Genomic DNA, 288,358 nt, shown 5'->3' with positions numbered 1-288,358 from the left:
AGACGAGCAATGGGCAGATTATGGGTGGCCCAAAGTGGGATGAATTTAGCTCCCTATTCTAGTTATTAATATTATGCATATTTAACAGCAACTCAAATGGGAAAAGTGTGGCAATGATAGACACCCCTGGATTGTAATTTAGTTTTTAAAGACTAATTACAGAGGAAAAAATTAAAAGTCGGAGTGTTAAATTGCACAGGATCTTAGTCAACAGATTTTAAACAAATAAAAGGAAATGCAATATCGATTGCTAAGTTTCTCTGTGCACCACCTTAGGAGGCGTTCGATTAGAAAACCATATTCCTTTCATTAAGTAAACAATCAAGAGACAAAGTCTAGACGAACTGATTGAAATCACAACTGGTATTTTTTCACCGTGGAACTGCAAATGCACCAGAATAACAGCAGATATTAACGGGAATCAGAAGATACCAGCGTTTCCTTCAAACACTTACACAAATATCCGAAACCTTGACCTACTCGGGACTATGGGGAACCTATTTTTGCAAGTCGGAGACTCCAGTAATTTGAGTTGGCACTAATGTCCCTCGGTAGGAAAGTACTATTAGAGCCTGGCATTGTTTGAAGGGCGGTTTTTAAGCCAGTGTGCAGTATAACTGGTAACGTGTATATAACCGAGCCAGCTTTGCACGTTTCCAGGACCAGGCCAGGTTCGGAAATGAGAGGTATTGCTTGGACTTCTGCTGGTTCCTCAACTCTTTACAGGCGTGTTTGGGGAGAAGGCTGTCAAGCAAAAATGGTCTCCGTGAATGAGGGTGGGGAGAGAGGGGGGGGGGGGGGTCGAGAACTGTGCATCGACCTCTTCCAAGGGTTAGAACACATTTCTGGCAGAACAGTGAGTTCCGAGTTAAAGGTGATAAAAATAAAACAAAAAAATATAAACCGAAGAAAACTTCATTGCATCTACCAGGAAACAACATATATACTTTTGCAAATTTGAGCACGGTTCAAAGCAATGGATTGACTTTAACAAACACCCCCAACAGTAAGGAATGGGGGCTCCTTAGGCACTGCTAAACTAACTTTATTTGAAGTACATTCGATTATCCCTAGAAGTTCAGTTATTGAGATAGATAGATAGATAGATAGATAGATAGATAGATAGATAGATAGATAGATATGTAAGCTGTTCAGCTCCTGTCACAGATTTCTTCCATAGCTGCATTTGAATGAAAAGAAAGTTTTAAAGCCCCCCCCCCCCCCCCCCCCCCACACACACACACACAATAATTTTACGGGTTTCCAAATTACTGAATAACTCCCTACGAGGAATGGATTAAAATGAATACACCTTGCATAGATCTCTTTTCAGCCAGATAATGTGTTCTGAATTGCTACCAAGTTGTATGTAATAAATGACAGTAAGATGGCCTTGTATCTGTGGCAAGGTTTCTAGTTGTTTTGTGTGCGCGGGTGTTGTTGTTTGTGTTGTGTCTGGAGGCGTTTGGGTTGCTGCAGTAGTTTTCACAGGGACCATGTGGAGGTTTGCTCCTTCCCCCCCCCCCCCCCCTCTTTTGTTTTGCTGTGGTGGTGGCTAGTGTGGGATTTCAGCTTCAGGCTGGAGTGAAGGCATGGAAAGTGCAAGCTATGGGAATGCCCCTTTTTTGCACTCATTGCCGTTCCTGGGATTGGGGAGGGGGAGGGGAGGGCGGAGAAACTGTCTGCAGCTGCCCTTCTCATGACTAGAATAGGGAGGGGGAGGCGAAACTGTGAATACTTTTTCCCAATAAGAAATGGGGCATATTGAAAACTATATTAAATTACCCTGATTAACAATTTAGCCACGAACAGGGAAGCTATGGGAGATCTCTATAGGCAAGGCTATGGACTATTCATGCTAGCAGCTAAGAGGTCGAAAGGTGTCTGAAGTTCACAGGCTCAAAGCCTTTGTTATGCTAACAGAATCTCAAATCAGCTGCCTAGTGGAGTGTGAAATATAAATGATTCCTTGAGAACTTCCAATAAGTTGTCACTCTTGCTATCCAAATGCCAGGACAGGCTGCAAATTTTTAGCAGGCCTCTCTCTCTCTCTCTCTCTCCACCAAGGACAGCTCAGAATGAAAACGTCTCTTTGTAGTTACAATCTTCCTTCTAAGCAAAGAGTCCCAATATCCTTCTCATTCAGATCTCGCTCGTATCTATTAATGGCGAACTAGGGATTCGCAGTACCTGACTCTTCGGGGGTGCCCAGGTTTGGGGAAGCAAGTTCACAGCTCCGCCATAGGGAGGCCCGAGCGAGGGGACAGGGAAGACATTAATCACAGCCTACAGCCTAGGAGTGTCTACAAACCTCCAGTTCTCACAGTAGTAATCCCCTTCTTCTCCATTGTAGGCACCCACCCACCCCCGACACGGCCAGCAGTGTCTTCAAACCACACACACTCAAGACAAAAACCGACACCACGTATTATCTTCGGTCTACCTAATAATCACTTGTAGAATGTTCTTTAGGACGCTAAACAAGAAACGTATATTGTCAGCAAAAGTGTATGATCTTCCAACATCTAAAACCCAGTCATTCTACAGATCCCAGAGCCATAGTCATATATGTCTTTACTGTGGCTCTCTGTGTGTTGTCTTGTGGGGGTTTTCCTCCAAGGAATGATCATGAGAAATTACTATACATTTGCGATTGCGGGGGGAGTGGAGTTGTTTATTTTATAATCTAAGAAGGGAAATGGAAGATCTTCATATACTCGAGGTTTAAGACATGAAAAGGCTGAGACAAAAAAAGAACGGAAAAAAACATCACTCTAAGAAGACTAGAAAAATAGCAAAACAGAAGGGAATGAGTTAATAATCATTATGCCAGGAAACGGGCCTGTTAAAAGGACGATCCTGGAGGAAGTGTAATAAGTTATCTCACTGCTAAGGTCCCGTGTACATGAGACTACAACGCGTACCTTTAATGTGCGCCTTATTCGCATGAAATTCTTGTAAGAACCAAATTAATTGTTCTACATCGGCCCACAGGTTCTTATAAAATATGGTTTCCTATTTATTAGCAAATCAACCGTTGGTGTTAGGCAAAATAAGGGCTGTTTTGTTTTGGTTTTTAAATATGCATTGGAGTGTAAAGTTAAAAGATTTCTTGACTCACTGAAGTAAACTTACGCTTAACTATTTCCAAACCTTGCTAATTTATCTAATATTATATCACTTTTAGTGGTCAGACTAAGCCAGTGTGTCCCACATACACGCACACACACATGTAGAATTTACTCCAGCTGTGTTGATTTTTTCGGAGTTGAATAGATTTTAAGTTATTATACGAAGGAAAAAATCTATTGCTACTATAGAAATCAATCAACGAGAATATCGTCCCAGACTTTCAGGGTACTGATAACACAGAACTATTTAGGAAAGAACTGTACTTTCTTTTAATAATTTTTCTCTTTTTCAGACATGTTCCAAACAGCAACCAGACCTGTATTATGTCCTGCTATGTGCAAAACGTCCGGTCCCGCCAAGATTCTCCATAACTAAAAGTTCAGTATTGAATTCGCTATTTACATTTGTAAATAAATTATTGCTTAATTTAATTTTGCTGTCCATTTATGTTTTGTTTTAAATATTTGATATCGTCCTTGAAATCAGCTACATATAACTTGACTGGGCCATCAGAAAAGACTGTGTCCAGGGATAACCTTGAATTGGGTTAATAATTCAGTTAAAACCCCCATTTTGAATCCGGTTAAAAATTTTGGTTTCTTACAAGTTTTGCTTTTGTTTCTCTGCTTTGTTTTCTTTCTTTCTTCCTTCCTTTCTTCTTTTTTTTTAAAGACAAAACGAACAGGTAGTAAAAAAAATGAATTTCTGAAATTTGAGAAAGACATGACTGGTTGTTTCAAAGTTTATTTATAAGTTACTGAAAAGTGTATTTTGGAGGCCTAATCAGAAATAAATTTGTGCTTAAGATTCATATATTTGTGTTGACTTATTTGGTTTGATGAACGGCATACATCTTGGTCATACTTTATAGTTTGAAATATTCGGTATTATGTAACACCAGATAGAAAATCAGCAATTTGGCAATATGAACAGGAAATATTTGTTCCTACTGGCTCCACCACCATTTGTGTTTTCTCTTCCTGCTAGTTATCTATTATTGCTTTTCGATAAGTTTTAAACATTCTGAAAGCCCAAATAGCCAAAGACAATACATTTAACAAAAATAACATAAATCTCGCCCACACCCCATCCATCATAAAACATGCTAATGTAATTCTATTTAAAATAAAACACGCTAACTTTGAAATGAATTGATGGACAAAGTGTTTAAAGTTTGGTCATCGGTACCTTGGTGTTATCTCATAGTGCCTTAAGAGTACAATATATCATCTCTATGCAGCTCCTTGTGACTCTGGGCAAGTCACTTATCCCTCCATTGCCCCAGGTACAAATAAGTACCTGTATATACTATGTAAACCGCTTAGAATGTAGTTGTAAAAAAAACACAGAACGGCAGTAGATCAAGTCCCATTCCCCATAAACATAATTGAGATTGCTCCAGAGGAAAATATGAGAAAACAGCTTGTTGGCTAAAGAGCACATGTTAAACCGATTTTACCTACCCAACTGTAAACACTGTGCTTTAGGTTGAAAACCAGCTTTTCCATACATTCATGGATATGAATATATTTGTACTGATCTACTTTTTTGATCTCTAGCGCTATTCACAGGAGGAAGGACGAGAAGCCAATAGAATAAAGTCGAGTGGAAAGATGATCCACAAGATGGCCGCCTTTCATTTCTCTCATTGTGACAGCAGCCCACTTTCTCTAGTGCAGTCTTCTCCAAGAAAATAATATGGGTGGGTTTCTTTCATTAAAGATTTTTACGGTGGGGGACGACGACTAATTTTCAATTAAGTATTTGCAAATTGGAAAGAAAAAGCTAAGCATACTTATATTTCAAAATCCTAGATTTAGCTACAGTAGATAGATAGATAGACAGACAGACAGACAGACAGACAAAATATGTAGGCAGTGGCATAGAACAATATAAGGGACCACGGTCACTCATATTAATGTTTAGAATTAAGGAGAAAGAAAATGAATCTCTGGTTCTAAAGCAATGTGGAGAATTGACATTTTATTTCTCATTCCAATTAGAAAATATGCAATATTTCTATTTTTTTTTAAACTTTGTTATTACAGCCTCATTAGAAGAGCTTAAGAGACCTGATTCGCTAGCTTGTACAGCATTGCCCAGCTACAATTTAGATATTGGAAGTGACAAATATACTGCAAATGCCTAGGAATAATGTTAAAAACTTGGGGGAAAAATAATAGTATGGTTTAACAAGAGAGGCCGGAGTATAACTTGTCTGGTTGCTAAATCAAAATTCGTTAATTGAATAGCATAGAAAATCTCATTCAAATACACTTAATTCTGAACGACAGTGCAAGCTATGTGCACAGACCCACACAGTCCTGCAGTGAAGCCCCTTCACCAAAAATGTTATCAGATGCGCTGCACAGAAAGAGCAAAGTATACTGTTCTGTTCCAATAGGAAATATAATAAAAGCCTTTATCTAAAAGCCATCAGGGACAAGCACTCAATACAAGCTAACAAGCAGGAACTGATAAGATAACATTTATATGAGGTCAGAAGTCAAATACCAGTCAAAGGATTTTAACCTCTTGGGGTCATAAACAGGAACACTTAAAACAGTGATAGTTATTTATCGGGTTTAAGAGGCACCTGATCATTGCCAGTGGAAATCGCCATGCCGCAGACCAATTCGGGAATTTACAGATGAGAAACTTTTGTGTTTAATGGAATAAATCATAACTTTTAATTTTAATCGTGTTAAAGCTATTTGCGAGGTATAGACACGCGCAGATCCAAATAACGTGCAGAAACAGCATTAAAAAAAATCAAAACACGAAAGAAATAGGATAAATATTTAAAATCAATACATTTATTATGCAGCTTAGTGTCATTATCTAAACATGCAATATTGACAGTCAGCAGACTGAAAAGCACAATAAATCAGTCTTGGTGAATTTCTTCCCCTATTATGATGTTAATTTTTTTTTTCTTCTGTGTAGAGCTCAGAAAACGAGACTAGGTAGAAAGCCAAATACAAAAACACTGGCGTTCTTCTGAAAAATGCCTCCTTTCCATGAAATCACAGGGTTCGTGGGGAAGGATTTTTGCTTAAATAGATAAATCATTCCGAAAGATTTAAGGCTGCTGTGGTTTACACTTGCTGTGCAGTCAGGCAGATTTTCTTCAGGGTCCCAGGCTTCCTATCAGATATTTTAGGTCCCCAATGGCAACCTTGCAACCGACAAAAGCTCATGTTAAACCTAATGGTAAGACTGTACTTGGAAAAAGGTGCCACTTCCCCTGTATTTTTGGAAGGATAGTTGCAGGCCAGACGAAAAGACAGGTACCTGGAGGCAGCGCTATAGGGCCTGACAAGGCCCACACGCCAGGAAACTACTGTGCCTTTTTAGATGCTTTCAAAAATCAGCCAGAAGCCTTTTCTGATCCTATCCTAATGACACCTGGAGTGCACTCACCTTTATTGACAATCTTGTGTTTTGAAAGTCCATTTGCTTCACAAAAGAGCCCCAAGCAGAACAACAAAGACTAACCGTCTTCATTCACTTACTGTAAAAAAAAAAAAAAAAAGCCAAGCAACCTTAATCAGCATGCTGATTGCATCGTCAACTAACAAATAATTTACTGCTCTGAGCATTGCATTCTATTAAAAGCTCATTAAATTTGCTGTCCTCCAATGGGAGGTTTAGATTTTCCAACTGCAGGTTTTTCCTCCGAATTATCACATCTCTCCCTTTTTTTATATATATATGTGCACAATATTTTGCAAAGAACTGGGGCAAATTTTCATACCCCAGGACCAGCTACCTCGAGCATTTTGAATACTCTTTTCAGCGATTTTGCTTTATTTCATAATCCAGAGCGTTTGTTTATGATTCTGAGAGTGCTGGTGGACCTGAATGAGAAAAACCTATAGGTTTCATGAATCACAAAGCCCCTGAAACGAATGCAGCATGTTTTTCAACACCAACTTTTCTGATATCCAAAAATAATAATAAACATCTTTCTCGCCAGATGCACAGGCGTTCCGTTACATTTCCGGGCAATATGAAATGCATGCCCCCCCCCCCTACTAATCCTTTTTTTGCTAAAAAGGTTTCTTCATTTCTATGTATGGATAAATTGTTTACAATTGGGGGGGGGGGGTCGTGCAATTTGAATAATTATTTGTTTTTAACTGAGGGCATTTCGAACTAATACAACCCGTGAAACTATTCTTGATGCTTCGGGAAAATATCTTTGGGATATATAATCCTTATATTTAACGAGTGAAAAACAAGAAAATGCCAGAACCTGAATTAACAAGCAGCTTTGCATTGCTAGTTGTGCTCGTTGCAAATGTGGGTCATTCTGTAGGAATGAGAGTAACTAGGACTGCTGAGCTTGCTGCAGAGCAGTGTGTTGGGTTGATTCCCTGTACAAATACTGAACTCGGTGATTGTGTGTCAGATTCAGTGCTGTATGCTCCAGCAGCTGGTCTTCTTCTTCATCAATGCTAATAAAGCAATGGCTACAATCAAAGCCTAGTGAGTCTAAAGCCTAATTGTTGAGGGCAGGCTAACGCACTATAGAAATCCTTTCACTTTCAAATGCTGCTGACAACAGGAGAGCCCTCCCTGCCCCCCCCCCGTTTTAAAATCAACCTTCTCCGTCCCCCCCCCCCTCCTCTAGACCCTCACACTGTTCACCATTGTACTTGGAAAAGTAGGGCTGCTTCCTAGATGTCAGCTGTAAAGTACGCTCAAAAGTTGAACTACTGTAGACTCTAAACAAACGCCATAATTTAACAAAATGCACTAATTATGAAAAAGGAATTGTACTTTTTTTTTTTTTAGAATAACTAATTTTGCAATATTCCAAGACCTGCAGTCTTGATCATTTATTTATGGAGAAGTCAGAGGGAAAATGGAACTATGAAACAGATTTATCCAAGCATGGCACTTAACAGGTGTTCACATCTTCTCACATGTTGAACAGATGTATAAAGATTCCAGTGACTAAACTCAGCTGGATATGAACATTACAGATGTTTACACCTACCATAATAAACAATACAATCTATGTTGTATCGTCTGTTTGATAAATCTTTGCTCCTAGACTGTGCAGATATTTCACTGACATTTTAAACCTCATGTGGAATAGGGTCTCTTTATAGTCGATGACCTAATGTATGTTACAATCCAATTTATTACTCAGGAACCTTCCTGCAATACCATAATGTATTCTTCCTTATCATGTATGTCTGCACATGGTATATATGTATACCATGATCTGTTCCATATATATCATGTTCCATGTTATGTTACCATGTATGTATGCACCTAACACAATACCATTTGTAATTCTGTTACCCGGAAATGGCAACTGCCATTACGGCAAACGTAAGCCACATTGAGCCTGCAAATTGGTGGGAAAATGTGGGAATCAAATGCTACCAACAAACAAACAAACAAACAAACAAACAAACAATAAAGTAGAGTGGGGGAGTATCCTAACCGATAGAGCAACAATCGAATGAGGGAAACCGGTTCAAATCCTACTTCTTCCCCTTGTGATCTTGGAAAAAAAATCACTTAACCCTCCACTGCTTCAGGTACAAACTTTTAAACTGTAAGTTCATGAGGGACAGGGAAATACCTACTGTACTTGTAAGTAATTTGCCATAAACTGCTACAAAAAGGTGTAAATTAAATCCAAATTCCCTTAATAGGAAGTATTTACATTGAAAACAAGTACAAAGAAAAATGAGTAGTTCTAACAGTAATTGTGTTATAGATGATTATTATCAAGATACCTTTTAAGGGTCTTTATAAGGAGCACGTTGGTTTGAATTGGAGCAGGGATTATATTTCCGCCATGTTCTTTTCCGATAACGCTGCTTACTTTAGTAATAAGAACAGTCCTGGCTTAGGAGTTGCTGAAAGCAGCCATTTTGGTGGAGCTACTCTGGAGACCAGATAACTTTCTACTGGATGCTTCACATCATCAAGATATATAGAGAGGTATGCAATACGTCTACAATATCGGTTCAAAAGCCTTCTTGAATTGTAGTCAGACCTCTGCAATCAATATGCTTTTCTGCATCAAACTGTATGATATTCAGATTTACCATATTTCATGCATATTAGATAACTGGATACCAAGCTACTGGTAGGTGTTGTGACTCGGCCAGGTCAATGTGACCATACAACAGACGCTGGATCTTGTTCTAAAAGCTCCACTTGAAAGTCACTGTGTAATCTATTGTAAATTCTACATGTTAAGTTACTCGCTAGGGACATATGGACTCTTGTCCTTCAGATTCCTAAAGAGAATTATTGTTTTTTTTCCTGTTATTAAAATTCGTGTGACTTATACATTTGTTCCTCATGTGTGCTCCAAGCTAATTTTTCTTAGATGTCTTCCAGCTCTCTTAAGATACAAAGAAAGAATTCAGACCTGAAAGGATTGGTGAAACAACAAAATGCTAAAAACTTGAAGGCCAAGACATTCAATCAACATCACAGAGCATAAACGTACAGTTAGTTCTAAGTAACGTGATGTATTTAGCGTTTCTCTTCAGCAGATCCGGTACAGCAACCAAAGAAACATTTCTGTCTCTGGAGGAAAGGATTCACAATCTTCTAAAATAAAAGTGAAAAAAAAAGCAATATAGAAGTAAGGAGCAAATGTTAATCACAAGCCCTTATAACGTACGGAACGCTTCCCCTTAAGATCCAACTCTGGGAGTGTCAGTGGGTTCTGAAGACCCCCAATATTGAAGAAGTTCCTTCATTGTGTCTAGGGAACAGTAATTGTGTTTGACCCCCCCCCCCCCCCCCCCCCCATGTTGTTGAAATATTGGCAACTGTGTGCTTCCCATATATTTAAGTGATTTTTTTGCAGTTCGCTCTTTATTGGGTTTGTTCACAGTTTCTTGGTGGGCTTGTTTGTTAAGACCTAAATACCTAGGAAAAACTAACAGATAAACGTATCATGACGGTTAAAGACAAGTGTTTCCTATTGTCTTATAGAGAAGCCCGAATCCGTGGCTGCAAATCTTTCATCAAAGAAGCAGCTGAGAACTTTCCCGGCTGGCCAGTTACCACCACATCAGCTCCTGGTGTATTTATGAGTTAATATACTGCTGAGTTGCCAAGTGTATTTCCAGGAATTTTTGTTTCTGACATTCCACGGGGGAAACACGGACAAACCAGAGCCAGCATGAATCAGACCTGCCCTTGTTGCTGCCCTGTTACTGTCTTTCTAGTAGGTCCGAGTAACAGTTTTTCCTAAACAGAGCTGCGAGTTTGCCAAGTCATCAGTGGCAGCCTGCTTCTTTCACAGCTCTCAGGTGTCCCAGGTTCTGACACAGCAGGGATACGACTGAGCTGATAACAGCAATGCTGAGCGCGAGAAAAATGCAGGGGAAGAATAATGAGTTAATAGTTTATTTTAGGAGGAGGGGAGCCCCAGTATAGTTCATGTGTCGTTAAAGTACAGTAGAAACGGTCGTTGTTTATCATTTCATTCAACCGATCTCACTCTCACACACTTGTCTTTCAAACTTTCGCCCTTTCATACGTTTGCATCTCTTTCCTTCTTTTCAGACTTGTGGATAACCAAAGTGAGTTTGGTTCGCCTTCAGTTCAGCTGCATAATCTGAAATTGTAGCAACATTATTAAATCCAGGTTTAAGTAGCAGAATCGGTGAGTTTTCACCTGTTCTAAAAGCGTCCCGATTGTACACATGCAGCTGAGGTTTTGTTTTGTTTTTTTTTAATGTGATTGGTCTCTCATTTGTAAGAAAGTCTCATGCTGCATTATTCTGCTGTGGAAGTCGCCAAATTAACATCACCACGCTCTTTAGAGCTGAAAGAAAAATTTCCAGTTTTCTTTTGCCAATCTCTTTAATTGACTGAAAGTTATCTCTTCTTGGCCTCCTCCGTCAGGTTTGAGAACGTTCTTCACACAGTTATATTATAGTGTAAGGGACTATCACAATTTTAAAATATAGAGGACAGACACCGCCTGGGAAATAAAAAGATTTTATTCTCCTAGATTGTCAGGTCCGGGAAGCAAGCGGAGTGCATCCTCCTTTCTTTCTGTTTTTTTTCTTACATGCACCTTTTTGAGTCAAGACATATGGGAACATAAGATGTCATCACTTCAGAAGCTGTGTCAAAAATAGTAACCAATAATTGTGGTATTTTATCCCAGTCTTGTATTTAATCCAATGATAAGGCAAATTATACTTATTCTAAATTCATGTAAACACGGGAGGATGGTATTCTTTATTTTAAAGCAAGATCCTCTAGTTAGACTATGAATATCTCAAAGTTCTCTGGAAGCACGGCATCCTTCTGGTAGTAACATAGTAGGTGACGGCAGAAAAAGACCTGTACAGTCCATCCAGTCTGCCCAACAAGATAAACTCATATGCGCTACTTTATATGTATACCTGACCTTGATTTGTATCTCCTCTTCTCCTATTTTTTTCCGAATAAAACAATTAATGCTCCCTGTTTTTAAGGAGAGTTATGAACAGTTGAAGCCCGGTTGATACAGGAGTTTTTGATGAAGGTAGCATAGTGACTACCATATGGACTATAAATAATCATCAAGGGTACATCTCTACACCTGCGGGTTATTGACTTTGTAATATGTAATGGTGAATGTTTGTTGGAAAAAATAGTATCAGCTTATTTTAAGCTAGATATATCCTATAGCTGTGGTAAGAGGGTATATGTATGACCGGTACTGGGAAAGAATTTTCAGCAATGATGAGAGCACTGTGGATCTACATGTTATATGTTTTATATGGATATTTGTATTTCTATATTAAATCATTATAATAAAGTGAAATTGGTAGAATTAATTGATTAACAGGGAGTACAAGTGTAATTTGCTTGATTTGTATCTACCATTTTCAGGGCACAGACCGTAGAAGTCTGCCCAGTGGTGGAATAAGTCCAGTACTGCTGTAGCTGACTATCTTATAATTATAGCCACAAAACCAAAAGGTAGAAAGAAGGAGAGGGGGAAGGGATCAGTTCTTTATTCTGAAACATTCACTCTAGGTAAAAAAAAAAAAAAAAAAATGTTAGCTTTGACTAATAGCGATCGCTGTTTCATTGGCACAGATCTTGGTGCCCATTTGGAGCCCGTGCTAAACATAGTGCTATCAGTAGTGCTCGAAATAAGGACGTATTTAAAAGCTTAATAAGAATCCGTTGCAATAGGCAAGAATAGTATAAAAGCATATTCACCAAAAGAAGAAGAAGCCTAGCCCTCCTCCCCTTTTTTATTGGTCACAGCCCTAGAAAAAATGTTGCGGCACAAGTTGCAAAAATGTCCTACCTTCTAGGACTGATCCACTAAGATTGTTCCCTATAGATACAAAATAGAAATGATACAGCAGTTTTGGAAGGTGCCCCCCCCCCCTCGAACATTGAGGTGTATTATAGAAAAACACTTCACTTGGCACAGTTTCATAAACATTATTATTATTATTTTCTTCTATTAAGGAATTGGTGGAAAAACCACCTATTTTCTACCCATCACTAATCTGCAGGGCTTGAATTATTGATTGCTGCTTCTAACTAGTGCCTTAATGGCGATCTATATTGTTAATGCCCATATCGGAATTGCACTAAATTTAGTACCTGGGCAACAGAATCCTAATTACCCGAGAGAAGAGAGGGGAGGATTCAGCCACTTTTCCGCTGAGTTTGTAAGAGTCCCAGCACCTTTCAAAAGGATTGAAAGCTTTGTGCAAATGGTTTACTAGGTTGAGAGAAAGCCAAGTTTGATTAATTGGGGAGGAGGGGGGGGGGAAGAGAATAAGTAACTGTTTGTTAAAATAATGCAAACTTTTAAAAACCAAACTTGCTGTTTGTTTTAGAAGAAAAAGCTCACTCATGGCAGCATGGCAGAAGTTTGGCTATGATATTGTAAACTGTCCTTATTTGAAGGCTTTACTCACAAATATATTCTTATATAGAAGAAATGTTATCTTTGGAAAGATTTTTCAATCAAATGAAAACCAGAGATTAACACTGAATTTCATTTGACTATGTATGTTCAGTCCTGGCATTTCTAAAGTTTTGGAATTTCATCTAAGAGACCGGTGTAGAAAGATATATTGCAAAAAAGTTAAGGCAGAATTAAAATGTCGAATAATTCATGCTGTTTACCTGCATTATTGAGCGATCGGGAAGCACACCCCAAACTATGTAAGCATAAATATGTAAGGAGCCGCATAATTACCTCAATCAGCTTATTACATAGGTTCATTTGGTCCGATGACATGCAACAAATGTAAATATCACCTGAAAAACAATTGCACGTCAGAATGGCATAATAAAAGTTTTTTTTCCGATGAAGGCTGAGCGAACATGCAAAACTGAACACCTCATTATAGTACTACTATTTATCTAATTGCATGTCGCATCCATTAAATGTTCAGAGAGTGGCACAATTTATGCATGCTAGTGCCACTATTACTGTACACCTTACTTCATCAGCATCAATGAGGATATGTAAATTTTAAGATTGAAACTTTAATTTCTCAGTTTATGGTTAAATAATTAGTCAATGATATCTGCAGGTCCATTTTTTCATTAAATAATACGTATTTCCTCTCCCCCCCCCCCCCGGATTGTTTGCAAGATTCCATCACTCCCCCCCCCCCCCCCCCTTTGGACATGTAACCCATTACTGGCATTGTAAAAAATCTTTAGTTTTTTTTAACAGGTCACTCAACACGAGCTGCAAAAGAAAGTTCTGGTGGATAGTTATTTAGGAGGATCAGGATACTTTTAAATGCTATCCTGTGAAGGGAAAATCCGTCCTTGGAAAACCAAAGAGCACCAAGTAGGCTGTTAATGAACTTACCTAAGGCATTTGGGCAGACCTAGCTCCAAGTCAGAGAATGCATTATTAACAGTCTCCTTAAAATATGCATAAACCTCATTGTGCCTTCACAGACATGCAAACTTCTAGCAATGGTTCCCTATAGAACAAAGCAGAAGAATTACATGGAGCCTGTTCCAAAATGCCAGCAGCATGAACAAAGAAAAGCCAAAAATGTTTGTCCACACTTCAGTCACTAAACTGGCTTATTTCAGTATTCTCTGGATCACTTAATTGATCTTACTTTATAGCACATAACATCGGAGAAAAGGGGAAGTAAGACATATATAAACAGTAATCATCCATTAACCTGGGGATTTTTTTTTAGATGATTCATCTTTATTTAACTTTTTAATTTTCCACATACATAAAACAGGATCAACTAGCACAATTACATTTACCTTATGCCCATGACACAAAGGACACATAAGCAAAAAGGGAGTGGGGTGTGGGTGAGGAAGAAACACATGAGAAAGAAGGGATGGGGAAGAAGAGGAAGAAATGCCATATTGTTCATTCTCAGCTGTGGAGGTAAACTCTGCATTGTTCCCTTTTCCAGGTCATATGACCTCACAATGGAACAATATGAAGAGTGATTCAAGAACAAATAAAAAAAAAAAAAAAGACAAAAAACCCCTCCTAACTCCCCTCTCTGAGTGTGTTTCTCTGTTGTTCAGCACCATTGTTTGGACAGCTCCTGTGAGAGAAAATTGCAAGTACATCTACTTTTCATATTTTTCATTTCCAACTTTGTTTCATTTTTGCATCAATAACAATTAAAAAACCCAACTAACAAAACTTAATTGAGTCATTTATGTTGTTTTGGATTATCTTTATAAAAACAATCCTTAGCTTAGGCTTCAGCAAGTTCCTCCCCCCTTGCCCTTGAAAAGGTGTGGGGTCTAGGCCTCTCTCCATTCCCTACTCACCCAACCTGCCTACATAATATGAATAATTTTAAAACAGGACACTTACATGACAAATCAAAAAGGTGTTGATTTTAAGCTTATTTTATAAAGGCACCATAGGCACCCAAGTGCCTTTATAAAATAGGTTCTTAGAACCAGCATAAAGAGTAAGCAGACACACAAATTTATACCTGTTCCAAAAAATGTTTGCCTGTGTGCATGCACTCTATGTTTGCACTTGTGTATTTTATAAAATATGCATGTAATCAGAATTCCTTACCATTAAAACTAAGGATGATGTCTGATGTCAAAGATTTTAAAAAACAGTTTAAATACTTGGCTGTTTACAAAGCATTAACTTGACTAATGAATCAGTGGAGAATATTGTCTGAGCTTGGAATATAGATATTGAATCCTAGTTAACTGGTTTATACTATATGTTTAAATGGTATATATATTCTAGGATGTCTGTTTTAATGTCAACTGTGAAGAATATTGAGAGACAGAAGAATCAATCAACTCTTTGCCGGAGAAGGTAGTGACGGCAGCTGGCCTTGCTGAGTTTAAAGGGGGTATGCATAGATTCTTGAAGGAAAAGTCCATTGATCGTTATTAAATTTGGGGTTTTTGCCAGGTTCTTGGGGCCTGGATTGGCCGCTCTCAGAGACAGAGTGCTGGGCTTGATGAACCTTTGGTCTTTTCCCAGTGTGGCGGTGCTTATGTGCTAACCAACCAACCAACCAATCAACCCTGTCTCCACTCTCCCTAAACTGCATCCCAGGGATGGTTAGGTCTCCAGTAATACCACAGTCACTCTTTCCAATCCTTCTACTTTAGGGGGTTGGCTCAGAAAATTCCTCTAGCTGATAATGGTGTTAGTCATGTGTGCTGTTGCCAGGTCCTGCAGGGGAACTGCATCCCTGACCAAATCTGACACACACCAAAGCACCTGAAAGCTACCAGTTTCCAGCTTCTTCCCATCAGCAAATAGTCTCCAGTGTATAACGGATAGCAAAATGCTTTCTCCTTGGTGGGAACGTGGACGTCCATAGCTAGACCTGATATAAAAGCGTCTAGGGTAAAAGGTAAGTTGTCTTTAGACCCATTAGCGATTTTGTGGAGTTGGAGAGTGGAGGGATAGTTGTTTGGAGATAAAGTTGAGAGTTGTTCAGTGCCCTGTTACCTTTGTCTGTGTGCCCTAGTCTGAACATCTACATCCCTGTCACAGTGGAAGACTGTGTTGACCCGGTCCCTCACTGCCTCCCATTGTCTTCCCTTTGTTGAAGCAGCCAGCCTCTGCCCCCTGGGAGCAATCAGATTGGTGTTCCTTTTTGCAATTTCTTACACCGGGAGTTCTATTACAGGGTCACTGAAATTACCCTTGCAGGTGGGTGCTTGTTTTGGTGCCACTGTGCCATTGGTATCCAAAAATACTGAGAAAGACATTTAAATACTGCCTCAAAGACGTCCAAGCAAGGGCGGAGTAGACGTCCCCAAGATGGATGTCCTAATTTCGATTATGGGCAAAATCTATAAACATTCCCAGCTTCTCTGTCGATTTGGACAGATTGTCATTAAACTATAGACGTGTCCAGCTGCTCTATGGTTTGGACATCCTAATTTTGATTATGGGTGGAAATTGCTCTGCCTTCTTTTTGCCACTGTATGCTTATGTGTACACTTCTGGCAAATTCTTGAAAGATAACTGGTGTGTGGCTGTGTACCTTTCCTTTGAAAAAGTTTCAGATTGAGTGTTAGCTGGCAGCTTAGCATATACTCTGCATTTTGTACATCTGACCAACTCTCCATTCTCTACCCTCCAGGAGCTGCTTGATGCGGTCCCATTCTCTCATCTTAGTAGAAGCAGCCAGCCTCTGGCCCCTTGAAGCAAACAGATTGGTGTTTTGTCTGTCAATATTTTGCACCAGAAGCTCAAACCTCTCAGCCACCTCTTCCCCTTCTGCTATGTAGGTGCTAAACAACACTTCTTGCATCTTGCAGGACAGGTTACACCACTGCAGCTGGTCAACAGGATCACAATGGACAGCAGTGGACTCTAATACACTGGACTCGCTATAGAAGTGATAAGTAGTAGTAGTAGTGATGATTGTTTCTACCCAATTCATTGTACAGATGTCTTGTTCTCTGTTGAACACACTCAGTTGTGGCTGCCTGTGTGTGTGTGTGTGTGTGTGTGTGTGTGGTGGGGGGGGGGGGGGTTGGGGGGAGGGGAAGAGGCCCTGAGAATGGATGTGTGCATCCCTCATGGTCAAAGGCCCCCCATTCTGTGTAAGTTCTCTGGATTCAAATGTTACCTCTATTTTCATCAGGTTCACGAGTATCCACATCTGGTAGCTTTTCTCCTGCTTTGCACCTCATGTGTCTCCCCAGTAGGTTCCATCCTTCTTTATGTGGTGAACCCCAGTCCCCTTTTATGAAGTGCCCACCCATTCTCAAGGTTGGTGGGGTGGGGAAGCATATATGCATTGAATGTCTTTTACACATTATTGAACACAGTCCTACAATCCTCCATAGTTATGGAACAACAACATTTCTAAATTCTATCCTGCAAACCATTTTCTAGGTGGCCACAGGTGCGTGCCTACCATGGGCTTGAGACCTTAAGTCATGGTGAGGGAGAGGAGTTCACATTACAGTTCCTATTCTAAATTACCTGCAGATGGCTACAGGATGGTGCCTATATAATTCCCCTAGCCTGTGCCCTTCTGTGCCTGATGTATTATATTGCAATTATGATGAAGTAAACATCCATCTAATGCTTTCATTGTTGTTTTGCCTTTTCTCCTCAACAGTATATACTATTGCCAATACATTCAATGTGAAAAGATGACCCAGCTGTTTGTAGGTCCTTCCTGGCCCTCACCAATGTTGGTTGGTTGTGGGTAAGGTTATCTGCTGAACAGAAAGCAAATAATCTAGGCACTGCCTACGCTTATCTGCAAGTTTGTACTTCGCAGATTGCTAGTGCTAGACAATGTACCTATTATTTAGACAGCTCTGTTCTGTGGGGCTGTATGGTAAGGGGGGAGAGCAGGGGCGTAACCACGGGTGGGCCTGGATGGGCCCAGGCCCACCCATTTTCCCTCCAGGCCCGCCCATCCTTCGCACGCTGTTGCTGCCCTTTTGTCCCGCGGAGGCAGCGTTCAGCTTTTCCTTCCTGCCCTGTCTTCTCCCCAGGCTCCGCTGCATCTTCCCTGCAAGTGGAATTGTTTTCCTTTTCAGCCGTCGCGCTGCGCTGCCATACACACAGGCAGCTTCGCTCCTCCCCCGCCGCGTCCATTCTGGCCCTCTCTGATGCACTTCCTGTTAGGGCCGGATGAACGTGGTGGGGGAGGAGTGAAGCTGCCTGTGTGTATGGCAGCGCAGCGCAACGGCCAAAAAGGAAAACGATTCTACTTGCAGGGACGATGCAGAGAAGACAGGGCAGCAGGAAGGGAACGCTGAACACTGCCTCTGCGGGACAAAAGGGCTGCGACAGTGCGGGAAGGATGTGGATTCGCGGGCCTGGGGGGAAAGTGGCTGAGCTGCTGGGACATAGGAGGGAGAGGAGGAAGGGGCTTGAGGGAAGGAAGAGAGAGCTACTGGGACATGGGAGGGAGAGGAAGAAGGGACTGGAGGGAAGGGAGAAGCTGCTGGGACATGGGAAGGAGAGGAAGAAGGGACTGGAGGGAAGGGAGAAGCTGCTGGGACATGGGAAGGAGAGGAAGAAGGGACTGGAGGGAAGGGAGAAGCTGCTGGGACATGGGAAGGAGAGGAAGAAGGGACTGGAGGGAAGGGAGAAGCTGCTGGGACATGGGAGGGAGAGGAAGAAGGGACTGGAGGGAAGGGAGAAGCTGCTGGGACATGGGAAGGAGAGGAAGAAGGGACTGGAGGGAAGGGAGAAGCTGCTGGGACATGAGAGGGAGAGGAAGAAGGGACTGGAGGGAAGGGAGAAGCTGCTGGGACATGGGAGGGAGAGGAAGAAGAGACTGGAGAGCTGCTGGACAAGGGAGGAAGAGGAAGAAGGGACTAGAGGGAAGGGAGAGAGCTGCTGGACATGGGATGGAGAGGAGGAGGGGATTGGATGGAAGGGAGAGAGCCTCTGGACATGGGAGGGAGAGGAAGAAGGGACTGACGGGAAGGGAGAGCTGCTGGGACATGGGAGGAAGAGGAGGAAGGGACTGGAGAGCTGCTGGACAAGGGAGGAAGAGGAAGACAGGACTAGAGGGAAGGGAGAGAGCTGCTGGACATGGGATGGAGAGGAGGAGGGGATTGGATGGAAGGGAGAGAGCCTCTGGACATGGGAGGGAGAGGAGGAAGGGGCTGGAGAGCTGCTGGACAAGGAAGGAAGAGGAAGAAGGGACTAGAGGGAAGAGAGCTGCTGGACATGGGAGGATAGGGAGAGAAAGAGGGGAGATGGATGAAAGGATGCAGAGAGAAAGGGGAGAAACTAGAAGGATGTGGAGAGAGGGAGGAGACTGAACAGAAAAGGGTAGAGAGATAGACACTGGATAGAAGGAGAGGGGAGATAGAGACACTAGATGGAAGGATCAGGAGAGAGGGTAGATGAGTGGAAGGATAAGGAGAGAAAGAGGGAAGACACTGGATGGAAGGGTAGGGAGAAAAAGGAGATGCTGGATGCAAAAGAAAGAGGGGAGACACTGGAAGGATGGGGAAAGAGGGGAGCTGCTGGATGGAAAGAGAGAGAGGACAGAGTAGGGAAAGACTGGAGAATAAGAGGAAGGGGCATGTGGCGAACAAGGGTGAGGAAAAGATGAAAAGCCATAGGTGATGAATGGACAGACAACCCTGGCAAGAGAAAGACGAAGGAAAGCAGAATCTAGAGACTGGGAGCAACACAATGAGAAAAAGTAAATGGCCATACAACAAAGGTAAAGAAAATAATTTTATTTTTAATTTAGGATAAAGTAATATGGTACCTGTGTTAATAAAGTTTCAGAGACCAATACTTCCTTCCTTAGGTCAGGAGAGGATAACGTAACAGCATTATACTGACCTGAGGCAGGAGGTTTTGGCCTCTGAAAGCTCACTGAAAAGTGTGACTAAATTTTGCTGGGGGAGGGAGGTAGAGAGAAAATTTTGTGCACACCCACTTTGGGTTCAGGCCCACCCAAAATTGGCAGTCTGGCTACACCACTGGGGGAGAGGCTGGATGAGCATTTCTGTTCCTCAACAGCTTGGAAGGAACAAGTGGCCTTCTACATGGCCACACTTATGACACGTATGTACCAACGTTTCTGTGTCACAGTTGACCTGTCATGCAACCCAGATTGCTGCCTCCTCTCACATCAACCTCAGCATTTGATAATACCACATATGTAGTGCACAAAGTAGAGACACCCACCCTGGTATGTGAAAAATATCAAACATCTGTATTAAACTATAAACCATAACTATATACAACATTTTTTAAGTCTCTCAATGGAGGCTTTCTCCTCCTCCCTCCATGGCCCTCTGTAGCAGGTTGACTACCAGCAGCAGGAGCTGCCTCTGTGCCACAAAGTGCTACTTATTTGATTGCCACTGCGCAGCCACCTCCTCCAGCAACTGGTTTTGTGTATGAACCTGTTGCTGCAGGAGATGCAGTAAAGCAGCATTGTTCAGTGGTGGTGGTGCTGATGGTGGTGCTGGTGGCTGCTGCATCTCCCCCTCCTCTTCACCCCTCTCAAGGGGAGTCATATCCTGCCAGGGATCTGGGACATGCGGCACCTCCCAGTTCCCTGGCTCCACCACCACACGTTGACACCCTTCCACCATTGCCTCCTCCTCCTCTTCCCTGCCTGTTTGCTGCTCCTGCCACCCTGTGTGTGTAAAAGGTTTGTCCTTGAGATCATCACATCCAACATGGCTTGCATAGTGCAGGAGTTGGCTGGCATTGGGCGGGGGTGGGGAAAGGTGTGGTCAGTGCCCTGGGGTATAGGCCTGGAGTGGAAGATGCATGAGATGACATGACAGGGAACCCTGGAAGCTGGTCTGCCAAGGAGTACACAGGATGTGTTGGCAGGGAACATTCATTCCTCAGCAGCATGTCAGCATTTTGAGTTGTGACTATGGGGTTTTTTTGTTTCTTGGGATGGGTGGAAGCACTATTTCTTTAAATTACTTTAAAATCATGCTTTAACATCCACTAAGAGCAGGACCTTTGGCAGGAATACCATGAAACATTATCCACTACTGAAAGGGGGATACAGAAGTGAGGCACCCTTCCCTGCCATAGCTGTTGCAATGTCACCCATTCCTTTGCATGTCATCTCATTTATCTCAGAGGACGTTAGTTGGAAGTTGCAGCCACACTCATGGGAGGGTAGCTGCAACCTCAGGCATTGATCTGGGACAGAGGTGTTATGACTTACTATTTGCCTAATAGCCACATGGAAACTGATAATGAAGTTTGCATTATGAAATAAATACATTTACAAATGACTACAGGTGCCCTGTTTATAATACTTACATCGAGCCCTGAGGTGCTGTTGCATGCTCCTTATCATTTCATTGTGTAGGAAACAGCGAGCCCTCCAAAACCCATCAGAAACCCACTGTACCCACATCTAGGTGCCCCCCTTCACCCGTTAGGGCTATGGTAGTACAGTTGTGGGTAGTGGGTTTTGGGATGGTTTTGGGGGTCTCAGCACACAAGGTAAGAGAGCTATTTTCCTGGAAGCATTTATGAAGGCCACGGCAGTGCCCCCTAGGGTGCCCGGCTGGTGTCCTGTCATGTCAGGTGGACCAGTGCACTACAAATGCTGGCTCCTCCCATGACCAAATGGCTTGCATTTTTGGTCGTTTCTGAAATGGATGTCTTTCGTTTCGAAAATCACTGAAAATCAGAAACGTCCATGTCTAGCGATGTCTAAATCTAGGGACGGCGAAATTTAAGGATTTGGATGTCCCTGACAGTATTTTCAAAATTAAAGATGGACGTCAATCTTGTTTCGAAAATATGGGTTTCCCTGCCCCTGGATTGGGACATCTTGCAAGGATGTCCAAATCAAATCTTGGACGTCCCTTTCAAAAATGCCCCTCCACGTCACCCAACAAAGATATACTAGAGGAAAGCAAAAGAAAATGTAAAAAAAAAAAAAAAACACAAGGAACACACATATTAGCTTCAAACTAACTTGCTGCTCTTAAAATGGCAGAGATTAAATCATTTAAGTAGACAATAGTAAGAGGATTACCATACAGGACTCCAAGATGTAAGATCAGTGATGAACACCACACCCCCAGTTAAAGCCGCTGAAAACTGAAAGTAAGCGGTCGGGCGTTTTGAGGTCTTTTCCTTGCTTTTTAGAAATATTTTGTTAAAATCAAACATTATATTTCCATATACATTTTATTGGATTCCTCTTTATATGTTCAGAGATTAAATCATGGCATTGGTCAAGTATTCAGATCCTGTGGAGCCACATCTGGTGAGTTTCTTGTTAAATGTCTAGTAAGTCATTTCTCTTTTGGAACACACTGCCATTACTCCACTGGCAACTGAGAAGAACACCTGGTGCAAAACTTTTTTGCCTCCTCGATATATTATTCACTTTCAATTCTAACAGCATGTACCAAGTTGCCTCATGCATCATTACTTTTCAGGATGTTCCATTCACTTCTATCATTAATCCAAAAGGGTGGCACCACTTATATCAAATGTAATGTACTCGTCGCCGCCCCTATGCAGAAAGAGTGTGTCCCGAAACAGGAGGGATCTTCCCTGAAGCATGGAGAGCTTTCCGCATCACTGCCATAAACTGATAGCACGTGGGCACAGCACTTTCACTATATATAAATAGTGAGAGCAAGCTGCTGGCTGCACCTTCAGGAATTCATCGAGGAGACGCACAGGACAGGTGTCCGACTTTCCTAATGTTGTGCATTACCAACACCCACAATCGACCCACCTGGAGGGGCATAATCGAACTGGGTGCCCATCTTTAAGGGCATCCATCTTTAAGGACGCCGCAGCGAAGGGGCGGGGCATCCCATATTATCGAAAAAAGATGGGCGTCCGTCTTTCGTTTCGATGATACAGTTGGGGATGCCCAAATCTTGACATTTAGGTCAGCCTAAGAGATGGACGACCTCGGTTTTCGCCGATAATGGAAACCAAGTACGCCCTTCTCAAAAATGACCAAATCCAAGGCATTTGGTCGTGGGAGGAGCCAGCATTCCTGGTGCACTGGTCCCCCTCACATGCCAGGACACCAATCGGGCACCCTAGGGGGCACTTAAGTGGACTTCAGAAATTGCTCCCAGGTACATAGCTCCCTTACCTTGTGTGCTGAACCCCCCCCCCCCAACCCACTACCCACAACTGTATACCACTACCATAGCCCTTAGGGATGAAGGGGGGCACCTACATGTGGGTACAGTGGGTTTCGGGTGGGTTTTAGAGGGCTCACATTTACCACCACAAGTGTAACAGATAGGGGGGGATGGGCCTGGGTCTGCCTGTCTGAAAGTGCACCGCACCCACTAAAAACTGCTCCAGGGACCTGCATACTGCTGTGATGGAGCTGGGTATGACATTTGAGGCTGGCATAGAGGCTGGAAAAATGTGTTTTAATTTTTTTTTTGGGGGGGTGGGAGGGGGTAGTTGACCACTGGGGGAGTAAGGGGAGGTCATCTCCGATTCCCTCTGGTGGTCATCTGGTCAGTTCAGGCACCTTTTCGAGGCTTGGTCGTGAAAACAAAGGGATCAAGTAAAGTCGGCCAAATGCTTGTGAAGGACGTCCTTCTTTTTTCCATTATCGGCTGAGGACGCCCATCTCTTAACCATGCCCCCGTCCCGCCTTCGGTACACTGCCGACATGCCCAGTTGAAGTTTGGTCATCCCAGTGATGGAAAGCAGTTGAGGGCGCCCAAAATCGGCTTCCGTGAACATGCTGCTTTCCCCCTACCTCCACAACCCTCTGCACCTATGCCGCTTCACAAGCAATAGTAGTCAAAGCTGCTGTTTTGGAGTGTTGGACCAGAAGGGAAGTCAGTGCAATAGTTACTTGTCCCGCTGGTTCCTCATTAAAAGAATCCCCCACCAGGAAAGACAATTCTTCATCTGATCATCCACCGAGGCACCATGAGGAGAGATTGACATCCTGGCTGCCACCAGGTCCTGCCAACTAAACAGCCTCCAAGGAGCAGAAAGAAGCTTCTGTGCCCCAGAGGTCCTGCCCCTAAATAATCTCCTCCTGTCCTCCCTCTTCTCTGCTGCTATACCAATCAGGATACAGAGCATCGGCGGGAGAGACCGCTCCACTTTAAACCAACCAATCAACCCCCCAAGGCTCTGGTCCCAACCTCCCCCCATCTCATTTCCACCCAATTTCCCTCCTGTCTCCCATGGCACTGGCAGACTACCGGAGTGAGCAGCCCAGCCCCCAGTTTTTCTTGCTCCTGTGAGACTATGCTCTTCGGCTCGTATGTATGAGCCAGCCACATCACTACTTTGGAAACTTCATTGGCTACCCATCAGAGCTTAGTTATATTTAAGCCATGCATGATTACTTTTTCTATTCTAAATGGGTTTCGCCCCTGAGTATTTATCAGATCTTGTAACTCTCTGAGAAATGGAGCTTTGTCGAATAGTATTGGCATTACTATTACAATATCCCAGCCCTAAGGGAGTTATTTTTTAGATTTGTTTTTAATGGCCTTTTTTCATTTCTGTGCACCAAGTGGCAGAATTCTTTGCCTTTGGACATTAGAGTATTAGCCAAATCTAAAAGGTTTAAGAAAGTCCTTAAAATGAACCTCTCAACTATTTAATAAGTTATGATGCCAAGTGTTATAATCTTATTGTAAATCGCATTGAGCTCCATTGGGATTTTGCAGGGTATCATGTAAATGAAAAACACAAGTTCTGCCTATAAGATCTATTTTCCAAATCTTCCAAACAATTTGTTCTTTTATCTCACTGAGCTGATCCTCAGTACTGTCAACTCTCATCGCCAGCTCCTCATGACAATTTGCTAATTCTGTAGATTCTTGCTTAATTTCAGTAACAGTTTTAAGCTCCTCCTGCCTGATCAATGACAGGTCTGACTTAATATCACCCATCCATTTGATCGACTTGCTGATGCATGCGGGATCCGTGTTCTATATCTGTACTGAGCTCCTCTTTTGATTTGGAGCTCATTGGTGCCATTTTACCCAATTCTCTTTGCTTTGTGGGTTGCCATTATGTCCCTACTGCTTTATGCACTTGTGGTGAAATAGCACATTAAAAAAGGGATTTTAATAATAATTATAGCTTACAGCCCATGAGGAGCTATAACCCACATGCTGCCATCCATAGCATAACATCACTTCCTCCCTGGTTAATAAATCCTAATTCATAAACTCTTCTGGAAATATTCTGATCAGAATAGTTGTGTAAACCTATGTGTTTGTCAAATGTGCATGCAATATGTGAACTCAGGATCACTTAAGAGTGGTGCCTTGAGCTGGTCTCCCAGTCACTGGTCCTGATGAAATGGACTGGTCCCACATTGCAGCCTCTCTGTATTCTTGTTTATTCTTGTTAAGTCTGTACTCCCTATTCCAAACAGACTCCCTTTTAATGCCACACCAAGGCCTGTGCGAGTAGTGTGACTGCACAGGGCACAAACAGAGGATACCAACACCTCTAGTCCAATGTCTCTTCTCATTGGCAGTAATGAAGCAGGCAGGGCAGGGGCACTAGTGGACAAGCTGCATAGGATGCAACTATAGCTCGGTCTGGTTCTGCTCCTTTTACCGATTAATCTTCCATAATCTGGTGTATGTGTCGCTCAGTTATTAAGATACCTATTATGAGATTGAGCATCTTCTCTAATTAAAAAAAAACAAATTTAATTTATGGATGTGATACACTGCAAGCCTAATTAATAGGGAAGTCATATAGCAGCAAATAATACATTTATCCAAATCAGGACAGCATCTTCAAACACTGCTCAGTTCAATTCAAGCAAAGGCAGCTTGGGTGAGTTTTACAAATACACATATTTTTGAAAGTTTGATATTTTTTTTATTTGGACACATTTCAAGCAAATGCAATTGCAATCAAACTTGACAGAGGATACATTTTTGCCAGTGAAAGACCGTAGGCTACTTTTCAACCTGAAATGTCTGGTCTTCTCCAGGACCAGTTCAAGGGTATCTAATGCCCTAGGAGAACCTTCTGCTATATGTCACCACTTCTGCCTATGTGGGAGGCTCAAAGCTTCCTCGTGTCTAGTATATCCGCTTCCTTTTTTTTTTAATTCACAATTTCCAAATTTTACAGATTCAAAGAATCAGTAAAAAGAAAAATCCCTTTCACATAAATACAGCCAAAGGAAACATTTTCATAAATCTAGTTAACAGAAATCTTCTGTAGTCCAGAACTGGGAGAGTGAGGGTCAAGAAATAGCCAGCACAAACTAAGGGACCTTTTACTAAGCTGAGCTAAAAACTGGCCAATGCTATTCCCAACACAGGTCTTTCCTGCTTGCTGAGGCCACTTTTCGTGTGACAGTAAAATGGCAAATTTTCCATTATTCTCATTAAATGGCCATGCACTAATTTTCCCATTAGTGTATGAACACTTACCACTTCTATTTTGTAGGTGGAAAGGGTTCACACCCTAACCATGCACTAACCGATTACTTCAGTGCATGCCTACTCTCCATCCACAGACATGCCTCCAGTGCTGATCAAAAAACTAGTGCGGGATGCCTGAGCACAACACTGCAGCTTAGTAAAAAAGGGTCCCTAAATGAAGAAATACATTTGGATCCCAACCGAGATTAACAAAGATAAAATTAGTCCTTACTGTTAATTTTCTTTCCATTAGTCCCAACAGATCCAGAAACTTGTGGGTTATGTCCCTCTCCCAGCAGGTGGAGATAGAGAGAACATCAGAGGTCTGCTACATCTGGTCATGTACAGCAGCCTTAACGTCAGGATTGTCGATACCAAAGCAGCGGAAGAAAGATGCAATATCCAACAGCCAAACCATCTCCTGCCTGTATGGAGCGATTCTAGGGCCCTCAACCAACGCAGCAGGACGGCATTACATGGAGACAAGACAGAACGCCTGCCATTGTCCCGACAAAGCTCCTAGGTTTTTTTTTTGTTAATGCTGAAACCAAAGAACCAGAAATGCAGTAACTGAACCAAACCGAATGGGAAGAAAACCTCTCGAAGAACCAGCTGTGAGCAGACAGGTGGGCCTCGGGATTGATCTCTTGGGACTAAAAGAAAGAAAATTAACAGGTAAGGACTAATTTTACCGTCCATAGTGTCCAAAATACCACAGCAGTCCTCAAGTACAGTGGGATACTGCAACCCCAGCAGCTAGGACTGAGGCTCTGAACGCCGCATCTTCGCATGCCAAGATGTCCAGCCTTTAATGCTTTGTGAAAATATGGAATGAAGACCAAGTGGCCGACCTGCAAATCTCATCCAGAGAAACCAACTGGGATACAGCAAATGAAGTCGATTGCGCTCTAGTGGAATAAATCCCACATGTAGAAGTGGCGACTTCCCCATAGACAGGTGAACCGAAGTAATCGCCTCCTTCAGTCAGCGGGCTACCATGGCATTAGAAGCCATGTCCCCTTTCTTGCAACCGGCAAATAGGACAAAAAGATGTTTGGAATGACAGAAGTTGTTGGTGGGCTCCAAGTAACGGAGGAGAATGCACCACACATCCAGGTATTGAAGGGCCTGGAATTCAATCGAATAATCCTCCCAGTGAAAGGCCGAGAGAAAAAGCGGCTAATTCAAATGAAACAAGACACAATCTTAGGCAGGAAGGATGGAACAGTCCTAACATACACACTCACCTCTATAAAGTGGAGAAAGGGATCCTGCAAGACAACGCCTGCAGCTCCGACTCTTGCCTAGCTGAGGCGATGACCACCATAAAGACTGCCTTCAAGGTGAGATCTTTTAAGGAGAGGTGGTCCAGAGGCTCAAATGGCGGTCTCTGCAATGCACATAGAACCAGGTTAAAGATTCTCAGAAGGAAAAACGGGCTGGTGAGGCGGACATAAATGGCTCACCCCCCCCCCCCCCCCCCGAAGGAAACAAACAATGTCCAGGTGAGCCGCAAAAGAGGATCCCTGCATGAACCACTGGAAGCAGGCCAGAGCGGCCACCTGAGCTTTCAAAGAACTCAGGGACAGGCACTTATCCAGGCTGTCCTGTAAAAAGGCCAGAATGGACACCACCATGGCTGAGGCCACAAAAAGGGCTGCCACAGAGCACCAGGACTCAAAAGTCTGTAAGACCTACACATAGGCCATCAAAGTGGACCACTTCCATGCCTGTAGCATAGTGGTAATCACCCTGTCTTGGTAACCCTTCCTCCTCAACTTCGCCCTCTCAACAGCTAAGCCATAAGACCAAAGGGGGAGGGATCCTCCATGGCAATAGATCCCTGTACCAGAAGGTAGCACTGGGACAACAATTGTAGCGAGCTGTCAACCTGCAGCCAGACTAGGTCCACATACCATGGGCATCTGGGTCAATCCGCAGCCACCAAGATCACCAAGATGACCTGCCCCACCATGGAACACGGCGGGAACACATAGAGTAGTTGTGACAAGAGCCATTGCTGGAGAAGTGCATCGATCCCTTCTCAACCATATTCCTTGCCCCTGCTGAAAAAGAGGGGCACCTTAACGTTGGTCTTCTGAGCCATGAGATCGATCACTGGAACTCCCCAGCACTTTGTAATCTGAGAGAATGCCTCCACTGAGAGTTCCCACGCTCCTGGGTACAGAAAGGTCCGCCTTAGAAAGTCCACCTGCACATTCAGAGACCTCACTATGTGCGCTGCTGAGAGGAGAGACAGGTGTTTGCCAGAGGAGCGCTCTTGGTTTACATATGCCACAGCCGTAGCATTGTCAGAAAGTACATGGACTGCCAGCCGAATTGCTCTCAGTTCCAACTGGTTGATCATCCAGGATGCCTCCACTGGGGACCAAGTCCGCTGAGCTGTCCACCTGAGACAATGAGCACCCCAGCCTAACAGGCTGGTATTTGTGATGACTACCACCCACGTCAGAGTTGCCAGGGGCAAACCCTCTCCAGATGCTCTGGGCGCAGCCACCAGCACACGGCAAAATGGGTGTGAGCTGACCATGAGAGCCAGACATGGTAGTCACCTGAAAGAGGGGACTAACAACTGAGAAGGGACAACTGGAGGGGACGCATATGACTCTTGGCCCACAGAACTACATCCAATGTGGCCGCCATGCTGCCCAGCCTCCCACACCCTGGGGGCTGGCACATGCACCAGGTTCACAACAAATTAATCTCTCTTATAATATACTGCAAATTACTTTAAAAAATACTAAATTCCCAAGGAGTGCAATATCTTCTTAAAGAGAAAGGTAAAAAGCCTCGGTGCCCAGCCTCCACCCAATATTGTAATTCCTGGGAAAAGGAGGAAAGGATCTGGGTCCACTTTCTTCATCAGCATAAAAAAACCCTTATCTCAATGATTTACTTGCTAAAAACTCCATGGGAATATTGGATCCAAAAAGTAAAAGAACAAACACTTAGCTTAGAATTGCTTATGAAGACAAATGTGCAGAGAAGATCAGTTATACTGACTGTGGGCAAAGTTTCACTATTATAAGCTGTATCAAGGCATGTATGACATCAGTAATTTAAACGCAATATGACTTCTGTTCATACTCTCTTGTCCTCTTATATACCTATTGACATGCACCAGGTTCTCCACTTGACCCTGAAGCTGCAGCCTTTGACCCACAGGAAGGGACACCATCCCATCTCAAGTACTGAAAACCACCCCCAGGTACTCCAACACTAAGGTAGACAAGTGACTCTTGGGTAAATTGATCACCCAACCAAGGAAGTGCAAAAGGTCAAAACCCTGCTCTGCTGGCTGCAAGCTTTCCTCGTACGACACCCAAATCAGCCAGTCATCCAGGTATGGATGAACCTGCACCCCCCTCCTTCCAAAAGGAGGCCACATCAACTACTGTGATTTTGGAAAAAGTCATGGGTGCCATTGCAAGACTGAAGGGCATCATCTGGAATTGAAAGTGCTGACCCAGTACCACAAACCGGAGGAAATGATGATGAGGAGGCCAAATAGGGATGTGCAAGTAGGCCTCCTTGAGATCCAGAGAGGTCAGGAACTTCCCTGGTTGTACAGATGCAATGACGGAACACAAGATCTCCATATGAAAATGATGGACCTGCAGTGCCCTGTTCATGAACTTGAGATCGAGAAAAGGGAGAAGAGACCCGCCCTTCCTGGGCACCACAAAATAAATGGAGTAATGACTGAGATAGAGCTCAGATGGCGGGATGGGAAGAACTGTCCCCAGGTGAACCAAGGCAAAGAGAGTCTTCTGGATGGCCGCCACCTTTACGGAAGCCTTGCAAGGGGATTCCAAGAAAAAGGCAACCAGAGACCATGCAAACTACACAGTTTGTAGCCATCTCGGATGGCCTTCAAGACCCATTTGTCTGAAGTAACTCTGGCCTATTCCCCCCCAAAAACGGGACAACCATCCCCTATGACCAGCGGAGAATGAACCAGGGTCCCATCATTGGAACCTTCAGGTGGCAGGCGCAGCTCAAGAGGTGCAGGAACCAGAGCGCCATTCCCTCCAAAAAGGCTGCTGTTTCTTCTGAAAACATGTCCTCTGAAAGACTCCAGAGCAGCCTTTAACGCTTAGCCTCCCTGAAACAGGAATAGGACTGGCCTGTTCAGAATGTCACCTTTGGTTTGTTCTCAGATAGGTGCTGGCTCTTAGACTCACTGAGATCCTTAATAACCTTTTCTAGGTCATCCCCAAAGAGCAGCTTACCTCGGAATGGCAACCGAGCCAAGTGAGACTTTGAGGCTGTATTTATTTATTTATTACATTTGTATCCTACATTTTCCCACCTATTTGTAGGCTCAATGTGACTTACATAGTACCAGAGCGGCGTTTGCAGACTCCGGTGTAAACAAATACAAAGTGATATTGTGGTAAGATAAAGTTCATATGGCACAGCCACATTAGAGAACCATACAACGGAAATGTTTTATTATGTCCTTTACGTATTTTAGTATTAGTGTGTTGTAGAAATCGGCATATATGTAGGGTTGGTAGGGTATGCCTTTTTAAACAGGTTAGGTTTTAGTGATTTCCGGAAGTTTAGGTGATCATACGTTGTTTTCAAGGCTTTTGGTAATGCGTTCCACAGTTGTGTGCTTATGTAGGAGAAATTAGATGCGTAGGTAGATTTGTATTTGAGTCCTTTGCAGCTTGGGTAGTCCAGACTTAGGTATGTTCGTGTTGATCTGGATGTGTTTCTAGTTGGTAGGTCGATCAGGTCTGTCATGTATCCCAGGGCTTCGCCGTAGATAATTTTATGAACCATAGTGCAGATTTTGAAGGCAATGCGTTCATTGATTGGGAGCCAGTGTATTTTTTTTGCAGAGGTGTTTTGCGCTTTCAAATTGCGTTTTTCTGAAGATAAGCCTAGCTGCTGTGTTTTGAGCAGTCTGAAATTTCTTTAGTGTTAAAAGATCATCCCACACATTCCTTAATCTTCACTTCCCCAGCTGCAAAGGTTAAAATACAGACTAACGCATGTGTCAAGCTTCTCTTACCTGAGCACACAGTTATGGAACGCCTTACCGCTTAAACTAAAAACTATTTTCGAACTAACTAACTTTCGTAAATCTCTGAAGACCCACCTCTTCAACAAGGCATATCACAATGACCAATAACTGTATATGTAACACATCCCCTCTTACTTATATTCGGAAATGTCTCTTCTCATATCTATTGTTCTGTTTTATCATGTCATCCATACTCTCTATGTAATACCAACTGTTATTTGCCAACCGGAATGGCGAAGGCCATAACGGCACATTGTAAGCCACATTGAGCCTGCAAATTGGTGGGAAAATGTGGGATACAAATGCAACAATTAATAATAATAATACATCCCGCGTGGATTCCATTGCAGTAGTCCACCTGACTTAGTACCATTGATTGTATTAGGTTGTGAAATGTTTCCCTCAGGAAGAATTGTTTTACACGTTTGAGTTTCCACATTGCGTGGAACATTTTCTTTGTTGTGGATGTCACTTGGCTCTCTAGTGTTAAGTAGCGGTCTATTGTAACGCTGAGGATTTTCAGGCTGTCTGAGATAGGGAGGATGTAATCTGGGGTGTTGATGGTTATGGGGTTGTCCGCGTTGTGTTGGGATGAGAGGATGAGACAGTGTGTTTTTTCTTTATTGAGTATTAGTTGAAATGCATTTGCCCAAGAGTCCATGATGCTCAAGCTGTTCTTGATTTTATTGGTGATTTCTGTCAGTTTAGATTTATAAGGAATGTATATTGTGACATCGTCTGCATAGATGAAGGGGTTAAGGCCTTGGTTGGATAAGGACTTGGCTAGTGGGGTCATCATTAGATTGAAGAGGATCAGTGATAGTGGTGATCCTTGTGGTACTCCGCAGTCTGCTTTCCACGGTGATGATATGATTGAGTTTGATTGTACTTGATATGTTCTTGTGGTTAGGAAACCCTTGATCCATCTAAGTATGTTTCCACCAATGCTGAACTTATCTAGTAATCTTATTAATATGTTATGGTTTACCACGTAGAATGCACTAGACATGTCGAATTGGAGGAGGAGGATGTTTTTGCCTATTGCTATTTCCTGCTTGAATTTGGTTAGGAGGGTGAGTAGTACTGTTTCTGTGCTGTGGAGGGGGCGAAAACCTGACTATAATTCGTGTAGTTTTGAGAATTTCTTTATGTAATCTGTGAATTGTTTGGTTACCATGCTTTCCATCAGTTTGACTGACAACGGGATGGATGCTACTGGACGATAGTTAGTGATTTCATTGGTTTTTTCTTGGTGTCTTTTGGTATCTGGGTGAGTAGGATATTGCCATTTTCCTTAGGGAAGAGACCTTGCTGTAGCATGTAATTTAGGTGGGATGTGAGGTCTGCTATGAAGTGGTCTGGGGCGGATTTCATGAGGTAGTTGGGGCAGGTATCCAGTTTACAGTGGGTGTTTGAGAACCTACTGATCGTCTGTGCAACTGTATCAAAGGTGAGGGGGCAAAGTTTAACCAGGTTCGGTCAGCCGGGTATTCTCCAGTGGTTGGGTCCAATTCATTAAGGAAGTTTTCGATGTCAGTGTTGGTCCGAGGTAGCGTGTTACGTAGCTTTACAATTTTTTCATTGAAATACTTAGCAAGTTTATCTGCAGATGGGATGTCTGTATTCGATGTGGTGACCAGGTTGGTGTCTAGGAGTTTGTTCACGAGTTGGTATAATTTCTTCGTCTCTTTGTAATCTGTTCCTATTTTCATTTTATAGTAAGATCGTTTGGACTTTCTTATAGCGTATTTGTACTTACTTTGTGATTGTTTCCATGTGTTGAGTGTGTGTTCATCTTTTGCTTTTTTCCATGCACATTCGAGTTTTCTGGATTATGTTTTTAGCTTTTTCAGTTCATTGCTGAACCATGGTATAGAGCTATGCTTACGTGAGGTTCTTGTTCGTAAGGGTGCAATTTCATCTAGTATGCATTTGCATCTTTTATCCCATTCCATGAGGCAATATATGGAGTCTGTTTGTGTTGTCCATTCATTGTCGTATATCTGTTGCCAGAATGTTTTCAAGTCTACTTGACCTTTAGTACTGTAGGATGTGTGTTCTTGTTTTTGGTGTGATCCCTTCTTCCGCCAGTGTAGGGATAAGTTTAGTTTATACTGATCAGTCCAGGGTGCTTCTGACCATTTAATATCTGTTATTATTTTTAGTCTGTTGAGAGTTTGTGTGAGATGAGATCAAGTGTGTTTCTTTTGACGAGGGTTGGTTGCATTTGTGGCCATTGGTTGCGTCATTGGTAGGCTGTATCAGCCTACCAATGTCGCAACCATAGTTCCTCTGCTGGTAGCAGGTACAGCCAAGCCATGACCCACAATCCAGTGTCCGGAGTATCCCACTGCACTGAGATGAAGAACCTCATGGCCTTATATGAAACATCCTACGAGGCCTCATTGTCCCCAACATAATCGGAGTAGATGGCTCAGCAGACCGGAAATCCAGCGAAGAAATGTCCAGGACCTCAAGTGCCCGGACAATAAAGGCAGGGGGCTCCTTTTTCTGAAAAAGCTGCGTTGCCATGGGGTCAGCAACCTTATTCACTGTAACCTCATTCAGACCCCGCTGGGACTCAAAATGCAGCCACTTAGGCAACAGAGACAGCAGGAGCCCAAAGGACCCCTTTGAGTCAGGCAGGGAAGAAGAAACCCAGGACCTCCCCTCCAGGTTGCTTCATTAAAAAGGTCTTGTGCAGTAAGAGCACAAACTCAGACGAAAATGCAGCCGCTTAGGCAACAGAGACAGCAGGAGCCCAAAGGACCCCTTTGAGCCAGGAGGTATGGAGAAACCTGGGAACCCCCCAGGCTGCATCATTAAAAAGCTCTTGTGCAGTAACAGCACAATTTAACCGGCTGGCTGGCTGGTTAAATCACTTGCTAAGGGCTAACTAGTTAGTGCCACTGAAAATGTCCAGTTAGTACCTATCTCAAAACCGGCTATTTTGGGGGTATTCTGGAGGTGGAGCCAGTACTTTGTCAGTTAAGTGCCAATATCCAGCATTTAACTGTCCAAGGCAAATGTATAAATAGGACCACATAAAAATCAGTCCTATCTTTATGCGGTGCTCCATAGCCGGTTATATGCTGAATATAGCACTTAATCAGCTATGTTTTATCTGGATCCGCAAACCTGGAAATTCAATGCTGAAGTCCGGACATGGCCTGACATCGAATTTCAGGGCACAGCGCCGGTGGCAGTTAGCAAAACGCTGAGCACCACTGGCTAAATATAAGGTTTATAGGATATAAAATTCTCTGGCCAAGTGACACCCTTGTACCAAAGGATGTGTAGCAGCTGGTGCATAGGTCATGAAATACAAGTCATGTATGTACACATCAGGCCTCTGTCTTGTACAATGGAAATGAAACCCTGCTATAGAGGCAGTATTTGTGAATACGGAGCCAATGTGATATTTTCACCTGATAAAGCTTGAAGTGGATGGGGTAGAGGGCAAGAAAGGCAGTATCCCAGGTTATAATAAAGATGACAACATAGCATACAATTGGTGATATATGAAATTAATTACTTATAGAGAGACTGATGCTTCGTGCCAAGGGGTATGTCAAAAATGCAGTTGAAACACAGGGTGCCCTAACTCTGAGTGTGGAGGGCACATGAGAGCAAGGACTGGAGGGATATGGGATTCAGTCAGGGGCAAGTTCTCCAAGTGGGGTAGTTTTGTGCATATCACAACAAGAATGAACCTCACATCTAAGTGGAGAGATGACTTCCACTTCTGCAGGGCCTACTAGTTTTCCAGTGGACCACAAAATGGAAGGACATTGCTTACTCCACTCCTGAGAGTAGCTCCACCTCAACCCAGAGGCAGAGTTGATGAGGATGGTGTGCTAGAGCAAGGAGAGTTCAATATTAGTGCCATGTTTGCAGGTTCAGGAGTGGCATCTATGGCAACTTCTCCTTCGGAAGCAATTTTTGCCATTGGGCTGATTGGATGCTGCTCCAGGAGCTAAATAATCTACTTCTGGAGGTCTTGGTGTGTTGGTAAAACCAGCTATTGTGTCTGTGCTGTCCCTGTGGGCTACTGTTCAAGGTATACACACTTCTCTCAGAAGGCTGGTAAAGATATAAATTCCTTTAAAGGGAAGCTTGAAACTTTTGCTACTGGTTTGGAACAACAGAACATTAGGGTTGGTGTACTATACAATGATGTGAAGGAGGCCCAGGATACCCATGTGATGAACAGTAAGGACAGAGATATTACAGCACACAAATTGGAGTATTTGGAAAAACAGATAAGGAGTATCTGAGATTTCTAAAGTTTCCAAAAATCCTATTGACATCAGCAGTGGATATGGAGAAGTACTTACAAGTAGTCCTGGGGGTAACAACAGATGTACTACATCCTATTGTATGAGCTCTATATCTGTCTGGGACAGTAAGAGGTAGGTTTTCTGAAGTAGAGATATCATCAAGACCATACAGTAGTACTGAGATTTTAGATAGCTAATTGGAGGTGATAACTGAGTGCACCACATTACTTGTGACTTTTGCTTTAGAGTCTGATAGGAAAAATATTCTTCACTTGTATCTTCAATATATGAATGCAATATTTTTGGGATCAAGAACTTAGATTTCTCCTCATTCTTCTAGGGCAAAAGGGAACTCTTGGCCCTTAGGTCTAGAGTTCTTCTCCTGAGGGCTACTTTTCTCCTAAAGTTTTTTTTTATAGACATGACAGTGGAAAGAAATAATTTTCGTTGAACTACACAATTTGCTGGAATTTGTTATATCTAAGGAAGTGGGTATTAGTGTCTCCTTGAATGTGCCCACATTAGGTTGTACATACCCTAAGAAAATTTTTCTAATTTTTCATTTTGATTTATACTACCTGTTCTTGCCTCCTGTGGATTTTTTGAGCTATTAGTTTTTCCTTTTTCTATTTTCTTAATTATTGTTTGTTTTCACTGTATTTTCTTATATGGAAAAATAAATTCTTACCTGATAATTTTCTTTCCATTGGTCCCAACAGATCAATCCAGAGACTTATGGGTTGTGTCCCTCTACCAGCAGGTGGAGATAGAGAGAACCTCCAAGGCTTGCTATATGTGGACCTGTGCAGTCAAGTAAACCTCAGTATGAACGATACCAAAGCAGTGGAATGGAAACAATAGAAAACTCTCCTGACATTGTCAGACCAAATGCCCAACATACTTCCACCACTTCCAAATTTATTTGTTTTTATTATTTAATCAAATGAAGGAACATTCAGAACAATGAAACCCGAAAAAACTAACCAACCAAAACAAAACCGCAGACAGTAAATCCAGGAGGGGCCCCTGGATTGATCTGTTGGGACTAATGGAAAGAAAATTATTAAGAATTAATTTTTCATTCCATAGCGTCCCAAAGATCAATCCAGAGACTTGTGGGATGTACCAAAGCAGTCCTCAAGTAGGGCGGGACACCTCCAACCTGGAAGAAATCACCGACGAGCCAAACACCGCATCCTGCCGAGCTGCCGCATCCACCCAATAATGATGAGTGAACATATGGATCGAAGCCCATGTAGCGGCTCTGCAGATATCTTCCAGAGAAACCAAATGGGACTCTGCATAGGAGGAAGCATGAGCTCACATAGAATGAGCACAAATTTGCGCAGGGGCTTGCTTGCCCAATGCCATGTAGGCCCAAGTGATCATCTCTCGCACCCAACGGGCTATGGTGACCTTGGAAGCCATATGACCCTTCTTACTGCCTCAAAAAAAAGGATGAAGAGATGGCCAGAAAGACGAAATTCATTGTTACCCGAGAAAAGCCTGTCTTACGTCGAGGCAGCGAAGAGCCCGGAATTGCTCAGGGTAATCTTCCCGGCGAAAAGTTGGCAAATGCAGAGACTGCCCCAAATGGAAACGAGAAACCACCTTGGGCAAAAACGAAGGAACTGTCCTAATCGATACCCCTGCCTCCATAAAACACAGGAAGGGGTCTCTGCAAGAAACAGCCTGCAACTCTGAAATTCTCCGGAAAATTGCCTTCAAGGTAAGATCCTTAACCATAATCCCAGATAAAGGATCGAAAGGAGGACGCTGAAGCCCTTTGAGAACTAGATTAAGGTTCCAGGATGGCAGAACTGGCACGTGTGGAGGACGCAACCGATTTACGCCCCTCAAAAAATGAACCACATCCAGGTGGGAGGCGATCAACGCCCACTGAAGTCGGCTTCTAAAGCATGCCAGAGCTGCCACCTGCACCTTAAGAGAACTCAACTAGAGTGATTCTGTACACCCTCCTGAAGAAACGTGAGGATAACTGATACCAAAGCCGAAGCTGCTGACAATCCCGAACTCGCACATCACGAATCGAAGGTATGCCACACCCTAGCATAAGCTATCGAGGTGGATCTTTTCCAAGCCTGAAGCATCGTAGCGATTACCGCGTCCGGATACCCTTTCCTTCTCAACTTCGCCCTTTCAAGGGCCAGGCAGTAAGACCAAAGGGGGAGGGATCCTCCATCATGACTGGTCCCTGCAGCAAGAGACCATCTTGCACCTGGAGCCAGAGAGGACGATCGAACAGGAGCCTGACCATATCCTTGTACCAGGGATGTCTGGACCAATCGACCGGGATGACTGGCAATGCGAGTCAGTAACCTGCCCACCATAGGCCACGGGGGAAAGGCATAGAGCAGGCCCTTGGCCAAAGTTGTAGAAGAGCATCTATACCTTCCGAGCCAAGCTCTCTTGCCCTGCTGAAGAAACAGGGAACCTTTGCATTGAATGCGTTGGCCATTACGTCCATCACCGGTATCCCCCAATGGGCAGCTATCTTATTGAAGGCCAGAGAGGAGAGTGTCCACTCCCCTGGCTCCAACTGGTGCGACTGAGAAAGTCCGCTTGCACATTCTGTGACCCCGCTATATGAGCAGCCGTTAAGAGAGAGAGATGAGTTCCTGCCCAACGGCAGATCAGGGCCACCTCGCGCGCTAGTGGTGCACTCCAGGTGCCCCCGATGGTTCACGTAGGCGACCACCGTCGCATTGTCTGAGAGAACTCGAACTGGGCAACCATGGAGAAGAGACAGAAACTTCTGAAGGGCCAGACGAATCGCCTGCAACTCCAAGCGGTTGATGGACCAAGACGCCTCTGTCGAGGTCCAAATGCCCTGGGCCGTCTTTTGGAGGCAATGAGCCCCCCCAACCAGACAGCAACGCATCCATGGTCATGATCTTCTATTCCAGGGTTTGCAGAGGAATGCCCGACACCAGATTCTTTTGAATGAACTACCAGTGCATGATTGTGTGCAGACGGGTCGAACATGGCACCCGACCCTCGTAATCCTCCAAGCGAGGAGACAACGGTTCAGAAGGTGCCACTGCATGGGGCGCGCATGTGAGATCTGGCCCACTTTACAATGTCCAAGGTGGAGGCCATGGAACCCAGAACTTGTACATAGTCCCAAGCCTGCGGGTTTGGAGTTTGGAACAGAGCTCGCAACTGACCCTGCAACTGCAGTGCTCGAGCTGAAGGAAGAGAAACTATGCCTGTTCGGGTATCGAAGCACACTCCCAAGTAGTCCAGCATCTGGGAGGGCATAAGGCTGCACTTTGGGAAGTTGATCACCCAACCAAGAGATTGAAGCAACCCAACCACTCTTTCGGTTGCCCGTTGACTCTCTTTGAAAGAAGGCGCCTGCACAAACCAGTCATCTAGATAAGGATGAACTTGAATCTCTTTCTTTCTGAGGTAGGCTGCCACTATGACAAGGACCTTGGAAAAAGTCTGAGGTGCTGTGGCTAGGCCAAAGGACTTCGCTTTGAATTGAAAATGACGACCGAGCACTGCAAAGCGAAGAAAACGCCTGTGGGGAGGCCAAATTGGAATGTGTAAATAGGCCTCTTTGAGATCGAGAGACGTCAAAAACTCCCCTGGCTGTACCGCTGCGATCACTGAGCAGAGGGTTTCCATGAGGAAATGCCGAACTCGTAAGGACCTGTTGACGCACTTGAGATCTAGAAGGGGTCGCCAAGAACCGCCCTTTTTTTGCACTACAAAATAAATGGAGTATCGACTGCACCCTCTTAATGCTGGGGGTACAGGCTGGACGGCTCCCAGTCGTTGTAAGTTGAGGAGGGTGTGACGCACTGCCCGCACCTTGGTGGGAGATTTGCAAGGAGATTCGAGAAACGAGTCTACTATCGGACGAGCCAATTCCAACTTGTAGCTGTCTCTGATAACCTCCAAGACCCATCCGTCGGATGCTACCCTGGTCCACTCCACCAGGAATAGGGACAGCTTGCCCCCAATAACCAGCTGGAGATGGACCAGGGCCCCATCATTGGGCAGACCTGGCTGCGGGCTGGTTTCTGTTACCGGAAAGGAAGGTCCGCCTGTCACCTCGAAAGGGCTGAGGTCTCTAAGAAGACCTTGCTCTCTGAAAAGAGGCCCCACAACCTGGACGGTAATGATGTGTATCCCTAAACTTAGGTCTAGGTCCCGCCGGTCGTACAAATTTGGACCTGTCCTCCAGGAGGTGCAGGCCCTTAGAGTCACCGAGGTCCTTCACAATCTGCTCTAGGTCTGTCCCAAACAAAAGCTTTCCCCTAAAAGGAAGCCTTGCCAGCATGATTTAGAGGCCACGTCTGCAGCCCAATGTCGCAACCACAACCAGCGACACACGGTGACCTCTAGGGAAACCTCCTTCGCCGAAGCCCTCAAAAGATCATAAAGAAGATCTGTAAGGAAGGGTAAACCGGACTCTAAGGCCGGCAAAACAGCCACGAGGTCCTCTGGAGAGGAGGCTTTCTGTACCCACGATAAGCATGCCCGCGCCGCATAGGAGCCACAAACTGAAGCTTGCAGGGAAAGGGCCGCTACTTCAAAGGACAGCTTCAAGCAAGTCTCCAACTTACAATCCTGAGGGTCCTTGAGTGCCGTGCCACCCTCCATAGGGAGAGTGGTTTTCTTAGTGACCGCTGTGATTAATGAATCCACCGTAGGAAGCTTCAGCAAGTCTAAGTCAGCAGCAGATAGCGCGTAAAGACGCGACATAGCTCTAGCAACCTTAAGCCCACTGTCTGGCGTATCCCACTGCGCTGAAATAAGGATTTTCATGGCCTCATGCACATGAAAGGAACGAGGTAGGCATTTGGCCAAAACCTCAAAAGCCCTAATAATCAGGGAGGGAAGCTCTTCCCTGGGAAAAAGGCAGGCAGCTGTCAGGTCATCCCCCTCCTCAGAAGGCAGGGTGACCTCATCTACCAAATCCAATGATTCAGAGGGAGAGCCCGGAGACAAAACCGGGCCATCTGTGTCAGATAGCTCCTCGGGATCCAAAATCTCCACCCAGGGACGTTTTGTCAGGAAAGACTGAGAGGCTGCAGCAACCGAAGTTTGCTGAGGAAGAGACGGGGCTGCCTAAAGAGAAGCTCCTGACTTCTTCAGAAGAAAGGCATTGTGCATTAATAAAACAAAATCTGGGGAAAAAGGAACTGAAAAGGACTCCCCTGCTCCCTCTAAATTGCTTTCCTCCATCGGAGCCTGTGCCACAGAAGCGCACTGAGCCTCCTGTCAACCGCCATGTGCGGAGCTGGTCATGCCTGAGAGGAACAAATGGCGCCCGCCGACGTGTGCTGCACTAACTGCCCTGAGGAAACCGCCAAAAAACTATCCCCTGTGCTTCCGACTCACTGGACGCCTGAGGGGAACCCCCATCACGCTGAACACCTGCTGTGTGCTGACGGCGGCACGATTCATACTCCCCCAACACTGCTCTCCTGCCCCAACACTGGGAGCAGTGCTTAGCCGCCTCAGAAGGCACTGACATGCTCTACAAACGCCTGCCCCTCAAACAGACTCAGCAGCCCGTCTAGCTCCTCCATGTGATTAAACAAAAACAAAGTCTCTAAAACAGATGCTTACTTTTTTTTTTTTTTTACTCAGGAGAGAAAGGCAACACCCGATCAGGCCCACAGCCCCGGGCGACGGAGTAAAGGTAGGGGGAGACCGGGAGGGACCTGGCACCACCCGGTATTCACCAGAAGCTACAAACACTCAATCCCTGACTGTGCTAAACTAGGCCCAAAGGACACCAGTAGCCAGATCAAACCAGAGCTGCACAGAAATGCCCCCCCCCCCCACCTGCTAGATAGAGAGAATGCTGAGGTTTACTTGGCTACACAGGTCCACATATAGCAAACCTCAGAGGTTCTCTCTATCTTCACCTGCTGGTAGAGGGACACAACCCTCAAGTCTCTGGATTGATCTGTGGGATGCTATGGAATCATCTGTTATAGTTGGATATGTGTATCTTGACTGAAAATAATAATAATAAAAATATATATATATTGCTTGTGGTATCTTCACATATTGCCCCTCACTGGAGCAGACTTTAAGGAGTATGGAAGGTGTAGTTAATAGATGGGGTGGTACCATGGCATGGGACAAGGTCACAGACTGAGCTCTAGAACACATAAGGTAACCTGTTCTGCCCTGCAGCCACACATTTGGTGACTGTACCTATAGTCAGGATCTCACGGATATTTTGAGTGTCAGGCCTATGCCCTAATGGTCGTACCTGTACTGGATATCTTCTCAGAGATACCATTTCTACCCATAGGATCACAGTGGGATCCACCACAAAAGACTATTAAGAATTCACTTGAATAGTATGTTATTGGCCTCAACATGTGGCCATTTTTAATGCTGTGGTGCTGGAAAAACCACATCACAGGGCATACATGCTATGTGCAAAGGCAGTGGTGTGCTGGAGCTCACGGGCTCGCGAGAGCCGTTTGTTAAGTTTTTAAGACTGCCGGTTGTTAAAGTAGGCCTCCCCATGGCTACTTTAACAACTGACTCTCAAAATGTGGGCTTGGGCCCCCTCCTGAATTCTCTTTTACATTGCTGGCAGGGATGCTGGCCCCACCAGCCAAGTAAATAGACTGCTGCTGCTGCTCCCTGCTCCATGTTTCTGACTCTGAGCATCAGGCTGAGACTTTTCATGCAAGCGCAAGAAGGTTCCATCATGCTGCTCAGAGCCAGAAACAAGCAGCAGAGAATGGTGGCAGTCCATTTATTGGCTGGTGGGCTCGGCAAAGGTATGCCTAGTGTGCCCGCACAAGGGAGGGGAGAGAGAGACATGTATTCCCCCCCCCCCCCCCCCCCCCACACACACACAAAATTTCAGGGCCGGCTATGCCCGGAGAGAGAGCCCGTTGTTAAAAATTTACCAGCACACCCCTGTGCAAAGGCATCCACCTATGGTCTGTTAAGTACTAGGCATGCCAATCTGGGGGGTTGCTCACAGACAATATACAGAAAACTGTGTCCAGTTCATTTATGGAACTCAGATTGCTTGCCTATTTCATGTAAACAGATGTAGGGGATGCTGTGGGGGTGGATTCTTCCATGTGCTCATTGTTATGTATGTTCTTAGGAGTAAAGGCTTATATTATTTGTATGTCTGTATACAGAATCAGTCTTTGCTTAATAAATGTCTCCTTTTTGTCCATTTGTCTGGATAGTTGGGGAGGGGAGCGAGTTCAGCGGCAATTAATGTAGGACCTGATTCACTTACAGGCTTATTTTCGAAAGAGAAAGACGCCCATATTTCGACCCAAATTGGGAGATGGGCGTTCGTTTCCCGTGGGCGCCCAAATCGGTATAATCGAAACCCGATTTTTGGCATCCTCAACTGCAGTCCATCACGAAGACGAACAAAGATCATGGGGGCGTGTCGGAGGCATGGCGAAGGCGGGACTGGGGTGTGGTTATCGGCCGAGGAGAGATGGGCGTCTTTAGCTGATAATCGAAACAAGAAGGACGTTTTTGACGAGAATTTGGTCCGCTTTATTTGGACCCTTTTTTTCAGGTCCAAATCCCAAAAAAGTGCCCCAACTGACCAGATGACCACCGGAGGGAATCAGGGATGACCTCCCCTGACTCCCCCAGTGGTCACTAACCCCCTCCCACCAAAAAAAACCCACTTTACAAACTTTTTTTCCCAGCCTGTATGCCAGCCTCAAATGCCGTACCCACCTCCATGACAGCAGAATGTGTTCTATCCTCTGACAGCCTATGATAGAGACGTTTAAATACCTCAGTGGCATTAATGTACAGGAGGTGAGCCTTTTTCAAATGAAGGAAAATTCTGCAATAAGGGGGCATATGAAGAAGTTAAGAGGAAATTAGGCTTAGGCGGAATCTAAGAAAATACTCTTGCACGGAAAGGGTGGTGGATGCGTGGAATGGTTTCCCGGTGGTCGTGAAGATGAGGACTGTGTCAGAATTTAAGAAAGCGTGGGACAGGCATGTGGAATCCCTTAGGAAAGGAAGAGTTAGTAGTTACTGAGGATGGGCAAATTGGATGGGCCATTTGGCCCTTATCTGCTGCCATGTTTCTCTGTGTTTCAGGGTTGCACCAGTAGGGTCTGTTTGCTGGAAGTGAAGAGGTTGGGAATGGGTGCTGCTGGGTGGACTGAGGAAGTTGGCATCAAGGCGGGATTGTCTATTGGGGAAGGGGGCCACAGGTGCTGGGATCAGGGACCTTTGCAGAGGGAACATCGATTTTAGAAGCTGCTCCAATGATCGGCTTTCTAAAATTGATGCTCCCTATGAACTTGGAGGAGTTTGGACATGTAACCCTTCTACTACTTTACAACAGACTTCACATTGGCAAAGCCTTTTGTAAAATAGTATGAAAATGTAATAGGTCCTGAATTTGACGTTTGAATTTCCCTCTAGGAGGCGTATTTTCAAAGCACTTAGACTTACAAAGTTACGTGCAGGGGCATTTTCGATAAAGAAAAACCATCTATCTTTTCTTCGAAAATATTATACACGTTTTGCATTTTGGACGTTTTATTTTTTGGTCCATTTTCAAACAAAAAACATCCAAATGCAAAAAAACATCCAAAATAGAGGAGGAGTGGCTTAATGGTTAGTGCTTTGATCCTGGCAACATGGGTTCGATTTCCACTGCAGCTCCTTGTGACTTTGGGCAAGTGAAGTGCACAAGGGTCATTTTTGAATATGACATCTGAGTCTGAATTTGGATGTTTTTTTGTATAAAACCTTGAATAGTTTTATATCAACTGCAAATTTAATCATCTCATGAGGAACTTTATCAAAAGCTTTCTGAAAATCTAGATACAATACATCCACCGTCTCACCTTTATCCACACGTTTAGTCACGCCTTCAAAATGAAGCAAATTGGTGAGGCAAGACTTCCCTTGGCTGAACCAATCCTAGCTCTGTCCCATTAATCCATGTTTGTCTATGTGTTCTGTAATTTTATTCTTTATAGTAGTTTCCACTATTTTGCCCATCAGGCTTACCAGTCTGTAATTTCCTGGATACCCCTAGAACCCTTTTAAAAAATTGGTATCACATTGGTCACCCTCTGATCTTCAGGTACTAAGCACAATTTTAATGACAGGTTACATATTACTAACAAAAGGTCAGCAACTTCATGCTTGAGTTCTTTGAGTATCCTTGGATGTATGCCAATTTGCAAATTTAACTGAAAAAATAAGTAGTACTCTCGTTGGTCACTGGCTAACACTAAGGAAGAATAAATTAGGGATTTACCAAACAGGATGGCCACTCCTCCACGTCGCCCTTCAGAAGAAGTACTCAACACTTTCCCCACCTATGAGCGCCGAAGCTTAAGATGCACAGTGGCTGTAAGTTTCGACTCCTGCAAACAGGAGACATCTACACCCAAGCAATTCAGTCGAGATAAAATCTTAGTTCCAGAAGACAAATTTCACCACCTGGGGTTGGCTAAAAGATAGCTAAAGACAGAGTTGCCAATGCATTTGATCAAAATAAAGATATTCCCAGAGCACAGCCTCCCAAGGAACTCCACCCAGACTATACAGCATGTAAAAGAAGACATCCAAACATCCCCATGTCCCAACAGAGCTAAAACAATAACAGTCTCAACTACTACTACTACTTAACATTTCTAAAGTGCTACTAGGGTTACGCAGCGCTGTACAATTTAACATAAAAGGACAGGCCCTGCTCAAAGAGCTTACAATCTAAAGGACAAGTGAGTAGTCAATACGATAGGGGCAGTCAAATTGGGGCAGTCCGGATATCCTGAAGGTAAGAGTTAGGTGCTGAAGGCAGCATTGAAGAGGTGGGCTTTAAGCAGAGACTTGAAGATGGGCAGGGAGGGGGCTTGACGTAAGGGCTCAGGAAGGTTGTTCCAGGCATAGGGTGAGGCGAGGCAGAATGGGCGGAGCCTGGAGTTGGTAGTGGTGGAGAAGGGTACTGAGAGGAGGGATTTGTCCTGTGAACGGAGGTTTCAGGTGGGAACATAAGGGGAGATGAGGGTAGAGAGGTAGTGAGGGGCAGCAGATTGAGTACATTTGTAGGTAAGAAGGAGAAGCTTGAACTGAATGCGGTATCGGATTGGAAGCCAGTGAAGTGACCTGAGAAGAGGGGTGATATGAGTATATCAGTTCTGGCGGAATATAAGACGTGCAGCAGAGTTCTGAACAGATTGAAGGGGGGATAGATGGCTAAGTGGGAGTCCGGTGAGGAGTAAGTTGCAGTAGTCAAGTCGAGAGGTAATGAGAGCGTGGACGAGAGTTCGGGTGGTGTGTTCAGAAAGGAAAGGGTGAATTTTGCTGATGTTGAAGAGGAAGAAGCGACAGGTCTTGGCTATCTGCTGGATGTGTGCCGAGAAGGAGAGGGAGGAGTCGAAGATGACTCCGAGGTTGCGGACAGATGAGACGGGGAGGATGAGGGTGTTATCCACTGAGATAGAAAGTGGAGGAAGAGGAGAAGTGGGTTTTGGTGGAAAGATGATGAGCTCAGTCTTGGACATGTTCAGTTTCAGGTGGCGGTTGGACATCCATGTAGCAATGTCAGTTAAGCAGGCCGATACCTTTGCCTGGGTCTCCGCGGTGATGTCTGGTGTGGAGAGATACAGCCGGGTGTCGTCCGCATAGAGATGATACTGGAAGCCATGAGATGAGATGAGGGAGCCCAGGGAAGAGGTGTAGATTGAGAAGAGAAGGGGTCCAAGGACAGATCCCTGGGGAACACCAACAGATAGCGGGCTGGGGGTGGAGGACGATCCATGAGAGTGAACTCTGAAGGTGCGGTGGGAGAGATAGGAGGAGAACCAGGAGAGGACAGAGCCCTGGAACCCGAATGAGGACAGTGTGGCAAGGAGTAGATCATGATTGACAGTGTCAAAAGTGGCGGATAGATCGAGGAAGATGAGGATGGAGTAGTGGCCTCTGGATTTGGCAAGGAACAGGTCATTACAGACTTTAGAGAGTGCTGTTTCTGTCGAGTGTAGAGGGCGAAAACCGGATTGAAGTGGATCGAGGATGGCATGAGAGGAGAGAAAATCAAGGCAGCGGCTGTGAACGGCACACTCAAGTATTTTGGAGAGGAAGGGTAGGAGGGAAATGGGGCGGTAGTTGGAGGGACAGGTAGGGTCAAGTGATGGTTTTTTGAGGAGAGGTGTGACTACGGCGTGCTTGAAGGTGTCAGGGACAGTTGCAGTGGAGAGAGAGAGGTTGAGGATATGACAGATGGAGGGGGGTGACAGTATGAGAGATGGTGTTAAGTAAGTTGGTGGGGATGGGATCAGAGGAACAGGTGGTACTTTTCGAGCAGGAAAGAAGGCGAGCGGTTTCCTCCTCGGTGATGTCCGGAAAGGAGGAGAAAGAGGCCTGAGTTGGTTGGTCGAGGGTTGAAGGGTGAAAAGGAGGAGATGGTTTGGTAGTGAACTCAAGGTTGATCTTTTGCACCTTGTCGCGGAAGTAATCGGCCAGTGATTGAGGGGAGAGTGAGGGGGAGGGGTAGGAGCGGAGGGCACTCTGAGGAGGGAGATAAGGGTGGCGAAGAGACGATGGGGGTTGGAGCTGAGAGAATTGGTCTGTTGGGTGTAATAGTCCTGTTTGGCAAGGAATAGGGAGGAGTGGAAGGAGGATAGCATGAATTTGTAGTGAAGGAAATCTGAATGGGTGCGAGATTTCCTCCAGAGGCGTTCGGCAGATCGGGTGCAGGAATGAAGGTAGCGGATGCAAGGGGTCAGCCAAGGCTGGGGATTAGTACGCTTTGTGGGACAGGAGGTGGATGGAGCGAGGGTGTCCAGAGCAGAGGAGAGAGTGGCATTGTATGCGGAGACAGCCTTGTCGACAGACTCAGAGGACAAGATGGAGGGGAGGAGATTGGAGATACAAGAGGATAAGGTGGGAGGGTCAATAGCCTGGAGATTCCTGGAGGTAGTGGTTAGAGTTGGACGGGGCTGAGGTGGGGGGTGAAGAAGTGTGAAGGTGATCAGGTGATGATCCGAGATAGGAAGAGCTGAAGTGTGGAAATTGGAGGGGGAGCCGGGCGAGGAGGAGAGGACGAGGTCAAGACAATGGCCATCTCGGTGAGTCGAGGCGGTGGAGCATAGCTGGAGGTTGAAGGAGGATGTTAGAGTGAGGAACTGAGATGCATGAGGGTCGGATTGGTCATCAACGTGTATGTTAAAGTCTCCGAGAATGAGTGACGGAGATGAGAGTTCAAGAAAAAAGGAAAGCCAGGCATCGAAGTCGGTGAGGAAGGAAGAGAGGGATTTATTAGGGGGGCGGTAAATGACTGCCACTCTTTTTTTTTTTTTGATTTAACATATTTTTTATTATACAATCTCAAACACATTGAGACAATGAAATACATAACATTTACATAATCAATAAATCAAGGAAAATAAAACAAATATCAACTTCGTCCACCAGAAAAGAAATATGATTCCAAGATGTTAGAAAACCTGGGAGGAAATAAAAGAAAACTTACATCTGCCACCTCTTAGGTCAACCTCCAGCCTGCTATTCAGGGAGGACATACAACATTAACTTCCAACCTTGCATCTAGAAAATCAATAAGCTGTTTAGAATCCATGAATTGATATTGTTTACCCTCCAGCACTATGTTACAAATACAGGGAAAACGCAATATAAAATTTGCTCCCACGGCCACAGCTCTGGGGCGCAGGGCTAAAAAGGCCCTGCGCCTTACCTGCGTCTGCCTAGAGAGATCAGGAAAAACTCTGACTTTTGAACCCATAAACAGTTTATCTAAATGTCTTAATGAAAGTCTTAAGACAGCATTCCGATCTGGCTCCAAAACAAAGGTGACCAGCATAGTTGTCCTCTGGGTAATAAGTTCCAATGAGTTTTCCAGGAAAGAGGTAAGGTTCATAACTTCTCCCACTACCAGTAAGGGGGGCTCTCCATCCCTCCCCTTAAGGCTCCAGATGTATTGAGCTCGTGTGATAGGAGGTAATGATTCCTTATCCATCCCCAGAATCTCACTCATATATTTTTTAACCATGTCGACAGAAGAAATTAGTGGAGACTTGGGGAAATTGAGGAACCTTAGATTAAGTCTTCTAACCTGGTTTTCCAGGTATTCCAAACGTTTATTAAGGAAATTATTATCTTTAACTAAGGCTGCTTCCAAAGTCCCCATTTCTTGTATCTTAGAGTCCAAATTTCCTATCTTAGAGGATTGTTGTGCAGTCTCTTGTGCTTGGATCAGAACGGCTTGAGAAATGACTTTAATATCGTTAGCATTTTCATGAATCATGGCTTGCATGGAGGAATGAGTGCTGTAGACCATGTCCCACAGTGACTCTAATGTCACAACGGCAGGTTTAATTATACCACTTGCCAATGGAGGGGAGCGAGATAAGATCTCCCGGCGGGATAGCTTAGAAACAATTTCTTGGGGTAATACCTTTGAGGCCTGCGAGGCCGTAGAAAAATGTTCCTGGGTCCCGTTCAAATTCGCAGAAGACCTCCCCTCAAGCAGCACTGGTTGCACTACTCCGGTGTCCATTGCTGCTTGGGCTGCTGCGAAAATCTCGCTCCCCGGCTGGCGTGGTGCCATGCGTTCCACAGGGCTCAGGGAAGCCCCGTCTCCGCTCTCTATCGACGTCAAAGTGTCGAGAGTTGCAGAAGGAGATGAAGCACTAAGAGGTCCCGGTTGTTTCGTCGGAAACTGTAATATTGTTTGTTTCATCGCTGGAAAGGCTCCAGGAGTTGAGGGGAACTCCTTCACCTTTCCCCTCCGCTTTCCCATCACGTCGGACAGGTCCGGGAACGCGAATGATTCAAAGAAAATTCAGAGCCTCGTCAGGAGCAAACCCGGGTGCGTCTGGTCACAGCGCCATCTTGGAATCTGTTGAGAATATCAAATGACTGCCACTCTGAGCGTCAATGGGTAGAATAGCCGGATGGAGTGTGCTTCAAAGGATGAGAAGCAGTGAGACTGCGGTAGGAGGAGGGGTTGGAAACTACAGGAGGGCGAAAGTAGTAGCCCGACGCCTCCACCGCGGCCAACTGGGCGGGGAGTGTGGGAGAAGAGATAACCTCCATGGCAAAGGGCCGCGACTGAGGCCGAGTCGTCCGGGGAGAGCCAGGTTTCAGTTAGGGCGAGCAGTTGAAGGGAACGAGAGATGAAGAGATCGTGGGTGAAGGGCAGTTTGTTGCAGACCGAGTGGGCATTCCAGAGGGCACAAGAGAAGGGGAGGGAAGAGGGGGGAAGGAGGGGGATAGAGACGAGATTGGAGACATCACGGAATCGTTTGCATGGATAGGAGGAGGACAGGTGAGGGGGGCCTGGATTAGGATTAATGTCTCCAGCGGATAGCAAGAGGAGGAGCAAGAGAGTGCGGAGGAGGGTGGGGGAGGTCGGACAATGAAGGCGACGAAGACGGGGTGCACTTAGGAGGAACGGTGATGGGTTAATGGCAGGAAGGAGGTGTTGAAGGTTAAGAGCTAGGAAGGTGGAGGGCGACAAGAGAGATGGTGAGGTGGTGAGGGAAGGGGGTGAGTAGGGTATTGCCGTAGCGGGCAGGATGGGAGGGGACATGGGTGGGCAATGAGTTCCAGCGGTAGGCAGCGGTGGGGGGAGGGGAAAAGATTAGGAAGGGACAGGGCAAGGAAGAGAATGTAGACAGGGGCCATAAGTAGAGATTGAGGTGTAACAGGTGTATGTGTAGTGACTGAGGTGTGAAGCAGATAGAAGGAGCTGAAAAGCTGGAGGCTTGGAGTTGATGGAATTGATGGACTGGAGAGCGGGTAAGTCAATGATTGACAAGCTGGAAGGCAAGTACGTCAATGGCTGAAAAGCTGGCAAGCAGGCAGGCAGGCAGGCAGGAGCAGGACTTGAGTCAGCAGGACAAGTTGGCAGGCAAGTAAGCCAATGGCTGACAGGCTAGCAAGCAGGCAGACAGGTTGGTGGGTTAACAGGGAGGCAGGCAGGCAGGAGCAGGACTGGAGTCAGCTGGAGCAGACGGATTGAAGTAAACTGGAACGGATGGGCTGGAACATGCTGAGGTAAATGGATTGGAGCAGGCTGTAGCACTTTGGAGGTTGGTTTGATTGGCTAGCAGGCAAGAGGGCAGGCAGGAACAAGCTGGAGCAGATGCACTGATTAGGCGGATGTGACAGGCTGGATCAACGGGCTGGAGAAGCTGGTGAAGCTGGATCAGATGGGCAGGAGAAGCTGGATCAGGCGGGCTGGAGAAGCCGGATCAGAGCAGATGGACTGGAGCAAACAGGGAGAAGCTGGATCGGTGGACTGGAACATGCAAGGAGAAGCCGGATCGGCGGACTGGACTGGAGGAACAGGCTGGAATCGGCAGACAGGAACAAGCTGGAGAAGCTGGATCAGGAACAGGCTGGAGTCGGCTGACAGGAACAAGCTGGAAAAGCTGGATCAGGCTGGCTGGTACACGCTGGAGCAGATGGACTGGTGCAATCTGGAGCAGATGGACTGGAACAGACAGGGAGAAGCTGGATTGGTTGAGTGGCACATGCAGGGAGAAGCCGGATCAGCGGACTGGAACATGCAGGGAGAAGCCGGATCAGCAGACTGGACTGGAGGAAAAGGCTGGAATCGGCAGACAGGAACAAGCTGGAGAAGCTGGATCAGGAACAGGCTGGAGTTGGCTGACAGGAACAAGCTGGAGAGTTGGAACAGGCGGGCTGGTACACGCTGGAGCAGATGGACTGGTATAGTCTGGAGCAGATGGACTGGAACAAACAGGGAGAAGTCGGATCGGCGGACTGGAACATGCAGGGAGAAGCTGGATCAGCGGACTGGACTGGAGGAACAGGCTGGAATCGGCAGGCGGGAACAAGCTGGAGAAGCTGGATCAGGCAGGCTTGGGCCGATAGACTGCAGAAGCTGGAACTCACTAGGGCAAGCTGGGTCAAGCAGACTGGGACACACTGGGTCAGGTGGACCGGAGCAGCCAGGGCAGGGAAGAGCAGCCGAGCAGCATTAAAGTTCACAGCTTTGCATATGGGTCTTGAACTTCTGAACATCCTCTTAGGGGAATCAAAAGCTCTTAATTTAGTTCAATGAAAAACAGGTTTTAAGTTCCAGGGTTTCTTTTAAGATTTTACAGTGCACAGCAGTAGATACAACAGAGGAATCAGGAGGTAGCATTTTGCTTCAAGGTGACCTTCAGTTGTCATTAATATTTGGCATGCTCACCTTTCTGAAAAATCTGATTCTATGAACTCCCTTGGCCGTTTCCTGTCCAGGAATCCAGCTGCTAGCTTCTGTTATACGAGTCTGAGTGACCATTGTCACAGATGTAGGAGTATATGGACTTCCAATCAGAATGTTTTCTGAGCTGGAGAGTCGCTGAGGTGTGCTTATGATCATTTGGGGCTCAGCATTCACATTTATTGGTCCTAAGGTTTTCACTCGAATCTTGGTTGATGAGTTGTTGAGAAATCGGCGATGTAAAAACTAAACTGTATGGACCAATAACATAAATTGCCTGGCACCCCCCCCCCCCCCCAGCTACCCCTCCCCAGAAAACACAAATGAATCCCAATCCACACTTCTATAATCCGGAATATCCCATTCTACCAACGCCCAGAGCCAATTCCCACTCTAGCCATACAACCAATAACTCATATACACCCCAAGGAAACCTCTCGCAAACCCAATCAGTCACACTTCACCCACAACAACCCTCTGAATCACACACGCACACATACTTATTTCACCCCAAAACTCATAACCCACACAACCACACCAACAATATTCACCAAAAGCATTTACAGAAGCAAGACACATAGGAATAAATAGGTCCAAAACGGGCATAGTCAATGCTGGAATAGAACCAGTAGAGTAAGAAGGAATACCCAGATGTCTTAAAGGAGTCTGCTGGGCTAGGAGTGGGAGCCCCCGCCTGTCAACTGCAGGTATTTTTTCCAATAGCCCTGGTCCTCACCAACAATAATAAGCACACAGGTTTCCACACAAGAGGCAAGGGGAGCCGCAATCAGGACAATACTCCATAGTTGATGTATAATAACGCATAAGGGTCTCAGGTGGGCAGTTTCCAAGCAATGAACAGGCGACAGTGGGCCACACATGAATATGGCACCCACAGCATAACTTGTCCCAGTGCAAACATGAAACAATTTAAGTCCAGAGCAACAGTATGCTGAAGCACATTAGGGCACTGCTAACTTGTCCAAAAAGGAGCGAGCTTCCTCGAAATAATTCAAATAGAGCACCTTGACCTCATGGCTGACAAGCAGCTTAGCAAGATACACGAACAAGAACAGAATGTCCCGATTATGAAGCTCGGAGCAAATGGGCACCATTTTCTTTCTATTCTGGGCCACCGCGGCTGAGTAGTTATTGAACAGAAACAATTGATGGCCATGATAATCCAGGGAGCCAAGGCGCCAGTAAGCCTGTATTAGCCTCTCCTTCTCAGTCCAATTTAACAAGCGAGCTATAACTGTCCTAGGGTGTAGCGAGTGATCATTTACAGGTCCTAGCCTATGGGCATGTTCACATGTGGCTGAAGTGTGCACCCCCTTCAAGCCTAGTGACTTTGGAAACCATTTTTCAAAGATTCCTAATAGGTCCTTATCACAAACCTCTTCAGAGAGACCAGTAAGTCTAATGTTATTCCGCCTGGCCCTATTTTCTTGATCCTCTAGGCGCTCCATTAGCTTTGTGTTCTCCACCTGCAACTGGGTCATGTGTTTCCCCAACTGCACCATCATGTCCTCTTGTGTGGAGACCCGGGATTCCACTTCTTTAAAGCACTTCGTATGAGAGTCAAAGCACTCATGAATTTCCTCTATCCCTGCATGTAGCTTGTTTAACTTTTCCTCCAGTGCCGCAGAAACAATTTTTGATATTTCTTCCACAAAGTCCCAGTCAGCGACACCATTACTTGCTTGGCATCTTGCGCCATCTTGGGATATGCAGGCCTGGCTTTTCACACAGCAGCATCGGGGTTTGTAGTGGCATTGAGCAACAGCACGAGGATGCGCGGATGTAACACAGTTACAAACTCCAAGCATGTACTGACCTTTGGAGGTGAACGACGATGAGAGGGAGATCTCAGGGCAGATAATATTTGAGTTTTTGGCTGGGATATGCGGGATCTCCTGCTACATGTGTCCTGCTAGCTCCTTAGTACACCAGCAGATTTAACTTTTTTGAGATACTTTTTGGATAACCAATTTACTATCATTTTCATTTTTACTGTTTTTAGGGGAGTTGGACGATTGCTATGAGGGAGGTATGGGAGAACGGGGGATGGGGTAGGGGAAGAATAGAGTATGTTAGGGGAAAAATTAAATCAGAAGCTGGCATTAAGTGCTTTTGTTCTCTCTCTTTACCATAGAATTTGAGTGGTTTTCAGTATCACTATAATATGAATGTTTTCTTTATGATTGTTGTTATGGAGATTGTTCTGTGAGCTGTTGCATTGTTTGGATGGCTCTACTTACACATAAATAATAAACAACTGTATGTCACGTATGTACTTTGTAATTCTTCTGTATAAATAGCCCTTTTTTGAAGCAAAAAAAAATATAAAGTAGCTTTTATTAATTCAATCACAGCTAACATTCTTCATGATCATTCTTCATGCAGTACCGGCATAATTTCCCCACAGTTAGCATTAAAATTTAAATATTATAATGTAAAATAGTATTTTCAAACTGCAACATAATCTGGTTGCTAACAATGCAGGGTAAGAAACCCTTTCATTCCATTTAAACGTCTTCTCTATTAAAGGGGTCACTGCAAAACAACCATCTACTAAAATGTCGAACTAGATTTAAATTTATCAGTGACAATCACTGGAACTGCAAAGTTTTTGCATACCATATCTGTTCTTTAGCTTAAATGATAAAGAATGCAGAAAGGTACAGATTACGTTTTTCTCTGAATATTGCTTTCCTTAGCTTACAGAGGAAAGCGCACACTGATATCACAGATGCATTGGGATGTATTAGTGGTACTGCTCCCAAAGTTATCCACCACTGGCGGCCACACAGTGGTTGTGAAAATGCCAATGCTGAATCACAAAAAAAGAAATGTTACTTTAAAAATGATAAAAACTAAACAACCCCTAACCCTCTCAACTTCCGTTCACAATTTATACTTTATGGTCTTTGCCATAAAAGAAATGTTGTACATACGCTACTTTCAGTGGCTTAAGTAGGCAACAGGGCTAATAGCAGAAAAGCTCCAGGGCTGAACCAAATTGTATTGCAGTTTTTTCATTCTGTTTTTCTCTGACCTAGATGTAAATTATTTCATGCAGACCCCGGTCGGCTGTAGCCCGCAGTAACAACCTAAAGAGATATTTCTCAAATTCATTGTATGATCATTTTTCTCAGTCTAGTCCCTTTCCAGATCTTCCGTCCGCACGTTCTCAGTAATGGAATACCTAAGGAGATTGGACGGTTTTCATCCAACCTTCTTGGTATAAACAACTACCATCACCTACTCCTCCCATTCTGCTCCCTCGTGCTCCCAGCTACAACAATACGTCACTGAACAGTTCAGTCACGTGACACCGGCGTCTCGCGTCCAAACCTCAATCTAACTTTCTTGTCTTCATCCAATTTTGCCTTGACGGGGGCTTTCGACGTTTTTGGCCTGCCCATTCGCGCCTGCTTCAAAAGCTGTAGTGAAAATAAAACGCGGCAAAGGGTTTTACCGTCCCCGTTCATGGTGTTAACTTTCAACTAAGGAACGAAGAAAATGCCCACGAAAATGAGGCGTGCAGGGAGATGCAGTAGCGGAGATCCAGATGCGGCAGTGCATAGGGCAGCTTATCTCGGGGGGTCCTGGCTTGACCTCCAGCAGCAGCGGGAGCTCTCAGGGCCGGACACTACGGGGTGTAGGTTAGGAGTTCACTTGTTTCTTCTCGTTCGTGTTGTGTTGAAACTGGTGACGGTTTCAGAGATTGCTGCTGGTTTCTGTCGGTATGGTAAGTAATAAGGTTCGCGTGTCACAGTCAGCTGATCCCTCGTAATGGTATTCACACTGTGGCTAGCATGAACGAACTGCTGCAGCGCAGTCAGATTAATTACCTCAGTGTTCAGAGGTGCCTAGTGCTACAGTCTACTGCTGAAGCCACTTGTTACTCAGTCGCATCTTATGGTCACAACTATTTTATTTCGTGCCATTAATGTAGATATCCTACAGGCAGCTGATTCTCAGGTTATCTACGTTTAATTCTAATAGCCACATGCATAGCTGTTAGATATTTACACATTTTGAGATTCCGTGGCTCAAGCACCCCGCCCCTCACAATATGGTATGGAGAGGCACTCAGTTGAGTAATCCTGGAGAAGCTGTTCAAGAGTCACTATTTTTCGATAAGTATTTGCCCATGTACTTTACTGTTCTGTACAGGCAGATTCATCCCAGGTGTACATCAGAGCCTCTAGAAATATTCATGAGATATGTAGCAAATCTGTCATTCTGAGCTGTTAACCTTGAGTGCTACAAGGACTATATACTATTAATATTTATGTGATGATTTTAGTACACAGTTTAAATTCAGTTGTGCTGTATGGAAACCCATAAAAAAAGTGAAGCAGTAAATGAAACTTATACGCCTGGACTTTAGATTTTGTATTCCAAATGTTATCCATAAGCAGGAACTTGGCGTAGTTATATTTACCTTTACAGCCATTTTGAAACACCTGATTTTTTTGGAAGAAACTCAATGAACAATTATGCAAACTATTAGTTCAAGTTATACTAATTCTGTCCTGATGATACCACAGCCAGTTCGATTTTCAGGATTTCCACACTGTATATGCTTGCAGTATTCTCCCCAGAGATTTTTGCCATCTGGCTGGTGGCAGAGGAGTTACTGTGTAGTACTTTAACATCTTCTGTTGTTTATAAATGCAACACCTCTATCTCTGTAAATACATAGACATTTAAAGTAAACATATAATCCAGGGCAAACATTATTTTGTTCTGTATGTGTTTTTAAAAAAAATCTGTTTTATTAATTTTGTAGTATAAGCTGCTTTTTTGTTTTTAATGAAATGCAGTATAGAAAATTTTGAATAAACATAAACAGAATTGCATAATTTACTTGTAATTTCAGATGGACAAAAGGAAGAGTAAATTGTACATTTAGCCTGAAAAGAAATCATCTGTTGCTTGAGGCCCATGTTGTGGCGTTCTTTAAGTATCTGCTGAATGACTCAAGAGGGGAAGAAAAGGAAAGGTTTCTGGCTAGCTAAGTACCACAGTAAGCCAAAGTAGTAGATCCTCTGTCTTGCTATTAGTGATATATTTATGTATTCATGACTCGCTATACGACTTTAACTTACTAGCAGGACCAAACGGTTTACAGACTAAAAATATATTTTGAAAAGAACTACAAAAATAGAAAGAAAAGACAATTCATTCCAAGACTATCAAATAACAAAAACTTGATTGGTCAGGACATAATGCATAGCACAGAGTCCCAATGGAAAGATAAGTAGGGCATGCATGTTGGAAGAGGTATGTCTTTATTGCTGATTTGAAATGTTGCAAAAATAATTCACCATAAATGTGTAAAAGGTAAAGTATACAAAGAAAAAGTGGGAAGTGGACCAATGACTCCAGAGACTGGGACAACTGTGTCAAAACAAGACAAATTCATGGATGTGAGCGACGTTAAGCACTGCTTTTTATTTCCAAGCACAAAAGTCTTTTTAAAGACCCCCCCCCCCCCTTACACAAGGAATCCGTACCCGAACTCAGACTATTAAGACTCCTTAGGCAGGCCTGTGGCTGAATCGCAGATCTGTGTCGAGTCTGTAATAAAGTTCGACTTGTTTGACACAGTTGTCCCAGTTTCTGGAGTCATTATTCCACTTCCCACTTTTTCTTTGTATACTCCCGTGGTCATTATTCCACTTCCCACTTTTTCTTTGTGTACTCCCGTGGGATTTTGTTGTTCATCCACCCAGGTGGATCTCCTATCCCTAAAAGGTAAAATATTCCATAAATAGGGGACAATTAAGGAAAATGCACAAAGTTGATTCAAACTGAGCAGCCATAGGGCTGGGGAGTATTAGATGACAGGCGTTTAAGGATATAAGCACATGAGTAGGAGTATATGGAAGGTCAGAAGCAGGATTGGTATTCAGTTGGAAGCTAGTGGTACAGATGTCTAGCATCCTCAGTTTCAGCACTATTAAGGACACAGTTAAGGGAATCAAGAGTCATTCTAGTACAGATGTTAATGGAGACTGTTGCAACCATGGCTTTTTCAGCATGCTTAGAAGCTTTGAGGAGCAACCTTAGCATGGTGTGACTTGGAGACAGCCTTTCCACAGTAATGAAAGCAAGTTGTGAGTAGTCCCCTTCTAGAATGAGGGCTCCTCTGCCAGTCGCTGTCCCCTTAAGTGGGGTGACAGAACTTTGACTACTCTCAAAAAGGATTCTTTGTAAAATGTCCAAATGGTTGTTGCAAGGATGAAAGTGCCCTTTAGGACTCTTTAAAGTGTCTTATTGATTGTAGCCAAATATGATGAATGCCTGGGGAACTTATAACAGCAAATAGCAGTTATGGGGAATCAAGTGTCTGCTCTACAGTCTGTAGGGGTGATGTATTTTCCAGTGTTCAGTTTTATTAGGGTGACATATTTTCCAGGTTCAGTTTTATTACACAGAAGTAAGTTATCTTTAACATACATTTGGAAGTGAAAAAATATTCCTGAACTTTCCCAAGATGAGACCTTGGCCCTTAACTGCCCCTCCCCCCAAACCAGGTATTATGGAAAATGTATTTCATATGCTGAAAATGGCTAATGAGGATGGGACTGGGATCTTTAAGTATAATTTAGCCCACTTACAATCCGGCATCTTTCTTCCTCTTCCAATTATCCCACTCCCAGTGTAGCTTAAAACTTTGTCTTCATTTGTAGAGGTTCAGTGATTCACACATGCCTACAGCCGTTCCTGGAGCCTTTCTTCTGATGCAGCTTCATATTCCTGTGTGGGCAGGATGTATCAGCGGGAAGGCTTTGGGGCTGGCTGCAGCACCATATATGAATCACTGCTGCTGCCGGTGAACTCTAGAAGTGAAGACAAAGTTTTAAGGTATACTGGGTTGGCTGGTAGAATGGTTGAGAGAGAAGGAAAGATATTGAATTGTAGTGCGGACAAATTATACCTGTACTTTAAGATCCAAGTCCCATCTCTCTTAGATTGTGGGAGGCGAGAAATAGATGCTGTAGCACGGGAGGGGGGAGAGGAAGAGATGCTGGACCGCAGGTGGAGTTAGGGCAGTGAGGAGAATGAACTGGGTGACACATCCGTGTAAAAGGTCTTGGGAAGAACGCTATGCTTGAAATTCTAGAGCTCCAGCATATTCAAATTTATATCATGTATATTCATTGAAACCCAGGTTTATTTTATTTGTATTTATTTAATTGATTACACACTTTAGTTTTTTGTGGAATCGATATTGATTTTCACAGATCAGGATTGATATGTTTGACAGGGTGGCAGTGGTTCTTGTGGTGGTTTTAGGAGCTTATTTAGTTTGTAGATACAGATATAAAATTCACAAATAATAGAGAGTAGTAACATTGGGTTGAAAAATTGTAATTTAGGATCACAGAAAATCAGATTTTGTTTTTATATAGGCATGTATTGTGCAACTATAAGTCAGGGTGCCATATAGTAAATTTACATGCAGGTACAATGAATCTGCACCCCAAAGATCTTACGATTTTGGGGTGGGGGGGAGGATCTTTTACTAATGATTAGCACATGTTATTTGCAGCAGGGCCCATAGGAATAAAATGGGTCCTGTGGCAGATACTTGTGCTAATCTTTACTAAAAGACCCCTTAATTTCTCCAATGAGGAGTGATGCCTCTTTGTCACTTGACATCAGAATCTGCAGTTCCAGTGCTGATGCAGTGGAATTTTGTGCTTTCTTTGATTGGGACATCAACAGTGTTTGGTCCCACAGTATTGATATTAATGCTTGGACTTGAGGTGAAATGTATGTGTTTTTGATATCAATACATCTCCAGCATTTGGTGTAGTTCCAGAATTCTTATTGTGTCAAGGTCTCTAATGCCAGTATAGTTCGGATAGACCTTGCCAAGCCAAAGAATTTCTCCTGCTCTTGATGACCATGAAGACTCCTAGGCATCATGTACTGACAGGTGATATAACTACAGCAGCAGTGACTGAGGCATGATTGATGCATTCCATGAGAACCAGTCACCAATTGTGTCCTGCTGCATCATCTACACCTCTTGAAGCTGGAAATCTTCCGTTTCTGAGACTTTAGGTAATAAATAGCCACAGCAAACTAATATGATTCTTTGTTTAAAACTTTACCCACAGTGCATAGATGCCAGTGCCAAAATATTAGATACAGTAAAAACACAATGAACGTATAGGGATTTTCTAAGAGGGGGATAGAGTGTTCCCAATGGAAAACACTGTTCTGTTATGGATTAGGAATTAGTTATTGGACAGAAAACAGAGGATAGGGTTAAATGACCATTTCTCTCAGTAGAGGAGGGTGAATAGTGGAGTTCTGCAAGTATCTGTACTGGTCCTATTTTAACATATTTAAAATGATCTGGAAATCGGAATGACAAGTGATGTGATTAAATTTGCAGATGACACAAAACTATTCAAAGTTGTTAAAACACATGTGGATTATGAAAAATTGCAGGGAAGACCTTAGGGAATTGGATGACTGGGCATCCAAACAGCAGATAAAATTTAATGTGGACAAATGCAAAGTGATGAACATTTGGAAGAGTAATCCAAATCATAGTTACCTGATGCTAGGGTCCACATTGGGAGTCAACACCCAAGGAAAAGAACTAGGTGTCATTGTAGACAATACGCTGAAATCTTCTGCCCAGTGTGTGTTGGCTAAAAAAGCAAACAGTATCCTAGGAATTATTAAGTAAGAGATGGTAAATAAAACCAAGAATACTATAATGCCTCTGTATCGCTCCATGTTACGACCTCCCCTTGAGTATTGTGTTCAATTGTGGTTGCCATATCAAAAAAGATATAGCAGAATTAGAAAAGGTTCAAAGAAGAGTGACCAAAAAGGGGATGGAACTCCTCTCATATGAGGAAAGGCTAAAGAAGTTAGGGCTCTTCAGCTTGGAAAAGAGATGGCTGAGGGAGATATGATTGAGGTCTACAAAATTGTGAGTGGTGTAGAAAAGGTAAAAGTGAATCGATGTTTTTACTCTTTCAAAGAGTACAAACACTAGAGAACACTCAATGAAGTTACATGGACATACTTTTAAAACAAATAGGAGGAAATATATTTTCACTCAGTGAATAGTTAAGCTCTGCCAGAGAATGCGCTAACAGCAGTTTGTATCTGGGTTTAAAAAAGGTTTGGACAAGTTCCTGGAGGAAAAGTCCATAGTCTGCTATTGAGCGACACATGGGGAAGCCACTGCTTGTCCCTGGGATCAGTAGCATGAATCTTGCTGCTATTTGGGATTCTGTCAGGTACTTTTGATCTATATTAGGCTAGATAGACCATTGGTCTGATCCAGTATGGCTAATCTTATATTCTTATGTAAATGAAATAAATGTACTTGATCGTACCTATAGAAAAGACTACTGCGAAGATATTGCAGGAGTCATAAGTACATAAGTACATAAGTAGTGCCATACTGGGAAAGACCAAAGGTCCATCTAGCCCAGCATCCTGTCACCGACAGTGGCCAATCCAGGTCAAGGGCACCTGGCACGCTCCCCAAACGTAAAAACATTCCAGACAAGTTGTACCTAAAAATGAGGAATTTTTCCAGTCCATTTAATAGCGGTCTATGGACTTGTCCTTTAGGAATCTATCTAACCCCTTTTTAAACTCCGTCAAGCTAACCGCCCGTACCACGTTCTCCGGCAATGAATTCCAGAGTCTAATTACACGTTGGGTGAAGAAAAATTTTCTCCGATTCGTTTTAAATTTACCACACTGTAGCTTCAACTCATGCCCTCTAGTCCTAGTATTTTTGGATAGCGTGAACAGTCGCTTCACATCCACCCGATCCATTCCACTCATTATTTTATACACTTCTATCATATCTCCCCTCAGCCGTCTCTTCTCCAAGCTGAAAAGCCCTAGCCTTCTCAGCCTCTCTTCATAGGAAAGTCGTCCCATCCCCACTATCATTTTCGTCGCCCTTCGCTGTACCTTTTCCAATTCTACTATATCTTTTTTGAGATACGGAGACCAGTACTGAACACAATACTCCAGGTGCGGTCGCACCATGGAGCGATACAACGGCATTATAACATCCGCACACCTGGACTCCATACCCTTCTTAATAACACCCAACATTCTATTCGCTTTCCTAGCCGCAGCAGCACACTGAGCAGAAGGTTTCAGCGTATCATCGACTACGACACCCAGATCCCTTTCTTGATCCGTAACTCCTAACGCGGAACCTTGCAAGACGTAGCTATAATTCGGGTTCCTCTTACCCACATGCATCACTTTGCACTTGTCAACATTGAACTTCATCTGCCACTTGCACGCCCATTCTCCCAGTCTCGCAAGGTCCTCCTGTAATCGTTCACATTCCTCCTGCGACTTGACGACCCTGAATAATTTTGTGTCATCGGCGAATTTAATTACCTCACTAGTTATTCCCATCTCTAGGTCATTTATAAATACATTAAAAAGCAACGGACCCAGCACAGACCCCTGCGGGACCCCACTAACTACCCTCCTCCACTGAGAATACTGGCCACGCAATCCTACTCTCTGCTTCCTATCTTTCAACCAGTTCTTAATCCATAATAATACCCTACCTCCGATTCCATGACTCTGCAATTTCTTCAGGAGTCTTTCGTGCGGCACTTTGTCAAACGCCTTCTGAAAATCCAGATATACAATATCAACCGGCTCCCCATTGTCCACATGTTTGCTTACCCCCTCAAAAAAATGCATTAGATTGGTGAGGCAAGACTTCCCTTCACTAAATCCGTGCTGACTTTGTCTCATCAGTCCATGTTTTTGTATATGCTCTGCAATTTTATTCTTAATAATAGCCTCCACCATCTTGCCCGGCACCGACGTCAGACTCACCGGTCTATAATTTCCCGGATCTCCTCTGGAACCCTTCTTAAAAATCGGAGTAACATTGGCTACCCTCCAGTCTTCCGGTATTACACTCGATTTTAGGGACAGATTGCATATTTCTAACAGTAGCTCCGCAAGTTCATTTTTTAGTTCTATTAATACTCTGGGATGAATACCATCAGGTCCCGGTGATTTACTACTCTTCAGCTTGCTGAACTGACCCATTACATCCTCCAAGGTTACAGAGAATTTGTTTAGTTTCTCCGATTCCCCCGCTTCAAATATTCTTTCCGGCACCGGTGTCCCCCCCAAATCCTCCTCGGTGAAGACCGAAGCAAAGAATTCGTTTAATTTCTCCGCTACGGCTTTGTCCTCCTTGATCGCCCCTTTAACACCATTTTCGTCCAGCGGCCCAACCGACTCTTTGGCCGGTTTCCTGCTTTTAATGTATCTAAAAAAGTTTTTACTATGTATTTTTGCTTCCAACGCTAATTTCTTCTCAAAGTCCTTTTTTGCCCTCCTTATCTCCGCTTTGCATTTGGCTTGGCATTCCTTATGATCTATCCTGTTACTTTCAGTTGGTTCTCTTCTCCACTTTCTGAAGGATTGTTTTTTGGCTCTAATGATTTCCTTTATCTTACTGTTTAGCCACGCCGGCTGACGTTTAGTCTTTTTTCCCTTTTTTCTAATACGTGGAATATATTTGTCCTGAACCTCCAGGATGGCGTTTTTAAACAGCATCCACGCCTGATGCAAGTTTTTTACTCTGCGAGCTGCTCCTTTCAGTCTTTTTTTCACCATTTTTCTCATTTTGTCGTAATCACCTTTTCTATAGTTAAACGCTAGCGTACTTGATTTCCTAGTTTCACTTCCTTCAATGCCAATATCAAAACCGATCATATTATGATCACTGTTATCAAGCGGCCCTCGTATCGTTACCCCCTGCACTAGATCATGAGCACCACTAAGGACTAAGTCTAGTATTTTTCCTTCTCTTGTCGGCTCCTGAACTAGCTGTTCCATGAAGCTGTCCTTGATTTCATCAAGAAATCTTATGTCCCTTGCGTGTACAGATGTTACATTACCCCAGTCTATATGCGGGTAATTGAAATCCCCCATTATTATTGTGTTGCCCAGTTTGTTTGCGTCCCTGATTTCCTTTAACATTTCCGCATCCGTCTGTTCGTCCTGGCCAGGCGGACGGTAGTACACTCCTATCACTATCCTTTTCCCCTTTGCACATGGAATTTCAATCCACAGTGATTCCAAGGAGTGTTTTGCTTCCTGCAGAATTTTCAATCTATTTGATTCAAGGCTCTCGTTAATATACAATGCTACCCCTCCACCAATCCGATTCACCCTATCACTACGATATAATTTGTACCCCGGTATGACAGTGTCCCACTGGTTATCCTCCTTCCACCAGGTCTCAGAGATGCCTATTATATCTAATTTTTCATTTAGTGCAATATATTCTAACTCCCCCATCTTATTTCTTAGGCTCCTGGCATTCGCATATAGACATTTCAAACTATGTTTGTTGTTCCTAAGTACATCATGCTTAGTACTTGACAGTATTAATTGGCAATCTTTTGTCTGATTTTTATTGTCAGTTTATTGTCAGTTTTAAAGATCCATTCCTTGTCATGCATACCGGGACTTGTGGGTTTGTTTCCATCTACGAGCAGGTGGATGTAGAGTGTACGGAACTGTGCTGTGCTTTAATACGTAGGTTCTCAACACGCAGTACACACAAGTCCTCTGCGGGGGCTACATGGCCCCCAGTAGAATCTACCACATATTGAGAATCTATGTGGTGAAGGACCTTCCTTGCCACCTCTGCTGTTTCTCTACATCAGCAGCAGCAAAATAACATGCTGCAATTTTCATAAACACACTGTTTGCTCTGCTGATCCCCTGCCCTGGAGCAGGAAGTTGATGTTAGAGGGGGTGGGGGACTGGCAGAGCCAACAGCACATCCATTAAAACTTGAGCAGCGCGACTGCTGTATGTTGTTTTGCCTCCGCCACGGCTGATCTGGAGAAGCAGTGGCTGGGGAAAGGGGGGACTGAAGATGCAAAGATAGACACAGGAAGGGAGAGAAAAGAAACAGGATGGAAGGATGGGGAGATAAAGAGGAGAGACACGGGATGGAAGGATGAGAATTTTGTGGAACAATAAGAAGAATGGGAATAGGTGAGCCGGCTGAGGAAAAGAGATGGAACGCTGTAGGTAACAGTAAAAAGAGGGAAATTGAAGATTAGATATTAAGAATATATTAAATCTGGACAGAGAGACAGAAACATATAATAAAGAAAGTGGAAAGGAAAAGGAGGAGAAAAAAAATGGCTAGAGTTAAGAGAAGCGGGAGGAAAACAGAAACCAGAGCTCAGACAAACACAACTAGAAAAAATAAATGAGCAGGCAACAAAGAGAAAAAGTAATTTTATTTTCTATTTTGTGAGTAGAATATGTCTGGTTTTTGGAATGTCCATTTCAAAATCTCTGCTGATCGAAGCTCTGGGGAACTTGGTTGAAATTTTATTCGACTTAGGAGATAGTCGACTTTAAGAAGTTGAGAAACACTGCCTTAATAGAACCCTGTGCAGCTCACACAAGTCTATATTCTTTTATCTCCAGCAGAAGGTAGGCGTTTGCCATGCACCTCTTGGTTTAGATTTTACTTTTAACTTCTGAATTTGCTAGTGAGTAGTTTATCGGAAGTTATGGGGTAGGACCAGCTACCGCTCCACCAATTTGATCCACCTTATCACTGCGATATAATTTGTATCCTGCTATGACAGTGTCCAACTGGTTGTCCTCCTTCAGAGATGTCTATTATACCTATTTTTTCATTTAGTGCAATATATTCTAACTCTTCCATCTTGTTTCTTAGGCTTCTGGCATTTGCATATAGATATTTCAATCTAAGTTTGTTGTTCCTATTTGCATCTTGCTCAGCAGTTGACAGTGATAATTTGCAATCTTGAGTCAGTCTGCTTTGTAAGACACCTGCCAGGTCTACTGTGGTCTCTGTTGCTACCTCGCTATCAAGATGCCCTATCTTCCCTGTTTTTCTGATATCTTTGAAAGATACCTTGTTCCGAACCATCCACTTTTGAGTGAGTGACTGCCTCCCCCCAATTTCTAGTTTAAAAGCTGCTCTATCTCCTTTTTAAATGTTGATGCCAGCAGCCTGGTCCCACCCTGGTTAAAGTGGAGTCCATCATTCTGGAATAGGCTCCCCCTTCCTCAGGATGTTGTCCAGTTCCTAACAAATCTAAAACCCTTCTCCCTGCACCATCATCATTTCCACACATTCAGACTTTGGAGATCTGCCTATTTGTTGTGCCCTGCATGTGGAATGAGGAGCACTTCTGAAAATGCTACCCTAGAGGTTCTGGATTTCAGCTTTTTACCTAAGAGCCTAAATTTGGCTTCCAGAACCTCCCTCCCACATTTTCCTATGTCATTGGTACCCACATGAACCATGACAGCTGGCTCCTCCCCAACACTGTCTAAAATCTTATCTAAGTACCATGTGAGGTCTGCCACCTTCGCACCAGGCAGGCAAGTGACCAAGCAAATCCTCTCATCCACTAGCCACCCAGCTATGTACATGCCTAATAATTGAATCTCCCAACTACAACAGTACTCCTAACCTTTCCCTCCTGTACGGAACCCCTGCAGAGAAATCCTTTGTGTGAGAGGATGTTGCATCCCCTGGAGTGCAGGTTCTGGCAACTGGATCACTTCCTGCCTCTCCACGGTGATTCTCTCCCTTCAGGAGACCTTTCTCCTCCATGGCAGCACAGACTGGAGATGGGACTTCTGTACTATGTCCCTGTAGTCCTCCTCTATAAACTTCCCTGTCTGCCTCAGCTCCTCCAGATCTGGTATTCTAGCCTCCAGAGATCAAACCAATTCCCTGAGTAGTAGGAGCTCTTTGCACAGACCTCACCAACTGGGAGATAATCAAACATGTGATACTCACAGCAAAAGACTGGATAGCCCCCTTACTGCTGAACTGCTGCCTGCTTCTTATTATTGGTGATTTCCTTCTTAAGTTAATAATGGAATGGGAATATAGAAACTAATTTCCCCTAAGATTAACTTTATGTTATGCTAATATTTAGACTACTAGTAAAAAAGGCTCGTTTCTGAAGCAAATGAAAGGGGCACTAGCAAGGTTTTCCTCGGAGTGTGTATGTTTGAGAGAGTGTGTGTGAGAGTGACTATGAGGCTCATTTTCAAAGCACTTAGCCTCCCAAAGTTCCATAGAAACCTATGGAACTTAGCCTCCCAAAGTGCTTTGAAAATATGCCTCTGTGTGTGAGAGAGAGAGAGTGAATGCGCGAGTGTGTGTGATAGAGAGAGAGTGAGATTGGTTGCGAGTGTGTCTGTGAGAGAGAGAATGTGTGTGTGAGCATGAGAGTGTGTGTCAGGGTCCCCCCTCCCTCCCGCCTTCCCTCTGAGTTACAGGGTTGTCCCTCCCTCCCTCCCTCCGAGTTCCAGGATTGTCCCCCCCTCCCTCCCTCCGAGTTCCAGGATTGTTGTCCCCTCCCTCCCTGCCTCTGAGTTCCAGGGTCGTCCCCTCCCTGCCTCCCTCCGAGTTTCAGGGTCCCCTCTCTCCCCTGCATTCATCCATATGCAGGCAACGTCCTCTGTGCCCTGCCCCCTCCATCCATCCATGTGCAGCATCTCTCCCCTGCCCCCTCCACCTCCGAGTTCCAGGCCCACCTCCCTCCCTCCCCCCTCCGAGTTCCAGTGTCCCCCTCCCCCCCCTTCCTCTGTCCCTCCCTCCCAGTTCCAGTGTCCCATGGAACTGGGAGGGAGGGGAAACAGAGAATGTTGGAGGAGTGACGTCAGCAGGTGGTTACAATCCCAGTGACACACATTGGAGCGTTTGAGGAGAATGTTGGAGGAGTGATGTCAGCAGGTGGTTACGAGCCCAGTGAGACACATTGGAATGTTGGAGGAGCAAATTATTATATTAGATTATTATTGTTGTTGTTTTAATGCTATTAATAGTTACCCCTCTATGGATCTAAGTAGACTGTATTTGTAAGAGCTAATTACTGGCAGATAGAGATGTCCTAATTATATATGTAGCCTCCTAATTAGTGAAGGGCCTATAAATTAGAGATTAAGCTAGCGGTGAATTGGAGTTGGGGGTGGGTGAGACGGAATTAAAGTCTAAGCTGAGGTTTCCTGTTCCTCTTAGCTGCGTTTTATACTATTACTATAGTAACTGTAAAAAGAGCCCCCTTAAATGCTAGCCTATAGAACTGTAACAGAGACTTTATATGCTAAGAAAAACTATTCCCTAAACATAAAGAAAGCTATGCCTTATAAGCAGTACAGTGCTAGAAAATGAGAAATGGTTTCCTCTTCTACTATGGTAATAAATAGAAATAAAACAGAGAAAAGAAAATACAATGATATCTTTTTTATTGGAGTAACTTAATACATTTTTAGATTAGCTTTCAAAGGCTCTGTGCATGCTTTAGGGGCCGATTACCGACGGGGATTACAACAGTTTAACAAATCTGTAATGCATTGTACTTTACAATACCGCACTGAACATGTGCGACTTGTTTTTTTGGTGCATTCTTCGTTTTTTCAAATTCGGTAAGCACATTTACGTTTTAGATTTTTTTACGTATGGTTGATGCATCTGGGCCTCAGTTTGCTATAACAGCTTTACAGCAAAGAAACACCACCTGCTGGCCAAATAGGAGAAATACACTTCAGGACATAATTAAAACAGGAAAATATTATACATTTTAGAGGCTTAAAACACACTGTTTCTTCACAGAGTGTTTTTTTTTGTTCATTGGGGAAGGGTATGGGGGGATAGGGAAGGGAGTTGTGGCTAGTAGCGAGCATTGGATTGTTGTATTAGGGGGTACACTGCAGAAACCGCTGTGTTCCCACATGTTGTTCTGCTTGACTTTCACCGTTGCAAATGTTTTGCAGACTGCTGCGTGATTAAAGATGAGTTAAAAATATTTATTCTTAAAAGAGCTATCTTGTAATGTTCCTTGAATTGGTCATGAGATCTCCCAAAAGTTCTTAAGGCTGTGTGCATTTCATGGTTGGTTTCAGTTGCAACACAACCTGGTGGTTCTCCTGCTGGGCATATGGAAGAAGCTTGGGAAGGAGGGTGGAAAGTGTTCAGCATCATAATTGATATGAAGCTTGACAAGTTATGGTGTGCTTTTTCCTCCTGGTTTCTTATTTATTTAAAAAACTTATATACCACCTGTGACAGTGGTTTCCATATAAACATTCACAATCATAAAAACAATATGGAGTGTTTAAAAATGTACTGTATGTTTTCTAGATGAAAATAAGGTTCAAAATACATTTGCAGAATATGAAAAATCTACAGGCGTGTGAAGAGTTTTACAAGCCACTGCAAATTATCTAACTTGCCAGTAAATCTCATTTTCTTTTATTAGCCAGCTGTTTTATGCACTTATATATGATCATGTCCTAGCCAGTTTATAGAATTCTTTCACGATATTACATACACTTGCTTAATTATCTTATTGTGTTTAATTTCTGTATCCTTTCAATAAAAAGATGCAAACTCATAAGCCATTTCTTTTCTTTAAACCCTCCTTCCTCCTAGAAACTCTTTACATTTTTTGTAGTCTCGGGAGCAGAGGAGTAGCCTGGTGGTTAGAGCACCAGTCTTGACATCCAGAGGTGCCTGGTTCAATTCCCACTTCTGCTCCTTGTGACCTTGGGCAAGGCGTGGCCTAGTGGTTAGGGTGGTGGACTTTGGTCCTGGGGAACTGAGGAACTGAGTTCGATTCCCGGCACAGGCAGCTCCTTGTGACTCTGGGCAAGTCACTTAACCCTCCATTGCCTACCGCATTGAGCCTGCCATGAGTGGGAAAGCGCGGGGTACAAATGTAACAAAAAAAAAATCACTTAACCCTCTATTTCCTCAGGTACAAAATTAGATTGTGAGCCCTCCAGGGACAGCCAAATACCCAGTGTACCTGAATGTAACACACTTTGAGCTACTACTGATAAATGCGAGCAAAATCCAAATTAATAATAATAATTTATTTCTTTTTGCCTCTTAGACATTTGCCATCTCTAGTTCAGCTGCTTTTAAATTTGTATTCTTATTTATTAATTCCTTCAGCAAATATTTCTATTTGGCATGCCATAAACATTTTGAGAACCACCGCTCTGTCTGATTGGGTTATATGTCTGTAAGAATTTTTCTCCGTGAACACAGAACAGAAGCATTTGTTTAGCATGTCAACTTTATCTTCATCAGTCTTCACATAGCAGTTCTCGGCTGTTCACACAATGCATTAAAATTTTAAACTTGCGCTAATAATTTTTACATGATTAATTGCGTTATGCTGCTCTCTCCTACCACTGCCCCCCCTCCCCAGTGCTCCTGTAGCTTGTTCTCTCCTACCCGTAGCCATATATGGGCAGCCTTTTCTCTCCTGCCACCCCGCTGTCTGGCATCTCATCCCACCTGCCCGCCCACCACCCTCCGAACTTGCCTTGTACACACGGCAGGATTAAGCACACGCTTCTCCACTTCTCTCTATAACCAGAGCCCTCCCTCTCTAGCATACTGCCTTCTCTGATGAAATTTCCTGTTTCCTGCTGCAGGAATCGGATGCTAGAGAGGGAGGGCTCTGGTTAGAGAGTGTGGGGGGGGGGGGGTGTGAAATGAGATGCCAGAGAGTGCGGTGGCAGTAGAGATAAGGCAGCCGATGTGCGGCGGACAGGAGAGGACAAGCTGCAGGAGCATTGGGGACGGAGGGGGACAGTGGTAGGAGAGAAAAGTATATGTAGGATAGAGGATGAGTCTGAGAGAGTCATGGGCTGGTAGGAAAGAAACGAAAAGGCTGTCGGTATGGGGGGGGGGAGGTGGTAGGAGAGAATGCGGTGCAGCTGGAGAGAAAAACCTGCAGGAGCTCCTGAGGAAGGGAAGGAATGAAATCAGATGGTGCCCATAGAGAGGAGATGGTGTCCACGTGGTGGGAGGAGAGACCGGAGGAGATGTGCCCACAGAGGGGAGAGGAGGAGAGACAGAAGGAGAGAGGAGAGATGGTGGCCATGAATGAAGGGGAAGGGATTGAAACAAGACAGATATAAGGAGGAAGAAAAAAGGCAGAAAGCTGAATGTGAAAGGTATTATAGGAGAAGACATGAAGAAGAGAGGAGGAGAGACAAGAACAGTGAGGAGGCTCTGAAAATAGAGTTCAGAGCACAGACAGAGGAACAGACCCAGAGACAGGGAATATGATTAGAAAAATAAAATCACCGGACAACAAAGGTAAGAGAAATTATTTTATTTTCAGTTTAGTAAAAGAATTTACATGTACAGTCTATATTTTGCACTGTACAGGTGAAAATATGAGGGGGACACTTTATGCGACGAACCACGCGATTAAAATTTTTAATCTCTATCAGTCGTTGCTTAAAAATTTTAATTGGTGAACAGCCCTAAGTCTTAACGATTCCATTTCTTGCCTTCCCCCTTTCCTCAATATATCTGAAAAAGGTCTTGTCTTTTTTTTTTTTTTTTAAGTTCTAGCCTTGTAAGTGACTTCAGAGAAGGCGGACCGATAGATTGTCATTTAATATTATGTGGATTGTAAGAAATTTTGATCCACTTTTCTCAACTGAAAGGGATCCTGAAATAATTTGTAGTGTCGATTGCCTTGTTTCAAATGATTGCTTTTCATTAATTGCTGTACAACAGTTGATCATCTAGTTATAAGGGAAAAAGAACTAACAAATTTTTCTACGTAGCATTACAGTTGAGAACAAAATCAATTAAGGTTAGGCTTTGGTATTTGAATTTTTGATATGTCAAAAGTAGTAAGAGAGAATATTTTTTTAAATTATGTAGCAGAGGAAAATTGCTTCCCAAGTTATTGGAGAATGTCCTTGGACTCTCATGCTACAGAGGGAGTCACTTATCAGGCCTCTTTATTTGACTGTTTACACTTGTGATATTTGCTGTGCATACGTGAACCTGATTTCAGCCTTTTTAATGTCATAGCTTTGACATTGACATCAAGGTAGTAAGCCTTAAATTGGAACTGGTCTTAAACTGAGTAGGGTTTTCAGTAGGTCTCTTGCAGCTGTAAATTACACATGGTTTGTTAGTTTTCCAGAAAGAATACAGTTGAATGAACTGTCTTTCTAGGAGTGTCAGAAAGTCATTTATACTAATTGTGCCTCTTTGGAAACCTGCAGTGCCCCACCTCCCCTTTTTTCTTCCATTTTTAAAACAATGTTTATTGTTTTCTATTTCTTTGGTGGTTAAAGACTCTGCTGGTGGCAGTAGACAATAGCCCATTTAAGCAAAGGAGCTTGTCCTTTAAAGATTAACCAAAGTGTTTTGTCTTTCCAGGAATACAACCAAATGAAAGTTGCAATAGGAAGTCATATGAGAACTGTTACGGATTTACAGGTTTCATTTTAATGCACTGCAGGCTACAAGTTTTTTTTTTTTTTAGTAGTGGGGGTGGAGATGAATAATTAGTTTTATGGTAGCCCTATCAGCCTTTTATTCTGCTTTCCTACTTCCTGAGTTGAGTGCTTTAGTTCATTAAACAGCATGTTACAGGCAGGCTTTTGAGAAAGGGCCATTGCTGCTGTTTTCTGTACTTGCACTGCAGGCCACCAGCACTGACTGACTGAACTTGTATCTGGAGAGTAGAGCTAAAGTAGTTTTTGACTTTGTCTTGACTTAACTACCAAGTGTCTTAGAAATATCCATAAGCGTTTGTATCACGTTATAAAGAAAATGGTGTGGTTGCTGCATTAATCAGGTAAATAAATGACAAGGAAACTGTGAATTAGCTTAGCTCAGAGAGATTATTACTACTGGGTGCTTCTGGTTTGTGACAGAAATAAGACTGTATTCAGCAGTGAAAGCTTGTGTGGGGCACACTATTTCTTTGTAGACCTCAAAGTTTCTTAAGGTTTTCATGCATTCATTTATTTTAAGTATTTATATACTGCTTAGGCATCAGCAGGTTACAGTTTCATTTTACAGGTACTAGGTCTGTCCCTAGTGGGCTCATAATCTCAGTAGTACATTGTACTACTATTGTACCTGGGGCAATGGAGGGTTAAGTGACTTACCCAGGGTCACAGGGAGCTACATAGATGCTAGGAACACCAACAGTTTCAGGATAACTGATACATTCCTCTGTGCTTTTGCAGTTCCATGAGTAGTCACAAATTGACTTCCTCTGTTATGTTAGCTTGGAGAAAACTGGATTCTTTGCAGGCTGTTACCGATTATCTTCCTTTTCTTCCTTCTGGTTAAAGATTTCATATGAGCAGTTAGCTGTGTAATTTCAAACCTTAGCCAGTCCAGTGCATCAGGAGTAATCTGAATAAAATAAAGGCGTGCGCAGTGGAGCATGGCTTATGATTCACAAAGCTCTGTTTTTTACTTTGGCATTAATGCCAGGCCGAATGACGTGGATTGGCATCTACCCACATGTGAGAATATGAAGCCTGTAGTCCTCGGATAATACTTGCTACAGGTAAATATCTTCGCTTTACAGTGAATGATACCCTTGACCATGTGGTTGGCCTTCCATATTTCTTACTTTCAGCCAACTCAGGGGGCAGTTTTCTAAGGCTATTTGCCTGTGCAAATGTTAATTTACCTGGTTAAATTGGCTGTGAGAAAACTGTCCACCCTTTGTGTGGGTACAATTGCATGTCTGGAGACATTTCACAGGGGTGGAGTAGGTCAGGGGAGGCAATATAGCTTGTACTTTAGGATTTTCAAAACTTCAGGCCCTGTTTGCTAAGGCGCGTTAACGTTTTTAACTTGCCTACAATTAGCGTGCGGATTAACCATGTAGGTACCTATAGGGATACTGTAGGCATGTACATTGTTAATGCGCGTTAAAGATGCTAACACGCCTATAACGTGGCTTAGGAAACAGGGCTCTTCATCTGTTGTATGATCCAGAAAATGTACATACAGAGAAAACAGGTTCAGATTTTTTCTAGTATGATTTTCGTAGGCAGTTTTCAAATGGAGAGTATGCTCATAATTGCCCTTATAAACTGGTGCAGAGCCTATGGGTATTTCTAACTATGTGGACATGTTTGAAATGTGCTCCCTTTAAATAGCATTGCATTTTAAGAGGTAGTCTGCAGCCTAGAGGAGTAAATACCCTAGTAAAATTCACTTCACCACTCACCGACCTATTTAATATTGGCCTCTAGGAGCAATATTCAGCAGAATAGGTGAACACATAAACATAGACAAGAAATATATCTTTGTACATTTGATGACAGTGTCTATTTGGATTGAACCATTAGATGTATAGTATCTGTTTAGGGCTAATGTTACTATTTACTATATAAACAATTAATAAAAATTAAAACAACTTCAAACTCAACTGACCCTTACCAAACACTCCACCTGGGCTATATAAATGCCAGATCAGTAGTTAATAAAACAACAATTATAACAGATTGGATTTCAACAGACAACCTCGACCTTCTATTCATCACTGAAACTTGGCTCAACGATCAAAATGACCCCACAATTTTAGACTTATGCCCCCCCAGGTTATAAAATCACTCATTGGACAAGAAAAGGAAAATGAGGAGGAGGTATATCATTAATCCATAAGTCTCAATTCATTATAACAACAACAGCTGAGTCTATAACACCACATCTTTAAATAGCCTCAGTAAGAATCCATCACACTTCCTTGTTCGACCATCTGAATGCTGTACTGTTTTATAGACTACCAGGCAATTGGCACGAATGCCAACCACAACTTAGGGACTTTATATCGAATACCTGTGTAGCTAACTCCAACATACTTATTATAGGGGATATAAACCTACATCTAGATGATCCCAATTCAACCAATGTGTGTGAATGTAAAGAATTCCTTCAACTTTGCAACCTTAATTGGCCAAATATACAAGCAACACATGACAAAGGACACACACTTGATCTCATTACATACAAACTAGCATCAGATCTAAATCTAACTCTAGTAGATACTAAATGGGAAGAAGTGCCTTGGTCAGATCATCATAAATTAAATTTATCCTTACGATGGTGAAGAAAAAGCACACGCCATAACCAAGAATGTACAACCTACACCTCAAGAGGACAAATTGATCCTACAACATTCTGACAACAGCTTTACAAAGACGAATGGACAATACAAACAGAATCAAATAATTATCTCCAAGATTGGGACACTACATAATATAGCACCATTACAAACAAAAACCACCCGAAGAAAAAATTTGATACCTTGGTTTAGTGAAGAAATGAAAAAATTAAAAATTCGGGTTAGGAGATACGAACGAGCATGGAATAAAAGAAAAGATGAACACACATTAAACGCATGGAAACAAATCCAAAAGAAATACAAATATGCTATACGACATGCTAAAAGATCCTACTACAAAATCAAAATTGGACTAGATTACAAAGACACACACAAACTTTTTCTACTAGTGAACAAACTACTAAATACCACCCCAGTCATTACAACTACTACAGATACCCCATCAGCAGAGTCTTGCTAAATACTTTAATGAGAAAATTATTAAGATTCGACTCACATTATCATCTTTTACTGCTGACCACGAAATATTCTTCGATTGCTTGGATCCAACTCCTGGAGAATATCCAGCTGACAGAATCTGGTCTAATTTCACTATCCTCTCTGATGAATCCGTTATGCAAGCGATCAATAAATTTGCTAAGTCCCACTGCAAGCTTGATACATGCCCCAACAACCTAATAAGATTCACCCCTAAATGCTTCATAACAGACCTTACGAAACACCTAAATCATATGTTACAACATGGACTTTTCCCCAATGATAAAGGAAATATATTACTTACACCAATACCTAAGGACATAAAGAAAAAAAGCAAATGATATAACCTATCGCCCAGTAGCATCCATCCCTTTAGCAGTCAAACTAATGGAAGGAATGGTGACCAAACAACTTACCAATTACTTAAACAGGTTCTCAATATTGCATGAGTCACAATCAGGATTTAGATCTAACCACAGCACAGAAACTGTGCTAATCACTCTCCTTTCCAAATTTAAGCAGACAATTGCAACTGGAGACAACGTACTTCTCCTGCAATTCGACATGTCCAGTGCGTTTGATATGGTTAACCTTGAAATACTGCTAAACATCTTAGAAAACTTTGGAATTACAGGAAACATACTTAACTGGTTCAAAGGCTTCTTAACAACAAGAATGTATCAAGTAATATCAAATTCAACTATATCATCACCTTGGAAACCGGAATGTGGAGTTCCTCAAGGATCACCACTCTCGCCGACCCTCTTTAATCTCATGATGACACCATTAGCCAAGACGTTGTTCAACCAAGACCTTAATCCTTTTATTTACGCAGATGATGTCATGATCTACTTCCCATTTAAACATGACCTGGCAGAATTTACTAAATAAATCAACGACAGCTTTCATATTATGAATTCATGGGCGGATACTTTTCAACTGAAACTCAATGCAGACAAAACACAATGTCTCATTCTCTCATTGCAACATAACAAATACAAGCCCAGTCATTTAAATATCCCAAACTTTACCCTTGCTGTCTCAGAAAGTCTGAAAATTCTAGGAGTTACAATTGATCGAAACCTTACATTAGAGAACCATGCGAAAAACACAACAAAGAAAATGTTTCACTCAATGTGGAAACTCAGAAGAATAAAACCTTTTTTCCCCCAAGAGAAACATTCTGCAGACTGGTACAATCATTGGTCCTATGCCAACTAGACTATTGTAATGCTATCTATGCCGGGTGCAAAGAACAAATTATTTAAAAACTTCAGACTGCACAAAACATGGCAGCCAGACTCATATTTGGCAAAATGAAATATGAAAACGCCAGACCCTTAAGAGAAAACTTACACTGGCTTCCATTAAAATAACGCATTGCATTCAAGGTTTGTACCCTGGTTCATAAGATCATACATGGTGAAGCTCTGGGATATATGTCAGGCCTCATAGACCTACCAACCAGGAACTCTACTAGCTCATCTCGTACGTTCCTGAAACTACATTATCCCAACTGTAAAGGACTAAAATATAAACTAACATATGTATCTAGTTTTTCCTACATAGCCATGCAAATCTGGAATGAATTACAAAAAACCATAAAAACCAATTTATTCAAGAAAGCTTACCATAATAACGTACCCTAATTGTCAATTAACAAGATGTACACTGGACTTTCACTATGTAATTCTTTATTTCCTATCGCTCATACTAATTTTGAAGTTTAATATTTATGATTGTTTCAAACTAAGTTATCCCGATTTTTATTATAAGATTAACTTTCCTTCCTGAATACTTATTCCATTCTGTCTCCTCTACCTTAAGTATGTATTTCTTTTTTTTTCCGGAACTGGTAATCACCATTACGGAAATATGTAAGCCACATTGAGTCTGCAAATAGGTGGGAAAATGTGGGATACAAATATTGTAAATAAATAAATGTATGTACTTATGAATATTTGGTAGCTGTATTTGGGGTTTTTGTTGTTTCCGTTTTGAAGACTTTAAAAACTTGCCTCTTCTCTCTAGTCTATCCTGCTCACTCTTAAAACTTATTTCTGTCCTTTCTAACAGCATGTTTTTTTTTGTAAACTGCTTTGAAACCATCTTTGGCAAAAAGCGGTATATCAACACTTTGTAAATAAATAAAAATAAATTTCACAGCACTTCATAAGATTGTGACCCCTGAGGCAGGTGACCTTTGCCAAAACACGGCTCCATGTTGGGTCTGTTCAGTTGTGGTACTTTATCAATAAACTCTTGTTTTGTACCTCCCTTTTGGTTCCTTGTGGATTTGCCATTGTCCTGCCCTACTTTCTTTCTCTTTGGACTTCTATTTACGTAGGGTTTTTCTCTGGTTCTGACTGTGGGTTTTATAAAGTTGCTGCATTTTATTTTTATTGTATGATATTGTACTCGCCAAGGACAAGCAAGCCTTTGTATTCTCACAGCTGTGTGATGCCATCTGATGGAGCCCATGCGGACGCTGACTTGCAAGACTAAGAACTTTCTAGTAGTGTCCCTCCACGCATGTGCTGGTGCCGTCCCGCCGACTACACGAGCATGGGTCCAGATCCCTCAGTCATATACAATAGCTAAAGGATACAGCTCATGCTTCTCTCCTTCCCTTATCCTTTGCTAACCTTTCTTCTTTTTCTGATGTCACAGAGAAGAAAACTATTCACTTTCTTTCCTGCTCCAAACTCACTATTTGTTCTCTGCTCCTTGGATCATCTCTTCTGCAGTTTTTTTTGTATCTGTCTCGAACCTCATCTCGATCCTATTGTATGTTTTGCTGCCTTTACACTTCTTCTCTGGACCCTGTTAACTTTCTTCTGCTGTTTACATGCAAACCATTTGAATGGATTGTTTACTTCTGCTGCTTTGACATTCTTGCAACCAAGGCAAGTCTACCTTCCTCATTTTTTTCCACTAAAGTTTTCATAGCTGTGGCCAAGGGCTGCCCTTGAATCTTCATCCTTTTTGATACTGTTAATCGGGCCGTGGATGGTGGATACAACTTGACAGCTGTCCTAAGATAAGTGTAAGATTAATGCAACTTAGTGCCTCTAAGATTTAAGCATCAGGCTCAAGTGTGAAGTGATAATTTAAGAGGTTTTTAGCCCTTGATGATTCCGAGGTGGCTCCCTTAAAGTTGGCTGTCCAACATAGTTCTCCTTGGTAATTGAGGCTTTTTCCTCACTTAAACTATGCATCACTCATAACTATCATTATTTGGATGTCAGTTATATACTTTATCGTTTACAATGGAAGATATCAGAGGTAGAGAATTACATTGTATTATAAGCAGTGATAATAAAGTTATAGTTAAGGTGAACATTGGATAAAGAGTTACATTTGATTTGAATGTTAGGTAAAGGGTTATATTTGAGATGGGGTTAGAAAGGGAGTTACCTTTAGGATAAGTAGGTGATTATAGTGATTGCTTCAATGGCAGAGAATGTGATGGGGAAACAGGTGATCGAGGGAGTTCTGTTTGGTTGGATCTAAGTGGGGTGGGAGCAGGTAATCGAGGGAAAGTTCCTGTTCAGTTGGATCTAAGTGGTTGGAGGTTAGGTTATATGTTGTGGGGTAGAATTGGGTATTTAGTTGGTTTGATCATGATTAGTGGGAGGGGGATTGGTGTTTATGTCGGTGGGGTGGTTGGCTCATTTCAGTTGGGTGAAGTTGATACACTTTTGTTGTCTATGGTTAGGAACGTCTTGAACAGGTATATCTTGAGGTGTTTCCTAAAGATGGTGTGGGGAGTTAGGGACCTTAGTGATTTTGGTAGTGCGTTCCACATCTTGGTGCCTAGGTAGGGGAAGTTTGCAGAGTGCACAGACTTGTAGATGAGTCTGTAACAGCTGGGGTAGTGAAGTGTCAAATAATTCCTCACCTCTAGTGAGTTCTTAAGGGGTAGGGTGATCATGTCTGAGAAGTATGCTGGCGCTTCGCCGTGAATTTTGAGCCAGACCATGGTACAAAGTTTGACGGTTATGGGGGCTTTGATTGAGAGCCAGTGTAATGCTTGTAGTAGAGGGGTGGCTCTTTCGTATTTTGGTTTTCTGAAGATGAGTCTGCTGTATTTTGAACTGTTTGGAGACTCTTTATGACTTGCTCTTTACATCCTGAGTAGAGTGTGTTGCAGTAGTCTAGGTATGTGAGAACAGTGGATTGCACAAAATACTTTAGTTGGGAAGTTGTTTCTGATTCTCCTCAGTTTTCCACATTATATGGACTGAGTTTGTAGCAACTTTTGTAACCTAGGGTTCGCGTGACAGTTTTGGATTCAGTGATTACTCCCAGTAATTTTAAGTTATCCGAGAGGCGATAAGAGGTCCCATTGATGTTTGTTATGTGTGGTGGTTTGTTTGTATGGTGCTGTTATTACCAGGAATTGGGTCTTGTCTCTATTGAGTTTGAGCTTGAAGGCGGTGGCCCAGTTCTGTGCTGATGCTTCTTTTGATTGTCTCTGACATATCTTTAATGTCGTTTTCGAATGGGGTATAGTCATGTCGTTGGCATAGATGAATGGGTTGAGGCATTGAATGTCGTGTCTTGGCTAGAGGAGTCATTATGATGTTGAAGCGTATTGGGGAAATTGAGGATCCTTGTGGGACTCTGGATTGTGCTTTCTATGTGGAGGATAGTTCATTTTTCATTTTGACTTGGTATGTTCTCTTGGACAGGAATTTCTCGAACCATTAGAGTACTGCTCCACTTATGTTGATCTTGTCTAGTATTCATATTAGGGTCTGGTGGTCGACCATGTTGAAGACCGAGGACATGTCAAATTGTAGTAGTGGTGTGTTCTGCCTTGACTAATTTCTCTTCTGAAGTTGGCGATGAGTGCTGTTAGTGTTTCTGTTCTGTGATAAGATCTAAATCCTGATTGAGAGTTGTGGAGTATTGAGAAGTTGTGCAGGCATTCTGTGAGTTGCTTATTGACAATGCTTTCTAAGAGTTTGGCAGTGAGTGGTGTGGAGGCCACTGGCATGTAATTTTTGACGTCACTTTTGCTTGACTTAGGATGATGATACCGTTCTCCACAGGGAAGATGCCTGCGGTTAGTAGGTCATCTAGGTAGGCTGTGATGCTTTCTAGGAATTGTGCAGGAGGTTCCTTTAGAAGTTAACTGGAGCAGATGTCAATGAGCAATGTGATTTGGTTGCTTTGAGAAGTAGTTGCCTAATTAGTGTCATATGTGGGGGTGAGGAGGACAATCAAGATCGGTCCTTGATGAATGGCTCTTTACTTCTGGTGAGTTCATTTAAGTACAGTTCTAAGTTCGGGTTTCATTTAAGTACAGTTCTAAGTTCGGGTTATCTTTCTGGAAGGAGGCTTTCGATGATGTTATTTTGTCCTTGAAATAGTTAACAAGTTCTTGTGCTCCTGGAGAGTTTTCTGATTCGGATGTCTGGTGGTCTGTGGTTAGAAATGAGTTAATTATGCTGTAGTTTTTGTGTGTGTGTTTGTTTGTTTGTAATCTGATCAGATTATGTGCCTTCAGTGGTTGAATTTGATTGTTCTAAATTTCGCTTTGTATTGGCTGAGATTTAATTTCCAGTTCATTTTGTTTTTGTTTGTTTTGTGTTTTTGCCATAGCCTTTCTAGTTTTCTGCATTCTCTTTTGAGTTCTTTGCGTTGGTTGTTATACCATGGGTTCACCTTGGTTTTGACCATTTTCAGAGGTGATATGTTGAGCACTGTCGGGCATCTGGCCTCCCAGGATGTTGGGATTAGTGAGGAATTGTCAGGTGGTGACCAGGGCTTGGAATAAATGTTGTTCCAGAAAGTTTCATTGTTGATTTTGTAATGGGATACATGGATTATGTTGGTAGTTGTGGTTTGGGAGGAGGCTTCTTTCCAGTTGAGGGTTGCGAAAAGTTTGAAGTGGTCGGACCACTGTGTTTCTTCCCATTTTATGTCATTGTACATTATGTGGTGAGCTTCTGTGAATTTATAGGGTATTAAGTCGAGTGTGTGGGTTGGTTGAGAGGATGGGTATTGGAAGTTCCATTGTTGAAGGAAATTGTGACATTCTTCAGTGTTTGTGTTGTTCGTGTCTTCTAGGTGTATGTTTAGATCTCCGAGTAGTAGTATGTTTGAGTGGGATATGCATGTGTTGGAGATGAAGTTGGTGAGATCTTGATGGGATTCTGTCCATTTTCCAGGTGTTCTGTAGAAGAGGATGAAGCACAATTAATCTTGGAGTGTGTTGTCTTGTATTGTGCAGGATAGTATTTTGAGTTGAAGAGAGCTGAATTTGGAGATTTCCAGCCTGCATACTTGATATCTTGCAGCACTGTATGGTCTTTAATAAGTTAATGCATCTTGCTTCTTCTCTGGTAGTTTTCACATCCTGACTGAAATCCTACCTTCTTGAAATTGCTTTAACATCCCAAATCCTTGATTATTCTAGGTCTTAACCTTGCATTAAATACGTTTTTTATTGAAATAGTTAAGTACTTACTAGAAATGTGGCTTGTTTGTTGCAAATAGTCACTTCTTTGTAGAGTTTAGTCCTCCCTGTGTATCAGGACAGTAGTGTGCACATGTAGTACCACTATAGACTCCAGCCACCATTTATCATGGTTGTTCATGGGAGCCAAAAAAAGATGATCTTACTTTGCCCATTAGGCTGTTGAGATTATTAGCTAGTTGCATACTTAAGTGGGAGCTTTTGAAGGGGAATAGAAAGAAATTTCAGTTTGTTTCATCTAATGCAGTGCTTTGCTAAAAGCAAAGCTGCACCTATCAAATACTTTGTGGTATTTTAAAACTTCTTATGGCAACTTAATACTGTTTGGCATAATGTTTTCAACGTGATGCTTTTCTCTGTTTTTGTTTTCTTCCATTTTGAGAGAAGCTGTGTTTTGAAGTGTACTAGACAGCACACTGAATCCAACTGGTCTGTGTTGCCAGAAGAGATTTCCTAGCTCATGTATAAGCCAATTAGAAATTGACATATTAGACTCTGTTCTATTTAAATGGCTACTGTAAAACTTGAAGGATAACTGTGGAGTGATTGTGTTACTGAAATAATGTTATTTTAAAGTAAATTCATTGATAAAGGGAATTTCATGTCATATGTGTCCTTAAGTTTCATTTTGGACTTTTATATCTGTCACAGATAAAAGATTTAAAATGTACTTGTAGAAATATTTTGTACATAATTATATCATATATTTGTGTAGCTGGGACATATGTGCAAACATGTACTCTTGTGACCATACCTCAGCATGTTAACATTGACTGAATTCTTTGAACCGTTTTCTTCTCTAGGGTCTGATTGGCGTACAGCTGGTGGTCACCATGGTGATGGCCAGTGTCATGCAGAAGATCATACCACATTATTCCCTTGCTCGCTGGCTTCTCTGTAACGGCAGGTAAGATCAAACTAAACCTCCTGGTACCTGAAAAAGAAACTACCAGATCCCCGGTTTTATTTCTGCTTTACAGTGTCAGTTGACACATTCCCAAACCTCCTTCCAGGATGTCATTTTGAACATTTCAGAAGCTGAAGTATAAGTTTGTGCCCTAGCTAGGCTGCTGCAAATTTTACATAACTTGGGGGATCTTTAACAGTGTTAGTGTTAACTGTTAGTAAAAGAGCTCCTTGGTTTCAGTTATATCACTTCTTGCTTGTCTATCTGTAGCAATTTGTGTTTTTCAAGATGTAGTTCAGCACAGCTGAAAATTGTCTTGATTATGTTAAATCTTATGCTGTTATACCTATGCATTGCAGTACAAGCTTGGAAGGACACAAATGAAAATCTCCAAGTGACTAAAGGCCATCTAAGAAACAGTCTGCTCTCCCAAAGAGCCAATAAGAGGGAAATGCACTGAACAGCTGTTACGTGACTGACTTAACAGATTACTAGTGAATTGGCAGGGAAGAGTATCTATTTCTTTTGATTTTTAATAATAATTTTGCTCAAAAAGTAAATGTCAGGGCTAGAAAAATCCCAGGCAACAGGTTGACATTGGCTTGGGACTAGGAGGAGCCATCCTTGTTGTGGTGGGCTCTGGCCTAAGAAGGATACTGATGGTTAGTACTTAGAGAGGAGTTGTAAGACTTGGGACTGTTCTCTGCCAGTATAGAACAGAGGTTGGATGGGTGCAGAAAGAAAATTACAAATAGACAAAAAAAAAATCTATACCAAAACAAAAATAGAAAAACGAAGGCAACCAAAAAAAAAAAAAATGATCAAACATAAAAGAAAAGTCTCCCCCCCCCCCCCCCCAAAAAAAAAAAAAAGCAGCAGCAACATGAAAAATGATTCCAGGGAAAATTAATCTACTACTCTGATTCCTAAAAACAATTTTGTCTGTTACCTGAGTTTCCCAGATATTTTTCCCATCCTCCGTAAAATATTGGTGGTCTCTACATCCAAAGCAGTAATATTTTAACATGGCAGTGGTGTCCTGGAGTGAGTCACCAAGGACCTATTTAATAAATAATGTATTTCTTGTGAATTCCTTGACAGCAGGTCTCCAGACTACTTATACTACTTCTGTGTTTTCTTTTTCTGAAGTTTTTATGACATTTCTTTATTATGGAAACCTTGGTAGTTCAGGTATTTATGCAGAAGCTTATAGTTGTGTCATATTTCCAAGTTGTTTTTTTTTTTTTATTCCCTTGTTAAAAAAAGGGAAGACAACCAATATTTTGGAACCATTCTGCCCTTTTCTAGAGAACTGAAGGAGTCAGAATTGCACTAAAAGTTGGATTAGGAGCATATGAATTCTGTCTAGGAATTTTAAGGCAGTTCACTGTTATACCAGATCCTACAAGAAAAGGTAATGATTATAGGGGCGATAAGATTTGTGTAAAATTTTAATAATTGGTACAGCCAAAATATAAAGTTACTTTGACCCATCTAACAACATCCTGTTTCTTTTATCTGACTAGTTTTTTCAGTTTTATCACAGAAATGTTTCTGACTACCTTAGGGGCCCTTTTACTAAGCTGTGTTAGGTGCTAACACATGTCTAATGCAGCTTAAAATGGTATCCCGCAGGACCAGCTCAGGCATCCTTCAGTAACTGCCATATGTGTGTGCGGTAACCACGTGCTAAAATATATATATATATATTTTTTTTTTTTTTTTTTTGAGGGGGTGTGTCGGGAGGCAGTGAGTGGGCACTTTTGCACTAAACAATGCATCTACATTAGTGCAGGAGTACCATGTAAACCCTTACCTCATACAAAATGGGTAGTGGTAAGTGCCCACACAGTAATTTTCTTTTAAAGGCTGTGTGCTGACAGCAACATTATCACAGGCCATTAATACAAAAAATAGAAAATCGCTCATTTTACAGCCACGGTAAAAATGGTTAGCACACTTGCAAAAACCCGCATAAGGATGCCCTAAGGCCGCTTTTTAATGCAGCTTAGTAAAAAGACCCCTTAATGTGAAACTTGTAAGAAATTAAGGGGCCTTTTTACTAAGTGGTGGTAAAAGGGAACCTGCACTAGCATCAGCGGGTGTTTTTGACATGTTATGAGGCCCCCTTTTACCGCAGTGGTTAAAGGCTATCTCATTTTTTTGAAAAGAAATGGCCGTGCAGTAAGTGAACCACTTAACTGCACGTCTATTTTAGGAGGGAGCACTTACTGCCACCCATTGAGGTGGCAGTAAGGGCTCCTGCGCTAACCCGGCAGTAACTGGACAGTGAGCGGTAGTGCCTAATTACCGCTGGGTAAACAGAAGCGCTACAAAAATGGCATGCGCTGGGGTGGGAACTACAGCCGGGCAGCTGCAGTAGCCCGGTGGTAGTTCTGTTTGGCAGTTCCTGTTTGGTGTGTGGTAAGTCGGCGGTGGGCTTACTGCCACTTAGTAAAAGGGCCCCTCAGTCGTCTTAGAAGACGGGGTAGCTTGTTTCTGGTATACTCCTATCTGTCTGTTTCTTGTTATCAACAGCAGATGAATCTAGATTCTCCGAGGACAAGCAGGCTGCTTGTTCTCACGACTGGGTGACGTCCGCGGCAGCCCCCACCAACCGGAAAAGCTTCGCGGGACGGTCGGCCTGTCTGACCCGGTTCCTCGTGACCGAGGGGGATCGTCCTCCTCCTCCTCCATACCTCCCGGCGCCGGTGACGTGCATCGCAAGAAGAATAAGAAGCGTCGTCACCGGTCGCCCTCGCATCCGGACATCGGAGAGGAGGCGACGCCGAAGCGTCCACGTCGAGAGGAGAGGTCCCCGTCGGTTGTGGAGGTACCGACGCGACAGGGTCCCGGCACTTCGGTGCCGTCTCCTGGCCCCCACCAGATTCTGGCACCGACACCCCTACCGGCCCCACCGCCTTTCCCGGCAGCGGGCCTGGACGAGTGCCTCAGAGCCATCCTTCCAGGGATCCTGGAAGGGCTGATGCGCCATGCTGTGCCGGCGCCGGGGGTGCTTGCGCCCTCGGCGCCGATGACTGTGGCGCCAGCGAGCTCTAGCCCGGCGCCGGGGGCATCGACACCGCCGCCGCTTGCGGCGCCGGTCTCGACCGCCACGCAGGTGGAGTCCCCGTCGACGTCGATGGAGGGAGCTTCGTCCCCGCCGGCGCGGGAGTCCACCGCTCGACGACACCGAGGCCTCGGTGCCTCGACGTCGAGCCGGGCCTGGTTCAGGACTCAGCTACATGAGCTTATGTCCGATACCGAGGATGAGGCCTCGTGGGGGGAAGAGGAGGACCCTAGATATTTCTCCTCAGAGGAGTCTACGGGCCTTCCCTCGGACCCCATGCCTTCACCGGAGAGGAAGCTCTCACCTCCTGAGAGTCTCTCCTTTGCCTCCTTTGAGCGGGATATGTCTATCAGCATTCCCTTCCCAGTGGTCTCTGTGGAAGAGCCGAGGGCTGAGATGCTCGAGGTCCTCGACTATCCATCACCACCTAGAGAGTCCTCCACGGTACCGCTGCACAATGTCCTCAAGGAGACACTGCTTCGGAACTGGATGCGACCGTTAACTAATCCCACCATTCCCAAGAAAGCAGAGTCCCAGTACAGGATCCACTCTGACCCAGAGTTAATGCGGCCACAATTGCCCCATGACTCGGCGGTCGTGGATTCTGCTCTCAAGAGGGCACGGAGTTCGAGGGATACCGCCTCGGCGCCCCCGGGGCGGGAGTCTCGCACTCTGGACTCGTTTGGGAGGAAGGCCTACCAATCCTCCATGCTCGTGACCCGCATCCAGTCATACCAGCTCTATATGAGCATCCACATGCGGAACAATGTGAAGCAACTGGCGGACCTGGTCGATAAGCTCCCGCCGGAGCAGTCCAGGCCTTATCAGGAGGTGGTCAGGCAGCTGAAGGCGTGCAGAAAGTTCCTGTCCAGGGGTATTTTTGACACCTGTGACGTGGCATCTCGTGCTGCGGCCCAAGGTATAGTGATGCGCAGGCTCTCATGGCTGCGTGCCTCTGACCTGGACAACCGCACCCAGCAGAGACTGGCCGACGTCCCTTGCCGGGGGGATAACATTTTTGGTGAGAAGGTCGAGCAGCTGGTGGACCAACTGCATCAGCGGGAAACCGCCCTCGACAAGCTCTCCCACCGGGCGCCTTCAGCATCCACCTCAACAGGTGGACGTTTTTCCCGGGCCCGGCAGGCTGCACCCTATTCTTTTGCAAGGCGTAGGTACAACCAGCCGGCCCGAAGGCCTCGTCAGGCACAGGGACAGACCCAGCGTGCTCGTTCTCGTCAACAGCGTGCGCCTAAGCAGCCCCCTGCGCCTCCACAGCAAAAGCCGGGGACGGGCTTTTGACTGGATCCACGGGAACATAGCCGCCCTCAAAGTGTCCGTACCGGACGATCTGCCGGTCGGAGGGAGGTTAAAATTTTTTCACCAAAGGTGGCCTCTCATAACCTCCGACCAGTGGGTTCTCCAAATAGTGCGGTGCGGATACGCCCTGAATTTGGCCTCCCTGCCACCAAATTGTCCTCCGGGAGCTCAATCCTTCAGCTCCCATCACAAGCAGGTACTTGCAGAGGAACTCTCCGCCCTTCTCAGCGCCAATGCGGTCGAGCCCGTACCACCCGGGCAGGAAGGGCAGGGATTCTATTCCAGGTACTTCCTTGTGGAAAAGAAAACAGGGGGGATGCGTCCCATCCTAGACCTGAGAGGCCTGAACAAATTCCTGGTCAAAGAAAAGTTCAGGATGCTTTCCTTGGGCACCCTTCTGCCAATGATTCAGAAAAACGATTGGCTATGTTCCCTGGATTTAAAGGACGCATATACTCACATCCCGATACTGCCAGCTCACAGACAGTATCTCAGATTCCGCCTGGGCGCACGGCACTTTCAGTATTGTGTGCTGCCCTTTGGGCTCGCCTCTGCCCCACGAGTGTTTACAAAGTGCCTCGTGGTGGTAGCGGCGTACCTTCGCAAGCTGGGAGTGCACGTGTTCCCATATCTCGACGATTGGCTGGTCAAGAACACCTCGGAGGCAGGAGCCCTCCGGTCCATGAAGTGCACTACTCAACTCCTGGAGCTGCTGGGGTTTGTGATAAATTACCCAAAGTCCCATCTCCAGCCAACTCAGTCTCTGGAATTCATAGGAGCTCTGCTGAATACCCAGATGGCTCAGGCCTTCCTTCCCGAAGCGAGGGCCAACAATCTCCTGTCCCTGGCTTCCCAGACCAGAGCGTCTCAGCAGGTCACAGCTCGGCAGATGTTGAGACTTCTGGGTCATATGGCCTCCACAGTTCATGTGACTCCCATGGCTCGTCTTCACATGAGATCTGCTCAATGGACCCTAGCTTCCCAGTGGTTTCAGGCCACTGGGAATCTAGAAGATGTCATCCGCCTCTCCACCAGTTGCCGCACTTCACTGCTCTGGTGGACCATCCGGACCAATTTGACCCTGGGACGTCCATTCCAAATTCCGCAGCCCACGAAAGTGATGACGACGAATGCATCTCGCCTGGGGTGGGGAGCTCATGTCGATGGGCTTCACACCCAGGGTCTGTGGTCCTTCCAGGAAAAGGATCTGCAGATCAACCTCCTGGAGCTCCGAGCGATCTGGAACGCACTGAAGGCTTTCAGAGATCGGCTGTCCTGCCAAATTATCCAAATTCGGACAGACAATCAGGTTGCAATGTATTACACCAACAAGCAGGGGGGCACCGGATCTCGCCCCTTGTGTCAGGAAGCCATGGGCATGTGGCGCTGGGCTTGCCAGTTCGGCATGCTCCTTCAAGCCATGTACCTGGCAGGTGTAAACAACAGTCTGGCCGACAGACTGAGCAGAGTCATGCAACCGCACGAGTGGTCGCTCCATTCCAGAGTGGTACGCAAGATCTTCCGAGAGTGGGGCACCCCCTCGGTGGACCTTTTCGCCTCTCAGACCAACCACAAGCTGCCTTTGTTCTGTTCCAGACTTCGGGCACACGGCAGACTGGCGTCGGATGCCTTTCTCCTCCATTGGGGGACCGGCCTCCTGTATGCTTATCCTCCCATACCTTTGGTGGGGAAGACCTTACTGAAGCTCAAGCAAGACCATGGCACCATGATTCTGATCGCGCCCTTTTGGCCCCGTCAGATCTGGTTCCCTCTCCTTCTGGAATTGTCCTCAGAAGAACCGTGGAGATTGGAGTGTTTTCCGACTCTCATCTCGCAGAACGACGGAGCGTTGCTGCACCCCAACCTTCAGTCCCTGGCTCTCACAGCCTGGATGTTGAGGGCGTAGACTTCACTGCGTTGGGTCTGTCTGAGGGTGTCTCCCGTGTCTTGCTTGCCTCTAGGAAGGATTCCACTAAAAAGAGTTAATTTTTCAAGTGGAGGAGGTTTGTCGTTTGGTGTGTGAGCAAGGCCCTAGAACCTCGTTCTTGCCCTGCACAGAACCTGCTTGAATACCTTCTGCACTTATCGGAGTCTGGCCTCAAGACCAACTCAGTAAGGAATCACCTTAGTGCGATTAGTGCTTACCATTATCGTGTGGAAGGTAAAGCCATCTCTGCAGAGCCTTTAGTCGTTCGATTCATGAGAGGCTTGCTTTTGTCAAAGCCCCCTATCAAGCCTCCTACAGTGTCATGGGATCTCAACGTCGTCCTCACCCAGCTGATGAAACCTCCTTTTGAGCCACTGAATACCTGCCATCTGAAGTATTTGACCTGGAAGGTCATTTTCTTGGTGGCAGTTACTTCAGCTCGTAGGGTCAGTGAGCTTCAAGCCCTAGTAGCTCATGCTCCATATACCAAATTTCATCACAACAGAGTAGTGCTCCGCACCCACCCAAAGTTCCTGCCGAAGGTGGTGTTGGAGTTCCATCTTAACCAGTCAATTGTCTTGCCAACATTCTTCCCCAGGCCGCATACCCGCCCTGCTGAACGTCAGTTGCACACATTGGACTGCAAGAGAGCATTGGCCTTCTACTTGGAGCGGACACAACCCCACAGACAGTCCGCCCAATTGTTTATTTCTTTCGACCCTAACAGGCTAGGGGTCGCTGTCAGGAAACGCACCATCTCTAATTGGCTAGCAGATTGCATTTCCTTCACTTACGCCCAGGCTGGGCTGGCTCTTGAGGGTCATGTCACGGCTCATAGTGTTAGAGCCATGGCAGCGTCAGTGGCCCACTTGAAGTCAGCCACTATTGAAGAGATTTGCAAGGCTGCGACGTGGTCATCTGTCCACACATTCACATCTCATTACTGCCTCCAGCAGGATACCCGACGCGACAGTCGGTTCGGGCAGTCGGTGCTGCAGAATCTGTTTGGGGTGTAAATCCAACTCCACCCTCCAGGACCCGCATTTATTCTGGTCAGGCTGCACTCTCAGTTAGTTGTTCTTCGTAGGTCAATTTCTGTTGTATCCTCGCCGTTGCGAGGTTCAATTGACCTGGGTTCTTGTTTTGAGTGAGCCTGAGAGCTAGGGATACCCCAGTCGTGAGAACAAGCAGCCTGCTTGTCCTCGGAGAAAGTGAATGATACATACCTGTAGCAGGTGTTCTCCGAGGACAGCAGGCTGATTGTTCTCACCTACCCTCCCTCCTCCCCTTTGGAGTTGCGTTTTCTTCATTTTTGCTAGTCATTCAACTGGCGGGAGCGGTCGCGCATGGGCGGGAAGACGGCCGCGCATGCGCGGTGGGCGTGCCCTGCGTGCCGACCGTCCCGCGAAGCTTTTCCGGTTGGTGGGGGCTGCCGCGGACGTCACCCAGTCGTGAGAACAATCAGCCTGCTGTCCTCGGAGAACACCTGCTACAGGTATGTATCATTCACTAACTTGTGGGTTATGACCATCTACCAGCAGGTGGAGATAGAGAGCACTAAATTGAACTTTGTCTTATAGGACGGTATGCTTCTTGGTCAGTTAGTATAGCTCTATCTCCAGCAGCCAGTGGACAGTCTCTCACAAGCTTCTGGTCTCATCTTGGTTTAAGTTCCTGTTCTGGGTTTCCTGGTTCAGTGGAGCTAGGGGGTGCCTTGGCACAGCAGTGCCAGCTTTTGGGGGTCCCTACCCTACCCCATCCCCCCCCCCCCGCCCGCCATTTCCTCCATGCTCCTTCCTCACAGGATTTGAGAAAATAAATAAGAGATATAAAGGCACTCTTAGCAGGTAACTGGCACTGTTATGACACTTTGAATTTGGAGGGGGTTGTGGCAGCTCTGCTCACAGCTCTGCACTTTTTCAGCATTTTGGGTGAGTGTTCCTTTAAATTTTATTTTTACTTTGGGCTGACTCTTTTGCTTTCGCTTTACACCCGATGGTGGCAGAGGCTGTAAAACTCTGCTCTCGCTGCGGTAAGTGTAGAGCAGTGTCGAGGACAATGTCTTGCAGGCCGTTCAGGATCAAATGCGGCTGAGAGTATGTTGGTTATGGGAAAACCTCCGTCTTCCCTCGCGGGAGACTTAGGGTCACATTCTCCTTGGCTCTCTTCATATGTTACATTTGGTGCTCAGGCTCTCATGGGCATTTTACAGCAGCACGATTCTGCTTCTACGAGTGCTGTTGCTGCTTTACCTGGTCAAATGACTGATTTTTACTTTAAATTCCTCCTCTCCCAGTGTGAATTCTGCCATACCTGGGCTTAGTACTCCTGTAGCTGATCAGGAGTCCTCCTTCCTTGAGTTTGTTTTGCTCCACCAAGCATAAGTAGTCATACATTTTCATCAGCATTCTGAAGCTGGGGCTGCCTTGCTTGCTCAGCAACTGGAGCTGCTTGGGTCTCTTCAAGCTTCTCAGCCTCTGCAGTCAGAAATTTCCTCTAAGCACAGGCGTTTAGAGGCTGTTTCCAAAGTGGACACTATTTCTCCACCATCCCCTCCTCATTCTGTAGGGAACATGTCAGTTTCTTCACTACCTGATCAGTTACCTGGTGAACAGGAGGAGGGTGAGTTGTAGGATCATCTACTTCCTCATTCAACAGCAGTTAGGGTATTCCATAAGGAAGAATTATCTTCCTTTATTACAAAGGCCTTGGAATATTTCTGCCTCGGTGTTCTGACTCCCTCTTCTTCTAACCCTAAGAGGGCAAGCACCAAGAAACATCCCAAGTCCTTCCCTGTACATGAAACTATACAAGAATTGATTACTGCGCAGTGGACAACTCCAGGCGCTGGCATTAGGTTTGCTCAGAGCTATGTCTCATCTCTATCCCATTTCTCAGGAGTAACTTGAGAAATTTAAGTTAACCTAACGTAGATTCCCTAGTGGCGGCAGTAATAAAAAAGACCACTTTACCGGTAGAAGGTGGAATAGTGTTGAAAGATGTGCAGGACAGTAAAATAGCCAACATTGAAATTCTTTTGAAGTCTCCGTGCTGTCTCTACAGGTGGCAGTATGCAGCTCATTTGCAGCCAAGACATGCCGTAGCTGGGTTCAGCAGGCAGTGGACACCTTGGCAGAGTCTGGAGACAGGCATGGCCTTTCTGGTGGTCTCCCTATATGATGATATTTGGGCATCTGCTTAGCCATGTCCTTGAGAATTACAGTTTGACGCTTATTGTGGCTTTGCCACTGGGCTGCAGATGCAGCCTCTAAACAGTGTCCTACTAAGCTTCCATTTAGAGGTAAGCTTTTATTTGGAGAGGATCTGGAGAAATTAGTCAAAGATTTAGGTGACTAAAACTCAGCGTTTGCCCAAGGACTAGCTTTTGAGTTCATTCAGAACCAGTCAGCGGCGTCCTTGTTTTAAGGATACTAAGCAGTATCGTCTGGCTAGTTTTCTTCCTTTCAGAAACCTAGATATCAGCAGAAGCAATCCTTTCACTCTGACAAGCGATCCTCCACCCATGCTTCAAGGTCTTTGCCCACTTCTCATCCTTTACAATGATGGGGTCCTGCTCCGCATTGCACCACACCTGAGGACAGTTGGCCCATTTTTACGGCGAAGAGTGGACCAAGGTTGCTACGATAGTTCTGGATATTATCAAAGAAGCCTAGAAATTAGAGTTCTCCATTCCCATTAAAGATTTTTTCTTAGAGTCCCCGCACAGTGCTTTGCACAAGTAGACAATGGTTGTCTCCACACTTGTGGTCCCAGTGCCCATTCAAGAGCAAGGTCAGGGTTCTTATTCCGTTTATTTTGTGATGCCAAAGAAAGGAGGGTCCGATTGCTAGACCTCAAAAAGATCAGACCAGTGGTTTCCAAACCTGATCCTGGAGGCATCCCAGCCAGTCAGTTTTTTGGGATAGCCACAATGAATATTCATGAGAAAGATTTGCATGCCGTGGAGGCAGTGCATGCATATATCTCTCATGAATATCGATTGTGGATATCCTAAAAACCTGACTGGCTGGGATGCCTCCAGGACCAGGTTTGGGAACCACTGGGTCAGACACTTCCACATGGAAACTTTACACTCCCATGAAAGTGTTGTTATGACTGGGAAAATATCTTGTGGTTCTGGATCTCAAGGAGGCTTACCTTCATATTCCCATTTGGCTGCAACATCAGTGTTTCCTGTGGTTTGCAATTCTGGGGCAGCACTTTCAGTTTTGAGCTGTGCCCGTCAGCCTCACGACAGTGCACAGAATCTTTTCAAAAGTGATGGTGGTTGTGGCAGTCTTTCTGAGACAGGAGGTGTCAGGGTGCATCCTTACCTGGATGATTGGCTGATCAGGACTTCTTCAGTTCAAAAAAGTCATCAGGTTGCCTCCAGGGTAATATCTCTCTTGCAAGTATTAGGATGGGTTATTGATTTTCCCAAAATTCACTTAATTCCCACAAAACTCTGGAATACCTGGGGGATTTTTTCGATACAGCTCAGGGCAAGGTATTTTTACCAGATCAATGGATAGTCAAGCTGCAGGGGCAAATTCAGTTCTTACTGCAAACTCCAAGTTCTCCCACATGGGATTATGACCAAGTGTTGGGTTCTGTGGCAGCAACTCTGGATGGTGGTTCCTTGGGCCAGAGCTCACATGTGTCTGCTTCAGCAGTCTGTATTATCCCGTTTATCTTCAGTGTCTCAGACTTATGGCCTACCTCTCCTTTGGACTCCGCAAGTGAAGACAAACGTGTCATAGTGGCTTTGCTCCAGTGATCTTCTCTAACGCAGTTTGTAGGAGTATTTACTTGAGATCTCACCTTTGCTGGTCTTGGCCTATACAGCCATTCTGTTATAACAATATGAATTTTACAGCCTGTGGCCCGTATGCATCAGTAACCATCAGAAACTGCTGAGCATACCATGATGACTTCATCTAAGGACATATTCTTTGTCGCAAACTAGCCCAGTTATCTCCTGGGAAGATTGGAGGAGAGAGACACACATGGCTCCAGGAGTATGGGATCAGACAGGGAGGTTTGCATGCCATCGATAACATTTTCATGGCTACAAGAAAGGCTGTTTTCATGACCATGAAGCTGGCTGGACATTATTGCACCGTCTGACCCATGGATGCCAAAAGATTGGACTAGAGAAGAGGGAGGACCAGAAGACTGGCAGGAGGATCGAAGGCTCAGAAAGAGCAAGAGACTGATTTCCTAAACACCAGTGAACTGCATACCTTGTAACAAACTCACAAGTTAGCTCAGCTACAGTATACGGCCTTACCTAATGACTGTGTCATCTGCATCCAGAATACAGATCTTGGACTTATTCCTGGACTGAGAGACTCGCTGAGGCTTCAGCTTGATTCTCAGAGGAGGAATCCGCTTCTTTACCATTGGAAGTCAGCCACATACGGCAAAGTTAGATAACAGGATAATTAGTCCTTGGCTTTTGTGTGAGACAGATGGGTTTTATGTCATGACTTATGGTCTGTGAATTTAGCTGCTAACTGTTTATTTTGCATAAGACGTATGGTGTAAGTTCTCATAATAATCATTAGGATATCAGTATTGTGATTGGTTGTGTAATCACTCAGTTCATTAGGATAATCATATGTCATTATCTAGATTTTGGTGATAATCTCTTTTGTAGCTATTTTGTATTTTGCTTGGCATTTTGCTTCAGAACTATATATATATATAAATTGTGGAGGCAAGGTTATTCTGACGCTGTTATTGCAACATTACTTCAAGGCAAAAAGTGCTGTACGTCTGCTTATGCTCGAGTTTGTTGTGTCTTTGAGTCATGGTGCTCGGAAAGAGGTTTCTCCTTTTCAAGTCTTTCTGCCTCAAATTTTAGCCATTTTGCTGGATGACCTGCAGAATGGCATGGCCTTTAATACTCTAGTGCAGGTGGCGGCTCTCGCCTGTTATCGGGGCTGTATTCTGAATTGTTCCTTGGCCTCTCATCTAGATTGTGGTCTGCTTTTGAGAGGAGTGAATTGGTTAAAGCCTCCTATTTGCCTTCCTTGCCCTCGGTGGAATTTGAATCTGGTTCTTTGTTCTGCAGATGGAGGAAATATGTAGAGTGGTGACATGATCCTCTCTGCATATGCTGGCCAGATATTATTGTATCAATGTTGCAGCTCGAACGGACACATTCTTTGGGAGGTCGGTTCCCTTTGCAGGTGTTTCCAAGCCCCACCCAGTGTAAGGACTGCTTTGCTACATCCCACAAGTTTCTGGATTCATCTGCTGTTGATGACATGGAAGAAAAAATGATGTCTTACCTGGTAATTTTCTTTCCTTTAGTCCATAGCAGATAAATCCAGAATCCCTCCTTTTTTATCCTGTGCTCAGGGAAATATTTCCATTTTTATTTTTCTGGTTACAGTTGTTCTGTGTTTTATGGTTCCTTTTTTATAATGCTGTGAGGAAGGTGAACTCTCATGCTTAATTCTCCATTCTGCTTTGTTATAAGACACACTGACTGACTAATTTGCATACCATCCTATAAGACATAATTCAGTTTAGTGCTTTCTATCTCCACCTGCTGGTAGATGGTCATAACCCACAAGTTTCTGGATTCATCTGCTGTGACTAAAGGAAAGAAATGATCAGATAAGGCATCATTTTTCCTTTCAGAGTTCTGTGCTTTGCATCCTCATAGATTTCAGTGCTAATCCTGGGTTCCTTGGCTCTGTGGTTTATAATAAGTAGTATGATTACCATGTCAGTTCACATAGCACAGAGCTATTTTCCTTTCAGGTGAGAATAATATTGCCAGAGCAAGAACTGTCTTTCACTGCTTGCTGGTATAGTGACTGGTACTTTGTACTACCAAGCAGGAGCCCTGTATTTCACTCCTGGTACAGATTTCTACTTCTGTTTTTAATTTTTCCCTTTCTGTCTTTCATATTTTTAACCATTATGCCAGGAGATATGCCCAGGAAACATGGTGAATCTTTGGCATTTTCTTCTGATAGAGACTACCCCTCAGAAATTCTCTGTGGCCGATAGGGGCTGTTAAAATAGTAACAACCACTCTCCCACCGTTTGTTCCTTTTGGGGCATTGTGTCTCCTCCACAGTGTTCCCAAACCCTATCTCCTTCAGGTAGCAGACTCATGTTCTAGAACATATTAAAATAGCTGTGTTAATTTTACAGAATTCAGAAATGTGTTTTGGATATACAGTTTGGGCTTAGTTAAGATCCAGAGGCTGAATCATGTTGATCTTAAGTAATTTTTTTATTTTTTGACTGAAGAACAATCCTATGCATCTTATAATTTTATTATTCTGGTGCAAATGTTCTCTTCTTCCAGCCTCCGATGGTATCAACATCCTACAGAAGATGAACTGAGGATTCTTGCAGGGAAACAGCAAAAGGGGAAAAGCAAAAAGGACAGGTAATACTTGTTTAGTGGTTGCACAAATTTAGGGGCCCTTTTACTAAAGTTTAGTGCGTGCCAAATGCTGTGTGTTCTGTTTTATACGTATGGATCACAAGGCACATAGCACACACTGTCAGCATGCACTAAAATTTAGTAAAAGGGCTCCTTATTTAATTATCTGTGTTTGTTTATTTTGACTTGCTATACTGCCTTTTGCTCAATGGCACCAAAGCAGTTTACAATCAATAAACTATAAAGACAGTAAAAGAGAAACAAATAGAAGATGGGAGCAGAACAACAAAGCAGAGGAAGATGCAGAGAAGGTAAAGGAAAAAAGCAGCAACTCTTAGCATTATTATCCAATCAGCAGCCCAGTAATTTAGCAATGCCTGGAAAAAGAAACAGATTTTGTGCCCCTTTTTAAATTTTGGGAAGACTCTGTTTTAGGATAATGGGGAAAGGAGTTCCATAATAAAGGAGCCAAGGCATAAAAAGCTGAGTGCCGAGTTGACTCATGTTTGCTTTACTGGGAATTGGAATGGTCAGGAGATTTGTCAAACTGAGAATGGAGGGATCTAGTTGGGGCATAAGGTATCAGTGCATTAGAAAGGTAAGCAGGAAGACCAGTGTGAAGTTTTGTTTTGTTTTTAAGATCTGAGTTACATTTATAGATCTATATCTATAGGTATCAGATGACCAGTGGTGTTGAATCAATAAAGGGATTCATAGGGTCAAACCATTTGGTGTGGGAGACCAGCTTGATAGCCATTTATTCTGCACAATTTATAAGCATTTTAAGGTAGAAATTTTCAGCCCATTATAAAGGGAATTGCAGTAGTAGATGCCATTGATTACTTGTGTAGGGATCATTGTAAAGAGGGAGTTCAACTCCGGGAAAGAGCAAATGGCTCAAATGTATCTCAAAGCAAAGAAGCATGCTTTCACCACTGACAAATCATGGTTTTTGAAAGTAAGTTGGGAATCAAAATGAGAGCCTAAAATCTGCAAGGTTGTAACCAGTGAAACAAGGTGTCCTAGCAACATTGGAGCACAATGAGGAGGAGAACTATGGGCAGTAATCCACATGATGTGAGATTTTGTTGAACTAAGAATTAGATGATTATTTTCTTAGCAGCTAGCCACAGTTTATAAACAGTTGTTGAGCAATGATAAGTGTGACAAGAATGAATTGGTACATGTAATAAGCTGGATGTCATCAGCAAAGTACTGACAAGTAAAGATTGAATGAGAATGGCTAAATGGATTGAGAAATAAATTGAAAATAATTAGTCAATACAGGGCCCTATGGTATGCCACACTTAAGAGGATGGGATGCAGCGGTATCGGTCAATGAAACTGAGTAAGATCTGGAGCCCAGTAAAGAGGCAAATCAATGGAAAACCCTGTCTGAAAGATCTAAATCGGCTAAGCAAGAAAGAAGCAAATGATGGTCAGTCAGGTCAAATGCTAAGGTCTGGAATAGATTTCCTGAGTCAGTATGTTAAGCTCCATCTCTAGCTGTATTCAAATCTAGGCTGAAAGCCTACCTTCTTGAGGCTGATTTTATCTCCTAACTCCTATTCAATTGTTCAGGACTCATGTCTGTTTTAATCATTTCCACCATAAGTAAATCCCTAATCTCTTATTTGTCCTGTTTGTCTGTCTTATTAGATTGTAAGCTCTGTTGAGCAGGGACTGTCTCTTATGTGTTTAGTGTACATTTCTACGTACACCTAGTAGCAATAGAAATGATAGTAAGTAAAATCTAGTGAAACAACAATAGCCAGTTTTCCACAATTTAGGAACTCGTTGATTTCCTTAGTCAAAGCTAGAAGGCTTGTCTCAATGCTGCGTTTCTAGCCAAATCCGTATTGTCAACAATGAAGGACACTAGTTTTGACTAGAAAACATTGTTTGGAAAAACACAGCCTTTTCATCAATTTTGCAATAAACAGGGTGTTTAAGAGATGGGTAGGTAACACTATGATGGGTCCCCAATGCCAAGATCAAATTTAACAGTTCACCTATCCAAAAAAAGGCTACAAAGTGGTTTATAACATTAAAAAATACAAAAAAAACCATTATAAACAAACATGCAATAATATCAAGTGTAATAAGTAGCCTTTTTATATAATTTGCGGAAAGATGAAAGTCCCTCATCTGACAATGTGTAATGGTAATTTGTTCCAGAGAACTGGAATAATGCAAGAAAATGCTCAATACCTAGTGCCAGCCAATTTCATACCACCTGGCGTCTGCAAAGAGGTTAATCCGCAAATGAACCTTTTCCGGAGATGGGAAGGCGGTAGAACCAGAGGACATGAAATGAGATTGAAGAGGGGCAGACTCAAGAAAAATGTCAGGAAGTATTTTTTCACGGAGAGAGTGGTGAATGCTTGGAATGCCCTCCACGCGGGAGGTAGTGGAGATGAAAACGGTAACGGAATTCAAACATGCGTGGGATAAACTTAAAGGAATCCTGCTCGGAAGGAAGGGATCACCAGAAGCTTAGCTGAGATTGGGTGGCAGAGCCGGTGGGGGGAGGCGGGGCTGGTGGTTGGGAGGTGGGGCTAGAGCTGGGAAGACTTCTACGGTCTATGCCGTGACAATGGCAGATACAAATCAAGGTAAGGTATACACAAAAAGTAGCACACGTGAATTTATCTTGTTGGGCAGACTGGATGGACCGTGCAGGTCTTTTTCTGCCGTCATCTACTATGTTACTATGATAGGTTGGTGAGCAGAGTGTAAAGAACTAGCTGGAATATACTGTGTAATCAGATTTCCAACAAAAGATGGAGCCCTTCTCTGCAAAGCTTTATAAATTCTATTCTGCTGCATCGGAAGCCAGTGTAAAGCAAATAGCATAGGATATTTGCACAGGATAAATGAGATCATGCAGTTTAGTATTTGTCAGTAAGCTCCCTGCAATGTTTTGCATTTGTTGCAATTTTCGTAACCGGTAAAGTGGAAGGCCCTTTAATGTATTACAGTAGTCCAGATTGGAAACAACCAATGCCTGAACTATTGTAGCCAAGTCAAAAATGTTGAAGTAAAGGCGAGGATAGTGAATATTTCAGAGATGATGAAAACATGTTTTTACTATGCAACCCAGCTGTTTCTGCATGCTTGAAGAGGAGTCCAGCTAGACTCCTAAAACCTTAACCTCTAGATTTGGCACCAGTACCACAGCTCCCACTTTTAACTCTGGACAAGAGTGATGCATAAGCATAGCATTTCAGTGTTTCCCGATTCAATTTCAGCTTATGTAATGCCAGCCTCTATATCACCCAAGCAAGAATTTGGGTTAACAATGACTTTATTCCTATAATCATCTGAGGTACAGAAGAGCTAGATATCATCTGCATACATTACATATCTAATGCTTTTGTGTCTGCCTCTATAAGTTTTGCTAATGGTTGAAAATAAAGATTAAATAAAATGGCCAGAAGCGGAGACTCTTGTCATTCTTCTGAATCGCTCACACTTCAGCATCACAAGTGCCCATTCGGACTGTGGTTGAAGAGGGCCTCATAGTTTCTTTGAACTTTGGGGCTGCAAGAAATACACAGATGCTGGGTGAAGAGTTAGTGGCCCCTTCTGAGACCAGGGGCATCTCCTACATTCCTGTACATCATGGCAGCTGGGTTTTCAAGAGGGCAGGGAATTAGAGAAGGAGAAAGACGATGTGGTAATGGAAAAGGAAAAACGTATACATTTTCTTCACACTCAGTGTAAATAAATATCCAGAGGATCACTGAAAATGCTTTCAGACCCCGTTTCATTTTCTGCTGCTGGTTTAGTATCCTCCTCTCTCTCTCTGGCTGTTCACTTCACTTCACCACCTTCTGGAAGGGGTTGTCTGCAGCTTAGGTCTAGATTATGGAGGATGTAGCATGCTGTGAATACATCACATACCTTGTATGAGCAATAGAGTAGTTCCCCCTGATTTGTTCAGACATCAAAAAAGGGGTTTTGAGGAGGAGATGAAGTCTGTTGTAGTACTACTCTGCCTCTGTCTGGGGTTCCAGGAGATACATCCTATGTAGGAAGCCTCTATCATTTGTAGTGGGAACAAAAGGAAGAGTCATTCATTGAGAGACATGCTAGATGCTGGGAGCTGTGATAGGCAGCAACTGTACTAGTATGTCAGGAAATGTTTTGGGGGCTGAGAGGAACAGCAGAACTTTCTAGGATGTGCACGCAGCAGTATATATGTTGGGTAGTTAGAGCTTATCAAGCAGCCACCCCCTGGTTATTTGGTCACTCTCAAACCTGTCATGGATGCAAGAATAAGTCAGGATATATGAACCATGGTAGGAGCCTGAGAATCTTAGGAAGACATCAGTCCTGTGCCCTTCAACACTGCAGATCACTTACATGTTGAGAGAGTGAAAGACTTTGTTGCAGTAGGCCCTTTCTCTTGTGACCAGATGGCCACATGTGCAAGCTATGACCCCAGAACACATGGGGAATGGGCTATTTGTATTTCATAAAACTGGGTCATATTTGCTGTCTGAGCTGCATAGTGTGTCACAAGGCTATATAGTCTGAGGATTGAGTGAGAAAGACCTTCAAAAACTGATGCAGAGTGAGTTTGCAGACTGGCTGAGGCCCACGGTAACCATCAACATTGACTAATAGCTATCAGTGATGAGAGGCAAAGGCTATGGTAACATATACAGGTGGACTGGCATAGGCTGTCCCCTCTGTGCTGTGGAGCATAAGTAGGGCTACCATATTTTGTACTCTGAAAAAGAGGACATGCCACGCCCCTGCCCCACCCATACCACGCCCCTTTCACATCCTTGCCCCACCCTTTCTCACTCTCACCCTGCCCCCTGTCACATATTTCCCTCCCCCTGGGTCACATATTCCCCTCCCCTGCCCCTCCGTCACTTCCCCCGGGTCACATATTCCCCTCCCCTCCCCCCCGTCACCTCCCCTCCCCTTACTTTCTACTGCCCTGGAAGTCTAGTGACCTCTTCGGGGCAGGAAAGAGCCCCCTCTTTCCTGCCCGGAGCGCTGCCCTTGCCCTGCATCCTGTTCCTGTGACAGTCTCGGGATTCAAAATGGCCGCCGAGAGTTGAAGTCTCGCGAGGCCGCTTCAACTCTTGGTGGCCATTTTGAATCCCGAGACCGTCACACAGCAACAGGATGCAGGGCAAGGGCAGCACTCTGGGCAGGAAAGAGGGGGCTCTTTCCTGTCCCGAAGAGGTCACTAGACCACCAGGGCCAGTAGATAGTAAGTAAGAGGAGGGGAGGCTAGGATAGGTCCGCCGCCCGCCCACCCGTTTGTCCATAAATCCGGACAAATGGGCGGACTGGCAAAACCCGCCCGGACGCCCAGACGTGTCCTCAAAAAGAGGACGTGTCCGGGTAAATCCAGACGTATGGTAACCCTAAGCATAAGACATATAAGAATTGCCATACTGGGTTCATTTTTATTTTATATTTAGGGAAAGGGGAAATTGGACTTGATGTACCGCCTTCCTGAGGTTTTTGCAACTACATTCAAAGCGGTTTACATATATTCAGGTACTTATTTTGTACCAGGGGCAATGGAGGGTTAAGTGACTTGCCCAGAGTCACAAGGAGCTGCAGTGGGAATAGAAATCAGTTCCCCAGGATCAAAGTCCACTGCACTAACCACTAGGTTACTCCTCCACTCCACTGAATTTTAACTTTAATAGCATCAATCAGTTGTGATAAGGAAAACATGCAATAGAAATTAAAATAGAATACAAGGAAAGATTCAATTAAGAGGAGCCAAATAAGGGAAAAGAAATAAGACTGGGCATTACATTTTTTTTAATCAAAAAGTTTGAAACAAACTGAAAAATATTCAAAAATGTGGAAAAAATTAAAAAATGAACCAAAAAAAAAACTATTTTTTTTTTCAAGGCACATCCCTACAGCCTTTTCTTTTGTTTGTTAATCTTTGTTCCTAACATATTTAAAGAAATCATGGGATAAACATGACAAAGAAAATGGAGAAAAGTAACTCAAACAGAGATTGTGGTTTTGCAACTGTTAAATTATTCTCAGGTAAGCCTTATTTTTATCTGTTATCATATTCTTTGTTCGTGTGTCTGATAGTAGAGCTAAACTTCATGTATTGTATGGTTGTAGAATTATGTCATGTAGATTTGTACTTACCAGAGTTCTATGGCATGACTTCTTCCTTGGTGTGATTTTTGATTTTGGTTTTTTTTTCTCTGCAATCAACTCTTCAAGGGGTGTTAGAGAGGAATAAGTTACCTATTCCTCTCCTTTGAGGCTGTTTCTGCTCACTTTATAGTACTGCTGTGCTCTCGAATCATTCCACTTGTATTTCATTTCCTCCAGCTTCTTGGATATCATACCAGTATTATGAATTTGACTCCTTATATATTGTTTGGTATCGCTGTTAATGGTCTGATAGTGCTTCCTGTAGAGCTTTGGAAAATATCAGATCACTGCTTGCACAAAGACCTCCACTTCTGTGGATGAAAGTGGACTTTCATCTCCTTTCGGTAATTCTTGAATTGTCAGTAGTGTTTGGAGCCTTTGCGGCCCTCTTTCTGCCAGTGTGTGAAGACAGACTTTGGTCCTGGCTGTTACAAGCAACAGAATATTCTTCAGAGGTCAAAATCCCCACAGGCTGCTCTTTTTTCCCGGGATATAGGGTCTTGGGTTTATAGCAATCATTTCTTCTGTCCTTTCCATATCACATCAGAATAAAAGTAGGGTTTGTGGAGTAGTTTTTTAAAGTATACAGTTGGAATACAGGTAAGTACTGAAATATACAATTTTCTGAGGTGCATGTGGTGCCTTGTCAGTCTCAGCTGTTATATGTTAGTTGCTTAATTGTCCAGGAATATTTAAAGCTCTCTTCTTAAAAGGATCTTCGTTATTCCCAATCTTTATAGTGGTGACACATTTGTACTTTCTATATTTTCTTATGTATGATTTTTGTCTTCATTTCAGTTCTGCTATGAAAACTGAAGCAACACATGGTGCAAGACTTGACATTTTATTTATTTATTTATTTATCACATTTATACCCCACATTTTCCCACATGTTTGCAGGCTCAATGTGGCTTACAATAAACCGAAAAGGCTATCGCCAATCCAGTAGTGAAACAAATACAATAGATTGTAGTCGTCTGTGAGGATAGAAAGAATAGGGTGTAAAGGGGAAGCGGGTAAAGGTAAGAGAGTCCATAGTGGTCCATTTATGTGCTACTTTGCAGTACTATAGGTTTTATGTTGGATCCAGTGGGTAGGCCTTCCGGAATAGGTTGGTGTTAAGTAATTTCCTAAAGTTGAGATGGTTTTGAGTAGTTTTGACTATTGCTGTACTTGACCTCATGATATTATGATTTTTCGTATCGATTGCCATGGAACCAGGGTAAATAAATGTTCAGAGAGTGTACAGGTGAGATGGCATGGAGATAGATATGTAGGCAGTCATTTTTGGCTTCTTATTCTTAGATTATGCTGATTGTATGGCCCACATATTAATCACAGGGTGTGTAGTTATTGTATGAGATAACTTGCATTTCTGTTTGTGAAAACATGTCAGTGCATCATTCTGCTTTTGATCCAATCTGTTCATGTTAACACACAACTCTCGCTTTCTGTCACTGAGTTGAACACACTAATATGGAGGAACTGAGCAGCCCTAGACTTTGGATTCATCAGCTTGTTTCCCTTAACATAGTCCAGCTTGTCGACAGAAACATCAGTGTTGCTTACGTGTAACATTTGTTTGCCATAAACAACTGGATGATACGACACACAGTCCCTCACACCTCCGAGAGTTGTTTTTCCTTTTGCAGCTTCAGAACTAACTGAAGAGCTGAGGAGACTGCTGCACATGGAAAGAAATGCACATTCTCATAACTTTTTAGACTTAAGTTCCAAGCTGCAGGAGACCAGTTTCATCCCAGCGCCATCGGAGGACGTCACCCACTTAATGTGTTTTAGCAATCCTGCTGTCTGAAGAAAACATCTGTTACGGGTACACACTACTGTTGTCATGAAGTGGCAAAAGGGGGCCAGCGCTGGCATTGGCGCGTATTTTACCTGTGCACCAAGGCCCCCTTTTACCTCAGCTGGTAAAAGGGAAGTCTCACCTTCCTGCAGGAAGTGGCCGTGCGGCAAGTAAAGCACCTGCCACGTGGCCATTTCTGGGGGGGAGCCCTTACTGCCACCCATTGAGGTGGCGGTAAGTGCTCATGTGTTAATGGCCACACGCTAATGGGAAAATTATCGAGTGACCATTAATGCCTGTGACCAAAATCAGCCATTTCCTTGTCATCAAGCAGATGAATCCATTACGAGTGGGTTGTGTCCGTCAACCAGCAGGGGGAGATAGAGAGCACTGGAAAAACCATAGTGCCTCATGGCCAGCTAGCTCCATCTGCCTCTTCAGTATTCTCTATCTCCCCAGCAGGGTGGTTGCAGCTTGTTCAAGCTCCTTCAGAAAATCTGCCTGGGGTGGCTCCTGTGCTTTTGCCAGTTGTAGCAGGGGTGTTGTGGCTGATGGTGCCCACTTTAAAGGCAAATAGGTTAGTCCTTTCCCTGCCTCCCCCCCCCCCCCCCCCCCCCCGTGATCAGGATGTGAGGATTCTGAGGGGTCTGGCAGGCCTTCGTGGTGTGGCGAGCCAGAAGATGGTGCAGGATTGCCACCGGATCCAGGTGATCCTTCCGCGGTGAGGATTTTCCACTGCGATGAGCTGCCAGCGCTTATTACTGATGCCTTGCAGGTCCTCTCTATAGAAGACCCCAGGAGTACTGAGACCTCCTCCAGTAATCCGAGGATGGCAAGTACTAAGAAGACTGCTCGAGCCTTTCCTTTGCATGACTCCATCCAAGAGCTTACTACGGCTCAATGGGCTGACCCCGAGGGGCCTTTGAAAGTCGCCAGGGCAATGGGGCAATTATACCCTCTAAGTGAGGAGCATTTGGCGTGCCTAGCAATGCCTAAAGTGGATGCCCTAGTCACGGCTGTGACAAAGAAAACTACCCTCCCGGTGGAAGGAGGAATTGCCCTGAAGGACATGCAGGACCGTCACCTGGAGGCAGCTATGAAATGGTCCTTTGAAATTTCAGGCCTATCCTTACGGGCATCTGCATGCAGCTGCTTCGCTGCCCGAGCCTACCTCGCTTGGTTACAACAGGCAGGACCGCTGCTTTTTAATATATTTATAAATGATTTAGAGATGGGAGTAACTAACGAGGTAATTAAATTTGCTGATGACACAAAGTTATTCAAAGTTGTTAAATCGCGACAGGATTGTGAAAAATTACAAGAGGACCTTACGAGACTGGGAGACTGGGCGGCTAAATGACAGATGATGTTTAATGTGAGCAAGTGCAAGGTGATGCATGTGGGAAAAAAGAACCCGAATTATAGCTACGTCATGCAAGGTTCCACGTTAGGAGTTACGGACCAAGAAAGGGATCTGGGTGTCGTCGTCGTCGATAACACACTGAAACCTTCTGCTCAGTATGCTGCTGCGGCTAGGAAAGCGAATAGAATGTTGGGTATTATTAGGAAAGGTATGGAAAACAGGTGTGAGGATGTTATAATGCCTTTGTATCGCTCCATGGTGCGACCGCACCTTGAGTATTGTGTTCAATTCTGGTCGCCGCATCTCAAGAAAGATATAGTAGAATTGGAAAAGGTGCAGCGAAGGGCGACTAAAATGATAGCGGGGATGGGACGACTTCCCTATGAAGAAAGACTAAGGAGGCTAGGGCTATTCAGCTTGGAGAAGAGACGGCTGAGGGGAGACATGATAGAGGTATATAAAATAATGAGTGGAGTGGAACAGGTGGATGTGAAGCGTCTGTTCACGCTTTCCAAAAATACTAGGACTAGGGGGCATGCGATTAAACTACAGTGTAGTAAATTTAAAACAAATCGGAGAAAATGTTTCTTCACCCAACGTGTAATTAAACTCTGGAATTCATTGCCGGAAAATGTTGTGAAGGCGGTTAGCTTAGCAGAGTTTAAAAAGGGGTTGGACGGTTTCCTAAAGGACAAGTCTACTACTACTACTATAAATCATTTCTATAGCGCTACCAGTCGTACGCAGCGCTTTACAACTGAACATGAAGAAAAGACAGTCCCTGCTCAAAAGAGCTTACAATCTAAATTAGGACAGACAGACAGGACCGATAAGGATAAGGGTAGGACAGACAGAAGGACACATAGGAAAAGGGACTATTGAAGCGAGGAAGACAAGATAAAGGTTACGAGCAAGTGACAAGTTAGGAGTCAAAAGCAGCATCAAACAGGTAGGCCTTTAGCCCGGATTTGAAGGCGGCCAGGGATGGAGCTAGATGTAACGGCTCAGGAAGCCCATTCCAGGCATAAGGTGCGGTGAGACAAAAGGAACGGAGTCTGGAGTTAGCGATGGAGGAGAAGGGTGCAATTAGGAGAGATTTGCCTAATGAACGGAGTTCCTGGGAAGGAGTGTAGGGAGAGATGAGGGTGGAGAAGTAGTGAGGGTCTGCAGAGTGAATGCACTTATAAGTCAATAAGAGGAGCTTGAATTTTATATGGAAACAGATAGGGAGCCAGTGAAGTGACTTCAGGAGAGGTCTGATATGGGCATAACGATTTTGGCTAAATATTAGTCGTGCAGCAGAATTTTGAACAGATTGAAGAGGAGAGAGGTGGCTGAGTGGAAGACCTGTGAGAAGCAAGTTGCAGTAATCTAAGCAAGAGGTGATGAGAGTGTGGATGAGGGTTCTGATAGCGTGTTCAGAAAGGAAAGGGTGAATTTTGGCGATATTATAAAGGAAGAAATGACATCACCATCTCATTTCACATACGCTATCAAAGTCCATAAACCGCTACTAAACGGACTTGGAAAAATCCAAAATTTCAGGAATAACATGTATAGAATGTTTGTACGTTTGGGAAGCTTGCCAGGTGCCCTTGGCCTGGATTGGCCGCTGTCATGGACAAGATGCTGGGCTCGATGGACCCTTGGTCTTTTGCCAGTATGGCATTACTTATGTACTTATGTAGTGGAACAGCCGGAGATGGAGCGGAGCCCCTTATAGAGGTGGCACCGCGGATGGAGGCGGCCTTGTCATTTTTGGCTGATGCCCTTTATGATCTGGTCAGAGCTTCGGCTAAACAGATGGCTGTAGCGGTGGCGGCTCGCCGTCTTCTGTGGCTACGGCATTGGGCAACTGACATGGCCTCTAAGCAAAGGTTGGTGAAGTTGCCCTTTCAAGGCCTTCTCCTGTTTGGTGAGGAGTTGGAGAAAATTGTGAAAGGCCTGGGGGATGCAAAACCCCAGCGCTTACCCGAGGATAGGCTGCGGCCTTCTTCCAAGGGTCAGGCGGTTCCCTCCTCTTACAGACCTCGCTTCCGTGAAGCTAGAAGGTACCGCTCGGGGCGTTCTGCTGGGTTCACTTTGCATGCCCGTTTTCAGCAGAGGAACTCCTTTCTCTCGGACAAACATTCCGCAGCAGCAGGCTCAAGACCTGGAGTTCATGGGCAACCCTCTCAATGATGGTGCGATACCTATACGATTACCATCTTACCATTACTTTTGTACTATTACATTATAATTGTATTTACTAAACCGTAGCCTGCCCTATGGTATTGTGTAAGCCACATTGAGCCTGCAACTAGTGGGAAAATGTGGGGTATAAATGTGTTAAAAATAAATGTAACCTTCTGACAATATTTTGCATTTGCTTTTAAGTCACCAAGGAGGAGGAGTAGCCTAGTGGTTAGTGCAACGGACTTTGATCCTGGGGAACTGGGTTCGATTCCCACTGCAGCTCCTTGTGACTGTGGGCAAGTCACTTAACCCTCCATTGCCTCAGGTACAAAATAAGTACCTGTATGTATGTAAACCACTTTGTATGTAATTGCAAAATACCACAGAAAGGCAGTATATCAAGTCCCATTTCTCCTTTCCCCTTTACAAAGGCTCGCTAGCATTTTTAGTGCCCGCTAATGATTAGCATGGCTAAATGCTAGAGAAGCCCATAGGAATATATGATTGTCTCTAACGTTTAGCGCACGCTAAAAATGCTAGTGCACCTTTGTAAAAGGGGCCTCTAGGTTGTAATGTCATTTTAATTATTAAAAACATTTTTCTGAAGGCTTATCTTAAACCAGTGTTAATATCTACGCTTAATGTAAAGGGACATGTGGACAGTTTTTTACAGTTCCTGGTACTGTCATCTCAGGAATGAGTCTTTTAGTTTGGACAAACGTACCTCTGTGCTTCATCCTACTACTACTACTACTACTTAACATTTCTAAAGCGCTACTAGGGTTACGCAGCGCTGTACAATTTAACATAGAAGGACAGTCCCTGCTCAAAGAGCTTACAATCTAAAGGGCACGTGAACAGTCAGTCTGATAGGGGCAGTCAAATTGGGGCAGTCTGGATTTCCTGAAAGGTAAGAGTTAGGTGCCGAACGCAGCATTGAAGAGGTGGGCTTTAAGCAAACTCTTGAAGATGGTCAGGGAGGGGGCTTGGCGTAAGGGCTTGGGAAAGTTGTTCCAAGCATAGGGTGAGGCGAGGCAGAATGAGTGGAGCCTGGAGTTGGCGGTGGTGGAGAAGGGTAATGAGAGGAGGGATTTGAACGGAGGTTTCGGGCGGGAACGTAAGGGGAGATGAGGGTAGAGAGGTAGTGAGGGGCAACAGACTGAGTGCATTTGTAGGTAAGAAGGAGAAGCTTGAACTGAATGCAGTATCTGATTGGAAGCCGGTGAAGTGACCTGAGGAGAGGGGTGATATGAGTATATCGGTTCTGGCGGAATATAAGACGTGCAGCAGAGTTCTGAACAGATTGAAGGAGGGATAGGTGGCTAAGTGGGAGGCCGGTGAGGAGTAAGTTGCAGTAGTCAAGGTGAGAGGTAATGAGAGCGTGGACGAGAGTTCAGGTGGTGTGTTCAGAGAGGAAAGGGCGTATTTTGCTGATGTTAAAGAGGAAGAAGCGACAGGTCTTGGCTATCTGCTGGATATGCGCAGAGAAGGAGAGGGAGGAGTCAAAGATGACTCCGAGGTTGCGGGCAGATGAGACGGGGAGGATGAGGGTGTTATCAACTGAGATAGAAAGTGGAGGAAGAGGAGAAGTGGGTTTTGGTGGAAAGACGATGAGCTCGGTCTTGGACATGTTCAGTTTCAGGTGGCGGTTGGACATCCAGGCAGCAATGTCGGATAAGCAGGCTGATACCTTTGCCTGGGTCTCCGCGGTGATGTCTGGTGTGGAGAGATACAGCTGGGTGTCATCAGCATAGAGATGATACTGGAAACCATGAGATGAGATCATGGAGCCCAGGGAAGAGGTGTAGATTGAGAAGAGAAGGGGTCCAAGGACAGATCCCTGGGGAACACCAACAGATAGCGGAATGGGGGTGGAGGAGGATCCATGAGAGTGAACTCTGAAGGTGCGGTGGGAGAGATAGGAGGAGAACCAGGAGAGGACAGAGCCCTGGAACCCAAATGAGGACAGTGTGGCAAGAAGTAAATCATGATTGACAGTGTCAAAAGCGGCGGATAGATCGAGGAGGATGAGGATGGAGTAGTGGCCTCTGGATTTGGCAAGGAACAGGTCATTATAGACTTTAGAGAGTGCTGTTTCTGTTGAGTGTAGCGGGCTAAAACCGGATTGAAGTGAATCGAGGATGGCATGAGAGGAGAGAAAATCAAGGCAGCGGCTGTGAATGGCGCGCTCAAGTATTTTGGAGAGGAAGGGTAAGAGGGAGATGGGGCGGTAGTTGGAGGGATAGGTAGGGTCAAGTGATGGTTTTTTGAGGAGAGGTGTGACTACAGCGTGCTTAAAGGTGTCAGGGACAGTTGCAGTGGAGAGAGAGAGGTTGAGGATTTGACAGATGGAGGGGGTGACAGTATGAGAGATGATGTTAAGTAGGTTTGTGGGAATGGGATCAGAAGAGCAGGTGGTGCATTTCGAGGAGGAAAGAAGGCGAGCCGTTTCCTCCTCGGTGATGTCGGGAAAGGAGGAGAAGGAGGCCTGGGTTGATTGGTTGAGGGAGAGGGCTGAAGGGTGAAGAGGAGGAGATGGCTTGGTAGTGAACTCAAGGTTGATCTTTTGCACCCTGTCGCGGAAGTAATCGGCCAGTGATTGAGGAGAGAGCGAGGGGGTGGGTGGGAGCGGAGGGCACTTTAAGGAGGGAGTTAAGGGTGGCGAAGAGACGACGGGGGTTGGAGCTGAGAGAATTGGTCAATTGGGTGTAATAATCCTGTTTGGCAAGGAATAGGGAGGAGTGGAAGGAGGATAGCATGAATTTGTAGTGAAGGAAATCTGAATGGGTGTGGGATTTCCTCCAGAGGCGTTCAGCAGATCGGGCGCAGGAGCGAAGGTAACGGATGTAAGGGGTCAGCCATGGCTGAGGAATAGTACGCTTAGTGGGACGGGAGGTGGATGGTGCGAGGGTGTCCAGAGCAGAGGAGAGAGTGGCATTGTATGCGGAGACAGCCTTGTCGACAGACTCGGAGGATGTGATGGAGGGGAGGAGATTAGAAATACTAGAGGTTAGGGTGGGAGGGTCAATAGCCTGGAGATTCCTAGAGGTAGTGGTTAAAGTTGGATGGGGCTGAGGGGGGGTGAAGAAGTGTGAAGGTGATCAGGTGATGATCGGAGAGAGGAAGAGCTGAAGCGTGGAAATTGGAGGGAGAGCCGGAAGAGGAGAGGACGAGGTCAAGACAGTGGCCGTCTCGGTAAGTAGGGGTGGTGGAGCATAGCTGGAGGTTGAAGGAGGATGTTAGAGTGAGGAACTGAGAAGAGTGAGGGTTGGATTAGTCATCAACGTGTATGTTAAAGTCTCCGAGAATGAGGGACGGAGATGAGGATTCGAGAAAAACGGAAAGCCCAGGCATCGAGGTTGGTGAGGAAGGAAGAGAGGGATTTATTAGGGGGGCGGTAAATGACTGCCACTCTGAGAGGCAATGGGTAGAATAGCCGAATGGAGTGTGCTTCAAAGGATAAGAAGCAGTGAGACTACAGTAGGAGGAGGGGTTGGAAACTACAGGAGGGCGAGAGTAGAAGCCCGACGCCTCCACTACGGCCAGCTGGGCGGGGAGTGTGGGAGAAGAGATAACCTCCATGGCAAAGGGCCGTGACTGAGGCCGAGTCATCAGGGGAGAGCCAGGTTTCAGTTAGGGCGAGCAGTTGAAGGGAACGAGAGATGAAGAGATCGTGGGTGAAGGGCAGTTTGTTGCAGACCGAGTGGGCATTCCACAGGGCACATCAGAAGGGGAGGGAGGAGGGGGGAAGGAGGGGAATAGAGACGAGATTGGAGACATCACGGAATCGTTTGCATGGATAGGAGGAGGACAGGTGAGGGGGGTCTGGATTAGGATTAATGTCTCCAGCGGATAGCAAGAGGGAGGAGCAAGAGAGTGCGGAGGAGGGTGGGGGAGGTCGGGCGACGAAGACGGGATGCACTTAGGAGGAATGGTGATGGGTTGATGGCAGGAAGGAAGTGTTGAAGGTTAAGAGCTAGGAAGGAGGAGGGGGACAAGAGAGATGGTGAGGTGGTGAGGGATGGGGGTGAATAGGGTATTGCCGTAGCGAGCAGGACGGGAGGGTCATGGGTGGGCAATGATTTCCAGTGGTAGACAGCGGTAGGGGGAGGGGAAAAATTAGGAAGGGACAGGGCAAGGAAGAGAATGTGGACAGGGGCCATAAGTAGTGATTGAGGTGTAACAGGTGTATGTGTAGTGAGTGGGGTGTGAAGCAGATAGAGCAGAAAAGCTGGATTGGAGGCTTGGAATTGGTGGAATTGATGGACTGGAGAAGCAGGTAAGTCAATGGCTGACAAGCTAGCAGGCGGGCTGGAACAAGCTGGTGCAGATGGACAGGAACGAGCAGGGAGAAGCTGGATCAGGCGGGCCGGAACAAGCTGGATCAGGCGGGCTGGAACAAGCTGGTGCAGATGGACAGGAACGAACAGGGAGAAGCTGGATCAGGCGGGCCGGAACAAGCTGGATCAGGCGGGCTGCAACAGCTGGAGCGGAGGGATTGGAGCAAGCAGGGGGAAGCTGATCAGGCGGGCTGGAACAAGCTGGTGCAGATGGACAGGAACGAGCAGGGAGAAGCTGGATCCGACGGACTGCGGTAAGCTGGAGTAGGTAGCTGATCAGGCGGGCTGGAGCAAGCTGTTGCAGATGGACTGGAACGAGCAGGGAGAAGCTGGGAGAGGCTGTATCCGACGGACTGCGGCAAGCTGGAGCAGGTAGCTGATCAGGCGGGCTGGAACAAGCTGTTGCAGATGGACTGGAGTGAGCAGGGAGGAGCTGGGAGAAGCTGGATCCGACGGACTGCGGCAAGCTGGAGCAGGTAGCTGATTAGGCGGGCTGGAGCAAGCTGGTGCAGATGGACTGGAACGAGCAGGGAGAAGCTGGGAGAGGCTAGATTCGATGGACTGCGGCAAGCTGGAGCAGGTAGCTGGAACAGGCAGGGAGAGGCTGAACGAGCTGGATCAGGCGGGCTGGAACAAGCTGGAGCAGATGACTGGAACAGGCAGGGATAACCTGGATCAGACGGACTGGGACAAGCTGGAGCAGGTAGTTTTTAGATTCGCTTGTGAGTTGTGATGTTTTTTGTTTTTCGCCCTGGGATGACCCTGGAATTCCCTTTACTCTTTCAAGCCCCTCTTCACTGGAGTTCATTCTGCTAGTGTTCCTGAGACGAAAGGACCAATAGAAGACTCTGTTGATTTGATAATACCTAAAACTGTGACGTTTCTTCTTGTTTCTACATCAGATGAAGTGCCTTTATGAGTGTTTCTTTGGTAGACATTTGGTAGATAGTTAACCTGTTTTTTTTATTTATTATCGCCCAGCTGTGCATTTTTACTCAGTAAACTGTTTCCAAGTTAGAGGAGACCGATGGTAAGTTGCTCACTATTGAACAGTTGTTCTAGAAAGTGGAGTCTACACTTATCTATGCAGTCCACTGGAATTGTGGCTATAAATGACAGTTTTCTTATACACCAGAAATGAAGCGTTTGAAAATTCTCTTTGAAATAAAAGTTTGCATGTGTTAAATTTTCCAAAAATTGTTGGTTATTTTCTTCTCTGAAAAAGATAAGATGTGCTTACTTTAAGAAAAAAGGATTATTCTATGGTCAGAAAATTCAGTTTTCTCCCAGTGTGTCTATATGCCACACAATGACAGTGTAGGGTGTTACTGGCCTGGTCTGAGACACTTGTTTGGTGAAGTATCTTTTTTCTTAGGTTTCAAAGTATCTCATAGCCTTTCATCACATCTGGAGAAATGTATTCAGGAGCATAAGTAAAATTGGGCATATTTTCTGTAGCTTATATGGGGGGATGGTGATGGGTACATTTAATAATTTTTGTACACTCAAAGTAATCATTTGAATTTTGTTTTTCTTTTTGTCTTTCCATTTCTCCTCTGTAATGGAGGCTAAGATATTAACCTTTATGTTTCTCTTTGGACTGCATTGGATTCAAATTTGAAAAAAAAAAAAAAATTGCAGCCACCCCAATATAAAATTCACCATGGAGACTGAGATCAACGCATGCTTTCCCTTTCTGGACTTAGAGCCCTGTTTACTAAGCCGCGTTATAGGCGCGTTAACATTTTTAATGCTTGTTAACAATGTACGCGCCTACATTATCCATATAGGTGCTTACATACAGTGGGGGAAATAAGTATTTGATCCCTTGCTGATTTTGTAAGTTTGCCCACTGACAAAGACATGAGCAGCCCATAATTGAAGGGTAGGTTATTGGTAACAGTGAGAGATAGCACATCACAAATTAAATCCGGAAAATCACATTGTGGAAAGTATATGAATTTATTTGCATTCTGCAGAGGGAAATAAGTATTTGATCCCCCACCAACCAGTAAGAGATCTGGCCCCTACAGACCAGGTAGATGCTCCAAATCAACTCGTTACCTGCATGACAGACAGCTGTCGGCAATGGTCACCTGTATGAAAGACACCTGTCCACAGACTCAGTGAATCAGTCAGACTCTAACCTCTACAAAATGGCCAAGAGCAAGGAGCTGTCTAAGGATGTCAGGGACAAGATCATACACCTGCACAAGGCTGGAATGGGCTACAAAACCATCAGTAAGACGCTGGGCGAGAAGGAGACAGCTGTTGGTGCCATAGTAAGAAAATGGAAGAAGTACAAAATGACTGTCAATCGACAAAGATCTGGGGCTCCACGCAAAATCTCACCTCGTGGGGTATCCTTGATCATGAGGAAGGTTAGAAATCAGCCTACAACTACAAAGGGGGAACTTGTCAATGATCTCAAGGCAGCTGGGACCACTGTCACCACGAAAACCATTGGTAACACATTACGACATAACGGATTGCAATCCTGCAGTGCCCGCAAGGTCCCCCTGCTCCGGAAGGCACATGTGACGGCCCGTCTGAAGTTTGCCAGTGAACACCTGGATGATGCCGAGAGTGATTGGGAGAAGGTGCTGTGGTCAGATGAGACAAAAATTGAGCTCTTTGGCATGAACTCAACTCGCCGTGTTTGGAGGAAGAGAAATGCTGCCTATGACCCAAAGAACACCGTCCCCACTGTCAAGCATGGAGGTGGAAATGTTATGTTTTGGGGGTGTTTCTCTGCTAAGGGCACAGGACTACTTCACCGCATCAATGGGAGAATGGATGGGGCCATGTACCGTACAATTCTGAGTGACAACCTCCTTCCCTCCGCCAGGGCCTTAAAAATGGGTCGTGGCTGGGTCTTCCAGCACGACAATGACCCAAACATACAGCCAAGGCAACAAAGGAGTGGCTCAGGAAGAAGCACATTAGGGTCATGGAGTGGCCTAGCCAGTCACCAGACCTTAATCCCATTGAAAACTTATGGAGGGAGCTGAAGCTGCGAGTTGCCAAGCGACAGCCCAGAACTCTTAATGATTTAGAGATGATCTGCAAAGAGGAGTGGACCAAAATTCCTCCTGACATGTGTGCAAACCTCATCATCAACTACAGAAGACGTCTGACCGCTGTGCTTGCCAACAAGGGTTTTGCCACCAAGTATTAGGTCTTGTTTGCCAGAGGGATTAAATACTTATTTCCCTCTGCAGAATGCAAATAAATTCATATACTTTCCACAATGTGATTTTCTGGATTTAATTTGTGATGTGCTATCTCTCACTGTTACCAATAACCTACCCTTCAATTATGGGCTGCTCATGTCTTTGTCAGTGGGCAAACTTACAAAATCAGCAAGGGATCAAATACTTATTTCCCCCACTGTAGCGTGTGTGCTAATTGTAGGCGTGTTAAAAATGCTAACGCGCCTTAGTAAACAGGGACCTTAATGATCATGAAGCGGACAGATGGAAACCTGGGTCACATGGAGGCATATTTTCAAAGCACTTAGACTTACAAAGTTGCATAGTAACCTATGGAACTTTGTAAGTCTAAGTGCTTTGAAAATGAGCCCCATGGTATGCAGAAAACCCAACCATACCAACTACATGCAGAGTTCTACCACCATCCGGCCACAAAAAGAAGTGAACAAAGCTTTTGCGACCTGAACAATCTTCAGAAAGAAAAGCACATCTTCCTGGATACATTATTAGCTAATAGCTACAAAAGAAGAGCCATTTCTCAAGCCTTAAAACTTCAACAACCCAACCTGTGAAATCAACAATAACCAATAACCATTAGATAATGACTCCATGACAGAACAAAAACTCATGTTCAAAGAGTGAAGAATCGCATAGAAAAACTGTAGTTCGCCTAAACAGTCAGGGCTAAGTTGGCAGAGGAGAAGGAAGTGACCCTGAGGGGAATAATCAAACTGCGCCAGCGAAATAGGTTGCTGGCGATCTATTTTGGTGGCGCCACGCAAACAGCTGACCAAACCGTATTATCGAAAAAGATGGCCAGCCAACTTTTCTTTTGATAATACGGTTTGGCCCGGCCAAATGCCAGAGTTCGCCGGGTTTGAGATGGTCTGTTTTGTTTTTTAGCGATAATGGAAAAAATGCCGGCGATCTCAAACCTGGCGAAATCCAAGGCATTTGGTCGTGGGAGGAGCCAGCATTTGTAATGCACTGGTCCCCCTGACATGCCAGGACACCAACCAGGCACCCTAGGGGGCACTTCTAAAAATTAAAAAAATATATACAAATACCTCCCAGGTGCATAGCTCCCTTCCCTTGGGTGCTGAGCCCCCAATTCCCCCCCCCAAAACCCACTCCCCACAGCTCTACACCACTACCATAATCCTTATGGGTGAAGGGGGGCACCTACAGGTGGGTACAGTGGGTTGGGGGGGGGGGGCTGGAGGGCTCAACACTTACCACCACAAGTGTAACAGGTCGGAGGGGGGATAGGCCTGGGTGCGCCTGCCTGAAGTCCACTGCAACCAACAAAAACTGTTCCAGGGACCTGCATACTGCTGTCAGGGAGCTGGGTATGAAGGCTGGCATACAGACTGGCGAAAAAGGTTTTTATTTATTTTTTTTTTTAGTGTGGGAGGGGGTTGGTTACCACTGGGGGAGTACGGGGAGGTCATCCCCCATTCCCTCCGGTGGTCATCTGGTGAGTTGGGGCACCTTTTTGAGGCTTCGTTGTGAAAATAAAAGGACCAAGTAAAACCGACGAAATACCGATTATCGCCACTTTTTTTTTCCATTATCTGCGAAAGCCAGCCATCTGGTAGCCACGCCCATGCCCGCCTATGTCCTGCCTTCGCTACGCCGCTGACACGGCCCCTTGAACTTTTGCCGGTTCAGTGACGGGAAAGCGGCAATGGTGTCAAAAAAGCAGCTTTCAATTATACCAATTTTGCCGCTTTTGAGAGATTGCCGGCCATCTCCTGATTTATGTCGGAAGATGGCTGGCGATCACTTTCGAAAATAAGCCTGCCTGTGTGCAGCAGTTCATTGCCTTCTCCTCCTGCCATGGGATTTCTGTGTGATGGGGAGAGAGAGAGAGCAGCTGATGTGCCATGAGGAGAGAGGGGAACCAGAGCAAGGTAATAGTGTCATTGGAGGGGGGGGGGGGGGGGGGGGGGGGGGACAGAGCATAGTGAGTGTCTCATGGGGAAAAGGAGAAGTGAGTGTGCCATGAAAGAGAGTGACAAGTAAGTGTGTCAGGAGGAGGGACAAATCAAGGTGAGATGTGCCATGGGGAGGAGTGGGCAGAGCAAGGTGAAAGTTTACTCTGCAGTTTGAGGGGGCAGTGAAAACTGATAGTGTACCATGGGGATTTGGTTGCTCCCTTCTGCTCTTTGTTCATCCCACTTCCAAAAACATTAGTGGCTTGATGCTTATACAAGCACTAAATAGATCTGTCATCTCAGTTGGTAGAATAGACAATATAAAAAAGATAGTAGTGTAGTTGAGACAACTGGTGCATTCCCACTTAGAAGTAATTTGTTAAGCTTTCAAGATCTAGGGGACCATTACAAATCACCGCCATACACACTTATTAGAGTCTTGATATACCACCTTTCTGAGATACAACCAGAGCAGTTTATATGTTACCTTACAGGTACTTTCTCTGTCTCTACTGAGCTCACAATCTGACTTCTCACCTTTTTAGTATGGCAAATGCCAGTATTCATATTTCTCTTTACCTTCCCATCTCCAGTTATAGAAATAATTGGACAGTCTTGTACACCAAAAGTACTGAAAAAAATGGAGTGATTTTTGAAAAGGAAATATATTTTCCTAAGAATAATTAAGTAAGTGCCAGTAGTATTTACAACATTGGATGAGGTAGTTTGCATTGCTTCATTGTGTAGCAAAGAGTTTGAGTGAAGATGAGAGGAACTGAATTGAGGTCTCTGGGGTTTACTAATATTTCACACTGAATTAACTGCTTTTTATACTGAAGCAGTTTAATAGAATAGTTGTTTAAATCTATGCATGTCTATCTTCTTTCAGGAAGTATAATGGGCATATTGAGAGTAAACCATTAACCATTCCTAAGGATATTGATCTTCATCTGGAAACAAAGTCAGTTACGGAAGTGGATACCTTAGGTAAGAGATGTGAATCAGAACAATTCATGGCCTAAAGCAATGGTCTCCAGTGTGCGGCCCCTGAAGTCTTCCATTGTGGCCCTCAATATGCTGTGCTGGTAAACAGTATGTAGGTACAAGTATTTCATTAATGATATTTACCACAGTCATGATATTTGCTATAGCTGACAAGCCACAGTTAAATGAGTTTATTTATATCCTATCTGTGTTGTAGAATCAATATTTCACTTTTAATGATCACTTGATATAGCAACTGCAATCTTTCTTAAGTGTGTCACTCAGGTGTCTCATTTATGATAACACATACTGTTGACAAGACAAAATAAAGTGAGTTTTTGGCTCAAATTCATGACGTCTCTTCGCCACAGTGAACTCTCTCCTCAAAGTGCCTTCACCTCCAACTCCCCCTTCACTTTCTCCCCAGACTCTGGCTGAGTACTTTCATGATAAGGTTCACAAGATTAAACTTGAATTCTCAACCAGGTCACCTCCACCTCTCCTTCCTTTAATCCATTTTCTCAACCCTCCAACCCCTGCCTCCGTTTCTGAAATCACTAAAGAGGAAACTACACATCTTCTTTCCTCCTCAAAACTAACTACCTGTTCCTCTGATCCTGTTCCCACCCATCTACTTAACACTATCTCTCCTACTGTCATCCCTTTTACATGTCATATCCTCGATCTTTCACTTTCCACTGCGACTGTTCCTGATGCCTTCAAACATGCTGTAGTCACACCACTCCTTAAAAAACCTTCATAGGACCCTACCTGTCCTTCCAACTATCGCCCCCCATCTCCCTCTTCCCTTTCCTATCCAAGATACTTGAAGGTGCTGTTCATTGCCTTTGCCTTGACTTTCTTTCATCTCAAGCTATTCTTGATCCACTTCAATCTGGCTTTCGCCCCCTTCATTCAACTGAAACAGCGCTTGCTAAAGTCTCCAGTGACCTGTTCCTGGCCAGATCCAAAGGTCTCTAGTCTATCCTCATCCTTCTCTATCTTTCTGCTGCTTTTGACACTGTTGATCACTGCCTACTCCTTGATACGCTGTCCTCACTTGGATTTCAGGGCTCTAGTCTTTCCTGGTTTTCTTCTTATCTCTCCTATCGTACTTTTAGTGTATACTCTGGTGGATCCTCCTCCATTTCTATTCTACTGTCAGTTGGTGTACCTCAGGGATCTCTCCTGGGACCTCTTCTTTTCTCCATCTATACTTCTTCCCTTGGTACTCTGATCTTATCCCATGGTTTTCAGTATGATCTTTACGCTGATGACTCCCAGATCTACCTCTCCACACCAGAAATCTCAGCAGGAATCCAGGCCAAAGTATCAGCCTACCTGTTTGACATTGCTGCCTGGATGTCTCAGCGCCATCTGAAACTAAACCTGACCAAGACTGAGCTTCTTATCTTTCCCCCTAAACCAACCTCTCCTCTTCCCCCATTCTCTATCTCCATGGATAACACTTCTCATCTTCCCTGTCTCATCAGCTCGTAACCTTGGGGTCATCTTCGACTCCTCTCTCTCCTTCTTTGCATATATTCAGCAGACTGCTAAAACCTGTTGTTTCTTTTTCTATAATATCGCCAAAATTTGGCCTTTCCTTTCTGAGCATACTGCCAGAACCCTTATCCACACTCTTATCACCTCTCACTTAGACTATTGCAACTTGCTTCTCACAGGTCTCCCACTTAACCATCTCTCTCCTCTTCAATCTGTTTAAAATTCTGCTGCATGACTTATATTCTGCCAGTGTCGCTATGCTCATATTAGCCCTCTCCTCAAGTCTCTTCACTGGCTCCCTATCTGGTTCTGCATACAGTTCAAACTCCTTATTGAATTATAAGTGCATTCACTCTGCAGCTCCTCAGTACCTCTCCACTCTCATCTCTCCCTACACTCCTCCCCGGGAACTCCATTCTCCGAGGACAAGCAGGCTGCTTGTTCTCACGACTGGGTGACGTCCGCGGCAGCCCCCACCAACCGGAAGAAGCTTCGCGGGCGGTCCGCACGCAGGGCACGCCCACTGCGCATGCGCAGCCGTCTTCCCGCCCGTGCGCGACCGTTCCCGCCAGTCTTTTCTTTTCCGCGCTGGAGAGAGTCGTGCGTCGCCGCTCTCTCTTTGTCAGCCCCGGAAAACCGTCGCGTTGTTCGCGAATTCGTTAATTTTTTGTTTCTTGTTGCCGCGCGCTCCAACCTTTTCTTTTTCCTTTAAAAAAAAAAAAAAGAGAGAACGCGCTTAAATTTTTCCCTCGTTTTCTAGCGGGGGCGTCGCGTTGCGGCCTTGTGGCCGCGCGGTCGATTTATTTTTCGAGGTGTGATTTACCGCCACCATCGACGACTTTAACTTTGCCGACGCGATTTTTCCGTCGATGTCCTCGAAGGTCCCGAGTGGATTTAAGAAGTGTGGTCGGTGCGGCCGGCCTATCTTGCAGACCGACACCCACGCTTGGTGCCTCCAGTGCCTCGGGCCGGAGCACAATATCAAGTCGTGTTCTTTGTGTCTTGGTCTCCGGAAACGGACTCAGGTTGCGGGGCAAGTTCTTCGGGACCGTCTTTTTGTAACTTGCGCCGGCCCCTCGACGTCGACCTCGACGGCATCGGTATCGACGGCCGGTTCTTCGGTACCGGTATCGATGTCCGCGAAATCGGCACCTATGGCATCGACCCCAGGAGTACAGGTCCCGTCGGCCCGCCGGTCCTCCGGTGACGGTAGGGGTGAGAGGCTGCGTGGGCAATCGGCCCCGGTCACTCCCTCTGCTCATGGCCCTCGGGACCGAACCCTGTCCGACCCGGCCCCTCGAGACCGAGGGGGATCGACCTCCTCCTCCTCTGTTCCACCTGGCGCCATGACGGGCACCGCAAAAAACAGAAAAAGCACCGTCATCGGTCCCCATCGGTGCGCCCAGCCCTCGGTGCCGGAGAGGAGTTGACGCCGAAGCGTCCACGTCGAGAGGAAAGGTCCCCCTCGGTAGTGGAGGTACCGAACTGTCAGGGTCCCAGCACTTCGGTGCAGTCTCCTGGACCCGAGCAGCTTCTGGCACCGACGCCTCTACCGGCCCCCCCCGTCTTTCCCGACAGCGGGCCTTGACGAGTGCCTCCAAGCCATCCTTCCGGGGATCTTGGAAGGGCTGATGCGCCAGGCTGTGCCGGCGCCGGGGGTGCTTGCGCCCTTGGCGCCGTTGACTGTGGCGCCGGTGAGCTCTAGCCCGGTGCCGAGGCCTTCGACACCGCCGCCGCTTGCGGCGCCGGTCTCGACCGCCACGCAGGTGGAGTCCCCGTCGACGTCGATGGAGGGAGCTTCGTCCCCGCCGGCGCGGGAGTCCACCGCTCGACGACACCGAGGCCTCGGTGCCTCGACGTCGAGCCGGGCCCGATTAAGGACTCAGCTACATGAGCTTATGTCCGATACCGAGGAAGAGGCCTCGTGGGGGGAAGAGGAGGACCCTAGATATTTCTCCTCAGAGGAGTCTGTGGGCCTCCCCTCTGACCCCACGCCTTCACCGGAGAGGAAGCTCTCGCCTCCTGAGAGCCTCTCCTTTGCCTCCTTTGTTAGGGATATGTCTATATGCATTCCCTTCCCCGTGGTCTCTGTGGACGAGCCGAGGGCTGAGATGCTCGAGGTCCTCGACTATCCATCACCACCTAGAGAGTCCTCCACGGTGCCGTTGCACAATGTCCTCAAAGAGACACTGCTTCGGAACTGGATGAGTCCATTATCTAATCCCACCATTCCCAAGAAAGCAGAGTTCCAGTACAGAATCCACTCGGACCCAGAGTTAATGCGGCCCCAATTGCCCCATGACTCTGCGGTCGTGGATTCTGCTCTCAAGAGGGCACGGAGTTCGAGGGATACCGCCTCGACGCCCCCGGGGCGGGAGTCTCGCACTCTGGACTCGTTTGGGAGGAAGGCCTACCAATCTTCCATGCTCGTGACCCACATCCAATCTTACCAGCTCTACACGAGCATCCACATGCGGAACACTGTGAAGCAACTGGCGGACCTGGTTGATAAGCTCCCGCCGGAGCAGTCCAGGCCTTATCAGGAGGTGGTCAGGCAGCTGAAGGCGTGCAGAAAGTTCCTGTCCAGGGGTGTCTATGACACCTGTGAAGTGGCATCTCGTGCTGCGGCCCAAGGTATAGTGATGCGCAGGCTCTCATGGCTGCGTGCCTCTGACTTGGACAACCGCACCCAGCAGAGACTGGCCGACGTCCCTTGCCGGGGGGATAATATTTTTGGCGAGAAGGTCGAGCAGCTGGTGGACCAACTGCATCAGCGGGAAACCGCCCTCGACAAGCTCTCCCACCGGGCGCCTTCAGCATCCACCTCAGCAGGTGGACGTTTTTCCCGGCCCGGCAGGCTGCGCCCTATGCTTTTGCCAAGCGTAGGTACACCCAGCCGGCCCGAAGGCCTCGACAGGCACAGGGACAGCCCCAGCGCGCTCGTTCTTGTCAACAGCGTGCGCCTAAGCAGCCCCCTGCGCCTCCACAGCAAAAGCCGGGGACGGGCTTTTGACTGGATCCACGGGAACATAGCCGCCCTCAAAGTGTCCGTGCCAGACGATCTGCCGGTCGGAGGGAGGTTAAAATTTTTTCACCAAAGGTGGCCTCTCATAACCTCCGACCAGTGGGTTCTCCAAGTAGTGCGGTGCGGATACGCCCTAAATTTGGCCTCCCTTCCACCAAATTGTCCTCCGGGAGCTCAATCCTTCAGCTCCCATCACAAGCAGGTACTTGCAGAGGAACTCTCCGCCCTTCTCAGCGCCAATGCGGTCGAGCCCGTACCACCCGGGCAGGAAGGGCAGGGATTCTATTCCAGGTATTTCCTTGTGGAAAAGAAAACAGGGGGGATGCGTCCCATCCTAGACCTGAGAGGCCTGAACAAATTCCTGGTCAAAGAAAAGTTCAGGATGCTTTCCTTGGGCACCCTTCTGCCAATGATTCAGGAAAACGATTGGCTATGTTCCCTGGATTTAAAGGACGCATACACTCACATCCCGATACTGCCAGCTCACAGACAGTATCTCAGATTCCGCCTGGGCGCACGGCACTTTCAGTATTGTGTGCTGCCCTTTGGGCTCGCCTCTGCCCCACGGGTGTTTACAAAGTGCCTCGTGGTGGTAGCGGCGTATCTCCGCAAGCTGGGAGTGCACGTGTTCCCATATCTCGACGATTGGCTGGTCAAGAACACCTCGGAGGCAGGAGCCCTCCGGTCCATGCAGTGCACTATTCAACTCCTGGAGCTGCTGGGGTTTGTGATAAATTACCCAAAGTCCCACCTCCAGCCAACCCAGTCTCTGGAATTCATAGGAGCTCTGCTGAATACCCGGACGGCTCAGGCCTTCCTTCCCGAAGCGAGGGCCAACAACCTCCGGTCCCTGGCTTCGCAGACCAGAGCGTCTCAGCAGGTCACAGCTCGGCAGATGTTGAGACTTCTGGGTCATATGGCCTCCACAGTCCATGTGACTCCCATGGCTCGTCTTCACATGAGATCTGCTCAATGGACCCTAGCTTCCCAGTGGTTCCAAGCCACCGGGAATCTAGAGGATGTCATCCGCCTCTCCACCAGTTGCCGCACTTCACTGCTCTGGTGGACCATTCGGACCAATTTGACCCTGGGACGTCCATTCCAAATTCCGCAGCCCACGAAAGTGCTGACGACGGATGCATCTCGCCTGGGGTGGGGAGCTCATGTCGATGGGCTCCACACCCAGGGTCTGTGGTCCCTCCAGGAAAAGGATCTGCAGATCAACCTCTTGGAGCTCCGAGCGATCTGGAACGCACTGAGGGCTTTCAGAGATCGGCTGTCCTGCCAAATTATCCAAATTCGGACAGACAATCAGGTTGCAATGTATTACACCAACAAGCAGGGGGGCACCGGATCTCGCCCCTTGTGTCAGGAAGCTGTCGGGATGTGGCGTTGGGCTTGCCAATTTGGCATGCTCCTCCAAGCCACATACCTGGCAGGTGTAAACAACAGTCTGGCCGACAGACTGAGCAGAGTCATGCAACCGCACGAGTGGTCGCTCCATTCCAGAGTGGTACGCAAGATCTTCCGAGAGTGGGGCACCCCCTCGGTGGACCTTTTCGCCTCTCAGACCAACCACAAGCTGCCTCTGTTCTGTTCCAGACTTCAGGCACACGGCAGACTAGCGTCGGATGCCTTTCTCCTTCATTGGGGGACCGGCCTCCTGTATGCTTATCCTCCCATACCTTTGGTGGGGAAGACCTTACTGAAGCTCAGGCAAGACCGCGGCACCATGATTCTGATAGCGCCCTTTTGGCTCCGTCAGATCTGGTTCCCTCTTCTTCTGGAGTTGTCCTCAGAAGAACCGTGGAGATTGGAGTGTTTTCCGACTCTCATTTCGCAGAACGACGGAGCGTTGCTGCACCCCAACCTTCAGTCTCTGGCTCTCATGGCCTGGATGTTGAGGGCGTAGACTTCGCTGCGTTGGGTCTGTCTGAGGGTGTCTCCCGTGTCTTGCTTGCCTCTAGGAAGGATTCCACTAAAATGAGTTACTTTTTCAAGTGGAGGAGGTTTGTCGTTTGGTGTGTGAGCAAGGCCCTAGAACCTCGTTCTTGCCCTGCACAGAACCTGCTTGAATACCTTCTGCACTTATCAGAGTCTGGCCTCAAGACCAACTCAGTAAGGAATCACCTTAGTGCGATTAGTGCTTACCATTATCGTGTGGAAGGTAAAGCCATCTCTGGAGAGCCTTTAGCCGTTCGATTCATGAGAGGCTTGCTTTTGTCAAAGCCCCCTGTCAAGCCTCCTGCAGTGTCATGGGATCTCAACGTCGTCCTCACCCAGCTGATGAAACCTCCTTTTGAGCCACTGAATACCTGCCATCTGAAGTACTTGACCTGGAAGGTCATTTTCTTGGTGGCAGTTACTTCAGCTCGTAGGGTCAGTGAGCTTCAAGCCCTGGTCGCTCATGCTCCGTATACCAAATTTCATCACAACAGAGTAGTGCTCCGCACCCACCCAAAGTTCCTGCCGAAGGTGGTGTCGGAGTTCCATCTTAACCAGTCAATTGTCTTGCCAACATTCTTCCCCAGGCCGCATACCCGCCCTGCTGAACGTCAGTTGCACACATTGGACTGCAAGAGAGCATTGGCCTTCTACTTGGAGCGGACACAGCCCCACAGACAGTCCGCCCAATTGTCTATTTCTTTCGACCCTAACAGGCTAGGGGTCGCTGTCGGGAAACGCACCATCTCCAATTGGCTAGCAGATTGCATTTCCTTCACTTATGCCCAGGCTGGGCTGACTCTTGAGGGTCATGTCACGGCTCATAGTGTCAGAGCCATGGCAGCGTCGGTGGCCCACTTGAAGTCAGCCACTATTGAAGAGATTTGCAAGGCTGCGACGTGGTCATCTGTCCACACATTCACATCACATTACTGCCTCCAGCAGGATACCCGACGCGACAGTCGGTTCGGGCAGTCGGTGCTGCAGAATCTGTTTGGGGTGTAAATCCAACTCCACCCTCCAGGACCCATTTATTCTGTTCAGGCTGCACTCTCAGTTAGTTGTTCTTCGTAGGTCAATTTTCTGTTGTATCCTCGCCGTTGCGAGGTTCAATTGACCTGGGTTCTTGTTTTGAGTGAGCCTGAGAGATAGGGATACCCCAGTCGTGAGAACAAGCAGCCTGCTTGTCCTCGGAGAAAGTGAATGATACATACCTGTAGCAGGTGTTCTCCGAGGACAGCAGGCTGATTGTTCTCACCTACCCTCCCTCCTCCCCTTTGGAGTTGCGTTTTCATCATTTTGCTTGTCATTCAACTGGCGGGAACGGTCGCGCACGGGCGGGAAGACGGCCACGCATGCGCGGTGGGCGTGCCCTGCGTGTGGACCGCCCGCAAAGCTTCTTCTGGTTGGTGGGGGCTGCCGCGGACGTCACCCAGTCGTGAGAACAATCAGCCTGCTGTCCTCGGAGAACACCTGCTACAGGTATGTATCATTCACTTTCACTGGGTAAATCTCTCTTATCTGCACCTTTCTCCTCCACCGCTATCTCCAAACTCCGTTCCTTTTATCTTGCTGCACCATATGTGTGGAATAGACTTCCTGAGCCAGTACGTCAAGCTCCATCCCTGGCCGTCTTCAAATCTAGGCTAAAAGCCCACCTTACTCACTTGTTCAGTACCCTTATTTTATCATCCCCACCTTAGTAATTCCCTTATCTCTTATTTGTCCTGTTTGTCCTAATTAGATTGTAAGTTCTGTCGAGCAGGGACTGTCTCTTCATGTTCAAGTGTACAGCGCTGTGTATGTCTAGTAGCGCTATAGAAATAAGTAGTAGTAGTAGAGTTTTTAAAATATATCCTTGAAGTGTATTACTGCGTTCTGCCATTTGACATTGCATAAGCTTCCAGGGTATTCACCAAGTGTCAAGTGGTAGTTGCGGCATATTTGTGCAGACTAGGAGTATATGTAATTCCCTTTCTGGACAATTGACTGTTCAAGAATACATCACAGGAGGGGGCATCAGAGTCAATGCACATAATTATTTGGGTGTTGGAGCTCCTAGGATTCATCATATACTACCCCATGTCCCACCCCACGATTGGAGTACGTAGGAGCCCTGCTCAATACATTGCAAGCTTGGGCTTTTCTTCCACAAGCGAGAGTAGAGACCTTTATCAACACTTGCCTCGCAAGTCCAATGCAGCAAGCAGGTCTAGTTCAACAGATGTTGAGATTAATGGGCCACAGTCCTCAACAGTGCATGTCACTGCCTTTGTACGTCTCCATTTGAGAGAAGACCAGTGAACACTAGATTTCCAGTAGTCTCGTGGCTGGGAATCTAGTGGATGTCATCTAGATTCCTCCAAATTTGACTCATGCCTTTCTCTGGTGGACAATTTGAATGAATTTGACTGAGACTACCATTCCAAATTCCACCTACTCAGAAGGTGCTAACAATGGATGTATCGAAGCTGGGATGGGGAGGTCATGTGGATGGGCTTCTCACCCAGGGCACTATTCAGAGATCGGCTACAGAACCAAATTATTTTTATTTAAACAGACAACTAGATTTCAGTTTTCTATATAAACAAGCAGAGGGTACGGCATTCTACCCCTTGTGTCAGGAAGCAGTGGGAATGTGACAGTAGGCCCTTCTTCACTGAATGGTCCTCCGAGCCACATACCTACCAGGAAAGGACAACTGCTTAGCGGACAAACTGAGCAGGGTTTTGCAACTGTATGAGTGGTCTCAACATGGACATACCCCGCAAGATCTTCTGAGAGTGGGGCATCTCGGTGGATTTTTTTTGTCACTCATCTCACCTAAGTCCCCCAGCTCTGATCCAGGCTCAGGTCACATGGTACATGACACTAGCATCGGATGTAGTTTCCTCTTCTGGAGTTGTTCTCTGAAGATCCGTGGAGATTGGAATATTTTCTGAGGCTCATCACACAGAACCAAGGGATCTCTAATGCATCCCAACCTCCAATCCCTGGCCGTCATGTCTTTGATGTTGAGAGCATAATATTTGAATACTTAGATTTGCTCGAGGGAGTCTCCTGCATCTTGCTGGCTTCCAGGAAAGACTCCACTGAGCGTTATTCATTTTAGTGGAGGAGGTTTGCTGTCTGGTATGAGGGCAAGGTCTTAGATCCCCTTACATGCCTTACACAAATACTGTTTGAATACTTCCTGCACTTCTCTGAGACTGGTTTGAAAACCAACTCTGTAAGGGTTCATCTAAGTACGGTTAGTGCTTATTTGTAGGAGGTAAGTCCATCTCTATGTATCCGCTAGTAGTTCGCTTCATATCAAGTTTGTTATCATCAGAGCCCCCTGAAAAACCTCCAGCTATATCATGGGATCTCAACATTGTCCTCACCCAGCTGATGAAAGCTGTTTTTGAGGCGCTTGATTCCTATTGACCTGAAAAATTGTGTTTTTGGTGGTGGTCACTTCATTTCACAGAGTCAGTGAGCTTCAGGCCCTAGTAACTAATCCACCTTACACTGTTTCACCACAATAGAGTAGTTCTCTGCACACACCCTAAGTTTCCTCCTAAGGTAGTATTGGAGTTCCATCTTAATCAGACAGTCATCCTACCAACATTTTCCCCAAAACCAAATGCCCATCCTGGCGAGAGTGTACTGCATACCTTGGTTTGCAAGCGAGCCTTAGCCTTCTATCTGGATCACACAATTTCTAATCGGCTAGCAGATTGCATCTCCTTTACTTATTCCCAGGCTGGTCTGACCCTAAGGAGTCATGCCAGATCCATGGGTAGCTCACTTGAGGTCAGCCTCCATAGAGGAGATGTACAAAGCTGCAAAGTGGCCAACTGTCCACACATTCACATCTTATTTATGCCTTGAGCAGGATACCCGACGTGGCAGTCAGTCCTAAAGAATTTGTGTGGTGTATAGAATCCAATTGCACCCCTGTAGGCCCAGTTTTCTTTAGTTCCAGGCTACACCGTCACAACTAGTATGTAAACAGTTTCAGGTTATTTGACTTTGAGGCCTTGATGTTTCGAGTCTATTATCCTAACATTGTTTTTGGTGAGCCTGGTAGCTAGGGATTCCATTTGTGAGACTACATGTGGCCTGCTTGTCCTCGGAGAAAGCAAAATTACTCACCTGTAGCAGGTGTTCTCTGAGGACTGCAGGCCAAGTATTCTCACATATCCTCCCACCTCCCCTTGGAATTGTATTTTTTAGCTATTTTACATGACTGAGGAACCCACGCTCATGTCTTGGGCGAGAATACACCGGTGAATTCACAGTGGGTCGCTGCTAGAAAGTTCTACATTTATCTCGCTAGTGAGCGTCCACACCAGGCTCCGTCAGATGACGTCACTTAGCTGTGAGAATACTTGGCCTGCTGTCCTTGGAGAACACCAGCTACAGGTGAGTAATTTTGCTGTGTCTCTATTCATCTATATCATCTATCTCTATATTTACATGATGATTGGGGGAAAAAGTAGAGAACTCTATTGTATAACAGCGTAAGTTTAGCAAATTTGTATAATTTGTACCAAAATAAATATCAAGCCCGCCAGAATTTGCTTCTTTCTTACTTTTCTGCTGTATAAAAGAGATAACCACACAAAATCTCCCTAATGGAATGTTTTTTGGTAAACACAACCAAATAAACTACAAAACCAAAAATAAGAACTAACTGTCTGCAAATAGCAATACCTTAGGTTTTCTCGTTACACATTGGTTTATTATACATGTTCAAGATGTGATATAATCTTATACTTGCATCAGGGAACCCTCGGAAGATACCACTTAAAAAGACAATGTCATGAAATCTTTTGCCTAGTGGCATAGCATCTCTTCATTGGGCTATCCCTTAATTCATTTTTTTGTAAGTGCTATTGCAAACACATAAAAGTGCTCAAACTATATGTGCTCTAAATAATAAGCTTATCTTATCTTTGAAGCCGTGTCCATGTCTCTTAATGCTAAAATCCACTTGGGCTTCCCCTGATTGCGCCCGACACCGCGGGTTTCAGTACTTTCATCAGGGACTCGGGTTAATTGCCCTCGGCAGATACACAATGACTTGTTAGTTGAAACATCGGCGTTGAATGCTTGTGCTGCCACGCGTATAAAAGAGATGTCAGTGTGATGTAATTGGTTTCACTACACGGTGAACTGAAAAAGAGAACTCATGGGTTTTACCTCCTAACGTTAGTTATGATGCACCTATGTAATTCAATAACAATACACGTTACCACATACTAACGCTGTTCTCATATACCTTCTAAAATACAAGACATTTGAATGAAACATAATTGTTGTCCAACATACATCTAGTAAAAACTTATGTGACCTTTTTCAATGAGTAATAAATATGGAGCTAATCCTACATAGTAAATAAGGTTAATGTAACAGAATTTGCTCATAAATGCCCTCCCCAAGCAGACACACAAGTGCAAAGACATGCATGCCACTATCTTATTGAAGCGTCAGTGTGCTGATTCAGTTCTTCTCATGCACTCACTACCATTCTGACGTTCTGATGTACCAGTATCATTAGTCTTTTTCAGAAGTTAATTTAATTTATTTATTTATTTGTTGCACTTGTACCCCACATTTCCCCACCTATTTGCAGGCTCAATGTGGCTTACATAATTCCATGAGGTGTTAGCCACCTCCGGTGATGAAACAAATACAGAGTGATGTTGTTACAGAACATTAGAGAATCAAGAGAAGAAGAGTGATATATTGTTCATTGCAGGTTATGGTTTTGTTGTGTTGCTGAGTTCAGTTACTTAAGTTGGATCAGTAGGGTATGCCTTTTCGAACAGATCGGTCTTTAGTGATTTCCGGAAGTTGAGGTGATCCTGCGTTGTCTTTATGGCTTTCGGTAATGCGTTCCATAGTTGCGTGCTTATATAGGAGAAGTTGGATCCGTAAATTGATTTGTACTTGAGTCCCTTGCAGCTGGCGTAGTGAAGATTTAGATATGTTCGTGATGTTCTAATTGTGTTTCTGGTTGGTAGGTCTTTGAGATCAGCCATATAACTCGGGGCATCGCCATAGATAATCTTGTGGACCAGGGTGCAGATTTTGAAAGTAATACATTCTTTGGGAGCCAATGCAGTTTTTCTCGTAGGGGTTTGGCACTGTCAAATCGAGATTTACCAAATCTAGGCTGCTGTGTTTTGAGCAGTCTGTAGTTTCTTTATGAGTAGTTGTTTACATCCTGCATACAGACCATTGCAATAGTCAGCATGGCTTAATACCATTAATTGTATCAGGTTGTGGAAAGTTGCCCTCGGGAAGAATGGTTTCACGCGTTTGTTTCCACATTGAGTAGAACATTTTCTTGATTGTAGAGTTAACTTGGGTCTCGAGTGTGAGGTTTCGGTCTATTGTGACATCAAGGATTTTCAGGCTATCTGAAACGGGAAGGGCTCCTTGCTGTCCAGTTCTTTGTGGAAAATTTACCAATAAGTCATTTTGCACCATAATGCTTAATTTTTTGTAAAAACTTGACAACTATCTCCTGTTCCGTAAATACCATTTTCACAGTTGGTGTAAACAATGACATCACACTGATGTCGCTTTTGCACAGTCAATTATGCAAGGTGCTGCTTGACATTTATTTTGATACAGATTACTAATATTTACTTAAATTATGCTGTTAAACAGTAAAGTTAGGTGACAAAATTTAGTCTCCAGAAGGAACAGCAGGGTCAATTTCAACTACTTAACATTTCAAGAGCGCTACTACGGTTACGCAGCGCTGTACAATTTAATAAAGAAGGACAGTCCCTGCTCAAAGGAGCTTACAATCTAAAGGACGAAATGTCAAGTTGGGGCAGTCTAGATTTCCTGAATAGAGGTATGGTGGTTAGGTGCTGAAGGCGACATTGAAGAGGTGGGCTTTGAGCAAGGATTTGAAGATGGGCAGGCAGGGGGCCTGGCGAATGGGCTCAGGGAGTTTATTCCAAGCATGGGGTGAGGCGAGGCAGAAAGGGTGGAGCCTGGAGTTGGCGGTGGTGGAGAAGGGTACTGAAAGGAGGGATTTGTCTTGAGAGCGGAGGTTACGGGTAGGAACGTAGGGGGAGATGAGGGTAGAGAGGTAGGGAGGGGCTGCAGATCGAGTGCATTTGTAGGTTAGTAGGAGAAGCTTGAACTGTATGCGGTACCTAATCGGAAGCCAGTGAAGTGACTTGAGGAGAGGGGTGATATGAGTATATCGGTCCAGGCGGAAGATAAGACGTGCAGCCGAGTTCTGAATGGACTGAAGGGGGGATAGATGGCTAAGTGGGAGGCCAATGAGGAGTAGGTTGCAGTAGTCAAGGCGAGAGGTAATGAGAGAGTGGATGAGAGTTCGGGTGGTGTGCTCAGAAAGAAAAGGGCGAATTTTGCTAATGTTATAGAAGAAGAAGCGACAGGTCTTGGCTATCTGCTGGATATGCGCGGAGAGGGAGGACTCGAAGATGACTCCGAGGTTGCGGGCAGATGGGACGGGGAGGATGAGGGTGTTATCAACTGAGATAGAGAGTGGAGGGAGAGGAGAAGTGGGTTTGGGTGAGAAGACAATAAGCTCGGTCTTGGCCATGTTCAGTTTCAGGTGGCGGTTGGACATCCAGGCAGCAATAAGGATTCAAAAATTCCCTCAGACAATAAACGTTGAACCTATTGGAACAGATTACTCAAGAATTCAATTGGCGGGTATTTCCAACAAACATGGGTCTAACCTACAATATGATTTCACATATCTCTTAAACAGACTATTAAAATATCCCAATCTACTGCACTAAATTCAGACCATATCTTAGACTATTAAAGAGATCCCAATCTACAGTACTAAATTCAGACCATAATGTATATTATTAAATTCATACCATATCCTATCACCTATTATCCAACTATGGGGGCTTGTTTAAAATGTTCTGCTCCAAATGCCTCCTATAAACATTGTGTATGGAAGTGTTCGCAAATACAGACTTTTTGTACAGCTCTCTGGGCCCATTTGAGTACTATGTGTGGCAGTTGCTGGCCGGCACTCCCCCATAGATTCTTCCTGGATTTGATGGATGGCATTGTGGAAGTCCTGCCCAAAATTATTCCCAGCATCATACACAACTCACATATCTTTAACTACTTTGCAAAACATATCATTTTGATAATATGGATCTTCAGGTATAACAACATAGGTACTGCAGAATCAACTTACCTTAAGCAGCCGCATGTGAATCGTCATTGATCCAGAATAATTTTTCAAGAAACTTTTGTTTGAATATCATTACAGGAATAAAATAAAGGTACTTAGCTTCAAATTTCAAAAACAGTCAGAACCTCTGTCAACATGGCCAGATTTTGTTTTTCTTCTTCGGGTCAGTAAGAGAAGTTTGAATTGAAAGCGGAAACGGATAGGGAGCCAGTGAAGTGACTTGAGGAGAGGGCTAATGTGATCATAGCGATTTTGGCGGAAGATGAGTTGTGCAGCAGAGTTTTGGACTGATTGAAGAGGAGAGAGATGGCTAAGTGGGAGGCCGTGAGAAGCAGATTGCAATAGTCTAGGCGAGAGGTGATAAGAGTGTTGATGAGGGTTCTGGTAGAGTGCTCAGAGATGAAGGGACGGATTTTGCTGATGTTATAGAGAAAGAAACGACAGGTTTTGGCAATCTGCTGAATGTGAGCAGAGAAGGGGAGAGAGGAGTCGAAGATGACCCCAAGGTTGCGAGCTGATGAGACAGGGTGAATGAGAGTGCCATCCACAGAAATAGAGAAACAGCTGATTAGGCAGACATAGCAGTGATTGACTGAACTAGCAAACAGCTGATTAGATAAACACAATAATGATTGGCTGGTCCCTTCACATCAAGTTTTTGAAATCTCTATTTGATTTATTTTGGAAGGCCTGGTATTTTCAGTACTCATCTATATATATAAAAGGCAACCCCAACGTTCTGAAGCCTCCACGGAAGTTGAGGCGCCCGAGATATCCGGTGTGCCCTGGAGTGTCTGCACCGCCCTCGCATCAAAACGTCATGACGTCGAGGGCGGAGCTATAACACTCGAGGCCCGAAACGGAAACGCCACAGGCACGGCCACGGAGGCGCAGCAAAAAAAAAAAAACAAAACCCTACCCACACACAGCGACTCCAACACCGAACAAGGCAAGTAGCTCGGAGGGAGGGGGCCCCTTGCTAGCGCCCGTTTCATTGCCCTCAGAAACGGGCATTTATTCCTAGTTTTATATAAAGCCTGTTTGATGGCGAAGCATTGTATATTGTTACAGTGGATCGATACAGCCCCACCCATTGTGTCTCAATGGCGCAATCAGATGTTTGAGCTGCTTTGGATGGAAATGATGACCGCAGTCCTTCAGGGACAGGTTGCGAAGAAGAGATTTTTGAAGATATGGGATCCCTATTTGGCAACGTTATCATTGAGAGTCCATCCTATCATGTTAAATGACTTGAATGTCACATCATACCTTATGCTATGAGTTTATCTTTCTGGGCAGACTGGATGGTCTGCACAGGTCTTTATCTACCATCATCTACTTTATAGCTGCGGGCTCTGGACGAAGTTACTTTCTTACTGGTTGAGAGCACAAGGGTTCGGGAAACTGATAGAATGTTGAGTGGTCATGATTGGACTTGTGCTATTCCTTGATGTGTATTTTAGCGCCCTCTTTGTATAGAGGGATCAGATGATGTATGTTTGGGGTGGTGGGGGGAATGTAATAGAAAAATTGGCCTTTTTGGTCATCATTTGTCATTGTGCTTATGTACTAATTGAGTATTTATTACTTTGTATGTTGAAATGGTTGTTGAAGACTGAATAAAAAATATTTAAACATGAAATAGGACAGGGCACTGTCATTCAGAAAGAACATCCATTCCACATCATGTAAACATTATAGTAGCAATACTCGAGGTTTTTTCAGGTCACGTCAAGAAAGGTTCCCTTTCCTGTATAACAATAAGCAGAACCTTGACCAGATGTAAAATCCACAGAAGCACCACAGATCACATTAGCCATTCAAAACATAGACTTTTAAATGATCGACTTCTTCATTTACATCTGAAGCAAAAAGCCGTTGAGGGAATAGGTGTGACTGCTAGATGACCAAGGGTAAAATGAATAGCCAGGGTTTTTGGATGAATTGAGCCCATAATAAAATACAGAGCATACCTTATTAAAGGTAAAATGTTGGGTTCTAAGTTAGGAGTCACAACCCAATAAAATGATCTTGGAGTCATTGTGGAGGCGGTTGAAATGTTCAGCCTATTGTTCCTTAGCTGCTAAAAAAATAAAAAATTGATTGTTGGAGATTATTTGAAGGAAAAAAAAAAGAAGGAAACTCTGAGAATATGATTATCTGCATAGGCCCATGGTACAACCTCAAACAACTTTATGCAGTTCTGGTCATGCCACCTCAAGAGGATATAGCAGAACTAGAGAAGGTTCAGAGAAAGGTGACAAAAATGATAAGGGACACTTCATCTTCCTTTTGAGAAGCGCTTCTCAGTATACCTAGCCAGTCAGTTTTTCAGGATTATCCCAATGAATATACGTGAGAAAGACTTGCATATAATGAGTTTCCTGATGAATACTTGTGACCTGGACCGGCCACTGTTGGAGAGTTGATGCTTGGCTCAATGGACAATGGTCAAATTTACTTTAAAGAAATGTTTCTCACTTCTAACAGACATTTTCTGTAGACAGTAGGATTGATAAAGCACAGTCTCTCTTATCTTCTTGAGCTGTGGAACTGATGGATTGAGAAGACTACTGCATGCAGGAAGAGGCCATGCATGTTCAACTTTACACTTGGTTCTGAGTTCCGGGAGAGCTGTTCTGCCCTGACATTGCTTGCTTATGTGCTTGATGTATCCTGCTATCAATGGAAAAAATCCATTATAGATGAGAAACATTGCTTTAAATTTTGATTATTTTTGTATTTCGCTTGTGTGTTGTCCTGTAGGACAACCATGTTATTTTGTAAAATGCATTTTAAAAAATCCCTTCTGACTTCTAAATTTTCATCTTAAATTTGGTAGCAAAGCAATTCCTCCATAGGAATGGAAGTGCTTCTTCATTGTAAATCTCAAAACAGAGAAGAGGGACAAAACTCCTCCTCGAAGGACAAAACAAAACAGTGAAGATGACCAAAGGAACCAGAGTGCTGCCAAAGATAGATATGATGAGTATGAAACAATGTGATTCTATACAATCCCATCAGATGATATCATACTCTTTTTATTATATCTTTGTGAGCTGATGCCAATAAAAGAACAACTTTTGTGAAAGCAACTTTGGCTTCACTCTGGTTCTTTGGTCATCTCCACTGTTTTTGATTTGTAAATCTTTAAACATGCCTATAATAACAGTAGTGAGAGGGAGCTAAGCCACTGAGACCATGTTTTCTATGGTAAACCTGCTTTAGGATGTACCACATCTTCAACCAAATTAACTGGGAAACAAGAATATGTTCTAAATCTCATGACTCTATTATGCCTATGAGAAACAGAAAAAACATAAATGCACCAGTAAAACTGCAGGTTTAAAGATGTTAACTTGATGTTGAAGCCTTTATAGGGCCAAACAATGTCATAGGTAAGAAGGTAGGACTTCAGCTCCCACCCTTCAAAGGGGAAGCACAATTTGAATTTTACCGGTAGAGTGAAACATTGCTATTTAACGTCTGTTCACTTGACATTGATATTTCAGAGTGCAGAAGAATTATTTTTTTCTTTCTCTTTCAAGGAAGACAATTATTGTTAGTACTCTGCAGACATGAGTATTTAAAATGGTTTTATGAATAATGTGGGCAACTTCATAGACAAAAGCATTGTACGCAGCATAAATCATCATTCCTTAAAGCAGAGATTTAAAAAAAAAATCTCAGCATGTAATATTATAATGATAAAATGAAAGTGTTCTAATCATAATGTACATTAAATCTGATTCAAATGGAAATGTAACTAATTCTTTAAAGTCACCAGCTAGTGATTCACATAAGTAGTGAAGTGCAGCAGGTTTTGATTTTGATAAAATGTTTTGTGAAAGATTCTTTCTGTGTGGGATGGAGAGACATAAAGGGGAGCATACAAAGAGGAAAGAACACAAAAAGGAAAGCAGAAGCTTGAAGGATGAGAATATGCTTTAAGGCTCAGTGTAGTGCCGTCATGCAGTTCTGCTCACAGACACTTCATCAGGTTTGGAGAAAGTCACCTCTTGTGCGTCCCTCTTGTTAATTTTGCCAAGGTCTTCCATGTGGAGAGTCAAGTTGATATGATACCTTTCCTCTTCCTTTTTGCATTCCATAACACACTGATCAAGATTCATGAAGTGTATTGATTTGTTTTACAAATCTGTCCAAGATGATGTGTATTGCTGAAGTTAATTCAGATTTGTTTTAATAAAGTAAAATACAATTGGCATTTCTGTCCTGCATTTACCCTAGTTATTTGGTTTACCAACAAATAATTAGGCATTCCTAGGAAAGAAGTACAATATTTGATAAATATTAAAATTTAACAAGCATTTACAAATCTTCCAAAAAGGTAAGTTTTAAGCATTTTTCTAAATAATTTATAATTCTGTGAAGTCTTTATAACCACTGGTAAAGAATTCCACCAGGAAGTAGCTTGATATGAGAATTGACCTGCAAGCACTCTTTTATATTTCACCTTCTTTGAGTGAAGATAATGTAACAACAATATTAAGCTCTCCCTGAAGTATCACAGTTTTTATTTGGCTGATCTTAAGTTTGTGCATGTATGTAGGAGCTAATCCATATAGCATTAGATAGATTAAAGAACAGGCTTTAAAAACGGTATGTGCTTTAATTGGAAGCCAATGGAGTTTCAAAAATAATGGTGTTACTCTTTAATATTTAGAAGATCTGTAGATTAGTGGTGCTGCTGTATTCAGCAATGTTTGCAGTTTTCTAAATATTAAATCACTAGCTCCAGTATAAACTGAATTATATTAATCCAAATAAGCAGGTACCTACCAGTCTGAAAGATTGTTAATCAAACTTTGCTGATCCTTTGCAATTTCCATAATAATCGAAAAACTTTATGAGTAATTGCAGATATCTGTGGTTCAAACATTAGATAGCTATTAAAGCAGATACCATATTTAGTGCACGAAGACCAAGCGGGTTTCATAACAGGGCGACAAACATTTGATAATATTCGAAGTGTTATCCAATACGCACGGGATGACCAAATACCGACACTGCTGCTTTCAATCGACGCAGAAAAAGCGTTTGATCGAGTTGACTGGTCATTCTTGTTCGCAGTACTACGGCAAGTGGGGATCACGGGAAAGTATATGATATGGCTACAGTTATTATATAAAGGCCCGAAGGTGGTGTTAAAAATTAACGAGTCATACACAAATACATTCCTACTAGGGCGGGGAACTAGACAGGGGTGTGCTGTCTCCCCGCTCCTTTTTGCCCTATCCCTTGAACCTTTAGCATGTATACTGAGGAATGATGGGGAGGTAAGGGGAATTGTGAGAGGACGAAAAGAGCAAAAACTAATGCTATTCGCAGATGATATACTGCTGACCTCACACAACCTGCAATATCAGTACAAAAGGTAATAGACCATATGGCTTATTATGGGGCGATGTCAGGATTCAAGCCCAACCTAACCAAATCCATCTTACTAAACATCACAGTACCGGACGAAGATCTACCGAGCTTGCGGGCAGCATTTCCCTTCGTCTGGGCACAAAAATCCATCAAATATTTAGGAATATATTTAGGAATACAGATAACTCCCAAAATAGAAGGACTTTTTCAGGCTAACTTCCCCCAAAAGACAGATGAACTTTTTAAGGAACTAGACAGATGGGAAGGTCTCAACATATCATGGAAAGGCCGCATCCATGCTATCAAGATGCTGCTGCTCCCCAAGCTATTATACCTTTTTCTAGCTTTACCTATCCCAATCCCTACCTCTTTCTTTACACAAATACAAAGGAAGATGTTTAGGTACATATGGATGAAACACCCACCGCAAGTGCGAAGAGCCATGATGTACCAGACATCCGAGCGGGGAGGTATGGGAGTGCCCAATTTTTACGTACATTATCAAGCAGCGCAATTAAGAATTCTGGGAGAGTGGGCCCCTAGGGCAGTAAAGAAGTGGATACATTGGGAGAGAGCATGGATAGGCAGATATGCACTTGAGGACATTTTATGGATACCAGGGGGAGAGCTGACACACGTAATACAGAGGGTACCTATAGGCTTAAAACACCCCCTCTAGACATGGCACCAAATCAGAAGGCGCGTGTTTCCAGAAAGGAAATATCAACAAACAGCAATAAGGTGGACGGAGAATCTCCCATTAGGGGGATCGGAAAAGATATTTGATCTATGGGCTAAAGCAGGCCTACACACACTAGGCCAAGTCTGGACAGAGGGGAAAGTGATCAGCATTACTGTACTTCAGGAGGAATATGGGCTGACAGAAAGAGACCTTGTGTATTACTGCTGTTTGCGCAGCTTCATCAGAAGACGCGCACAAGACGAGCTAGAATTAGAAGAAACAGCCCTAGAATTAGCGATGCGTAAGGGAGGGGGCAGAGGTAGCATATCCCAGATATATCTAGCATTGTTGGGAAGGACTGACCCCCAGGTAATTTACCACATGAAGTGGGAGAAGGTGCTACAAACCACCTATCCCAAAACAAAATGGACGAGTAATTACAAATATTTACTTAAAACATCCCCAGCACAGTCTGTAAATGAGAATGGGTTCAAAATATTATACTGGTGGTATTATACCCCAGATAGGCTGCAAAAGATATATTCGGGAACCTCGGGGCAATGCTGGAGGGAATGTGGCCTTAGGGGCACATTCTACCATATATGTTGGGAGTGTGAGAAAGTAAAAGTGTTTTGGGGTAAGGTGGTGGAGCTAGTAAATATCGTGCTGCAACAACCATACCCGAAAGGGGCAGAACATTGTCTTCTCCATTTCAGGCCACGAACAGTACCTAGTGGACAACACAGATTGGCCACCCAATATTTTGTAGCGGCCAAGTTAGCGCTAGCACGAGCCTGGAAGCAAGCAAAACACCAGCACTACATATAGTGACTCAAAAAGTAGACTTTCACTACCAGATGTCGAAACTGATGGCTAAACGGAAAGGCTCCAAGATGACCTTCACAAACATTTGGTCATTATATGAACAATTTCAAGAACAAGAGCCGACACCTCTGGACTGGGGGGGGGGAGGGTAGGTTAAGGGAATAGGGGGAAGATACTGGTTGAAGATATATGTAAATGGTTTGACATGCTTGTACATTGCTGTATTATCAATAAAATACTTTTGAAAAAAAAAAACATTAGATAACTATCCAAAGTAACTCCCAGTGTTTAGAGGTGAGGTTCCATATTAAAAGTGATTCCATTAGTAATGAAATTCTTACATGTGATTGGTTTATGAGTGCTGCCCATTATCAAAAATTTAGTTTTTATCATTATTTAGTTTCAATTTAAAATCTTTGGCTCGACTCTCAAGCAAATCTAGACCAGGTTTCATATCTGTATAGATTTCTTGTATAGAGTTATCAAAAGGAATAAAAATTGTAGTATCACCATAGATGAAATTGCAAAATCCTCTTAGAAAGTTTTAATCCTAATTGCGATATTAAGACATTAAGGGCCCTGTTTACTAAGGTGTGCTAGCGTTTAGCACGTGCTAAATGCTGGAGTCACCCATATGTTCCTATGGATGACTTAGCATTTAGCGCATTCTAATCATTAGCATGTGCTAAAAATGCTAGTGCACCCTTAGCACGGCTTAGTAAACAGGGCCCTAGCGATGATAATTGGTGATCCTTGTGGAATACCACAGTCCAGGATCCAAAATTCTGACATTCCATATATTTAACTTAACATAAGTGATGTTTTTTAAAAGCCTTCAAACCACTTAAGAACAATTCCCCCTAACCCAATATAGGCTTATAAATCCAATAATATATTGTGGTCTACTAATGATTAGATGACTTCCCTATAAGAAAAAGCCTAAAGCAGCTAAAGCTCTTCAGCTTGGAGAAGAGATGTCTGAGGGGAGATACGATAGAGGTCTATAAAATACTGAGTGGAGTGGAATGGATAGAAATGAATCGCTTGTTTACTCTTTCCAATAGTGCTTGGACTAAGGGGCACACAATGAAACTACTAAGAAGTAAATTTAAAACAAACATGAGAACATATTTCTTCACTCAATGTGTAATTAAACTCTGGAATTCATTGCTAGAGAATGTGGTAAAAGCAGTTAGCTTAGCAGAGTTTAAAAAAACGGTTTGCATTATTTCCTATAAGAAAAATCCATAAGCCATTATTAAGATGGACTTGGGAAAATCTGTTTTTCTGTTCTGGGATCTTGCCAGGTACTTTGTGACCTGGATTGGCCATTGTTGGAATACTGGACTTGATGGACTTTTGGTCTGTCCCAGTATAGCAGTGCTTATGTTCTTATGTCTTTTTTCAAGATATAGACTGAGCAGAGCTGGTATTGGTGCTGATGGAGAAGCATAGTTAAATCCCCACTTCTGCATTAGTCTCAGATAACCTCTGCATTTACTGTAGATGTTTATTGTTTTCCCCCCACTCTTTTGCACCTGACAATTTCATTTTCTAACTCAAATGTAAACAGATGATTTATATTCAAGCATTCCTCTCCTTCCCTCCTACCCTGTTTTGCTGGTGTCCCTTCCCTACCCCCCATAGTGTTCCTCTTCTACTACAGCCCCCTCTGAACCAAAAGAGCTCCCACTTCTTCCTCCCCTCCTTCAAAACAGGGGAAAGTCTCTTCCCGGATCCACCCAGAGAATTTCTCCCCCCCCCCCCCCCCCCCCTCCTCAGGTCTACAAGATCACCCTGGTGGTCTAATGGAGAGTTTTGACAGAAACAATAACTCCTGCCCGTGCCATTTTCCTCATTCAAAATGGCTGCCGTGATGTTCAGCGGCAGTCTCGTGAGATTTCCATTGGCGGTTGTGGCAATCATTTTGGGATTAGAGCAGTACACTGCCAAATTTAGTTTTATGTTTGTGATACTTGGCTTTTATTAAAGTTTTTGTTGATGTTGTGCCCAAGTGTACCAGACTGTGCTACTCCTGGTGCAGGTAGTTCCACTGAAACATGGACAAGAGTCAAGTCCCAGATCTGACTTTTTTGACATACCACACATAGTATAAACATTTTTGCTATATAATTCTAAATAGTAGTAGTAGTAGTAGTAGAGTTGCTGGTCTTCCCTTCTATTTTTTTGGTTCTTTTTTTTTTTTTTTAATGATTTTAAAATTACTAGCAGGAAGTGTGTAGAGCTTTTTCAGTAGTCTTCCCCTGCTTTTTAAGCGTGAATTATCTTTATTTTCAAATGTTCAGATAGATACTTAGTGCAACCCATGGACAGAACAATGCTTCCCTCGTACACACACATCATAAACATGCAACCTTGGCTTCATCATATTCTTACCCCACCCCAAAAAATATATATACCCTAGATCAGTGGTTCTCATACTGTGCTGTGCAACCACCAGTCAGTGAGGTTTTCAATTAATATGCATGAGATAGATTTGCATATATGTGTATGTTATCAATAGATCAGGTGTTTGTGTAATAATTTCGAGTCAGGCAAAAATGCTGTACTAGTCATATTAGAGTGTTAAACGGTTTTATAGTAATTATGCAGTTATTAGAAGCCCAGGTGTGAATATTCTAATTACTTTTTAACTGAAGTGTTTTGAATGTTTAATAAAGGTTTTCAATATGAGCATAGTGATATATGCATATTTATTAGGGATATCCTGATAACCCAAGTGACTGGTGGTCCACTAGGGCTGGTTAGAGAACCACAGCCCAAGATACAAGCCTTGCCCTAAGACAAATGTGCATCTCCAGATCCCACCTACTCCTCACAAATACAGCCTGCCCCAACAGGCACACACACATCCTCCCCGTGTCTCCCCCATCCTATTCTGGATACACATACATGCGCATAAATAACACACACACACACATACATATACATGTACATCTCAACCACCACAGGCACACACACAACACCCTGGACTCATCCTGCTCACAAGTACTCCAGTTTCCAATATTCATCCATTCATCTACACACACTGTTTGTCCACATGCACATATATTTTCTCCCATCCAGACCCAACACATACCACACCATCATCCCACGCATATGCATACTGCACCCAAAACACAACCCTACCCCATAGTTCACATACCCTCTACTCCCATACAGATATACACCACGCCTGCCCCTCACCTCCATCTTATACATTCTGCCTCCACCCCAAACCCATACCTTTACACATAGTCTCATCCCCTTCCCTGCCCCCCCCACACCCTTCACCTTTAGACACACTCCTTGTCTTCCTCCACAGAAACACACATATTGCACCTCCAGAGACACATAAGCTCAAGTCCTATCCACAACCCCTCCCCTTGGCCCCCTAATAGAACCTCCCATCCCCAGATAGTTTTATCCCTTTTCTGGAGGGCAGGAAGTTTGATTCTGTCATTTCTTCGGGATTGCTGGTACCGGGAAGGGTCCTTGCAATTGGCACAGAATGTTGCAGCTATATTACTTATAGGTTCCCCAATTAGAGAAGATACTAATATAAAATTAATTTCATTGCACTGGCTCCCCCCAAAAATGGGGGGTTTAATTTAAGATCCTTTAAATGGAATGGAAAAGCTTACATGAGATGGATGTCAGTCAACTGCATACTGTGTCCAGCTCAATTTGCTTCCTAGCACTTTAAATTTGTTGGACTGTCCTGCATTTACTATGGTTCTGTTATTTACAATCAGAATCCTAATCTTTTTGGTGTTTGGACTGGTTCTTTAGAACAAACTGCTTCCTGATGTTATAGTAATCTAACACCAGTGTAAACTTCACTGGGAGAACTGAAGGCAAATTCATAGAGCGAACTAAAGATTTCAGTCTTTGCAGTAAATATAAGCAGAAAAATAAGCTCCTCAGCAAAGCTTATACCTGGGGGCATAAGTTAAGAGAAGAATCTATGAGGAGACGTATGAGGAAAGACTTGCGCACCTGAGCATGTATACCCTGGAGGAGAGGAGAAACAGGGGTGATATGATACATATGTTCAAATATTTGAAAGGTATAAATCCACAAACGAACCTTTTCCGGAGATGGGAAGGCAGTAAAACGAGAGGACATGAAATGAGATTGAAGGGGGGCAGACTCAAGAAAAATGTCAAGAAGTATTTTTTCACAGAGAGAGTGGTGGATGCTTGGAATGCCCTCCCGCGGGAGGTGGTGGAGATGAAAACAGTAACAGAATTAAAAAATGTGTGGGATAAACATAAAGGAATCCTGTTCAGAAGGAATGGATCCTCAGAAGCTTAGCCCAGATTGGGTGGCAGAGCCGGTGGGGGGAGACAGGCCTGGTGGTTGGGAGGTGGGCCTTGTTCTGGGCAGACTTCTATGATCTGTGCCCTGAAAATGGCAGAAACAAGTCAAGGTCAGGTATACACATAAAGTAGCACATATGAGTTTAAATTGTTGGGCATTCTGCTGTCATCTACTATGTTACTATGTAATATTCTCCTCAAATATTTATCTCTGCATAAAATGGAATCTTCTTACCAGGTAGAGGATGTACTACAAAACAGAGATAGAAGACCACTAAAGCTTCCAACTTACTCCAATTCAACACCAATATATCTGATCTGGTGAGAAATTGCCTTTAATCCATTAAATATATGAGGAGCATAGTTACCTTAGCAGATAAAGAACAGTAAACCATTATATTATCTTTATACAATCCAAATGAAATCCCCCAGATTACTCAGTAACTTATATATCTACATAAAGAATAGAGAGAGAGTAGAGCTCTAGGAAACCCCCCTTCAGATTTCCTTCCAATCAGATACTATTTTCTCCGAGGACAAGCAGGCTTCTATATTCTCACAGGTGGGTGACATTAATCCAAGTTGCTGGGTCTGGAATTTACCAAAGCTAAACGAGAGCTTGCTCCATTGCGCATGTGCGAGTGCCTTCCCGATTGTCATGCGAATGCGGTCTCTTTCTTTTTCGATGTGAGGTGAAGGTGCTTTTTCTTACCATCTCCTCATTCGCTCGGTCTTAGAGAGCTGTTTTTTGTGCCTTCCGGCTAATTTTTTGTTTCTTAATTTTGTGTTCTTGTTGTTGGAACTTCCATTTTCCTTCCCTTTAATTTCGTTAGAGATTTTTCCTGGTTTTAAGTTTTTTGTTTTTCCGTCGTCAGGCCACTTTTAGGCCCTGACTTCAGCAGGGATTTTTCCCTTTACTTTTCTGTGCCTTGCCGTTTTTCAGGCACCATCTGGTTGCTTAATTTAGCTGACAAAGTTTTTCCGTCCATGTCCATGAAGATTCCCAGTGGCTCAAGCACTGTACCCGGTGCAATCGGACATTCTCTGGGAAGTACACCCATTCTTGGTGTCTACAGTGTCTTTGACCTGACCATAGCCCTGAAACTGTGTTCTCTGTCTTCGCATGAAGAAGAGGACCCAGCTTTCAAGAGAGCATTTTTGGAGCCAAGTCTGGTTCCTCAACATTGGCATTGACGAGCATCGCACTGGCATTAGGAGCGTCAGTAAGCATGGCTGCTACTAGACCCATAGTCACTGGGAGCAATGAAGCAGCAAGTGAGTCTCCACCTGCCTCAAACCTCCTGCTGTGCAAGGCCTCCGGGACCATCCATCGTTAGATTCGACGTCGTCCTCATCGGCACTGAGGAGCCTTGGTGACATGCTTCGGGCGAAGGCCAAGAAACTTCTTCATTGTTCACCCTTGACACATGGTCCTGGGAGCTCCATGGCGTTGAAGGATTTGGCACCCGAGAAGCATGGGCACCTGGAAGACCGCTTCCCCTCCATACAGGAGGTACCGATGTACCTGTCTCCTAGCAGTGGTTGTGCAACCTGTGCCTCAGCCGGCACCCCAGCTTTCAGCACATCTGGGCCTTGCTTCCTGAGCTGCTGGATGGCCTTATGTAATGGTGTGCATCAGGGGTGCTTGTGCCTACCCTGCCTCCCGTTGTGGCCCTGCCTGGCCCTCAGCTGCCACCTAAACTAGCACTTCGACGTTGATGGAGGAAGCTTTGCTGGAGTCGAGATGGAAGTCGACTTCTCAACGTCGCTCTCGAGGACATGGTTCTTTGGCACCAAGGCAGGTTTGGTCTCGACAATCCCATTGGGAGATACTGTCTAACACTGAAGAGAAGCACTCATGGGATTCAGAGGAGGATCCTAGGTCTTATGGGATTCCCTTTGAACCCTTCCCTCTACCTGAAAGGAGAAAGTCTCCTCCGGAGAGCCTTTCATTTCCATCTTTTGTAAAGGAAATGGCTGATTCCATTCCATTTCCTTTCCTTTAGAAGTGGAGGATGAGCCCAGAGCTAAGATACTTGAGGTCCTGGACTACACATCTCCTCCTAAGGAGGCTGTGACTGCACCTATCCATGAGGTACTCAAGGAAGTCCTTAAATGAAACTGGGAGCCTCCTCAGTCCCTGTCATGTCCAAGAAGATTGACACCCAGTATCAGCTCCACAGCGCACCTGGTGTTGATAGACCTCAGATGCCTCACAATTCCATGGTGGTGGAATCCACTTTCAAAAGAGCCAGGAGTTCCAGGGACTATGCCTTGGCACCCCTAGGCAGAGAAGCTAGAACCCTGGATTCTTTTGGGAGAAAGATGTTCCAGGCTTCAATGCTCATTTCCCGAATACAATCTTATCACTTCTTCATGAGCGTTTAGTTGCGAAACTCAGTGTGCCAGCTGTCTGACTTGGTTGACACACTCTCTCTGGAGCAGGCCATGCCTTTTCGCTGGTTGTTCAAGCAGCAGAAGGCATGCTGAAAGGCATGGCCAGGGGCACTTATGATGGGGCATCCAGGATCTTCTAAAGGCATAGCAATGTGCAGACTCTCATGGCTGCATGTTTTTGACTTGGACCATTCTGTTCAGCAGAGGTTGACAGAGACCCCTTGCTAGGGGAATAACCTTTTTTGGAGAGAAGGTTGAAGAGGTCGCTGACCAAATCAAAAAACACACTGGTACCATCTCTTCTCTCTCCCACCGGGTGCCTTCTGCATCATCCTTCTCAGCTAGATACAAATCTTTGGCTTGTAACAGAAATGATCAGCTAGTTAAGAAATCATTCAACAGGTTTCCTAACAATTCTAATGTGAGCCCATAAATTACCTGAAACAGCACATAAACCGATTTAAATATCACCCGCTTACATATAGACCTAACACATACCCCCATGATAATGACATTGACCCAGACTTCATCTCCCACCTTACTCCCTTCTCCATTGCCTATTTCTACCTACTCATCTCGTCTATTATTCTGGTATACTTAACTTTTACCCTTTCTAACAATATTCTGTATTCCTTTTACTGTGTAAGCCGCATTGAACCTGCTTTGAGTGGGAAAGCGCGGGATACAAATGTAATAATAATAATAATATAGGAAGCCAATGCAGTTCTGCCAAGCATGGAGAAACACTATGAAACTTCTTAATCCCATAAATCAGATGAACAGCGATGTTTTGAATAAATTGCAATTTATTCAACAATCTAGATGTTAATCCTAAATTCAAAACATTACAATAGTGTAGATGGGGAAGGATCAGCATCTGTACTAGTAAGGCGAAAGAAGATCTATCAAAATAAGATCTCACCAGTTGTAATTGTCTCATCCTAAAAAAGGTTTTCTGCCATAAATGATTTATTTGAAACTCAAGAGATAGAGAGAAATCGAGAATAACACCTAGAACTATGGATTTGTCCTCAACAAGTAAAGCTTTACCCAAGGACAAGGATGTAATAGGGACTTGAACATTAGGGTTTTTAAACTAGAGGATTTTAGTTTTTTGGTATTAAGCTTTAACAAATTCCTGTACAGAATTTGGTCCGTACAGGATCTCTCTCAATGGGCACTAACAAATATTTTGTCAGCATAAGAAAGCAGAAGCTCATCCATACACAATTGCTTCAGATACCTACTTGGGTTGTAATCTCTTGGAGCAGGAAATTATTGTACCTGAAAAAATGTTTTAAACCCTTTGTGCTAAACTTGGAAAGATGATCTAGGAATTCAAACTATGAATGTTAGTCTGCTGATTTATGGGAAGAAAGCATGTACTGTATTGTAGTACTTCAATAAATTGTGTTTCTAGTTTGAGAATGGGACTATTTTGAAGTTGCTTTGGCTCCTCTCCCCTTTTCTCTCTTTGTTTGCCTTTTGCTGCAGATGGAGAATAAAGATGTGGATTTGTTCCTAGCTACTAATAGCAGCTTTAAAATTGAAATACCTTGCAGAACTCTGCTTCTTGGGATATCAAAAATGGAAAGTAAAATTAAAAAACAAAACAAAAAAATGAATGGCTGTAACTAGGGGAAAGGACACACAATAAAAAAAATTTCTAATGATATGTATAAGGGACTAGATTTACACGTTTAATTGAAAGGAGTCGCACCTATCACCAAAGCTTCAACTATGGCTGTTTTCCATTCAAGCGTCTTTCATATATACATTGATAATTCTGTCATCTTAAAAGATATTTAAAGTGAGGAATATATCTAACATTTATTTACCTTTATGCTTGGGTAAGAGAGAATTTTAGAAAAATTATTCCTATACCATTTTGGAGCATTGTCAGTGAAACCGAGGAACATAGTTACGATGAAGAAAGAGGATGATGACTTACCATGTCGCAAACCTGACAAGACCATAACTTAAGCCCTGTAGCATGCTGTTCATGAGATATGTCAAATGTAATATAATCCAATCAATTTTATCATATAGCTTGAGATTCTAAAGCCTTGGTCTTCACTTACTGTTCTTGAGGTGCACCAACAGATCAGGTTTTCAGAGTATCCCTGATGAATATGCATGAGAGAGGTTTGCTTACAATGACAAAAGTAAGCATGCAGATCTCTCATGAATACTTATTACAGATATCTTGAAAACCTGACCTGTTGGTGACCCTTGAGAACTGGGAGTGAAGACCTAGATTCTAAAGAAACACCTTCTAGGCAAATCTTACTTACCAGTAAATGCTTGTAGCAATTATTTATGTATGTGTCTATTTATTTTTACTTAGAGGTATTAAATTTTAGCATGTAATAAAGTGCCTGTTTAAGATGAGGTGAGCTGCAGTTCAAGGGATAAATTTGTTTTAAGATTTCTCTTGTGTTTCAGCATTGCATTACTTTCCTGAATATCAGTGGTTGGTGGACTTTACAGTGACAGCTACAGTGGTGTACTTAATAACTGAAGCCTACTACAGTATGATGATGCCATCACAAGAAATGAATATCAGCATAGTTTGGTGTCTTCTTGTTCTGGCATTTGCAGTGTATCCTTTGCATTGGTTGTCATCTCCTTTATCAAAGATGGACAGTGATTTAACTTGAACTTTTCACTTCGGCATTTTTCACATACACACATGTGACAAGTTGAACAGTAATGAAGAATAGGATTACTTAAATATCCACTCAAGCAGGCATTCTCCAGAGGTTAGTATCCCAGTATGAACAAATGGGGGCTCACGATCGTGTGGTGTTCTCAATAACCATCTTTTTATTTAAATTTGTATGATTTTTTTTTCTGTGCACCACTGGTAGAGCAGGTTGCTATGGTAATTACTGTAGTTAAAATTAATGCCTGCCTCAGTAACCAGTCAGCAGCAATCTCATAGTGCAGGGCCGCACTGTAGGTTTATAGTCAGTAAAAACTCTACACCAGTGCTACATTAATAACGTGTTGTAACTTGTAGGGTTCTCCCCCTCCCCCCCCCCCCCCCCCCCCCCCAAGAGAGACAATCATTTTGTTTCTCAGCTGCCTGCTTTAATTGTTAGGCTGCTCTTCCACACTGAAACAATCATTTTGATTTAGGAATTTACTAATAACAAGCAAATAGTTATGCTAGATTTTTTACAAAGAAGACCTCCCATGCAGTTGGGTAGGTTTGTTAGGATGTCAAATGTTCTACAATGCAAGTTTATCTGTTACCTGAGAAAAGAACTTTTTGTGTCGCAAAAACTTGCATTTTGAAACATTTGTTAGCCTAGTTAAATCTCATCCTTAATCAGTGCTGTTATCATTCCTTTTTGCCAATCTTTACTTGATTGGAGGGCAGAGGAGTAACTTTGCACTTACTCCATTTAATTTTTTGAAACATATAAAAGAGGATTAAATTGTGATGTTCAGTTTACTTTCTTATACAGCATTTTGTCTAATGCAGTATTTCACAAAGAATAAACTGTTAAAATATAATGCTGTAGAATGTTGTAAAGAATGGCACAAGAATATGTGTAAAATGAGCCCAGATTTCTTCAATCTGATTTCATTATAGTGATGAATGAGCATGTATGTTAACATTTGAGCTCTTGTGAAAATAGACTGTCTTTTAAAGTAAGATAATTTTATACTCTTAATCAAGACCTTTTTATTAGTTTATTCCCAATCCTTTCTTTAAGTAGTTCTTTCAAGTGTTATTACATTAGTTGATAATAGTGAGTGGGTGCAACCAGTGTTTCCCATGTGTTCTGATTTTCTCTATTTTATCAGTAGTCCTGAGCACGTTCTTGCAGTGATTGCATGGAAAGAACACCCTTCCCTTGTTTTAATTCCAGGAATGCCTTTTAGCCTGTGCAGTCCAGATACAGGTGAATCATACGGACATAGCTTAGTAGACTGTGTTCCCTGAAAGTGGCCATATAATAATGCACATCAGCATAGTTATGCCATTTTGTTGGATCAGTAAATCATAGGTATACGTTAGTTCATTAGAACAGAAATAATGAATCTACTTTCTGTAACTGAAAATTGTTAAATGAGAATTTAACCAGTCCCCCTCTGTCTTTTTAATGTGTTCAATTACAGAGCCCAAAGGGTAACAGGAAAGTAACCTCTATGAAAGTTCAAAGAAACCAGAAGAGCAGAGGATAAACCACTGAATTATACATGGGGAATGTCGTAAAAAATGTTCTTTATTAAGGCACTAGAAGAGACCTGACAGGGGGCCGTGTTTCAGCGGAAAAGTCCACCTGCTTCAGGGGTCAAATACAACAGTACTGTAGAAACATAAAACAATATATAATATACATATAAAAAAACACCAAAGTAAGTCACAAAATATATGTGTAATATATTAAAAGTTTAAATAGTAGTATAATACAGATAAAAGTTATAAATAAAAAAAGTAGAAACTTCAAAACTTGTTAGGGTCGCCTCCTCCGACCATCTTGTACGCAAGGCAGACCGGCAAGTTTGGGAGTTAGCCTTTGTCCTGCCAGGGTTCATAGAAGTGGATCCCAGTCTAGGAGAGAGTTCTTCTCCTTGTTGCTCGGATATGACTGTTGCCTTCCTTCCAAGGGGGGGTCCTTTGGCATGAGTATCTTTGCTGCTTCTTTTGCTTCTCTCGGGGAACGTAGTTTTTCTTTTGCTCAGGACGTTTGTTTTACGTCCTACAGCTTCAGTTCCTTTTCTAATGTCTAACTCTGTTCCATTTTGGCAGCCTGGTGGTTCGGATATTCGAATCCTTTTCTGCTGATCAGTTTTTGCTGTGTGTATAGCTTTGTTGATTTTTCAACCTTCTGCATTCTTCTCCCCCCCCCCCCCCCCCCTTTGGGAAACTGCTTTGCTACATCCCATTAGTCTGGACTGGTCTGGTATAGATGACAAGGAAGGAAAAAATGATGTTCTTACCTGATAATTTTCTTTCCTTTAATCATACCAGACCAGTCCAGATGCCCTCCCTGGCTAATGTCTGTCAGAGTGTTGTTTCGTTTAGGTATCCCTGGCTGTTCCACGACGCTTCATACGGTGGGATGTCCTACAGCACTGCCTACTTCATCTTTTCTATTCAGTCTCCTGCCACTTGTTGTGCCAGCTCTGTATGACTCCTGTTACTTGGGATCGTGGAGTTCTTTTCCTGGCTTCAGGGTAGATCTCTATGTGCTTGGGCAAGCTCGGTATGGACCATTCCCTCCTGCTTACTTTACTGTGAGGGGAGATTGCAGTTGCCTTCGGCCAAGCAGGAACAGTGAAGTTCTGCATATGGGCTCCAAGAGTTTGCCTGTTTTTATTAACTGTGTTTTCTTCTAGACTTCAGAGCACCATTGCTTGGCTATTCGAAATACTGAACATTCCAGGCTCATGATACCCTTAAGGAACTATTTTCTCTGTCTCCTTCTGCTGGTAGATGGACACAACCCATTAGTCTGGACTGGTCTGGTATGATTAAAGGAAAGAAAATTAACAGGTAAGAACATAATTTTTCCTTTTATCTATATTATACTACTATTTATACTTTTAATGTTATACACATGTTTTGTGACTTATTTTGTTGTATTTTTATTTGTATTATATATTGTTTTATGTTTTTACAGTACTGTTGTGTTTGACCCCTGAAGCAGGTGGACGTTTCCGCCAAAACACGGCCCCATGTCGGGTCTCTTCTGGTGCCTTAATAAAGAACATTTTTTATGACACTCCCCGTGTGGAACTCAGTGGTTTATCCCCTGCTCTTCTGGTTTCTTTTCTAGACAACAGTCATAGGAATAAATGAGGGTTTTTTTGTATTTTTCTTTTCACTGTTCACATTTTTAAACTCTTGCTTTGAAGACCCACATACTTAATTGCAGCCTTTGGTTCTGCCAGTTGCATTTCTCTTGTATCGGTTAAAAAAAAAGTGTTCTAGTTAGAGTATTGTTTGTCAAGCTGGCCTTGGAGTAGCTCCTAGCTCATTGTGCATTATTGCAAGGCATGGGAGCCAATGGCAGCCCCATCAACTTTAAATGTGACCCTCTGACTCTTCCCACCCCCCTCCCTACCGAGTCTTTTACTACCACTACAACCATATTGATTATTCTGTTTTATACCTCTACCATTCAGTGCTCTGTAAGATTGAGCCATATATTGCCTAAACTCCTTCACTAGTCTCATAAGACAGAGAGCAGTGTAGGTATATTGCTTTAAAAGTACAGCCTGCTTACTTTATAACTAAAGACTGCTCAGAGAATAAATTACTGCAGATTCTTTTGGATTCATATTGGGTAAATGAGACTTTTTATTAGAGATGGATTCACCTCAAAGTGGAGAGCACTCTACCAAAACCCTCATCCACACCCTTGTCACCTCTCGTTTAGACTACTGCAATCTGCTTCTTGCTGGCCTCCCACTTAGTCACCTCTCCCCTCTCCAGTCGGTTCAAAACTCTGCTGCCCGTCTCATCTTCCGCCAGGGTCGCTTTACTCATACTACCCCTCTCCTCAAGACCCTTCACTGGCTCCCTATCCGTTTTCGCATCCTGTTCAAACTTCTTCTACTAACCTATAAATGTATTCACTCTGCTGCTCCCCAGTATCTCTCCACACTCGTCCTTCCCTACACCCCTTCCCGTGCACTCCGCTCCATGGATAAATCCTTCTTATCTGTTCCCTTCTCCACTACTGCCAACTCCAGACTTCGCGCCTTCTGTCTCGCTGCACCCTACGCCTGGAATAAACTTCCTGAGCCCCTACGTCTTGCCCCATCCTTGGCCACCTTTAAATCTAGACTGAAAGCCCACCTCTTTAACATTGCTTTTGACTAGTAACCACTTGTAACCACTCGCCTCCACCTACCCTCCTCTCTTCCTTCCCGTTCACATTAATTGATTTGATTTGCTTACTTTATTTATTTTTTGTCTATTAGATTGTAAGCTCTTTGAGCAGGGACTGTCTTTCTTCTATTTTTGTGCAGCGCTGCGTGTGCCTTGTAGCGCTATAGAAATGCTAAATAGTAGTAGTAGTAGTATTGTCTGAGATATACAATGATTAAGATATTTACACAATGATTAAGCTATATATCTAATAAAGAAACAATACCTATGTATAGTTAAAAAGAAACAATCATTACATCACTGGTCATTAATTGCTACATCCAGGCTTTTTACATCAGCTGAGAGGAGCCCCTTTTTCAGCGAAGCCGGAGTCTGACCAGGAGTCTGGTTCTATGCAGTGTGTCCACCCGTACACGAGCCTCTGACTTCACTGTTCAAAGCTCCCCTTTTTATTAGGTTTTTTTCAGAACCATGGAAAATTACAAAGATGTGCAAGAGAATGTAATCACATGCTCTTGGTTTCAAATAAACAAGCCACTGGCCAGATGGCTTATCTCTTGAACCTCGAACGTGCTCCACTTTCCTTTTGCACAAAATAAATCAGAGACATGACTTCATCTTATTTTGCAAGAAAAAATTAGTTTCAGTCAGAAAACAGGAACTTCAGAGTAGACTGTCCGTTTAGAGCAGAATTGAAAAACAATCTTTAAAATCTTTAAAATATTCTATACAGTAGGAGAGTGGGCATTGAGCATCTCAAACTTGCTGCAAGTCATGTGGTGCCCGAAGAAAAAAGAATAACTGTTCTAGAGGTGGCACTGCCAACAAGCATGTGCAGCAAATAATAAGAGAATTTTTTAAAAAATGGGGGGGGGGGGGGGACCCCTATTTTGAAGGGTTTGGAATTGTGGAAACAGGATTGTGAAGGCTGACTGGTAGGGATTGGATGTGGATGGAGACTGGGGCTAACTGGGTATATTGGAGGAGAGTGTGCTAGGATGGGGATCTGGGGAACAGGGATAGAAAAGATGTGGGTGGAGATGGGCTTTGAAAAAGAAAAATTATGTGAAGGGGTAGACTTTATTTTAGTTACACAAATTACTCAAAATGCACCTGAGCAGCCAGGACAGCTGTGTCATTAAAAGAGGACTCCTTTCCCCCTTCCCCAGTGTGCCATCCGCTTTGTCCAGCAACAGTTGTCTCTCATAATGATTTTGTTTGCCAACATGACCCTAGCTAGTCTGACATTTGGGGTATCTGCAGTGGAAATAATTTTTAGAAATGCATTTTTTGTGCGTTTGAAAGTATGTGCTTGTAAAATGCCTCTTCTAAATTTACCCCATGCATACAATTTCATATGATGACAAGAACATAGTTGAAGTTTCTGTTTTTTTCAGCTTCCGTTGTCCAAAGATTGAGTTGAGCTGCTTGATATATTGCCTTTGTTAGCCATAAAGACAATGGTCAGTTCCTGAAAGGACAGTTTGTCTTTATGCATGAACATTTAGTGGAAGTCTGTTAGTCCAAATCTGTAATGTCACAAAAATGTTTATTGATGATAAGTTTGAACAGACCTCAGTAGTGCAACTCGAAAAGAATAAAAAATTTGTATGTTTTCAAGAATCAAGCAGAATACTTGTCATCAGTCTCTTTAATTCGAGTATTATATCTTACTTATCATATACATGGAGGGGCATTTTCGAACGGGGATGCCCATCGCTAAGGGCGCCCATCTCCGAGGACGGCGCGGTGATGGGGTGGGGCCAACCGTATTTTCAAACGAGATGGGCATCCATCTTTCGTTTCGAAAATACGGTTGGGGTCGGCCAAATCTCAACCTAAATGCTGAGATTCCCGGATTTAGAGATGGGCGCCCTCGGTTTCCCCCCATAATGGAAACTGATGGCCCCCACTTCAAAAACGAACCAAACCAAGGCAATTTGGTCGTGGGAGGGGCCAGGATTCATAGTGCACTGGTCCCCCTCACATGCCAGGGCATCAACTGGGCACCCTAGGGGGCACTACAATGGACTGGGCAAATTGGTCCCAGGTGCATAGCTCCCTTACCTTGGGTGCTGAGCCCCCCCAAAACTCACTCCCCACAACTATACACCACTACCATAGCCCTAAGGGGTGAAGGGGGGCACCTAGATGTGGGTACAGTGGGTTTCTGGTGGGTTTTGAAGAGCTTCCATTTTCCACCACAAGTGCAACAGGTAGGGAGGGGATGGGCCTGGGTCCACCTGCCTGAGGTATATTGCACCCACTAAACCTGCTCCAGGGACCTGCATACTGCTGTCATGGACCGGAGTATGACATTTGAGGCTGGCATAGAGGCTGGCTAAAAAAGTTCTTAAAGTTATTTTTTTGAGGGTGGGAGGGGTTAGTGACCACTGGGGGAGTCAGGGGAGGCCATCCCCGATTCCCTCCGGTGGTCATCTGGGCAGTTCGGGCACTTTTTTGTGACTTGGACCTAAAAAAGAAGGGACAAAAAAAAGCGGACCAAATTCTCGCCAGGGATGCCCATTTTTTTCCATTGTAGGTCGCAGCCGGCCATCTCTTAACCAAGCCCCAGCACGCCCCTGTCCCGCCTTCGCAACCCTTCCAACACGCCCCCGGGAACTTCGGCCGTCCCAGCGACGGAAAGCAGTTGGGGACGCCCAAAATCAGCTTTTGATTATGCCGATTCTGGCACCCTTGAGAGAAGGGTGCCCATCTCCCTATTTGTGTCGAAAGATGGGCACCTTTCTCTTTCGAAAATGAGCTGGATGGTGTCTTCTTAAACTTAAATTTAAACTTTGTTAATTTTTTTTAATAAAAAGACTTAGCTTTTGTTGGCTGAGGGGCAAAACAGTTCAACATGGCACATGTTTCACTTAAACTGTTTCAAGGACATACCCCCAGAAAGATAAAAACAAGATATTAAATCCCATTTTAACAATTCACTTTTTGCCCAAACATCATTATTTCAAATAATAAGAAACCCCCTTTACAACCTCAGTGAAGGGAGATTCCTTACCATTATTTCTTTTGCTCCTTAGACGTGCCAACTGGCGATGCTTAGAAAAAAACATGGCGCTGGCTTTTTTTGTATGCTGTTTATAAACTATCAGCTGACTTAGCCCATCAACCACAGAACCCGAATCTAAGAATGTCATATTAAAGAAGTTCACTGTATTTCACCATTTAAACCTACAGGAATGACTGCCTGCAGTAAAAACAAAAAAAAAATGTCAAGTGGTGTTCCTTAAAATTGAGCAGATTTTCATGACTACCACCCTTTTTGAACCTGATCTAATATGCACCACTGAATATTGTTAACTGTATGTTTCTCCCTCCAATGAGGGACCAGTGACGCCTCCATATTGTTAGTGTTTATTCTCAACTTGTGCTCAGTTAATCGCATGTGTCTGGTCTCCTGCTCCGTCCTATATAAGTCAGCCGGCACGGACATTCTATCATATATACAACATTGAAACTGTTGCAATCAGCGTTACCATGATTGGATCTGTCTCCCAGTTTGATCATCTGTCCACGTTGGACCTATAATGGCCAAATCATACCATTGACAGTGTCCACAGGTCGAATGTTGTCCCATTTGGTTACGTACCATGGAATTGTCATATCACTGTTTAGGAAACATCTCACCAATAGTGCGTCCACATTTGTAAGCAATCGTGGGAAATTATTCCAAACTTGGATATAACTTCAAAACGTGCCAGTACGTTCTCAAAATGTCAACAAACAAATATATTAAAGGTGAAAATGGCAACACGCAGGTTAAAACATCTTCGTCTGATGCTTAGGATTTATCCAATAGGAGAAATTCCCTATTCGCCAAACACGCTTGTAAATATGCCTGAGATATTATTTATTTTTTATTAGGATTTATTTACCACCATTTTGAAGGAATTCACTCAGGCTTTACGGGGATATCCTCTTTGTTTGAAATGTTCCATTAGTAAAACTGCTTGGATCTTAAATCCTTCTATTGAGGTACATATTCTACGGAGACGTAAGCTGATCTTACGTTTCCTCGGATGAAAGCTTGCAAATCTTCTTCAGTCCTCTTCCAAATAAAAAATATATCATATAGAAACCTCTTCCAAAAGAGAACCGGCTTGAATTCTGTAGCTTGATATAGTTTCTTTTCTTCAAAAAGTGCTACGTATAATGAAATTCTACTCAATTTTAAGTAACAACATGATTTTTTTTTTTTTACTTCAGACGGTCATTCCTGCAGGTTTAAATGCTGAAATCGAATGGATTTCCTTAATATGACATTCTTAGATTCGGGTTCTATGGTTGGTGGGCTCAGTCAGCTGATAGTTTAAATAGCATACAAAAAACGCCAGCGCTATGTTTTTTCTAAGCATCACCGGTCGGCAAATTTAAGGAGCAAAAGAAATAATGGTTGAAAATCTCCCTTAATTGAGGTTGTAAATGGGGTTTCCTATTATTTGACATACTGATGTTTGGGCAAAAAGTGAATTGTTAAAATGGGATTTAAATCTTGGTTTTATCTTTCAGGGGGTATGTCCTTGAAACAGCTTATGCAAAATAGGTGCCATGTTGAACTGCTTTGTCCCTGACCTGACAAAAGCTAAGTCTTTTTATTAAAATATTAACACGGTTTAAATTAAAGTTTAAGAAGACACCATGTGTGACATGATAAATAAGATATAATACTCAAATTTCTTTTTTAATTTGAGTATTATATCTTATTTATGATATGATGAGTATTGTGCTTGATTCTTTAAACCATACAAATTTTTTTTCGGTTTCAAGTTGCACTTGAGGTCTGATGGAAACAGGATGCTGGGCTTGATGGACCTTTGGTCTGTCCCAGTATGGCAATACTTATGTACTTATGGACTCTAGCACAGATTTCAACGATAATTAGTTCAACCAGAGTCGGGGTTAACATTTCCATAACATTTAGTGGAACCGTGTTTGGTATGTAGATAGGAAAGGGCGGTGATGGACTGGAGAGATATCTTAAAGCATTGTGTTGACATTTGGACTCCTCTTAAGGCTTTCATTTCTCAATGCTAACTGGCAAAATATATTTATCCTCGCTGCACTTTGTGTTGTTATTGCCATTTGTTTTATTTTTCATTGTATGGTATTATACTTAGAAATATTTGAACTGAAAGAATATACTTGTACGTGACTTGGGTAGGCATGTTCAGGAGTAGAGTTTGAGCAGAGCACAGGCAGTCACAATTTACATGTGTACTTTCTTAAAATGTGTGTTTGTGTATTGTAAACATGAACATTTCCACCTGCTCCCAAGCAGGCATAAATGTCCATGGCCTCATTTTAGCTGCAATTTTAATTATTTTTCTGGGATTGTTTTATAAAGACATGTGGAGGGCCATTTTCAATATGACATCTAAGTCCAGTTATAGACATTTTGCTGAAAACGTCTAAAATTCTCATCCTGAATTTTCGAACTGGAAAAAGGTTGTTTTTTTCATTTTGAAAATATCTAATTTACAGATGTTTTTGTCCTAGTACGTATTTCTTTAGGTACCACAAAAAAATGTCCTAGAGAAAAATGCATAAAAAGAAACCATAGGGATGGCTGTGTGGCACCATCCCTAGTAAACTGGTCACAAAAACATCCTAGCAGAGCAGAGGGGCAGCCTAGTGGTCAGTGCAGTGGACTTCACATAAAGGGACCAGGTACAAATCCACCTTAACACCCTTATTTTTGTATTGTGAGCCCTCCAGGAACACGTACAAAGCCTATTGTACCAAACTGTACACCACTACAAAAGCTCTCAGTCTTCAGGTGTCTCCTTATCTATAGGTATAGTTGGTATTTTGTGGGTTTTGGCAGGCTCACAATTTCCACAAGTGTTCTAGTTAGAGTGAGATATGGGCTCTGGGACCCTTTCTCTACAGTCCAGTGCACTAACCACAAGCCTACTCCTGGGACCAACTTGCTATTCTAATAGAAATGGCCATAATATGAAGCTGTCACAGAGCCTGGTATATACTGTAACTGTCACATCTTTGGGGAGTAAGAAGGGGTCATTAGATGCCTGCTTTACTTCCAAACCTAGGCAACCTGTTATAAAATTACCCTCAAAAAGTATGCATGAAATAGATTTCCCTGCATTAATTGTATTGAATAATCTTTGTCATGCATGTTCTTTGCTAGCTAATGAGAAACACCAAATTTGAAGATTGAATCTAAGTGGGGAGGAGATATAAAATAGAGGAAAAGGTTTCTTGGATAGTTTATTGCACAGCTTGATATACCACCATTTGACAGACATCACAGTGGTTTACAAATTATTAAAGCATAAGATAATGAGAGAAATTAAATTTAATAGCATAATAAAAAGGATAAATAGAAAAAAAAGCCTCATGCAAACACCCCTCCCCCCCAACCCTCCCAGCTGTCCATCGAGTAGTTAGTCACCAAGAAAATGCATTAAGGCCTGATTAAAAGCTGGGTAGGGAAAGTTCAGTGAGAAGGTATCTAGGAATCCCATTCCACAATAAGTTGGCTGAAATATAAACAGCTAAACCGGAAATTGATTCAAGGTGAGCAAGAGAAGAGGGAGGAATTAATAATAACTTGTTATGCTGCAAGCACAATGAACTTGGAAGAACATGATGAATAAGGGCATATGCTGTTGAGTAGGTTGAACGGAATGCAAGAACCAGGACCTTACATTTGATTACAGTTTGTTTTAAAAGTATTACTATGTAACTTCATGGCATGTCCCCTAGTCTTGGTACTTTTTGAAATGATAAACAATCGATTCACATTTACCTGTTCTACTCCACTCAGGATTTTGTAGACCTCTGCACACCTCCTTCATACTTCCCTCAACCATCTCTGCTCCAAGCTGAAGAGCCCATTCAAGGGCTGAGGACAAAAAATGGGAAGAGACCCCAAAGCCCACCTACAAGCTATTCTTCCTTCAGCTTGAGGCAGGCCAGAGATCCCTGTGGCATGGGGGCCCAGGGCAATTGCCTTGTTTGTCACCCTCTAATGCCAACTCTATCCACGTGTATAATATTGCCTTTAAAAATGTAGCAAATAGGCAAGATTTCCCTTGGTTGGATCTGTCTTGACTCTGTCCCATTAGTTTCAAACAATTTTATTGGTAAGCCAACAAACATACAATACACTGTACAGGTCAAATATTCACATGGAGAAGAAGACAAAACAAGCGCACCAGCCAGTTAATGAATGATAGCCTATAGTTTAAACAGGCTTCACCATATTTTAGCTTACCCCCCTCCCCATTACAAAACAAAAATATCATCACCAACAATCTTGGTTCTTTTGGCCATTGGTAACTCAGAAAGTGATAGAGTTGAATATATAACTTATATATCAGCAATGAAACCATGTGCCAATGCTTCCCATGAGATTAAGTTATAAGGTAGTCAAAAGAAGACTTCTGCCCCTTGGTATCATTTGTTGAATATGTGTATCCCAAACCAACAGAAAACTTTGCTTACACTTGAAGGAGCTATGCACTTCCCATGCTTCTCACACTAGTAGTTGATGAACGTGATGCCGCTGCTTCCAGAAGGAAAGTGCTTCATCAACAGTCCAAGATTGTGAAATGCATTTTTGGCCCACAAGATACAATTTCCGGATAAGCAGTGTGACCCCTCTAGTACTACCTCTGGCAATCCCCAGCTCATCTAGAAGTAGAGCTACTGGTGCACGTAATAAAGCACTGCTCGCGAAGGTCGAAATATAGAGTGCAATGGCTTATTAAAACCGGACAATTGCAGGACAGGCCCAAAAAGCATGAAATAGTGTTATCAGAAAGCTACCATTTTCCACACAACTGGTGACTACGTGTCCAGATTTGTGGAGTTGCACTTGAGTGAAATACGCTCTAAGTAGAGTATGGAAAGAGCATTCTCGAAGACTTGCATTAGTGGTTAATCCAGGGATACCTTTAATACTTATCAGTAAGTCCCAGTTCGATAAAACCGGCCAAGGTCCCTTTCCCATCTATCCTTAATCTCACTCATATCTTTATTAGGAGTTAATTTGGTCAGAGCCTTATGTATTCCTGAGATCAAGATCATCTTCTCTGTTATATCACCAAAGAAGGCTTGTAATTTAGCTGCAGCTCGGAAAGTAAGCGATCACCAATCTAAGGAATTTACATAGTGCTTTAATTGGCAGTATGCAAACCTATTCCCCCATCTTTCACTATATGCTCTTGACAAACTGCTAATGAAGAGATGGTATCATCACCCTCAAGAACATGTTCCAGTAATGCCTGCCTGCTCCCAAGCCAAAAAGGCTGTATTTTTCTGACCTGGGAAAAAAAATCAACATTACCTCTTATAGAAAGCAGCTCAGTAGTGGTAGGGGAGCCCCACAACCAGGAAATCAAATGTTCCAAGCCTCCTGCAGAAAATGCAGAAGCACACTGGAATTCAAGTGTGAAGGAATCTTCCTGAGTGGGGCATGTAATAATGAAAAAATACAGTATGGGGCTTAATAGGCAGTTCCAGGGCTAATGGGGTATAATAACGCTCAGTATAAAAAAGCCAGTCATTAATATGACGCAACAGACAAGCATGATTGTATAAGTGTTAGTTTGGTAAACCTAAGCCCCCCCTGCTGCCAATTCCCCAACTTAAGGATATATTACAATTTAAGCTTTCCCCTGGCCCAGCAAAATTTAGAAAATTAATGCATCTCAAGTCTTTTTGCAGCAACCGCAAATGATCATACGGATGAGACTCACCTTGCCTATCAATGAAAGTGGCAGCTGGGTCTGTTCTGCTAATTGCCTTTGTGTAGATGCCAGCAAGGTTGCCACATTAAGTTTGTAAAGATCCAGAACTGATGGCAACTGCTGAATACTGAGATATTTTAAAGGATGTTCTCACCCATTTTAAAGGGTCTGCCCCCCACCCACTGTTGCTGTACTAAAGGGGAGGACAGTAAGTTCTCTGACTTCTGGAGATTGAGGTGAAAGCCCGAGTAATCGCCATATTCCTGAAAGAGTTCTAAAAGGGAAGCTAACGTTACTTGTGGATTTGTCAAGTGAACCAATAGGTCATCTGCAAATCTTAAAGGTTTGCAAGCCCAGGTGGAGTCCCTCTATTTCCAGGGTACAGTAAATTTTCCAAATCAGGAGTTCCAAAGTTAAAATAAAAAGTAAGGGAGAAAACGGGTAGCCCTGCCACATCCCTCTCACTATGGCATACAGAAAGTTCCAGTGCACCCTCTCAAATGCATTTTCCTCATCAAAACTGTTTAAAAGTGAAGGGAAGTTCTTATGGTGACTATATTCCTATGAGATGAGGATGCATCTAAGGTTTTTAGAGGTTGTTCTTCCCTTCACAAAACCAATCTGCAAGTCGTGGATCAGTGATGGCAAAACTTTCCCAAAATGGTTGGCCGTGACCTTAGTCAGAAGTTTAATCTTATAATTTAGAAGTGAAATCAGGCAATAACACTCCAGAATCTCAGGGTTGCGATCTGGTTTTGGCAAAACATTGATCTGCACCACATTAAGGTAGTTGAGAGGAAGGCACTCCTGGACTATCGCATTGAAGACCTCAGTCAAGTCGTCACTCACATCCTCACCCAAAGGTTTATAGAACTCTGCACAATAGCCACCTGGACCAGGGACCTTTGTGAGCGAGTTCAGCTTAACAGCCCATTCTACCTCTCTAGGCATCACCAGGGCATCTACTAGCTCTCCGTTCTCGGATGTAATGCAAGGCAAGTCCACATTGTCCAGATAGAGCCAACTAGGAAGCCCAGCTTCATCTCGAAGAGCATAAAGCCTAGTATAAAAGTCACGGAAAATGGCACATATTTCCCGGTCGATATGGACCATATCTCCAGCAGCAGTTTTCAACTGCAGGATAGTTGAAGCCAGATTTAGTGGCAATTAAGCAAGCTAGAAGCCTACCACTTTTATTACCACATCATGAAGTTGGAATTTATAATACTTCTGTGATTTCTTGGTCCTTTACTTTACATTACATTAAGGTCTTATAGCCTGCTATAGCCAACAAGTTCTAAGCGGATAACAACAAGGAAAAGAGCATACTACAGATAGTTGTACAAAATATTCACAGTCATCAGAAACTGAATTTAACAGCTATGAACTAAGAAAAATATTTTCTAAAAAGGAAAGTCTTTAGTAATTTCCAAAAACTCATAATAATGTTTTGTTTGCCTAAGAAAAGAAGGAAGAAAAATTCCAACTAGAGGCTGCCTGATAGGTTAATGAGGACTGTAAAGAACGCATGGTTCTTACTTTTACGAACAGCAAGAATTCCTAACATAAAGAAATTTCTAGTAACTCCACTGTAATTCCTATTAAGAAAGTAAATGATCAATTTAATAACCTGGGGAATCTCCATAGAAAGCTTTAAAAGGCCTGGCCTCCACTGGTAACCAGTACAGTTGTAACATAAGAGGGGAAATAGAATCAAATTTATTTGCCGAGAAAATAACTGTGCAGCATTTTGTACCTTCTGCAGCTTCAGTTTTAGAGCTTTTGTGCAATGTAGATGGAGTTACAGTGGTCCAGTAATGGCAGTATAAATGACTGTACCACTAAACAAAAGACAGCTAGGATAACCTGCAGCTTTTTAAGTAAGAAAAAAGATTTACTAGCCACTTTATTAACCTGAATATTAAAAGAAAGTTGACTATTTCCACACCTAACACTCTTGAAACTGAATTGAGGTTCAAATCAAAATTATCAATCTTGGCAATAGGATTGTCTTTCAGAAAGGTTAAAGAACCAATCCAAAGAAAGTTTTTTCTTTATTTAGCTTCAGTCTAAAGTGTACTCAGGCGTCAACTGCCTGTAAGTGACGCAACAAACTGGCTTCATGGAGTAAATTACCTGTGGTAAAAGGTATCAACACTGTAATGCCATCTGCATAAATATAAAACTGCAATTTGATTCTAAATAAAAGATTGCATCAGAATGTTAAACAACCAGGGTTGTTGCAAGACCTTTGATCTTTTTATGAAGGAGTTTTTTCCCATCTGCGTTTGAGGTCACTACCTTCATGTAGGAAAGGTAAGCCGAAAGAGGCAAGAATGCTGACATACAAAGACCTAAGAGTAGGAAGACCGTCTCAGCCACCGGTCCCCTTCCGAAGCAGACAGAGAATCTATGGAAACCAATCCAACACAGTGGTGTGTGACTAAACAAAATGTGTTAGTATTAAGCATGGAGAAGAACCTATGTATCTCCTCGCACCGATCCTTACCCTTCCTCCTAACCACTGCCCCCACCCTCCACCCAAAACACCCCCAACACTCCCATCTGCCACAGTCCTACCAGTGTGTCCCACACTGCCAGGTCTGCTCCCTTCCTCACACTGAACCTCCTTCCCACCTCTCGCCAATCTCCTTGGCTTCATGAAAACAAAATCCCAAACATGCGGGTGCCAATGCAGAATTCGAAGCTCTCATCGACAGTAATGAAGAAAATTAGAATAAAAGAATGAGTTGGAAAAAAAAGGAGGGGAAGGAGAAACATAATATTTCCACGTAAACTTTGTAGGTACAAGCAAAAGCATAAGGGCCAAGGGACAGCTTAAAAGTCTGATATTAGGATTTCACAGGAATTTTTTTTTAATGTTATCTACTTTTTTGATTGGCCCTTTGCATGCTTATTATGAGGCGTGTATTGAACATGGTTCGTTTCCCTTGCATACTAATGACGCTCTTATATCGCTCATACTTAAATCAGGTAAACTTTTCTCACAATGTGCCAATATCTTTACTTAATGTTGATATCATGCTGTTAGTTCGCATCCTTGCTAATCGGTTACTTAAGTTCATAAGTGTTGCCATACTGCGACAGACTGAATGTCCATCAAGCCCAGAATCCTATTTCCAACAGTGGCCAATCCAGGTCACAAATACCTGGCAAGAATCCCAAAACAATACAATACATTTTGTGCTGCTTATCCCAGAAATAAGCAGTGGATTTTCCCAAGTCCATTTTAATATTGGCTTATGGATTCTTGTAAACCCTGCTAATCTAACTGCTTTAACCACATTCTCTAGCAACGAATTCCGGAGTTTAATTGCACGTTGAGTGAAGAAATATTTTCTCCGATTCGTTTTAAATTTATTACTTAGCTTCATTGCGTGCCCCTTAGTCCCAGTATTTTTGGAAAGAGTAAACAAGCAATTCACGTCTACCCATTCCACTCCACTCAGTATTTTATATACCTCTATCCTATCTCCCCTCAGCCGTCTTTTCTCCAAGCTGAAGAGCCCAAGCCCTTTCAGCCTTTCCTCATAGGGAAGTCGTCCCATCCCCTTTATCATTTTTGTCACCCTTTTCTATACCTTTTCCAATTCCACTATCAGGCTTATTTTCGAAAGAGAAGGGCACCCATCTTTCGACACAAATCGGGAGATGGGCGTCCTTCTCTCAGGGTCGCCCAAATCGGCATAATTGAAAGCTGATTTTGGGCGTCCACAACTGCTTCCTGTCGTGGGGACGACCAACGTTCCCGAGGGCGTGCCGGAGGCGTAGTGAAGGTGTGACTGGGGCATGCCTAACAGATGGGCGTCCTCGAGTGATAATGGAAAAAAGAAGGGCGTCCCTGACGAGCACTTGGCCGACTTTACTTGGTCCATTTTTTCTTAAGACCAAGCCTCAAAAAGGTGCCCGAACTGACCTGATGACCTCCCCTGACTCACCCAGTGGTGACTAAACCCCCTCCCACCCTGAAATAAACAACTTTAAAAACTTTTTTTGCCAGCCTCAAATATCATACTCAGGTCCATCGCAGCAGTATGCAGGTCCCTGGGGGGGGGGGGGGGGGGGGGGATGTGTGTGTCAGCGGAGGCATAGTGAAGGCGTGGACATCCTTCTTTCAAACATCTTGGATGTCATGAATTGCCCTCCCCCCACAGGGACGGCCAAATTTCAAGGGAGTGGAGGAGTGGCCTAGTGGTTAGAGCACTGGTCTTGCAATCCAGAGGTGGCTGGTTCAAATCCCACTGCTGCTACTTGTGATCCAGAATCCAATTAAATAAAGGGGGTGTCGGAGGCATAGCAAAGGCATGGACGTCCTTCTCACAGAAACATCCACATTTTGGACGTCCTCAACTGTTCGTCACAGGGATGGAGGCATAGCGAAGGCGTCTAACACTTGGACGTCCTTCACCCATAATAAAAAAAAAAGACGTCCCTGATGAACACTTGGACATTTTCACCTGGACTTGTGTTTTTTTTAAGGTTGTAGACAGCAATTTATTTAAGGTTGTAGACGACTATTATACACGCAGCTTGTGTGTATGAAGCTGTCTTTGGCATGCGCAGAGCAGCCACACATAACGCTTGGCTGCTCTGCACTGGCTTCCCCTCAGGAAGGAAATCGTGTACAAATGAGCTAACAGCGAGCAGCTCATTTGCATGTGATTTCCTTCATGCATGCCCGTTCCTTTCCGAATCGCTAAGGTATCGGTAAGGGAAGGACTTTTTCCGTTCAGTTAGTGCATCAGTTAGTCCACTGCAGTGCCCCCTAGGGTGCCCGGTTGGTGTCCTGGCATGGCAGGGGGACCAGTGCACTATGAATGCTGGCTCCTCCCACAGCCAAATGAGTTGGATTTGGTCGTTTCTGAGATGTGCGTTCTCGGTTTCCATTATCTCCGAAAACCAGGGACGACCATCTCTAAGGTTGACCATCTCAACATTTATGTCGACCGTCTCTAAGGTTGACCTAAATGTTGAGATTTGGGCATTCCGCACCGTATTATCAAAATGAAAGATGGGCGCTCATCTTGTTTCGATAATATGGGTTTCCCCGCCCCTTCGCCGGACGTCCTGCGAGGACGCCCTCAGGAAAGCTTGGGCGCCCCGTTCGATTATGCCCCTCTATATCTTGTTGAGATGCAGTGACCAGAATTACACACAGTATTCAAGGTGTGGTCGCACCATGCAGCGATACAAAGGCATTATAATGTCCTCATTTTTGTTTTCCATTTCTTTTTCTTTCCTAACATTCTATTTGCATTCTTTGCCGCCGCAGCACACTGAGCAGAGGGTTTCAAAGTATCATTTCTGATGACTCCTAGATCCTTTTTCTGGTCGGTGATTCCTAACGTGGAACTTTGCATCACGTAGCCATAGTTCAGATTCCTCTTTCCCACATGCATCACTTTACACTTGCTCACATTAAACATCTGCCATTTGGATGCCCAGTCTCCCAGTTTTATAAGGTTATCTTGCAATTTTTCACAATTCTCTTGTGATTTAGCAACTTTTAATAACTTTGTGTTGTCAGTAAATTTAATTATGTCACCAGTTATTCCCATATCTAGATCATTTATAAATATGTTAAAAAGCAGCGGTCCCAACACAGACTCCTACGGAACACCACTAACTACCCTTCTCCATTGAGAATACTGACCATTTAATCCTACTTCTGTTTTCTATCTTTTAACCAGTTTTTAATCCACAATAGAACACTACCTCCTATCCCATGACTTTCCAGTTTCCTCCGAAGTCTTTCAAGAGGTACTTTGTCAAGCGCCTTTTGAAAATCCAGATACACAATAACGACCGGCTCACCTTTAGCCACGTTTGTTCACCCCCTTCAAAGAAATGTAGTAGATTAGTGAGACTAAATTTCCCTTCACTAAATCCATGTTGTCTTTGTCTCATTAATCCAAGCTTTTGAATATGCTTTGTAATTTTTTCTTTATAATAGTCTCTACCATTTTGCCCGACATTGACGTCGGTCTCATCGGTCTGTAATTTTCCAAATCTTTTCTGGAACACTTTTTAAAAATCAGCGTTACATTGTCCACCCTCCAATCTTTGGTACCATGCTTGATTGCTTTCTCTAATTAGAGATCATCAGGTTGGGTTTATACCTGGCCGACATTCTGTGGTGAACGTTCGTAAGATTTTGCTGGCAATGATGAGAACTCAGTTGGACGGTGAGCCGGCTCTATTGGTAGGGCTCGATGCTGAAAAGGTTTTTGATCAAGTGAATTGGTCTTATTTCATACTTTGCACTATGTGATTGTCTCTGGTTGGTTTTATCAAGCCATTTCTACTTTATATTCTGACTTGCAGGCTGCAATCCTGGTAAATATGTATCCTGAACATGGTACATGTCAGGGCTATCTGCTATATCCTTTGTTGTTTGCGCTTTATTTGGAGCCCCTTTTGCTTACGATAAGGTTGGATCCAGATATTCAGGGACTTCTACTGGGTTCGACCTCATTAAAGATTTTAGCTTACAGAAATGATATGCTTCTTACTGTTTCACACCAGCAGGCATCTTTGCTGTGGCTGCTGGACACAGTGGATGAATTTAGATTCATTTTGGGTCTGTTTCTTTTGTTTTGAATATTACATTTTATTGAAAATTTATGAAGAGATTACAAACATCAATTGCAATGCACCAGCGTATAAAACGTAAACTGGTAGTAACTAACAACTAGAGAACCTAACCCCAACAATCTCTCCCCTGTCCCCCTCTCTGTAAGTCTGCACCAAATGCAGAGCACACCGTGGTTTCTTCAGAGTAATCGTCGTATTCCAGTTGATCTGGTCTGTTTCTTAATCTTCAGAAATCTTTGGTCCTTCCTTTGCAGGCTACTGTCCTGTGAGATTGGGTAAGGTTTTTTTTTCCCTTGACTTGGGCCCCTGTATATATAACATATCTTGGTTTGACTATCCCAAGTGATCTTTCTCAGCTCTATTCTCTGAATATGCAGCCTTTTCTGGACTTGACTTTGCAGAAGCTGCAGTTGTGGCAACATTTTCCTCTCTTGTTGTTCGGGTGTATAGCTCTTTATAACATGATGCTTTTGCCGAAATGGCTTTATGTGATTCGAATGCCTCCTCTGCACATTACATGTCGTCATGGTAGGGTTTTGACCCGGGCCCTGACTAAATATTTATGGCAGGGCAAACAGGTTCGACTTCCATTATCAGTTGTTTTGTTACCATAAGGTAAAGGAGGATTGGGTTTTTTGAACCTTAGCTTGTTTTCTTTAGCCTGTGGGATAAGGCATATCTCTGATTGGTTTTGTGGCACTTCACATTTTGCGGTGCAGAAGTCCATTTCAGAGACCCTTGGAATATTAGTTGTTGTCTTCATGCTTCACCCTCTGCTGTGGTGTAGAATTGTACTCAGTCTCTTTTTTTTATGGCCCTTTTCATGTGTGGTCTGGCATCGAGTGGGTAAGCTTTTAGGTCTTGATCCAAATTTTACTCCAGTGCTGCCGATTTGTGGTAATGTCACTTTTTCCCCCAAGTATATTGGGTGTGTCGTTTGAGCGCTGGGCCTGGCAAGGGGTGGTATATTTGTTACATGTGGTGAATGATGATGGTCTTATTAAGCTCTTTTAGGACTTGTGGGAAGAATACAGTTTGTAGGAAAATGTGTTATTTTCCTACTGGCAGTTGCATCACTGTGTGATGTCCTTGCCAGTGGGTTCTCAGAAGAAATTGTTGGAGGCATATTGGTTGGACCTGCATCAAAGGGTGCTCTTAAAATACTATTCTAAGGATTTGCAAGACAGGCTCCCAGAGTTAGACTACACTCATTACACACAATGTTGGAATGCTGACTTGGGGATTCATCTCTCTTGTGAACGTTTTAAAAGTTGTTTATTGCATTGTGGCCAATTGAAAGGAAATTTTTTACATGGTGAACTTCAATATAAGTTCCTCTTGCGCTTATATATTTCTGCTCACTGTGCTTTTTTGACTACTCTCCTGGTGGATGATGTGTAGCTTAAGTGCTCACAGCATTCAGCTACCCTGGGTCATACGTTTTAGGCATGCCCTGCGAGATTTTTGGCAGGGAGTGATGGTGCATGTTTCCCATTTGTGGCAGTGGAGTTGTCATCCTTTTGCTCTCATGTTTTTTTGATCAATTGTGTTGCTCCCGTCTTGCCCCAAAGGGTTATGTGGGTTTTGTTAAGCGAGCAATATTGATGGGTAAGAAATGTATATTGCAACGCTGATTATCTGCTGACCCTCTGACTCTTCAAGCAGTGGAGATCCTCGATGACTTCAAGCATCTTTGGAACAACGTGAGTTCTCTGATTTGGACTCTATGGTGAGCATGAGATTTTGTCGCTTGTGGGAACACTTCTGGTCCTCACTTACAGTTTTTGCTCAAAGGAGTTTGCTTAATGTCTGACCTATTTTGTGAGTTGGTTCTTATTGCACAGAGTATATAGGGAGGGGAAAGGGTGTTTAATTATACTTTTTCTGTATTTGGAGTTTCTTGTGTTGTGTTTCGCTGAAGTATTGAGATTGTATTTTGTTATTGAATTCAATAAATATGAATAAAAAGTCTGATACTAAATGTTTGTCAGTGTCCCTTGTGCCAAAAGAGAGAAAAGAAAGGGGGGGGGGGGTGAGGAGAAACACATAACATTTCCACATAAAAATTTTGTAGGTAAAAGCAACAGTGCTTCCACAGTCAATCCAGATGCAAAGGCCCTATTACAACATAGGACCAAGAGACAGCTTAAAAGGCTGATACAAAATGTTTGTCAGTGTCCCCACCAAATGAGAGAGGAAATAAAAGGAGAAAACATAGCACAAATGCAATTTAATATTCAGTGATAGAAATCTGCAGCCAGCAAATAGAAAGCAAAGATTCTTGTCCTATTCATAGGGCAAACAGACAGCATAGCAAACCTAAGCTGAGGTCCTGACATCAGAAGAAAGAAAAAAAATCCATAGGGATCCTGGATCCAAAGGCATAAGTGTGGGTCAGCTGAGTGTGGTCCACAGATGTTTTTACTTCCTCAGAACTGAGATAAAATCAGCCTGAAGTCACGAGGTTGAGGCAAGAGAATTCAGTACAATCCACAGTAATAGCAAACATCAATTTGTAGCATTAAATGGGCTACAGGGACTCTGAGGCAATGGCCTCAGTGGTTAAGAACCAACTATGGCCACAAGAGAATCCAGCCCCGCACCATTCCAAAGTATAATAAGGACCCTTTGTCCATCCAAATGACATTTTTCAATGGCCAAGTGAAGGCAAGCAGTCCAGTGGTCACTTGTGTGTTGCAAACTCTTCCAGGGCGCTATCTAAAAACAACCATAGGATCCTATAGAGCATTCTCCATCTTCTTAACCGTCTGCTCTCATAGGCTGGCTGCCTTCGAAGTGCAGGGCTCTTAAAGTTGGTCCAGAAAAGTTGCCACAATTCAGTCTCTCCTTTATGGCTTTGTCCACCTTGAGTGCCTCTTTTACCCTTTGATGATTTAACAGTTCCACTGATGCCCTCATAGTTTTTTTTTTACTTCTAATTACCTGAAAAAGTTTTTGCCCCTATGGTAAGCTTCTCTTCAAATGTATTTATTTATTTGTGGCATTTATATCCCACATTATCCCAAACAAGTTTGTGTTTAATGTGGCTTACAATAAACAGTATTGGATACATAATAAAGAATAATGCATAAGAAAATAATTTGTTGTAAGAATCCAATTTTACAATACAGTATCATAAACATGCTGGGATAGCTATGGATGTTTAACATTTAGAAAATCTGTTATGAATGAGAAATTGTACATGAAGCAAAGAGAAAGTTAATGGTAAATAGAGTAATAACCAATTCAGGTAATAGTTAATTGTTTGAGATATAGTTGTTCTTTGTGAGGGTTTGTTTGAATAGGAACGATGTGAGGATTTTGCGGAATCCGGTATATTCCTTATTTTGGGTGGTAAGTTCCACCATTTGGTTCCTAGGTAATGAAGTCTGCACAGTGGACAGTTTTGTAGATCACTTCTTGGGAGGTGTAGTCTGAGATAGTTTCTTGCCTCATATTTAGTGTTTCTTTGAGGTAAGTTTATTAATGGTACCATATAGTCTGGAGCTGTGCCATTTAGTATTTGAAAGATAAAGGTACATAATTTGAAGGTGATTCTTGCTTTGATGGGAAGCCAGTGTAATTTGAGTAATTAAGGGAAGGCAGTTTCAAAACGAGAGTGAATTCTCTTTTAGCCTTCCTTATCAGTGCTTTACATCTAACTTGCCAGTGCTTGTACTGCTTCCTGTTTTCATCATTCAAATCTTTTTTCCATTTTTTGTAAGGTGTTCTTTTGGCTCTGATATCCTCTTTCATCTTACCTTTAAATGATGCTGGCTGTTAGGCCTTTGTTCCATTTCTTAAAATATGTGGATTACATCTGAAGTGGGCTTCCAAGATTTGTATCTTGTTTCCTCGATTCTAAGATGCACATTTTTACTCATTTTAATGTGTGTGGAAAATAGGTGCAGCTTACATTTGATGGTGTCTTAGAATTGAGGACAAATATTACAAATCACACAGCCTTGAATTGCCTAAATGGAAATCTACAATATTTGGTATACTCCTTAACAGTTTACTTTAAAATACCATACTACTTATACCGGTACCATATTTTTCACATTGGCAAAAAGGAGGTTCGTCTTAGAATTAATGGCATATTAGAATACAGGACATTCGATATTTTTATACATGCCTTTGCAGCTGCTCCTTTGAGTATTTTTTAACCATATTTCTCATTTGATCATAGTTGCTCTTTCTAAACTTACATGCCACAATAGATTTCCTTTGTGTCTTCACCGGTTATTAACTCAGGTTTGATCATTTTAAGATCACTATTGCCCAGCAGCCCAAAAACTGTTACCTCTCCTACCAAGTCCTGTATTCCACTAAGGATATTTTAGTTCCTGAACCAGGAACTTTATCTCCATAGCATTTACTGATGTGACATTTATCCAGTCAATGCTGGGTAATTGAAATCAAATGACTAACAATTCTCAGGAACATTGGAGCATTGTTTTTTGTTTTTGGTGAGTGAAATTGCCTATTATTATAGTTTGACCAAATTTGTTAGCTTCCCTAATTTCTACTGATATTTCATTATCTGTCTGTTCTAGCCAGGCAGACAGTAGTATAGTCCTATCAGTAGTCTATTTCCCTTCACACCTGGAATTTCTGTCCATAATCATTCCACACTACTACCCATTTCTGCAGAATTTTTTGTTGTTGTTTGACTTGATTCCCTCTTTAACATACAGTATAGTGCAGTGTTTCCCAAGCCCGGTCCTGGAGTCCTGGAGTACCCCTTGCCAGTCAGGTTTTCAGGATATCCACAAAGAATATGCATGAAAGAGATTTGTATATAATGGAGGCAGTGTGTGCAAATCAAGTTCATGCATATTCATTGTGGATATCCTGAAAACCTGACTGGCAAAGGGTACTCCATTTCTGGACTTGGGAAACACTGGTATGGTGCAATCCCCCTTCAATTTGATCCATCCTATCATTGTGAAATAATTTACACCATGGTAACACAGTACCCCATTGGTTGTCCTCCGTGCAGTGTTTCATTGGTTATCTTCTCCAAATAATCATGTATCGGTTATACTCACATAAATACTCATACAATAAACCTTTATTAATACAAAATTCAGTTGCATATAAAAATTAAAATACACTATCTAAGCTGCACCTTGTCTAACTGAGAGGACATACACTTACTCTATTGTACACAAATATCAAGTCATCAAATCAACAAATAATTTAATCATCAAAGCTGCAGGTAGAGGAACGAGCAAGCATACACCTCCAAAAGGCGCACTAGGTCTCTCAGGGCTAATTAAAGTCACTCGCACAGCAGAGAACTTTGGGATTGCTAGTTTGTGCGCCCTGCGGTAAGAGTACTAGCTTGGTTGCTGCCATAGAAATGTTTTTTGTCATATGCTTTTAGTTTCCTGAAGACACTATTGGCGCGAAACAAGAGCTTGTGTCGAGACTAAGTCACATCTTACAACGCTGGACCTTGTGTTACGGATATGGTCTTTGACCTTACTTGCTACATCAGCTTTGGGTTGTAAAGCTGCAGCAAGACTGTGGGAACCTTAGTAGTGGCTGTGGGACGCCAGCAAGTCGTCATATTATTTTGCATCACACATTGGATGGAATCACTTCATTGAACTGGATGGTTGTGGGGGAGTGTAATTACTGTTGTGAGTGACTTTAATTAGGCCTGAGAGCCCTGGGACACATGCTTGTTCCTCTACCCACAGCTTTAATGATTTAATTATTCATTGATTTGATGACGATATTTGTGTACATTAGAGTAAGTGTATGTCCTCTCAGTTAGGGTGCAGCTTAGATAGTGTATTTTAATTTTTGTATGCAATTGAATTTTGTAATAATAAAGGTTTATTGTATGAGTATGTGAGTATAAATATACATATAATTGATATATGATTATTTGGATAAGGTAGATTTTGGAATTATAATTTATGCATTGGATAGTCCATTAGATATTTATTGATTGGTTATCTTTTGAGATGCCTGTTATATCTACCTCTTTAGCGCTATATACTTTGAGCATTTGTATGCAGATGCAGACATTTCAAAGTATGTTTTATGTTTGTATCTAGAAGATAACAGGGATAATATGCAATCTTTACACTGCTCGTCCCTTAAAGGCTCCTGGTTTTACGTTTGCCTTTGTAGCAACCTCTCTATCCAGATGCCCTATCCAGACTGCTGCTCTGAGACACCAACCTGCATCCAGGTCTGCAGTGATGAAGGATGTTTTCTTAGAAGTTTTGTCTGCTAGTCATCAGAGATATATCCAAAATTCTTGGTTTCATGCAATTCGTGGTTGCAGGAATGACAGAAATCTTGCCCTGATATGGCATTGTGGCTACAAATCATCATAAGAGACCAATGGTTCATACTGGGTCAGAGAGGCAGATGTTTCCAGTGTCTGTGGCAACATATATTTTTTTTAAACTTCCTTCCTTCCATCCCATGCTCATTGGATGGCAGAAGAAGTGGCAGTGCCTTGGGCTGCTTCCTCCTCCTCTGTCATCTGGGTTCTACTGAAATATATGAACTACATGTTGTATGGTGTCCCTTGCAATTCAAATTCTTCAGTTTGGTTATGGATAGTAGAGAGGGTGGAGGTGGCTTGTCACGATTGTGCCCATGTTTCATGCTGTCATTCATTTTGCCACCCGGTGGTCAGACCTGGTGGCTGCGATGGACTGTCTGCTTGCTGTTTCCCATGTTCCAGAAATCATTCCAGTCCGGATCTTCCAGCCTTCCAGACTGTCTTGGGATTTTTGGAATTAAGCAGCACCCTTACCTGGTGACCTCCATGGTAGTTTGCCTTTATTAACCATGGAACATTTCTAGTTTGCCTTTGCAACAGAGGTCCTCAGAAGAGTTTTCATCTGTGAGAGTTTGTTGCAGTGCTAACCTTGCTACTTTCAGTTTCAGCTAGACCCTGCTTATTTCCTGGTTTATTCTACTGCTCGCTGCCTGCCCAAGACCCTGCTTGTTTCCTGGTTTATTCTACTGCTCGCTGCCTGCCCGAGACCCTGCTTATTTCCTGGTTTATTCTACTGCTCGCTGCCTGCCCGAGACCCTGCTTGTTTCCTGGTTTATTCTACTGCTTGCTGCCTGCCCAAGACCCTGCTTGTTTGCTGGTTTATTCTACTGTTTGCTACCTACCCAAGACTCTGCTTGTTTCCTGGTTTATTCTGCTTTGCTGCCTGCCAGTAAGACTCTGCTTGATTCGTGGACTATTCTCCTGCTTACTGCTTATTGCTTCTGTTCCAGTCCAGCTGCTCCAGTCCGACCTGTGCCCGTCTGTCTGTGGTCCACCTTGCTGCCTGTTTGGGTGGTTCTCCTGCCACTGCCAGTTATCGGTAGCGGCCCAAGGGCTCACTTTTCCTGACCAGTGTGACAGATTTCCTGACCAGTGTGACATGGCTTGAGGTACTGCTGCTGCTTTCTTGCTGCTTGATGAGCAGGAAAGGGATAGTGTTTTGTGATGTAGGGGGAAAGAGGAACCGAGGGGATTTATTTTAAGGGAGGACAGTAAAAGAGATGCTGGTGGAAGATGGGGGTTTATTTTGGAAGAGGCTGTGAAAGAGGAGGTGAAAGTTTGTGCTTTTGGAGGTGGGGCAGGTGTGAAAGATGATCTTGGGAATAGGAATTTGGGGTGGGGGTTCTGGGAAAATAGCTGAGTGCATGGAATATCTGGGCTGGGAACTGATGAAAGTTGGGCTGGAGGATGAGGGGTGAAAAAAAAAGAGTGTTAGGTGAGATGGTGAATGGTTGCATAAAACGGGCTGGTTGAATTGGATTTGTGAAAGAGGGGCTAAGAGGAATGGATGTGTTTGTGTGCATATTTGAGCCTTAGAGGAATGAGAGAAAATATCTGGGACGGAGAGAGGACTGGGTGTGAATGAAGAGAAGAAGGAGAAAAACAGGACCAAAGTGGGGATGCAGAGGGAGAGGAACTTCACCCTCTCTAGACACAAGAATCTTTCACAAATTTCTGCCACCACCATCCTCCAAGCACACACACCACCTTTTCTTCTTTCTCGGTTCTCTCCTTCTCCCTCTAATCCTCATTGTCGAGATTTCTTCTCTCTCCTTTCCTATATTCCTGGACAAGATCTTTCAACCATAACACTCCCAAAAGAATGAAACGAACTATACAGATTTAAATTGAGTCTGGAAAATTAAAGAACTTTTTTTTGTTTACTGTGCATGTTTACATTTACATTATTTAATGTGGAAATCATGGCCAGAGAATGGTGTCAAACTTTTGCAGAAAAACAAGTACTTTGGATATTTTTGTGCCAAAATCTATTGCTTGAGTTTTGATGACAATCTGTTGATTTGTATTTTGATTTTTGTACTCACTAGAAGTGTGTTTTTCCTAAATAGTCTCAAACAGAAAGGTACTGTTTTCATTGACTACACACTATTTCAAGGTGGAAGAAGGAGGTGAGCGATCGGTCTGTGTCACTTTTGGGTTTTTTTTCTTTGTGAAAGCCATGGCCATCTTGATTGTAACAGAAAATTATCTGGAATTTGGCCTTGAAACAGGTAAGAACCGAGGAAATATTTCAGAATTCTTTCTGGTCAAGATTATTAATTTCAAATAATTCTTTTGGATGACATTTAAGACTATGAATAATATGTCTGTTAGCTACATATTTAGGGCCCTGTTTACTAGCAGCACTAAGGGTGCACTCGTGTTTTTAGCATGCGCTAAACACTAAAGACACCCATATATTCCTATGGGTGTCTCTAGCATTTCTCCGAGGACAAGCAGGCTGCTTGTTCTCCCGACTGGGTTGATGTCTACGGCAGCCCCCTCCAACCGGAACAAAAACTTCGCGGGCGGTCCCGCACGCAGGGCACGCCCACCGCGCATGCGCGGCCATCTTCCCGCCCGTGCGCGACCGTTCCTGCTCAGTTTTTTTTTATTCCGCGCTGGAGAGAGACGTGTTATCGTCTCTCTCTCTGTCAGCCCCGGAAACTGGATCGAGTTTTTCTCTTTTTGTACGAGTTCGCGCTTCTTTCCTTTTTTCTGTTTAAAAAAAAAAAAAGAAGTTTGTCCCCTCGTCGTCTTTAGCCGCGGGGGCGCCTTGGCGGTTGTTTTCTTTTTTCGGGTGTGCTTTCCACCGCCACCATCGACGACTTTCACTTCGCCGACGCGATTTTTCCGTCGATGTCCTCAAAGGTCCCGAGCGGATTCAAGAAGTGTGGTCGGTGCGGCCGGCAGATCTCGCAAACCGATACCCACGCTTGGTGCCTCCAGTGCCTTGGGCCGGAGCATAATACCAAGACGTGCACCTTGTGTCTCGGCTTGCGGAAGCGGGCACAGGTGGCGAGGCAAGTTCTTCGGGACCGTCTTTTTGGAACTTGTGCCGGCCCCTCGGCGTCGACAGCCGGATCTTCGGTACCGATGTCGGCAAAATCGGCACTGACCCCAGGAGTACAGGTACCGTTGGACCGCCGGCCTATCGGCGAAGGCGGGGTGAGCGGCCGCGCGGGCAATCGGCCCCGGCCACTCCCTCTACCCAGGGCCATCGGGACCGAACCCTGTCAGACCCGATCCCTCGAAGCCAGGGAGGTTCTACCTCCTCGTCATCTCTGCCGCCGAGCGCCGATGACGGGCACCGAAAGAAAACCAAAAAGCACCATCATCGGTCGCCCACGGCGCACGGGACTACCAGCTCCGGCGCCTCCAGAAAGGATTCGACACCGAGGAAGTGGCAGTGCCGAGAGGAGCGTTCCCCATCGGTTGAAGAGGTGTCGCTGCGTCAGTCTGTGGGTGCTTCAGTACCGTCTCCTGGACCTGAGCAGCTTCCGGCACCGACACCCACACCAGCCCCCCTGCCTTTCCCGACAGCGGGCCTTGATGAGTGCCTCCGAGCCATCCTTCTGGGGATTCTGGAAGGGCTGATGCGCCAGGCTCTGCCGGCACCGGGGGTGCTTGCGCCTCCGGCGCCGTTGATGGAGGCGCCGGTGTGCTCTAGCCCGATGCCGCGGCCCCCGATGCCGCTTGCGGTACCGGTGTCGACCGCCACGCAGGTGGAGTCCCCGTCGACGTCGATGGAGGGTGCTTCATCCCCGCCGGTGCGGGAATCCACCGCTCGACGCCATCACCAGGGATTTGGTTCCTCGCAGTCGAGACGGGCCCGGTTGAGGTCTGAGCTGCAAGAGCTCATGTCCGACACCGAGGAAGAGGCCTTGTGGGGGGAGGAGGAAAACCCCAGATATTTCTCCTCAGAGGAGTCTGTGGGCCTTCCCTCCGACCCCACTCCTTCACCGGAGAGGAAGCTCTCGCCCCCTGAGAGCCTCTCCTTTGCCTCCTTTGTCAGGGATATGTCTATATGCATTCCCTTTTCCGTGGTCTCTGTGGCTTAGCCGAGGGCTGAGATGCTCGAGGTCCTCGACTATCCATCACCACCTAGAGAGTCCTCCACGGTGCCGTTGCACAATGTCCTCAAAGAGACACTGCTTCGGAACTGGATGAGACCATTATCTAATCCCATCATTCCCAAGAAAGCAGAGTTCCAGTACAGAATCCACTCGGACCCAGAGTTAATGCGGCCCCAATTGCCCCATGACTCGGCGGTCGTGGATTCTGCTCTCAAGAGGGCACGGAGTTCGAGGGATACCGCCTCGGCGCCCCCGGGGCGGGAGTCTCGCACTCTGGACTCGTTTGGGAGGAAGGCCTACCAATCTTCCATGCTCGTGAGCCGCATTCAGTCATACCAGCTCTACACGAGCATTCATATGCGGAACAATGTGAGGCAACTGGCGGACCTGGTTGACAAGCTCCCTCCGGAGCAGTCCAGGCCTTTTCAGGAGGTGGTCAGGCAGCTGAAGGCGTGCAGAAAGTTCCTGTCCAGGGGTATCTGTGACACCTATGATGTGGCATCTTGAGCTGCTGCCCAAGGTATAATGATGCGCAGACTCTCATGGCTGCGTGGCTGTGACCTGGACAACCGCACCCAGCAACGGCTGGCGGATGTCCCTTGCCGGGGGGATAATATTTTCGGCGAGAAGGTCGAGCAGTTGGTGGACCAACTGCATCAGCGGGAAACCGCCCTCGACAAGCTCTCCCACCGGGCGCCTTCAGCATCCACCTCAGCAGGTGGACGTTTTTCCAGGGCCAGGCAGGCTGCGCCCTACGCCTACAACAAGCGTAGGTACACCCAGCTGGCCCGAAGGCCTCCTCAGGCACAGGGACAGTCCCAGCACACTCGTTCCCGTCAACAGAGTGCGCCTAAGCAGCCCCCTGCACCTCCACAGCAAAAGCCGGGGACGGGCTTTTGACTGGATCCATGGGAACATAGCCGCCATCAAAGTGTCCGTACCGGACGACCTGCCGGTCGGAGGGAGGTTGGAAGTTTTTCACCAAAGGTGGCCTCTGATAACCTCCGACCAGTGGGTTCTCCAAATAGTGCGGTGCGGATACACCCTAAATTTGGCCTCCACTCCACCAAATTGCCCGCCTGGAGCCCAATCCTTCAGCTCCCATCACAAGCAGGTACTTGCAGAGGAACTCTCCGCCCTTCTCAACACCAATGCGGTCGAGCCCGTACCACCCGGGCAGGAAGGGCAGGGATTCTATTCCAGGTACTTCCTTGTGGAAAAGAAAACAGGGGGGATGCGTCCCATCCTAGACCTGAGGGGCCTGAACAAATACCTGGTCAAAGAAAAGTTCAGGATGTTTTCCCTGGGCACCCTTCTACCAATGATTCAGAAAGACGATTGGCTATGTTCCCTGGATTTAAAGGACGCATACACTCGCATCCCGATACTGCCAGCCCACAGGCAGTATCTCAGATTCCGCCTGGGGACACGGCACTTTCAGTATTGTGTGCTGCCCTTTGGGCTCGCCTCTGCCCCACGGGTGTTCACGAAGTGCCTCGTGGTGGTCGCGGCGTATCTACGCAAGCTGGGAGTGCACGTGTTCCCATATCTCGATGATTGGCTGGTTAAGAACACCTCAGAGGCAGGGGCTCTCCGGTCCATGCAGTGCACTATTCACCTCCTGGAGCTGCTGGGGTTTGTGTTAAATTACCCAAAGTCCCATCTCCAGCCAGTCTAATCTCTGGAATTCATAGGAGCTCTGCTGAATTCACAGACGGCTCAGGCCTTTCTTCCCGAGGCGAGGGCCCACAACCTCCTGTCCCTCGCTTCCCAGACCAGAGCGTCTCAGCAAGTCACAGCTCAGCAGATGTTGAGACTTCTGGGTCATATGGCCTCCACAGTCCATGTGACTCCCATGGCTCGTCTTCACATGAGATCTGCTCAATGGACCCTAGCTTCCCAGTGGTGCCAAGCCACCGGGAATCTAGAAGATGTCATCCGCCTGTCCCTCAGTTGCCGCAATTCGCTGCACTGGTGGACACTTCGGACCAATTTGACCCTGGGACGTCCATTCCAAATTCCGCAGCCCACGAAGGTGCTGACGACGGATGCATCTCGCCTGGGGTGGGGAGCTCATGTCGATGGGCTTCACACCCAGGGACTGTGGTCCCTTCAGGAACAGGATCTTCAGATCAACCTCCTGGAGCTCCGAGCGATCTGGAACGCACTGAAGGCCTTCAGAGATCGGCTGTCCTACCAAATTATCCAAATTCGGACAGACAATCAGGTTGCAATGTATTACATCAACAAGCAGGGGGGCACCGGATCTCGCCCCCTGTGTCAGGAAGCCGTTGGGATGTGGCGTTGGGCCTGCCAGTTCGGCATGCTTCTCCAAGCCACATACCTGGCAGGCGTAAACAACAGTCTGGCCGACAGACTGAGCAGAATCATGCAACCGCACGAGTGGTCGCTCCATTCCAGAGTGGTACGCAAGATCTTCCGAGAGTGGGGCACCCCCTCGGTGGACCTTTTCGCCTCTCAGACCAACCACAAGCTTCCTCTGTTCTGTTCCAGACTACAGGCACACAGCAGACTGGCGTCGGATGCCTTTCTCCTCCATTGGGGGACCGGCCTCCTGTATGCTTATCCTCCCATACCCTTGGTGGGGAAGACCTTACTGAAGCTCAAGCAAGACCCCGGCACCGTGATTCTGATAGCGCCTTTTTGGCTCCGTCAGATCTGGTTCCCTCTACTTCTGGAGTTGTCCTCCGAAGAACCGTGGAGATTGGAGTGTTTTCCGACTCTCATTTCGCAGAACGACGGAGCGCTTCTGCACCCCAACCTTCAGTCTCTGGCTCTCACGGCCTGGATATTGAGGGCGTAGATTTTGCTTCGTTGGGTTTGTCTGAGGGTGTCTCCCGGGTCTTGCTTGCCTCTAGAAAGGATTCCACTAAAAAGAGTTACTTTTTCAAGTGGAGGAGGTTTGTCGTCTGGTGTGAGAGCAAGGCCCTAGAACCTCGTTCTTGCCCTGCACAGAACCTGCTTGAATACCTTCTGCACTTATCAAAGTCTGGTCTCAAGACCAACTCAGTAAGGAATAGCCTTAGTGTGATTAATGCTTACCATTATCGTGTAGACGGTAAAGCCATCTCTGGAGAGCCTTTAGTCATTCGATTCATGAGAGGCTTGCTTTTGTCAAGCCTCCTGCAGTGTCATGGGATCTCAACGTCGTCCTCACCCAGCTGATGAAACCTCCTTTTGAGCCACTGAATTCATGCCATCTGAAGTACTTGACCTGGAAGGTCATTTTCTTTGTGGCAGTTACTTCAGCTCGTAGAGTCAGTGAGCTGCAGGCCCTGGTAGCTCATGCTCCGTATACAAAATTTCATCATAACAGAGTAGTCCTCCGCACTCACCCTAAGTTTCTGCCAAAGGTGGTGTCGGAGTTCCATCTTAACCAGTCAATTGTCTTGCCAACATTCTTTCCCAGACCACATACCCGCCCTGCTGAACGTCAGTTGCACACATTGGACTGCAAGCGAGCGTTGGCCTTCTATTTGGAGCGGACACAGCCCCACAGACAGTCCGCCCAATTGTTTGTTTCTTTCGACCCCAATAGGAAAGGGGTCGCTGTCGGGAAACGCACCATCTCCAATTGGCTAGCAGATTGCATTTCCTTCACTTACGCCCAGGCTGGGCTGGCTCTTGAGGGTCATGTCACGGCTCATAGTGTTAGAGCCATGGCAGCGTCAGTGGCCCACTTGAAGTCAGCCACTATTGAAGAGATTTGCAAGGCTGCGACGTGGTCATCTGTCCACACATTCACATCACATTACTGCCTCCAGCAGGATACCCGACGCGACAGTCGGTTCGGGCAGTCGGTGCTGCAGAATCTGTTTGGGGTTTGAATCCAACTCCACCCTCCAGGACCCGAATTTATTCTGGTCAGGCTGCACTCTCAGTTGTTCTTCATAGGTCAATTTCTGTTATGCCCTCGCCGTTGCGAGGTTAAATTGACCTGGGTTCTTGTTTTGAGTGAGCCTGAGAGCTAGGGATACCCCAGTCGTGAGAACAAGCAGCCTGCTTGTCCTCGGAGAAAGCGAATGATACATACCTGTAGCAGGTGTTCTCCGAGGACAGCAGGCTGATTGTTCTCACCTACCCTCCCTCCTCCCTTTTGGAGTTGCGTTTTTCCTCATTCCTTTGCTTGTCATTCAACTGAGCGGGAACGGTCGCGCACGGGCGGGAAGACGGCCGCGCATGCGCGGTGGGCGTGCTCTGCGTGTGGGACCGCCCGCTAAGTTTTTGTTCCGGTTGGAGGGGGCTGCCGTGGACGTCAACCCAGTCGAGAGAACAATCAGCCTGCTGTCCTCGGAGAACACCTGCTACAGGTATGTATCATTCGCTTTAGTGTATGCTAAAAATGCTAGTGCGCCTTAGTAAACAGAGCCCTTAATGTATTTCATATGTATCTTTTGACCATTTGCTTTAGTACAGCACATGTAAGAGATTAATAAACCGTATGGTTTATTTTTTTATTATCTTTGTTTTTTGGTTTTAATGCCTCTGCATTACATATTTGATTTTTTCTGCCGCAATATAGTTTTTAAGGCAATAAAGTATGCAATACCAGTGATATTTTCAAAGTCTATTAATTGCCAGGTTTTATTGTACTGCATTGTGCTACTAATTATGAAAAAAAATCACACTAGACTTTCAGCCAGTTTTTGTGGACAAGATGTTCATTTTTCTACTATTTTGCATCCACAGAATAATTTTCCATGTATGTCACTGCACTAAAATATTTTCTGCTGCAGGTTTTTCTAATTTTTCGGAAAGTGCTGTGCAGTTCCTTGAAAAGCAAGGTGTGGAATCCCAGTAAGTTTCTAAACATATCAAGAAAATAAGCTGTTATAATACAAAAATAATAATTTTAAAAAAAGGACAATCTGCTTACCAGTACTAGTTTAAATGAGCAAGTTGGGGCCTTGTTCAAACTTGGCTGTTTGCCATAAAATCATTGGCAATGCAATTTCCTAACTTGTTTATTAGGTCATTATCATGGATGATAACAATGGGACAGAGATATTTATGTTAAAAGGAGGAACTTTGTAACCAAACATCTTTTTGCCTACTTTCCTACTTTTACTCAGACCTTGCTTTTTCACCTTTTGTTGTTGGTGGGGTTTTTTTTTTCTTATTTTGTTTGATAACATACAGATGATAAGAGCCTTGGTTTGCTACATAAGTACTAGTTGTTCAGCTGTAATGTTGATAGTCCTCTGCAGGATGGAACTGTTGTGTTAGTTCAATTTGCATGTCTTTGATACTGCACTATCAGAGAAGACGGAAGTGAACAAAAGCTTGTAATATGATTCAGTCACCTTGAAAGCTAAGGTAAATAAAATTTGGGTAATTAAATTTCTGTGCATATTCAGTGATACAAAGAGTTTCATATATTATGACTTTGTTTCAGTATCCTTCATTTTGCTCTGTAGTGTTGTTCCACAGACATGCAGATCAAAGCAGTGGACATTGGTTAGCCCTGATGTGCTGCAGTTAAATCTTTCTGGCTTCAGTTTGGTATATTTTTGCTGTTCTGAATAAATGTCAGCCATTCAAATATATACCTGTCTTGACTGTTTCCCATGAATGTCTTCTAATTGGTTATTTTAAAAATAGACAAATTTTTCATTTCATGCTTCAGTACTGCCGTTTTCTTAAAAATGGAACCTAAAGTGGTTTATAGAATCTAATAAAATCAATGTGTACTTACAGGTCTAAAGTTTCAAATGCTCATGCTTTTGTAGATTAAGATTCTTAAAATTTAAGAATACATATTGAATACTACAATAAAAGCATAAACAAGAATACTCCAGATTAATTTGAGTAATACAACTCATCTCATACAAAAAGGGATGAACTTTCAAGAGATTAAGTGTTAGTTAAATGTGGCTAATTGGAAAATGCATCCAGTAAGGAATATTCAGGGACACATGCAGAGAATTTAAGTAGAGTTATAGAACTAAAATAGAGATGTCAAACAAAATATGACTGGTTTGGAAACAATAGTTCTGTTCTTCCATTTGTTAGGTTAATATGCAATATGTTTTATACATACATTGATACTATCACTAAGATTTATAGGAATTCCATTTACACAAAAATTACATTTTAATCTATATTTATAGGCTCATAATTATTTATATTAGAATCTTCAAACCTAATAAATTTTGCCAGAAAGTTTGTTTTTATATTTTACTAATCTTGACGTAATGAAGCTTTATAGCATTCACCATGTATGTGAGGAATGTGGTGAGCCCTACAAAGCTATGCTGCCGAGTCATACAGAATTGTGCCGTTAGATATATTCTACCATTGCTCAACCACCAGAGGATTTTAAATTGTTACCCTCATGCGATATCTTAGTCTGATTTTGCAGCCTTTCTTTTTCCACTGAAACAATTTCAATTTTTTTTTGTTAATAATCTTTTCAATCCAGTGGATGCTTGAAAGAAATTATATATGTGATTGTGAATGTCTCTCTGGGGGCAAAATAACTCTTTGAAATCTAATAAAACATGGCCAAACATCATCGAGGAAAAAACAGCAACTGAGGGTCCCAGAAAATGTATCCCTAAAAAAATTGCCTAATACAGTTCTGTGGAAGAAGCAGTCCAGCTTCTTCAGCATAGAAACTTTGATATAGTAAAATATAGACACTAGAGAATTGCAGTTTTCAGGCTGCCTCTCCTCTCTGTACTCCTGAAGATATACAGGCACAAACAAACGCCGAAGCATGCACATATACACTCACATACACATACTGTGACAAAGTCCACCCCCCCCCCCCCCTTTCCCCAGCTCTTGCAAATACACTCAGGTCTTTCTGACGTGGTCTGGGCATTGTTTCTTTGACCGAGAGTGAGCTCAGTTTGGGAGAGTGGCTGCCAGGAGATTTTTCTCTGTAAGCTGGCGGACTCTTATTTCATAATAGGCCTTTCTTCCGATTGTATCTAGTCCTTGGGGACCCAGTCTTTGACACAATTGATGGCCAGGCTCTAGAGTATTCCTTAAAATGCTCTTTATTCAACATCACCAAAAGAAGTGAACAAGGTTCTATGTCTTCCTTTTCCACACAGGTTCAAATCAATCATGTCGGACAATGTATTACTGTTCTATACAAATAAACATAGGGCACTCTTCTTTCATTCAGTAATAGAACTCTTAATTGTGGTCATTTCCCTCCCCCATTTCTATAGGGCTTTCCACTTTCTCATATACAACAACTATGGCTCTGCCTCTCCTTCACTTCTTTAGGGGTTCTATGTAAAAGAACTTGTCAAACACACAGGGTTTTAAAAGGGTATCCTGCCTTCCCCTTTTCCCAGTGCTACACAGGGTTCTCCTCTTTGACTGACTTTCTCAAGCCTTTCTTTTTCTTCCTCTACATGCTTTCATCACCCAGGGGCCTTCTTCTAATGTAGGTTCCCTTCCCCCTTTGCAAACAGTGTACCACTTAGGGGACTGGCTTCTTGCCACTTCTTTTATACCCCTTAGGGCTTCCTTCCCTTGGTAGGCAGCTGTGCCCCTTGCATTGATAAAAGGCTTGCTCCTATTCCAGCTTCCCATATTCTCATGCAGACAACATACCTTTTTAGGAGACTGCCCTCTTGTCACCTCTCCCTTACTTCACCCATGAAGTCAACTTTATATATTCTAGACTTCCCTTCTGCCTTGTATCAGTAGCTTCTGAGCAGCCAGGTTTCAGTCTCTTTTCCTCCCTGCATAGAGCTCTTTTAATATACTGGGTGTTCTGATAATTAGTTTCCAGCCCTACTCTCTTTCTGCAGGTGGAGAAGGTTGCCATTCAGCTACCTTGCTGTCGATTTGGGAACACTGAGCTCTACCCCTTTGCTGCATGAGACACACGTGTCTTCCTGTAGAGAAGGTGTCTGTGCCTACAACTCCCTGAAGACTTGGTTTCCACCTAGCCTGCCTAGCCCTCCTTATGGGACTTGATCCTTCCTGCCCTTCCTTCAGGGCTTCTCCTACTGCTGGAAATACATTTCATAGGAAAAGAACAGTGAGGCTTCTGAGTAAGATAAGTTTCTGACTTAGCTTTTCTCCCTTTAACTGAGACACATTAATCCTTTCCAGGTTTTCCTGTGTCCCCAGGAACATTGACAAGCATAGCCCGTCACAATACACATAAAAGCATATACACACTGATTTCCCCTTTTCTTGCATATATATGTTGCACTTAATGGGTTCTGATCTTTAAACAAAATGTAGCATTAAACAAGGGGTACCTGAGCAAACATACAACACAGCACACAGCTTTTAAATTTTTTTATGGCTACAGTGGGAAAATAAACTTGGGATTGGGTGAATTATTACTCTCATATGCTGACTATATTTTGTTATTGTTACCGGTTCCTGTTAAAGTTTGGACCTTGTTAATAGAGTTTCATCGGGAATGAACAGGATTCAGGATTGGGCATTAGATAATAATTTGAAGCTATATCCTAATAAGACAAAGGTTCTTTGGTTTAAAAATCTGAGTGTTATTACACCCTCTTTGGTTGTCTTGTCTAGCAATAACGTTCTACCAGTTGAGTCTGAGTCTAGAATATTGGTAAAATTCTTGACTCATCTCTGACTTATGGTTCACATATTAATCAACTATGGTGGAAAATGCTTTTCAGACTAAAACAACTATGATTAATAAGATCGTATTTTGACCAAGGTGCATTTGCCTTATTAGTCCAAATACTAATTTTGCCACATCTGGATTACTGTAGTGTTCTCTAGTTAGGTTTACTTTCCAAAGCTTCAACTTATTCAGAATACCTCAGCTAGGCTAATTTTTAGACTTAATAAGTATAGTAGTATATCTTCTTGTATATCTAAGCTGCACTGGCTCCCAATAATTGAATGGATCTTATTTAAAACAGTGGGGGGGGGGTCCCAGATTCTATATGGCTATACTTCTAAATTACTGATAAATATTGTTTCTGTTCCTCTGTTTAGATTCTCATCACGTTACATAGTCAACTGACACTTTGCCCTCCTTTCTTTAGAAATGTACGTTTTTCTAGAGAGGTTGATACTATATTCTCAGCTATTGGAGTCTCTTTTTTGGACTCTTTGTTAGATTTTCAATATTAGTAGTATGGTACATACTCTGATATCTGATGAGACTTGTTAGTTGAATTTCCTTTATATTTTGCTATACTGTTTGATGAGATTAGTTCTTGATTTACGCTTATCTTTTTTAATACATTGTTGTCTGATGAGATTTGTTATCAGATCTATATTTATAATTTTATAATACTTTGTTGTATTGATCAAACCTTTTTAAAGAGATTTGATATTCATGCTTATAATGATGTAATTCTTTTGGTGGATATTTGTATTTCTGTACACCGCACTAGACTCTTCTTAGGGGAAATTGTCGTTAATGGCCTTTAATAGAAGAAATAACTAACTTGTTAGTCTCACTCACACACACAATGAGTGACTCGGGCTGCATATACTGCAGCAGGACATGTTTATCCACTCCTACCCTAGCTGAGATAATAAAACCATTTCTCTGACCTCATGTGCAACTTTCTTTAAATCAATCACCCTACTTTCTAACTCTTCCTACTTTTTTACCTTTCTGTATGTCACATCTTTGCTTTACACTTCACTATCAGTTATAATATTCTGTTGCGTATTGTGTTGACATTGTGAATAATATACCATGCCATACTTTGTTTTGTTTTGGAATACTTTTACTGCTGTAATCTATTGCTCATGTTTGTATTCTTACTGTACACCGCCTTGAGTGAGTTCCTTCAATAAGACGGTAAATAAATCCTAATAAATAAATAACAAGAGCTATATTGATTATTATGTCCTTTATTCATTTTAAGAAACAAAGTTATCCAACACCCATATCGCCTATGTGAAAGTAACTGTCCCCTTAGTTACCTAATCAACCAATTGAACAAATTTAAATAAAATGAGATTCAGCTAATTGAATACAGCCAAGCTATACCTTACTATATATGTGACCATATCTGGGAAAACATGGCTGAAGTCACAGTTCCATTCCCCCCCACAGGATTCAGAAACTCTGTTCCCAGATTCTGCTGCTACTCTGTCTGAAATCTCCAGTGGCCTAGGATTACATGAAGGTTTCTTGGCCTTATAGAGGCTATGTGGGACATTGTGCCTGGGGATGGGGGGTCTGTGCTCATATGAGATCTCTTCAGTTGTCTCTGCTTCATCAATGGTTGCTGATTCCCAGGAGTCAATTGCCATGGACTCTGCAAGTGAGCTCCCTCATGACCTGGTGGCTTGGATGCCACAACCTGCGGAAAGAAATTGGATGGTACTCGATGCCAGTCAGGTGGGGTGGAGAGCCCATTGCCAGGAATAAGTGACTGGGGAAGTGATCTTCTGCCAAAGCAAAGTGGGTGCCTGGAATTGAGAGCGATCAAAACGGATTTGTTCAACCTTGCCTCTTTTCATAACAGGTGGTCAGTTATAGGCAGTCGGTGGCTCAGCTGTTTGTGGAGGCTAATATGGGTGGAGGCAGGGCTGGGGTAGAGCCTGAGTCTATAATTGTCTGACAGCGTTAGAAAGAAAGGTCAGCATAATAGTTACAGGTAATATATATTCAGTGTCTAATATAAGGTATCAAATGCCAAATCACATGGCAAGAAATTAAACAGTGCAAACTTCAGCAGATATATGTCTCTCAGGCGATTGATTAAAGCAGATTGAATAAAGTGTTCATAGACTACACCTGTGCCTCCATAGAAACCTGCAGTCAATCTACCTCTCTGTTTCTCTTCCTTTCACTTTTTTTTTGTTACATTTGTACCCCGCGCTTTCCCACTCATGGCAGGCTCAATGCGGCTTACATATTGTATTCAGGTACTTATTTGTACCTGGGGCAATGGAGGGTTAAGTGACTTGCCCAGAGTCACAAGGCGCTGCCTGTGCCTAAAGTGGGAATCGAACTCAGTTCCTCAGTTCCCCAGGACCAAAGTTCACCACCCTAACCACTAGGCCACTCCTCCACTCCATCTGCCCTTCTCTCTCTCTCACCTCCCATCTGCCATCACTTTGTCTGCCCCTCTCTTTCTCTCTGTTACCTCCCACTTGCCTATGCAGTTCAAATTTCTGATTATTTGACTCATACAGGAGTGAGGCAGAACCTAGGGGTATAAGGTTAGAAGTGACAGTTCGTAGTACCACTCTTGTGTCAGCTAAAGATGAATCACAGAGAATTGGAAGAGGGAGTTGGGGAAGAATTACAACTTGTTTTTTAGGATGAACATTTATGTAATTAGTGAAGGGACAGTGGGGGCCCTTTTAAACATAGCAGAAATGTAGAAAACAGAATAAATGGATCTGCAAGAAGATCTCTGCACTGAAACTAGCGTACATGCATACACCTTAGTCATACAAACAAAAACACAGACAAGGGGCCTTAGATCACTAATAGAGATATGAAGGCAAAAAAAAAATGGAAACCTTAAGAAGTCATAGTCTGCATGTATAGCAATACTACACATCCCACTTTCTTTTTTTAAATATTTATTTATTGCTTTATATAATACAAGACAAGCAAAAACTAATACTTGTCAAGAAACAATTGCTGTCATCATGTAATAAGAGGATAAGCACTAATCGAGGAAATAAATACAGCAAGTTTACCAAAGTCCACAAGTTGTGGAATTCAAAATATTCGATTATGGATAATTAAAGAAAAGTTACAGGAAATAAGACTATCAGAAGCTTCTATTTAATACCCCTATATATAGTTTAATAAGAGCTATAATCCAATATCCCCCTTAATCTCTTTAGCAGCTAGAAAGGCGGAGAGTTGTGAAGGTTCATAGAATACATACTTATTTGACTGATATATTATTATACATTTGCAGGGGTACTTGAGGAAAAAAGTTCCACCTAATTGGATTACACCCGGTCTCATTAGTAAAATTCTCTGTCTGCGCTTTTGTGTTTCTTTTGTAACGTCAGGGAAGAGTTGAACCTTCAGTCCGAGAAAGCTCTTTTCTCTGTTTTGAAAAAATAATCTCATCAACCAGTTCTTGTCCGGTGATAGGGCCACCGTAGCTATCAATGTAGATAGACTTATTGAATCGCTATCTGAAGCCTCTAATATCATCGAGACATCTAGAGCTGGTTTTTCCTGAGATACTTGGTTTTTTGAAGGCAAATAGTAGATTTGTGTGAATAGAGGAATCATCTCCTCTGATACACCTAACATCTCTTTAAAATATTTCCGGAGCATTTCTCTTGGTAATGTCCCAAATCGTTTAGGAAAATTAAAAAATCTAATATTATTATTCCTAGTTACATTTTCCAAGAATTCTGTTATTCTTCTAAGTGTAGTTAGGTCTTTTATCATAGTCCCTTGGTTTAAATGTAGTTCTTTCAATTCTTTTTCCATTTCTTTATACTGGTTCGATAGTGACTCTACCTTGACTCTATCTTTCGATCAAGAGTAGCTATATCTTGTGAAAATTGTTTAATTTGTGGGTTTAGGGATTTCCCTAAATCCACAATCAAAGTCCAGAGAGTATCTATTGTAACCTCTTTAGGTTTTTCAAGTATAGGAAACTTTACCTCCATTGCAACATATGAGGATTGTTGTACTCCCATTCCTCCACTGGTCTCCACATGTTCTAGAATGCTAACAGGTGGTTCTTTTCCACTCTGGTTGCCCTGGTCTCTTGAAAGGCTTGTACCTTCTGCGGATTTTTCTTTCTCCTCTTTTCGTTCGCTCCATTCTTCGGTCGCGTCACAGTGGAATCCTGCATCGGCGTACTAGTTCCAGAGGGTTGTGGGGGAGGTACTCTACCGTCAGGGCTGAGCGAAAGCTCCAACCCTGGGATCGCCAAGGTGTTTCCATTCTCACCCGGTCAATCAAGCGGGTCCGCTCCCGATGTCAAGGGTATCTGGGCTCTCTGCAGGTAATTTTGAATTGTTGGCTGGGTTATAGAGGAATTCTGCCATGGCAGGGCAGCGGAGGAGGGCGGGCGGCCCTTTCTTTTCGGCATCGCTAAAAACACAGAGCGTCCTCAGGAGCGTCCAACACAGTCAGCGGCCCACATCCCACTTTCAACACTAGAGAAATTGAAATACAAGATATCGGAGATGCACACATCCCACAGCTGACATATTCCAAATTAATAAATTCTGAATAGAATACTTTTCTGCTGTTGTGATCTGAGCATTTTGTCATTCAGCTTATGCTCAGTGTCTCTTTTCTGCTTTTCTCTGTTTTTTCCACTCTTTCCAGGGTTTCCTGTCCATTTGGCAGCATCTCTTCGACAAGATATACCACAAAAATCAAAACATGTGAAACTCCCACATATATCCAAAAATGTTAAAAATGCCTTCTGTTATATTACTATCATGTATTCCATTACCATCTACCCAAAATCCTTCTGTAACTCCAAATGTCTAGTCTCTTCTCATTTCCACTATCCATGATGTATTGTAAGCCACATTGAGCCTGCAAAGAGGTGGGATACAAATTCAATAAATAAATAAATAAAGTTGACATTTCTTTTCTCTTCTTGTCCGCCATCCATTTTTCCCTCTGCTTCCCTATCTATCCTGTACTGCCTCTCCCTATCCCCCCAAATGTCTAGCATTTCTCCTCTGTGTCCCTGTCCCTAGCCTCCCCCTATATTCAGCATCTTCCATCTGTGTCCCTATCATCCCCTGCCCAGCATCAGCTCCTCTGTCCCTATCCCTCCTCCTGAGATCACCATTACCTATCTGTGCTCCATACCACCACCCCACAATGTCCAGCACTGTTCCTGCGTTCCTGTCCCTTCTTGCATCTCTTCTCTGTCTCCCTTATAACTCTCCTCTTCCCTTCCTCACCTCCCTCACCCTGGGGCCAGTATCTCTTCCTGCAGCCTCTCAGCCAATCTGACAGCCTTTTCAATGGTGTACAGTGCAGGGCACAGGGCAGCTGTATCTGCAGGTAGACTTCCTGAACAGGCATTGTCTGGATCCAGGGAAATAGGAACTCTCCCTGCGGGCTTTCGATCTGATAGTGGGGCATTAGGGATACCTCTTTTCATCTTGATGGCAACCAGGGTGAACACCAAGTTCCATTCTACAGTTGACGCTGGGCATATCAAATGGATGCTCTTGATGGCCTAGTGCAGCCCCGACTAGTCACAGGCCTCCTTTGCCTCTTTCCTCCATGGCCCATCATCGGCAGAATTTCTTCCCAATTGGGTGGTTCCAGATTGGACTAAATGACCTTGGTACACAGATTTGATCAAGCTCCAGATAGATCAGCCCCTTCATCTCCCTCTGGTCTTACAGCTTGGTTCTTGAGAGAGCAAAATTGAGATGTAAAGGCTTTTCAGAGACCTTCATTACCACTCTTCTGCAGGCTAGGAAGTATTCAACATCAGTAGCATATATGAAGTTTTGGATAGTCTTTAAAAGTTGGTGTTGAGAGTGAGCTCTTCTTCCAGACCCCGAGTATCTATGTCTCAGATTCTGAGTTTTCTGCAGGATGTCTTATGACGAGTCTTGCCCCGGGTTCATTGAAGATGTAGGTTGCTCCACCTGCCAGTTAAGACAGTTTGTCCACAGTGGAGTTTGAATCTACTACTACTTATCATTTCTGTAGTGCTACGAGAAGTACGCAGCCGCTATACACTTGAACATGAAGAGACGGTCCCTGCTCAACAGAGCTTACAGTGTAAGTCCTCAAGGCTCTCCAGAGGGTTCCCTCTGACCTATTAAAAGGGCTACAATTAAGAATCTTACACTGAAGACAGTTTTTCTGGTGCCAGTCTCTCCAGCATGCCAAATTTCTGAATTGCACACACTTTCTTGTAGGGATCCATTTTTGCACTTCCAGAAGCAGAAGTCTCAATTCATACTGTTCCTTTCTTCCTCTCAGTGGTGGTCTTGTCTTTTCACTTATATAAGAAAATCATATACTGGTGCTTCCTTCCTTTCGTACGGAGGATTAAGTATGGTGCAGAATTTTCATTATTAAGGCTTTTTGATGTTTGGAGAGCTGTGATTAGATATCTGGATGAGACTAATAATTTTTGAAGAACTGATAATTTATTAATTTATTTTGGAAGGGAAATAGGGCTTGATATACCGCCTTTCTGTGGTATTTTGCAACTACATTCAAAGCGGTTTACATATATACAGGTACTTATTTTGTACCTGGGGCAATGGAGGGTTAAGTGACTTGCCCACAGTCACAAGGAGCTGCAGTGGGATCCGAACCCAGTTCCCCAGGATCAAAGTCCACTGCACTAACCACTAGGCTACTCCTCCAGGCAAAAAAAAAAGGGATTCTGCCTCTATGGTGACAATAGCATGCTGGTTGAAGGCAAAATTTGGAAAGCAGCAACATGGTCCTTTCTCCATACCTTTTCAAAACACAGTCATCTAAATGTTGTTGCATGAGAGGAGGCTACCTTCAGAGCTTCTGTACTTGTGTTGGTCTCTGAATCCCTCCTTAATTCAGCACTGCTTTATGTTGCTACTTCCTGGGCTGATCTGATGAATGCTAAGGAAGGAGAAATTGGATCTTATCTACCAATTTTTTGTCCTTTAGGGGCAGATGCATCAAAGTCCCGGTAAAGCACCAATTGCTATTTCCACCTTGGTAAAAAATTACCGAGTTGGAAATAGCAAAGGATGCTCAAAAGAAACGGGATGCAAATGAGCTGCTCACAAAAACAGTGAACAGCTCAGCAGGGGGGGGGGGGAACCAATCGGTCACCCGAGCATGCACAGAACAGCCAATGGCTAAGCATGGCTGCTCTGCACATGCTACAGACGTCTTTCAAACACGCATTCAAGCTGTGTGTATGAAAGCAGTGTATAGCGTTATTTTTGTTTTCAAACTTTTTTTTTTTTTAAATCCTTGCCAGGTGTCTCCTCTGCAGCACTCACTTTCTTGCAGCCAGACCTGCCCAATCTGATCTGACTGTAGGTAGTACAGCCACGGGGCCGGTGACTCTGCAAGCAGGCAGGGAGGGAAGCAAGGAGAGCGAGGTGAATGAGAGAGTGAAGGGCTGTGCCTGCCTGCATGCTTGGCGAGTGGGGTGGGCTCTAGAGATGCCACAGCTCTCCTCAGCCAATAGGCAGCTGTTATTTCAGTGGTAATGGGAAGGAAACAGCAGTACCGACAGCTCCTGACCACCCATAAAAATTTCATCGTAAAGGTAGGCAGTCCTTTCTGTGCATCACTAGGAAAACAGCTGTGCATCACTCGGAATGCACATTTGATTAGTAATTAGCTCGTTAAAATAACTTTGCATACAATTATCATTAGCTGCTACTGTGACAGAAAAGAGCCCACAGAACCTCTTCGTGCATGTCTCGCTAAACTCTGTTCTCGCTTAACCGGCTACAACCAGTATAAAAAGCACTTTGCTTTCGCATTAAGTTTTGTTCATCTAAGTCTTAGTCCCACCAGATCAGTCCAGCTTCCTGCCCTTCTTCAGACACGCAGATTGGTTTGCTATAGTTTGCCTGCCTGAAGGATAATGTTCCTGTTATTCTTCTTGAATCTTGCAATGCCTTTTCTGTTATAAATTTGCTGTCTTCTCATGGGGAATGAAGGTTCATTCGTAGTTATGTTTTGCAAGGGTGCCACTGCTTTGTTAGGTAAAATACGGATATATGGAAGCTGCACAGTGTCCCTATGGAACAAAGTATGCTTTTGTAGTTTTCTATCTCCACCTGCTGGTCGGTTGACTCAACCTACAATTCATGAACTGATCTGGTTAGACTTAAAGAAAGGAAAAATTAGCAGGTAAGATCTAATTTCTCCTTTGCCCCCGTATATCATCAGTGCATCATCAGCATGTCGCTCATTAAATTTCATTGTCCAAACAAGAGTGACAAGAGTCACTGCCAATCTCCCAAACATTGTAGCTGAAACTCATATAAACAAACATGCACTCATGAGTACATGCAGGGATAATTTTAAGTCATTTTCGCACATGTGGCCACCTATTCATGTAAAACGGTCTCAACAAATATCGCCTGGTGTAAAACTATGCACTTGACATGATTGCACACACTTTACTAGTAGACATGTACAAGGGTGGAGTGTGCATGATTGTGTGTAGACTATAAAATATGCTAATCTACACATGTAAGTAAAAATTATAGATGTGGACATTTACACCTCCAGGGCAGGTGTAAACATATGTGCCTGTAGGGGAGCCTGGGTCAAATTTCACTGCAGCTTCTTGTGATCTTGGGCAAGTCACTTAACCCTCATTTTCTCATATACAAAATCAGATTGTGATCCCTCGTGAGATGGAAAAATGCCTACTGTACCTGAATGTACAATGCTACAATAGCTTTCAGGTTTGCAGGAAGTATATAAGAAATTACATGATTTATGTTTCTTAAGCTAATATTTTATAAAGAAAAATAGATGCCTACTTGTCTATAAAATGAATCTAAAAGAGGCACCTGAAAATGTTTTTACACCAGATGTTCCTTTATAAAATTACCCTTTCAGGCACTAATGATCAAAAGTCAACGCGAGCGCGCAAGCCCATTAGCGCCATTTTTGCGCATGCTTTTAACAACGTGGGATGATCAACGTGGTTACCGCCATAAACTGCAAGCGCGCCAGGCACTTGTGCACATGACATTTAAATGTAGTCAATCTCATGTAAATAAGGTCATTTCGCGTTCCTCCTGGATGATCGAAAACTAGCACCTCATGAACAGAGGTGTCGAACGGCGCTATGCCGAAAAACAGCACCGCAGAATAACACCAGGTCCTAGCTGGCGTTCTTGTGGTGCAGGTCCCATCAGAGCTAAAAAAAAAAAAAAAAAAAAGTTAATTTCCTCTTCCTTCCTTCACATGAGCTGGAAGTGCAAAGCTGGAAGACAAATTATAGCACTTGTTGTTCCGAGTGGGGGAGTAATTTGTTTGTACATTGTTCTATTTTTTGTTTTGTTAAATATACCATACCATAGCGCCCCACAGCACAGAGTTGTGTAAATAAGAAATTTGTTGTCACCAGACCCTTACATCACCCCAAAACTTTACACTACCCCCTAGAAAGCAACAAAAACCCTGGAGGAAGTGAGAAAACCCAAACAGTTACCAGCAAAGGCGAACGAGGTACAAGCAATACAATGCAAAGCCACATCGATCAAAAGGGAATCAATGTTTTACAGCACCATGTGGTTGAACCTGCTTTACGACAGGACACACTTTATGACAAAACAACAAGCAGCCCTACGCACATGCGTGCTGTTCGTAGCCTAGTGCGTCTGATTAGTGCGCCGCTACACCGCTGCATATATCTGCCTACATTAATTTCTGATCATGCCATTGGAAGAGCGGTATTTCCAGAGCGCTATCTAAAATAGTGCCTGGGTTTGATCATCTACCTGTCAGTAGTTTGATGTAACAAACTTGGAATCCTAATCATGCTATTTTTGCAGCTGGTGGTCTGGAAAAGTATGCCTGATTGAACGCTTGTATCACTTAGTGTAGCATTTGTGCCCTCCTGCATCGTGGGTACACAAATCCCTTTTATGGAGTCTGTTCCCTTGGGATTGTTCTGGATAGTTACAACTTAAGAATAGCAATACTGGGTCAGACCAATGGTCCATCTAGTCCAGTATCCTATTTCCAACAGTGGCCAATCCAGGTCACACCTACCATACCTGGCAGAAACCCAAATAATAGCAACATTCCCTGCTACCATTTCCAGGGTAAACAATGGCTTCCCCATGTCCATCTCAATAGCAGATTATGGACTTTTCCTCCAGAAAATTGTCCAAACTTTTTTTAAACCCATATGTGTTAGCTACAGTTACGGTATCTTCCAGCAGTGAATCCCAGAGCTTAACTATTTGTTGACTGAAAAAAATATGTCCTATTTGTTTTAAAAGAGTTTTCATGTAACTTCATTGAATGTCCCCTAGTCTTTGTACTTTTTGAAAGAGTAAAAATCAGTTTACTTCTACTCATTGTATATCACTCAGGATTTTGTAGACCTCGCTTATATCTCCACTCAGCTGTCTTTTTTATAAGCCACAGAACTTTTCTGCGCATATGTGGGTTTCCTTTAAAATCTAAAAGTTTGTGGCGCCATTTTTACCTGAAAGAGCTATAGTCTGTTGAAAGATGATTGCAGGTGGGCATCATGTAAGTTTATTTGGATTCAGTATGTTTTAGTTGAAGAACCGTGTCCTGTGTTTGCCAACTTTGTTATCTTCAGTTTTTTCATTACATCTTGTTTTTCACAGCATAAATCGTTGGCAGTGAGCTCATTCCCCTGAGGAAACCTACTTCATCTTCATAAAGAAGTACATACTTACCTAAACCCCAAAATATGCCTGTGCAACTAAAAATGTCTTTAACTGTTTCTGCAACAAACAAAGCCTCAAAGGTAATTAATTCCACCCAAGAGGGCCCACATAGATTATCGATAATGCTGCCTTCACTGTAACTGCAAACGCCTGCCTGTGCAACGATGGAACAATCAATTGCAGTATATTCTCAGAACATAATGCCATTGTAGGCTTATAATACTGCAGCACCCTAAAATAAGCAGAAACTGAATCATGTAAAGTCTTAAAGATCAATAACAATTTAAAACAAACTCTGTAAGCGTTTGGCAGCCAATGGAGAGCTTTCATCGCACCCATAGCAAACTCAAAACAGCCCAAACCACAAATCAGGTCTAATGCAGCATGTTGTACTACCTGCAGTTTATGCATTCAGGCTTCTGAGATCCCCAATAAAAGACTATTACAATAGTCTATTTTTGTAAGCACTAGACTTGGTCTAGTAATCTTGGTCTTATACTGTATACTATCCCTTTCTTAATAATTCCTAGCATCCTGTTTGCTTTTTTGGCCACCACCACCACACACTGGGCAGAAGATTTCAATGTACTGTCTACAATGTGACACCTAGATCTTTTGCTTGGGGGCTGACCCCCAAGGTGGACCCTAGCATCAGGCTTATTCTTCCCAATGTGCATCACGCTTTGCATTTGTTCATATTAAATTTCATCTGCTTTTTGCATATCCAGTCTTCCTGCAGTTTTTCACAGTCCATGTGTGTTTTAATAGATTTGAATAGTTTTGTGTCATCAGCAAATTTATTCATCTGTTGTTCAGATTTCCAGATCATTTATAAATATGTTAAATAGCACCGGTCCCAGCACAGATCCTTGCAGCAGTCCATTATTCACCCTCCACCATTGAGAGAAATGACCATTTAACCCTACCCTCTGTTTTCTGTCGGATAACCAGTTCCTAATCAACAACAGAACATTGCTTCCTATCCCATTACTCTTTAATTTTCTTAGGAGTCTCTCATGAGGAACTTTGTCAAAGCTTTCTGAAAATCTAGATGCACTACACCTTTATTGAAATGTTTGTTCACGCCTTCAAAGAAATCAAGACTTCCCTTAGCTGAATCCCTGCTGACTCTGTCCCATTATACCATGTTTATCTATATGTTCTGTAATTTTATTCTTTATAGTAGTTTCCACTATTTTGCCCAGCAGTGAAGTCAGGCTTTACTGGTCTGTAATTTCCCGATCACCCCTGGAACCTTTTTTTAAGAATCAGCCTTACATTGTCCACCCTCCAGCCGTCAAGTACTTTGGATAATTTTAACAACAGATTAAAGATCACTAACAGCAGATCAGCAGTTTGTGCTTCTTTGCTCTATATATGTCTTTATTTGTTAAGAGATCGACTCTTCAGATGATTTGCTTACTCAGCTGTTTCCTGCATACACTATTTCTGAATCACCTATATTACTGTTGGCTGGCATCCTCTCCACATCCAGAAGTGCCTGCATCTTCTTCAGAACACCACCATGAAACACTTTTATAAACCACACTTTACCTTTTCTCCAATAGCAACATTGACTTCCTATCTCTTGTAGAATGAACTTTAAAATACTAATTTTAGTACACCAGGATTTTTACTTTGGGGTTCCACTCTACCTAAATTTTATGGTGGTCTTCTACTGCCCCAGCATATTCTAAAATCTTCCCAAGTGAATCTTCTGATCATTCCTCCTCCTTCAAGGATTAAACTACTTAATTTACTTTTACTGGCAGTTTGAAATGTGTTCTTATCCGATGGAGTTTTCTGAAATCTAGTTTTTCACCTGCAGAATTTGTTTTCTCTCTAGTCAGTTCCTTTTTGACATTTAAGAAACTGATATATCTTTATTTTTTAAGGTAAAAGGTAGCCATGTCTGTACTAATGATATGTACATATAAAAAAGTGCACTGCATTGATTTTTCTGAATTTTGCTAGGTGGACAAGATGAAATTCAACTTTTCTTACATTACTGAGCCTGATATATTGTTAGCAACTCACTTGATTTCAACTTATGTTTGCATCCCTCCCTATGAATCTGTAGAACATCATCATCTTATTTAATAAACCTGATATTACTTGTCCTGTTTTGTAGCTAATTTCCTTTACAAACATACCAGTTAAATCATATTTAACTTTTTATTCTTTATTTCCTAAGGGGACCTGTTTCCAAGTTGACATTCAAATTGTTCCTGGCTGTTCTGTGCGCTCTGATTGGTGCGTTTTTGACATTCCCTGGCTTGCGACTAGCTCAGATGCACCTGGATGCCCTGAATTTAGCAACAGAAAAAATAACACAGTAAGAAAATTAAATTCCATTACAGTTGTAGAAATTTTCTTGCATTATCCAGTTTATAGAAAATTCACTATTTTTACCAAGGTTTACCACAGTTTTTTTCACTTGGCAAATCTCTTTAATGCAGACAGATCTCTCCAAAGGCATATGAGGCAGTAACATTATAGGCATTTAGGGGAGAAGTTATCGAACTGCATTATGCAGTAACCCACATTATGAGCATCTTATATGACATAGAACTCTAACATTGGGTTTATGTTTTATTAAAATTTTATATGCTGCCAAGCTTTACCATATTTTAAAGTTGTGATACACAATAATTCCCTAAATTCCACCATACACATAGTGAAACTGTTTCTGGGATCTATCCGTATCAGTGCAAATGGGGTATCATGGCTGCTAGTTTGGTTTACCGATTCAGAGAGTCTTTTTTGCAAGGTTGCCCCGGTATGTATTTATGATCTAGATCAGTGGTTCTCAAACCTCTCCTAGGGAACCAGCAGCCAGTCAGGTTTTCAAGATATCCCTAATGAATATGCACGAGAGAAATTTGTATATATTGGAGGTGACATGGATACAGATCTGTCTCATGCATATTCTTTATGGATATCCTTTAAACCTGACTGGTTGGTGATCCCCCAGGGTGGGTTTGAGAACCACTGATCTAGATCATACATATGTAGTAGGGCAACCCTGAAAAAAAGAGTCTCTGAACCGGTAAACCAAACTAGCAGCTATGTGTTATGATTGTGGTCATAACCCCTCTCAAACTTACCCTTTTCCTGGTGGTCAGCTTAGTTGGCTTCTGTTTCTGTTGTCTGTCCTTTCTGAGCAGCTGGCTCTCTCTCTCTGTGCTGGCAGCTTCCAGCAGCATGACTCTAATTGTTTCACTTTACCACAGCTGTGTGGGTGGACTGAGTTAGCTCTACCTCTCTTTGGGTGTACTGGCTTCAAGTGCTTCACGGTGCTGCATTGGTGTGGGTTGGGCCTCTCTGGCTTTGTGTGCTGTTGCCTGGGGCTAGGGAGTGTGACATCATCAGGGAGGGCCTTGATAAGGAAGTGGTGTTCTTTCCTTCAGGGCCTTTGCAATCTGTCAGGTTCTCAGGTTCAGAGCCCACAGGGTCGGGCTCTGGAGCAAACGTGAGCCCTTGGGCTGCTGACGAGGAGCGACAGCAGCAGGCAAAACCCACCAACCAACGCTGGGCAAACACACCAGCACTGGCAGGGACTGCAGGCACCGCCCAGCGAGCCGGAACACACGGACTGGAATCCCCCGGACTGGAGGACCCAAGACTGGAACACGGGACTGCAATCCCCCAGACTGGAGGACACAGGACTGGAACACACACCGGACCGGCGCACCAGACTGGAACACACACCGGACCGGAACACACTGGACTGGAGCACACTGGACTGGTCCGTACAGCTTCACCTGCACTTGGCCATCCTTCAGAGCCTTTGCAACAGTGGTGTTTGCTTTAGGTAGGGTGGTGCAGTGTGCACTTCTGACTTTGTGTCTAGTTTCCCTGCTTGCTTTTGCTAAGGTCCAGGTTAGTGTTAGTGCAGTGTGCACTGGTTGTGTGTTTAGCTTTCCTGCTTTTCCCTTATGGTTCCCCTGCTTTTCCCTCTTGGTTTTGGAAGCATTGCTGTGTGTAGGGCTTTGGAAACTCTGTTACTGTTAGAAGTACTTCAGGGTTTGGTGGTGTTAGGAACACTACAGATTTTGCTGTTAGAAGTACTCCTGGTGTTTGTGCTATTGGGAGCATTGCAGTCTTTGCTGTTTGGGTTTTGGTGCTGTAGGAAGCACCTTGTTAGTTTGGTGTCTAGCTTGCTAGAGTAGTGCTTAGGAAGCTCCTTGTTAGTTTTGTGTCTAGCTTGCTAGAGTAGTGCTTAGGAAACTCCTTGTTAATTTTGTATCTAGCTTGCTAGAGTAGTGCTTAGGTAGCTTGTTAGTTTTGTGTTTAGCTTGTTAGTATAGGGCTTAGGAAGTCCTTTTGTTAGTGTAGGCCTAGGAGTGCCCTGGTTAGTCCAGTTCCTTGGAGCACTGTTGTCTCTTCTGTTTCCAGTCCTGGTTCCTGTGTCATCCGGTATCCGGTAAGTCCTGCCGGCCACTCGAACCCAAGGGCTCAACCCTTGGGGGGGGGGGGGGTAGTGGCCAAGTGCAGGTGAAGCTGTACGGACCAGTCCAGTGTGTTCCGGTCCGGTGTGTGTTCCAGTCTGGTGCGCTCCAGTCCAGGGTGTTCCGGTCCGGTGTGTGTTCCAGTCCTGTGTCCTCCAGTCCGGGGGATTGCAGTCCCGTGTTCCAGTCCTGTGTCCTCCAGTCCGGGGGATTCCAGTCCGTGTGTTCCGGCTCGCTGGGCGGTGCCTGCAGTTCCTGCTGGTGCTGGTGTGTTTGCCCAGCGTTGGTTGGTGGGTTTTGCCTGCTGCTGTCGCTCCTCGTCAGCAGCCCAAGGGCTCACGTTTGCTCCAGAGCCCGACCCCGCGGGCTCTGAACCTGAGAACCTGACACCATGATACCCCATTTTCGTAGGTTGTTAAATTAGGAATTGTGACATTCAAGTGGGGATGTTCTCAGTTTCTCCTTTAGTTTACAGATGACTGCACCACAAAGGTTAGTAATGAATGTGCCCCCAGGTCTCAAAGATCAGCTAGCTGGGGCATAACTCAAGTTGTACAAGCTGGTACAGAAATTTCTTAAATTGTGTGTTCTTATTTTAAAACGGGAAATACACGCATTGGTTTTTGACCTGCCCATGCTGTGCCCCAACATATGTATGTGGGAATAGTGACTTTGTGAATTATCATGGATATGTGTATACCATCTAAATATATAAACTCCACTTCTAAAATAATTTTCCAAACCTGCCACACCAAAAAATACTACCCACCAAAACTCTGCAGTCACAAACAGAAGGAAAATACTAAAAAGGGGGCACCAAAACTCAACACAAGCAATTGTACCTGTTAAAAATCAATACGAACCAGCTTGTCTTGGGGGAAGGTGAAGTTACCTGTAACAGGTTCTCTGAGGAACACAGGATAGAAGTCCCCCAGAGAGTTGGCTTCTATGAAATTTTATCTGTTTAAAAAACAGAGGTGACACTACACAATAGCACATGTGAGGCACGCCACTTTGAATAATTGAGAGTTGGAAATGTGCTTTGTCAGCCTAGGTGCCATTAGATGACTTTACTTGCTTGGAAGACTTCCATCCCATTGTCCTTAGAACACCTGCTAAAGGTAAATAATTTTACTTTATAGTAAGAATTGAACTGAAACAATGCAGCCTTGAATGCTGTGGCTTCATTGCCCTTTAAATAATAGCTCGTCATTTTGATTTTTAAACAAAGTATCAGCAAATGTCCAGACTGGAGTTGATCTTCTGAGAATATTTCTACAGTGACATTCTATCACGTGTGTCTGATTTCTTTCTATTTTTTTTATTTTTTATTTTTAGGACTTTGCTTCATATAAACTTCTTAGCACCTTTGCTTATGGTACTTCTGTGGGTAAAACCAATAACCAAGGACTACATTATGCACCCATCCCTAGGGAAGGAGAGTATTCCTTTGTAAGTAATCTTTTTTCCACTTTCTATATTTAGAAGTTATAGATGTCTTCGCTATGTGAATGTAACTATTTTTGTTAATCTGTTATGCCCAGAATCATTGCTTATACATACATAAAAGAAGTTAAGAGAGGAAGTTTCTTCTCTCTATAGAACTAACTAACCTTGATACTCTGAGCCACTATATGTCACTGTAAAAATGATCCAGGTATATTTACTATGATTTGTCAGAGTACAGTAATGAGGCCTAATCTTCAGGTACCTAAAATATGCAACCTGACTTGATTCCTATTCAGATCAAATGTTTTTTTTTCAGACTTGTCTGTACTCATTTTGTCCGAGTAAATAGTCACATTTTCAATTTTTTTTTTCTGAAATCTTGGTAAGAGCTTTCTGATCTGATGTCATTTACAAATCTTTCTTTAATGTGAAACTAGTTTCAGAATTTCTATCACCTTACCTTGAAATTATTTGCTGTTACATTACAGACGAAGTGCTATCAAAACAACTTTTAAGACGGTAAATAAATCCTAATAAATAAATAAACTTTGCCTTTTGCTACTTTCAGCGGCATAATCGAAAGAGAAGGACACCCATCTTCTGGCACAAATCGGGAGATGGGCGTCCTTCTCTCAGGGTCGCCCAAATCGGCATAATCAAAAGCCGATTTTGGGCATCCTCAACTGCTTTCTGTCATAGGGACAACCAAAGTTCAGGGGGCGTGTCGGCAGTGTACCAAAGGCGGGACAGGGGTGTGGTTAAGAGATGGGCGTCCTCGGCCGATAATGGAAAAAAGAAGGGTGTCCCTAACGAGCATTTGGCCGACTACTTGGTCCAATTTTTTTCACGACCAAGCCTCGAAAAGGTGCCCGAACTGACCAGATGACCACCGGAGGGAATGGGGGATGACTTCCCCTTACTCCCCCAGTGGTCACCAACCCCCTCCCACCCAAAAAGAAATTAAAAAATATTTTTTTCCCAGTGTCTATGCCAGCCTCAAATGTCATACCCAGCTCCATCACAGCAGCATGCAGTGCACTTCAGGCGGGCGGACCCAGGCCCATCCCCCCCTACCTGTAACACTTGTGGTGGTAAATGTGAGCCCGTCAAAACCCACTGTACCCACATGTAGATGCCCCCCCTTCACCCCTTAGGGTTATGGTAGTGGTGTACAGTTGTGGGGAGAGAGTGTTTTGTGGGGGGGGGGGGTTGGGGGGCTCAGCACCAAAGGTAAGGGAGCTATGCACCTGGGAGCAATTTGTGAAGTCCACTGCAGTGCCCCTTAGGGTGCCCGGTTGGTGTCCTGGCATGTGAGGGGGACCAGTGCACTACGAATGTTGGCTCCTCCCACTACCAAAGGGCTTGCATTTGGTCGTTTTGAGATAGGCGTCCTCGGTTTGCATTATCGGCGAAAACCGAGGTCGTCCATCTCTAAGGTCGACCATCTCAACATTTAGGTCGACCATCTCTTAGGTCAACCTAAATGTTGAGATTTGGGCGTCCCCGACCGTATTATTGAAACGAAAGATGGACACCCATCTTGTTTCGATAATACGGGATGCCCCGCCCCTTTGCGGGGACGTCCTCAGAGATGGGCGTCCCCGTTCAAAAATGCCCCTCTTTATCATCCTCCAGGTAATTGGAACTCAGTAGAAGGATAACTCACAGAATTCATTTCAAACACTTTTATCAATTCCGGCAAAGTTCTATTTGCAGGTGACATTAATCTACACTTAGACAATCCTCATGACTAATACCAAGAGTTTCTCGGTCCTTCTCAAATGACAGTTTTCACAACCAACTGGGAAATCTTCCCACATCAAAGGTCTCCAACTAGATTTACTAGCATACAGATTTAAGAACTCAGTAAACTTTTCTATATCAGAACCAACATGGACACCTACTGCTTGGTCTGACCATAGTAAATTAACTTTTACACTTAATTGGAATGAAGATAAAAATGCCACCATAGTGGGAAATAGTCTCCACCTTTCAAACAAGGGGAAAATTTAATGTTGAGTTTTGGTGTGGAATTACTTCCCCTTTTTTATTCACCAGAATTTATTAAAAAATAGAATGATATATGTAGTGAAATATTAAACGAGAGCTCCTGAAAAAAACAAAATCAAAACCCAACAAAAGTCTATCCCCTTGTTTAATGAGGCAATTTTAGAGTCCCAAAAGGTCATAAAAAGGCATACAATACTTGAAAGCATGAGAATTACCCTCAAAAACCAAGGTATTGACCAAGGTCTGACCAACAAGACCCGTTATCTATATAAGAGTTTGGTGTCCGTGGTCTGATCTCTTTCATTGGGTAAGAAAATTAATCTCACATGCTTACAATCAGAATTTTCTCATAATGCAAACATTTTCACTGAGAATCAAATATTTCCAAAAGCACAGCTATAGCATAAAATAACTTAGCTTTCCTTAGCTGGCTTAATCACCCCTCATTCCAACTGCTTAATTGTGTTCAACGGGGCCCATATCGTTTCACCCGCTTCTGGGCTTCATCAGGAACAACCCAGTTTAAACAAACTTATGCAGGGGCATTCATCTGGAAGGAGATACACAGAAAAACTCAGCAAATTGTTCAAAACCACACAGTACACTAACAAACTACTCCTAGTTATACAAAAATATAAAATTTATAAGTGCAAAGTGATGCATGTGGGGAAGAGGAACCCAAACTATAGCTACGTGATGCAAGGTTCCACATTAGGAGTCACCAACCAGGAAAGGGATCTAGATGTCATCACTGGTGATATGTTGAAACCCTCTGCTCAATGTGCAGCGGTGACTAAGAAAGCAAATAGAATGTTAGGTATTATTAGGAAAGGAATGGAAAACAAAAATGAGGACGTTATAATGCCTTTCTATCGCTCCTTGGTGCGACTGCATGTGCAGTTCTGGTCACTGCATCTCAAAAAAGATATAGTGGAATTAAAAAGGTACAGAGAAGAGTGACGAAATGTTAAAGGGGTTGGGATGATTTCCCTATGAGGAAAGACTAAAGCGGCTAGGGCTTTTCAGCTTGGAGATATGATAGAGGTCTATAAAATAAGGAGTGGAGTGTGAAATAAAGTTTGGGTGAATTGCTGTTATTGACTCCTAGTTGTGGATCTTAAAGTTGAGCCTATCAAAATTAAAAGGGTTGAGGTGAAGAGAGTGGAGGGATAACGTGGGCTGGGGCGGTCTCCTTGTCTCTATTCTACTTGTACGTTGATTTTGCTCTTACAGTTTTTGCCATGGTGAAGGTGGTTACTTGGACTGTTGGGGGTATTTCTTCCCCCATAAAGCGTTCAAAACTCCTACAGCACCTTCAGCAGATCAAGGCAGGTATAGTTTTTTTGCAAGAGACACACTCATCTGAACAAGAACAAGAAAAGCTGGCCCAGTGGTGGGTTGGTGACTGTATAGGATTCCCAGCGGTTGGGAAAAAAGGGGGTGTGGTTACCTCGTTTAGGAAAGAGATAGCTAGTCAAATACAAAAGATTTTAAAAGATCCTGAGGGTCGCTTTATTTCCTGCCAGGTCTTAGTGGCTAGGCAGCAGATGTTTGTGGGCAGTATTTATGCACCTAACCAATGGAATAGCTCTTTTTATAAACGATTATTGCAACAACTTTTGGGTGCACCATCTCTGCCTTTGATATTGGAGGGAGATTTCAATATGGTATGGGACCCAGAGCTTGACAAGTCTTGCCCGTCGCCATGCCCGAAATACTGGCTAACTAGGGGTTTGCCTAACCTTTGTTATCTGCTGGATTTTTGGATGTATGGCGCGTGTTACACCCTCTTGATAGAGATTATACCCATTTGTCTCGGGCGCATGGTACTCAGTCTCGTATAGACTATGTATTGGCCTCTAAGTCTCTTCGATTTATGGATGCCCAGATTGGCCCCTATGCTATCTCAGATCATGCGGCTGTTTGGTTGGATTGGTGCCCACAGGGAGCTGAACGACAGGCTGAACCTTGGGCGTTTCCTGCTTATTTGTATAGTAACACACAATATAAGGAGAAACAGCTGGGTTGTTGTAAAGAGTATAGATGTTTTAATAGGAATAGTGAGCATGATGCTGTAATATACTGGGAAGCGGCTAAGGCTATGCTGCACAGGGAAACTATTAGCTTTGCGAGCTACCTAAAAAAGGCAAAAGATAAAGAAATTCTTCGATTGGAGCGCCGATTGATACTCATGCGATGTCAGTATGGCAAAGGTTCAGCCCCAGAGGTATGGCAAGAACTGCTGTTGCTGCAAATGGCGCTAAATACATTGCTTCATGAGAGGTCAGTGAAATCGCAAGCATATTACAAATATCAATTATATCGACACAGGAACAAATGTGGGAAGCTTTTAGCCAAGCTGATAGCTAAGAAACAACCGTCTAGGTCTATACTTACCATTTAAAATAATTTGTGTCGGTCTGTACACACTAATAAAGAAATTTGTGGAGTATTTAAGACTTTGTACCAGGCCCTGTATACTCAATCATCCACTGATGTTTTGCCAGGACAGCTTTATTTAGAAGGGATTGACTTGCCTCATTTGTCTCTATCTGATGAAGAGTTTCTGAACTCTCCTATCCAGCCAGATGAGGTTCAATGAGTGATTAATGCCATTGTTTAGGGAAAGGCCCTTGGTCCAGACAGCCTTAGGGCCGAATTTTATAAGATATTGAGTGATGCTATAGTAGTTCCCTTGACTGCTCTGTTTAACTCGTGGGTAACAGCAGGCACAGTATCTATTTAAATTTGGCACAAATCATAGTACTGCCTAAACCGGGTCATGATCTTACATTACCAGAATCATACAGACCTATCTCACTCATCAGTCATGAAGTGAAGATGTTTGCAAAGATTTTGGCAAACCATTTAGGCCATGTCTTGCCTTCACTTATACACGAATCACAGGCAGGATTTGTACAGGGCCGCTCAGTGAGTAAAAATATTAGAATTTTGGCATCCCTGGAGGTTGTTTCAGCGAAAGAGCTGCCAGCAATGCTAATTAGTTTTGACGCCGAAAAGGCGTTCGACCGGGTGTCTTGGGATTTTTTTATTTGATACCCTTGCCACCTATGGCTTTGGAGGCTGGTTTGTGGCAGCGATTAGGGCATTATATACCAACCCACAAGCGAGGGTTATGGTCAATGATCATATGTCTGATGATCTTGCGATTAATCGGGGTACTTGTCAGGACTGCTCTCTATCGCCTCTCTTGTTTGTCTTAACCTTGGATCAGCTTATACGAGAAATCTACTCAAATCCGGATATAAAAGGTATAACACTCGGTACAGTGGAATTCAAAGTGGCTGCTTTCGCAGATGATTTTTTGGTAACCTTAACAAAGCCCCAAGCCTCTCTAACTGCCTTATTGGAAAACTTTACAGAACATGGAGACTTTGCAGGCTTGCGTTTAAACCTTGACAAGTCTGAAGCTTTGGCATCTACCATTGAAACTGAGCAGCAAAGGACAGGGACATTTCCGCTGAAATGGGCGCACAACTCCTTTGTATATTTGGGGATTCTTCTTACACCTTGGGTGTCAGCCCTTTATGACCTTAACTTGAATAAGATACTACATAACATGGAACTGCAGTTAGATAAGTGGCAATCTTTATCACTTCCTCTTGTGAGACGAATAAGCCTAATACGCATGGTCATATTGCCTAGATGGCTGTACCTATTACAAACTTTCCAATACGTCTGTTGAAAAAAGATATTTGACATTTTAATCGATTGGTCAGTAGATTCTGCTGGGCTAAGAAGAAGCGCTATCAGTTCTTATTAGGCAATTGGGCACGGGGAGGGGATGGGTTTACCCAATCTACAGTTGTATAATTTGGCCTGCCTGCTACACTTTGTCCGGGACTGGGTATATTCTCAAAGCTGGTTCACTCCCCTGCAGTTTGAGCGTGAGTTCTTTGCACCGTATAATCTGATCTCTCTGTTACACATGGAGCGTTCATTGATACCTGCTGGTTTGCGGTCCTCGGTACTTTTGAAGCCCCTGAGGGAAGCTTGGTGCTTCTTGGTGAAGAGTCTTGGAGGGGATCCGCACGTTACCGAGTTGCTCCCTCTGCGCAGCGACCCTTCCTTCCCACCTGGCACTTGATTTTTTTGATACTATCTCAGAACATGCCACATCCATATCAGGCATACATAGAGCATTGTGTGCTTTGGGGGGGCCTAGAGATTTGGAAGTGATTCGTCATCGCTGGGAACAAGATATGGGATTGACCTTGGACTCTTGGGATGTGCTTTCCTCAATTAAAGGTATACCGAGGCTTACAAGTAACGCAGTTTACAGAGAGTGTTACTTTCGGGTCTTGCATAGAGCCTATTTCACTCAGGTACAGATGGTTTGTGCGGGGGGGGGGGGGAGGGGGGTTGTCCTCTTCACTGTGTCCCAAATGTAAAATATCAGATAATACATATTATCACACCTTTTGGGGTTGCGACAGAATCCAACGTTTTTGGCAACAAATTACTACATACCTCTCGTGGATCATTCGACGCCCGCTGGTGTTTACCCCATTTATATTGTTGTTGGATAGCTCTGGTCCAAGAGTGGGATGTGTAGCGATGAGCACGATGTTGCCTCGGAAGGCCTTTTTATTAGCGTGGAAATGTATCTTGCAATCCTGGATGTCAGAGGGGCCGCCAACATACTGACACTGGCGCAATCAACTTCATCAATTAATGGTTTGGGAGGTGAGGGGCTCATACAAATGAAAGTCACATTTTTTGAATCTCTGGGACCCATATCTGTCATCCTTGTCCTCTAGGGGAAGAAGCTTGGTGCTAAATGAGCTATGATTGGTTGGGCATTGGGGCAACTTACTGAGATGTAAGAGGAATCTACTTATTTTTTATGCTGGGTGGGCAATAGGGAAGGGAGGAAGGGTAGTATTTAATGGTGTTTCATTCGTCTGATGGTCTTGTGGGGTTATAAGAATTCAGACCTCACAAGGATTGATTGAGCGATCGGGAGTGTAGGGATACGACAGGAGTTGGTTGGGGGATGGGGGGAGGGGATTTGTTGCTAGGTTTAATACCTGATTTAAGTTAAATATAGGACTTGGGGGAGCGGATTGAAGTATGTTGTGGTTGGCAGTTTGCTTCCTCTTTAGTAGGGCATGTGTGTCTCTATTTTGTTGATATGCCATACTTGTAAGGTTGTAATACAAGAAGGGGAGAGGATGGGGTGGGGAGGGTGAGACAAGAATTGTTTAGTTATGTGTTGGTAGAACTTGGTTGATGTATAACTCTCACTTCTTCGTATTCTGTTGTTCCATGGAGAGTACAATTGGGGGATGTGGGGGGAGGAGAGTAATTTGACATATGGTTGTCACCTGTTGGGTGTTTTGAGGGATTACCAAATTATTTCAACCAAATAGATATGTGTATAATCTGGGAGGGGGGCTTAATAGCTTAAATTGGGGAGGGTAGAAAATGTTAAAACTTTGATGATGATTATACCACCTTGCCTTTGTGCAATATGTACTTATAACCAGTTTATCGGTGGAATTTGTTGGCAATGATAATATGCTAGATCATCACTAAAAATTTGTCAGGTTCTCAGGTTCAGAGCCCGTGGGGCCGGGCTCTGGAGCAAACGTGAGCCCTTGGGCTGCTGACGAGGAGCGACAGCAGCAGGCAAAACCCACCAACCAACGCTGGGCAAGCACACCGGCACCGGCAGGGACTGCAGGCACCGCCCAGCGAGCCGGAACACATGGACTGGAATCCCCCGGACTGGAGGACACAGGACTGGAACACTGGACTGGAGCACACCGGACTGGTCCACACAGCTTCACCTGCACTTAGCTACTAAGCCCCCCCAGGAGTTGAGCTCCTGGGTTCGAGTAGCCGGCAGGACTTACTGGATACCGGATGACACAGGGACCAGGACTGGAAACAGAAGTACTCCTAAACCTAAACTGATCTACGTGCTCCCAAGCCCTAAACCAGCAGGAGTGTTCCTAACAGTAAACTGACAAAAGGACTTCCTAAGCCCTAAACTAACAGAGCAGGGAACTAAACACAAAGCTAACACAGGTGCTACTAAGCACCAAGCTACAAGCAGAGCTCTACACTAACAAGCTAAACACAAAACTAACAAGCTACCTAAGCACTACTCTAGCAAGCTAGATACAAAACTAACAAGGAGTTTCCTAAGCCCTACCCTAGCAAACGAGACACAAAACTAACAAGGTGCTTCCTAAGCACTAATCTGCCAAGCTAGACACCAAACTAACAAGGTGCTTCCTACAGCACCAAAACCCAAACAGCAAAGACTGCAATGCTCCCAATAGCACAAACACCAGGAGTACTTCTAACAGCAAAATCTGTAGTGTTCCTAACAACACCAAACCCTGAAGTACTTCTAACAGTAACAGAGCTTCCAAAGCCCTACACACAGGAATGCTTCCAAAACCAAGAGGGAAAAGCAGGGGAACCATAAGGGAAAAGCAGGAAAGCTAAACACACAAACACCAGTGCACACTGCACTAACACTAACCTGGACCTTAGCAAAAGCAAGCAGGGAAACTAGACACAAAGTCAGAAGTACACACTGCACCACCCTACCTAAAGCAAACACCACCGTTGCAAAGGCTCTGAAGGAAACAACACCACTTCCTTATCAAGGCCCTCCCTGATGATGTCACACTCCCTAGACCTAGGCAAAAGCACACTGACCCAGAGAGGCCCAACCCACAGCAATGCAACACCGTGAAGCACTTGAAGCCAGTACACCCAAAGAGAGGTAGAGCTAACTCAGTCCACCCACACAGCTGTAAAACAATTAACCCCATGCTGCTGGAAGCTGCCAGCACAGAGAGACAGAACCAGTTCAGAAAGGACAGAGAAAAGAAACAGAAGCCAGCTAAGAAGCTGACCCCCAGGAAAGAGGTAAGTTTGAGAGGGGTTCTGACCCCAATCATAACAAAATTGTTGAAACACAACATACATGCCATACATTTGCCATCATTGATCTATTCTAGGACATTTACAGAGTATGTTCTTCCATTGCAGACTGAAAGAGAATGTTTTGGAGGTCACCAATAAAATATTGTAATAGAAGCAATGGGGGGGGGGGGGATTTGTTTTAGGTCTTCCAAAGTTAAGCGCTCATTTTTGCATGTGGATCAAAGATCCATGTCAAAATCATTGGCTTAATTGGTGATAACGATCAATAATCGGCATTAACAAGCACTTAATTGTAAATCATTGCGCACCTAATTTTCAGAGCGTGCAATCCCAAAGGAGGCATGGCCATGGGAGATGCATGATCAGATCAGGGGAGGTGTTCCCAGAATTTAGGCAAGGTGTTATAGAATACCTGCATATCTGCACCTAACTGCCATTAGGTGGGCACACGCATTTATAGCAACCATTGGCAGGCATTAATGCTGGTACCCAAAGTTAGGCACAAAATACACACTGTGCTAGTATTCTATAAAGGATGTAATGCGTGGAATGACATTTATAGAATACTAGTTTAGCATGGATCATCCCGGCACCTAACTTTGGGTGACCTATACAGAATTCCCCAGAATGTGCCTTGAGCAAAACGTGTTGGGAAATATACAATTTTTTGTTCTTCATTCACAGAATGACAGAAGCAACATTTGATACAGTACGTCTGTGGATTATCATTCTGCTGTGTGTGTTGAGATTAGCTATGATACGTCATCATTTGCAAGCCTATCTAAATCTAGCACAGAAATGTGTCGATCAAATGAAAAAGGAAGCAGGCAGAATAAGTACAGTGGATCTTCAGAAAATGGTGAGTGAATTGGAATAATTAAGAGTTCTCTAACCATGTGTTGTCTATTTAAGCTAAAATGAAAGAATTTATATTCATGTAGAAGGCCTCCGCAAATCAGTATAAATTTCATTCTTGACAAGCAGAAGTTTAATATAGTCAGATGAAGTGAATGGTTAGCAAGTGAATTGTGATAAGACATTACAGCTTTCACATCTCTGGGGTTGTTGATCGGAATCCTTCTGAGGTTAATAGTGACCACAGGTGGGGAGGGGTGAAAAAATGTGTCAAAAGGTTTATGTTTGGGGCGTGAATGAGAAAGGGAGCAGTTTGGTAAGGGGAAGTGGCACTGGGAGTGTGAATGTCTCAAATGTGTAGTATTTCTTTGGTGCTTATAAATGCTAGGGGGCTGAATAGTCCGCGAAAGCGACAGCTCCTGTATCGGGAGCTACTCCGCCTTGGGGCGGATGTGGCCCTAGTACAGTAGACTCACTTAATGCCCATTCATGAGCACCTATGTCACCACCGCAAATACCCTCATTTGTATTTTGCTTCCAGTACTGATAACACTAAGACCCGAGGAGTTATGATGGCATTTAATAACCCAAACCATGGCACATCTTGAGGGTGGTCAAAGATAGGGGGGGCCGATATATACTAGTGGTCTTCAAGTTAGGGGGAACTACATACACCTTGGTGAATGTGTATGGTCCCAGTGCAGATCATGGGGCACACTTTTCCAACTTAGATCAGCTACTGTTGAAGCATGGGGAGGGGTCAGTGTTCGTAGAGGGAGATGTTAATCTTACAGTTCATCCCCAGTTAGATAACTGTGCTCAGGAGGTTCATTATGCACAGCGAGATAGGAAGAGGTTGCATGCATTTCTGACGCGCTGGCAATTAATAGATCTTTGGGGACAGGATAACCCTACTTTACGTGCATACTCCTATTTTTCCTCAGTACATAACTCCTCCTCCCGGATAGATTTTTGGTTGGGGGACCGTTCAATTTTACAACAGGTTAGCAGCCATCAAATAATACCCCACACATGGTCACACCATGCTCCATTTCTATTGAAATTAAGTTTCCCGGGGCTGGTTCACACAACGTGGCAATGGCGGCTAGATGATACATTGCTTGTGGATATGGCACACCTCTCCCAACTAAAGGGGAAATTAAGGAGTATATACAATTCAATGATACGGGGGAATTCTCGCCAGGCATCCTCTTGGATGGCTTTAAGGCAGTTATGAGAGGTCACCTTATTTCTTTGAGAGCTCACGTAAGGAAAACACGCACGTCTGAAGAAGACAATTTAAAAAAGAGATTAGCCCAGACTGAGGAACGACTCCATGATCGGGGGTTGCAGACCAATCCATCTCTCCCTACACAGAATTCGCACAGAACTTTATGATTTGCAATTGGCAGATGTTTCTGTGCAACTACAGAGAGCTTGGCAGTCCCACTTTGAATTTGATAACAAAGCAAGTAGACTTTTGGCCCATAAGCTTAAACAACACAGCACTAGGACACAGGTAGCCATTCTAAGAGATAATGATGGGAAGCTTCACTCAAATTCTGATAACTTGGTATCCCTGTTCCGACAATTCTGTGAAACTCTTTGTGTCAGATGCGAACCCAGGTGATGAGGAAATAGCTGCATACTTAGACAAGGTGGATCTGCCTAAACTGTCGGAGGGAGCCAATCAAGTATTATACCAACCTATATCTTTAGATGAAATACATCAAGGAATCTGAGACTTGGCTCCACACAAGGCCCCGGGACCAGATGGTTTTACTAATAAATTTTTCAAGACATTTGGTAGACTGCTGGCCCCGATGCTTTTGCGGGTGTTTAACTCCTTTGAGGAAGGGCACCCCTTGCCACAGACTTGGAAGCTAGCTACGATAACGGTTATACCCAAACCAGGCAAAGACCCGCAGTTATGTGTGTCCTACAGACCCATTTCGCTTCTAGGAGTGACTATAAGATCTTCAAAAAAATTTTAGCTTCCCGTTTACAGCGTTATCTTCCCTCGCTGGTTCATGAGGACCAAACATGATTCATCCATGGACGGCAAATATTTGATAATATTCACAGAGCCCTCCACCTGATATATGGAGCTCAAGCCAATGCAACACCTTGTGCTTACTAACCCTAGACGCGGAAAAAGCGTTTGATCGGGTGAACTGGCCTTATCTGTTTGCAGTTGTGGAAAAATTTGGGATTGGGGGCCGCTTCCTACAATGGCTTCAGTTGATTTATGCTGCTTCTTGTGCGGCGGTTCAGGTCAATGGCCAGAGTTCGCGCCTATTTTCTCTGTTTAGAGGCATGCGTCAAGGCTGCGCTTTGTCCCCCCCTACTCTTTGCTCTATCAGTAGAACCTCTAGCGGCTAGGATACGGGCACACCCTGATATCAAAGGTCCTTGCTATGGAAATGTGGACCCGAGGATTTTACTCTTTGCAGATGATATCTTGCTTACACTGATATACCCACTGACCTCCTTTCCAGCGATACTAGATCTGCTACAAGAATATGGAAGTCTATCAGGGTTTAAAATTAATCTTGATAAATCTGAGGCTCTCTAGACATCAATCTAACAGACCAGCAGCTGACTGGACTACAATCTGGTTACCCTTTTCGGTGGGCTACGAAATCTATCCGATATCTGGGGGTTTGTCTCCCTCGTGCTCTTGACTTGGTATATGAGACCAATTTTCCAGCCAAGGTGTGAGAACTATTTTTGGAATTGGATAGATGGGAAGGGCTGATGGTATCATGGATTGGGCGGATTAATGCGATAAAAATGATCATACTCCCAATGTTATTTATTTATGGCATTGCCCATTTCTATGCCAGATAGCTTCTTTCGGGGCTTGCAGCATAGGGTCTTCTCTTTTATTTGGAAGAGGAGGCCTCCACGGGTGCGACGGGCAGTAATGTATCAAACATGTGGGTTCCATCTTTTCTCCTTTACTACCAAGCGGCCCATCTTAGAATATTTGCAGACTGGCTACAGGGAACAGGGAAAGTGTGGAAACAATTGGAGCAGAGTTGGGTTGGCCAATATCCACTAAAAGCAATACCGTGGCTGCCATCTAGGCAGCTCAAAGAGCTCACTCGAGGGCTTGCCCCCTCTGCTTCGATGGCCCCTGACTATTTGGAGTGCGATAACAGACAAGTTCTTTCCTGGCAGACTGTACTTTCTAAACATGTATATTCGCTTTGCGCCCCACTTTGGTCCAGGAATGTTAGGTACTAATTATCAATTTCGGGAGACCCAAGGCCTCTGTACACTGGGCCAGATGTGGGAGGAGGGGGAAATTATATCATTCCCTGAATTGTGTGAGGATTACAGCATCAATCCTATACATGCCTTTAATTATCACCAACTTCGACATTTTATAGTGCGCAGAGCAAAAGGGGATTTGTTTGGTGGAGACATGCCTTGAGGGGGCGCTGGCTGGGTGAGGAGGGAAAGGTGGGGTTTCTAGGATATACAAGGCTCTCCTCTCCTTTGCCAAACCTATTTTGTATTATTTGGCGAAGTGGGAGAAGGCATTGGGCCCTTCATATGAATATCTGCAGTGGGTAAAGGTGTTAAAGGTCCCTCCTTAAGGTCTCTCTCTCTAGTGCCATGGTTGAAAATGGACATAAGATACTTTACTGTTGGTATTATACACCCCAGCGTCTAGTTAAAATGTTCCATTCAGGGTCAGCACTGTGCTGGCGCCAATGTGGGCTGGAGAGGGATATGTTCCACATTTGGTGGTCTTGCCCCCATGCACAAACATTCTGGTCTATGATAATACAGTTTATCTTTCAGGTAACTGCGGTCCAATACCCTATGAAGATGGAACACTATCTTTTACACTTTAAACCGTTGGGAATAAAAAAAACAATTCTCAGTTTTGCCACAGAAGTATTTGTGGCGGGCAAGCTGGTCCTTGCAGCAGCGTGGAAGAGCCCTATACTCCCGGGTTTGCAAGCTACTTTGCATAAGTTGGACTATATTCATCTGATGTCGAAATTAGTGGCTATGCGCAAAGGCCATTTGTGGACTTACCATAAGATTTGGGACTTATATGTTCAGTGGACTTCACGCCAGACTGCTTCCTAAATGATAGATCCTGCAGGGGAAGTTTTTCTTCTGAGGGTGGGGAGAGGGGGTATATTGGGATTTGAGTTATTGTATTAGGGAGAGAGGTTTTGACTGCACAAAATTTTTCTTATTATTTGAATGTTGGTTGTATTATTGTATGATTACTCTTTTCCCTTCAATAAAGATAAATACAATGAAAAAAAGCAACGGTCCCAGGACAGACCCTGAAGAACCCCACTATCTACCCTTCTCCATTGAGAATGCTGACCATTTAACCCTACTCTCTGTTTTCTATCCTTTAACTAGTTTTTAATCCAGAATAGGACCCTACCTCCTATCCCATGACTCTCCAATTTCTTCTGGAGTCTTTCATGATGTACTTTGTCAAACGCCTTTTCAAAATACAGATACACAATATCAACCAGCTCGTCTTTATCCATATGTTTGTTCACCCCTTCAAAGAAATGTAATAGATTGGTGTGGCAAGATTTCCCTTCACTGTATCCATGTTGGCTTAGTCTCATTAATCCATGCTTTTGAATATTCTCTGTAATTTTGTTCTTTATAATAGTCTCTACCATTTTTTCCTGCACCGACGTCAGGCTCACCGGTCTATAATTTCTTTCATCCCCTCTGGAACCTTTTTAAAATATTGACGTTACATGGGCTACCCTCCAATCTTCTGGTACCATGCTCTATTTTAAAGATAATTTACATATTATTAACAATAGTTCCGCCAGTTCATTTTTCAATTCTCTCAGTACTCTGGGATGAATACCGTCTGGTCCAGAAGATTTGCTACTCTTCAATTTGTCAAATTTCCCCATTACATCCTGTTTGCTTTTTTTGTCCACCACCACACATTGAGCATAAGATTTCAGCATATTATCTATGACACCTAGATCTTTTTCTTGACTGCTGACCACTAACCCCCAAGGTGGACTCTAGCATTAAACCATGTTTGTCTATGTGTTCTGTAATGTTATTCTTTATAATAATTTTCACAATTTTGCCCAGCACCGACATCAGGCTTACCAGTCTGTAATTTCCTTGATCACCCCCTAGAATCCTTTTTAAAAATCGGCGTCACATTGGCCACCCTCCAATCTTCAGGTACTACATACGATTTTAATGATGGGTTACAAATTACTAACAGCAGATAAGCAGTTTCATTTTTGACCTGGCATTAGGGTTTGCAGATCATTGGGAAGGAATGGTGAGCCCTGTCCAGCATGCATTTGCTTGCTGGCAGGCCCCAATTCCCTCCTACAGCAAACCTGCCAGCGAGGGCAATTGAGGATGTCCAAATTTTGGACATTTCTGCAATGGGCAGTTAAGGACGTCTTTCTCATAGAAACATCCAATTTTGGATGTCCTTAACTGCCCATTGCAGAAACGTCCAAAATTTGGACATCCTCAACTGCCCTGTCACAGAAACGTCCAAATTTTGGACGTCCTCAACTGCCCCGTCGCTATACCTCCGACACCCCCTTGAAATTTGGCCGTTCCTGCAACAGGGCAGTTGAAGACGTCCATCTTCCGATTTAAAGATGGGCGTCCTTCTCTTTTCATTGGTCTCCAGACCTGTCAAACAAGTGCGGGATGATTGTGCTGAGCGCATGCTCAGGCACAATTCTCCCGCACTTCTACCCCATAATCAGAGATAATTGTGCTGCTTAAATTTGCATGCATTATGTCTGATCATAGGTCTAATAGCGCCCCGCGCTGTTCCAGCGCTGTTTGGAACAGCGTGGGGCTTTTGATCATCTGCCTGTCAGTCTTCATTGCAGTGATTAAGCCCTTTTATATTAAAACTTAGTGTAACTCCATAGTGTAAAATTTTATCCAGGTGTGCATGTTCTACAATGCCATTCAGAAGTCTTCACATCTTTGTGCATAACTTACTCTACAATTTTCAGTGTGAAAGAACAATAATAGAAATATTCAAAAAGTAATTAGAAATAAGAATAAAAAAAAATATCTTCATTGCATACATTTTTTCACGCTCTTTGTCATAGCAAACCTAAATGAACTGCACTGCCAAAAATTGCTTTAGCAAGGTCTACCTGTGTCGTAGCAGAATGGTTGAGCTGATTTTCAATACTCCTGGATGAAGACTCAAGCAGTGTCTGTTATGTGAAAAAGTCTGAAGCAAAGATCTAAACATTCCAAACACAGAACTTCCAGGTTAATGTTATTCACTAGTACAAATTGGAATTTACGTAGGTATTTGTATGGTCACGGTCCAGTCTATCACCTGACAGTGGAAAAGAAACAGTATATTATAAAGTGGCAGAAAGACACTGCCCCAATCCAGCCATTCCACGAAAGTCCAATGGCCATTGGTTAAGGATACAGCACCGTGCTAAAACCATCCCTATGCAAAGGCATGTTGGTAACAATATTACACTGGGGGGTTGTTTTGCACAGCAGGTTCAGGGAGGCTTGAAAAGACTGTGAGAAGGATGGGAGGATGCTCAGTACAGATAGATCCTGGAGGAAAACTTTCTCTAGTCTACTGTAACCCTGGCTCTGGGGGAAGAATTATTTTTCAGCAGGACAGTTGATTCTAAACACAAAGCAAATTTCAATTACCCGCATATAGACTGGGTTAATGTAACATCTGTACACGCAAGGGACATAAGATTTCTTGATGAAATCAAGGACAGCTTCATGGAACAGCTAGTTCAGGAGCCGACAAGAGAAGGAAAAATACTAGACTTAGTCCTTAGTGGTGCTCATGATCTAGTGCAGGGGGTAACGATACGAGGGCCGCTTGATAACAGTGATCATAATATGATCGGTTTTGATATTGGCATTGAAGGAAGTGAAACTAGGAAATCAAGTACGCTAGCGTTTAACTATAGAAAAGGTGATTACGACAAAATGAGAAAAATGGTAAAAAAAAGACTGAAAGGAGCAGCTCGCAGAGTAAAAAACTTGCATCAGGCGTGGATGCTGTTTAAAAACACCATCCTGGAGGTTCAGGACAAATATATTCCACGTATTAGAAAAAAGGGAAAAAAGACTAAACGTCAGCCGGCGTGGCTAAACAGTAAGATAAAGGAAATCATTAGAGCCAAAAAACAATCCTTCAGAAAGTGGAGAAGAGAACCAACTGAAAGTAACAGGATAGATCATAAGGAATGCCAAGCCAAATGCAAAGCGGAGATAAGGAGGGCAAAAAAGGACTTTGAGAAGAAATTAGCGTTGGAAGCAAAAATACATAGTAAAAATTTTTTTAGATACATTAAAAGCAGGAAACCGGCCAAAGAGTCGGTTGGGCCGCTGGACGAAAATGGTGTTAAAGGGGCGATCAAGGAGGACAAAGCCGTAGCGGAGAAATTAAATGAATTCTTTGCTTCGGTCTTCACCGAGGAGGATTTGGGGGGGACACCGGTGCCGGAAAGAATATTTGAAGCGGGGGAGTCGGAGAAACTAAACAAATTCTCTGTAACCTTGGAGGATGTAATGGGTCAGTTCAGCAAGCTGAAGAGTAGTAAATCACCGGGACCTGATGGTATTCATCCCAGAGTATTAATAGAACTAAAAAATGAACTTGCGGAGCTACTGTTAGAAATATGCAATCTGTCCCTAAAATCGAGTGTAGTACCGGAAGACTGGAGGGTAGCCAATGTTACTCCGATTTTTAAGAAGGGTTCCAGAGGAGATCCGGGAAATTATAGACCGGTGAGTCTGACGTCGGTGCCGGGCAAGATGGTGGAGGCTATTATTAAGAATAAAATTGCAGAGCATATACAAAAACATGGACTGATGAGACAAAGTCAGCACGGATTTAGTGAAGGGAAGTCTTGCCTCACCAATCTAATGCATTTTTTTGAGGGGGGTAAGCAAACATGTGGACAATGGGGAGCCGGTTGATATTGTATATCTGGATTTTCAGAAGGCGTTTGACAAAGTGCCGCACGAAAGACTCCTGAAGAAATTGCTGAGTCATGGAATCGGAGGTAGGGTATTATTATGGATTAAGAACTGGTTGAAAGATAGGAAGCAGAGAGTAGGATTGCGTGGCCAGTATTCTCAGTGGAGGAGGGTAGTTAGTGGGGTCCCGCAGGGGTCTGTGCTGGGTCCGTTGCTTTTTAATGTATTTATAAATGACCTAGAGATGGGAATAACTAGTGAGGTAATTAAATTCGCCGATGACACAAAATTATTCAGGGTCGTCAAGTCGCAGGAGGAATGTGAACGATTACAGGAGGACCTTGCGAGACTGGGAGAATGGGCGTGCAAGTGGCAGATGAAGTTCAATGTTGACAAGTGCAAAGTGATGCATGTGGGTAAGAGGAAACCGAATTATAGCTACGTCTTGCAAGGTTCCGCGTTAGGAGTTACGGATCAAGAAAGGGATCTGGGTGTCGTCGTCGATGATACGCTGAAACCTTCTGCTCAGTGTGCTGCTGCGGCTAGGAAAGCGAATAGAATGTTGGGTGTTATTAGGAAGGGTATGGAGTCCAGGTGTGCGGATGTTATAATGCCGTTGTATCGCTCCATGGTGCGACCGCACCTGGAGTATTGTGTTCAGTACTGGTCTCCGTATCTCAAAAAAGATATAGTAGAATTGGAAAAGGTACAGCGAAGGGCGACGAAAATGATAGTGGGGATGGGACGACTTTCCTATGAAGAGAGGCTGAGAAGGCTAGGGCTTTTCAGCTTGGAGAAGAGACGGCTGAGGGGAGATATGATAGAAGTGTATAAAATAATGAGTGGAATGGATCGGGTGGATGTGAAGCGACTGTTCACGCTATCCAAAAATACTAGGACTAGAGGGCATGAGTTGAAGCTACAGTGTGGTAAATTTAAAACGAATCGGAGAAAATTTTTCTTCACCCAACGTGTAATTAGACTCTGGAATTCGTTGCCGGAGAACGTGGTACGGGCGGTTAGCTTGACGGAGTTTAAAAAGGGGTTAGATAGATTCCTAAAGGACAAGTCCATAGACCGCTATTAAATGGACTTGGAAAAATTCCGCATTTTTAGGTATAACTTGTCTGGAATGTTTTTACGTTTGGGGAGCGTGCCAGGTGCCCTTGACCTGGATTGGCCACTGTCGGTGACAGGATGCTGGGCTAGATGGACCTTTGGTCTTTCCCAGTATGGCACTACTTATGTACTTATGTACAAAAACACCAGTGGAGTGGCTCATTCAGGGGATGTGAAGACATGTGCAATCAAATCATTTTGGTTCCTTATTCTTAGTTACTTTTTGAATATTTTTCTAGTTGTTGCTTCACACTAAAAATGCAGAATATGCTGTGTAGATTATAGATTAATAAAACAAACTCCTACGTTAATGCATTTTGAATTGTATTAGACAGTAGGATGCAAAAAAAATGTATAAGGATGTGAAGACTTTTGGAAGGCATTGTATTTATTTCTAACTGGAATTTTATACCGCTTTTGCACAGAAATAAAAGATGAGATTTGTTGCATAACATCTTGTACCATTCCAGCACTTAAGCCTGCCAGCTGGCACTGTATTTCAGTACATACTGGTTCAGTTCTAGTTTTACCCCATTGCGTGCAAGAACTTTCTGGCTTCCATTAGAGAAACCACTAGTGAAGTCTGTTCATGCATGCAATTGAATAAAACCAGGACTTGCATCTGACTGTTGTGTAAAAAAACAAAAATGGAGTAAGTTGACAACAATACAGTGTAGGTAGATGTAAAGCTTTGAGATTCTAACCATATGGATCTTACTCACAATGGGGGGAAATTCTATATTTGGCACCTGGAAAATCCGCACGGAAATCATTTTTGCCTAAGCGCATTCTATAAGATTTAAGCGCAGTATATAGAGTATGCTTAGTTGATATCCCAGCAGCTAAAACTATTCACACCCATTTACACCAACAAAAATGTAGTGTAAATCCCTGTATGTAGATTTATGTGGACTAGGCCATATTCTATAACAATGCACGTAAATTTGGGAACACCCACAAAACGCCCATTTCCCCGCCCATAACCATGCCCCTTTTTGGATGTGTGTATTAGAATTTAGGCACAGTGAGTTACAGCATACGCTTAGCGAGTTATGCGCGTAAATTCTAAGTATTGCCAGTTAGTGCTTATTGCTCATTAAGTGTTAACAATGCTGATTGACTTGTTAAGCCAATTAAGTTACATGCATTGTTATGGAATACGCTTAGATTGAGAAGTAACATTGGCTGGAATCGTAAGAAATTAAAATAGAAGGCCTTTTTGTTAATTCAGATCTATGTGTTGAAATGCAAGTATCTATTACCAGAATAATAATTGAATTGCAGATACAAGCTGATAGAGAGACCTTAATTCCAAGAAACCTTTGCCTAGAAAGGTTCCATGATTTGGTTAGTCACATTGTGGATGGCCGAATTAAACCTTGTTCTTGCCTTGTATCACAGCCCTATGCATCTGACTACTATTACACTATCCAGAAATGAAAATGAAACTTGGTAGCAAAACATATTCTCATATTCTCTAAATATTTTGGCATTATGTCCTTCCTTATAGTCTAAATTAAAAAGAGCTTTTTCAAGTCTTATCCAGTTCAGTGCTTCTGATGGTTTGTTTCTTCTTCCTCTCATTTATCAGAGCAGAAAGCGTTGGCATGTTTGTATTTCTGTTGTGTTCCAGGTGCATATATCTAAGTTCTTGGTAAAGGCAGAAATCTGTGAAATAGCTCTGCATTAGGTGTCCTAAAATTGTTGTGTTTTAGTCATTATAAATAAGTAAGTTCTGTAATATGAGCTGAACCTCTTACATATACTCCTTCTGTACACAGTTCCTCCCCATCCCAAGATTCTTCTTATAAATTAATAAGAGAACAAATTTTAGGTCCTCCTTTTACTTTTATAACTATTCTTTTCTCAAATTCTGAAGAATCCGAGATTCCACCCTCCCTCCCATTAAGGAATCATGACTGTATAGCAGGTAGCATTTTTTTTAACAGGTAAGAATGTAAGAGAAGACAGGTGCATAGAATTGAAGCTGCTCTCACACAGGGATCACATTTCTTTTTTTTAAGCTGCTTAGTGAAATTGACAAGTATGTTTTGAAGAGTATTAAGATGTTTTGCACTTTGAAATGCTCATGAAGGTTTTGTTGGTTTCAGGTTGCCCGGGTATTTTATTACCTTTGTGTAATTGCACTACAGTATGTGGCTCCTCTGGCAATGCTTCTTCACACGACTCTACTCCTGAAAACACTAGGTAGGCATGGCCTTACAATGCAAACATTATTGGTGTGTGATATGTTTAGCTAGGATCCTGCTGTTTTAAAGAGAACTGGAAGCAATTCTAACTAATATCACAGAAAGCTCTGTTTGGTAGGTATTTCTGATAAGTTACAGACAATTGGAAATCCCCATTACTGATGGAGCACCAAGTCAGTGATTCATGTTTACTGTAACTTTTTTTAATTTTCTGATTATGAAACCTAAGGATCAGGTAATGTTAGCAAAAAGAAAATGTAATGTTAAATTTGAACTCTAATAATCTTTCTGTACAAAGTGAACTATTCACTTTATTTGAATAATGCATGTCTTTATTTTTTCCCCTTTTGTTATTATTTATTTATATAAGTTTTTACAATAATTTTCACAAGTCATTCACTTGTTAAACAGAAACACAGCTATACAATATTAGCAGCAAAGAAAATGTTATAATAAAGAAATTAAAATAAATTCAGCTTTCTCAGACCACTATAGTAGGGGGGACATGTAAAGGAATATAATAGGAGTTATATACTACTATTTAACATTTCTAGAGCGCTACAAAGTGTACGCAGCGCTGTACAAACACAGAAGAAAGACAGTCCCTGCTCAAAGAGCTTACAATCTAATAGACAAAAAGTAAAGCATTTAAATTTAAAATATTTAAGCAGTCAAGCACAAGAGAACAGTCACAGAAGGACAGAAGATGTTGAAGGGTGGTCAGTGTGATTAGGTGTAACTCTGGTTGGAGTAGTGGGAGAAGGTGATAGAAGAATAGAAATGGGTGAGGTAAAGTAATGAGTGGGTTGATAGGGAGGTTATATAAAACACCACAGCATTCTGCACCAGCTAGACAGTCCAAATCTGGCAAACTGGTGATCAATAATCCAAAGAGTTAAGTAACAGAACCTGAAACACTAGACAAAAGCCAGCAATCAATAGTAATGGCACAATCTCTGCAACAGACAAACTAAAAAATGAGGGAGAAATTAGGACTTACCTGATAATTTTATTTCCATTAGTTCTTCACACTATTCCAGGACGAGTGGGTAGTTATGTCCATCGACCAGCAGGTGGAGATAGAAAATACAGAACTGAGCACCACTACATAGCTCCCTGCTAGCAGCTCAGCTCCTCAGTATCAGTCCTCAAGCAAGGAAGAAAGAACGCTCAATCAGGCACAATATATAGGCATATTTGAATTATTAAAGGTTACCTGTGAAACCTCTACATATTGTATTTTCCAACATTATTTCAACCTTTTATTTATTACATTTGTACCCCGCTCTTTCCCACATATAGCAGGTCCAGTGCGGCTTACATAGTAAAAGAAAGTATCTTACATGTTAAAGAATACAGTAAAAGCAAGGAAATGTAGGAACAGTATTATATATAGTGATGGTCATAACTACTTACATTATGAAAGGCATTACAGAGGACATGTGAAAAGAACGTAATGAACTAGAATAGGGAAGGTAGACAAGGATATGATAGGTGAAAGGGAAGGAGAATGGGAGGGAAATGGTAAAGGATAGAGGGAAGAAGATGAGGGATTGAGTATAACATTGGGGTCAGAGTAAGCGTTGACGTCTTAGCAGGAGTATCGTAGGTGATCTGGTGGAATTAAGCTGGTCCATTAGGGTAAACTTGCTTGACAAAATGGGACTTTAACATTTTCCTGAAAGGTAAATAGTTATTAATAGCTCGGATGGGTCTTGGGAGAGCATTCCAAAGTTGACTACCCAGAAAGGAGAAACTGGATGCATAGTATGTTTTGTACTTGACACCTTTGCAGTTTGGGAGGTATAGATTGAGGTATGTTTGCGATGACATTGTTCTATTTCTAATTGGGAGGTCAATCAGGTTGTTCATATATCTAGAAAAACTTTTAATTGTTCAGGTATATAAAACATATACTTAGTCTCTCCAAATCAGATCGCACATTTACATGGATAAGCAAGGAAGAATGTTCCACCGAGTTTCAAACATTTTATTTCATAGGAAAATATTTCTCCTTTCTTGGGTTGTTTTAGTAACGTCTGGGTAGATGCAAATTTTTGCACCACCAAAAAGATCTTTGGAGCGTTTAAAGTAAAGTCTTAGAATAGCATTGAGATCTTTTTCAAACACAAACGAAACCAAAAGTGTAGCTCTCTCTGAAGCGTTTTCTATCGATTGTTCCAGAATAGCAGATATATTGTTCAAATCAATTTCTTCCCCACCTCTGGGATTCCCTTCATTGTTCCCGGGCCTTTTTTTGGCAGGTAATAGATCTTATTAATCGGAGGAATAGCATCTAGTGGAATTTTTAAGTTTTCATGCAGATATCTCTTAAATAAATCCATAGGTAGAGACCCTGGAACTTTAGGAAAATTCAAGAGACGAAGGTTCAAATACCTATTAAAGTTCTCAATCTGCTCAATCTTTCTATGAAGAGCTAATTTATCTTTAGCCACAATAGTATTGAAGTCTTGTAGTTGTTTTACTTCATTTTGAATCATATTAACCCGAGTGGACAGACTTTCTTTTACTACTTCCACTGTCTTTACCAAATCTTCAAATTTAAGAAACAAGGCAGATACCTCACCTGAAGATTTCTGGAGAGTTACGTCCATTTCATTAAGCTTTAACCAGATTTTTCCAAGGCTAACCTCCTTTGTTGTTTCTGGGGCTCCGATAAAATCGCGGGTCCCATTCTCCAGGCGTTTTTGCAGCGCTGTAGGATCCCCACCAGAGAGTTCACACACAACACTTCTGGAAGCATGGCAACTTTCTCCCAACGTCGCAGTTAGCGCCAGGCAAGGAGGTATGTTGGAATCAGAGGGAGGAGATAATGATGTTTCCTGTCCCAGCAGAGGTTCCGCTCGTCCAGTTACCTCCGCAGCGGGAATTGCCGCCATTGCTTCACTCGAAGAGGCCCCGGTGAGGAAACAGTCTAAACTCTGTTGGATTGGGGACGATGTTGAGGTAGGTGGGGGGACAAACCTCACCATCCCTTTTCTTTTTGAATGAGGCATCGCATATGAGGAAATTTTTTCCAAATCTTAATCCAGCAAGAGCACAGCATTCACACACCACCCGGATCACACCACCATCTTGGCACACCCCCCATTTTTTCCCCCTTTTGTACACTTATCCTGCCCCCACATGGCCACACAGTACATTAAAATGAATGGTAATGAGGCCATTAAGTACTCCTCTGCAACACACAAAATGGTGGCGAGAAACGTGTTGTGTTTCAGCCCCAAACGGCCTACCTTAGGAGCAGTGGCATAGCTACAGGTGGGCCTGAGTGGGCACTGACCCACCCATTCTTGGCTGAGGCCCACTCAGCAGCAACACCACACTGCTCTCTTCCCTCCTTTCCTCCTCAGCATCCTGGCATCTGTGCTCCTGTCTCTGATCCCCATCCCTCCCCGATGTCAATATAGACGTCCTCGGCACCTGTAGGGATTCATTCTTGCTGCTTGCGTCCGCCCTGCAGGGTTCAATTTGCCACGTTCTTCTAGACAGGAAACAGGCAATGGTATCAGCGAGGGCGGGACGTGGCAGATAGAAGCTTGCGGGGCCGATGCAAGCAGTGGGAATGAATCGCTGCAGGCGCCAAGGATGCCTATATGGTACACTGGGGAGGGACGGCATTCAGAGACAGGAGAGCAGATGCCAGAACACCATAGAGGAGAGGGAGGAAATGTGGGGTAGATGAAAAAAAAATCTATGTTCTTAAAAAATATCTCTGGGAAGATATTTGTGGTGTGATTTGGGGGGGGGGGGGGGGCAGCACGTGCATCTGGAAGGGCGCATCCAGTTTATCTCTGGACCTATCCAAAATACTGAGTCTGTCTACGCCTCTGCTCAGGAGTCTTCTGTTGGATGTATGAACTTGTTAGCTAACCTTGTACTAATAAATATGATGCTGTATACTACTTGAGCAAAAACTAATGAATTAGTAAACAGTAGTATCATACAGCTTATTGTCTATTATTTGTGACCAAACGCTAACACTGCTCCTCTTCTTTCCACTTTGGAGTCTGCAGATCATTTGCCTTGCTGTTTCTTTGGAGTATCCTTCCTTTATTCAGGAAATGTCGAGCTTAGTGCCAGCCATTCTACAGCATGAAGTGGAACCTTGTGCAGATTTACTTGACTTGGATACTTAAGCCCATTCATGTAAAGCTAGAACTGTATTTTATAAAAGACATAGCAAATGCTGAATGCTTTTTATGAAATATGTACAACAGAAAGGACCACTCCCCGAAGACAAGCAAGCATAATATCCTCAAATGTGGATGACATCATCTTCGGAGCCCAATGCGAACACTGCCAGGTGCACTGTCACTTTAAATCTTTGAGGTAGTGCCCTCACTGTGCATGTGTGGGACCAGCAGTCTATCATAATCTTTCCTCAGCGCATCAACTTTGCTTTTTTGGTGCCTTCCACTTTTTTGGGATATCTTTTTTGTCATATTCTTCTTTTTCAATACTAATTTATAAACTTTAGTCATTTTTTCAATTATTTTTCATTTTTTTCAATTTTCGGCCTTGGAGGCCTTTGAGCCCATCTTTTCCCTGGGAAGCATTGACCTTTTTCAGGTATGCAGCTACTCAAGCTTCCTGGGCCATAGAGCCGTTTTTCCCTCCATGTCAACGAAGGTGCTGAGTTGTTTTAAGAAGTGCGCTTGATGAAATAGGATTATTTCAGGCACAGACCTCCATAACTGGTGTGTTCAGTGCTTGGGTCCGGAGTACCCATCGAGAGCCTTTGAGGTCTTCGAGATCTCCTATGCTTGCACAGGCTATTACTCAGGCTGTTTCCACACCGCTTTCTCAACCATTACCAAGGCTACTCTACATGAGGAAATGGGCTATGTTCATGGAGGAGCTTTCAGGTCTACTGCATCATTGTCTATACAGGCTTAAAGGTTGACATCAGCAGAGGAATTTTGGAGATTCATCTCCCTCAACACCTCAACGCAGAGCCAATATCCTAGTCGACGTTCTCTTCAACGTACTTCCCATGAACAGTACTTTGAAGAGTCAGACTCGGACCTCTCCTGAGAGATGAATCAGGACCCACAGGACCTCTCAGCTATGTCCTATGACAGTCAATCCAATCTTTCTCTTCCACCTGAGAGACATAAGTCTCCCCCAGAGAGTATATCCTTTTTTTGGCTTTGCTCATGAAATGGCTCAAAGCCATACCTTTCAGATTAGAAACAGGAAGAATCTTGTTCGGAACTCTTTGAGGTTCTGCATTATGGTTCTCCTCCTAGAGAAGGAATCGCTGTTCTTTTCACTTAATACAGTTATGAAAAATACTCTATTCAAAAACTAGGAGACTCCACTGACAATTCAGGTAGCCCCCCCCCCCCCCCCCCCCAAAAAAAAAATTGATATAATGTATAGGATACATTAATCCATTTGATTTGAGAAAACCCAGCTACCTCATCATTCCCTAGAATGTGCTTTAAAACACACTCGTAGGTCAGGATCTCGTGCTTCTGCTCTTGCAGGAAGAGAAGCTAGAACATTGGACTCTTTTGGCAGAAAAAGTTTTCAAGCTTCAATGCTAACCAATCGCATAATAGATTATGAACTTTATTCCACAGTTTACTTAAAATCTGTAATTACAGAGTACTCTATCCTTTACTTAATTCCTCCCCCCCCCCCCCCCCCCCCCCCCCGAGAAAGCTGAGGAATTCCATAAGCTTCACAACTGTTATAAATATCTGGCCTTAGCAGTGACAGTGCGACATCTCTCCTGGCTTAGGGTCTCTGACCTCAAGTCTGCTGTCCAGGACTGTGTATCAGATATCCCTTGTCGTGGAGAAAACTTGTTTAGTGACAAAGTTGAGGAAGTGGCTGACCTAATTAAAAATTATATATCACAACTCGAGGAAGAAAGGGTATTATATATAAGTATACAACAGAACAAAACTCTCTTGTGTAATGGCAAAATATAGTAATTTCAACAATAGACTACAGATTCTGTACAGAATCTATAGTCTATTGTTGAAATTACTATAATTTGCCATTACACGAGAGTTTTGTACTGACCTAATTAAAAGAACATACAGATACTATAAAAACTCTATCCAGGCCATAGACGTCTGCTACTTCTAGAAGATTTGCAGGAGGATATCAATGCGCCAATTACTATATGGCTAAGCGTCATTGCACTCTTACTCCTCCTCTACCTCAAAAGATTACTCCTCAGCACTCACATCCAAAGCAGCAACGGGGTCAAAAATCCCAGACACCCTTTCAGTCTAAACAGCCTAGTTTTTTACTTCTTCCTAGAGAGCAGTACCACTGTATTGTTGTCCATGCCAAGTGACCTACCAGTCAGAGGGAGGCTCATCCTTATTCAACAGAGGTGGCCTTTCATAACCTCTGACCGTTGGGTGCTACCCACCATTCAGCACGGCTACACTCTGCATTGGTAAAGAAAATCTCCCGATCATCCACCAAGAGAGTCTTGTTTCACCTCCCTCCAAATGAAACTACTTCGAGAGGCGCTCTCAGCCTATTTCCAGCAGAATGCTGTAGAACCAGTTCCTCTTGCTAGACAAGGGTCAAGGGTTCTATTCTAGATATTTTCTTATTCCAAAAAAATACAGGGGGAGTACGTCCAATTCTTGATCTGCGAGACTTTTCTACTCAAAAATTTTGCATGATTTCCCTAGGATCACTACTTCCCATGATACAACTCAACGATTGGCTTGGAATCTCAGTGTCATCCTCATAGCTCTCATGAAACCTCATTTTGAACCACTTCATTCCTGTTCTTTAAAATTCCTTACATATAAGGTAGTGTTCGTAATGGTTCTTAAGAGTAAGAGAACTTCAAGCCCTAGTGGCAGGACCCACTTTACACCAGGTTCTCTGAATCCACCCCAGATTCCTCCCTAAAGTATTATCGGAGTTCCACCTCAATCAGTCCATTGTACATCTTGTCTTCTTCTCCATGCCACACACTCATCCTGGAGAAGCACATCTGGAGCATACAAAACCTTGATAGGAAGTCCTCCCAGCTTTTTGTATCCTTAGACCCTAACAAATTAGGGATTCACATCACCAAACGTTCGATATCTACTTGATTGGCTGACTATGGGGCTCATTTTCGAAAGAGAAAAACGTCCAAAAGGCACATATACATTTTTCTCTGAGAATAATGTACAAAGCGTATAATGAAACAAACGGGGAAACTGTCTCAGAACACTTGTACATCCAGAACTAAACGTTTCCAGAGGGGGCATTTCGTAGACGTGATGGGAGTAACATGGGCAGTCTTACAGAATGGACATCTCCAGCCCATAACGGATAGCAAAACTGTTTCCTACTGGCTGGAAAAAAAATGTACGGAATTAGACCTGTTTTAAAAGCATTTAGGGTAAGAGCCAACTTGTCTTTTGACCTGTTTGCGATTTTGTGCAGTTGGAGAGTGAAGAGCTAGGAGTGTTGGTTATTGAGAAAGAGTTGTTGAGTGCTGTCTTAACGTTTGTTTGACCCAGCCTCATCCTTGTATCCTTTACATTTCCTTCCTTGCCTCCTCTGTGTCTCACCTCCCCAGGGCCTTGCTCATACCTGCTAGCCCCACCATACCTATCTCTTCCCCTTTATTTCTTCCCCTTTCCTTACACCCCCCCCCCCCCCCCCCAGTAAATCCCCTTACCAGCTTGTCCTCTGTCTTTCAGTGTTCCTCTGTTTGTCTATTCCCTGTGCTTTGCGTTGCTGCTGCTGTGTGTGTGATTACTCTCTGTAGGTGGAAGGGAGAGTGAGTTGTGTTGCAGCTGTGTATGAAGACTGAGTGCTGGTTTTGGGAGGCTGAGTGATTGCTGCTGTGTTTGTGTGTCAGGACTGTTTGCTGGTGGTGGGAGAGTGAGTGCTGGGCATTGTCTGTTGGAGGGACTCACTAGGTGCGGTAGGTGGAGGTGTGCACAGTCCTTAGTTTGGTATAAGTCAATTGCACCTGTGTTGTTTGGTGATGGCTGAGCTATATCACTGTTGACACAGCTTGATGGAGGTGGAGGTGTCTCCATAATCCACTATTTCCACCCCAACTCCACAAGGTACCCCTGACCAGCCAGTGCACATCCATGTCTCTCATTGTGTTTCCCCCTACAGGCGACAGAGGATATCCACAGCGGACCTGGCTCATGACCTCGCTAGTGCACTCCCAAACCAAAGCAGAGGAGGACTACAACAGCAGACATCAGACCATACGCAGCATCATAGAGTGCACCTTTGGACAGCTCAAGAACAGGTTCCAATGTCTCAATCTGTCCAGAGGGGAGCTCCTCTATAGCCCTGAAAAGGTGCCAAGAAATTAATGGCCTGCTGCATAACCTGGCCCGGCACAGAGGCCAGGCCCTCCCAGAGGAACCACAACCACAGGAACTACAGCAACAGGCCCTGGACCAAGACGACGAGGAGCCTGCCCTCCACCCCCCGCCCACAGAGAAGAGCAGAGTGCACACCAGTTGGGGGTTCAAGCCAGGGAAAGACTTATCCAGACTAATTTTTAGTGAAGGCATGTGATATGTATTTATTACAACACAACACACCTACCCCACCATCACCCTCTGTGTACACACACCTCTCCCCCACCTCATTACACAACCCCAGCACAGTCTAGTATAGAAAGGCACCATGCCTACATTGCCTTCCCCCTCTCCCTCTGTGAGGCATCTTGGCCTCCATACCTAGCACCTGCTGAGGAGGTGTCCCCCGTAGCAGCAGCCACAATGGCTCTGTCCTCCCCTATGGGGCATGTGCTATCCTCACTCTCTCCAGAGGTGCTGGCTGCCTCATCTGCCCTCTGGAAATCTGGTTGGCTGGGGGGCAGGTGGAGGTGGCCGGCCTTGGGTGCAGGTTGTTCAACAGCGTCAAATGCATAGGCCCACAGATCCTGCTGGATGCCTAGCAGCTGCCGCTGTACAGTTTCCTGTGCCTGGCGGTTCTCTCCCATCATGTGCTGACTCTGCTCGTTAGTGGCTTCCACAGCCTGGACCCCTCAAATCATGATGTCCAGCTTACTTTGCTGGTAATCAGGCCAGGCCTTGGTTTTGTGCCAGAGATCTGGTGGCCAGTCTGACCACCTGCCTCCTGTGCCAGTGAAGTACCTCTTTCTGTCTGTCTTGTGGCTCCTCATGACCATCATCCATGTTCCTGTCTACATCAGCAAATACTGCTCTGAGGGGGGGGGGGGGAGGTTTGATGTCCACTTCTGAAGACTCCTCAGTTGTCTCATGTTCCACCTTGTCAGCCCCAGTGGCCTCCTGTATGGGCACCTCCAGCACACAGATGATATTGAGGAATGCTATTCTTATGCAACCTAAAAATGTCTGCCTCCACATGCAACACTGCTTGAGCCAAGGGGTATAGGGACACTGTGTACCAGAGAGCCCAAAGTGCCAGACAGCCACACAGGCAGGTAGGTGGAGAAAAAAGGATTGTGGACGCGTTGCAGAGGGCACACGCACTGGTTGGTGATTGGTCAAGGGAGAAAAGGCACCAATATAGGACAGATATTGGGGGCCCCAACTTGCCCACTAACACCTCCTTCCTGTGGAATGTTTGGGACATGACCATGTCCTCTGGTGTGCCTTCTCTTCCCTCCTTCTCCACCTATTTTAGAACCTGGCCTACACATGGGAATGTGATCAATGAAACCCCTTCCCAATAACCCTACTTGTGAGGGTTGGTGTCAGCCTTGCGGGCAGACCTCCCACTTCAGCTGGCACCATTTCCTTTTGCAGTCCTCGACCTCCCTGTTGCCATGATGAACTGCATTGAGGCGCTCACAGATGGCACCCCACGCCCTCTCCTTCGTGGAGGCTGAGAGTCTCTGTCCCCTAGGGACAAACACATTTGAATGTCTCTCGGAGATGTATTTCACTAGCAGGTCAATCAGCCCCACTACCTGAAGAGGTCCACTGCCCAAGGTCCAAGCTCCAAGCTCCATCCTGCTTTCCACAAGCAGATCGGTAGCATGCTTCAGCCACCAACATCTGTATTCCCATGCATGCCCTCCTTCTCTCCCCCTTCCATCCAGCACCTGCCCTCCTCCTCTCTCCCCTTCTATCCAGCGTCTGCCCTCCTCTCCCTCCTTCCATCCTGCATCTGTCCTTCTTTCTCCCCTTCCTCCTGTGTATGCCCTTCTCTCCCCCCTTCCATCCAGCATCTGCCCTCCTTCTTTCCCCTTCCATCCAGCGTCTGCCCTCCCCGTCCAGCGTTTGCCCTCCTCTCCCCCTCCCATCATGCTCCTGCCCTCCTCTCCCCATTCCATCCTGCTCCTGCCCTCCTCTCCACCTCCCATCCAGCTCCTGTCCTCTCCCCCTCCCATCCAGCTCCTGTCCTCCTCTCCCCCTCCCATCCAGCTCCTGCCCTCCTTCTCTCCCCTTTCCATCCAGTGTCTGGCTTCCTTCTCTCTCCCTTCCATCCCTCCCTTTCTTGCCACTTCATCCCTCCTCTTCCCTCACTCTTTCATCCAACCCCTGCTCTCCCTATCTCCCCACTTTCATTCCTCCCTCTCTCGCCACTTTTCTTCTAGCCTCTGCCCTCCCTCATCCTCCCTCTTCCATCCAGCTTAAGCCCCCTCTCTGTTTCTCCCCCCCCCCCAATCCACCGTCTGCCTCCTCTCTTTCCCCGCATTCCCCACTCACCCATCCCTGCCGCTGCTTCTTTTCTAGACAAGCAGCAACAACAGCAAAACAAGCTGCAAGCTGTGCCCGGGAACAGGAAGTGATGCTCAAGGGGGGGCAGGATCATTAGCCACATGTATGAAGAGTCCGGCACCACATTCTTCAACATATTTTGCTGCTGCTGCTCATTTAAAGAAGCAGCAAGGATGGGTGTGTGTGGAGGGAGCGAGGACAGAGAGGAGGCAAACGCTGCATTGAGGGAAGCAGTAGCAGTTTGAGTGGTGGCGGGAAGGAGGTCGGGATGCCGTGGCACCCCTGAGAGTTCATTGTTGCACACAGTTTGGGAACCACTGTTGTAGGGTATCTGGAGGTGGAGCCCTTCCCAAGCTGGGTTAAGAGATCAGAAATGGGGCTGCCCAGTCAAGAGCCAGGAAACTGTCTTCAAGCACATGTGCATGCAGTGGCTACATTCCTGGCACATGACTTTCAGACAGTAGTCTTGCCCATCTCACCAACTAAGGGGTCAGCCTGCCCCCAGGACCTAGCAGGACAATATGCCAGTTGATATCACCTAACCGTGGGCTAATTGAGATGCAAAGCATAATGATTTGGGGTGTGGGATAGGAAAGGGGGGGCAAGTATGAGACCTACAGACCTTGCTTTGCTGCAGGGCCCATTGGAGCCTTGCCCAGTGGTACAGCATTTGGCATTCAAGGTGTGCTGCTATGATTATTCACACTCCCCTCCCCTTTCTCCAGTCTACATTTCCCAGGGTTTGCATAGTACATTTAGCAGCACAACTCCAGTCAGCCTGGCATGTCAGGCTATCAACACATTGTGCACAAAGTAGAGACACAGACCCTTGTATGGAAAACTATCAAAGTTTTCTAATTATTAACAAAATAACTACAAACTGGGGGGGGGGGGGGGGGGGAATGTTGTTTCTGCTCCTTGTGCATCCTCTGGAGTAGCTCCACCACCAGGAGCAGAAGCTACCTTTGTGCCCCCATCTGCTGCTCCATGAGCTACCTCAGTCCAGTCACCTCCTGCAGCAAGTGGGTTTGCGTGCCAGTGACTTGCTGCAGGAGATGCAGTAGTGGGTCTGGTCCGGAGGGCCCCCCAGCAGGCAGGGCAAATGTGGGCCCAGGCCCCTGTGCCGCTGTGTTGTCCTGCGGTGAGGGGGATGCTGTTGTTCCTCTTCCTCTTCTTACCACTCAAGAGAGGGCATGCTTTCCCGGAGGTCCTCCCTTTTTACACCCTCCACCTGGTGTGGGCCGGTGATGGGCACCTGCCATTTCCCCGGGTCGACCACTATATCATCTGGGTGTCTTGGGCAGCCTGAGCATCCTTGGCGGCCTGTCAGTCCCGGGCTGCCTGTTGTTTGTGGGCCTCCTGGGTGGCCTTGTCGTCCCGTTTGGCCGGTTACCCTGTGTGTGTGAAAGATTTGCATTTTAGGTCAGCACATCCTACATGGCTTGCATGGTATAGCAGCTGGCTGTCATGAGCCAAGGATGGAGATGGGTGTGGGCAGTAGTGGTTACCTGGGGAATATGTCTGAGGTGTGGGATCAATGAGATGACATGGCAGGAACCCTGTAGGGTGGTCTGGCAAGGGGTACACAGGATGTATTGCTAGTGCCCAGTTCTGTGGCAACAGTATGTTTGGGGTAGGAGTTAGGGCTGTGGTAGCTGTGTACAAGGGTTGTGGGTTCAGTTTCCACTGTGGGAGTTTGAGGTGATGATTATTTTTTGTACTGTTTTATGTGATGACTTTCAAATTATCCAATCCCATCTAATACATTCAATTACGAGGAATTCAGCCGAGAAAATCAGGAAACAGTATCCACTCTAGGAAGGGGGATAGAAAAAGTAACCACCATAATCCTCTACAATAAGGGAAATGGATCTGAGAATGGGTAATACCAGAAGAGCAATAACTCTTCTTAAGTGATAACTTTTTTATTTCCCCTCCTGTAGAGGTTGCAATGTGCTAGGTAGAGACCTTTGATTATGGTGGCTGGTGGTGAAGAAGAGGTTCCCCCCTCCCCCTTTCTTTTCCATGTCATCTCATAGGTTGGATGTTGGGAGCAAAACACATGGGACACACTCTAAGGAGGATAGCTGCATCTTCATCCCCTGGTCTGGGACAGAGGTGTTAAGGGATTCTCCGTTTGTGTTACTTACATGAGTCCTGGTGCTGCTGCACATGTTGGACCAGCGCCAGGTTGTCCCTCCGGACACGCCGGTACCGGCATCTCAGGGACTGCAGCTTCCTTCTGACACTAAACCACCTGCAAAACACAAGTTTGTAGACTAGGGTTCAAGTGATGAGCCTTCTTACCTTTACATACATCATTGTTTGGAATTCTAGTTGTGCAATGCTCCTCACATTGTATGTATGAGTAGCTGGGTCTCCTGGCAAGACTTATTAGGCGTGGCTCTATATTAGGCTCTTGCCTCAGGATCATCCTGCCACATCAATGAACGTTCTTCCACATGCGAAGCTTTATATGGACATTTTGCACATGGAGGGAACATCCAGCTATGGGTGTGCACATTTTTTGTAAACGTGGGGTCTTCTAGTGACGATGGATGTTGTATGCTGTGTTTTCGAACACTGGGGATATTTTCCACGGCTGGTTGTAGTCGTTTTAGAGGTTTTAGTTTTGGCAATATGTAAGAAAATTGTGTATTGTGTTATATTGTAATATGGATATGCAAGTGGTGATTTTGCCATGTCCTAACTTTATGTGCCGAGTTCACCAGTCACTGGTCTGAATATCAGCTGGTGCCTGACTTAACTTCTGGGTCAGCGGACATACCCAGATATTCAGGGGTTAGTTCAGCCCACGGCTGGAAGTGGTTTACCACTGCAGGCTGAATATCGGGCCCTAAATAACAGCTGAAAATCTTCCGTTTATCTGTTTTATTTGCTCCACCCAAATATACTCCCTTTTTTTACAAAGCCACACTAGCAACTACGGGTGTGGTAATGCCGATACAGCCCATTCAAAGTGAATGGGCTGTGTCAGCATTACTGCACAGCTCTATATTCGGCTCTATATTATAAGGGCAGTTCTATAAAGGACACTTAAATTTATGCACCAATGACATGTACTAATTTATAGATTAGGTGCATGTACTCACATGAATGACATTACAATTGACATTTACACACACACACATGCTATGCACTACTCTATAAAATTGGTACACTAGTCTCATGGCACATAACAGCAAATGAGCTGTACCAGTGGGTTGGAGCATGGGTGTATCATGATCATTCCACCTAGCAATGTGCACATCTTATAGAATATGCACTTAAACGCACCAACTTATGGCTGCCATTAACCCAGCATAAACTGTCTTGCCTAAGTTTCAGCTCAACAAAGTGGCTTTGCACTACTATTCTGTAACAGATTAGGCGTAGCTTAATGCAATTATAGAATTGTTGCTAAGTGCACTTCTTTGTTGCGCCTGGCTGTGCATGTTTTTGTTTAACCTTAAAAAAATCTCTTCAATGTGATTCTTTGTGTGTGTGTCTGTATATATATATATATATATATATATCTCAATCCTGAGGATCAGTAGTAATGATGGAAGTAGTAAAGTTGTAGGAGCTTATAAAACATTAAATACATCTTCATAGGTTACTAAGAAAGTAGGCATAAAGAGGTGAATGGTGTGCATGCATCAGCTTCTTTAAGGGGTAATTTTGTAAAGCATTTTCCACACTCTTACAAAATTGTATGGCCAACAAGATGGTTTGTACTAGTTGTGCATTATACATAGGCATTCCCAGTGTATAATTTGGGTGGAGCAGAGGTGGGATTGCTCAGTATGTGCTTAGTATATAAAATATGGAAGTACACAAACATGCTTACACTTTTTTTTGTTTTGTTTGAAGCAGATGTAAATTTGAACAGTACTGAGGATAGTTCTGTGTGCCTTTTTTAAAAATAAATGCACATATGTTGCCTTTATAAAATTAGTACCTTTTTAGAACTTTGACATAGGTGCCTTATTATAAAATTACTCCCTCTATTCTAGCAGTATTGCATTTTTTAAAATAAGAAAGTGAATTTCCTATTTCAGCATTTAGGCGGAGATTCTATGTATTGCGCCTGGAAAATCCACACAGAAATCACTTCCGTCTAAGCATATTCTATAAGATTTAGGCGTGGTATATAGAATACGCTTAGTTCATATCCCAGCGCCTAAAACTACGTGCATCCATTTACACCAACAAAAACGTGACGTAAATCCCTGCGCATAGATTTATGTGGACTGGGCCATATTCAATAACAATGTTTGTAAATTTGGGAATGCCCATAACCACACGCCTTTTTGGATGTGCACATTAGAATTTAGGCACAGTGAGTTACAGCACACGTTTAGCGAGTCATGCATGTAAAGTCTAATTATTGCCAATTAGTGCTCATTATTGCTTGTTAAGTGCTGTTAACAATGCTGATTGGCTTGCTAAACCAATTAAGTCATGCGCATTGTTGCGGAATACGCTTAGATTTAGGCGTGAAACACTACGCGCGATATATAGAATCCAGCAGTTAGTGGTTGAAACCAAGTAGATAAGTGTCTTCTATGCTCTTGTCTCATTATTGTTTATCATTTATTTGGCTCTTGATATACTACTTTTCACAAACACCAAAGCGATTTACAACAAAATAAATCGAAGAAAGAAAAGAGTGCCATGCAAAGATAGGTAAAGCCTTTCCTAAAATATATAGAGCAAAAGGGAGAAGGTAAAGGGGTAAAACAAGAAGGAAAGCAGATGCTGTCAGTATAAGCAACCGGCATTCCGAGGCACTCCTAAATGCTAGGCCAGAAAGCTGAGTCTTCAGCTCAGCTCGAAATTTCTTATGACTTTTCTGAGCAAAAAGAGACGGGGAGAGAATTTAAGAGGGAGAAGTACAGAAAATGAAGAATGTGTGATAGATAGACTAGTCACTGAGACATTCTAGAATACTGAGAACGGCATACTGGCATATGTTAATTTTTTTAATTTGAGTTTCTCATGTAAAGCACTGCATCTTTTTGTTTGTATTAAAAGTGAGGTTGATCATGCTTCATTTATGAATTTGTTAAACTTTTTGTGTTTATTTATTTATTCATTTTAGGAAACCATTCCTGGAGTATCTGTCATGATCTTGACTCTCCTGTGGAGCCCAGTTCACTTCCTGGTTCTGTAAACTCTGACTCACCAGTAACTAATGAAAAGATGAGGGTAACTGTCACCCAGATCACGGTGGCTTTGGGTGGCCTAAAGAACATTTTTACTCCACTCCTCTTCCGAGGGCTCCTGTCATTTCTTACCTGGTGGATTGCTGCTTGCTTATTTTCCACAAGTCTCTTTGGTCTTTTTTACCACCAGTACCTGACTGTGGCATAAACAGGAAAACTAACAAACCAGAAGTTCAGACTCCATCCCTAGTCCAGCTGTGTACTCATGCCCAGGAGATGTTGAAAAACTGTAACTGAGAGAGAAGAAAAGAGGACACATCTAGGGAAGGGATAAAATATCAGCGGAGTATCTTCTTGGCTTTAGTGCTTCCTCTGCATTCTCAGGGTGAATGTTATAAAATACAAGAGTGTTTGTAATCTTTGTTACCTCAGTGGTATATAATTAACTGCTGACTTGCTGTCTGAATTGTGGCCAATATGTATAGCAGGAGGTTTTTCTAAAGGAAACGCCAGCTGACTGCTTTGGTTTCCAGAATGCTGTGCTAACCCTTCTAATGTTTCTTATGACTTGGACAGCAAATAGTGGTTAATCTATGATAGTGGCAATGTTTGTATTGGATGCCTAGAAAATAATTTTGAATATATCCTTGTTTTCATACAGACTGAGCCATATAAGGAGAGTGAATAGGAAAATGATAGCTTCTGTTGGTCTGTTAATGTGCACTTTTCTAAGTGAAGCAAAAATCCAACAGGACTGGAGAATAGCTACTGTATATTACAGTAAAGGAAACTGCATAATATATGAATTTTAGTGTAAGAACAGTTGTGTGGTTTCAGATAGAACTACTCACTACCTGATATTTACATACTTGTTGAAAGAGATTTGTAAATGTTATATGTTATCCCAGTTACTCTTCAGTAACTAATATCAATATGAACACTTCTAAGTGCAGTATTGGTGCTAGTATTGATCCACAAAATCTGTGTGGGTCTTTTTAAATTTTCATTTTTCCAGGTAGTCCTTGTTTTAAGTTCACTGAATTCATCAACATTATCTGGATGAAAGCACCATCAAAAACAATCAGTAATGATAGAATTACTTTACTATCCTGATGATTGAGTGTATTCATATTTGTGTGTATATATTATATATTAAATATGTAGTATATACTGTATAAAAGATGTAGAAGAGAAAAATATTGAGTTGTGGCATTAGTCTATTTTATGAAATATATGTTACAGGCTGTGGGATGTTCATCATTTGGTTATTTAAGAATCACCTTTGAAATGGCAATTAAAACCATTTTGAAATTTCTGCTCATCTTATTGTTTTATGTTACAAGAAGCCGTGATGTTTGTTCAGAGCATACGCTTTATGAAATTCCTTTCTTTGTACAAGTCATGCTGTATATAATTATCCTAACATTTCAGTCTAATATTAATTGACTAAGCGTAGCAGTGCAAAAGCTATTTTAAGTATTGCAATTACAAAAGATAGGTTTTAACTAACTACACAAACAGCTATTTGAATACCTGTGAGGAATTGAAGATTTTTTTTTTTTTTACTTTCAGAAATTAGCTAAAAATGGAATTTTATTAAGAAAAATTTGGGTTTTGTAATATGCATAAAAGCATAACATTATTCTTTTTAAAGTGTCCTTCCCGTGATGACAAGTATTAGAGGTTGAGGTTTCTGCAGTGCTAAATCATACTCATTAATAGCATCTTGGTAATGGTTTATTTATATGTAGGCAGCAGTATAAGCAGAACTTGGCATATAATATTGTATATTTTCTTTCATTGTACTTAGGTTACCGATCCAATCACTCAAAATTTGAGGTAAGACTCAGTTCAGGATTTAGGTACAATAGTTACCCCTTCTGATATATGTAACATACACCTAGACAACGCTTGGCAGCCTTTAAACCCTAGACTGAGTCCAATTAATTCTAGCCTTGACCCCATGAAGTTGCTGAATGTCTTCCTGGGCTCCTAGAACCCCTTTAGAAACTCTTCAATAGGGACTGCTATTGTAAAACCAGGCCTGTTAACCTCTAATCAGTGAGACTTTTGGAGAGCATATGTGCATCTGCGCCGAATCTGTGTGTCCCCATTTGCTTAGTTTGCTTGTTGGTTATGCTTTTATAGCACTCGAGCTGCATCTTTTGTGGCATCATACAATTACTACTGGTTTCTGGAATTCAAGCTCTGTCTTTTTATAGACATAAAACTATTTTCACTGTGTGAGACATTTTTTATGTTTAAATTCCATTATTATTGTTTTCCCAAAAGAACAACAAACAGTATGAATCATAATAGGTTATGAATCATAATTGGTTATAAACTCAAAACACAAAATCCAAAATGCAGCATAATAGCAGATATTTCTGTGTGTCTTAAATCCATAATGACATATCACAAGAATATGTGAAAAAAATTCTGAATTGAAAACACATTTATGAGGTTCAGAGGGAAGTTATAAAGTTTTATTAGGGCCATAAGATGTGTAATTTGCCCCTTAACACAACTTATAGGGCTCTAATGCAGCTTGTTTGCCCTATTTCATTGATATTTAGGTCACTAGGTTACATAGTAGTGAGATGTAAAATATGCAACTCAGGGCTGTGGAGTCAGAGTCAGAAACAATTTTGGGTGGAGTTGGTAAAAATGTACTAACTCTGACATCCTCAAAATGAAATCTGAAAACATTTAAATATGTGGTTAAATTTCTCATTTTATATTTGCTTTTTAAATTTTTTTTCTCCTGTTAAAACCTAATATCAATTCACTTTTTTCAGGGTCATTAATAATTTGGAATTCACCAACCCAATATGACACACTGTCTGGTTGATCGCTAGTATTTAAGACCGTTACCTACCTCAATCAGACATTAGCTTCTTCAGCTTGTAACCAAAAGAAAGGGAAAGAAACATATTAGCAATTTTGTTTGACTTTTTTTTAAATATAAATTCATAATGTCATGAAGTCAGCTGTACTTGAGCATTTCACCATAACATAAGATGAAAAAATATTCTGTGTGCCAGTGTATGACACGGGACCCAGATGCTGTGATGCCAAGATTAGCACATTTTCAGACAGCTATAAAAATGTTCCTACTAGAGTTTCCAGTCTCAAAAGACATTTATAGCACTTTCATCCAGAAGTATTTAAAGCTGTGAGTGAGAAAGATGACAGCAAAAGTAAGGAACCAATGCCCAGTACTTCCAGCCAGGCAAAGGACCAGAAAATTTCGCAGACATCAGTTACTAGATATTTTGTCAGAGATAAAGTTGTTGTAACAATGATGACAGATACATTAAAAAAAAGCATATACAACTTGTTGTAAAGGATAGTGTGCCTCTATCACTATTTTGACAACCAGCTTTTATAGGTCTGAATGGAGAAATGCCCACAAACTTGGTATTTATCTGGATAAAGACAGTGCTAGAAAAATGATGTGTGAAGAAGCCCTTAACCTAAAGGAAGAACTTACAAAAGCACCTCTTGAGAATTTTTTTAAATATTTCTTAAAATTGATGGCTGCACACAACACAGAGTAAACTACTTTGCATCAGTGTCCGATTTGTTTGTGTTAAGAATGGAAGACACTGGCAGGAAAAGACACAGAAACTCATCACACCAGGTAGTTTCTCCAGTTCTTAGTGGAAAAGGTTCTGCAAGATTATGAACTTAAAAAAAGAACAAGTTCTACTTATTTTAACTGACAATGCTTCAAACATGCGAAGTACAATTAAAGTAATGAATGCAGACAACGAAAAGTGACCCACAGATAGAAGAAAACTTCAGAGGTATAGGGATGTTTGAAACTGAAGAGCATGCTCCAGCAACTGAAGAACAACAAAATGATCTTATAGATAATGTTGTTGAAGCTGCCTCAAAACTCCCAAATTCATCACATGCACTGTGTTGTGCATACACTGCAGCCTGCAATAAGAGACAGTCTGCAAGAAGGACATGCTGCTGCTCTGATTGGCAAGGTGAGGAAAGTAGTTATTGCTGCCAGAACACCTAAAGTTGATTCCATTTTGAAGAGATGAGCTGGAAAAGGCGCAATTATTGATCAAGCCACACGCTGAGGCAGTACCTACTTAATGATTCAGCACTTGCTTGATCTGAAACCCTTTCTTGTGGACATGGCCTACCCTCAAGAGATGCAAAGTGTAAGTCTGGACACAGGTGGCAGAATTGGAAGAGTTGTTTCATCACCCATTTATAGTGACTAAAAAATTACAAGCTGAGGATTTAACTCCAGGTATATTCTTGAAGGAGTGGAAGAACGTGATGTTTCATCTGTCCCAAAGAGGATAGTTAATTTCAGATGGCATTTCTGCTTCAATGAAACGGAGAGGCACAGTTATTAGGGCCCAATATTCAAAACAATTTAACAGTCCAGGAACAGCTCCTGGCTACCTAAATAGTGTTTTAGCGTCTAACCACGGATATTCAGCAGAAGATAACCGGTTATCTCCCACTGAATATCCGGGGTTAGAAGCTAGCCGCTAACTGGCTATATCACATGATATAGCTAGTTAGGAATTGATATTCAGTGCCAGACCAACTATGTTTAGCACTTAAAATAGGCTGCATAAATAGCAGGCTTACCTTTAACTGCTAAGCACTAAGGGGCGTTTTTACTAAGCTGCAGTAGGCTCTACGCGCATGCAGTGTGCACCCAAATGAGACTACTGCCAGGCCAGCACGCCCTCCTGGTGGTAATTTCAGATTTGGTGTGCACCCATAATCCATGGGTGAATTTTTTCCTCCTTTGCGCGCCAGTTCTGACTGTGATCTGCACTTGGCCCGTGCTGACCGGTCAACACATGTGTAGCATAAGAGCCTTTACTGCTAGAGCAGTGGGTGGCGTTTGGGGCATGCGCTGGTTTCATTTTTACTGCAGGCCCTTTTCCAATCCCATTTAAAAAAGCCCTTTTTTGTAGATGCGGTAGAAACTGGCCCGGCATCTGCCCAGTTCACGTGCCTACACTACCACAGGCCACTTTTTACCACTGCTTAGTAAAAGGGCCCTTAACCATTTGGTGCTGAATATTGTCTTAATCGGTTAAGTTTCCGTGTGTCAAAAATATCCAGTTTTAATGCTGGACACCGGAAATGGCCCAGCCTTGAATATCCGGGTTTAACGCTGGCAGCGGACAGCAAAAGCACTGCCAACTGAATATCGGGATAGGGGTTAGAAAATAAGATTATTTTGGCAGCTGTTTATGTAGACCCAATGCACTGGAATCTTCTGGATGATGAACAGCTAACTAAAGGGAAAGGTTATGGTTGCAGGAATGTCAGGTGGAACAAGTTAAAGAGGCTTAAGACCTTGCAGCACTAACATCAACTGAGGATAAATTTTGATAAATATCTTGATCAGAAAGAGCATGCAAAGCATATCTGCATAGAAAAGAATGCCTCTAAACACATAGAGAACAAATTTAGTGCAAGTAAGAAATGAAATTGAAATTTACTCAAAGAAGTTGAAAACTTTGTTCATCAAAACTAAAAGGGCAAAAATCCATCCCTTTATATCCTGGAAGATGTTGCTCTTGTGGTTACTGCTTTACCACCAACCTATGTTAGTGTTGAGAGATTGTTCTCTGCTCTAGAGTAATTAGATCAGATTTGAGAGAATCCATAAAGGAGGCTCTGACTGAGGTGATTTTTTTTTTCTGAGGACAAATTTTTCAAAGAGTTATTTAAAATTTTCTCCCAGGTGCTGCTGGATTCCCCAGTTTGTAGACTTGATATGGATGTATTACAATAATGTAAAATGTTTGTTATGAAGATATAGGTTACTTTGTGGCTCATTTTCAAAGCACTTAGACTTACAAAGGTTACTATGGAACTTTGTAAGTCTAAGTACTTTAAAATATGCCTCCACATAACTTATAAATGATTTGATTTTTTTTCCCTTGAATACCAGCTTCTCTATGTAAGTTTTTCATTTTTTTCTTCTTTATTATTTTGAATTACTTATAAATAAAAAATATTATTTATTTATTTATTACATTTGTATCCTACATTTTCCTACCTATTTGCAGGCTCAATGTGGCTTACATAGTACCGTAATGGCATTCGCCAGTTCCGGTATGAACAAATACACAAGGTGTTATTGTGGTAGAATAAGGTTCATGTATGGCTGATATATTGGGGAACTTAGGGAGGAAGAGGGAAGTTGGGGTGTGTCCATTACGATCTTTGGTTTTGTTGTGTTGCAGGTACTCTGGCTTTTATGTTGGGTCTGTGGGCTATGCCTTCTTGAACAGGTTTGTTTTTAGTTATTTCCGGAAGTTTAGATGGCTGTACGTTGTTTTTACTATTTTTGGCAGAGCGTTCCATAGTTGTGCGCTTAAATAGGAAAAGCTGGATGCATATGTTGATTTGTATTTGAGTCCTTTGCTGCTTGGGTAATGAAGATTTAGGTATGTTCGTGCTGATTTTGTTGTGTTTCTGGCTGGCAGGTCTATGAGGTCAGTCATGTAACCTAGGGTTTCGCCGTAGATAATTTTATGAACCAGGGTGCAGATTTTGAAAGCAATACGTTCTTTTTTCTCGGAGGGGTTTGGCACTTTAAAAGTGCGTTTTTCCAAATATAAGCCTGACTGCTGCGTTTTGAGCAGTTTGAAGTTTCTTTATTATTTGTTCTTTGCAACCCGCATAGATTTCATTGCAGTAGTCTGCATGGCTTAGTACCATTGATTGTATCAAGTTTCGCAATATTTCCCTCGGTAAGAATGGTTTCACACGTTTAAGTTTCCACATTGAGTGAAACATTTTCTTTATGGTAGATTTCGCTTGGTTCTCTAGTGAGAGGTTCCGGTCGATTGTTACTCCGAGAATTTTCAGGTTGTCTGCGATAGGAAGCGTGTAGCCTGGGGTGTTTATGTTTGTGGGTTTATATGTGTTGTATTGGGATGAGATGATGAAACAGTGTGTTTTTTATGTGTTGAGTTTTAATTGGAATGTGTTTGCCCATGAGTCCATGATGTTCAAAGTGAGCTTGATTTTACTGGTGATTTCTGCCAGAACATGTTTGTAAGGGATATATATTGTGACATCATCAGCATATATGAATGGGTTAAAGCCTTGAATGGATAAGGACTTGGCTAGTGGGGGTCATCATGAGGTTGAAAAGGATCGGTCATAGTGGTGATCCTTGCGGTACTCTGCAGTCTGGTTTCCAAGGTGATGATATGTTTTTACTTGATTTCACTTGGTATGTTCTGATGGTTAGGAAACCTTTGACCCATTTGATAGTGTTTCCACCGATTCCAAAGTGCTCTAGGAGTCTTAGTAGTATGTGTACTGCATATTTTTATTTCACAGCATTTTTTGTTCAGGTTCTTGAAACTTCAAATAATTTCTTTGGAGTTACCCCCACACTCTGAAGTGTGATCCCTGAAAGGCTTCACTTAATGTAAAACTATCTCTACCTCAAGAAGCAGGTGAAAACTTGACTCTTCTCCCAAGCCTTTAATGAAAGAAGTAACTAACTGGCTAGTCACAAACACATCGGTTGCACATACTGTAGCAGAACTTGCTTCTCCGAGGACAAGCAGGCTGCTTGTTCTCACTGATGGGTGACATCCTCGGCAGCCCCTCCAATCGGAATCTTCCTAGCAAAGTCCTTTGCTAGCTCTCGCGCGCCCGCGCGCACCGCGCATGCGCGGCCGTCTTCCCGCCCGAAACCGGCTCGAGCCGGCCAGTCTTCTTTCGTCCGCACTCGGTACGGCTGTGTTTTTTGTCGTGTCGAGCCCCGGAGAGTCGACCTCGCGCGTCCGTTTTATATTGACGTGTTTTTCTTCGGAAAAGTTCTGTAAATTTGTCGGGAAGTGCTCCGAAAACCCCCTTGGGTCTCGTTTTCCCTTTCCGTATTTCCAGTTTTTGCCCCGGTAAGTTTTCTTTCGTCGTCGGGGTAGGCCTTCTTTCGGCCTCGGTTGAGATTTTTCTCCCTTAAAGTTTTGGTGCTCCAAATTCGTCATTTCGGATTTTGACTTCGCCGGCGTGATTTTTCCGCCCATGACATCGAAGCCTTCCAGCGGCTTCAAGAAGTGCACCCAGTGCGCCCGGGTAATCTCGCTCACTGATAGGCACTCTTCGTGTCTTCAGTGTCTGGGGGCCGAGCACCGTCCCCAGAACTGTAGTCTGTGTTCCCTGTTACAAAGGCGGACTCAAGTAGCGAGATTAGCCCAGTGGAACGTTTTGTTCTCGGGCTCTTCGTCGGCATCGGCACCGGGGTCATCGTGTGCATCGACGTCATCAGCGTCCAGACCTTCTTCCTTGGCTGCCAGTGCATCGAGTGCATCGAGGCATCGGCCCTCTGCATCGGCGCCGAGACATCGGATAGCTGCATCGACGTCGGTGGTACCGGGACCTCGTCTCCTGATGTCGTCGGACGGTGGTGCATCGAGTGGAGGGCAGGTGAGGGCTGTCCATTCCCCTGCTGGTGGCGGTGAGCCCTCGGGTGGGTCTCCTCCTACCCTGAGGGCTCCTGCGGTACAGCCCCCCCGAGATCGACCCTCTTCGGTCTCGGCCCCGAGGAAGCGACGGATGGATTCTACGTCCTCCTCGTCGGTGCCGGGGAGCTCCGGTGACATGCTTCGGAAGAAGTCGAAGAAGCATCGACACCGGTCCCCTCCCCGTGTCGGCACCGAGAGCTCTGGGTCGCCGAGGGAGTCGGCACCCAGCAGGCATCGGCACCGAGAGGACCGCTCACCCTCTGTTCAGGAGGTGTCGATGCGCTCCACTCTGGACAGCCCGGAACAGCCTCCACGCCCGGAACAGGTTCTGACGTCGACGCCTGCATCGACCTCCATGCCTTTCTCTGCAGCCGCTCTGAACGAGAGCCTCCGGGCCGTTCTCCCAGAGATTCTGGGAGAGCTGTTGCGCCCTACCCCTCCGGTACCGGCGGTGCTTGCGCCTCCGGTACCGTCGAGCGTGGCGCCGGCTGGCCCATCGCCCGGGGTGAGGTCCCCGACGTCGGTACCGCGTGCGGTGCCGACTGCGGCCACCTCCCAGGAGGGCTCCCCGACTACGTCGGCGGAGGGAGCTTCGCCGATGCGGGCGAGGGAGTCTACCTCTCGACGCCCCCATCGTGGACGTGGCTCCACGGAGTCGAGCCGGGCGCGGTTGCAGACGCAGGTCCGTGAACTTGTGTCTGACACCGAGGGTGAGGCCTCGTGGGAAGAAGAAGAAGACCCCAGATATTTCTCTGACGAGGAGTCTGAGGGTCTTCCTTCTGATCCCACTCCCTCTCCTGAAAGACAGCTTTCTCCTCCCGAGAGTCTGTCTTTTGCTTCCTTTGTCCGGGAGATGTCTACGGCCATCCCCTTCCCGGTGGTTGTGGAGGACGAGCCCAGGGCTGAAATGTTTGAGCTCCTGGACTATCCTTCTCCACCTAAGGAAGCGTCCACTGTTCCCTTGCACCATGTCCTGAAAAAGACATTGCTTGCGAACTGGACCAAGCCACTAAGTAATCCCCACATCCCCAAGAAGATCGAGTCCCAGTACCGGATCCATGGGGACCCAGAGCTGATGCGCACCCAGTTGCCTCACGACTCTGGAGTTGTGGATCTGACCCTAAAGAAGGCTAAGAGTTCTAGGGAGCATGCTTCGGCGCCCCCGGGCAAAGACTCTAGAACCTTAGACTCCTTTGGGAGGAAGGCCTACCATTCTTCTATGCTCGTGGCCAAGATTCAGTCTTACCAGCTCTACACGAGCATACACATGCGGAATAATGTGCGGCAGTTGGCGGGCTTGGTTGATGCTCTTCCCCCCGAGCAAGCCAAGCCTTTTCAGGAGGTGGTCAGGCAGCTGAAGGCGTGCAGAAAATTCCTGGCCAGAGGAGTGTATGACACTTTTGATGTTGCGTCCAGGGCCGCTGCTCAAGGTGTGGTGATGCGCAGGCTCTCATGGCTGCGTGCCGCCGACCTGGAGAATAGACTCCAGCAGCGGATTGCGGACTCGCCTTGCCGTGCGGACAATATTTTTGGAGAGAAAGTCGAACAGGTGGTAGAGTCTCTCCACCAGCGGGACACCGCATTCGACAAGTTCTCCCGCCGGCAGCCTTCAGCTTCTACCTCTACAGGTAGACGATTTTTCGGGGGAAGGAAGACTGTTCCCTATACTTCTGGTAAGCGTAGGTACAATCCTCCTTCCCGACAGCCTGCGGCCCAGGCTAAGCCCCAGCGCGCTCGCTCTCGTCAGCAGCGTGCGACTCAGCAAGGCCCCGCGGCTCCCCAGCAAAAGCAAGGGGCGAGCTTTTGACTGGCTCCAGCAGAGCATAACCGACATCCAAGTGTCAGTGCCGGGCGACCTGCCAGTCGGAGGGAGGTTGAAAGCTTTTCACCAAAGGTGGCCTCTCATAACCTCCGATCAGTGGGTTCTGCAAATAGTCCGACAAGGATACACCCTCAATTTGGCCTCCAAACCTCCAAATTGTCCACCGGGAGCTCAGTCTTACAGCTTCCAGCACAAGCAGGTACTTGCAGAGGAACTCTCCGCCCTTCTCAGCGCCAATGCGGTCGAGCCCGTGCCATCCGGGCAAGAAGGGCTGGGATTCTATTCCAGGTACTTCCTTGTGGAAAAGAAAACAGGGGGGATGCGTCCCATCCTAGACCTAAGGGCCCTGAACAAATATCTCGTAAAAGAAAAGTTCAGGATGCTTTCCCTGGGCACCCTTCTCCCCATGATTCAGCAAAACGATTGGCTATGCTCTCTGGACTTGAAGGATGCCTACACACACATCCCGATACTGCCAGCTCACAGACAGTATCTGCGATTTCAGTTGGGCACACGCCACTTCCAGTACTGTGTGCTACCCTTTGGGCTTGCCTCTGCGCCCAGGGTGTTCACAAAGTGCCTAGCTGTAGTAGCAGCGGCACTTCGCAGGCTGGGGTTGCATGTGTTCCCATATCTCGACGATTGGCTGGTGAAGAACACATCCGAGGCAGGAGCCCTGCAGTCCATGCAGATGACTATTCGCCTCCTGGAGCTACTGGGGTTTGTGATAAATTATCCAAAGTCCCATCTTCTCCCAGTGCAGAAACTCGAATTCATAGGAGCTCTGCTGGATTCTCGGACGGCTTGCGCCTATCTCCCAGAGGCGAGGGCCAACAACTTGTTGTCCCTCGTCTCGCGGGTGCGAGCGTCCCAGCAGATCACAGCTCGGCAGATGTTGAGATTGCTGGGCCACATGGCCTCCACAGTTCATGTGACTCCCATGGCCCGTCTTCACATGAGATCTGCTCAATGGACCCTAGCCTCCCAGTGGTATCAGGCTGCTGGGGGTCTAGAAGACGTGATCCACCTGTCCACGAGTTTTCTCGAATCCCTGTATTGGTGGACAATCTGGTCCAATTTGACTCTGGGACGTCCTTTCCAAATTCCTCAGCCACAAAAAGTGCTGACAACGGATGCGTCTCTCCTGGGATGGGGAGCTCATGTCGATGGGCTTCACACCCAAGGAAGCTGGTCCCTCCAGGAACGCGGTCTACAGATCAATCTCCTGGAGTTGCGAGCGATCTGGAACGCTCTGAAGGCTTTCAGAGATCGGCTGTCCCAGCAAATTATCCAAATTCAGACAGACAACCAGGTTGCCATGTACTATGTCAACAAGCAGGGGGGCACCGGATCTCGCCCCCTGTGTCAGGAAGCCGTCAGCATGTGGCTCTGGGCTCGCCGTCTCGGCATGGTGCTCCAAGCCACATATCTGGCAGGCGTAAACAACAGTCTGGCCGACAGACTGAGCCGGATTATGCAACCTCACGAGTGGTCGCTCAACTCCAGAGTGGTGCGCCAGATCTTCCAAGCGTGGGGCACCCCCTTGGTGGATCTCTTCGCATCTCGAGTGAACCACAAAGTCCCTCAGTTCTGTTCCAGGCTTCAGGCCCCCGGCAGACTGGCATCGGATGCCTTCCTCCTGGATTGGGGGGAGGGCCTGCTGTATGCTTATCCTCCCATTCCTCTGGTGGGGAAGACTTTGTTGAAACTCAAACAAGACCGAGGCACCATGATTCTGATTGCTCCTTTTTGGCCGCGTCAGATCTGGTTCCCTCTTCTTCTGGAGTTATCCTCCGAAGAACCGTGGAGATTGGAGTGTTTTCCGACCCTCATCACGCAGGACGAAGGGGCTCTTCTGCATCCCAGCCTCCGGTCCCTGGCTCTCACGGCCTGGATGTTGAGAGCGTAGACTTTGCCTCTTTGGGTCTGTCAGAGGGTGTCTCCCGCGTCTTGCTTGCTTCCAGGAAAGATTCCACTAAGAGGAGTTACTTCTTTCTGTGGAGGAGGTTTGCCGTCTGGTGTGACAGCAAGGCCCTAGCTCCTCGCTCTTGTCCTACACAGACCCTGCTTGAATACCTTCTGCACTTGTCTGAGTCTGGTCTCAAGACCAACTCTGTAAGAGTTCACCTTAGCGCAATCAGTGCATACCATTACCATGTGGAAGGTAAGCCGATCTCAGGACAGCCTTTAGTTGTTCGCTTCATGAGAGGTTTGCTTTTGTCAAAGCCCCCTGTCAAGCCTCCTACAGTGTCATGGGATCTCAATGTCGTTCTCACCCAGCTGATGAAACCTCCTTTTGAGCCACTGAATTCATGCCATCTGAAGTACTTGACCTGGAAGGTCATTTTCTTGGTGGCAGTTACTTCAGCTCGTAGAGTCAGTGAGCTTCAGGCCCTGATAGCCCAGGCCCCTTACACCAAATTTCATCATAACAGAGTAGTCCTCCGCACTCACCCTAAGTTCTTGCCAAAGGTCGTGTCGGAGTTCCATCTGAACCAGTCAATTGTCTTGCCAACATTCTTTCCCCGTCCTCATTCCTGCCCTGCTGAACGTCAGCTGCACACATTGGACTGCAAGAGAGCATTGGCCTTCTACCTGGAGCGGACACAGCCCCACAGACAGTCCACCCAATTGTTTGTTTCTTTTGATCCCAATAGGAGGGGAGTGGCTGTAGGGAAACGCACCATATCCAATTGGCTAGCAGATTGCATTTCCTTCACTTACGCCCAGGCGGGGCTGGCTCTTGAGGGTCATGTCACGGCTCATAATGTTAGAGCCATGGCTGCGTCGGTAGCCCACTTGAAGTCAGCCTCCATTGAAGAAATTTGCAAAGCTGCGACGTGGTCATCTGTCCACACATTCACATCTCATTACTGCCTGCAGCAGGATACCCGACGCGACAGTCGGTTCGGGCAGTCAGTTCTTCAGAACCTGTTTGGGCTTTAGGATCCAACTCCACCCCCCGAGGGCCCTGTTTATTCTGTTCCAGGCTGCACTCTCAGTTAGTTGGTAAATTTTTTAGGTCAATCTCAGTTATGTCCTCGCCGTTGCGAGGCCCAATTGACCATGGTTGTTGTTTTGAGTGAGCCTGGGGGCTAGGGATACCCCATCAGTGAGAACAAGCAGCCTGCTTGTCCTCGGAGAAAGCGAATGCTACATACCTGTAGAAGGTATTCTCCGAGGACAGCAGGCTGATTGTTCTCACAAACCCGCCCGCCTCCCCTTTGGAGTTGTGTCTTCCCTTGAAGTGTATTGTCTTGCTACATACTGGACTGGCCGGCTCGAGCCGGTTTCGGGCGGGAAGACGGCCGCGCATGCGCGGTGCGCGCGGGCGCGCGAGAGCTAGCAAAGGACTTTGCTAGGAAGATTCCGATTGGAGGGGCTGCCGAGGACGTCACCCATCAGTGAGAACAATCAGCCTGCTGTCCTCGGAGAATACCTTCTACAGGTATGTAGCATTCGCTTTATACGCTCCTACCCTAGCTGTGATTATATTCATGCACCTTTCAGACTTTTTGTGAAACTTTTTTTAATTAGTCCCCTTAGTTTCTAACTCCTGTCACTCTGTCATCTACATGTTCCACCTTTGCTTATCCTTTATTCATATATATATATATATATATATATATATATATATATATATATATATATTTCTCAGAGGACAAGCAGGCTGCTTGTTCTCACGACTGGGTGATGTCCGCGTCAGCCCCCACCAACCGGAAGAAGCTTCGCGGGCGGTCCGCACGCAGGGCACGCCCACCGCGCATGCGCGGCCGTCTTCCCGCCCGTGCGCGACCGCTCCCGCCAGTCCTTTTCTTTCCGCGCCTGGAGAGAGTCGTGCTACCGCCGCTCTCTCTTCGTCAGCCCCGGAAAGCCGTCGCGTTTACGCGAATTTTGTTTATTTTTCGTTTAGTTTTGATTGCCGCGCGCTCCGATTTTCTTTTCAAAAAAAAAAAGTGAGAGCACGCGCTCTATTTTTCCCTCGTTTTCGAGCGGGGGCGTCGCGTTGCGGCCTTGTGGCCGCGCGGTCGATTACTTTTTCGAGGTGTGATTTACCGCCACCATCGACGACTTTAATTTCGCCGACGCGATTTTTCCGTCGATGTCCTCGAAGGTCCCGAGTGGATTTAAGAAGTGTGGTCGGTGCGGCCGGCCGATCTCGCAGACCGACACCCACGCTTGGTGCCTCCAGTGCCTCGGGCCGGAGCACAATATCAAGTCGTGTTCTCTGTGTCTTGGTCTCCGGAAACGGACTCAGGTTGCGAGGCAAGTTCTGCGGGACCGTCTTTTTGGAACTTGCGCCGGCCCCTCGACGTCGACGGCATCGGTATCGAAGGCCGGTTCTTCGGTACCGGTATCGATGCCCGAGAAATCGGCACCGATGGCATCGACCCCAGGAGCACAGGTCCCGTCGGCCCGCCGGTCCTCCGGCAAGGGTAGGGGTGAGAGGCCGCGTGGGCAATCGGCCCCGGTCACTCCCTCGGCCCATGGCCCTCGGGACTGAACCCTGTCTGACCCGGTTCCTCGGGACCGAGGGGGATCGACCTCCTCCTCCTCCATGCCACCTGGCACAGATGACGGGCACCGCAAGAAATCTAAAAAGCGTTGTCATCGGTCGCCTTCCATGCATCCGGCTCTCGGTACCGGAGAGGAGTCGACGCCGAAACGTCGGCGTCGAGAGGAAAGGTCCCCCTCGGTAGTGGAGGTACCGACACGTCAGGGTCCCAGCACTTCGGTGCAGTCTCCTGGACCCGACCAGCTTCCGGCACCGACGCCTCTACCGGCCCCCCCGTCTTTCCCGGCAGCGGGCCTGGACGAGTGCCTCCGAGCCATCCTTCCGGGGATCCTGGAAGGGCTGATGCGCCAGGCTGTGCCGGCGCCGGGGGTGCTTGCGCCCTCGGCGCCGTTGACTGTGGCGCCGGCGAGCTCTAGCCCGGTGCCGAGGTCGTCGACACCGCCGCCGCTTGCGGCGCCGGTCTCGACCGCCACGCAGGTGGAGTCCCCATCGACGTCGATGGAGGGAGCTTCGTCCCCGCCGGCGCGGGAGTCCACCGCTCGACGACACCGAGGGGGGGAAGAGGAGGACCCCAGATATTTCTCCTCAGAGGAGTCTGCGGGTCTTCCCTCGGACCCCACGCCTTCACCAGAGAGGAAGCTCTCGCCCCCTGAGAGCCTCTCCTTTGCCTCCTTTGTAAGGGACATGTCTATTTGCATTCCCTTCCCCGTGGTCTCTGTGGATGAGCCGAGGGCTGAGATGCTCGAGGTCCTCGACTATCCATCACCACCTAGAGAGTCCTCCACGGTACCGTTGCACAATGTCCTCAAGGAGACACTGCTTCGGAACTGGATGAGACCACTATCTAATCCCATCATTCCTGCCCTGCTGAACGTCAGTTGCACACATTGGACTGCAAGAGAGCATTGGCTTTCTACTTGGAGCGGACACAGCCCCACAGACAGTCCGCCCAATTGTTTGTTTCTTTCGACCCTAACAGGCTAGGGGTCGCTGTCGGGAAACGCACCATCTCCAATTGGCTAGCAGATTGCATTTCCTTCACTTACGCCCAGGCTGGGCTGGCTCTTGAGGGTCATGTCACGGCTCATAGTGTTAGAGCCATGGCAGCGTCAGTGGCCCACTTGAAGTCAGCCACTATTGAAGAGATTTGCAAGGCTGCGACGTGGTCATCTGTCCACACATTCACATCACATTACTGCCTCCAGCAGGATACCCGACGCGACAGTCGGTTCGGGCAGTCGGTGCTGCAGAATCTGTTTGGGGTGTAAATCCAACTCCACCCTCCAGGACCCGAATTTATTCTGGTCAGGCTGCACTCTCAGTTAGTTGTTCTTCGTAGGCCAATTTTCTGTTGTACCCTCGCCGTTGCGAGGTTCAATTGACCTGGGTTCTTGTTTTGAGTGAGCCTGAGAGCTAGGGATACCCCAGTCGTGAGAACAAGCAGCCTGCTTGTCCTCGGAGAAAGTGAATGATACATACCTGTAGCAGGTGTTCTCCGAGGACAGCAGACTGATTGTTCTCACCTACCCACCTTCCTCCCCTTTGGAGTTGCGTTTTCATCAATTTTGCTTGTCATTCAACTGGCGGGAGCGGTCGCGCACGGGCGGGAAGACGGCCGCGCATGCGCGGTGGGCGTGCCCTGCGTGCGGACCTCCTGCGAAGCTTCTTCCGGTTGGTGGGGGCTGACGCGGACGTCACCCAGTCGTGAGAACAATCAGCCTGCTGTCCTCGGAGAACACCTGCTACAGGTATGTATCATTCACTATATATATCAGCATGTGCTAAAGAGAAGCAACAAGCTTTATATAGCAGTGGACTCAACACGGTCCATATTTCTGCCTACACCTTCATCAGGAGTTCAAAACTAGGATCAATGTGAGATTGTGCTGAAGTAAAACAAGCAACACTAAAGACCTTCTGGTGCTTGCTGGTCTTCTGGCCAGAAGCTCTGCACTCTTCGGTCGCTCAGCAGAGATCCTAGTTATGGACTCCTGATGAAGGCATTGGCCGAAACATAGTGTTGAGTTCACTGCTAAGTGAAGCTGAATGCTTATCCTTTATGTGCTGTCTTCAGCAAATGCTGGTTATATATATGAATAAAAGATTTGCCCTGTTAACCTGACATCACATTGGTAATTCCCACCCCTTCCTTTTTACTTTAAGTAACATACTATCATAGTGTGAATATTTTTACTGCTATAATTGTCTATTGCTTATGTTTGAATTATTCTTGCTGTACACCACTACAGTAAATTCCTTCAAAAATGTGAATAAATCTTAATAACTAGATTAAATTGATCCCCATGTGATAAATTTTTCATTGGCAAGACCAATGTTGTCCCGACAGAACACTGTAGCAGTGTTAACCAACACAGACCAAATTTTGCTTTTTTTTCACATTGTAAACCATTAGACCATTTTTTTTCAACTCTTTAAGGTGCTGGGTCAATGATCATGTTCCACCATCACCCAGCACAGGAGATCATGATACTTTTTCATGTCAAAAAGAGAAACTGAATTTTCATATTAAAAACTACACCACTACACCCTATGGGTTTAAATGCTACAATTGATTAGCATTATTTTTATTAAATTCCAGTGGGCAGCAATCAAATATGAAACAAATATAAAGTTATGGCTACCCAAAAAGATCATGATACCTTTTATATCAAAACAGCAGCATAGACATGTAGCATAAAAACTATATACTTCAAGGGTTTAAATGCTACTGCATGTCATTATTCCATTAAAAATCAAAGTGGTCAGAACCAAATATGACAAATATAAAACTTTGAGTCAATTTGAATCAGTTTTCTGGAGCTGTATGAAAACCTTTTCTGAAGTTGTCTTGTATTTAGGTTCCCATATATTTAGAGCATTATTAAATTTCAACTTGCCAGTTGGGGTCATGTGATTGTAGCATTTTTTTTTTCAAATAAAAGCACCATGTTTAAGGCTATGAGCAGATGTCTATGCATTTGAAGATGCATAATAAGTAAGTTACAAATTAAGATGCCCTTTAACTAAAGCTTAGCATACACTAGTGGACATTAGTGTGCACTTAAGTGCCATGTAGTCCATAGGTATATATTAGGACACTTACCATTCACTGTTCCTTCTAAGTTGAGCAGGTGTTCTCAACTGCGTTGCTGCCAATGGGGGGTGGTGCTTCAATTTTCAGTCACTAGGGACAGGCAGGTTCCCTGGAGTCCTGCAGAGCTTGTTTATCTCTCACTATTGAAAGTGTGATGAAACAGCACCCCCCCCCCCCCCCCCCCCACACACACACACACACACACTGGCAGGACTAAAGGTGGAGTACTCCAACTCAGATTAGAGAGAACAGTGGCAGCATTTAGCATTAATGTGTGCTAAGCTTTAGTTCAGTGAATCCAGACTGCCCCAATTTGACTGCCCCTATCGGACCGACCGTTCACTTGTCTATTAGATTGTAAGCTCTTTGAGCAGGGACTGTCTCTCTTTGTTAAATTGTACAGCGCTGAGTAACCCTAGTAGCGCTCTAGAAATGTTAAGTAGTAGTAGTAAAAGGGCCCCTAAATTAATTTCAGCCCTTCATTATCAGGAAACCATAAAAATTTGTTTTGAATGTATATGGTCTGTAGACACTATTTATTAACCCTCAAATTTTATATATGGTGTCATAAGTTGTGCATGCTAATTTGGCTGTAAAGCCAAATTGTGTGTGCAGTTTAATTGATTAACAAGCTAATCAGTGCTGATAATTGGTACTTAACCAATTGGCATTGTATTCTGTAGCATGGTGCGCGTACGTTCTAATGCACACAGTTGAAATGGGGCATGGCCATGGGCTTCGAATGGGGGGGGGGGGGGGGAGTTGTGGGCATTTCAAAAAAACTATGTACACTAATATAAAATATACCTGATCTGTGCCTAACTTAGGCGCAGGTATTTAGGCCTGGTTTTAGGTGGCCTAAATGGGTGTGCCTAAATTTTAGGCAAAAGAATGGTGCATGAGTGTATTCTACAAACTACGTTTAACTTTAGGCGTAGGTTATAGAATAATGCTGTGTGGTGTTACAGTGCCAGTTTTTAAGGTGCCATATATAGAATTTCCCCCTAAGTATTAATTTGCTTTATTCATACATTTTCACTGCAAGTTCTCAGGTATTGCAAAATAGTAGCCATTGTTGGTCATATGGTGATTTAATAATGCAGTGAAGTTCAAACTTCACTGCAAGGATAAAAGTATAACAAGAAAAAAAATAGTTTGAATTCTTTAATTAAAAATGCTGAAGGAAGTTTTTTTAAGATCATTGATGTGTTATTAGTCATGACTAAAACTTTTTGGTTAAATATAACTTAATGCTGAGGTCTTTTTCCTCCTTACACTGAATACGATTTAACTTGATATGTTGCTGACTTTGACTGGGATCACTTCATTAGATATTTACACAGCAACCTTAAAATCAACCCCTGGTCCTCCTAAATTGAAGAGGTATTTTTAAATAATACTGCTTTTAACCATCTCCTAAAACTAATAAAATTAGTCTCGCCTTAGATCAAGTGCAAGTTGATTCTATAAGGAACTTGCACTTGATCAACGGTGCAGAGACTAATTGTATTAGTTTTAGGAGATAGTACAAGCTGTATTATTTACCAAGGCAAGGCCTTTTCAATTTAGATGGAGCAGAGGTTGATTTTAAGGTTGCTTTGTAAGAGATGGATTGATGTATTGATATACTGTCTGACTGATTTATGTATGTGAAGTTGCAGTTTACCTAGGAGTGTTAACTGTAGGCAGGAAATAAATTATTTTATTAATAACAATACTTTTCTCAATCAAAATTGAGGCTGCTGTTAGCTGCCTTAAGGAACTGTTTTATACAGTACATAAGCTTTTGTATTTTCTCAAGTAAATCAGTTTTGCCCCTCCAGTAGACACACAGCATTTGTCTTTTTACCGAGAATATGCATTCACCTATTGCCATCTTAGATCAGATCCCAAAGGGGATGAAAGACGTGGTCCATCCCTGTGGAATTTTTTCTCAGCTCTATGTAACTTAGAGAGAGAAGAAATTATCCAAGTTATGAACATGGCAACATGTTCCTTAGTTGGGGGTGCTTAAGGCTTTTTGATCAGAACTGAGTGCATATTGTTTGAGCCTGTATCAGAAGGTAGGCTGCTTCCTTCCCTAAAATAAACCAGTGTAAGATATCTGCTTTGAAAAACCCTCTTTGTATCTATTAGATAAATCACCCTATTACAAGCTTCCCCTATTTGGGAAGCTATTCAAGAAAATAGTTCATCTCCATCTATAGGAATTCACATGGAGCACGTTGATCTGAATACAAAGCAACATGGCTTTCAGTGAGGGCATTGTCTGAAGGCCCTGTTAGCTTTGGTTTTGGGTCATCTGCTGCAGGTTCTGGATACTAATGGATTATTTGTGATACTCTACAGCTTATGATACAATCAACCATTCTCATATGCTGCGCTATGTACATAGTAAATTCAAAGCAATGCACGTAGAGAAAGACCAAGACCTAACAATATCAAGATAAAAACAAGCAGCGTGGAATAGGAAGTTACAAGCGTAGCAAAAATAAATGAAGACACACTTGCTGAAAAGCCTATCCTCGGTGTAAATTCTATAAAGTGGATGTGGCTTGAGTCATTTCTGTCAGCACAAACCCAGTGGGTGAGACAGTGTTTCAAATTGGGCAGTACTGAAGATGGGGATCACACAAGGTTCAGCGTCGTTGCCAGGGCTTTTTTTGAGGGGGTACTTGGGGGTACTGAGTACCGGCACCTTTTCCATTGTCTTCTAAAATTGACCCAAGGAACCCAAGTTTTAATGAAAGAACTGAGGCTCTGCACACCAATTCTGTCTTGTCATAGAATCTATGACTGGTTGCAGGTGGCCTGGCTATTATGGGGTGGGTCCCTCAGTGATTACCCCACTCCTGAAGGGTGGCGTAGCATTTGAGTACCGGCACCTTTTTTGCTAGGAAAACAACACTGGTCGTTGCTAATACTGTTCAGTCTATATGAATGATCTCTGAGAGTTCCTTAAAACCTTCGGCACCTCCTTAAGTTCTGTACAAATGATATGATTTATTTATTTATTTATTTATTTATTTATTTGGATTTTGCTCACAGCTTTTCAGTAGTAGCTCAAGGTGAGTTACATTCAGGTACACTGGGTATTTCCCTGTCCCTGGAGGGCTCACAATCTAATTTTGTACCTAAAGCAATAGAGGGTTAAATGATTTGCCCAAGATCCACTCATTTTTCTATTGAGACAGGTTTAGAATCTATAAATTTGGTCACTGTTTACTAAGCTGCAGTAAAAAGGGCTTGCGCTAGTTGCGGGGGCCATTTTTACCATGCGCTGAGGACTTTACCGCAGTAGGTAAAAAGGCTGAAAAAAGACATGGCCATGCTGTAAGATTGCTCTTACTACATGGTCATGTGGGGGGGGAGCTCTTACCGTCACGCACTGAGGTGGTGGTAAGGGCTTCTGCGCTAACCCGGTGGTAACCGGGTAGCATGTGGTGCTGCCCGATTACCGCCAGGTAACCTTCTGTGGAAATATTTTTTGAATATTTCTGCTAGCACCGGAAATGCCGTGTGCTGGGGGTGGAACTACCGCCGGCACCCATGTTGGGCTGGTGGTAGTTCCGGATTGCCAAGCGGTAAGAACGCAGTGAACTTACTGCAACTTAGTAAAAGGGTCCCGTAGCTTGCAGAAAATAGGCTTCTGATAAATTTGAAGAAAAACAGAGCAATGGTATTCACCGTGTCTAAGGCATTATTAATGCTGGGCCATGTGATAGTGGGTAGTCATGCCAGTCCAATTTGCTTTGGATTTGGGATTAACCATTAGATCGCAAATCAATTTAGTAGACATATGTTCTGTCTTTTATGTAGGTTTAACTATTTCTATCAGTAGCTGTTTTTGTTTGGTTCTGCAATACATGACCTTCCTGCTGCTCAGTCAATGTAATGGTGCTTTACACAGGACTTCAAGCTACCTCTTTGGTTGGTACAAAACATAGCCATTAGACTCATTACAGGTATTAGGATGCTATTCCTAGAGGGACTCATTTCAAGCAAAGTGATTTTTCTGGCTTTTACAACAAGCGTTGTACCTGAGATTTTTTTAATGGAGCTATTTTTGATTGAGATTATATATATCCTATATAATAAAACGCACCTCCAACATTCTGAAGCTGACTGCATGGCTGAGGCATTCCTGCTCTCTGTATCGATCTCCTGAATTGACATCACGTACTTCCGGGTTCGTCACAAGCAGAAGTGACCAACTACATGAGGTTTCTCGGCTTCAGAATGTTGGAGGTGCATTCTATTAGATAGGATTGGTCAGTTCCTTGAAGCACAGCCAGAGCTCAGCGTCCTGCACAGTAACGCTCAGACACCAGTCAATGTCTTTCTCTCACTCTCACACACTGTCTCTCACACACTCTGGCTCACACTGTATCACATTCACTCTCTGTGTGTCACACAGTCACTCACACACTCTCTTGGTCTCATACACTCAGTCTCACAGAGAGTCTGTGTCTCACACACACTCTCTCTCACACACTGTTACTGTGTGAAACACACGCTCTCTCTCACTGTGTCTCACATATTCACTTGCACACACTTTCATTCTCACACACACACTCTCTCTACATATTCACTTGCACACACTTTCATTCTCACACACACACTCTCTCACAGACACACTCGCACCCAGACTCTCTCTCACAGACACACTCGTACCCAGACTCTCTCTCTCTCACACACACACACTCGCACATTCACTGTCACTCTCACATACACTCTCTCAAACATACACACTCCGAGGAAAACCTTGCTAGCGCCCGTTTCATTTGTGTCAGAAATGGGCCTTTTTTACTAATATACATATATATATATATATATAAGTATATAAGTAATGCCACACTGGGAAAGACCAAGGGTCCATCGAGCCCAGCATCCTGTCTACGACAGCGGCCAATCCAGGCCAAGGGCACCTGGCGAGCTTCCCAAACATACAAACATTCTATACATGTTATTCCTGGAATTGTGGATTTTTCCCAGTCCATTTAGTAGTGGTTTATAGACTTGTCCTTTAGGAAACCATCTAACCCCTTGTTAAACTCTGCTAAGCTAACCGCCTTCACCACGTTCTCTGGCAACGAATTCCAGAGTTTATGCGTTGGGTGAAGAAATATTTTCTCCGATTTGTTTTAAATTTACTACACTGTAGTTTCATCGCATGCCCCCTAGTCCTAGTATTTTTAGAAAGCATGAACAGACGCTTCACATCCACCTGTTCCATTCCACTCATTATTTTATATACCTCTATCATGTCTCTCCTCAGCCGTCTCTTCTCCAAGCTGAAAAGCCCTAGCCTCCTTAGTCTTTCCTCAAAGGGAAGTCGTCCCATCCCCGCTATCATTTTAGTTGCCCTTCTCTGCACCTTTTCCAATTCTACTATATCTTTCTTGAGATGCAGCGACCAGAATTGAACATAATACTCAAGGTGCGGTCGCACCATGGAGCGATACAACGGCATTATAACATCCTCACACCTGTTTTCCATACCTTTCCTAATAATACCCAACATTCTATTCGCTTTCCTAGCTGCAGCAGCACACTGAGCAGAAGGTTTCAGTGTATTATTGACGACGACGACACCCAGATCCCTTTCTTGGTCCGTAACTCCTAACGTGGAACCTTGCATGTCGTAGCTATAATTCGGGTTCTTTTTTCCCCACATGCATCACCTTGCACTTGCTCACATTAAACGTCATCTGCCATTTAGCCTCCCAGTCTCGTAAGGTCCTCTTGTAATTTTTCACAATCCTGTCATGAGTTAACGACTTTGAATAACTTTGTGTCATCAGCAAATTTAATTACCTCGCTAGTTACTCCCATCTCTAAATCATTTATAAATATATTAATATTTATATTAATCATTTATAAATATACATTTCATACTGATGGTTAAGTTACTGCTTTACTTTCGTAGCCTTTTACAGAAGGGAATTTTTCTGCTATAGGAAAGTCTTTTTTTACTGAAAGAGTTTTTCTTTACTCTCACTTTTAATTGTAGAAGATCAAAGAGGGGAAATGGAAAACAATAGATGCTTATCTTTCAAGATGATTTATTCTTAAACATTTATATTTTATTTACCCTTGTTTATCAAGTAGTACTTTTGAAGCCACCACAGTGCTTAAGTGTTAGGTATCACCCTCTTCATCCCTAATCCCACTGAGTACATGGTTCAGGCTTGCGATATAAACCTACTTCCCAATTAAGGGGTCCTTTTACTAATCTGTGATAGAAAATGGCCTTAGTGCATACTTATGCCTGTTTTTCCTGTGTGCTGAGGCCCTTTGTACCACAGTAGTAAAATGGCCAATTTTCTATTCTTGGTCTTAATGGCCATGTGCTAATTACCATGTGAGCACTTACCACCACTCATTTTATAGGCGGAAAGGACTCGCGCAGTAAAGAAGATAGGTAGAACAATAAATTGGATCAAATATTAGTTCTCCTTCTAAGGAGAACAGGCAGTTTTGATTAATAATATTTTTTTCTTTGAGGTAATTCTAAAAAAAAAAAAAAAGGAAACAGATTAACCTACACACCACAGATATATACACAAATTTTGTAACCTTAAAGGATAAAATAAACTACCACATACTGCACAATAACAGGTGCGTAAACAAGTAGGACTACACACAAGAAACTGGAAAAGAGGTGTTAGATTTCACCTTAAAAAAACTGGAAAAGTTTTGCTGACTGGTCAGCTGAGGACAAGCGACAGCATTAATGTTGCAAGGGAGACTTCCTCCGGCTTTCCGGGATTGGTCTTGCTCAGTGAAGGTGGATCGAGGTTAGCACGCTTGATTCCTTGTCACTGTTGAGAATTGGAATCTGATTTTTGATGCTTCAAGGATGACATTTTGCTCATTTATGTATAAAATGAGTGCTCTATTAATCCAAATGATACAGACCTAACGAGGGTCTAGTGGATCAAAAGCTCTAAACAGCCATGCTGTTCAACCTCATGAGCGCCCCCTCCTTGTCCACCCATTCTTGATGATCCTAGTTTAAAGTCTCCCGCAGTAGTTTCGCCAGTGTGTTCTGTTTGAAAGCATTCCCGAAGACAAGTATATCATTTTGCAGAAGTTGACATTCATCACCATGTGCTATCCTTTTATATCAAAAATAGACAATAGTGTGGAATATAATAAAGCATGGAATGATGCCCTAATGCCTAAGAGCCTCATTAATCAAGCTGCACTAGTGGTTCCCATGCAGCAATGCTGATGAAGTCTATTCAAAGTAAATGGGCTTTGGCATTGCCCCACTGGGGACCACTAGCACAGTTTGATAAAAGAGGCCCTAAAGGTCTTATTGCATTGTCAAATTTTTATAATTTCAGAATATTTTTTAAATAATTTTTTGAAGAGCATCAGTGTGAGAAGGTTAATGAATAAAGATCAAAATGTTGTCATAAACCGGTAGCTCAGACAAGCTGTTGAAACTTCAACAAACACACCATCATGTGCTCCATATGTGTGTATATTGCATACAGAAAAAAGGATAGAAACAGACCTTCCACAAAGAAGCACCAAACAAAAAACCTGGAGTAGAAGTCACCAGCCAAGGCACAAGTTCCAAAGACACTTTACAGATAAACCCAACATAGGCCGCGTTTCAGCATGCAGGCCTTTGTCAGGAGTCCTGTAAAACAGCAATGAGCTTGTATGCAGGTGTGCAGGATTTATGCCACCATAAGCACAAATATAATTTTAAACAAGCATACAGTGCACTAAATGGCATTTGTGTCCAGAACTCGTACCACCACAGTTGGTAGCGCAGCATTTAGTGCGCTGTACATTGGTTTAAAATGAAATTTGTGCTTATGATGGCATGAGTCCTGCACACCTACATATAAGCTTATTGCTGCTTTACAGGACCCCTGACGAAGGCCTATATGCCAAAACACAGCCCATGTCGGGTTTATCTGCAAAATGTCTTTGGAGAACTTGTGTTTTTATCTGTAAAGTGCCTTTGAAGAACTTGTGCTATTGTTTTTGAGGAATAAACCTAGGCTAGCTTTGAAACTTGTGCCTTGGTTGGTGACTTCTATTCCTGTTTTTTTGTATTTTGCATATCACATTCATTATAGAGTCTCAATGTCCAAATATCCAAATATTTACAAAAATCCAACACAGAAATATATTCCCAAATAAAAATTTAATTAAAAAAAACAGTGACATTTTATTATAAGCAGTACTGCAAATCATAGGACCATCTGTATCACTTGACCCCACCGGTGCTGCAAAAATCCAGACACAGAACACAGCACTCAGTGTCACCAGTGTTGTGTAACTCCAGGCGCAGAACTCAACACTCAGGCTCTAGGGCATCTCAGCGGACTACCACCTGCTTCCGGGGTTGTCAGATTGAAACCTCATCACCATATGTCTTATACATTGCACTGTTGTGCCTAACAACTTCAAGGAGTACCTGTACCCATCACTTTTTTTTAAAGACCCAACATAAGATCTATATTCTCACGTCTGATATCTATTTTCAGACATGGTACCCTAGAACTTTGTCCATGGTTCTCAGCTTTGCCTTTTCCTAACATATGAATTTCTTTGTTTGCAGCGTAAGAGGAAACCATAGACCCTAATGAGGAATGCTAGCTTATTGCAAACCTATATAAAGTTTTCTATCTTGTTTGCCTGCTCATATTGTTTGTATTTGATAAGTTGCATTTTTGCAGATAAGATGCACCCAACACTACAATTCTTTACAGAATCCTGAAAACAATAACCACGTACCACACCCACCCTCATTCTTCCACCATTCCTCTTCTCTCAGCCCATTCCCTTGCATCTCATTTTGAAAATAAGATCCCGGGTCTTCACAAATCCATCCAACTCAAGTATACAAATCCAGCAGCAGTCCATTACAGTTGCTTTAAATAACCTCTTAGTTCACTCTCTGCTAATTCTACACCATCAGTACATGTAGTACTTTATTGACATTTCAAGTACCCTACCCTCAACCTCTGATCTTAAAAGAATTATCTGTGACATGCAGACTACTACTGCCCCATCTGATCCCCCTCCCTTCATCTTTGATTTAAAAATTTCTGCCCACCTTTATGCCCTTTCTCCAGTCTATGATTGAGGCTCTTCTTGTATTAGGTCAGGTTCCATCTGAGCTGAAATTGGCTTCAGTATGTCCGAAGATTAAGGATCAAACAATTTTGCCCTCTGATCCTACAAATTATCACCCAATTGCAAATCTTCCCTTTCTGGTGAAAATTATAGAGCGTATCCTTCATTCACAACTATGACTTCATCTCTAAAACCAATGTTTTACATCCTAATTCGACAGGATTCCGATGCCATCATAGTACAGAAACAGCACTGCTAGGGATTACTACACTCATTTGTACACATCTAGACAAATCTAAACCAGTTCTTTTGATATCCTTAGATCCTTCTGCCATGTTCAACCTTATAGATCATTTCATCCTTCTTAATTGGCTGCATGACCTAGGGATAACTGGTACAGTTTTAGACTGGTTTACGTCATACTTAGACAATAGAAGTTACACAGTCTACTCTAACAGTACTGCTTCTGACCCATTTACCATTGCTTCTGGAGTTCCTCAAGGCTCAATACTCTCCCCAACACCTTTCAATATGTTTCTTGCACCTCTTCTTACATTAACAAAGAGCCTTGGCCTTAACATGTTTGTATATGCAGATGACATTCAAATTGTATGTCTACTTTGTATTCTTCAAAACAATACATTTCCAGTATCAATGCAAAACTTCAAGTTATTATCTCTTTGTTTCATACTAATAAGCTTGTTCTGAACCTCCAAAATTGAAGATACTTTTGTTCTCTGATCAGATTCAACTTACTCTGCCTTCCCCTCTCTACCTTGATGACACTCCTGTTCTCCAAGTACAGACCACTAGACTATTAGGAGTCATTTTAGAATCTAGACTATCAGATATCACAAGTTGTACAGCGTTCTTTTTACAACCTTCGACTAATTAGGTCCATTAAATCCTTTATGTATCCATCTGCTTTGAATATGTTGCTGCATTCTCTAGTAATTAGTTTGCTAGACTATTGTAACTCACTATATATAGGTTTCTGAGTTAAAGACTGACAAAGACTTTAGATAATCCAAAATATAGCTGTCAAAATTATCAACAGTCTTAAAAAATTTGATCATGTCACTCTTCATCTTTAAAATGCTCACTGGGGGGGGGGGGCATTTCAAGATGGCGGATGTTGCTTGTTAGCATGCATCGAGGCTCTCTGGATTTTTTTCCTTTTCTATCTTAAACATAATAGTTTTCTCTAAAAGATGCCTCATACAAAAAGGAAAGGGGTGGTAAAAAGCTTACCATCCGTGGCAAGAACCACCCAATTAGTCCAGTCGACCCTTGATAGTTTTGCTACAAGCACGCCACGGGAGAATGAGGCGAGGAGCCCTGCTGTGGGAGCGTGTGGAGGAGCGACGACTCCCCTGGGGCTAGTAACAACTCTCTCCTCGCCAGATCTTAACCTTCCTCTGTGTCCTGCAAGCACAAGAGGTGAGGCAGAGTTTTCAGAAGCCTCCGAAGGGGGGGCTGAGGAATCTTGGATGGACGGAGCCTCTCCCGAGAAGCCTGCAGATGATTTACAGCAGGAGCTATTAGCTCCCACAGAGGTAACCCTAGGAAGCATTTGGATAATGTTACAGCATTTGAATAAGACAATTACAAAAGCTGCTTCGGACACTGCTTCTTTGGTGATTAAAGTTGATCTTTTGTCTGACTCTGTAGAAAAAATCAAGCAAGATACTGATAGCCAGAAAATACTTTTCCAACAAGAACTAAGTTCATTAAAAACTACAACTGAGTTTCTGATTAAGGATAAAGTTATTATTCATAACAAAATCGATCCGCTTGAAAACTTTAACAGGCGGCTCAATTTGCGAATATTGAATTTTCCTAAAATGGTAGAACTGAGTGCTCTTGAATTGTTTAAAAACTATTTGTCTGATATTCTCAATTACTCCTCTGACCATATTCCCCCGATAAACAAAATCTACTACCTTCCAATACCGCAAAAAAGGAGAGAGGAGGAAAAGAGAAAACCAGAGAATCAAATGCAACAAGCCTCCGGATTACAAAATTTGACTGCATTCCTAGAACAATCCTTAACCGAAATCCACACTCGCTGTACGTTGTTGGTTTCTTTAGTCTTCGAGCAAGACTTGAACTCAATAATGAAGTTATATTTTTAAAATGCTTTAAAAGAATTCTTGGGTGCACGAATCTGGATTTACCCGGATGTCACAAGAGCAACTCAGGAAAAACAGAGAAAGTTTCTTGCATTAAGAGAAGATACTAAAGCACTGGGGGCCAGTTTTTTACTGGCATACCCGTGCAAATGTATGATAAGATATGTGGGTAACAAATATGTTTTCTATGAACTGGATCAGCTGAAAAGCTTTATTGCTTTAAAGAAAATTACTAAATGACTTTCGGGACTAGTGTTGAGTAAAGTAATTGTAAAATAGCCCATGGTTTGGGTCCAGGCCTTATTGCCTATTATGAACTAATATGATAAATATTCTCCTCAACTTTACTGACCTCCCCCTGTAAATTAGTGGTCTAAGAAAAGAGGAATATTTACTTTAGAATATGTTTTGTTATTTCAGATAATATCTCTGTGTGTCTTGTACAAGATATATCTTGTGAATAAGGTTTGAAATATTATAAATAAATAAAAATGCTCACTGGGTACCCATTATCACCGTTATCACCTACAAAATATTATTGCTAGCATATAAGATTTGATCTTCCGATGAACCATTGTATTTAGCACACTATCTAGTACCCTATTTTCCTTCCCAGGTCCTCAGATCTGCACATCTTCAACGTCTCAACATGCCTACCTATAGGGAAATTCATCATGAATACATCAGACATGCCATTTTTTTTCAAGCTCTGGAGCTCTGCAATTCACGGCTCACTCATTTGCATCAATGCTCCTCTTTAAATACATTTAAATCTGATCTTAAAACTTTCCTCTTCTGAGATGCATTCTCAAACATTTCATGATTAGGCCTCTTTTACTTTGTATTTTTTGGGCAAGTTGATGGAGTCTCTGTGAATACTGAAGCAAATGTAGTATACCTCATGTTTTTATTCTCCCCCCCCCCCTTCTTTCCTATTAATAATTGGAGTTCTCTCCCGATCCCTAACGTATATTCTCCAGTTTGATAGTCTAGCCCTGATTTTAGACTGTATGCTGCCTAGATGGTACTTTCCGTTAGGTGGGATAGTAAATTTTAGTATCACTTGATAGATGGACTTTTACTGTTTGTAGTATTGTAGTTACTACATTTTAAATCAAAATGATTTACCAGATTCTGTAAGTATGATTTTATTTTTACCGCTCCATAAGAAAGTATTTAGCTTACTGTTTCAAATAATAAAAGCTTATGAGATGATGGTGTCTCTGTGTGCATGTCCCGTTTCCCCAAATAACTTTTCTTTGGTACCACATCAGATTTGCAGGATATCTTGGGGGAAAATAAAGTATTCTGAAAGACTGAGATAATCTTCAACATACTCTGGCATAGGTGTGAAGTTCATTACTGTCATGGTACTGTATGTGCAAACCTAATGCACTTGGAGACATTGTCCTACGAGAGTGTTTCTTATTGTCTGCATAAATATACAAACATCCTGAAAAGTAAGCAACATTTGTTCTGCTTGAAACTAATGGCTAATCAGTTGTTATGAGTTCTGGTGTTTCAATACAATCAGAAAGGAAAGAATTGTGGAAGAGATAACAATCACGTTATTATTCTTGCTTTTTCTCTAAAATCGGTACTGCTGGATACTGGTGGTCTAGAGTAAATGGTTTGTGGGCAGATTAGAGCTCAGCTTTATTGCTGTAGACAGCTAATAAATGAAAGTGTGGTTATTGACATTAGGAAATCCCATAATAAATACACAGATTGGTTGCCCAACAGTTAAGTTCTTGTGGCTTGGCCAAGTGCCATTGCAAATCCCACTCTAGGCTACAGTTACCTTATGAATTAATAAGCATCTTCTGTGGCTTTTCAGCTTAGTTGAATAGAGTTTAGTGGTATACAGAAAGCAACAACTAATGGAATCTATTAGATTGTGAGCTCTTTGAGCAGGGACTGTCTTTCTTCTATGTTTGTGCAGCGCTGCGTACGCCTTGTAGCGCAATAGAAATGCTAAATAGTAGTAGTAGGAATCTTCACTGCCATATGGATTTGAAAGAAAGAAACTTGGGAGGATTATTCTATTCACCAGTTGATTACAAGCTATATAGTGGGTTGTACAAGATTACTTTGTACAGTCTTGTGCATTTTGGAGGCTTTAAGACTGCACAGTTTCAAACAAGCAATCAAGGATAGAAGATGAGGATATATTTACTTTACTTCAGATGTTTGCTTTTATAAATTAAATTAGTAGTAAAGAGGTAACTATCTCAAAGTGAAAGAACTACAGAAGTCTTACTTTTGTAACTTGTATGAAATGGCCAACAATTGCATTTTTAATGTAATGACGTACTTTGTGTAAGTAGTGATTAAAGTACACAGTTGTGTGTGTTTTAAATTTAAAAGAAGAAATTCTTTGGAGAGTAGTTTGCTTATTTTGCAATCATAGCCCTAGTGATAATTGTCCCAAACCTACAATGAAATACATTTAATAGAGAGAAATAGTAGTTGGTGTGATAAAACCTGTTAGCAGGAGAAAAAATATAGGTATAGATAGATATAGAATACTGTATATAAATAGATACGCAGAGAGAGAGAGATGTATATAGATACATAGGTAAAGATAGACAAATCTTTACTTGATACACCTTCCTTTAAATATATTAGGTTGGATATTCATCCTCTTGTGATACTATATGTTGAAGGAGCCCATGAGAATAACACTTTACCTTTAGATTTACGGACATCCCAGTGCTATCAGAGATCAGGAAACAATTGAAGACTTATTTCCACAAGCTTTCACAACATGATGTGTATTTTGCTGGACTTGAAGTTTGAATCAGTCAAGAACATCATCTGTATTTGTTATGTTTAGGCAACAGAGGATAACAGTTATTATATTTGAAATATTTGTTTTGTCTTATTTTTATTATTTTATTGTGCATGCTTTGTTTTCATAACCCACCTAGAATGGTTGAATAGTACAGGTAAGAAATATTTAAATGAATAAATAAATAGGCTTTAAAGCAAATGCTTCCTTTTATTTTACACCCTTCTACAAAAAAAGTTTTTAAACTAATCCACATTTCTCACCTCTCAAGTCAGGTGGCAAAGCATTTCACAGAGATTAGAGAAGCTGGCAAATTGGGCAACACTATAATAAAGGGTGATTTCAATGACCACGATATTGACTGGATAAATATTACATCAGGCAGTGCCAGGGAGATAACATTTCTAGATGGAATTCACCACTGCTTCTTGGATCAACTGGTCCAGGAGCTGACGAGACGGGGAACCATTTTGGATCTGGTCTGTACTATCCAACCATTTAGTACATAGTGCGAGAGGTGGTGGTGTTGGGTCCCCTGGGAAACAGTGATCATAACACAAACAAGTCTGAGCTACTATCTGGGATGAACCCACAAAGGAAATCTACTGTAGTTACATTTAATTTTCAAAAGGGTGACTATAATAAAATTAGGAAAATGGCTAAAAAGAAACTAAAAGGATTGGCTGCTAAGGTTAGGACACTAAATCAGGCATGGATGTTATTCAAAAATACCATCTTGGAAGCCCAGTCCAGATGCATTCCACATATTTGCAAAGGTGGAAAGAAGAGAAAACGACAGCCAGCGTAGTTAAAAGATGAAGTAAAAGAGGCTATTACAGCCAAAAGATTGTCCCTCAAAGAATAGAAAAAGGATCCAAATGAAGAAAATAAGAAGCAACATAAGAACTGGCAAGTCAGATGCAAAGCATTAATAAAGAAGGCTAAAAGAGAATGTGAAGAGAAACTTGCTACAGAGGCTAAAACTCACAGTAACAACTTTTTCAGGTACATCAGAAGCAGAAAGACTGTGAGGGAATCCATGGAACCGTTAGATCACGAAAGAGCAAAAGGGGTGCTCAGGGAGGACAAGGTCATAGTGGAGAAACTGAATGAATTCTTTGCTTCTGTTTTTACAGAAGAAGATGTAAGAGATCTGCCTGTACCAGAAATGGTTTTGAAGGGTGATGAAAAGGTTATGGAGGATGGGCAGACTGGATGTGCCATTTGGCCATTATCTGCCATCATATTTTTATGTTTCTATAATGCAAAGGAAATGAAAGAAATCTCAGTGAACCTGGAAGATGCACTGAACCGAATTGACAAATTAAAGAATAGTAAATCACCTGAACTGGATGGTGTACATCCAAGGGTATTCAAAGAACTCAAGCATGAAATTGCTGATCTGTTAGTAATATGTAACCTGTCATTAAAACCATCCATAGTACCTGAAAATTGGAGGGTGGCTAATGTGACCCCGATTTTTTAAAAAGGATTCTTAGGGGTGATCTGGGAAATTACAGACCGGTAAGCCTGACATCAGTGCTGGGCAAAATAGTGGAAACTATTATAAAAAATAAAATTATAGAACACACAGACAAACATGGTTTAATGAGACAGAATCAGTATGGGTTCAGCCAAGGGAAGTCTTCATTTCTTTGAATGCGTGAATAAACATGTTGATTGCTTTTGACTCGTAACCACTCGCCTCCACCTACCCTCCTTCTCCTTCCTGTACACATTAATTGATTTGATTTGCTTACTTTATTTTTTGTCTATTAGATTGTAAGCTCTTTGAGCAGGGACTGTCTTTCTTCTATGTTTGTGCAGTGCTGCGTACGCCTTGTAGTGCTATAGAAATGCTAAATAGTAGTAGTAGTAGTAGTAGATAAAGGTGAGCCTGTTAATGTATCTAGAGTAACAACATAAATTGATGGAAAGGAACAGTCAAAAATCAACTGACGTTTCAGCTGACCGTATTTCAATTTATAAGTACAAGAGGTGACGCCTCACGAAGCCCCCGGCTACACAATTTGAAAGCTCACAGGGGCTGGGCTGCTTCATCATCGGCAACCACCTCTACAAATTCTTATCTTATTATTTTTCTCTACTTAGAAAATTTATTATACATAGCACTTAGCTTTAATTCCAACTGGATTCCCAGGACGCTGTATATGACCATGACCAACGGTGGCCAGCGTTTCGTTGCCTGCCTCAGGGTCACATGGTCTGCGTCAATCTGTGAAGGGAAAAAAGTAGTGAAAACATCCAACTTTACATTGTGACACTAATTCTATCTTACAAAAATTCTTTTAAAATCCTTAACTCTGAGAAACCTCAGCTTCAGCGGGCCAGTAAAAGTAAAAATGGCCTCTGTAACTTAAATACTAGGTTACGTCAGACGCCAGGATCTGACCTGACCAATCAGCTTGTAGACATTCAGTACACCGACCGAACACAACCCGTGATCACTTTCGTTAAAGGGTCCCACCATCTATAACTAGAAAAAGTGACCCCATTCGATTTTACCATTAAGACCCCCTGGAACCAGTGAGTTCAAGCGATGTATCCACTTCTGTTCACACTGGAACAGAATCCGTTTCCTATTGGCTCTAAAGAATTTTTGTAAGATAGAATTAGTGTCACAATGTAAAGTTGGATGTTTTCACTACTTTTTTCCCTTCACAGATTGACGCAGACCATGTGACCCTGAGGCAGGCAACGAAACGCTGGCCACCGTTGGTCATGGTCATATACAGCGTCCTGGGAATCCAGTTGGAATTAAAGCTAAGTGCTATGTATAATAAATTTTCTAAGTAGAGAAAAATAATAAGATAAGAATTTGTAGAGGTGGTTGCCGATGATGAAGCAGCCCAGCCCCTGTGAGCTTTCAAATTGTGTAGCCGGGGGCTTCGTGAGGCGTCACCTCTTGTACTTATAAATTGAAATACGGTCAGCTGAAACGTCAGTTGATTTTTGACTGTTCCTTTCCATCAATTTATGTTGTTGTTTGAACAGAAGTATTTGGAGGGATTTACCTTCACATTTTTGCTTTAAATGTATCTAGAGTTTCAGAAAGCTTTTGATAAAGTTCCTCATGAGAGACCCCTGAGAAAATTAAAGAGTCATGGGATAGGAGGCAAAGTTCTGGTATGGATTAGGAATTGCTTTATTGGACAGAAAACAGAGGGAAGGGTTAAATAGTGATTTCTCTCAATGGAGGAGGGTGAACAATGGAGTGCCGCAGAGATTTGTATTGGGACCGATGCTCTTTAGCATATTTATAAATGATATGGAAATCGGAACGATGAATGAGGTGATTAAATTTGCAGATGATACAAAACTATTCAAGGTTGTTAAAACACGTGCACACTGTGAAATATTGCAGAAGACTTTAGGAAATTGGAAGACTGGGCATCCAAATGGCAAATGAAATTTAATATGGACAAATGCAAGGTAATGCATGTTGGAAAGAATAATCCGAATCTAAGTTACCTGACGCTATGGTCCACCTTGGGGGTCAGCAGTCAAGAAAAAGATCTAGGTGCCTTTGTAGATAATACGCTAAAATCTTCTGCTCAGTGTGTAGCGGTGGCCATAAAAGCAAACAGGATGCTAGGAATTATTAGGAACGGGACGCTGAATAAGACCAAAAATACTATAATGCCTTTATATCACTCTGAGTGACAGGATGACAGAGTAAAACTGTCTATGCTATAGATTAAGCCCCCCTCAAGTGCAAATCAGATCTCATCAAAATATAAACAAACAAAAAGACCTTCCATCACCGCCCTCCAAGGCCAAATCAGATCCTAGCAAAGTATAAATAAATTGTCCCCAGGCTGAGTCCTCCTTAGTACCTTCGTCCACTTCAGAACCATTCCCAGCTAGACCCAACTGACGATAATAACCTATAACAAATTCCTGAAAGCAAAAACAATCAACAAAACAGATTGTCAAAAATGCCCACCACCAGAACAAACCAACTCCCAAACCTTATATTCATCATCCTCATTCTACTACTCATCACCCCGACCTCCACCACACCCAACCTCCACACAAACAATATATACAACATCCCAATCATACCCCCACACATATCAACATGCACTCTCCTCACGATCTTATAACACCATACAACAGCATCTCCAGACCAAACCCACAGAAACAAGAAGGGTAAACAAAATAGAAATAAAAATTCAAACAAAACTGGCAAACACAACCTCATCAAAATCCACTGCAGTGACAACTCAACCCCCAGCTACATACCAATGCCAATTGCTTATATAAATGCCAGATCATTTGTAAATGAAAAAGGAATTATCAAAGACTGGATTGAAGAGGAAACTCTAGGAGTACTATTCATCACAGAAACCTGGATTCGACTGACAACAACCCCATCCTAAATGAAGTACGCCCCCCAGGTTGCAAAATCTCCATAAGAGAAAGAGAAAGAAAAAAGGAGGTGGATTAGCTGTGATCTACAAATCCTTCCTCAAAACAGAAGTTATCTCCAAATTCAACTCCCCCAACTCAAAATACTATCATGCACAATACAAGACGACACCCTATAAGATCAATTATGCTGCATGCTCTTCTACAGACCACCTGGAAAATGGTCAGAAACCCATCAAAAATTCACCAACTTCATCTCCAACACATGCACATCCAACTCAAACATACTGCTTCTCAGTGATCTAAACATACACCTAGAAAACACAAATGATGCAACCACCAAAGAATGCTACAATTTCCTTCAACAATGGAATTTCCAATACCCATCCCCTCAACCAACCCACAATAGCACAGAAACACACCATCTAGAGCACAATGACCTAAAATGGATAGAAACACCATGATCCGACCACTGCAAACTACTCGCAACCATGAACCTCAACCACCCAAACTACTTATGAATACCAAAGCAGAATCGACAACATAACCTTCTGGGCTACCATCTACTCTGGTTCTTGGTCTCCCCCACAAAAGATCTCATAATTCCTATCATCCTGGGAGGAAAGATGTCAGAATAGTCTCAACACCGTAGAACCACTGAAAACAAAGAGAACCACTAGAAACAAGGTGAATCCATGGTACAATAATGAACTAAAAGAAAACAGAAAAATATGCAGAAAATTAGAAAGACTATGGCAGAAACACAAAACAGATGATAACAAAACAAAATGGAAATCAGAAATCAGACAACACAAAATGAACCTGAGGAAAATCAAATTCAACTACTACATATAGCTAATTGGATCTGACTACAAAAACACAAAAAAAATCTACAGTGTAATCAACTCGCTCACCATCACAGACCATCTGACATGTGAATCTGATAACTTGATGGGAGCACAAGAACTAGCCAACTGTTTTGAAGATAAAATAACCTCAATGAAAGCCTCCTCCCAGAAAGATGACCCAGACCTTGATCAGTACTTAGAAGAACTCGCTAGGAAAGACAAACCGATTGACGCCGACAGGTTATGGTCATCTCTCTCTTCCCCAAACACGGCTCTAATCCAGCAACTGCTACTCAAAGTACTACTACTACTATTAAACATTTCTATAGCGCTACTAGAATTACGCAGCGCTGTACAAATTAACATGAAAAGACAGTCCCTGCTCAACAGAGCTTCACCAAATCTCACTACTCTATGGACATATGCCTCAGCTACCTACTAAGAGAACCTCCTGCCTGTTTCCAAGAAAACATCACAACTAACCTAGCCAGATTGCTAGATGCTGGGATATTCCCTAGGGAATTACTTGAGCGTGCTGTTCACCGCCGCTGCCTTGATTTTCTCTCCTCACATGCTATTCTTGACCCATTACAATCTGGTTTTCGCCCTCTCCACTCAACTGAAACTGCGCTTACTAAAGTCTCCAATGACCTATTACTGGCTAAATCCAGAGGTCAATATTCCATCCTCATTCTTCTTGATCTTTCCGCTGCTTTTGACACTGTCGATCACAGCATACTTCTCGATACCCTGTCCTCACTTGGATTCCAGGGCTCTGTCCTTTCCTGGTTCTCTTCCTACCTCTCCCTCCGCACCTTTAGTGTTCACTCTGGTGGATCCTCTTCTACTTCTATCCCTCTGCCTGTCGGTGTACCTCAGGGTTCTGTTCTTGGTCCCCTCCTCTTTTCTATCTACACTTCTTCCCTTGGTTCATTAATCTCATCCCATGGCTTTTCCTACCACCTCTATGCTGATGACTCCCAAATCTACCTTTCTACCCCTGATATCTCACCTTGCATCCAAACCAAAGTTTCAGCGTGCTTGTCTGACATTGCTGCCTGGATGTCTCAACGCCACCTGAAATTAAATATGACCAAAACCGAGCTTCTCATTTTCCCCCCCAAACCCACCTCCCCGCCCCCCCCGTTTTCTATTTCTGTTGATGGCTCTCTCATTCTCCCTGTCTCCTCAGCTCGAAACCTTGGGGTCATCTTTGACTCTTCTCTCTCCTTCTCTGCTCATATCCAGCAGACCGCCAAGACCTGTCGTTTCTTTCTTTACAACATCCGTAAAATCCGCCCCTTTCTTTCCGAGCACTCTACCAAAACCCTCATCCACACCCTTGTCACCTCTCGTTTAGACTACTGCAATCTGCTTCTTGCTGGCCTCCCACTTAGTCACCTCTCCCCTCTCCAGTCGGTTCAAAACTCTGCTGCCCGTCTCATCTTCCGCCAGGGTCGCTTTACTCATACTACCCCTCTCCTCAAGACCCTTCACTGGCTCCCTATCCGTTTTCGCATCCTGTTCAAACTTCTTCTACTAACCTATAAATGTATTCACTCTGCTGCTCCCCAGTATCTCTCCACACTCGTCCTTCCCTACACCCCTTCCCGTGCACTCCGCTCCATGGATAAATCCTTCTTATCTGTTCCCTTCTCCACTACTGCCAACTCCAGACTTCGCGCCTTCTATCTCGCTGCACCCTACGCCTGGAATAAACTTCCTGAGCCCCTACATCTTGCCCCATCCTTGGCCACCTTTAAATCTAGACTGAAAACCCACCTCTTTAACATTGCTTTTGACTCGTAACCACTTGTAACCACTCGCCTCCACCTACCCTCCTCTCTTCCTTCCCGTTCACATTAATTGATTTGATTTGCTTACTTTATTTATTTTTTGTCTATTAGATTGTAAGCTCTTTGAGCAGGGACTGTCTTTCTTCTATGTTTGTACAGCGCTGCGTATGCCTTGTAGCGCTATAGAAATGCTAAATAGTAGTAGTAGTAGTAGTAGGAAAAGGGGAACATCATTCTAATGCTTATTCCCAAAAACACTAAATCAAACAAAAGCAATGCCAAAAACTATAGACCAGTGGCCTCCATACCCCTCATGGCCAAGCTATTGGAATGCATAGTCAATAAACAACTCACTGAATATCTGAACAAATTCTTAATTCTACACAATTCTTAATCAGGCTTCAGATCTTGCCACAGCACAGAAACCACACTCACCGCACTGATCGTCAACTTCAGAAGAGAAATCAACCAGGGCAGAAACATATTGCTAGTTCAATTCGACATGTCCTTGGCCTTTGACATGGTCGACTACTGCATCTTAATCTAAATACTTGACATGATCGGCATAAAAGGCGCAGTACTCAAATGGTTCAAGAATTTCCTGACCAAAATGTCCTACCCGGTTAAAATGAACAATGAAGTATCCTCAACCTGGACAGCACAATCAGGAGTCCCACAGGGATCCTCCATCTCACCAATACTACTCAACATCATGATGACCCCTCTAGCCAAATTACTCAACAAACAGACTCAGTCCATTCATCTATGCAGATAACATAGCTATCTTTATCCCATTTGAAAATGACATCAAAGATATCACAGATGAAATCAGAAAAAGCCTAAACACACTAGAACATTCAAACTCAAACTTAACAGAGACAAGACCCAATTCCTGGTAGTAACATCACCCTGCAAACAAACCACCATACATACCTCCCTAGCAAACAAACTAAAACTACTGGGAGTGATCATCGATCAAAAACTAACCTTTCAACCCCAGGTCACAAAAGTAGTAATGAACACATTCAAGCAATGTGGAAAGTAGGGAAAATCAGAAATAACTTCCCTACAAAAGTATTCAGCCTTAATTCTCATACAACTAGACTATTGCAATGCAATCTACTCAGGCTGCAAACAGCAAATCAAAAAGAAAGAACCTACAAACTGCCCAAAATACAGCAGCCAGACTCATTTTCAGGAAAACAAGGGAAAATGGAAGGGCCTCCCCTCTACTACAAGTGCTTCACTGGCTCCAAATCAAAGCCCACATTTACTTGAAACTTTGTACCACGGTCTGGCTCACAATCCACAGTAAAGCGCCCACATACCTCTCAAAAACACCCTGAATAAAGCAAGGAAACACCTGACTCTTCACTGTCCCCTATGCCATAAATTTATCTACAAGTCTGTTCACTTAGCTAACTTTCCCTACCAAAGCTCCAAGATGTGGAATGCCCTGCCCAAGTCACTAAGGTCCCTCACACCAAATTCTGGAAACACCTCAAGACCTGTTCAAAAAGTTCCTACCCACACACAACAAAAATGAACTTGCTAACTGATCCTTCACAACTTCAGATATAACTCACTCAAAACTCTTCAAAAAATTAATTATTTTGTACCTATTTCTCCCCTACCCTTCACATTATAATGTAATTATCTACCTCTCCCAACTAAATTGTATTTCTCTACTTCTTCCAACCTAAATTTGTAAGCCATATCGAACCAAACATGTTTGGAAAACATGGGATATAAATACTGCTTTAAATAAATAACAAAAAAGATGGTTAAGTGCCAGTTCAATACTTTTGGTGTAATTTAATAGTCCAATTATAAATCCTAAGGTATTTACATATTTACAGCTCTATTCCAGTACCCATCTTTATGGGCAGAATAATCCAAGGCTGTGCCTGCAGCACTTTTGCAAAACGTTGTCTCCATTTAGGACCCTTCTCTCCAAAGATGTACTACTTGAGCTGCTGCCTTTGGTACTGAACAGGTTCTTTCCCGTTCTGCTCCCATGCAGGGTTAATCCTTCTACCCACTCCTCTCACTCCGTAGTTAATGCTTCAGTTAGCAGAAACCTCCTCTCAATTCAGCCTTAGGTTATTAGGACTATCCAGGACACCCCCGCTCCTCACAGGTCCTATCAAGGGTGCAAGCAACCAAAGACCATGTGCTCTGCACAACAGCAGCTTATCTCCACCCTTATATGACTTCTAGCCATCTAAACCTACAAATATTTCTCTCAGCAACTTTCACATAAACACTCTCCTTGTGGGGTGGGGCTGGGCTTCTCTCCTTTTCCAACCACTTCCCTCCCCCCAGTGACTCTGAAGGAGGGGTTTCTCATCAGCCTAGTAATCTGCAATATATTGGGGAATTACACTTGGAACTCCAATCACATATAAAACTTCAATAAAAGATTTTGGGAGTTCTTATCAATGATAATTTAACCTTCTATTTGCATATTTCATGTTTAGTAAGGACCTCCTTTCATACTATATGCATACTTTGCTTAGTTGCTATTTCTTAAACTTTAATGACCTTAATGTGTTGATTTGTGCATTGACCCTGAATTCTCCATTATTGGGTCTCACATTAACTTAGTTAAGCATATTCAATTGATTCAAAATGCAGATATTAATTATGTGATGGATAGTAAAGCTGATATGCACTGATTAGGAATCAGACTTTGGGTTGATTATGTCTGATGATCTCAAAGTAGCCAGATACCCCTGTATTCTATATAGTGTGAGTTGAGATGTGCTCACAAATCCGGTCATATTCTGGATTTGCACACACAAATTAATTAGTTTAACAAGCCAATCAGCACTTAACAAGCAATTATTGACAATGACTAATTTGAATTTACATGCACAAGTGTCTTAATGTATTCTATAAAGTGATGTGTGTAAACTCTAAGACGTGGATGTGAAAGGGGGCATGGCCATGGGGGGGGTTAGTGGGCATTCCTAGAATTTATATGTATGGTTATAGAATATGCCCTTTCTGCGCGTAATTTAGGTGTCAGTATTTATACCAGGTTTTCATTGGCATAAATGGCCACGACTAAATATAAGCTGCAGGAAACAGCAGTTAGGTATATTCTATAAACTATGCCTAGATTTAGACATATTCTATAAACCGCACCTAAATTTAGGCATCTTTTATAGAATATGCCTAGGTGTATTTTTTTTTTCAGCACTGATTTTGTAGGCGTGATATATAGAATCTAGCCGACAGTGTGTGAAAAAGTGGTGGCTAAAGCCAGAGGGATGTTAGGCTTCATAGAGGAGTGTTTGCCTATCGTCTTCTGAAGGCACACCTGGCCGGTCAGGGTTTTAGCACTGTCACAATGAATATGCAAATCTGTTTCATACTAGTATTTTGTAACAGCATCTAGGTGCTCAGATGCTGTTATAATAGAATACAAACTGCAAAAATCCCAAACGGGAAAGACAATTTTTTTTTTTTTACAAAAATCAAAATACAGTCAATCCCAAACAGAAAAATATAAGTTATATCAGATGCCTAGAGAATTGCATAACCCTGTTAACCTAGTTTTTTTTTTATTTATAACCATTTCAAGCGGTAAAACAACTTGCCGGAAATACAGAGAAAGTAATATATAGGAATTATTTCCAATCAGGTAATTCTATTCTCTTCCTTAGACCACTACATAGGGAGAATGAAACAAGACAAGGAGATCAATTAAACAGTAAACAGAAAAAAAAGTGGTATTAACCTGATTATCCCCAGATATTATTCGTCTAATTCATTATTCCACATTGATCATCTGGTTGGCTTCTTCAAGGCCAATAAGGTGTAAAGTCAAATCATTTCATTGAAAATATACTTATTGTCCAATATTAGTTAGAAATAATACATCTGATTACATTCTTTCTCTTTTAAAAACCAGAAGTTATTTAACAATACATATACTTACGTCTCTAATTCAAATCCCACTGATTAAAGTAATCCCAGTTTTCACAGTCTTCACTCCTTTTAAAGTAATAATTGAGGAAATATTTCTGAGGAAAACTTTAGGAGTCATACCTGGAACTCTGGGAAAAACAATAATCTCGATATTAATCATCTATAATAATATTCATTTTATTATTCAAAGCTTCTGGTCTATTATCATTTTCAAAATCATAACCACTTCTTGCTCGTGTAGAATCATTTGTTATATCAATTTTTTACTCTCAAAGGGTTCAGTTAAATTGTCCATGTAACTCTCTAATAAAATTATATCTGAAACAAAATTATTTACTGCCACCATTAGGTCCTGAAGCGCCTTCCAGATGGTATTCAATGTAACCTCCACGGGAGCCAAAAATTCCAAGTTGATTTCTCTTAGGTGTTTAGCATTGGTTCCGCCAGTTCGGGTTCTGCTGTAAACGTCCTCTGTTTCAGCATATGCCTCTAACTCACTCCTCCACTCCTTTGGACATGGTGGTTGAATAATTCGGGAGCGATGGAGTTGTTTTTTCCAGGTCCAAGAGCGTTGATGCTCTGTCGCTGGCGCTAATCAAAGGACTCACCAACCCTTTCATCTGTGGGCAGTTCGTCACGCAGCGGTCCCACATTTGCTGCTCAGGGGACAAAACGCTGGCCGTCGGTTGTCCCCTTCCTCTCAGTTAAGGTAACTGCAATTGCAGAGAGGAAATTTACGTAAAGAATACAAAACTTCAGAGGGCAGCTGGGCCGTTGGGCATATGAACTTCAGGTCGCCATCTTACCACTCTCCCAGTTTGGGACACTCTTTGTCTGGTTTCTCCTCTAGCTTAGTTTTTAAAAAGGGAACAAATGATAATTCAGTACAGGCTGTATCCACAGCCGAGCATAATCTCAGTGAGTATAGCCGTGAATGGCTCACTTAAGAAGCTCTATACATCATTAATACTCCTAATTTTGCATCCCTTAATTTTATTTCTTTTTTTATATCAAACACATCTTTTATATTTTTTATATCAAACCAGGATTATGAACAATTCAATATGAATCTATCTAAACAAAGTCATATATATCTGTTGACAGAAAACAGTTGTCCAAAGGTGTAAATACTGTCCATACACTGAACAAAAGACAGCACCAGTATATTCAAGAACAGAAAGGAGTGAACTTATCTTAGCTTTGTATTCCGTCACTATTTCACTAACTGTTCCAGACGTCCAACAGAAATCTCTGTTTCAAAATTCTTCGTCAGGGACGCCGGTGCTACATTGACAACAGATCTTCTGTAATAGTATAAATAGTCCTCATGTTCCATCATGGTGCCTAAATAGAGACACTCACTTATTTATTTGTTGCATTTGTATCCCACATTTTCCCACCTATTTGCAGGCTCAATGTGGCTTACATAGTACCGTAAGGCATTCGCCTAGTCCAGTAGAGGAACAAATGCAATGTAATGTTGAGGTCGAATAAGGTAGATAAATACAGTGTAATGTCAAGGTCAGATAAGGTAGGTATGTTTCAGGCACAATAGGGTTGGAGAAAGGGGGTTATATAATGTTCAGTACGATCTTTGGTTTTGCTGTGTTGCTGAGTTGAGGCATTTAAGTTGGGTCGATAGGTATTGCCACTACTGTGTCTTAGTTGCAAAATCTAGTGCACGGCAAGTACAAAGCCAGTGTGGTAAATGTAGGGGGCATGCCCAGCATCTGCCCTGCAATTACCACACAGGGCAGATGCTTATCACAGGGGCACCATGTTACATCCAGTGACGGACAGTGTGATTGTGCTCCTGCACTAACTTCCATTGCATGTATTGCGGTGCAGACCCACACAGAAATAAAGAGCTGCCATGGCGGTGAAACTCCTCTCCCAACAGTTGCCCCATGTCCATCTCCCCCCCTCCCACTTCACCCCAGTCTCTGATTACCTCCAACATCCCACTTGATGGTTCCCAGCACACCTGATCACCCCCGATGCCCCTCAGCACATCTGATCCCCTCACCATCCCTGCTGACTCCATATTCTGTGCATTTCAAATATTATTTTTACAGTAGTTACAAATGCATTTTTTCCTCAAATGGCTCATGAATGCTTCCTTTTTTATGACAGTTTCTATTCACCTTCCAGAAACCAAAAAAAAAAAAAAGGGTTTGTGAATTGAGCCCATTGTTCTTTGTGATGAAATCTCAAACTGTTCCTTAGTAAAAGAGGGTTTTCTTGTATTGTTTTCAGTACAAATGTAAGAAATGGAATTTTTTTTTTAAACCATTGTTTCATAATGAATACCATTTTATGCACTTGGAAAACAACAAAAATGAGAAAAGAAAATACAGAATAATTTTACACCTGAAATTGAAGGAAGGGGTTATTGACATTTTAAAGATTTCCCACCTCCTCCACCTTTCTTTCCCCTGTTTGTAGTGTTTAAGAAAAACTTTGATTCAGAATGAAGCAAAAATATTGAAGAGAACATATTTTATAGAGTGCTTCAATCTGTGTCTAGCTCAGGCAGTGCTGAAACAATCCAGCAGAGCTTTCAGCTAACTATAGCGAACTGGTGCTGGAGTTGGCCTGGCAACAGGAGGCTCTATACTGGAGGCTAAGGGTCATATAGGGCTAGATTCTATATATCACACCAAGATTTCTGCACGGAAATCAAAGTGTATTCTATAAAGTACACTTTAATTTAGGGGTACTTTATAGAATAGGCCGAGCGCTGGTCCATATGACTAAATTTAGTCATGATCAATTACACCAACTAAAACCTGGTGTAAATCCTGACTCCTAAATTAGGTGCGGAGCAGGTGTCTTCTATAACAACAAGCCTAGAATTTAGAAACACCCATGACCCACCCATAACCATGCCCACTTTTCAACTATGTGACTTAGAATTTACACACACCATGTTACAGAATAGCTCGGCAAGTAGTGCATGTAAATTCTAATTAATGTCAATTAGTGCTGATAATTACTTGTTAACATCCTATTATCAGTGCTGATTAGCTTGTTAACTAATTAATTTATACACATTGTTATGGAATACGCATTGATTTCCGCATGGAAATCTCAGGGTGATATATAAAATCAGGGTGATAGTGTTCTCTAGGGTACATGCTGGGTACCCTTGGAGACCTATTATCTTAGATCACACTAGCATCATACAGATACCCTGAACTCAAGATCTTTAGCCCAGCTCCTCCTCTTCTCCCTTGGATGGCATCCTACCCTCCCTTCCGTGTGACCCAACTCCTCCTCCATAAAAAGCATATTTTAAGTTTACAATCAATCAATATATTTATGTAACCTGGGTCTTGCTGACCAGCTCAGTTCTCTGACCCGGGCCACAAACAGAATTATTCCTTTTCTTACCAACTCACTCATCACACTTCTTCCAGTCCTGATTCGAGCTTGGGTGCAGGCCAGGGCTGGATAAAAATCTGGAAGGCCATAGGATGCTAAGCTGGGCTGAGTACTCTCTCACATTCCAAGAGCAGTTCTTTACTTACTCTGTCTCTCTTTCTCTCAAAGGAATACGCAGCACACCAAGGAGTTGTAATTTTATGCAACACTTTACTGAACTCTGCAATAGGCAGTAAATTCAAACTATCAGACTCTTTATATACAGTCCGCATTTGGTTTAAGAGGTTACTTTTTGTTTCAATCCAGCCAAGACTATTTGGTACAGTCTTATCCACTATTCTAACAGCTTCAGCGGGTAACTGAAAATATATACAAGATATACAGTCCTCCTATACATCATCCATCTCTTTGGACATTATAATCCAAGGCTGTTCCTAATG

General features: G+C 43.6%; 1 protein-coding gene across 1 annotated transcript; it reads left to right on the top strand.

Moving 5' to 3' along the window:
* The first annotated feature begins 55,688 nt into the window (after positions 1-55,688).
* Positions 55,689-242,934, top strand: TMEM161B (transmembrane protein 161B). The gene is made up of 12 exons (XM_030193365.1): positions 55,689-55,781; positions 82,786-82,889; positions 96,534-96,617; positions 118,497-118,594; positions 149,323-149,479; positions 177,470-177,621; positions 184,224-184,284; positions 200,975-201,115; positions 204,570-204,683; positions 214,302-214,476; positions 225,674-225,770; positions 241,556-242,934. Exons 1-12 carry the CDS (start codon positions 55,779-55,781, stop codon positions 241,825-241,827), a joined length of 1,458 nt encoding a protein of 485 aa, XP_030049225.1. The 5' UTR covers positions 55,689-55,778; the 3' UTR covers positions 241,828-242,934.
* Positions 242,935-288,358: the final 45,424 nt, after the last annotated feature.

This window comes from Microcaecilia unicolor, chromosome 2 (genome assembly GCF_901765095.1).
Source record: "Microcaecilia unicolor chromosome 2, aMicUni1.1, whole genome shotgun sequence".
NCBI classification, from domain to species: domain Eukaryota; kingdom Metazoa; phylum Chordata; class Amphibia; order Gymnophiona; family Siphonopidae; genus Microcaecilia; species Microcaecilia unicolor.
The sequence above is the reverse complement of the archived record's forward strand: the minus strand, read 5'-3'. Positions and strand labels throughout refer to the sequence as shown.

Excerpts from the sequence above, each read along its gene's own strand:
- TMEM161B (XM_030193365.1), top strand. Across the intron at positions 82,890-96,533 it reads TGGCTTCTCTGTAACGGCAG|CCTCCGATGGTATCAACATC; the intron begins GTAAGATCAAAC and ends CTCTTCTTCCAG. Across the intron at positions 184,285-200,974 it reads AAGCAAGGTGTGGAATCCCA|GGGACCTGTTTCCAAGTTGA; the intron begins GTAAGTTTCTAA and ends TTATTTCCTAAG.